The 288,358-nt window shown below is 34.9% G+C and overlaps 10 protein-coding genes and 4 long non-coding RNA genes across 14 annotated transcripts; all 14 read left to right on the top strand.

The window, feature by feature from the left end:
- Nucleotides 1–17,329: 17,329 nt before the first annotated feature.
- LOC114536416 (fibrillin-2-like) lies at nt 17,330–31,314 on the top strand. Its single transcript, XM_028557772.1, has 19 exons — nt 17,330–17,405; nt 17,759–17,881; nt 18,444–18,566; nt 18,792–18,914; nt 19,894–20,016; nt 20,317–20,439; nt 21,418–21,540; nt 21,840–21,962; nt 22,945–23,067; nt 23,368–23,490; nt 24,461–24,583; nt 24,883–25,005; nt 25,976–26,098; nt 27,849–27,971; nt 28,947–29,069; nt 29,369–29,491; nt 30,468–30,590; nt 30,891–31,013; nt 31,214–31,314. The coding sequence occupies exons 1-19, from the start codon at nt 17,330–17,332 to the stop codon at nt 31,312–31,314; spliced, it is 2,268 nt and encodes a 755-aa protein (XP_028413573.1).
- Nucleotides 31,315–65,152: 33,838 nt separating this feature from the next.
- On the top strand, nt 65,153–67,117 carry LOC114536414 (adhesion G protein-coupled receptor E2-like). The gene is made up of 8 exons (XM_028557771.1): nt 65,153–65,210; nt 65,736–65,795; nt 65,872–65,991; nt 66,080–66,199; nt 66,280–66,399; nt 66,465–66,584; nt 66,658–66,777; nt 66,972–67,117. Exons 1-8 carry the CDS (start codon nt 65,153–65,155, stop codon nt 67,115–67,117), a joined length of 864 nt encoding a protein of 287 aa, XP_028413572.1.
- A 105-nt stretch (nt 67,118–67,222) lies between these two features.
- LOC114536382 lies at nt 67,223–67,656 on the top strand. The gene is made up of 3 exons (XR_003688431.1): nt 67,223–67,292; nt 67,371–67,490; nt 67,573–67,656. It is a non-coding gene; the product is annotated as an uncharacterized LOC114536382 (long non-coding RNA).
- A 1,177-nt stretch (nt 67,657–68,833) lies between these two features.
- LOC114536413 (fibrillin-1-like) lies at nt 68,834–90,513 on the top strand. Its single transcript, XM_028557770.1, has 33 exons — nt 68,834–68,851; nt 69,093–69,096; nt 69,260–69,379; nt 69,685–70,066; nt 70,407–70,786; nt 71,220–71,339; nt 71,627–71,746; nt 71,987–72,109; nt 73,513–73,635; nt 73,768–73,890; nt 73,973–74,354; nt 75,904–76,280; nt 77,680–77,799; nt 80,407–80,523; nt 80,916–81,035; nt 82,884–83,006; nt 83,307–83,429; nt 83,641–83,763; nt 84,082–84,204; nt 84,472–84,594; nt 84,715–84,837; nt 85,063–85,185; nt 85,474–85,596; nt 85,795–85,917; nt 86,508–86,627; nt 87,664–87,786; nt 87,999–88,121; nt 88,396–88,428; nt 88,737–88,859; nt 89,249–89,371; nt 89,603–89,725; nt 90,012–90,134; nt 90,386–90,513. The coding sequence occupies exons 1-33, from the start codon at nt 68,834–68,836 to the stop codon at nt 90,511–90,513; spliced, it is 4,755 nt and encodes a 1,584-aa protein (XP_028413571.1).
- Nucleotides 90,514–93,299: 2,786 nt separating this feature from the next.
- LOC114536381 lies at nt 93,300–94,065 on the top strand. Its single transcript, XR_003688430.1, has 3 exons — nt 93,300–93,384; nt 93,463–93,582; nt 93,980–94,065. It is a non-coding gene; the product is annotated as an uncharacterized LOC114536381 (long non-coding RNA).
- Nucleotides 94,066–118,873, top strand: LOC114536412 (adhesion G protein-coupled receptor E2-like; the record flags this gene model as incomplete). Its single annotated transcript, XM_028557769.1, has 9 exons — nt 94,066–94,099; nt 112,422–112,541; nt 113,382–113,504; nt 113,594–113,713; nt 114,195–114,311; nt 114,552–114,668; nt 115,688–115,807; nt 115,901–116,017; nt 118,701–118,873. Coding segments are annotated over 9 exons (1,041 nt in total), but the record flags the coding sequence as incomplete, so codon positions are not given.
- On the top strand, nt 118,743–135,629 carry LOC114536411 (adhesion G protein-coupled receptor E2-like). The gene is made up of 15 exons (XM_028557768.1): nt 118,743–118,816; nt 121,054–121,183; nt 122,528–122,644; nt 127,081–127,147; nt 128,066–128,155; nt 128,994–129,164; nt 133,065–133,181; nt 133,455–133,583; nt 133,673–133,792; nt 133,912–134,000; nt 134,644–134,722; nt 134,876–134,952; nt 135,082–135,127; nt 135,290–135,409; nt 135,496–135,629. The coding sequence occupies exons 4-15, from the start codon at nt 127,105–127,107 to the stop codon at nt 135,627–135,629; spliced, it is 1,215 nt and encodes a 404-aa protein (XP_028413569.1). The 5' UTR covers nt 118,743–118,816; nt 121,054–121,183; nt 122,528–122,644; nt 127,081–127,104.
- Nucleotides 135,630–136,362: 733 nt separating this feature from the next.
- On the top strand, nt 136,363–150,494 carry LOC114536410 (latent-transforming growth factor beta-binding protein 2-like). The gene is made up of 12 exons (XM_028557766.1): nt 136,363–136,453; nt 136,668–136,787; nt 138,381–138,500; nt 138,595–138,714; nt 138,791–138,910; nt 138,992–139,111; nt 145,308–145,427; nt 145,891–146,007; nt 146,145–146,261; nt 146,703–146,828; nt 147,055–147,171; nt 150,469–150,494. The coding sequence occupies exons 1-12, from the start codon at nt 136,363–136,365 to the stop codon at nt 150,492–150,494; spliced, it is 1,314 nt and encodes a 437-aa protein (XP_028413567.1).
- A 15,630-nt stretch (nt 150,495–166,124) lies between these two features.
- LOC114536409 (fibrillin-2-like) lies at nt 166,125–197,576 on the top strand. Its single transcript, XM_028557765.1, has 17 exons — nt 166,125–166,314; nt 168,602–168,730; nt 169,873–169,988; nt 171,117–171,187; nt 175,639–175,826; nt 177,122–177,256; nt 177,982–178,104; nt 178,678–178,800; nt 179,024–179,146; nt 179,682–179,804; nt 180,122–180,244; nt 181,472–181,594; nt 191,011–191,133; nt 192,058–192,180; nt 195,216–195,338; nt 195,570–195,686; nt 197,470–197,576. The coding sequence occupies exons 1-17, from the start codon at nt 166,125–166,127 to the stop codon at nt 197,571–197,573; spliced, it is 2,157 nt and encodes a 718-aa protein (XP_028413566.1). The 3' UTR covers nt 197,574–197,576.
- Nucleotides 197,577–198,487: 911 nt separating this feature from the next.
- LOC114536376 (pro-epidermal growth factor-like) lies at nt 198,488–211,849 on the top strand (the record flags this gene model as incomplete). Its single annotated transcript, XM_028557737.1, has 16 exons — nt 198,488–198,519; nt 198,706–198,772; nt 200,957–201,332; nt 202,224–202,612; nt 203,243–203,362; nt 203,805–203,921; nt 204,226–204,342; nt 204,702–204,821; nt 205,121–205,502; nt 206,511–206,890; nt 207,597–207,716; nt 208,562–208,681; nt 208,983–209,364; nt 210,355–210,734; nt 211,493–211,612; nt 211,755–211,849. Coding segments are annotated over exons 2-16 (3,261 nt in total), but the record flags the coding sequence as incomplete, so codon positions are not given.
- Nucleotides 211,850–226,068: 14,219 nt separating this feature from the next.
- On the top strand, nt 226,069–262,770 carry LOC114536408 (extracellular matrix protein A-like). Its single transcript, XM_028557764.1, has 21 exons — nt 226,069–226,132; nt 227,306–227,690; nt 236,232–236,620; nt 237,090–237,209; nt 237,695–237,811; nt 239,213–239,329; nt 240,518–240,634; nt 240,859–240,975; nt 241,152–241,268; nt 242,183–242,302; nt 242,600–242,719; nt 243,460–243,838; nt 252,321–252,700; nt 253,412–253,531; nt 254,141–254,260; nt 254,834–254,854; nt 255,344–255,722; nt 259,554–259,933; nt 260,646–260,765; nt 262,554–262,659; nt 262,764–262,770. Exons 1-21 carry the CDS (start codon nt 226,090–226,092, stop codon nt 262,768–262,770), a joined length of 3,774 nt encoding a protein of 1,257 aa, XP_028413565.1. The 5' UTR covers nt 226,069–226,089.
- A 226-nt stretch (nt 262,771–262,996) lies between these two features.
- On the top strand, nt 262,997–264,453 carry LOC114536380. The gene is made up of 3 exons (XR_003688429.1): nt 262,997–263,089; nt 264,208–264,327; nt 264,418–264,453. It is a non-coding gene; the product is annotated as an uncharacterized LOC114536380 (long non-coding RNA).
- A 3,300-nt stretch (nt 264,454–267,753) lies between these two features.
- Nucleotides 267,754–268,172, top strand: LOC114536379. Its single transcript, XR_003688428.1, has 3 exons — nt 267,754–267,845; nt 267,933–268,052; nt 268,143–268,172. It is a non-coding gene; the product is annotated as an uncharacterized LOC114536379 (long non-coding RNA).
- Nucleotides 268,173–281,985: 13,813 nt separating this feature from the next.
- LOC114536406 lies at nt 281,986–287,131 on the top strand. The gene is made up of 4 exons (XM_028557763.1): nt 281,986–282,029; nt 283,225–283,609; nt 286,032–286,420; nt 286,896–287,131. The coding sequence occupies exons 1-4, from the start codon at nt 281,987–281,989 to the stop codon at nt 287,129–287,131; spliced, it is 1,053 nt and encodes a 350-aa protein (XP_028413564.1). The 5' UTR covers nt 281,986.
- The last annotated feature ends 1,227 nt before the right edge of the window (nt 287,132–288,358 follow it).

Below are 288,358 nucleotides of genomic sequence, written 5' to 3'. Positions count from 1 at the left end.
AGCTTTTTGTAAGAATTCGCGTTGGGGTAGCAAATCCGTACGTCAAAGAACGCAGACGTTTGTCGCTCCCAAAACCCTCTAGTATAAATGTCCAGACACGCGTCTGGTGTTTTGTTGGCTTCATGTGGCAGAGCTTCGCCTGTAACTTCCTGGAGAACTGGCTCAATCTCAACGTCATTGCACACCATACTGAGCATGTCCGCTTTGAGGTCCCGAGTTCGTTATAGCGCTTGTATTATAAACCCGCCTTTCTTGCACATCATAGCATGGTGCACATTAAAAATATCGCCACACCGCACATACCGATGGCTTATCAGTGATCTCCTAGTTATACCGCAGTTTGATCGCGTCTCTGAATTCGCCCTTTGTCAAATAAAAGTTCATTTCCTTTAAAGTGCCTATATCACTTGTGGGATCTTTACGGATTTGAATAGGAGATGAAAAATTTTTTTATAAGTTCTAAAACATTGTTGATATTATTAAATAGTTTCGAAAATACGTCGGTTGGGGGGACTGGGACTCAGGAATGATTTGCAAACACGCAGTCTTTTATAATGTAAACATGAAGAGTTTCACTGGCGATATAGTTTGCGCTTTTCAAGAAAAAAATGCGAGAACGGTGCGTTGTGTATATGGCTGTAGCAACTGGGTGAGTTTTTCTCAAAATATTTTACGTTATTGGAAGATCGAAGTAAAGTTACAATTGATGATATTATGTTTGCAAAGAACTCGGTTCCTGAGTATCAGGCCCCGAGCACGACGGAATTTTAAGCAAATCGCCATGTTTAGATGTAAATATTTCCTAAAATATTTAATTATATCAGAAAGGGTTGTAGAACTTATAAACTAATTTTTCAAGCTTTATTCAAATCCGTAAAGATCCCACAAGTGATATAGGCACTTTAATGGAATGACAGTAAGGCAATTAGATGCTCCCTTTTCAGAAGTCAGATCCATTGCTCGCTGCGTTTTCAAAGCAAGAGAATTCCTGATTTCGTCTCGACTATTGCCAAGTCCTTGGTTGTTTTCTCTACGCACTTTTTGATGTAATTTGTTTACAGTGTCATTATCTGGTGTTTCATGAACTTGGTTCACTATTCTCTCTATCAGAGGCAACGTTGTCTTTAACGACGTATTATAAAAAGACGAAATAGACGCTCTAACAGTTCTAGCAGGTCTTCAAGGTAAGGGAATGTTCTGAAAAAATATGTCCATCGATGGCGTAGACCGAGTGTGAATACAGCGTAGCTCTCTTGTGGATATCCAGTGGATGGGAAATAGCAATATCAGCCAGCTTAGTCATCTGGTTTACCCACTCCTCGACCTTTCCATCAACATACTCCCATTGAACTGTAAACAAACTGGAACGATAACTCAAGGGGGGGGGGGGGAAATTGAAGCCATTGCTTTTACTTTTTCTGAGTGTTAAGTTGAAATACTTGACGCTAAATGTTAAGCCGTATATGAAATTAAAGCTATTAAAAAGTTATATTTCGTGTAGAAATTTCGAGACCTTAGCTTAAAGGCCGGTTTACACGAGCAATTTTTCCGTGGCAATTTTTCTGTGACAAATGTATTTGATCGTGTAGATGAGATAACAAATAATTGTCGATGGCTGTTTGCGATGCGTATGTTGTGGCCATCATCTTTGCCTTATATCGAGTTCATAGCAGAGGCCTGGAAAGTCGAAATCATGTGGCTTGACATGCGGCGACCGAATGGACCGACGCCACATTTTCTGTGACGGGTAATCTACACGAGCAATTTTTCGTATGTGACAACTTTTATTTGTCATATAAAAGCTAACACTCCAGCTTTTCAGCAAATGTATTTGCCACACAAAAATTGTGCAATTTCGCTTGTCTACACGAGCAAAAAAATTGTCACATATAGTAATTGACATGCAAATAAAAGTTGCTCGTGTAAACCGGCCTTAAAGGAAAATGTCTATAAAAAAAAAATATATATATATATATAGTGCATGTCAAAAAGGTTGTCCCTTCATATAGTAAAATAGCTATATATATCAGACACGTGACTACATATGTGGAATAATTATTGAATTACGAATTCATATTTGTCTGTTTACAACAAGGAGTGTACAAAATTACAATAAATCCTGTAGTCCTGGTTTAACAATTTCACAGTTAGGAATTATATTTAGATTGACGGCAGCATCATACGATTGGGAACACGTCAACATTAATTTTAATGTTACATGTAAAGCTTGCGAAAATCTCGATCTATTTACTGAACCTCGACTGAAATTCGATATATTATATGAAAATTCATGCGTGCATTAGCAAAACCAAACATCAGCTTACACTTTCCTGCATTTGAATGAACAAGTATAAATAAATATTCTCATGCGTGTATGACGACATATGAACTATTCTCTCGTGTAAGCATTTTGTCTTTCACACACTGACTCAAACTCATCGAATATTTCTAGGCATGTAATATTTTTTGTTGGATGTATACTGCATGGGGAGGCATATATTTAGACAAGGTTTCGAGCCCCTATATATTTTTGTTCTCAAAAGAAAGCGTACTGAGTTATATAGTAGAGGTTGTGCGAATAAAATAAATGTTAAATTAATAAACCCACAGCACAACTACATGTACATACATATATATACACTATTTGTTAAGTTGCCTGTTTACTATAGATTATAGCCTATATGTTTACTCGCAGTCACATGAATTCACAGCGTATATAGCGTAATCGTAAAGTGTAACACACAATTAGCATATAACAACAACTGAAAATGAATCCTTGCATGAAAGAATGGTAATATATAGTTTAGTCTCGACGAAATATGTAGCTATAAGACTATATCTTTCATCTTAGAAAATATATCTCCTGATACCGAACACTTGAATTTTTCCATGCATGCATGTATTCTGAAACATGCATGCATATATCGATAGGTATAATAAGTTTAATTAATCATGGAGTCAAATCATTGAGCACATTGCGTAATATACAGTAGATTAAAGGATTAATGCAAGAAGTATATTAATCAACATTGAGGTTTGCCTTGCCATTACAATTCATGTACGGACAGTACTCTTGCATGACAATAAACATATAAACATATAACCAACAATAAACATATCCATAACAGTTAATAAACTATAGTTAATTTATTCCATATATGTGGTCACGTGTCTGATATATATACCTATTTTACTATATGAAGGGACAACCTTTTTGACATGCACTCTATATATATATATATATATATATATATATATATATATATATATATATATATATATATATATATATATATAAATATATAAAATATATATATATAAATTTCCCGGTTTTTTGCCGGTTGGTAATGGTTTTTGTTTTTTTTAAATATTTCCTTTGTAGTTTAAGTCTTGACATTTCTACACCTGAAATATAACTTTTCAGAAGCTTTAATTTGACACACAGCCCAACGTCTGGCCGACTCTGGCGTAAGGTATTTCGTATAGGGATGTTTGTCAAGAGTTGTTGTTCCAGTTGTATAGAGTTCACTGCATACTCCTCAAGGTATTCTGTAGAATCCAGGGCTGCGCCCAGGTGTTTTTGCCCTTTTGATGGAATATTAATGAGAGTTCCTTCGAAGATAGCTTTAGCATTCTCCACTTTGTCAGGCTGCGTAATGAGCCAACATTTTTTTGCATTTGGATAATAACTCATATTGGGTCCTATGATAGCCAACTTATCCCACCATCGCTTTATCTTTTCCAAGGTACCGCCACCACTCGCGTCATCGGCAAACCAGCAATGCTTAACACTACTTGAAGTTTGCAAACATGTGATCAAGGGTTTTAAACTGATGGCGTAGAACCCCATAGCTATAGGATCACCTTTTGTTGTACCCTCTGTAGACATGAGCTCTCCTTTTCCTATAACAAGCAGTCTCGCGGGCTCACTGTACGTGTTGATAGAGTAGGTTGCTACAGCTGGGCACAAAATCCTAGAGTTATGCAGCGCAGCAAGTCGGTTGAATGCGTTGAATGCGTTCGATGCGCATCAATCAAAAGCACAACATCAGTCTCATAAAGAACTTTCCGATTACTGTTCGGATAACATCAACCTCCCCGATGGGGCGGACCGCGCCCTCGCCCTTGTCAATGGGTATAAGTCTATTAGCTAATATCGGTTGGATAATTCTTGGGTCAATAATCTCCGTACATAACCTTCTAGCCATTTTTGCCTCGGCCACACACAGGTTTGAACTTGATTCTTTAAAAGATTTACAGGCGAGAATACACTTAAAGCCGTTTGCATCGAGTTCTGAGGGACCACCAGAGCCCTTGGTTTGCAAAGCTGCTTCACGTATCATTACGCCATATATCTGTTGGTACAACGAGTCATGTATTTCTTCAACTGAACCATGTAAAATGGAACCAGGCTAAGCATCTTGTGCCTTGGGATGAAGTTGTTTCATGAAGTTGTTTCAACACGTTATCGGTCAGCGGTAACACTACCCCACGCTCATCATCGCTAAGGTATCTCAAAGCAGAGCTAATTCGACCTTCAAGGACCAACTGTGCAAATCTCTTTGCTTTGTTTGGAGGCTCTGTCCTCTTGGTCTTAGTGAGGCGCTTTTGAATGGATCTGCTTTCTCGAAGAAAACTCTCAATATCGCCGTCTTTCCACAATGCAAGGTGCCTAACTAAACACTCTTGATGATCTTTAGCTTTTGATTTCATATGAGGCATTTGTAAAGCAATTGCTAAAAATACAATAGAAACTTTCAGCGCTACAATCGTTTTATGTGTTGTGTTAATTGTCAGTAAAGCCTCGCCCAGTCTCTCCATACGGAACAAGAAAAGTGTTTTAACGCCACTGAGTGATTTCATGGTAGCCGTTAGATATGATTGATGAGTTGATAGTTATTATATAGTTCCGTCCCCAATTAATAATTGCTGGCATGTCAACACGTTTTTACTCTGGTAACTGTCGTAGCTCATGCATGCATTCACCGCCATTTTTCTCATTTGAGCTCCTCGTGGGCTCTGGTTCTTGTTGTTTTTGCGTAATAATATAGTCACTATTATCCGCATGCAAATCGAGAGTTTGGAGGCTGCTCATTGATCCATCATTAGCGTCCATCATGGATTTAACTGGATAGAGTCGCAGCTTCTCGCAATAATGATTCTAATTGGCGGAACTTTACAATACATTTCTGTTTCAACCAATAGCATAGCTTCGTTCTTTAAGGCGGATTTCCACTTACAGCGAAATCGTTCGCTAGCGAAATATTTGCATATTTTCTTTTGAATTGAGAACAGTCTAGTCGAACTAATTTATTTATGCCGTTAAAATTCAAAAGAAAACATGCAAATATTTCGCTGGCGAACGATTTCGCTGTAAGTGGAAATCCGCCTTTAGAAAGCATAGAAAAGCATTATCCAGTTGGACGGAAGCAACCGAGAACTGCGACATGTCCCATATAACTGCACTAGTAAATTAACATGCATTTTACATTTGACTCAAACCTGTGAGAACCATGTTAATAATAATGAAAAATACTCATTAAATTAATATTGCAGATGTAAATGAATGCCTAACATCTTCCCCATGTCATTCCAATGCTACGTGCAATAATACAGACGGATCGTACATCTGCACTTGTAATTTTGGATATATTGGAGATGGATTCAACTGCACAGGTAAATTAACATGCATATTACATTTGATTCAAACCTATGAGAACCATGTTAATAATAATGAAACATACTCATTAAATTTATATTGCAGATGTTGACGAATGCGTAACATCTTCCCCATGTCATTCCAATGTTACGTGCAATAACACAGATGGATCTTATATCTGCACATGTGATTCTGGATATACTGGAGATGGATTTAATTGCACAGGTAAGACAACGGAAATAATTTTTACCAAATGTTTGAAGAAGAGTAAATGGACCCGAGACCTGTCGGGTCCACAAAACATAAGTCATAATGTTTTCTGAGTTGTCGGTAAATAAGTTTTTTATTATATACCACTTGTCAAAGAAAAACCAAACTACAAGAAGGTAAACAAAGAAATATCAAATGGGTAAACTAAAGGTCGTAAACTAAAATTTCATAAGTTTCGCGTGATTCGCTCTCGACCAATGAATGCTAGGAACACCAAACTTTGACAAGTGGTATATTATAATATAAATTGTCCTATTTTTGTAATTTGAATGTTTGAGCGCTAATCTAAACCGCAAGGTGCATACACATAAACTTCTTGAATTTTTAAATTACTTCTATCAACACGAGTTTGAATTGTAACAAGGCAGTCATATTCCACTAACAAAAGAAAGAGTTTGCGCACTGTGCAATCATGCACGCTTAACAGCGGCTTAGGGACAATGAGAAAATTGCCAGTGTCACTTATTTGAGAAACCCTGTACAGGGTAAATTTAAAACCCCACAACCACTAAATATCCATGATAATTGCTTTCTTTTCGATCACAAAAGATCGAATATTTATGGTCACCACTGCTACAAGCTAAATTACTTGTATTGTTTATGTTCAGAAGCTTTATATTGAAGACTGCCACGTGCACGGCACGCCGAAGTTAACGCCAGAACAGGCGTCTTGTTGTTTTAAATTTCGTGTGCTTTGTGTACCAGGAGTGGAAATTGAACTAAATTCTGTATCGCGCGACATTTTGCACTGAATAGAAATTCGCCTAAAGGGATATTGCCGATCAAAGTCTATATATAGATACATTATGATAACGAAACGATCTTATATTGGAAAACGAAATGTTGATATTAGAATACCTATATAACTTATTAGTACCTGATGTAAGTATATCATTTCGGTCAATGGAGTTTTTTGCATAGTTAAATCGTTCATAATCATGCGTTGCACCACTCACTCCATTTCTCCCAATAGTAAGAGCGATATGGCATATAAATTTCGTTAAGAAACTCACCGGTTTATATCAATATTTAGCTATCATTCATTACTTTTAAAGATGTTGATGAATGCATACTTGGGATTCACAACTGTCACAGTCAGGCAACGTGCAGAAATACCAATGGGTCGTTCACTTGTACCTGCAATGAAGGTTATGCAGGATATGGAACCACGTGTGAAGGTACGCAATTTGCAATACAACTTTGCTACCGCTGGCACATGAATTGCTCTCGTCCGTTGCTCATTTTATGTATATATAAACGCAGTTTCCCAACAAGTTTGTTGCCACGATTTGTCCCGCTGTGCTAATATTTTAGTGTTCATTGACTGTTAAAACAATAAATTTCTAAAGAAATTAAATAATGAAAAATTATAATAATATGAAATTTACAAGACGTATAGTTCGATAAAATAATCGTATAGTCAGGCTGGCTACGTCACTACGTCACAAGTCTTCCACATTAATTTCAACTGTTAATTTATCGTGAATGGCAACAAAAATAGTTTAATTTAAATGAAAGCTAAGTTTATAATTACATAAAACTCGTTTACAAATAATTTTTTCCTTTTTTCTGCTTTATTTCTCATTTGCAATCCAAATTGTAATTGCAGCTCTAGAATATTGTACAGTTGCTCCAAACGTGCGAGTTTTCAGTATTTATGACCTTAAAGGCTTTATTCAGTATGTTGACGAATACATATCGCAGCTATTTAATATAAACTGCTCAGGAAGATAATAATTAAACCAACAACAGTTGAAAATATCAATATTCTACTAGGATTGTCAAAGCAACATTTATAATCAGAGCAGTGCAATGCCTGTCGTTTATCAACATTATCTTCTAAAGTACGATGTGCTTCTGTATGTCCCGATTGAACAACATTTAGGTTCGCCAGGCATCCAAATGAAATGAGTATGAACTGTATTGTTTCTGATATTCTTGTTAACCCAGGCCTTCATCAGTGCAATTACCTGAATACACATTCACATGTCAGTTAAATATCACGTTAGTCGTGATTTGTTAACTCGCGCCATTCATTAAAAGGTTTCAACTACCAAATAATTATGAAAAAAAAGTTAAATAAATAAATCGTTAAGATTAAATTAATTAACTAGTTAGATTAATCGTTGATCATAAATCGTTAGGATTTTAAAAGAAGTTGAAATACAAGTTTACCATTCGAGCAATAACGAATTATTTCGCGCTCTTTATACACGCGCAAGGATGGCGTTTGTGAACTTCAGAAACCTGGTGTGTATACGGCATTCCATGTGAATGTGGTTTGGTTTACAATGGAAAGACGGGTAGAAATCTCTCAATACGTCTAAAAGAACATAAGACAAACTGCGACAAAGGTAAACTGGATAAGTCTGCTGTAGCCCACGATACGTGGACTTATGATCATCGCATTAAATGGAAAGATGCGAGCATTTTAGCGAATGAAAAGTATACCTTCTCTCGTATAATGAGAAAATTTATTGAAATCTATAAACATAAAACTATCGCCCAAGAGGGTAAGCCACTCAATAGTACGTGGCGTGCTCTTTTCAATGTCTGCTAGCTAAATACTTGTCCAGGACACGCACATTAATTAGAACTATTTCTTTTTCATAATTATTTGGTAAGTGAAATCGTTTTATTAATGGCGCGAGCTTACAAATCACGACTAACGTTAATATATTTAAGTGGCGTGTGAATGTGTACTCAGGTAATTGCACTGATGAAGGCACGGGTTAAATGACCGAAAACTTCGCAGTATTAAATACTTACGTGGTGTACCTACAAACTAAATTACTTGTATTGTTTATGTTCAGAAGCTTTATATTGAAGATTGGCACGTGCACGGCACGCCGAAGTTAACGGCAGAACAGGCGTCTTGTTGATTTAAATTTCGTGTGCTTTGTGTACCAGGAGTGCAAATTGAGCTAAATTGTGTATCGCGCGACATTTCGCACTGAATAGAAATTCGCCTTAAGGGATATTGCCGATCAAAGTGTATATACATACATTATGACAACGAAACGATCTTATATTGGAAACGAAATGTTGATTTTAGAATACCTGTGTAACTTATTAGTACCTGATGTAAGTATATCATTTGGGTCAATGGAACTTTTTTGCATATTAAAATCGTTTATAATCATGCTTTGCACCACTCACTCCATTTCCTCAAATTGTAAGAGCGATATGGCATATAAATTTCGTTAAGAAACTGACCGGTTTACATCGATATTTATTATTCATTACTTTTAAAGATGTTGATGAATGCGTACTTTGGAGTCACAACTGTCACAGTCAGGCAACGTGCAGTAATACCAATGGGTCGTTCACTTGTACCTGCAATGAAGGGTATACTGGAAATGGAACCATGTGTGAAGGTACGTTTTTTTTAATACAGCTTTGGTACCGCTGGCACATGAATTGCTCCTGCGCCCGTAGCTCATTTTATGTATAATTATTTAAACACGGTTTGCCAACAAGTTTGTTGCCACGATTTATCCTGCTATACTAATATTTTAGTGTTTATTGACTGTGAAAACAATAAATTTTTAAAGAAATAATGAAAAATTATAATAACATGAAATTTACATGGCGTATAGTACGATTAAATAGTCGTATAGTCAGGCTGGCTACGTCATTACGTCACAAGTTTTCTACATTTATTTCATCTATTAATTAATCGTGAATGGGAATAAAAAATGAGTTTAATTCAAAAGAAACCTAAGTTCATAACTAATGAAAAACTTGTTTACGAATAATTTTTTCACTTATTTCTCCCTTATTTCTCATTTGCTATCCAAATTGTAATCGCAGCTCTAGGATAATGTACAGTTGCTCCAAACATGCGAATTTTCAGTATTTATGACCTTAAAGGCTTAATTCAGTATGTTGACGAATACATATCGCAGCTATATAATATAAACTGCTCAGGAAGATAATAAGCTGTTAACAGTTAGATTTAAAATCATTATAACTGTTAACGAGATAATAAACCGCCAACAGTTGAAAAACTCAATATTCTACTATTTAGGATTGTAAAAGAGACATTTATAATCAGGGCAGTGCAATGCCGGTCGTTTATTTTCAATTTTATTATTTTCATGTTGCTGAATGCACACTTGACGACGCACACTTGGGACTCACAACTGTCACAGTGCAGAAACGCAGCAAAACTTGCAAATGCAGCATTAAAATAAAGAAAAAAATCCGTTGTGCGCCTCGGGCAACAGTAACCGGTCGGGGATCAGAAAAACACACTTTTCTCCTGAGATGTCAGTAAATAAGCGATTTGGTTTTATTTCTAGTTTTAAAATGAAAAAAAAAGGTCTCTAAAGGAGAACAAATGTTAATACCTTCACGGATTAGAATAATACAAGTATACTAGAAATACATGCATGCAGCAACCCCTCGCCATTTTAAACGTAGCAAAATATTTCGTGCGCTACCCATACCTAGCTTTCTACGCTAATGTTATGAAATAACTCGTGCAAATTTTTCGGAAACAAAGACAGTCGTAAAGGTGAACAGAAATCACCTGTTTGCTTGCTGCATTACGTTGCAGTTTAAGTGAGTGTTAAACTTTTCTATAGCTAAACCTTCAAAACATCAAAACAGCACAAATAATTATAATAACAATACAAGCACTAAACGTCGAATGTTGTTTTTCGATTATTTATTTTATTCAATGATTTTAGCAACTATATAAGCTGCAAAGTGATATTTGTTTCATCAAAACTCTGAAGTACACTTTTGAGAACTCTTTTTAAAGTTTAAGCGATGATGTAAAGCCTTAAATGGTCCGGTTAGGTCCTTGTAAAATGACATATCAAGCTCGTACTTGTCAAAACAACGATGCATTCTTACAGCAAACACTGAATAGGTAAAATATAGACACCTACCACTTCAAAGATTATGAACTACGAGTCGTTCCTATTTCACCAACTGTTTCTGTGCTGTGATGATCTTTAAATCTTTTATTATTGTTTTAATATTTGACTCCATGATTTCATTTCATATTTTTAAAAAATAGTTTGCAAAATGACGGTTAAAAAATATAAAATGCTGACGCTCTCATGCATGCTCTCTTTTTGTCTTAGCCAATTAGCAAGTTGTAAACGACCGTTCTTTCTTCGTTCAAATTTCGCGCATGCGCACAACTACCATGACCATTGAACGTCCATGACATTTGGGCGACTTTGGATTCGCCTATGTTCTGTCAGAATACCCGGGTGTAATGTAATCTCCGGGTGGAATTGGTACCCTCGCACGGTGCTCCGCACCGGCTCGGGGACAACGATAAAAAGTTAACTTTAAAAACGATAGGAAAGCAAGTATAATGTCTACTGAGAAATAAAAATTGTCATGCAATGGCAACAGTTTACAGGATTAAATTGAGTTTTTGCTGTGTAAGATTTCCCAGGGTCGCGTTGCTTGGGGAATCATGGCAATAGGCAAAGGTATAACAACTGCCTAGAATAGACAAAATACATCTCGACGTTTCGTTCGAGGGCCTTCGTCAGGAGAATTAGTATGAAAAACTAACTCGCCTGAAATACTAACACTAACTTTCCTGACGAAGGTCCTCGGGTCGAAACGTCGAGAAGTGTTTTGTCTATTTTAGGGAGTTGTTATGCCACATTTGATGCTAACTTTTAGTTAATTCTGCTTTTCTACAATATTAGGCTAAATGGATTTCCCATTTCTATCTTTGCAGACATAAACGAATGTGTTGGAGAATCGCAAAAATGTTCAGGTGCAGGTCAAGAATGTGTCAACTACCCTGGAGCATTCCGTTGTTATTGTATTAGTCCAAGACAGCAAATTATTGATGGAGAATGTACTGGTAGGTCTCGCGTACATGAAGTATAACATCGTTGGCAACCTCGGCCACTTGCATGTGCCTGCAATTCCTCTTAGTTTCATTACTTTATAACAAGATGATGGACACCGGTGTTCTGAATGTAATACCAAAATAACCAGTCTAGGTGTTATTGATTACAAGTCTGGTTCACATTTCGCGCATGCGCCTAATTAACAAAAACGACCAACTAGACTGTCTAATGTCAACATGCACACATTGTTCATAAAATTAGAATTTAAACAACTTTTGGTTCTGTAAATTGTGCGACACAATACCCGAATGTAACTAAAACATCTGTATAGTCTATAGATACATTATGACCACAAAACGATCTTTTATTAGAAAAGAAATTTTGATTTTACAATACATGTATAACTTATTAGTACCTCATGTAAGTATATCATTTCGGTCAATGAGCTTTTTTGCATATTAAAATCGTTCATAGTCATGCGTTACACTCACTCCATTTTCCCAAATGGTAAGAGCGATATGGCACATAAATTTTTGTTTATTTTTAACATGGGAAAATCGCAAATTCTTCATAGCGCTTTATCGCGGTCTTTTAAGAAATAATTTTTAGCACACACTCCTGCCAGATTTTTATCCAAGATTTTCTACTTTCTTTAATATTTTCGCCTTGTTTGAGGATTACAGGACTATTTAGTTTTTTTGTGCAAATATCGCGCCATTTTGCATTTTGTACGTTATTCTTACTTTGTATACTGAATGACGATTGGCTAGTTGTATATATACTGCAGTGTTTTTTAGTGGCAAAAGTGCAATTACACCTTGCTAAATGTGCAATAATATTAGTGTACGGTAATCAAGCGACAGCGCGTGCAATTGGGGATTAATAGAACGAGTGATAATTGAAAATTTTTACCAAAGTTGGAGGAGCCGCTCAAATCCCACTCCTCTTAGCCAATGATAATACAGTATTTGCCGATGATTACAGAATGTAATAATCAACGAAATGTATCATTACTGAAATAAATCGGCCGATTAGCACGCCGTCATTTCAACATTTCATTAATAACATTATACAATTAAAATTTTACAGTACATGACAGTCATGACTGTCCAACCCCACCTAAACGATCAAACAACAACTCTCATGTGTCCTCTCTTCCTCTTAGATATTCAGGCCTCTGTCGAAGGTCAATTTGTGATTATAAATCTCGTCTACATCTCTGCCTATAATGATCCACAAAGTTTAGAGTACTTTCAAATTACTCAACTGTTAACCATTGAGGTATGTACAACTACGACATTCTAATAAATATTCATGAAGTCGCTCTTGGGCTCTTGCTTCGATATCTTTGTTTTTGTATTCCATTCATCAACAATCATATACATTTTCAGTCTCAATAAGGAATAGAGATAAATTTGGTCAATGGCAATGGCGTCTGAACACTTCATGTCGAAACTGTAAAAAATGTCGTTTTAGATGAATCATCCATCATATTTCGTACACTCCCATCTGCGTTAATCGGACTTATATGCTTTCGCTATTTGACTATAGTATATCATTATAAGTGCTGTGAATAGAAAAAGTGTTCTGAATTCGGATCATTAGCCTCACTTTTAAGAAAAAACACAATATTTGTAAGTGATTGTAAGTAATCGATTATATGTTTTACAATGTTGGAGGTATAGCTAAGTTTGGTCCTAGCAACGCGTTATACCAATTAAAATTTCCTTTAAAGCATGTTAAAATCTTCAGCGATAGAAGAACCGACGTCATGCATGAACAACGAAATATGATGTTTAATAGCTACATTTGAGAAATTTCCTTTTTTAAAAAGTACTGAAAAGTTTTTTTTTACTAAAATCGTCAATTTGTGAACAACACCATATAAGCAGAGCGCTTCCTATCTTTTACCCGGGCCCGTGTCAGTGCAATATTCACCATTGCACTGCATAAGCCCCGGGGTAACGGACCGAAAGCAAATTGATGATTCATCATGTATATCAAAATATCAAGAATGTTATTAAATTATTAAATTTTAACAAGAATATTATTAATAAATTATATGCCTAATTATCTATAATAGTTTATATTTTGTCTTCCTATAGGTTACGAATCTCTACACGAGAACACCGAGGCTACGTTCTACCTTTCAGTCAGTCATCATTTTACGATTATTGTAAGTTTTAACAGCCTTAAGGGCTCAACTCTTTCACGGCCGTACCTAGAAGGTGTAAAAGTTTCACAAAAAACACAAAATTTTGAAATCACTGTTAAAAAATTTGAATGACCGCGTACGAATTTTTTATTCAATGAAATGCTAGATACAAAAATGTAAAATCTGCCAGAGAAGAGGGACATGTTGAAGGTCGTAGTCATTGAGTTGTAGTCTATAAATTTAGTTTTTTTTGCATATTTGTATATTGTTAATAAAGGTCATTTGTGGGTAGGTATTTAAATTCTAACTATTACACTGTGTTGGGACATCGTATATAATCATGCATGTATTCTTCTTTTTTACGTATCATATATAGGAACAATAACGTACAACGGAATCAGTCGGGTTATATATATATATAAATATATAAATATATATATATAATATAATAAATATAATATATATAATATATATATATTTATATTTTTTTTCTCTTTTTTACGATTTCAGCCCAGGATCTGTTGGTTTTGATTACGTTGCAACATTCAATGATTCCGCTGGAATAAGCACTGAAAATATTCAACAAGAGTTAGTCGAGGCAATGAATGTAACGCAAAACGGCACATTTCTTGGAGCAGATTTCCAAATCAGCGAGAGCACAAATCTCACTGAAGTAAAAAGCCAATTTAGTGTGAAAGGTATTTAACTCCCAAATATATTAACGTTTTATCCAATATTTTCGCTAACATATAAAAAGCATTGCTAAATGGGTTGCCGAATGACACACCAGCTCGTTCAATAACGTAATTTTTATTGTCTTAAAAGACTTTTCAGTAACAATCAACTACCCTCGTCCGCAGAGGCATTTGTGTAAAAGTATTAAAATTAGTACCGGGCAGACGGGCGACAGTCGCGGACAGGCTCAAGTTAAGAAAAAAACTCTGTCGTATAATCTTTCTAATATTGCTTAATTTAAATTAGAAGATATTGCGTTTCTATAGAATGGTGTAATTAGGTTGAAGCAATTAGTAAGATGAATATGATACATAATTTCATATGGCTGATGTAAATTCAAAAGGAAATTTGCTGGGGCAACTGCCCCCCCCCCTTTACCAGCTGGGCAATTGGGGCTAAGGTGCCCTTACAGGACCCAACTTTGTTCGATCCAATTCACTTCTGACGTATGGGATGTAGCCTATTATCGATGAAGCAATACTGAATTGGCTTTAGTGTATACTTGCTGCCCATATTCATTGCAAGTCAACAAACTATTAAACGACTATCAGAGGTGAATTGGTCCAACAAAATTGGATCGTGTGAACAGGGCTTCAAGTAGAAGTTTCACGAACGAGTATGAAGAATATCACAATCGTCTAAACACGATGATAGGAGGTTCAATGGGTCAAACAATACTTTGCAAACATATTCTATATTTCTTTTATTACGCATTGCTACAGGAGTGCCTTTTTCCAAAAATTTGTCCCCTTTGCCACCTCAGCATTGTATTTGTTTCAGTATTGTGTTGAGTGGAAAAAACTCAAACGGCCGTTTTGCACGATCGACTAAATTACAATTCAATAATGACAACATTGCGCCTAACGTACATTTGATTATCCTGGATTCTATGATTGAAATTATTTGGAATTACAATTGTAATCTAGCAAATTTCACGATAATTTTAAGAGCAATCGAAATATTGAAAATGAACTTTCTGCTTGAATTAAGGTTTTGTTAAACCGGGTTCATTAGATTTTTACTGGCAGAAGTTAAAACCCTCATTTTGTTATGTTGGGACAGACAACACGTTGCTGAGGTATTAGAGGGCATGAAACTTTGCACTATCTATGGATTCCTATTTTCAAAATCATGACCAAAGAAATATGTTATAATTTTCACAACAGAATAAGCACATGCGTGCACATGAAAGGTTTACACTGGTGAAGGGATTCCGCTCATTATTTTCTCAATTTGGTGCCCAGACAGAGAAAATAGCTTATCTTAAGAATGTTACCGAGGCAATATTGATTTACAATTCTCACCGCCAAGCTATATAATTATATTGTGAATTAAGCTTATGCATGCATGCATGGTAAGAAAAACGTAAGGAGACAAATTTTGGATTAGGCGCAAAATAGCTTTATGTAATGTGATTTATTTTCGCATAGATATATTGCCAGCCATGAATTTGTCACTACACCCTTTCCGCAGCTCAGTTTTCTGAGCATTAATAATGACACATTATAAATTTTACGCCGTTTTGGGATAATATTGGCTAGGAGTAATGGTTCTCCTAGCCGCTTTATTTCTGGCAAACAAAACGATATTTATGAATACATTCCATTAAATTCCCAAATATTTATGCTCAGAAAAGGGTGGAGCCGTGCAGGCAAATTAACGCCAGCACATGTATATACGCCTACTAACATCGCTAATTGAGATATAACGGTCTTCTCTCTATATATATCAGCTACTGTAAATCATCCAATGTACATAATCGTTAGTGGAGGCTTTGGGGAGGAGGTGGGTTCAACTTTAAACGAGCTCTGTCTTTTGCAATGTCACGCTTTAACTGACCGTTTGTTGTTTGGGTATTTGGTTTTTGTTAGTTTTCAAATTGCTGCTGGCCATTTGCCACCATTCCCATATTGCGTGCACTCCATTACCTGTCAGTCTTTTAGACAGGGCGCCAAGCCCATCATATATAAGTTTTATTGTCGGCAAGGCGTATCCCCTTGGGAGTACACCTTTCCTTAGTAGTCTATTTATAATAACATTACATGATTTTTTTATTTCCTTCGTAAATATTTTGTTTTTCACTAAGGCTTTTACTATTATTAATTAGTACAGGTGTGCGATAGCGACTACAATTCGCGGGTTTAAAATACGATTGATGTTTAAAGATTTTGCGAAAATAGGACTAGTCGTCGGGGAGAGTTAATCCCCGATTGTACGAGCAACATTACTTGGTTATTATTGTCATAAGAAAATCGAACTTTCGTTTACCTTTTTGTCCTTTTTATTTCCTCCTGGAATGTTTAGTTTGTTTGCAAAAAACTTTCCGCCATTTTATTCTTTTACGATCGTTAAAACTAATGGGATACTTTTTTTCCTCCTAGATTATGACGAATGCAATCCACAAAATATTATCCATACTCCTGATTGTAGCAACAACGCGTTATGTAGAAACACAAACACAAGTTATGAATGTATTTGTCTTTCTGGATATGAAAAAAATAACACAGGCTGTATTGGTAAGCATAAACACGTTCTACTAAAGGGTTCGATATCTATTTGTCTCAAAATTGTGCATTTTTAATGTTTATAATGCAGATTTTCAACAAGGTGAAAATCTGTTGCTAAAATCCCAAATTAAAGGAAATGCATTATTGTCCTTATGTTAAAAGACATATTAAAATGGCAATGAACCATAAAAAAGTGTTCTTGAATTATCAAGTGCAAATCGTGTCCATTCTAAGTTGTTTTTGGAAAGGTATTTAAGTGCATTTAACGTATTTTTTCGTAATAATGTTGTTTGTTTGCATGCAGTGAAATCGAGACTTACCAACCTGCATTGTATATGGTTTATACATGAGTGTTCCACGTTTTAAGTATGGATGCGTGCGCTACTTCACGCGATGCAAATTACGAATGAAATGCGATAGATGGTTTTATGATATAATATATTCTGGAATATTTCTTCAGTCCTTCTTACTTCTCCAACATTTTTCATTCGCTATCCAATTAGTAATTGCAGCTCGAAAATAGTACTCTGAACCGAATGTACGCATTCATCGAAACTGCCCGTCTTCTTCGCCAAATATTCATGATTTATTACCTTTAAAGATGTTGATGAATGCGCACTTGACACTGACAACTGTGACAATCTAGCAACGTGTAAAAACACCAATGGGTCGTTCACTTGTCCCTGCAATGAAGGGTATACAGGAAACGGAACTACGTGCGAAGGTGTGCACTTTTTATTACTATTTTTGTTTTTCATAAAAATAAATTTTTTTCATAAAAAGAAGAATTATAACTTCTACAGTCTATTTGGATGTTACTGTATGAACGCGCATTAAAATATTCAATCTTTGTTACCTTAGAAGATGTTGACGAATGCAAACTTTGAACTCATAATTAATTGTCCCTGATGAGATTGTCAAAGCAACACTCATAATTGACCGTAACGAAAAAGATGGCGGCATGTACATTTTACCAGAATGCATTGCGGGCATTAAGAATGATTGACTGAAAAAAGATGGCAAGAAAACTCCTTATGACGTGAAATTTAAATAAATTGAAGAAAATAACTTCCTGTTTTATGCCTGTTCTTTAAAAGACGTCAGTTCGCTTTTTTAAACGATTTCTGACCGCAAAGCGTTCTGGTAAAAATTAATGTACTTCCGCGATCTTTTTTGTTATGGTCAATTATGACAGTGAAATTTGGCACTGCTATATAAACAAAATATGCACATCGAGTTATTAAAAAGTGTCCGTCGTTTAATGTTCAATTATATTACCTTTGAAGATGTTGACGAATGCACACTTGGAACTCATAATTGCGACAGTAAGGCAACGTGCAGTAATACCACCGGTTCGTTCATTTGTACCTGTAATGACGGTTATACAGGAAATGGTACTGCATGCGAAGGTATGTGCTTTGCATTACTATTTTGTTGTATAGTTTCGGTCTAAATTTAAAATCTAAGTTTCTGGAATCGGAATGCGAACAACACTAACAACACTGCTGCTTTGGCACACCTATAACTGTAATAATTATAAACTGCTCAGCAAGATTATTAATAACCCGTTAACTGTTAATCATTAAAGAAAACCAGCTCCTTCGTTAAATATTCAATCATTATTACCTTTGAAGATGTTGACGAATGCACAGTTGGGACTCACAACTGTCACAGTCAAGCAACGTGCAATGATACCACTGGGTCGTTCAATTGTACCTGCAATAAAGGTTATACAGGAAATGGAACCATATGTGAAGGTATATGCAATTAACAATACAACTTTTCAACCGCTCCCAGAACAATTGCACCCGTTCGTTGCTCATCTATTGTCTAATCGCAGTTTGCCAACAAATTTACATTATATGTATGCAAGTCATCAACATTTATTTCAGATAATTTATTTGCAACAATAGTTCCTGATAATTATCCCTTATTATTTCCGTTTAAAATGTTAACAGTTAATCATAAATGACATTTATATTTCACTGAAAGTGACAATAATGACTTATACAATCTAATTGGACGTTATTATTTAAAGAAAATCAACTCGATCGCTTAAAGTGAATATACCATGTTGTTGATTTTAAATATATAAAAAGTTTAAGGCATTATAAAAAAAAAACAAAACATTTTGTTATAGAAAAATCTTGATGGATTTATGAACCTTTAAAGTTACCAGACAAGACCTCAAATCGGGAATTGCAAATCAGTTTTCTTTTGTTTAACCCCATGTCTGGCAACTTTAAAGGCTCATAAATCCATCAAGAGAAAATTTTTCAATAAGAAAAATGTGTTGCAAAGTTTTTTAAAATACCTTAAACTTTTGATGTATTCAAAATCTTCAACCATGGTATAACCAGTTTAGTATTCATGATTTATTATATGGCTGTTCAAAATCATCTATTCTGATTGGTTAAACGGTCGAGCGGTGCGTAAAGCTCTCCGCACTGTGGTCCGTATATTTCGGAGCAGGACCAGTTCAGCCGTATAATAAAAAGATTATTGAGCTCGCTTGTTCAATCTGTGCTGTGAAATTTCAGACCGAGGTTTTTGCATAGATTATTCATTGTCTATTTACGTTTAAGATGTTAATTAAAGGTTAATCATAAGAGGCATTTATGCTTCACTGAAACTAACAATTATAACTACAGTCTAATTGGACAGTATTATATGAACATGCATTAATAAAAACCAACTCGGATGTTTAATATTCATGATGTATTATTATCTTTGAAGATTTGGAGGAATGCATACTTGCAACGCATAATTGTCACAGCCAAGCAACGTGTAAAAACACCGCTGGTTCGTTCAATTGTACCTGTAATGAAGGTTATACAGGAGATGGAATCACGTGCAAAGGTACGTACTTTGCATTACAATTTCGTTCTAATTTTGCTCTAAATTTAAAATCTAAACTTCTGGAATCGGACGAGACCACTAACAGGCATGCAACACTATCTTTGGCACACCTATAATTATACTATAAACTGCTCAGCAAGATAATAACCATTAATAGTTAATCATAAAAATCATTTATACTTCAAAAAGTGACTATTATAAATCAATTATACAATCTAATTGCACGTTATTATATGAACGCACGTGCATTAAGGAAAACCAACTCGGTCGTTTAATATTTAATCCTTATTGCCGTTGAAGATGTTGACGAATGCACACTTGGGGCTCATAATTGTGACAGTCAGGCAACGTGCAGTAATACCACTGGGTCGTTCAATTGTACCTGCAATAAAGGTTATACAGGAAATGGAACCATATGTGAAGGTATATGCAATTAACAATACAACTTTTCAACCGCTCCCAGAACAATTGCACCCGTTCGTTGATCAGCTATTGTCTAATCGCGGTTTGCCAACAAATTTACATTATATGTATGCAAGTCATCAACATTTATTTCAGATAATTTATTTGCAACAATAGTTCCTGATAATTATCCCTTATTATTTCCGTTTAAAATGTTAACAGTTAATCATAAAATACATTTATATTTCACTGAAAGTGACAATAATGACTTATACAATCTAATTGGACGTTATTATTTAAAGAAAATCAACTCGATCGCTTAAAGTGAATATACCATGTTGTTGATTTTAAATATATAAAAAGTTTAAGGCATTATAAAAAAAATACAAAACATTTTGTTATAGAAAAATCTTGATGGATTTATGAACCTTTAAAGTTACCAGACAAGACCTCAAATCGGGAATTGCAAATCAGTTTTCTTTTGTTTAACCCCATGTCTGGCAACTTTAAAGGCTCATAAATCCATCAAGAGAAAATTTTTCAATAAGAAAAATGTGTTGCAAAGTTTTTTAAAATACCTTAAACTTTTGATGTATTCAAAATCTTCAACCATGGTATAACCAGTTTAGTATTCATGATTTATTATATGGCTGTTCAAAATCATCTATTCTGATTGGTTGACGGTCGAGCGGTGCGTAAAGCTCTCAGCACTGTGGTCCGTATATTTCGGAGCAGGACCAGTTCAGCCGTATAATAAACAGATTATTGAGCTCGCTTGTTCAATCTGTGCTGTGAAATTTCAGACCGAGGTTTTTGCATAGATTATTCATTGTCTATTTACGTTTAAGATGTTAATTAAAGGTTAATCATAAGAGGCATTTATACTTCACTGAAACTAACAATTATAACTACAGTCTAATTGGACAGTATTATATGAACATGCATTAATAAAAACCAACTCGGATGTTTAATATTCATGATGTATTATTATCTTTGAAGATTTGGAGGAATGCATACTTGCAACGCATAATTGTCACAGCCAAGCAACGTGTAAAAACACCGCTGGTTCGTTCAATTGTACCTGTAATGAAGGTTATACAGGAGATGGAATCACGTGCAAAGGTACGTACTTTGCATTACAATTTCGTTCTAATTTTGCTCTAAATTTAAAATCTAAACTTCTGGAATCGGACGAGACCACTAACAGGCATGCAACACTATCTTTGGCACACCTATAATTATACTATAAACTGCTCAGCAAGATAATAACCATTAATAGTTAATCATAAAAATCATTTATACTTCAAAAAGTGACAATTATAAATCAATTATACAATCTAATTGCACGTTATTATATGAACGCACGTGCATTTAGGAAAACCAACTCGGTCGTTTAATATTTAATTTTTATTGCCGTTAAGATGTTGACGAATGCACACTTGGGGCTCATAATTGTCACAGTCAGGCAACGTGCAGTAATACCACTGGGTCGTTCAATTGTACCTGCAATAAAGGTTATACAGGAAATGGAACCATATGTGAAGGTATGCAATTAACAATACAACTTTTCAACCGCTCCCAGAACAATTGCACCCGTTCGTTGATCAGCTATTGTCTAATCGCGGTTTGCCAACAAATTTACATTATATGTATGCAAGTCATCAACATTTATTTCAGATAATTTATTTGCAACAATAGTTCCTGATAATTATTCCTTATTTATTTCCGTTTAAAATGTTAACAGTTAATCATAAAATACATTTATATTTCACTGAAAGTGACAATAATGACTTATACAATCTAATTGGACGTTATTATTTAAAGAAAATCAACTCGATCGCTTAAAGTGAATATACCATGTTGTTGATTTTAAATATATAAAAAGTTTAAGGCATTATAAAAAAAATACAAAACATTTTGTTATAGAAAAATCTTGATGGATTTATGAACCTTTAAAGTTACCAGACAAGACCTCAAATCGGGAATTGCAAATCAGTTTTCTTTTGTTTAACCCCATGTCTGGCAACTTTAAAGGCTCATAAATCCATCAAGAGAAAATTTTTCAATAAGAAAAATGTGTTGCAAAGTTTTTTAAAATACCTTAAACTTTTGATGTATTCAAAATCTTCAACCATGGTATAACCAGTTTAGTATTCATGATTTATTATATGGCTGTTCAAAATCATCTATTCTGATTGGTTGACGGTCGAGCGGTGCGTAAAGCTCTCCGCACTGTGGTCCGTATATTTCGGAGCAGGACCAGTTCAGCCGTATAATAAACAGATTATTGAGCTCGCTTGTTCAATCTGTGCTGTGAAATTTCAGACCGAGGTTTTTGCATAGATTATTCATTGTCTATTTACGTTTAAGATGTTAATTAAAGGTTAATCATAAGAGGCATTTATACTTCACTAAAACTAACAAAATTTTTATAACTACAGTCTAATTGGACAGTATTATATGAACATGCATTAATAAAAACCAACTCGGATGTTTAATATTCATGATGTATTATTATCTTTGAAGATTTGGAGGAATGCATACTTGCAACGCATAATTGTCACAGCCAAGCAACGTGTAAAAACACCGCTGGTTCGTTCAATTGTACCTGTAATGAAGGTTATACAGGAGATGGAATCACGTGCAAAGGTACGTACTTTGCATTACAATTTCGTTCTAATTTTGCTCTAAATTTAAAATCTAAACTTCTGGAATCGGACGAGACCACTAACAGGCATGCAACACTATCTTTGGCACACCTATAATTATACTATAAACTGCTCAGCAAGATAATAACCATTAATAGTTAATCATAAAAATCATTTATACTTCAAAAAGTGACAATTATAAATCAATTATACAATCTAATTGCACGTTATTATATGAACGCACGTGCATTTAGGAAAACCAACTCGGTCGTTTAATATTTAATTTTTATTGCCGTTAAAGATGTTGACGAATGCACACTTGGGGCTCATAATTGTCACAGTCAGGCAACGTGCAGTAATACCACTGGGTCGTTCAATTGTACCTGCAATAAAGGTTATACAGGAAATGGAACCATATGTGAAGGTATGCAATTACAATACAACTTTCAACCGCTCCCAGAACAATTGCACCCGTTCGTTGATCAGCTATTGTCTAATCGCGGTTTGCCAACAAATTTACATTATATGTATGCAAGTCATCAACATTTATTTCAGATAATTTATTTGCAACAATAGTTCCTGATAATTATCCTTATTTTTCCGTTTAAAATGTTAACAGTTAATCATAAAATACATTTATATTTCACTGAAAGTGACAATAATGACTTATACAATCTAATTGGACGTTATTATTTAAAGAAAATCAACTCGATCGCTTAAAGTGAATATACCATGTTGTTGATTTTAAATATATAAAAAGTTTAAGGCATTATAAAAAAATACAAAACATTTTGTTATAGAAAAATCTTGATGGATTTATGAACCTTTAAAGTTACCAGACAAGACCTCAAATCGGGAATTGCAAATCAGTTTTCTTTTGTTTAACCCCATGTCTGGCAACTTTAAAGGCTCATAAATCCATCAAGAGAAAATTTTTCAATAAGAAAAATGTATTGCAAAGTTTTTTAAAATACCTTAAACTTTTGATGTATTCAAAATCTTCAACCATGGTATAACCAGTTTAGTATTCATGATTTATTATATGGCTGTTCAAAATCATCTATTCTGATTGGTTGAAGGTCGAGCGGTGCGTAAAGCTCTCCGGACTGTGGTCCGTATATTCGGAGCAGGACCAGTTCAGCCGTATAATAAACAGATTATTGAGCTCGCTTGTTCAATCTGTGCTGTGAAATTTCAGACCGAGGTTTTTGCATAGATTATTCATTGTCTATTTACGTTTAAGATGTTAATTAAAGGTTAATCATAAGAGGCATTATACTTCACTAAACTAACAAAATTATAACTACAGTCTAATTGGACAGTATTATATGAACATGCATTAATAAAAACCAACTCGGATGTTTAATATTCATGATGTATTATTATCTTTGAAGATTTGGAGGAATGCATACTTGCAACGCATAATTGTCACAGCCAAGCAACGTGTAAAAACACCGCTGGTTCGTTCAATTGTACCTGTAATGAAGGTTATACAGGAGATGGAATCACGTGCAAAGGTACGTACTTTGCATTACAATTTCGTTCTAATTTTGCTCTAAATTTAAAATCTAAACTTCTGGAATCGGACGAGACCACTAACAGGCATGCAACACTATCTTTGGCACACCTATAATTATACTATAAACTGCTCAGCAAGATAATAACCATTAATAGTTAATCATAAAAATCATTTATACTTCAAAAAGTGACAATTATAAATCAATTATACAATCTAATTGCACGTTATTATATGAACGCACGTGCATTAGGAAAACCAACTCGGTCGTTTAATATTTAATTTTTATTGCCGTTAAAGATGTTGACGAATGCACAGTTGGGGCTCATAATTGTCACAGTCAGGCAACGTGCAGTAATACCACTGGGTCGTTCAATTGTACCTGCAATAAAGGTTATACAGGAAATGGAACCATATGTGAAGGTATGCAATTAACAATACAACTTTTCAACCGCTCCCAGAACAATTGCACCCGTTCGTTGATCAGCTATTGTCTAATCGCGGTTTGCCAACAAATTTACATTATATGTATGCAAGTCATCAACATTTATTTCAGATAATTTATTTGCAACAATAGTTCCTGATAATTATCCTTATTATTTCCGTTTAAAATGTTAACAGTTAATCATAAAATACATTTATATTTCACTGAAAGTGACAATAATGACTTATACAATCTAATTGGACGTTATTATTTAAAGAAAATCAACTCGATCGCTTAAAGTGAATATACCATGTTGTTGATTTTAAATATATAAAAAGTTTAAGGCATTATAAAAAAAATACAAAACATTTTGTTATAGAAAAATCTTGATGGATTTATGAACCTTTAAAGTTACCAGACAAGACCTCAAATCGGGAATTGCAAATCAGTTTTCTTTTGTTTAACCCCATGTCTGGCAACTTTAAAGGCTCATAAATCCATCAAGAGAAAATTTTTCAATAAGAAAAATGTATTGCAAAGTTTTTTAAAATACCTTAAACTTTTGATGTATTCAAAATCTTCAACCATGGTATAACCAGTTTAGTATTCATGATTTATTATATGGCTGTTCAAAATCATTCTGATTGGTTGAAGGTCGAGCGGTGCGTAAAGCTCTCCGGACTGTGGTCCGTATATTCGGAGCAGGACCAGTTCAGCCGTATAATAAACAGATTATTGAGCTCGCTTGTTCAATCTGTGCTGTGAAATTTCAGACCGAGGTTTTTGCATAGATTATTCATTGTCTATTTACGTTTAAGATGTTAATTAAAGGTTAATCATAAGAGGCATTTATACTTCACTGAAACTAACAATTATAACTACAGTCTAATTGGACAGTATTATATGAACATGCATTAATAAAAACCAACTCGGATGTTTAATATTCATGATGTATTATTATCTTTGAAGATTTGGAGGAATGCATACTTGCAACGCATAATTGTCACAGCCAAGCAACGTGTAAAAACACCGCTGGTTCGTTCAATTGTACCTGTAATGAAGGTTATACAGGAGATGGAATCACGTGCAAAGGTACGTACTTTGCATTACAATTTCGTTCTAATTTTGCTCTAAATTTAAAATCTAAACTTCTGGAATCGGACGAGACCACTAACAGGCATGCAACACTATCTTTGGCACACCTATAATTATACTATAAACTGCTCGCAAGATAATAACCATAATAATCATAAAAATCATTTCTTCAAAAGTGCAAATTATAAATCAATTATACAATCTAATGCACGTTATTATATGAACGCACGTGCAAGGAAAACCAACTCGGTCGTTTAATATTTAATTTTTATTGCCGTTAAAGATGTTGACGAATGCACAGTTGGGCTCATAATTGTCAGGCAACGTGCAGTAATACCACTGGGTCGTTCAATTGTACCTGCAATAAAGTTATACAGGAAATGGAACCATATGTGAAGGTATGCAATTAACAATACAACTTTTCAACCGCCCCAGAACAATTGCACCCGTTCGTTGATCAGCTATTGTCTAATCGCGGTTTGCCAACAAATTTACATTATATGTATGCAAGTCATCAACATTTATTTCAGATAATTTTTGCAACAATAGTTCCTGATAATTATCCTTATTATTCCGTTTAAAATGTTAACAGTTAATATATTTACTGAAAGTGACAATAATGACTATACAATCTAATTGGACGTTATTATTTAAAGAAAATCAACTCGATCGCTTAAAGTGAATATACCATGTTGTTGATTTTAAATATATAAAAAGTTTAAGGCATTATAAAAAAAATACAAAACATTTTGTTATAGAAAAATCTTGATGGATTTATGAACCTTTAAAGTTACCAGACAAGACCTCAAATCGGGAATTGCAAATCAGTTTTCTTTTGTTTAACCCATGTCTGGCAACTTTAAAGGCTCATAAATCCATCAAGAGAAAATTTTTCAATAAGAAAAATGTATTGCAAAGTTTTTTAAAATACCTTAAACTTTTGATGTATTCAAAATCTTCAACCATGGTATAACCAGTTTAGTATTCATGATTTATGATATGGCTGTTCGTTGACGGTCGAGCGGTGCGTAAAGCTCTCCGCACTGTGGTCCGTATATTTCGGAGCAGGACCAGTTCAGCCGTATAATAAACAGATTATTGAGCTCGCTTGTTCAATCTGTGCTGTGAAATTTCAGACCGAGGTTTTTGCATAGATTATTCATTGTCTATTTACGTTTAAGATGTTAATTAAAGGTTAATCATAAGAGGCATTTATACTTCACTAAAACTAACAAATTTTTATAACTACAGTCTAATTGGACAGTATTATATGAACATGCATTAAAAAAACCAACTCGGATGTTTAATATTCATGATGTATTATCTTTGAAGATTTGGAGGAATGCATACTTGCAACGCATAATTGTCACAGCCAAGCAACGTGTAAAACACCGCTGGTTCGTTCAATTGTACCTGTAATGAAGGTTATACAGGAGATGCACGTGCAAAGGTACGTTTTGCATTACAATTTCGTTCTAATTTTGCTCTAAATTTAAAATCTAAACTTCTGGAATCGGACGAGACCACTAACAGGCATGCAACACTATCTTTGGCACACCTATAATTATACTATAAACTGCTCAGCAAGATAATAACCATTAATAGTTAATCATAAAAATCATTTATACTTCAAAAAGTGACAATTATAAATCAATTATACAATCTAATTGCACGTTATTATATGAACGCACGTGCATTTAGGAAAACCAACTCGGTCGTTTAATATTTAATTTTATTGCCGTTAAAGATGTTGACGAATGCACACTTGGGGCTCATAATTGTCACAGTCAGGCAACGTGCAGTAATACCACTGGGTCGTTCAATTGTACCTGCAATAAAGGTTATACAGGAAATGGAACCATATGTGAAGGTATGCAATTAACAATACAACTTTTCAACCAGAACAATTGCAACCCGTTCGTTGATCAGCTATTGTCTAATCGCGGTTTGCCAACAAATTTACATTATATGTATGCAAGTCATCAACATTTATTTCAGATAATTTATTTGCAACAATAGTTCCTGATAATTATTCCTTATTTATTTCCGTTTAAAATGTTAACAGTTAATCATAAAATACATTTATATTTCACTGAAAGTGACAATAATGACTTATACAATCTAATTGGACGTTATTATTTAAAGAAAATCAACTCGATCGCTTAAAGTGAATATACCATGTTGTTGATTTTAAATATATAAAAAGTTTAAGGCTTATAAAAAAAATACAAAACATTTTGTTATAGAAAAATCTTGATGGATTTATGAACCTTTAAAGTTACCAGACAAGACCTCAAATCGGGAATTGCAAATCAGTTTTCTTTTGTTTAACCCCATGTCTGGCAACTTTAAAGGCTCATAAATCCATCAAGAGAAAATTTTTCAATAAGAAAAATGTATTGCAAAGTTTTTTAAAATACCTTAAACTTTTGATGTATTCAAAATCTTCAACCATGGTATAACAGTTTAGTATTCATGATTTATTATATGGCTGTTCAAAATCATCTATTCTGATTGGTTGAAGGTCGAGCGGTGCGTAAAGCTCTCCGGACTGTGGTCCGTATATTCCGGAGCAGGACCAGTTCAGCCGTATAATAAACAGATTATTGAGCTCGCTTGTTCAATCTGTGCTGTGAAATTTCAGACCGAGGTTTTTGCATAGATTATTCATTGTCTATTTACGTTTAAGATGTTAATTAAAGGTTAATCATAAGAGGCATTTATACTTCACTAAAACTAACAAAATTTTTATAACTACAGTCTAATTGGACAGTATTATATGAACATGCATTAATAAAAACCAACTCGGATGTTTAATATTCATGATGTATTATTATCTTTGAAGATTTGGAGGAATGCATACTTGCAACGCATAATTGTCACAGCCAAGCAACGTGTAAAAACACCGCTGGTTCGTTCAATTGTACCTGTAATGAAGGTTATACAGGAGATGGAATCACGTGCAAAGGTACGTACTTTGCATTACAATTTCGTTCTAATTTTGCTCTAAATTTAAAATCTAAACTTCTGGAATCGGACGAGACCACTAACAGGCATGCAACACTATCTTTGGCACACCTATATTATACTATAAACTGCTCAGCAAGATAATAACCATTAATAGTTAATCATAAAAATCATTTATACTTCAAAAAGTGACAATTATAAATCAATTATACAATCTAATTGCACGTTATTATATGAACGCACGTGCATTTAGGAAAACCAACTCGGTCGTTTAATATTTAATTTTTATTGCCGTTAAAGATGTTGACGAATGCACACTTGGGGCTCATAATTGTCACAGTCAGGCAACGTGCAGTAATACCACTGGGTCGTTCAATTGTACCTGCAATAAAGGTTATACAGGAAATGGAACCATATGTGAAGGTATGCAATTAACAATACAACTTTTCAACCGCTCCCAGAACAATTGCACCCGTTCGTTGATCAGCTATTGTCTAATCGCGGTTTGCCAACAAATTTACATTATATGTATGCAAGTCATCAACATTTATTTCAGATAATTTATTTGCAACAATAGTTCCTGATAATTATCCCTTATTATTTCCGTTTAAAATGTTAACAGTTAATCATAAAATACATTTATATTTCACTGAAAGTGACAATAATGACTTATACAATCTAATTGGACGTTATTATTTAAAGAAAATCAACTCGATCGCTTAAAGTGAATATACCATGTTGTTGATTTTAAATATATAAAAAGTTTAAGGCATTATAAAAAAAATACAAAACATTTTGTTATAGAAAAATCTTGATGGATTTATGAACCTTTAAAGTTACCAGACAAGACCTCAAATCGGGAATTGCAAATCAGTTTTCTTTTGTTTAACCCCATGTCTGGCAACTTTAAAGGCTCATAAATCCATCAAGAGAAAATTTTTCAATAAGAAAAATGTATTGCAAAGTTTTTTAAAATACCTTAAACTTTTGATGTATTCAAAATCTTCAACCATGGTATAACCAGTTTAGTATTCATGATTTATTATATGGCTGTTCAAAATCATGTATTCTGATTGGTTGAAGGTCGAGCGGTGCGTAAAGCTCTCCGGACTGTGGTCCGTATATTCTGGAGCAGGACCAGTTCAGCCGTATAATAAACAGATTATTGAGCTCGCTTGTTCAATCTGTGCTGTGAAATTTCAGACCGAGGTTTTTGCATAGATTATTCATTGTCTATTTACGTTTAAGATGTTAATTAAAGGTTAATCATAAGAGGCATTTATACTTCACTGAAACTAACAATTATAACTACAGTCTAATTGGACAGTATTATATGAACATGCATTAATAAAAACCAACTCGGATGTTTAATATTCATGATGTATTATTATCTTTGAAGATTTGGAGGAATGCATACTTGCAACGCATAATTGTCACAGCCAAGCAACGTGTAAAAACACCGCTGGTTCGTTCAATTGTACCTGTAATGAAGGTTATACAGGAGATGGAATCACGTGCAAAGGTACGTACTTTGCATTACAATTTCGTTCTAATTTTGCTCTAAATTTAAAATCTAAACTTCTGGAATCGGACGAGACCACTAACAGGCATGCAACACTATCTTTGGCACACCTATAATTATACTATAAACTGCTCAGCAAGATAATAACCATTAATAGTTAATCATAAAAATCATTTATACTTCAAAAAGTGACAATTATAAATCAATTATACAATCTAATTGGACGTTATTATATGAACGCACGTGCATTAAGGAAAACCAACTCGGTCGTTTAATATTTAATTTTTATTGCCGTTAAAGATGTTGACGAATGCACAGTTGGGGCTCATAATTGTCACAGTCAGGCAACGTGCAGTAATACCACTGGGTCGTTCAATTGTACCTGCAATAAAGGTTATACAGGAAATGGAACCATATGTGAAGGTATGCAATTAACAATACAACTTTTCAACCGCTCCCAGAACAATTGCACCCGTTCGTTGATCAGCTATTGTCTAATCGCGGTTTGCCAACAAATTTACATTATATGTATGCAAGTCATCAACATTTATTTCAGATAATTTTTTTGCAACAATAGTTCCTGATAATTATTCCTTATTTATTTCCGTTTAAAATGTTAACAGTTAATCATAAAATACATTTATATTTCACTGAAAGTGACAATAATGACTTATACAATCTAATTGGACGTTATTATTTAAAGAAAATCAACTCGATCGCTTAAAGTGAATATACCATGTTGTTGATTTTAAATATATAAAAAGTTTAAGGCATTATAAAAAAAATACAAAACATTTTGTTATAGAAAAATCTTGATGGATTTATGAACCTTTAAAGTTACCAGACAAGACCTCAAATCGGGAATTGCAAATCAGTTTTCTTTTGTTTAACCCCATGTCTGGCAACTTTAAAGGCTCATAAATCCATCAAGAGAAAATTTTTCAATAAGAAAAATGTATTGCAAAGTTTTTTAAAATACCTTAAACTTTTGATGTATTCAAAATCTTCAACCATGGTATAACTAGTTTAGTATTCATGATTTATTATATGGCTGTTCAAAATCATCTATTCTGATTGGTTGAAGGTCGAGCGGTGCGTAAAGCTCTCCGGACTGTGGTCCGTATATTCCGGAGCAGGACCAGTTCAGCCGTATAATAAACAGATTATTGAGCTCGCTTGTTCAATCTGTGCTGTGAAATTTCAGACCGAGGTTTTTGCATAGATTATTCATTGTCTATTTACGTTTAAGATGTTAATTAAAGGTTAATCATAAGAGGCATTTATACTTCACTGAAACTAACAATTATAACTACAGTCTAATTGGACAGTATTATATGAACATGCATTAATAAAAACCAACTCGGATGTTTAATATTCATGATGTATTATTATCTTTGAAGATTTGGAGGAATGCATATTTGCAACGCATAATTGTCACAGCCAAGCAACGTGTAATCTTGGTTGCACCATTTTAAATTTACCGAGTGTTAATCCACCGGCTATAAATACGCTTAATTTTATAAATACGCTTGAATTTACCGGGTATATATAAAGCTTCTTGTAACTTTTATTTATCAGGAACCATTGTTATGATTTCACACTTTTGCACAGTCTAGTCTTGCATTGTATACTCTTACAAATGCAGCATTAGTTTGTCGTTTTGAAAGTAAAGCATTGTTATTTGTTGAGGAAAACCTCGTCACTGTAAGCGCAAATGCGGTCTTTGTTTTTTCGAATAGATAGAGTTTTCTGCATACCTAAATCACGCGTGAAATTATCCAAAACGATTTTGATGTGATGATCTTGTTAAACCTTTCGTACATTATACAAATCGGTATTATGCCCTTGCCGGCTGATGATTTTTTTCCCAATTTGCTATTATTATTTTTGTGTTCAATGACTGTGAATATAATGAATTTTTCTATGAAGCAATGAAGAAAATGATAAAAGTAAGCTAAATTTTAATTTGATATCCTTACTTATATGTCTTTCCACATTCAATGGGGGTTTATTCCAGTTCAAGAGCTTTAATTTTTTTCACGTTATGGCAAATGAGAATTTTTGGTACATCCCATGTAACAATAGACGTTTTCAGCTTGTATGCATTTGACCCATTTCAAGTTATTTTTCTTGGTTATTCCATGGTCACAACATATGAAATGGGTTAACTTGCATGCAAGCTGAAAAGGTTTATTTGGGTCGATTGGAATCCAATCAAATTACATAAAAGTGTGAAATTTACTTCTATAAATACGCTTCTTTATTGTCTCTCTAACTCAATTTCACTCTTTAAATGAAAGCAAACGATTATTACAACCTCGTACCCGAAGCAAATAAGTGGCAAGAAAAAATGAATTTTCGCGCTAGATACATCACAATTTTAATTGACTACAATGACGTGAAGAAGCAGAGTATCGGCGCAGTTCATTAGGATTAGTTGCACTTACTGCATCCTGATAAAAAATCCCAAGATCAAAAATCCTAGAATCAAAATACATCGGATCGCCTTCAATTCAGGTGCAGCGGGAGGTTTCCAAAACAGGTTAAATTTAATTCCAGCAGAATCCAGCTAGGTTAGCGTTAACCGGTTTTTAATAAACAACTGGGCGACCAGGATTCTTTTGAAGCTGTTCAAACTTTTAGTTGGAGATATTAATGTAGATACACCTTAAATGAAATGCATTTTATTCAAGTTTTACTCTCTCGAGCCACTTGCAAAAATGCAAAAGATCCTTTTCAACAAATGCATGAAAAAGATCTTTTGTCCAATAAATGTAGAAATAAGCCATAACATGAGAAAGAGGCTCAGGGGCGAAGACCGCAAGCTTCGTTCTCGAGTTATTACTAGTTGTTTCCATACTTATTTATCAAAATAAAAAAATCTTTTTCGTCAATGCGGTGAAGAAGGATGTTTTGTATCTTTGCGCGTGGCTCGTGAGAAATCCATCTCATCTACTTAAGGAGAAACGATAATGTTGTGATGTAATTACCCAATAGGTCTATTGGATTTTCCATATTTTTCTTTCCAGACATAAACGAATGTGTTGGAGCATCGCGAAAATGTTCAGGTCAAGGTCAAGAATGTGTTAACTTCCCTGGAGCATACCGTTGCCATTGTACCAGTCCACGACAGCAAATTATTGATGAAGAATGTACTGGTAGGTTTCGCGTGCATGTAGCTTAACATCGTTGGCAACCTGGGTCACCTGCATGTGCCTGAACTTCCTCTTAAGCCGATTGTTTGTTTTCAATGCAATACAAGCCTAGTCAATTACTGATTACCAGTCTGGTTCACATTTCGCGCATGCGCCTAATCAACAAAAACATCGATTGTCTAATGTCCAGCATGCACTGTCCACAAAATTAGAATTTAAACAACTTTGGGTCTGTATATTGTGCGACAAAATGCTTTGGCGTCATTAAAATATCTGGGCAGAATTTGTACCCCTAAACATTGCTTAAACATCACGAGTACTATAATTCTTGAATTGTACTCGAAATCGCATGATTAGCTTTAGAAATTGCATATTTTGCGAGTTGTAATTGCACTTTTTCTCATTGCAAATAAAAAAACACTCTAGTATATACAACTAGCCAGTCGCCATTCAGAGTACAAAATATGAAATTTATCAATTTTTGTTATTCAAATTGTACTTATTATCAAGTACTGAAAATTTTGAAAATTATATTGGTTGATTTTGTAATTACCCGAATGATTTTGCCAAAAGAAATAAAATGGCGCGAAATTATTTGCATAGAAACTAAACAGTCCTGTACGTCCTAGCAAAGGCTATAAAGTTAATGAAATACTAGAAAAAGTAGAAAATGTTGTATAAAAATCTGAAAGAGCTGTGTGTTAAAAATTATGTCTATTGCAAGCCAAGTTGCTCTGAGTAAAAAAAGACTTGTAGGAATCTTCAATCACTATAGTTACCCAGACCAAAAACACCAAATAGTGGAAGATAGACGATTTTTGTGAACACGATAACAAACTAGGTTTTGACGCTAGAACGACTGAATTAGTTTTATTTAGTTCTTAATATTTTTTCCTCGGAGCTGAACTAATAAATAAAACTTCTGCAGTAATAAACGTTTTACAATCGATTCCTTTTGTTTGCTTGAGGTAAAACCCTAATTAATTACATTTTTCGTTTAATTCTCGCGTTCTTCATATACTTTTTTGAGAACAAATATTCAGCATCGATTACGGAAACATTTAAGTTAGCACTTTTCATCCCTGGAAATTTTTAAAACAGAAAAAATCGTGATTTCAATGTTAGTACATTTAAAAGACTGCGACAAAGGGCTACAAAGATTTTACGATTTCATCATATCAAAAAGAAACAAACATTTATGTTTGGGGTAATGAAGTGAGTGGTGCAATGCGTGATTATGAACAATTTAAATACGAGTAAAGCTCCACTGGACCAAAAATATATACTTACATCAGGTACTAATAAGTTACACGGGTGTTGTAAAATCAACATTTCGTTTTCCAATATAAGATCGTTTTGTTGTCATAATGTATCAAGACATTGATCGGCAATATCCTCCAGGTTTAGGGAGTGTTGTAAACAACTTGTGAAATGAATTTGTAATAAATAAGATTTGAATGCATATATATAAAAATTATGCAAATCAGTTACAAACACTAGTGGTTGTATTTTTCCGATACAGTCAATCTAATTTGTTTGTGGTATGCAGGGTGTGAATGTGACCTTATTCACGAAATTTGGTTGGGTAAAAATGTCATTAATTATTCATGCTTTGATATGATAATACAGTGTTTGCCAACGATCACAGAAGATTATGATTAATTAAATAACTCAGCTCGCATTCATTTTAGTACACGCATACACTATGCATGACTCTTTTACTTACACAATCAAAATTTTACAGTATACATGTCCTGTCCTACCCCGCATAAACTAATTCAATTAAACTGCAACCTACATGCGTCTTTTCTTCCCTTTTATAGATATTCAAGCCTCTGTCGAAGGTCAATTTGTGATTATAAATCGCGTCTACATCTCTGCCTATAATGATCCACAAAGTTTAGAATACTTTCAATTTACTGAACTGTTACTCAATGAGGTACGTCAAACAACGTCATTCTGATAAATATTCATGGTATCGCTTTTGTGCTTTTCGCTTGGAATGTCAATTGTTATTTACCGAACAGATTGCCCGTCCCCTCTTTGAATAATTGGGCAAATTTTAAACGATTTCGCGCAACGTATAGTCAATGTGTTCAAAATTTAGATAATTAGCCTTACTTTTTCGAAACTCATAAAACAATATTTCAAACTGCGATGGTAAGTAATCGACTATAAGGTTTACCGTTTTAGAGGTTTACCGTTTTAGAGTTTCGTCCTTGTAACGGCTTAGGTAATACCTAAAATTTCCCGTAAAGGATTTTAAAATCTTCAGCGATAGAAGAACATGCATGAACAACGAAATGTTATGTTTAATACACAAGAGAGTTTTTCTTTTTAAAAAAATTAATAATTTCACAACGTAAGAAATGAGTTTATTTGTACAAGGTAAAACTTTTTAAAACATGTTCGTAAGAATTGGGCAATTGTGAGAGAAATGGGAATGGCTGTTTCAACCCCAAAAAGAAAAATTAACTTTAACTGAAATCATCAATCTATGAACACAACCACGTGTTTTTGTTACATGCAGAGCTTTCTATCTTTTACCCGGGCCTGTGCATGTCAGTGCAATATTCACCATTGCACTACACAAGTCCCGCGGTAACAAACTAAAAGTTAAAAAAATTGGTGAGTTAAGTATTAACTGATTCACCATGGAAAATGTCAAGAAAGTTTAATTTTCCTACAAAGAAGCATCGCTGATATTCCAATAATACTATAATCCTTATCTTAACACTATAGTGAAAAAGTCCACAAAACGTAATGTTTTCTGAGGTCTCGGTAAATAAGTTTTTTACTCTATATCAGATACCACTTACCAAAGAAAAGCCAAACACAGTAAACAGGGAAATATGCGCCACACGTGATTATAGTTGTTATTTCCCATGAGAAATAGCACGTTATCTCACTTTGCAGAGGTTGCGTGGGGGACGTTGGTCACTCTCGCGTGATTTTAGCAAAAACAAAATGGCCAACAGTTTTGGTTAGGACTGATAAAGAGAAATTAAAACACCCTTTGAAATTTCAGTTTCCAGAGATCCGAAACAAATATAAAAAATATAAAATAAAAATATTTGGGAGGAAGTAGGACTGACAAAAGGTAGTTCTTTGTTCATGAGAACGGGTTTTTAAATTCAAATTTAATTAACATGTAAACTTTCAGTAAAAGATTAACTGAAATTAAACCAACAGTCGATCGAGTTTAATTTTTCTACAATATTTATTTCGCTCAGAAAATAGTAGCTTTATTGTATAACAAGTATACCACTTGCTCCCGTCGTATATATGCATGGCTGATAGCCAACGCGGTGCGACATACGCATCTCGTTGGATATTAGCTGATATAATAATACGACTCGAGCTCGTGGTGTAATTTTTAAACACATATATACATACTATGTGCAATAATTCATATTTTGTCTTCCTATATAGCTTACGAACCTCTACACGAGAACAGCGATGCTACGTTTTACCTTTCAGTCAATCATCATTTTACGACTATTGTAAGTTTTAACAGCCTTCTTGAGATTTTGCTCAACTTTTTATACAGCGCCTTAGCTGTACAGGTGCATATACAGGGTGTCCCAAGAAACCCCACAAAACTTTTATAATCGCGTGTTCTTAAGATTTCAATGACCTACGGATTTCTGCCTGCGGGGACTTAACGCAAATCATAAAATGCTAAATAAACAAAAATGTACAATTTGAAACTTCAGCCCGGGTTGAACTTTGTGTTGTTGTCGGGTAATCGCGTAAATACGGACAAAAAAAAAATCGCTTTAAGAATGCTTTTTTGTTTGTTTATTTCTTTTTTATGTTCAGTCATAATCCCTTAAAGTTATTGTCACTTTGGATTTTAAAGCGCTCGAAGAATTGAAATAGAATATATGAATATACACCCTCCCCCCAATTAAGCTTCTAGTTACAGTCCTTATACAAGTCTTTAGTTACAGTCCTTTTAGCAGTCTTTATAAACTTCTCCTTTGGGGGTTTAGGTTTGTTTAGTTTTCGTTTATTACAAAAACTGACTGAAGCCCCGTTTACACAATACAGTCAATTTCTTGGAAGGGCTCGGCTAAAATGGGTACGCGTACCCCATTTCATTAGTGCTCAGACTGACAATACAAAGGCTGGGAAGGATTAAAATGGGCAATGGTATACCCTTTTAGCCTTGGCGTTCCGATAAACTGAGTGTAGCGTAAACGGGGCTTCAGCCATCGTATTCTAGCTTTCCAAAACCGCGTTAAACTCTAAGATAATATATGGTCCCAGCATACAATATATACAGACGGGGGAGTTTTTTTTTTATTTGCTTAGTGAAGACGCGACGTTTGCGAATCGCTATTCAGTGTATCGAACAAATGAAAAATCCTCCCCCCCCCGATCGGCTTTGTAGCTTCCTCAGCGATCGACTCGAAATCCGTATCGAACCGTTATAATTATTATATGATTTACAGATGTTTTTCGCGGAAATCGCCCAGATCATTCACAGCAATAATTGTATCCTGTTATCGTAATTTGTACTTCCTTAGTGTCATATACATTTCAGTTCCGGGCAAAATTACTGTGTCAAAATCTAATCCTCATAAAATTATAGAACTGATAGAAAGTATATTATTCACGATGAACCTATCAAACTACCACTGCATGATAAAAAACAAAAGTTTCTGGTGGTAAACGTGAAGTCACGAATCTTGCATTATATCTTTAGATAAGTCGAATTTTCTCTTTTCACGATTGCAGCCCAGGATCTGTTGGTTTTGATTACGTTGCAACATTCAATGATTCGGCAGGAATAAACAGTGAAAATATTAAACAAGAGTTAGTCGATTCAATGAATTTCACACAAAACGGCGCATTTCTTGGAGCATATCTCCAAATCAGCAACAGCACAAATCGCACTGAAGTAAAAGGCCTTTTCAGTGTGAAAGGTATGTAACTTCCAAATATATTCTCGTTTTATTGAATATTTTCCCAACAAGAAATACATGCATGCAAAATCCGCTCGCTTGAAGCAATTAACATGCATATATTTCCAACAGTAAAATTTTATAATAGGCGAATTCATATTAGAGACGGGAAACTCGTTTAAGAGGGGAAACTCGTCTAATGTGAATTTGGTCACAGACAGGTTTTTCGTCCGAATTTGCCCGTCTAACTTTGCTGTCTAAATAGACGGGTAACTTGGACGGGAATCCCGTCTGGACGAGAGACTTGGACGTTACAATATATGAATGTGCATTAAACATTAAATCTTTGTTACTTAAGAAGATGTTGACGAATGCAAACTTTGAACTCATAATTAATTGTCACTGATGAGATTGTCAAAGCAACACTCTTAATTATGACAGTGAAATTTGGCACTGCTATAATGGCTATCTTTAAAACAGGGAACGGGGAATGGGGCAATGGAACGGGGAATGGAAGGGAATGGAATGGCTTCGGGGAATGAGCCGGGGAATGGAATGGCTTCGGGGAATGAGCCGGGGAATGGAATGGCTTCGGGGAATGCGCAGCTTGTGCGTCAGTGCGAGTTTGTTTGGCCCATTTGGCGTGATTAAAACCTGTAAACGCTTCCATGTCACGAATCATGAGGCAGCTACTCACAGTTTGAATTCCTTGAGGTAAAAACGATCAAGTTTATACTATTTATCGCGAAAGATGAACTGGTTAATATCCTTTTAGTCGTATAACACTCGTGAGCTTCTTAGTAGTTCTATGACAATCACTTTAGTTTCTACAAAAGATGATTGAAGTTGTATTGGTATAATATAATACAAAGCCAACACACTTTAAATATATTTGTAATTTCAACACATTGCCACTAGCCAGGGGCCATCCTCTTGTTTAGTAAAATCATCTGCTGTTAGAGTAAAATCTCTTGAGTTGTGGGTGGTAAAAATACCCTTACATTTAACTGATCACCTGGTGCCAGGCTGCCAGCATCAGCCAGCATTTTAGTTCTTCCTACTCCAGATGACATTTATACTTGACAAGGGTGAAACCTTTTGGCAGCAATGGGTTACTTTAATTAAAAAAAAATAAACAAGACACGATCTTGGTTAAATTTGTAACTACTAACAAGCATATACATAATATCAACAAATAACATGAAAATAAAGTTGAACATAAATGTAAAAGAGCATGCTTGCTATGAAATTAGCAAAATGTGACCAAATTATAGTGGGATTTGTAGTGGTTAACAACATGGAACCTACAACATGGAACCTAAAAACCTATAGGCCCTAAAAGTTTTTATTCCTTAATCCAGAATCTTATGTTTATTCTTTATTGTAACATCAACATCCATGGTAATCTTTGTGTGATTATATATATACAATATAAGTAATAACTTTATGGTGACCAACCAAATTCTGTGCTTAATCTGAAGATGTGTTCATATTTCAAGTGTCGGCGAAATTCTTCGGTTACAGCAAGAGCGCATGCACCAGGAAAGCTTGGATAGCGTTGTCTGATGCAGGACGCTGTCAAGTGAAAATGCACATTTTGAGGTTCCGGTGTTGTCTGGATCTGCCCTGTCATGCGATCTCGATACTGGCGAAAATCTCTGTATACAACCACCAGGTCATCGGGTAAACACTCAGGTGGATTCTTGATTTCCTTATTGCATCCATAACAACGGGAAACTGTCGTACCTTTAACCCACTTTAGCCTAAATGGGTTGGCTGGACCAGGAGTGGGAGGAATATTTAGGTGTGAGTTCCATTCAGGGTTACACTGAATGTTTTGGTTTTGCCAATTCTGTGCAGGATGGAAGACCGGTTGATTGACTGGAGAGTGTGTGGCGGACGGAATCTGCGAGTGAAAACGAACAAGAAGTGATGGGTCTGGTGGAAGAAATACTGGTGGTTGGGTAGATGGTAATACCACAGCAAGAGAGGGTAAACCAGGTGCCTGGAGAGAATCAGGGTTGTGCTGCAGTACATTCTGCATGCTAGCAATGGGTGGGTTTGCCTTTGCATTTTTTTGTGGTTTACTTGAATTCTTAGCTGTCTTCCTTGACTTCTTGGGCTGAGTTGGACCAGTAAGTGGCTGATTTGGAGGGAACAGCTCTGCCTGGTGGGCAGACTGGGAAGGCAACTGGAGTGCTTCACAAGAATCTGATTCTTCCAGCAAATCAACCACTTCAGTGATTGGTGGTAAGGACGATGGCTCTGTGGCGATGGCGTAGAGAAAGGAGTTTAATGAGATAGTGTTATGAGTAATATATAATGTGACGAGTAAAATCGTCTGGCGTTAGACAGAGTTGTAAATCCGTTTTCAGAGTTTCAAGTAATATTAGTGGTGACCATTTTTTAACTAAAAATATTAAATAAATAAATAATATTGAAAAATATTAAAAATAATATCTAAGTTCTACAACATTATTTTGACAAGTCTGTTAAAGGAGAAGAGCAATTTTTTCTCTTCATCAGAATTGAGAACCATGTTCTTGAAGCCAACCCCCCTCCTTGGCAGGATGATTATGGTACAAAATGAGAAGGGGAGTGTTGAAAAATTTCTGGATTTCTTCTTGGGGGGTCTCCAAAAAGAAAACATATTGATATTGAATACATTGATTCTGACTTAAATATAAGAAATAAAAGATAAACTGGTTTGATGGATTGAGACACCTGCAGGAATTTCAGTGGGATGTCACTGGGAGTATTGGACAATATTAAAGAACCCACAGTAATAATACAATTGTCTTTAATTAATGCACAAAATTGTTAGTACATGTCATCTCAATTCATAGACCTTTTTAAAATAGAAAATGTGCTTGCTTATATAATTAATTTTTATTATTTTCCCTTGTTTAATTGTAGCACTTGTATTATTTTGTACTAAAACTAGACAACAACTTGACTGTAACAATTTCAAAAAAGATCTACTATGGTGGGATTTCTTAAACAGAATTGCCAAAGTATATGGAGCAGGACAAATAATTCATTATGAATATAATCAACATATAAAATATTTATTACACCATTAACAGTGAAATATTTACCTCTTTATCTGAACATTATTTGAATTATGTGAGGTAAAAAGTCATATAAATTAAGATTAATAAATAAATATTAATTACATAATTATATTCAAAGTCATTGTTGCTCCAAGTTTCAGTGTATTCTTGGAAGCAAACCCATTAACTTGTCAAGAATGCATTCACCACATTTCCACCACAACCATTATTCCTGCTTAAACAAAACTGTCCAGAGGTCTTGTTCACATAGCCTGAAATAAAAAACAAACAAGTGACACTGTGTCAGTATCTTTATTCACCTTTTAATCACACACATTGAGCTTTATAAGGCATATTAAGAACTAAAAAGATTTCTGCAAAAAATACTATTACAGTATTATACTAATTGCCTTCAGATTTTGGAGGATTTACATTGAACCACCTACCCAAATTCTATCTATATAATGTACATCAATGTACATCACAATGACAATGCAAACATCGCATTTATACTATGAGCTTGTAATCGCTTTGTCTTTTACCTCAAGGAATTCAAACTGTGAGTAGCTGTCTCATGATTCGTGACATGGAAGCGTTTACATGTTTTAATCACGCCAAATGGGCCAAACAAACTCGCACTGACGCACAAGCTGCACATTCCCCGAAGCCATTCCATTCCCCGGCTCATTCCCCGAAGCCATTCCATTCCCCGGCTCATTCCACGAAGCCATTCCATTCCCCGGCTCATTCCCCGAAGCCATTCCATTCCCCGGCTCATTCCCCGAAGCCATTCCATTCCCTTCCATTCCCCGTTCCATTCCCCCATTCCCCGTTCCCTGTTTTAAAGATAGCCCGGCTATAATTATGAACATAATATGCACATCGAGTTATTAAACAGTGTCCGTCGTTCAATGTTCAATTATAATTATTACCTTTAAAGATGTTGACGAATGCGCACTTGGGACTCATAATTGCGACAGTAAGGCAACGTGCAGTAATACCACCGGTTCGTTCATTTGTACCTGTAACGATGGTTATACAGGAAATGGTACTACATGCGAAGGTATGTGCTTTGCATTACTATTTTGTTATAGTTTTGGTCTAAATTTAAAATCTAAACTTCTGGAATCGGAATGCGAACAACACTAACAACATTGCTGCTATGGCACACCTATAACTATAATAATTATAAACTGCTCAGCAAGATTATTAATAACCCGTTAACAGTTAATCATTAAAGAAAACCAGCTGCTTCGTTAAATATTCAATCTTTATTACCTTTGAAGATGTTGACGAATGCACACTTGGGACTCACAATTGCCACAGTCAGGCAACGTGCAATGATACCACTGGGTCGTTCACTTGTACCTGCAATGAAGGTTATTCAGGAAATGGAACCATGTGTGAAGGTATGAAATTAACAATACAACTTTGCAACCACTGGCACGACAATCATGCCGTTCGTTGATCATCTTGAATACAAAGCCGTAGCTAGAAGCTTAACTGCGCGGGCAGTGTATATTCATATAATTATTCGACCTACTCTTGACTGATTTATTTTCTACGCTATTGTTCCTATGATACGTAAACGAGAATGTATATAAATTTACAACCGTTCCCCAATCAAACGGTCTAGCTACGGTCCTGATTTTATAAACTAAGTTTGCCAACAAATTTTCGTTATGTGTATGTAAGTCGTCCACATTTATTCCAGCTACAAATCTATCTTAATTTGCAATAAAAATTTATTTTCATTCAAAAGAAAGCTATACCCATGCAGCTAGCACAATCGCGTTGTATGAACGTTGTATTAACGTTCGTTGAACGTTTGGATAACGTCATTTTTTAACGTTGGGTCAACGTCTTTTTGTGAACTCGTAGTAACGTGGTATTAACGTTAGGATTAACGTTAAAGTCCGACGTTAATACAACGTTCAGCCAACGTTCAGCCAATGTTCGGCGCCAACGTTCGGCTAACGTTTAAACAAGGTTCAACCAACGTTAAGATAACGTTGGATATCAAGGTTGAGAGAACGTTAATTATTTCGGGATATTTGAAAATCTCTGCAACTTCGTTTGCGAGTTTGCGAATACAATTAATTTATAGTCGTCAGCCGTCTCGTCAATTTTTTACAAATGTTTTGATCAATGTCAATGGCATAAAGTCTACATTTATTCACAGGATAGCGAACAATGTCTCCGAAATCGCGATTAAATTTGCACAACACAGTATATACGTTTCAATATTTCATTTCATTCAAATTAATACCTTACAAGCAAAATTATTGATTGTCTGATTCCTTCTTTCGATCCATTTGGAATGATATCTTTAGTGATATTTTCGTTATTTACGTCTTTGGCCGGTAGCACTTAGGAGAACGCGCAATATTGATAAAGCTTCTTCCTTTTTATCTACGAGAGTGTCTAGCTGACTAGCTTCGTTAAGACCGACCTTTGAAAGCCTAGGTAACCGGAAAACGAAAGTAAGTCGAGGACTTTTACAAAGTTTGGTTCGTCATGATCGAGAAGGCGCTGATTCGGCGAATGGAAAATGGAAACGAACTGCTGGAGTGATGGGTCTGTTTTTTCTGAATACTGCCTTCATGTCCTGATGTTCGACGGCGCTCGTAAACATGTAGTTTGTATTCTCTTCGCGACTCTCTTTATTCCTTATAAGGTCCTACGGACAGGCTTTGGAATTAATTTACACTTCGACTAACAGATGTTTTGCGAGAACCAATCAAAACCTTTCCCTTTTTCCACGCAAAACCCGCGCGCCGCGTGCGGAAAGGTCTATTACACACGCGTATTTGTAGGAAAATCCTGAAACTTTTAAATCGCGCGCTCTTAAAATAAAGTAGAATTGCTTTCTACTTATGCGATCTTACTGCAGAACTACGAACAAATAAAAATGGTTGCCAATGACAGGAGTGAAATGTGTAGCGAACAGACTGTGTTTTCTATGGAAAATACCGGGACACTGAACATCAGCGAAAGCTGGACGTCGAAGTTAGAACTGAAATATCAGCAACTGGAGAGAAAATAGCACAAAATTATAATTTCTTGTGCTAAAATCTGTTAATCTGTGGGCTGACTACGTTCTTATTTTAAGAAATTACTTTCTAAACGAGATTTTATATCCTAGAGTTAGAAAAAAGTCTCAGTTTAAGAAAAATCTCTTTACATAAGAAAAAAATTCTTAAGATAAGATATATTTTCTCGATAAGAAAATGATTTTTTACTGTGTACTTGTAACATGGGCTATGAGGGCAATGGTTACAACTGTACAGGTAAGGTGAACACAGAATATCGGCATAATTAGACAAAATTATCTCTTATATCCACAGTCAACATTTATTTTTCTCTGTTTTATTATCGCAAATCCACGATCTGAACCCGAGCGATATTTCTACTGCTTTTCCCCCCCGAAAGTTACCTAGCTCACACGATAAGTTTAATTTCCTTGTTTGCTCTAGTGGTTGAATTATTAGCACATGAATTATTCTTTGCTTTCCAACATGCCCAGGTCAAAGGAGGAAAGAGAATTTTGCATTCTTTTTTCATTTACAATTGTTCACTATGACATATACTCAGCTTGTTAATAATTATATACAATGTTTTATTTTGGGGAAAAGTGCAAAAAGATTTGTACAGATTATCAAAACCAAACGCAATGTAATCCTTGCTAAAGTCATCTGTAATTTATTTCTAGATATCAATGAATGTCAAACAATCCTTGTGATGTAAATGCAAATTGTACCAATGCTGATGGTTCATAATTGTACTTGTCGCATGGGCTATGAGGGCAATGGTTACAACTGTACAGGTAACGTAAACTTAGAATACCCCATATTCGAAATTATTATTATATCCAGTATCAAAATTTACTTTTCTCTGGTTTTCTTTCGCAAAGCCAAATCTGAACGTGAGCGATATTTCTACTGCTGTTTCATCGTGAGCTACCTAGATCACACGATTACTTTAATTGCGTTGTTTGCTCTAGTCGTTGTCTTATTTGCACAATTAATTAATTTTTGCTTACCAACGTGCCTAAGTTGAAGAAGGAAAGATGATTTTTCATTCTTTTTTCACTTTACAATTGTGCACTATGCCATATTCTCTGCTTGTTAATAATTATATAAAATATTTTATTTTCGTGAAAAATACAAAAAGATATGTAAAGATGATAAAATGAATCCCCATGTAATTTTTGGGAACGTCATCTTTAATATATTTCTAGATATCAATGAATGTCAAACAAATCCTTGTGATGTAAATGGAAATTGTGCCAATACTGCTGGTTCATATAATTGTACTTGTAACATGGGCTATGAGGGCAATGGTTACAACTGTACAGGTAACGTAAACTTAGAATATCCGCATATTCAAAGTTATTATTATATCCGTTGTCAGCATTTATATTTCTCTGGTTTTCTTTCGCAAAGCCAAATCTGAATTTGTGAGCGATATTTCTACTGCTGTTTCACCGAGAGCTATTCCTAGATCACATGATTACTTTAATTTCGTTGTTTGCTTTAGTCGTTGAATTATTAGCACATGAATTAGTCTTTGCTTTCCAACAATCCTAGGTCGAAGAAGGAAAGAGAATTTTGCATTCTTTTTTCATTAAATTTTACAATTGTTGACCATGACATATACTTAGCTGGTTAATAATCATAATTTTTTATTTATAAATATTTTATTTTGAGGAAAAGTGCAAAATAATTTCTACAGATTATAAAAATCTAACTCAATGTAATCCTTGCGAACGTCATCTGTTATTTATTTTTAGATATCAATGAATGTCAAACAAATCCTTGTCATCTAAATGCAAATTGTACCAATACTGGTGGTTCATATAATTGTACTTGTCGCATGGGCTATGAGGGCAATGGTTACAACTGTACAGGTAACGTAAACTTAGAATATCCGCATATCCAAAATTATTATTATACCTATTGTCAAAATTTACTTTTCCCTGGTTTTCTTTCGCAAAGCCAAATCTGAATTCGCGAGCGATACTTCTACTGCTGTTTCACGGAGAGCTACCTAGATCACATGATTACTTTAATTTTCTTGTTTGCTCTAGTCATTGTTTTATTTGCACCATGAATTAATTTTTGCTTACCAACGTGCCTAAGTTGAAGAAGGAAAGACAATTTTACATTCTTTTTTCATTTACAAATTGTGCACTATGCCATATATTCAGCTTGTTATTACTTATATAAAATATTTTATTTTCGGAAAAAATACAAAAAGATTTGTACAGATGATAAAAATGAATGTCAGTGTAATCCTTGCGAACGTCATCTTTAATATATTTCCAGGAGTCAATGAGTGTCAAACAAATCCTTGTGATTTAAATGCAATTTGTACCAATATTGGTGGTTCATATAATTGTACTTGTCACATGGGCTATGAGGGCAATGGTTACAACTGTACAGGTAACGTAAACTTAGAATATTGGCATATTCAAAATTATTTGTTATATCCATTGCCAAAATTTATTTTTCTCTTGTTTTCTTTCGCAAAGCCAAGTCTTAACACGAGTGATATTTCTACTGCTGTTTCCGCCGACAGCTACCTAGCTCGCACGATTACTCTAATTTCCTTGTTTGCTCTACATAGTTGTATTATTTACTCATGAATTAGTCTTTGCCTTCCAACATGCCTAAGTTAAAGAAGGAAAAAGGATTTTAAATTCTTTTTCATTTGCTACTGTTCACCATGCCAAATACTCAACTTTTTAATAATTATTGGATAAAATATTTTATTTTGGGGAAAAGTAAAAAAGATTTGTACAGATTATCGAAATGAAACTCAATGTAATCCCTGCGAGCGTCATCTATAATACATTTTTAGATATCAATGAATGTCAAACAAATCCTTGTGATGTTAATGCAAATTGCAGTAATACTGATGGTTCATATAATTGTACTTGTAACATGGGCTATGAGGAGGGCAATGGTTACAACTGTACAGGTAAGGTGAACACAGAATATCGGCATAATTATAGAAAATCATCTGTTATATCCAGAGTCAAAATTTAGTTTTCTCATTTTTTCTATCGCAATCCACGATCTGAACCCGAGCAACATTTCTACTGCTTTTCCCCCGAAAGCTACCTAATTCACACGATAAGTTGAATTTCCTTATTTGCTCTAGTAGTTGAATTAGTAGCACATGAATTAGTCTTTGCTTTCTGCCTAGGTCGAAGAAGGAGAATTTTGCATCTTTTTTCATTAACAATTGTTTACCATGACATATACTCAGCTTGTTAATAATTATAATTATACAATATTTTATATTGGGAAAAGTGCAAAATAATTTGTACAGATTATCAAAATGAAACTCCATGTAATCCTTGCGAACGTCATCTGTAATTTATTTCTAGATATCAATGAATGTCAAGTAAATCCCTGTCATGCAAAGGCAAATTGTACCAATACTGATGGTTCATATAATTGTACTTGTAACATGGGCTATGAGGGCAATGGTTTTAATTGTACAGGTAACGTAAACTTAAAATATTCGCATATTTAAAATTTTTATTATATCCAATGTTAAAATTTACTTTTCCTTCGTTTTCTTTCGCAAAGCCAAATCTGAATTCGCGAGCGATATTTCTACTGCTGTTTCACCGAGAGTTATACCTAGATCACATGATTACTTTCATTTCCTTGTTTGCTCTAGTCATTGTTTTATTTGCACCATGAATTAATTTTTGCTTAACAACGTGCCTAAGTTGGAGAAGGAAAGACGATCAGTTACATTCTTTTTTAATTTACAAATTGTGCACTATGCCATATGTTCAGCTTGTTATTATTATATAAAATATTTTATATTCGGAAAAAATACAAAAAGTTTGTACAGATGATAAAATGAATGTCAATGTAGTCCTTGCGAATGCCATCTTTAATGCATTTTTAGATATCAATGAATGTCAAACAAATCCTTGTCATGTAAATGCTTTTTGTACCAATACTGGTGGTTCATATAATTGTACTTGTAACATGGCTATGAAGGCAATGGTTACAACTGTACAGGTAAGGTGAACACAGAATATCGGCATAATTATAGAAAATCATCTGTTATATCCTCAGTCAAAATTTAGTTTTCTCTGTTTTTCTATCGCAAATCCACTATCTAAACTCGAGCGATATTTCTACTTCTTTTCCACGCCGAAAGCTACCTAGCTCACACGATAAGTTGAATTTTCTTGTTTGCTCTGGTAGTTGAATTATTATAGCACATGAATTAGTTTTTGCTTTCCAACACGCCTAGGTCGAAGAAAGAAAGAGAATTTTGCATTCTTTTTTCATTTACAATTGTGTACCATGACATATACTCAGTTTGTTAATAATTGTAATTATACAATATTTTATTTTATTTTGGGGAAAAGTGCAAAATAAATTGTACAGGTAAACAAAATCAAACTCAATGTAATCCTTGCAAACGTCATCTGTAATTTATTTCGAGATATCAACGAATGTCAAACAAATCCTTGTGACGTAAATGCAAATTGTACCAATACCGATGGTTCATATAAATGTACTTGTCTCATGCCCTATGAGGGCAACGGTTACAACTGTACAGGTAACGTAAACATAGAATATCGGCATATTCAAAATTATTTGTTATATCCATTGTCAAAATTTATTTTTCTTCTCTTTTCTTTCTCAAAGCCAAATGTGAACACAAGCGATATTTCTTCTGCTGTTCCCCGACAACTAGGCTACCTATAGCTCGCACAATTACTCTAATTTGCTTGTTTGCCCCACACATGAATTAGTATTTATCTTCCAACATGCCTAAGTTGAAGAAGGAAAGACGATTTTACATTTTTTTTTACTCACAATTGTGCACTATGCCATGTACTGAGCTTGTTAATAATTATATAAAATTTTATATTCGGGAAAAATACAAAAAGATTTCTACAGATGATAAAAATGAATCTCAATGTAGTGCTTGCGAACGTCATCTTTAATATATTTCTAGATATCAATGAATGTCAAACAAATCCCTGTGATGTAAATGCAAATTGTACCAATACTGGTAGTTCATATAATTGTACTTGTAACATGGGCTATTCGGGCAATGGTTACAACTGTAAAGGTAACGCAAACTTAGAATATCCGCATATCCAAAATTATTTCATATCCAATGTCAAAATTTACTTTAATTTCCCTGGTTTTCTTTAGCAATGGCAAATCTGAATTTTTGACCGATATTTCTACTGCTGTTTCACCGAGAGCTTATACCTAGATCACATGATTACTTTAATTTCGTTGTTTGCTGTAGTCGTCTTTTTTGCACCATGAATTAATTTTTGCTTACCAAAGTGCCTAAGTTGAAGAAGGAAAGACGATTTTACATTCTTTTTTCATTTACAATTGTGCACTATGCCATATACTCAGCTTGTTTATAATTATATAAAATATTTTATATTCGGAAAAAATACAAAAAAAATTGTACAGATGATAAAAATGAAACTCAATGTAGTCCCTGCGAACGCCATCTTTACAATATTTCTAGATATCAATGAATGTCAAACAAATCCTTGTGATGTAAATGCATTTTGTACCAATACTGGTGGTTCATATAATTGTACTTGTAACCTGGGCTATGAAGGCAATGGTTACAACTGTACAGGTAAGGTGAACACAGAATATCGGCATAATTATAGAAAATCATCTGTTATATCCAGAGTCAAAATTTAGTTTTCTCTGTTTTTTTATCGCAATCCACGATCTGAACCCGAGCGATATTTCTACTGCTTTTCGCCAAAAGCTACCTAATTCACACGATATGTTGAATTTCCTTGTTTGCTCTAGTAGTTGAATTATTAGCACATGAATTAGTATTTGCTTTCAAAGATGTCTAGGTCGAAGAAGGAAAGAGAATTTTGCATCTTTTTTCATTTACAATTTTTTACCATGACATATACTCAGCTTGTTAATAATTATAATTATACAATATTTTATATTGGGATAAGTGCAAAATAATTTGTACAGATTATCAAAATGAAACTCCATGTAATCCTTGCGAACGTCATCTGTAATTTATTTCTAGATATCAATGATTGTGAAGTAAATCCCTGTCATGAAAAGGCAAATTGTACCAATACTGATGGTTCATATAATTGTACTTGTAACATGGGCTATGAGGGCGATGGTTACAACTGTACAGGTAACATAAACTTCAGGCGCGGATCTAGACCGTATCGAACGTGGCTCGAGCCACGGTCAGACTTTTCCCTCCAGAATTTTCCCATCGGCAATCTAATATTGACACATTATTTAGAAGTACATATTAATTCTTTGGATCATACCAAGATTAAGGAAATATGTATCTAAAACAAATAATTTGAGTAATATCTTTCGTAATCGTTGTCATATTATTACCAATTCCTGCTAAAAGTGGGAACAAATTCCCAATTATTATTCCTTTTTTTCATATTATGATTGTTCAGTTAACACTGAACTATAAAATTCGCCAAAAGCTTGCCGAATTGTGCCGAGTATGTTCGAAAGCTAGTCGTGCATTTGAAGCTGCGATCACAGCAACTAGTTGACACGGTAGCGTGCAGATTATTGCGCAATTGTTACTAAATATGGTAACGTTCGGACACGGTGCAGTGTAGCAAACCAACCACAGGGCAAGCTTTTGCCACGTGAGCCACGGTGCGACACGGTGCGACACGGTGGCCTGTTTTTGATTGCGCAATAAGCATGATAAACAATAAAGTTCGACACTTCTCGACTTCGAACTCGGATATAGTTTATACACAACACGTTAAATTGGTCTGTTCGCTGCATCCTGGCTGATTCAGGCTGAATCGAATGCATTAATACATCAATCCGTAGAAATTTCTCAAAAGCAAATCTAAGCGAGCATATTTCAGGGGAAATATCGCTCTTCAGGCTACAACAACATGATGGATTTATTACTAAAGAAAGGCTTCGCATGCAGCCTTCGCTTGTTCGCGTTATACAATCGCAACGACAATTTTTAAACTGCTATTTCCTAAAAGACAAATACTGAAAATATTACTTAAATTAATGTCCTTGTAAGATAAGACTTTTAGGTTGTAAATCGAAGGATGGGCAGTCTCCTTTATACGGAAAAACGGCCAGACCGGTTCTGTTGTATTTCGGTACAGACAGATTACTGGTATTTTAAAGTGTTTCAAGAACTCTGCACTCATGTATATCGTTATTTGCATCTGCCTAACACGGGAAATGCAGTTTCACCGCTATATTCTTAACGAAATGCTCTATTTCAATTTAAAATATGACAGGTCTGACCTTTTTGGCCGCTTTATGGAAGCGCCCTATGATACAAATTTGCATTTACGCTGTAGTCTGTGAATAATTTGTGTATGCAAATTTCACGTTATGATGAGTGTGAATAAAATATCGCTAAATACCTTACCAAAAATTTTGAAAATGGTTTTGTGGTTTTATGAAAGTACAGGGATTTACAATATTCGCTTTTAAACGTTCGTGAAGAATATTGTAGAACCAAAGCTCAGAAAATGTTTTTTTGAGGAGGTTCATAGCCCCTTCGCTATACGCCCCCCCCCGAACGGAAATTTTTTAGTCCTATATGACACGGTCAGATTTTCGGCTGGATCCGCGCCTGAACTTAATACCCGCAAATCAAAAATTATTATTATATCCAATGTTAAAATTTACTTTTCCCTGGTTTTCTTTCGCAAAGCGAAATCTGAATTCGCGAGCGATTTCTACTGCTGTTTCACCGAGAGCTATACCTAGATCACATGATTACTTTAATTTCCTTGTTTGCTCTAGTCATTGTTTTATTTGCACCATGAATTAATTTTTGCTTAAGAACATGCCTAAGTTGGAGAAGGAAAGACGATTTTACATTCTTTTTTCATTTACAAATTGTGCACTATGCGATATGTTCAGCTTGTAATTAATTACATAAAATATTTTATATTCGGAAAAAATACAAGAAGATTTGTACAGATAATAAAAATGGTTATCAATGTAGTCCTAGCGAACGTCATCTTTAATATATTTCCAGGTATCAATGAATGTCAAACAAATCCTTGTGATGTAAATGCAATTTGTACCAATATTGGTGGTTCATATAATTGTACTTGTCACATGGGCTATGTGGGCAATGGTTACAACTGTACAGGTAACGTAAACTTAGAATATCGGCATATTCAAAATTATTTGTTATATCCATTGTCAAAGTTTATTTTTCTCTTGTTTTCTTTCGCAAAGCCAAATCTGAACACGAGTGATATTTCTACTGCTGTTTCCCCCGACAGCTACCTATCTTGCACGATTACTCTAATTTCCTTGTTTGCTCTATATAGTTGTATTATGTACTCATGAATTAGTCTTTGCCTTCCAACATGCCTAAGTTGAAGAAGGAAAAAGGATTTTAAGTTCTTTTTCATTTGCTACTGTTCACCATGCCAAATACTCAGCTTGTTAATAATTATTGGATGAAATATTTTATTTTCGGGAAAAGTAAAAAAGATTTGTACAGATTATCGATATGAAACTGAATGTAATCCTTGCGAGCATCATCTGTAATACATTTTTAGATATCAATGAATGTCAAACAAATCCTTGTGATGTGAATGCAAATTGCACTAATACTGATGGTTCATATAATTGTACTTGTACCATGGGCTATGAGGGCAATGGTCACAACTGTACAGGTAAGATGAACACAGAATATCGGCAAAATAATACAAAATTATCTGCTATATGAAGACGTGGTGATGCAGCATATATTACCTCCAGTTCGGTCTGAAAGAGGCGTAAAAATAATCAGAAGAATTTAAAACATAGCAGAAGATTAAACTACACTGGTAAATTAACATGTATATGACCTTTAATACTAACGTGTGAGAACCATGTTAATAATAATGAAAAATATTCAGTAAGTTAAAGTGGAAGTCGATTCCGTTCTGCCTCTGTGGTTATGCGCATAGCTTCTGCTCATAACAAGCTAGGGCCCTCTGATATGAAAATTGCCTAAATTTCGCATGTTTCTTATTTTTCTTAACATATAAACTCTAGTTCATATTAATTTAGGAGCCTAACGAACCTAAATAGTGTTAGATATTCAGACAATCAACGTCGTATTTTAAGAAATACTGAAGTTCAAAATGTAAACAAACCATTTCTTTGCTTACGGACGTGACTTCTACTTTAATATTGTAGATATAAATGAATGCGAAACAGATTCTCCGTGTCATTCCAATGCTACGTGCAATAACACAGATGGATCTTATATTTGCACATGTCCTTCCGGATATATTGGAGATGGATTCACCTGCACAGGTAAGACAACATAGACATGTAGTTTGAGCTCCCAAACTTTTAAGGGGTGTTATAAAATCCTTCAAAATCCCTCAGATTTGATAGTTGCTGGTTCTCAAAGTTTAAAATGCCAGAACCTTTTCCTTTGTGCGACGAAATTTCTCCAATGACCGCGCCTTGTTACGCAGCCTAAGCTCCTGTATTTCATACTATGGGTGGGAGTAAAATATTAAATTACTGTATTCTGACTCGTTCATCCCGAGACACCCTGCATAAAATTGGTACTAATACCAGAAAAATGATGTTAATTCCTGTTTTAGATCCGTGCAATATTTCCGTCATCGTTTTCTATGGCGAGAATGAAATCATTTACGAAGTAACTATTGATCACGCGACAACCTCTGCGAGTATTGGCACCGTAGGAGCAGAAGATTTGGATTATGATCCCGTGTCTCGAAGATTGTTTTATTACAATTCAGACAACTTCTATAGCATGGAACAAGACGGTTCGGACTTAAAACATTTAGGTCAAGTGACACATGTTTCCAGATTCACAGTCGATGGAAGAAATAATATAATCTATTACGTACACCGGTTCATTAATAAAGTTTACGTGTTTAATCTCACGAATGCGGGGAATTCTCAGGTTGGCTCCTTAGCGAGCGTTACTAGTGTCAAAGACGTGGATATGGACAGTGAAAATGGGTAAGTTTTGTCAGCTGCATTTTTTGCAAAAAGTTATTTAATATAGTTAAGAAGTTTTTTGATTTAGTGCAATAATTTTGAAGATACTAGCCTTTAAACTACCTGCAATTCCTGAGTCCCAGGCATTCCTGAGTCCCAGTTTTGGTATCTCATGAAAAAAATTCCTGAGTCCCAGGCTCCTGTAAACAATGGGCAGTTTCGAATTAAATAGCCGTGCTTAAACCCAGGAGGTTGGGACTCAGGAACCGCAGGTAGTTTAGAGGCTTGTATCTTCGAAATTATTGCACTAAATCAAAAAACGTTTTTTAATATATATTTACTAACTTTCTACATTCTTTTCAAATGCATAAAGATTCCACGAGTGATATAGGCACTTTAACCAGAAATAGATACATGCAGAAATCCCTCGCACCGTTTAACGAAGTATAGTATGTTGGGTTGGATGTTATTGAGATGAAAAAGTTCGGAAATATTTTCCGGATGAGTAGATGCAGCGTAATTGTCATCCTGACATGTTTGTGTGAGAAAAATATTAAAAAAAATACAAGATTATTGTCGAAATAAAATTATCCAATTCTTGTTAATGTTACGGGAAATTATTTTGATTATTTACTGCAAATATAACGTCCAACGTCTCACAAAAACGTTTTGATTTTTTTGTAGAACGTCAACTGTTTCTTGCATATAAATATTTTGTTTTTATTTCGTCTTTGTTCTTATTAAGACATAGGCAGTCCGGAAATAAGAGTTCGCCATCAATGTTTCGCCATAAGGCAGCTTTCGCTAGAGGCTACAAAAGTAACCAAGTTTCGCTAGAGCCTATCAATATATATATAATATAAGCATTTTCATATCGGTTACAAACAGCCCAATCCCTTTTTTCATTGGTAGCATTATTTCTTTTTGAAATCGCTCTAGCTATATGCTTATACTTGAGTACATATACATTAACAGTTGATAAACCATTGTCGAAGACCAATGATCCATTGTCGATGGCAGGCAAAATAAGGCATTTTATGCATCAGTAACAAACGACAATCGGCATCACCGCCGACTGTGTGCGAGTGATGAAAACAAGGCTTTAGATATTTACAAAGCCGTTACTAGTTTGAATTATTCATAGCAATATAATAGCAATCATGCATAACAGTGTAACAGTTGGGACCATGTACTGATTTATATATGTGGACGATTTCATTTCCCTTTTTTCCCCTCACATTTTTCTTTGCGATTTTATTTTAGTTTTCTTGTGATTGTGACATCATCTGATATACTTCGCTATAACGCTGGCACCCAAATTCAGAATGCACTTAAAACAGGAGATTTTCCTCAGGACGCGGTCGTCGATAGCAAAAACGAAGTGGTGTATTGGGTGAACTTTGACATTGCTAACAATAAGCAAAACGTTATGAGCACATCCTATAGCGGAACAACTATCAATTTGAATATTACTTTCGATACCACGATCAAGATAGCTCATGATGAACTTTACTTCTATGTCCTTCTTGTTTCCAATGAAGCAGTCTACAAATATAAGAAAGGCACCATGAAACACATAGGAACTACATTAGCTCCTAGTGGAACGAAAGCAATTGAGATTGCATTTGGTAAGATGTTGTTCATGTATTTATAAAGTGCATGATCACGTACAAATTGCCCGCATTACAACAACGAAAATAGTCGACGAAATTAGTAAAAATTAGATCTTAAAGCCCAATTGGGGGAAGGAAGTGCTTCCAAAATTTCATGTTTATATCACCCCAATGAAATTGGACGGATGTAAGACAAATTGGACGGACGTAAGAGGTTGGCTGCTTTGCTGATTATAAAACTTGCACATTTTTTTATTAGATGAAAACGAATGTTGCAATGGCACTTCGGCGCCACGTTGTCATGAGCAATCCACTTGCGTCAATTCGGTTGCGAACTTCACGTGTACATGTAACAAAGGATATTCGGGAAATGGAACATTCTGTCAAGGTAGGCTGACTCACGCAGACGGTTATGAAGTGCATGCAAATGGCGCCGAACCGACGTGCATATTGCCTTACTTAGTCCCGTATTATCTTTCGTATTTTCTTCATAATTTTACGTTCTTTCGCATATATACCTCGAAATACGTAATGTTATCTCAAAATTTCCATAGTACCAAAAAGTTATTATATTTATTCATTTGGTTAGAACTTGTTGGTTTTTTCACAATCAGTAAAAACTATAAACTGTTCGCATAGCGGGACTGAAACATCAAGCCTGACTACGTATACGCGCTACTGTGTGCAGGATCAACGAAACACAGTTATAGAATCCATTTCTAATGCTAATATGATTTTTTCAGTCCCTAGGAAATCCAATGGTTTCCCCGATAATCTCCCAGTGGCATGAATTATGCATTGCTGGGGTAACCAAATCGTCTACTCTAGTGTGATAAACTTTCCGTCTGTTGAAAAGTTTTGTTCCTCATTTTAATTTCAGCCACCAACTGCAGTACTCTCGTATGTGGAATAAACCAGGTTTGCAGAGATCTAAATGGAACGGACCAATGCGTCTGCCATTCTGGCTACACTGGTGCTGACTGTAGCGAACTTCGTAAGTTTCTCATTTTGTTAAACGTGAAGTAGTGAGGCGGGTTGGAATTGGGAAATATTATTTTATTATACTTTTAATGGTAAACATTAAAAATTCTGGCCTTTCATTGGTCAATCATCCTCGGATTATCACGCGATAATCACCAAGCGATATTTCAAAATGGCCGCGCAATAAAACATCGCTTTATTTAAATGCCCCTAGTTTTTTAAGATATTTGTTCACGATAATAAAAAAATTTGTAACAATCACAATTGTAATTGCACCGAATTGTTTATTCGCTTCAGGATTGGTGAACATTACCGAATGAAAACATGTTATTTGAGACAAGAATTGTTGCTTTTGATTTCATTGTTTTTAATTCAAATATGCGTAAGACTCGATTAATATAAGATACAAGCCAGGGTAATTAATAAAATATTAACAGTGTATTCCATTTTTGCAGGCATTCCGTGTAAAAGTTCTCCTTGTTTTAATGGAGGAACCTGTATAAATGTTGATCGTTCATTCGAATGCCAATGTCCTTCCGGATATCTGGGGAACCGATGTGAAATAGGTAGTTATAAACCTAGTTTAATCGTAAAAACATTTTCCGTCTCAAACATCAACTGCCTAATTTTATTTAGTATACACGCGACTATTGTCAATTACAAACCCTACATTCTGATTGGCTACTCAACCATTGCCTATTCGTGAATGGTGAACGTTTGGGAAAAATTCGCTCGCGCGACCGTATAAAGTTGAATTAATTAAATTATCATATACCACTTGTCAAAGTTTTGTTTTTGTAGCATTTCATTGATCGAGAGTGAATAATGCGTGAGTGACGAAACTTTGATGTCGCCAGCGCGACCCCCTGCATAGTGAGATGACGTGTTATCTCATGGGAAATAACAACTTTTATCCATTTGAATTTATGTCTTTTATATGAATAGATATTTCGTTGTTTAACTTTTAGTTTGGTTTTTCTTTGACAAGTGGTATTTAATAAAAAACTTATTTACTGAGAACTCAGAAAACATTATGTTTTGTGGACCCTCGGCTTCGCCTCGTGAAATATCGACAGGTCTCGGGTCCACAAAACATGTTTCCTTCGTTCGCAGTAAATAAGTGTTATTTTTTCGGTGTAATTGCGATGTATCGATTATTTTCTCGAAATTAATATATCTAGGTACAGGGTGTGTATCAAAACAATTAGACAACTCGCCTTCGTTGACAATTCGCTCATAGACAACTCGGACTCGTTGTCTAATTATTAAATGGTTAGGCTGTCAATTGTAAATAGATGGGCCCAGCTTCTAGCTTTCAGTGTGAAAATTTGATATTGGGTTACATACATATGCGGATGGTGCATATATTAAACAGTTGTTAACACCAATTCAGAACAATAGGGACTGTTTAAAAAAATCTAAAAGAATAGTAATTATCTTGTAGTATATGTTTTTACTAAATATCAAAATTTATGAGAATATATTCTTAAAGATTATAGTTGAAAAGTAGAATTTAAATTTTTAAAATGTTTACTTTCTACTTTGTTTTTAAAATTTATCAAAATACTCAGTGGTAGCCGTTAGAAACAATCTTAATATATAATTTAATGGATAGATTAAATAAAATTTTGATAAAGATAAATTTTGTGATATTTTGTAACAACTTTTTAAAGGTTTTAAATAATTTGCATTTTATAGACTTTTGCAAAGTTCCGTATTTATTCATCACAACGTCATCGGGAACGCTGTCTTACAATACAGAGAACTCCACAAGCATCCCAAACAAGGCTGACGAAGAGTTAACGCCTTATTGTCATACGATGGTGTCAACAAACGGTTGTATCTCCATGTTGATAGCGAGGGAATCACAAGTTATTATTTGGATGGTTCCGATGAGAGGACAACAGTCATCGATAATGTGAACCTATTCACCGTCGATGGAAAAAACAACTTGATATATTATTATCATGCGCTGCTGCCAAAAATATATGTTTACAATATTACAAGTGGTCAAGACTCTGTGGTTGACTCTCTCAAACGTTACTCTAGTGTGAGAGATCTTGAAATGGATACAACTAATGGGTAATGTCAGAAACTGTAAATTCACGGCATTGCTGTAAATCTGTTTTGTCCGGTCCGTGATTTTTTAAAGGCCTTCCTACCGAATAACCTTATATGCTAGCCAGGTTTTCCGCCCGGACCGCCCAACCAGACTTCTAACGGTTTGACATAAATGGAAATTGAATTATTTGTCGTCCAATTTTAATTTATAATCAGCGCGTGTGCAAGTCGAGACAAGAAAGCCGAGCTGCAATCCTGGCCTAAACCTTCGACTACAGTCTGAATGATTAGTAGTTTTTTTTTCACGCAAAACATCAACATTTCTGTGTCGATTTCCCCCTTCGCCCCCCTAATCAATGTTGAATCCATCCTAACTAAAATGATGTTTGAATGATTTACGAAAAATCACTCAACATTGAATTGTGGGAAAAGGGGAAGAATTTTGAAATAAGCATGCATGAGTTACTGGAGATTCAGGTAGACCTTTAAATAAGAATAGTTGTCGCCTTAGTTTTAACCGTTTAGGCGATGACGTCTCTAGGCGGATTTTGACACACTTCTAGGGCGTGGTGTATATATGTTTAAAATTTAAACGTTGCTGACAAAAATAGAATGCCGAAATGTCAGAACGTTGAAGCCACGCCCTAAAAACGTGTCAAAATCCGCCTAGAAACATCATCGCGAGACGGTTAAAACTAACGCGATAACTATATTCTTATTTAACGGTTCATACCTGAATTTGCACTAGCATGAATTAGCACTGAGTGTCGTCAATGTTTCGACCAGGACTCTGGCTCGACCAAATACAGGTCGAAAAATCCAAAGGCGCCTGAGTCGAGACGAGAAGGAACTTTTAACAACTATTTTCCTCCTCCCTTACAAGTTGCAACCTTGGTGCCAGCCGACACGCGACGCTGGCGCATAAAGAGGATTTAGTCGCAAAAATTAAAAATTAAAATTTGGATACGATTAAAGGGAAATCAAATATTTCAAATAAAAATATACTATGCAGGAAACACAGTTTTATTTTCAATACCAAAGTAGCTATATAGGTAAACGCAGTTCGAAATGCAAAGCTTTTAATCCTTGTACTTTCCGGATTTTTATAGAAAAAATAGGCGCGTTATAATAATTAGTGGGTTTGCTCAGTCTGGATAAAGAAAAGTGTATAGGCGTGTAGTTTAGTGTAGGTACAAAAAAGTGTTATGTAATATTAAACTTAATTTCTTCACAGGCATCTCTTCCTAGCAAGAGCAACAGTTCCACCAATCGTGCGTTATAATCCAGCAGATGGGTCTGTAATAGAGTTCAATTACGATGGCGCAGCACAGTCACTTTCCGTTGATGAATTCAATAACGTGGTTTATTGGGCAAACTTCGATGGAATAGATCACCATGTCATGAAAACTCTGCTTAATAATAAACAAACAACTGGCTTAAACATCACATACTCAGGAGAAATTGACTTGACCTCCGACGTACACAATTTGTATGTCTTGGACAAAGACAATAACCGTATCGACAAATATTTGAAAGCATCGCTCCAGAAAGAAGGGAATATCACACACAGTGCGAAAATACACGACTTAATAATTTCATATGGTAAGTTTTTTTGTTCAAGTAGAAAATAACAGCCACTTTAACTTATCAATTGGTAGAAACACTTTGCCTCTTTGAAGAGCGTACGTCACAACAGCCCTTTATTCAGTGCAACTCATTCAACTGAAAAACTTGGATTACATGCTCGCTTCAGACTCTTGAAAGCGTACTCTGAAGTTGTGGTGGCATTCATGTATTTCTATATTCGGCTTTCGTTAAATCAACATGCATGGTTGATCATTACGATGGATGGCCATGGAAGAGCATTACCATGCATGGAACTACGCTAGGATGTCACGCCAATCGCAATTACAATAGGTATCCTGTTCAAAATCTATTATCCAGCGCAGGATAAGGCAAGCTCGAGAGCTTTTAGTTTACAGCAAGGATTTTTTATCAAAAATCTCTTTGAATACAATTTAAAATCAACGCAATTTAAATGTAATTATCATAACTTGAAAATGATGCACGTTTTAGCATCGAAACGTCGTTCAATAAAGATAATATCGCTATCATTTGTGTCAAAATAGCAAGGATTTTGTTCCATAAAATCAAAAGCTTTCTTGTAGTAAGAAATTCAAATCTCACTTTTGCCTGAGTTCTTTCAGCAGATTCACAGGCATGTGATCTGATAAGCTAAGGGGAGGCCGTTAATTGAATAGGTACTTTGTATCAAAAATTGATAAATGTGTTCAGGTTTGTCAGCCTGAGGTTTCAGGCCATGAGTTGGAAATTTCAGAATTTGCTCGAGAGAGAAGTTATTTCTCTGTATTATTAACTGGCTAAAGTCACTGGCACAATTTAACAATTAATAAAGCACGATTCAATTACCAAGGGCATAAGTGAAGGTATTGCAGAAACTGATTTTTAACACTTGGTGGATGGTAAACATTTCAATAGACAACAACGGAAATATATCCCCTTGGGAGTCGCGTGGGCCGTAACTTTATCCACAGAACTTTGTGATTTTGATCGTGCAGGTCTAAGACGACGACTTTTATGTTACTTTCATCCTACGTACAAATACCAACATGTTCAATTCTAACATTTTCTCGCTGCAGGAGAATAAATTATAGCCTTCGATACGCGATAATATCATTGTAACTCTTATTTTAGGCATTGTTTTTGTAAATAGAGTATGCAAATCAGGTCCATCTCGCCATCACTTCAAAATGGCGAATTTCATTTATCTTTGGGGCAAAACACATAACATTATGACGAATGTAGGAAAGCCGATAAAGTGCCCTGTTCTTTAGCAGTCGTGTCTACGAGTATCTGAACGCAATTACCCAAGTTACAGAGTCGTTTTTGTCTCTGTAAATCAAGTTCCGGTCAAAAGTACGGCGTAGAATGACTTCAATTAGACATCGATTGGCGTTGCATGCATGTAAGTTTCGCTCACGAACAGCAATAGTGCATAACCCGCTCACGATCCTTGTTATCGTGACAATTTCGGTATAATGAAACCTTAAGACGGTTTACAAGAAAACATATATTTTATAAAAGCGAAGAGGCGGGTAAAATAGTCCCGCCATGCTACACTTAATAGATAATTTTTCAGTCTACCAAAACGAAGACCAAGCGCGGATGAAATTGGCAAGCTAGGTAGCCATTTTAGTCTTGTCGTGCAAATACATTGGGTGTAGCGCGTAGTGTCTATGGTAGGACGGTATAGTATGCCACAACGTAAGGAAAGCCTGATTCCTCTGTTCGAACAGTAATAGTTGGTGATTTATTAAACATTTGTCAATTATTTTTACAGACGTAGATGAATGTTGTGTCGGAGGATTTTGTCATGACAACGCAACCTGCACAAACACGCTGGGAAGTCATTTCTGCACATGCAAGGAAGGCTATACTGGGAATGGAACAAGTTGTGAAGGTTTTTATTTAAGACTAAAAGTAGATTATTATATCAAACTGCTTCATATCATTTATTTCTTCAGTTTCTTTCGCAAATTGAATAAGTTTGAATGAGTTACAGCTTGTCTAATGAAATAACGATCATAAGCTAGGGAGCGTCACGTTTAATTAGAAATGCCTAAAAGAAGTGAGATTCGACAACGTGGTCGTGTAGTCACATTTTTTGTGGTAAAAAGCAACATACACAAGAAAATTATTGTTGACTGACACAACATTGTTTCCCCCAGTCCCAAAAAATAAAACAGGAAACTGAAAAGTCTTCCACAGGTGAAAATCACTGAGGGTAAATTTGGATATCAATGTCAAGGAATAGAAATTTAAAATGTAAAAATATCACACAAGAGATCGTGAAAGAAATTTTGAATTGTAGTACACATTTACTACTCTCCAATTAGACCTCAACAAAAAAGGAAAAATTGAACTCAAATAAAAAACCAATTTAGATATCGACGAATGTGAAATCGACTTGCCATGTCACTCCAATGCTACGTGCAATAACACAGATGGATCTTATATCTGCACATGTGATCTCGGCTATAGCGGAAATGGATTCAACTGTACCGGTAACGTTGTGAAACTTAGGAGTAGTTTTCAATTGGCAGGAATGGTTTTATAAATGGAAGATTGCAAACCTTGGATTGATGGATTCCACATCATCCCATATCTGAGTATACTGGAGATGGATTTAATTTCACCAGTCGGATTAGGAGAATGAGATAAGTTTTCATAAGAGCAAGAAAGGATAGGGAACAATTAGTGACGAAATTGCATTCCTTCGTTTTAGATATCAACGAATGCGTAACATCTCCCCCATGTCATTCCAATGCTACGTGCAACAACACAGAGGGATCTTTCACCTGCACATGTGATTCTGGATATACAGGAGACGGGTTTAATTGCACTGGTAGGAATACATGAATATATTTTTATTTTTAAACAAGCAAGAAAGCTTCGATAAAAAGTCCTCTTTTCAGATGTTGATGAATGCGTAGTATCTCCCCCATGTCATTCCAATGCTACGTGCAATAACACAGATGGATCTTATATTTGCACATGTAATTCTGGATATACTGGAGATGGATTTAATTGCACAGGTAAGACAATGAAAATAAAATTTTTACCTAATATTTCATTAAAAAACAGTAAATGGAAAAAGGAAAATGCTACAACTGCCATTTCAGATGTTGACGAATGCGTAGTATCTCCCCCATGTCATTCCAATGCTACGTGCAATAACACAGATGGATCTTATTTCTGCACATGTAATACTGGATACACTGGAGATGGATTTAACTGCACAGGTAAGACAACAAAAATAAAGTTTTTACCAAATGTTTCAGTAAAAAATTGTAAATAGAAAAATGAAAACGGTACAACTGCCATTTCAGATGTTGAAGAATGCGTAGTATCTCCCCCATGTCATTCCAATGCTACGTGCAATAACACAGATGGATCTTATATTTGCACGTGTAATTCTGGATATACTGGAGATGGATTCAACTGCACGGGTAAGAAAACGGAAATAATATTTCTGCCAAGTGTTGAGTAAAAAAGAGGAAATGGAAAAATTAAACTGATAAAAAAAAACATTTCAGATGTTGACGAATGTGTAACATCCTCCCCGTGTCATTCCAATGCTACGTGCAATAATACAGATGGATCTTATATTTGCACATGTGATGCTGGATATACTGGAGATGGATTTAATTGCACAGGTTTTCTACATTGGAAATATTTTTTAACATATGATTGAGTAAAAAACAGTAAATAGAAAAATGAAAATGCTGCAACTGCCATTTCAGATGTTGACGAATGCATAGTATCTCCCCCATGTCATTCCAATGCTACGTGCAATAACACAGATGGATCTTATATTTGCACGTGTGATTCTGGATATACTGGAGATGGATTTAATTGCACAGGTACAACGAAAATAAAATTTTTACCTAATGTTTGATTAAAAAACAGTAAATGGAAAAAGGAAAATGCTACAACTGCCATTTCAGATGTTGACGAATGCGTAGTATCTCCGCCATGTCATTCCAATGCTACGTGCAATAACACAGATGGATCTTATATCTGCACATGTAATTCTGGGTATACTGGAGATGGATTTAACTGCACAGGTAAGACAACAGAAAATAAAGTTTTACCAATATATTTCGGTAAAAACAATAAATAGAAAAATGTTAACGCTAAAATATGCCATTTCAGATGTTGACGAATCATAACATCTCCCCATGTCATTCCAAAGCTACGTGCAATAACACAGATGGATCTATTTTGTACGTGTGATTCTGGATATACTGGAGATGGATTCAACTGCACGGGTAAGAAATGGAAATAATACTTCTGCCAAGTGTTGAGTAAAAAAGAAAAAAGGAAAAATAAAAATGATAAAAAAAACATTTCAGATGTTGACGAATGCGTAGTATCTCCCCCATGTCATTCCAATGCTACGTGCAATAACACAGATGGATCTTATATTTGCACATGTGATTCTGGATATACTGGAGGTGGATTTTACTGCACAGGTAAGGTTACAAATAATTTTAAATATAGGCAACAGAAAAGGAGAAATGAAAACTAAAACCTTCTTTTTAGATACAAACGAATGCGTAATATCTCCCCCATGTCATTCCAATGCTACGTGTAATAACACAGATGGATCTTATATCTGCACCTGTGATTCTGGATATACTGGAGATGGATTTAACTGCACAGGTAAGACAACGAAAATGGTGACTCATATTAAATAAGCAAATATGCGTCAATAAAAAATTCCCAATTTCTAGATATCAACGAATGCGTAACATCTTCTCCATGTCATTCCAATGCTACGTGCAATAACACAGGTGGTTCCTACATCTGCACATGTGATTCTGGATATCGTGGAGATGGATTTAAGTGCAATGGTATGGTAACATATTTGGCCTTAGATACGCAAGAATGGAATTATGTGATAAATGAAAATATTGCAAAACTTTTTAGATATAAATGAATGCCAAACAGATTTCCCATGTCATTCCAATGCGACTTGCAATAACACAGATGGTTCTTACATTTGCACATGTGATTCTGGTTATAATGGCGATGGGTTTAATTGTACTGGTAAGATACATGAAAACATTAATGATATTCAACATATCATAAAGCATAGACTATTGCTAGATAAACTAGATACAAACTTTAATTTCAGATATAAATGAATGCCAAACATATCTCCTTTGTCATTACAATGCTACGTGCAATAACACAGATGGCTCTTACATTTGCACATGTGATTCTGGTTATAGTGGCGATGGATTTAATTGTACTGGTAGGATACATGGATGATATTCAACAAAAGATAAACAAGAAATAAACGCTAAACAAAGTATTTACAAACTTTTATTTCAGATGTTGACGAATGCATAACATCTCCCCCATGTCATTCCAATGCTACGTGCAATAACACAGATGGATCTTATCTTTGCAAATGTGATCCTGGCTATAGTGGAGATGGGTTAAACTGCACTGGTAAGGTTACAAAAATAGCTATTGATTTAGATTGATAAATAGAAAACTGCAAACCTTCATTTCAGACATAAACGAATGCCAAACAAACTTCCTATGTCATTCCAATGCTACGTGCAATAACACAGATGGGTCTTATATCTGCACATGTGATTTTGGATATAGCGGAGATGGATTTAACTGCACAGGTAAGAATACATAAATTTTTGTTGAGCTTTTATGCAAATAGAAAAACCTGGATTAAAAAATTTAACTTTCCAGACATCAATGAGTGCCAGACAAATTTCCCATGTCATTCCAATGCAACGTGCAACAACACAGATGGATCTTACTTCTGTGAATGTTTTCCCGGTTATAGTGGAAATGGCTTCAACTGCAATGGTGAGGTTCATTTTAGATTTTAACCATCAGATGGCATATAAGTTTCCCATGTCATTGTAATGAAAAGCACGCAGTAACATATAAAAACCCTTTATCTGGACATGTTATACTGAATATAGCAGAAATGGGCATAAGTGTACCTGTGGGAATTATTAAACAATTTTCACACAAGAAATTTTTAAACTTCTATATAGATGTAAACGAGTGCCACAACAATTTCTCTTGTCATCCCAATGCAACTTGCAATAATACAGATGGATCATACATTTGTAAATGTGACACTGGCCATAGCGGAAATGGATTCAACTGCACCGGTAAGGATATTAGTTTATTAGTTTAAATAGGCAGGAATTGAGTGGAATGATAAATGGAAACATTTTGAAACCTCTTTTCAGATATAAACGAATGCCTAACATCTCCCCCATGCCATTCCAATGCAACTTGCGATAACACAGATGGATCCTACATCTGCACATGTAATTCAGGATATAGTGGAGATGGATTCAGGTGTCCTGGTAGGAATACATGAATGAATTTCAACAAAAGATGAACCAGAAAAAAGGCAATAAAGTATTTACAAACTTTCATTTCAGATGTAAACGAATGCCAAGTTTCTTCCCCGTGTCATCTAAATGCTACGTGCAATAACACAGTTGGATCTTTCAACTGCGAATGTGATACAGGCTATAACGGAGATGGACTAAACTGCACTGGTAAGGTTACAAATATAACTATTAGTGTACATAAGCGAGACGGTTGATAAATTAATAGAGCAACTGCAAACCTTCATTTCAGACAAGAACGAATGCCAAACTGCCTTCCCATGCCATTCCAATGCTACGTGCAATAACACACAGGGATCTTATATTTGCACGTGTAATTCTGGATATACTGGAGATGGATTCAACTGCACAGGTAAGACAACGAAAATAAATTTTTTACCAAGTGTTGAGGTACAAAAGAGGAAATAGAAAAATAAAAAAGCTACGAATGCTATTTCAGATGTTGACGAATGCCTAACATCTCCTCCATGTCATTCCAATGCTACGTGCAATAACACAGATGGATCTTATATGTGCACATGTCATTCTGGATATACTGGAGATGGATTTAATTGCACAGGTAAGACATATCGGAAATAATTTTTTTAGCAAATATTCAAAAAAATTGTAGATGAAAAAATAAAAATGCTACAACTGTCATTGTAGATGTTAACGAATGCGTAACATCTTCCCCATGTCATTCCAATGCTACGTGCAATAACACAGATGGATCTTATATTTGCACATGTAATTCTGGATATACTGGAAATGGATTCAACTGCACGGGTAAGACAACGCAAATAATATTTCTGCCAAGTGTTGAGTAAAAAAGACGGAATGGAAAAATAAAAATGCTACAACTGCCATTTCAGATGTTGACGAATGCGTGACATCTCCCCCATGTCATTCCAATGCTACGTGCAATAACACAGATGGATCTTATATTTGCACATGTGATACTGGATATACTGGAGATGGATTCAACTGCACGGGTAAGACAACGCGAATAATATTTCTCTCAAGTGTTGAGTAAAAAGGAGGAAATGGAAAAATAAAAATGCTAAAAATGCCATTTCAGATGTTGACGAATGCCAAACGTCTCCCCCATGTCATACCAATGCTACGTGCAATAACACAGATGGATCTTATATCTGCACATGTGATTCTGGATATAGTGGAGATGGGTTGAGATGTACTGGTAGGAATACACAAAATTAATTATTAATCATTTAAAATATAAAGCAACAGAATCTGGATACAACGAATTGCATTAGATATCAATGAATGCCACACAAATTTCTCATGGTATTCCAATGCCACTTTCAAAAACACATATGGATCCTTTGTTTGAAAGTTTTACCTTTTCTTATGGAGCTTCTGTCGCATTGTGGAAATAGTATGATTTTTATTTCTAGATATCAATGAGTGCCAAACTGATCCCTGTGGCACCAACTCAAACTGCACAAATAGTGATGGTTCGTTTACATGCACTTGTCATGTGGGCTTCGAAAGCAATGGTAGTTTCTGTACAGGTATGTCATTTAAGTTTTTATCCCATCATAACAAAAGCAACTCTAAGTCCGATGTACAAAAACTACCTAAAATAGATTAAAAAAGGTTTGACGTTTCAACCTAAGGGTATGAAAATTCGATATTTAGCTAATTATTCGTTTTGACTGAGGTATTATTGTTACACGGAGTTTGATTGGTTCCTTAAAACTGTAACGAGCCAATAAAACATGTCCAAAATAATATTTTCTGCGTCGTCACCAGAAAGGTTTATTGGAATTATTGGAATTTAACTTCTTCAAATTAGCCATTAAAATTTAATATGACTGTTGCATCTATAATGCTCACTATAAGACGGGAAGAATTATAATTAATGTTTAATCAAAATAGAGTACGTATTTTAAATGTGTGAACTTGTGCCTATATTATAGATATCAACGAATGTGAACGGGATGCTCCGTGTCATGCAAATGCAACTTGCACAAACGTGGAAGGATCATACTACTGCACTTGCAAAACAAACTACAGTGGAGATGGCTTCTTTTGTGAAGGTTGTATATACTCGGATAAAGTGAGCTCTGTTCAATTTAGACTGGAACCATAACCGATCATCAACAGCGCTGACGTAAACAATAAAAAACTTGGCACTAGATTTTCAAGTTGCTTTCAATTGGCTTTAAAATGACGGTTGAGTTGTCGTTCCAGTGCACATAAAACTTGACTATACGTCTTACATTATATTATGTCTTACACGTTGAAAATACGGCCTGTCCTGAGATATTGCCACATGTTTAGGCAAACAGCATGTAGTATACCATCAATTTAACTCATGTTGTTTATTTCTATCGCTATATAGTTCTGGTTTGCACAGTGGATGCCTTATACTATGCAACAACCAGTGCTATCAAAGGCGTGTTCTCCGACGGTAGCACGACTGTGACCATATTATCCGCAACCAACGTGAAACTAAATTATGATTCTGGCACCAAAAGGCTCATCTACTACGATGGTAGCAAACTCATCACAGTTAAACTGGATGGGAGTGATCCGATCACAATCAGAGAATCTTTGACGACTCTGGACCGGTTTACTGTGGATCATATAAAGAGAAAGGTTTACTTCATTACTAATCTTTTCAGGAAAGTGAGAATGGTTGACTTGGATACTGGAAATTTAACTGATCTAAATCCCACCGACATTGTCAATGCCGGTGACTTGGACAGTGATTCAACTAACAGGTACATATATCTTATCTCTAAGTGGAAACAACAGAAAATCTTAGAGAGTATAAAAAAAATTGACTTTAAATTGTAAGGTGATTTCCCATGTGCCCATTTTCAATGCGCCTATTGTTGCCCCAACAATAAGATTGTTAGCAGATGGTAAACAATACCTGGACGTAACAAATCTGGTGTGGAATTAGTACCCTCATTTAGTACTTCGAGACGACCCGTGGAGATAAGCAATTATTGTTAATAACTTATACTCTGTTTGACTTTAAACAAGGCAAATAAGTCAAATGACCGCCTATTCTGACAATTCACTATGTAGTAACCATAGAAAAATTATTTATTTCAGTTCCCTTGTATTTTCTGGCGCCACCAGTGGGGATATTGTTCGCTATTTCCTTGAAAACGATACGCAGAAAGTCATTTACCACAACAATACATCACCCAAATATCTGACTGTTGACTCTCAGAATGAAGTTATATATTGGATCAATTATATCAGCGTTAGTGATAGCTATTCTCTCATGAAAACATACTTTAATGGCTCAACTTCAGAAGTCAAGTTCTACCCTGGTACAACAAGTTCAGTAAACGTTGCAATAGGGAAAGATAATTTCTATGTAATGGATAGCACAAGGAAACGTATAGATGTGTTTGACAGGCCCACTGCTATTTTTCAAGATTCATTTTTCCTCAGTGATTCACCGCAAGAGCTAACTGTCGTTGAAGGTAAGTTCGTGCTGCTAACGTTTGAAGTTTTCCCATAATTATCAATCTGCAGATCTAACAGACATTTGCTCGTCGGCAAGTATTTAATGTGACTTCAGATTTGGAATGATATTTAGGCATGTAAATCAGGGGTCCCGGAAAAAGTTTGCACGGGGCGGGGATATTTGCATATTCTTGTTTGAAGACCGTAAAAGCAATCAATTTTAAACGTAATAATGCTGAACGTGAATACAGTATTTTAATTCCCGCACTTCCGCGCTCCCTGATGTAGATGATGGTATGTACTTGCATGCCCAGGTATTTGTGGTAAACTTTATAATGCATGGTAACAATGGTTTTTTACTACACGCGAAAAATACTTTCAAGAATTCCATATTGTACGAGATTATGTATCTAATATGTTAAAAATTAATGTGACTTCATATTCGTGCAGATATAGATGAATGTTGTGTTGGTGGATATTGTCATGATAACGCAACGTGTACAAACACACCGGGAAGTTATTTCTGCACATGCAAACCAGGATTTGTTGGGAATAACACACATTGTGAAGGTAATCATATTATCAAAGGCGATACAAAGCATGCTTTATACTAGGAAGATATCTGGATACTTTTCAAAATGGAACGTATGATGAATTTCGGAGAGGATATTTAAATTGCGATGTGCATGCAGAGAAACTGTAGTGATATATGACCTGGTTATACATAATTGTCTAATACTAATATCCCATTATTACAGGAAGTTCTGAACCGTATTCGCCCAATCTATTGTAAACACATAAATGACATAAATAGATAAAAAAATAATAGTGAAACATTCATTATACGACAAATTTAGAGGCCAATGAATGCCAAAAAAATTCACCATGCCATCCTAATGCGGCGTGCAACTACACAGACGGATCATTCATCTGCTCATGTAAATACGGATATAGTGGAGATGGAATTAACTGCACTGGTAGGGCAACATAAGTTAAATATTTCTGGATTTCAAAGAAGAATGGAAAGCATTGAAATATATTTAAAATCACTATTTCATCCCGTCAGATTTGGACGACCAAAAATATTTCGATGTAATTTCAATTTGACCTGCAAGCATAAAAATGAATCTTGTAATATTGCGCAAAATTCAAATTGCGAAGGAATGTGAATTCTATAATGAAAATTTTAACACTTCTTTCTTAATTAATTATTTCAGATGTCAACGAATGTAGCGCAGATTCACATAATTGCCATTATAATGCCTTTTGTAACAATACTGACGGTTCTTTTAATTGTACGTGCAAAGACGGCTACTTCGGGAATGGAACAGACTGCCAAGGTTAGCGTATGTAGATATTGCATGTTCCTAGCAGCGTAGCCAGCCATTGAATTCTAGGTAACTGGGACGCTAACTTATGACAAACATTCTTTTAATTATAAGCTTAAAGCCAAAATAGTTTTTCTGAGTTATCAGTTACGAGCTGAAATACTTGACGCCAGATGTTGGGCTGTGTGTCAAATTAAAGCTATTGAAAAGTTATATTTGGTGTGGAAATTTCAAAACTTTCAAGAATTTCAAGACAACAAAGAAAATATAAATAAAAAAGCGTTATAGTTCCAGTTTGTTTACAGTTCAATGAGCCAGCCCGACAATTATATTCTGGTATGCTCAGTAATATTTTGGCGTTCGAATTCATTGCTTGTGAAAGTTTTCACAGCACGCGAGACTAAATCGTCTGGTTGGTTGGCTATACACCACTGCTTGACACGGCTTCAAGCGTCAAACGACTTTAGGCCTGGGTTATACGTCGCGTTTTGGTCGCGTTAAATGCAATTCAAACAATAGATTAATATGAGACGATAAACCTCACAACAAGGGCGGATCTGGAATTTTGGCTGACTGATGGGATCTTTTGAACCATACTTCAACATCTCTATGGGGTCTACATTTAACAATTAGTCACAGAAGGCGAGGTGATCACAAGCATATATACCGAAAAACGGTATTCTCGACCGTGATCGAATATACGGTATGGTATACTCGACCATGGTCGAATATTCCGGAATAGGGTATACTCAACCATGGTCGAATATACCGAAAAGCGGTATGGTATATACTCGACCATGGTCGAATGGTATGACCGAAGTATGAGCTAGATATGGTATACTCGACCATGGTCGAATTTAGCGAACTGGTATACGCCAATTTCGTATTTAATTTTTTGTGTTTGTGAAATGCAATCGCACAAGGCGCATCAGTCTGGATCAGCCTCATTAAGCTTCATTATTATTTAATCTATTTTTGAATTGCATTCGTTGAGACCAAAATGCGACATTTAACCTAGGCCTAAAAAGCATTGTCTGTACCTTCTTATAGATTTATACAAATGTAATACAGATATTCGCAATCTCATTTACAATGCCTTCTGTAACAATACTGATGGCGTGACCATTTGCCTTTCTCGCAAAACGAATATGTCGCTATTTTGACCGTAAACCTCGTACCGGTAGTATTTTTAAGGTAAAATAGATTGTGCACATGTTCCGTTGTCCCTTAAAAAATGCTTTTCATAATATTGTTACAAAATCCGTTTTCAAAACATGAGATCACCTCAAAAATGACAGGTATTCACCATCGCGAGAAAGGCAAACAGTGATACAAAACAAGATTTGAATTTTTTCGAAAAAATATATATTTTTTTATTTAGAAAACAATTTTCAACTTTTCTTTAAATACTTCAGATGTCAACGAATGTAATACAACGACTCACAATTGCCATCACAATGGCTACTGTAACAATACTGATGGGTTTTTTAATTGTACATGCAAAAAAGGCTACTCAGGAAACGGAACAGATTGTCAAGGTCAGATATTGTACTGTAATATGTTATATTTGCATTGTTCTGTTATAAAAGACAGAATAATTTTTATACTTTCTCACGTACTGTACGAATTCAATACAAATTTGTACTATATATTCCAAAAAATTCTTTCAGATGTCAACGAATGTAATACAGGCACTCACAATTGCCATTACAATGGCTACTGCAACAACACTGATGGTTCTTTCAAATGTACATGTAAAAAAGGCTACTTGAGAAATGGAACAGACTGCCAAGGTTACTGCTTACATAATTTTAGGCAGTTTATAGTAACTTAATTTATCGTGTTTTTTTTAAATTCTGCGATATTTTTTTATAGTTTACAAAAGAGGAGAAGTTGAATATATTTTCTTATCAAATGGTACTCATATTACGTATATTCCTGTTGATGGCGGAGACCCCAAGATCTTTGCGCGTGTAGAACACACAGCCTTTGCTTACGACGAGCTTAGGTACCGCCTTTGGTTTGCGTGTGGTGATAGCGTGTGTAACGCGAATTTGGATGGAAGTGATTTAATAACTAATACGGTTCCATCACGTCTTGGTCCATTTGCTCTTGATGCAGCGAATCGACGTATTTTCTATCTTAACTATTCTGATCATCACCTCAAGTCGATTGATTATGATGGGAACAGTTTACCAGATATTGGTGTGTCACCAAATAATAATTTCACGGATTTGCAAGTCGACATTCACAATAGGTAGGATGACTATTCGATAAGATGCATTTCCACTTCGCCCCCATGGCCTATTTGGAAGGGGCGAAGCGGACGCTGACGCTCTGATTAAATTTCCCCCGTATTTTGTAAATACACTGCATTAATACAAAAGAGTCGATCGTGCACTCATCGCAATTTTAGCATTATTTTGGTGGAGGAAAATGTCCCAAGGGTTTAGGAGCCTTTAGGAGCCGAAGAGAGAAATATCTATGAGAAAACAAATAGTATGACTTCGTCTTTAACGTGCTTCGAATCACTTTTTAACACCAGGGTACCGGTCCCCCTATGAAAAGAAAAGTTAATTTGCGCTGCGCCGCTGGTATAAGGCACTTTACTTTTATGTTCTAGTTAGTTAGTATATACTCTAAATGTTCCAACTCACAGAATATCCCCCAAGAAAATTCTTATATTATTTAGCATCCCGAAATTAGTATAAATTCCAAGTTTGGCTGCAAAATGTTAAGTAGTACGGAAAATATAGCCATGCGATTTTAGCAATTTTGTATACTTTTATACTGTGTCCGAAAGCGTGTAACTACATTAGTTACACGCTTTCGGCCGTATAAAAAATTAAGTATACAAAATTACCAACTTCGCATGGTTATATTTTCTGCACTTTACAATATTTCGCAATTCGCAGCCAAACTTGGAAATCAACTCTTAGGAGGTTCCCTTTTTGTTGCCTAAATCAAAAGATGGTCTATTATGCAAAAGGCCCATTAAACAATATTTTCCAGTTATTTTTCGGATTAAGTTCGGTTAAAGTAACGTTTGTCTAAATTTGTGTGTATATATATATATATATATATATATATATATACATATATATATATATATATATATATATATATATATATATATATATATATATATATACAGTCGTTATCAAAAAGGTTGTCCCTATCAATATATATGTATACAAATATATAAATATCAATCACGTGAGCATTAAACATTGTTTATTTCGCTCATTTTTGTCTTGTTTCTTTATTATTATCAATATTGTTAACCTCACTATTATATTTATGAAATTTTTAATAAAGATTTTCACGGATTTCCCATAAAATTAACGTATGCAGTAAAATCACGTGACTGAAATTTACGTATTAATATATATTTTAATATGACAACCTTTTTGATAACGACTGTATATATATATATATATATATATATATATATATATATATATATATATATATATGTTTAAAAATCTGTAATCCAGGCATAATTGTTTATTTGTCAACCAATCAGACGCTCTCAACGTATACAGAGTCTTAAAGAACAGCGCGAAACTTAAATATATAAAGCTATATACACATGTAAATAATTTAGATATTCTGAAGAAGACTCGAAGTACCGAGTCGAAAGCTCAATAAAAAAAATTTTAAATCCGGAGAACATTCATTGATAAACAAATATATATATCTATATATATATATATATATATATATATATATATATATATATATATATATATATATATATATATATATATGGAATTTCTTAACATATATTATATTTTTACACCTAGATTTATATTCTTCACCGCTAAGAACAATCTTATCCGGTACAGTCTTGACGATGGAACTAATCGAACTCTTCACGCAGGTTTATCTGGAAAAGTCACTCATCTCATGCTGGATACCGCGAATAAAGCTGTGTACTTTATTTTGTTTATAAATCCAGTCCAATACTTTTTACTCAAAACAACGTACGATGGTCTGACTACACATACTGTTGCACTAGGTTTCAATGATGGATATGCTGGTGTAGACATTGCGGAGGGAAATGAATATTATTATCTCCTTCACAGAAGGTCTCAAATTATAAAATTTGACAAATCATCAGATTCTGTAGTTTCTACGATTCCACTAACTACTAATGCCGATCGAATACTCATTGCATTTGGTAAGTGATCGTTCACTTTTTCAGTTTTTCTTCGGACAGCGATTAAAATATTATTCCTAAATATTATAAACAATGGAAAAAACTATTTTATATTATTTTTACTTCCCTGTATGTATTATGCCCGTATCACGAAAATTGTCCACCAACCTGATTGCCTTTTGACTTTCATTCAACCGATTACTGCATATCATTGGAACTTTTAATGTGTTCTGATTTAAAATCACTTGCGAACTGAAATCTCAGTCTTTATTAGGAGATTTAGCATGAGAACGTGAAAGTCATAGACGACGTGAAAATGGGGAATAAATGGCGTGGCTTGTCCATACAATTCATAGGCAACATCACGCCAGTTATTCGCCATTTCCACGTCTTCTTTGACATTCACGTCCTGGTGCTAAATCTCCTCATTTTGCAGGCGACAGCTGTGAAACAAAAGTTAAATAAAAGTTAAACTAGGGTTATGAAGGTTTAGATTAAGGGTTAATATTGTGTGTGTGTGTGTTTTTCTCTGGGATATTAGATTGATTATATAAGATGTCATTAGAATATGAGAGTATCTGCACGTCTACGTACAAAAACAGACAGTGCATGGAGTATGTTCTAAGGAATGTGACGAGAACGTCAAAGGCTACATGAGAATGACGAATGGCGTCCATATATTGCTGCGTCACGCCATTTATTCGCCATTTTCATGTTGTTTTGACTATTATCACTGGTGGAAAACTTACATAAATTAACTGTGGGGCCGAGGAATGATCAAAAAGCGAAATCCGTGTGTTTTTTCTCGATTGCAAATGGTAGTGGAAGCAAACCAGAATGCGTTAATGCACCTGCGAGTACAAAATAATATAAATTTTAATTATAAACAATTATCATCCCCGAGCCGGCGAGGAACACCGTGCAAGAGTACTAATTCCGCTGGGAGATTTATTACACCCGGGTGTTTTGTTCTATATCATGGACGGTCGACTGAGATAAAAATTTTGTTTGGCTAAGATAAAAATTTTGTATTTCAGTTAGAACGTGGGCAATTTAACTGTGATTTTGCGAATTATTTTGTAAAAATATATTTAATTTTTAAGCGTTTCACTTACTCTGAGAGTCCATAAACTGCCTGTTAAATGCTGAGGGAAAACGAATGATGTTTACTTCATTTTCTTTTAATTTTATCACTTTTTTGACTATATTTGTTTCCGAAAATTAAAAATATCAGCGACTCATTCGAGTCATGCCATAATATAAGATTAGGACTGGCTAGCTTAGGAAATTATTTTCTTCTTTTTTAATAAATCGTATTATTAATAATTAATATTCATATTATTAATTACGTACAATAAGAGTCAAAATTATAAATGTGGCTACATTTTACATTCTTTCTTAATGTGTGGTACCTTTTTAGACGAAGACCATTGTGCTTTAAATAACACCTGTCCTGCAGACTTGATATGTACAAATTCCCCTGGCACCGCTGTATGTTCATGTGAGGCAGGATTCACTCGAAATCAGACGTATTGCCAAGGTAAGAAACTTGGATTGATGATACTTAAATAATAGAAGGAAAGTTTTAATTTGCGAGCACAAATCAAGTACTCAAATAACACTTGTTTGCTTGAATCCACTCCTGCTGGTATAAATAGAAGCATTTCAAAAAAAATGAAATAAGCTTCCGGTTTTATACAGGGTGTTTAAGGAAGTAATTCAGCTTCCGAAATCGTATTATAATATTTGTACAAAATCTTTTTAAAGTGTTATATTATAAACATCTATCAGTCTTACCTATATAAGTATACCTAAACGCCCGAGACAAGTCACGTCATAAACTACTCTGCTTTCTTAAAGACGCGACTCTCTTAGCACACTAATTCTGCTGTAACATATTCATAACTGTGAAAATCTACAACACATAGTAAGTCTACACCTTGCCATTGACAATCTTTATAATAATCTAACACCGACGAATAATGACGTCTCTACTTTTATTTCAAACCTAATTATTAACAATTCCTGAACACTTCACACTACTAACTCACGAATATCGTGTAATTTTCTCATATTGCTTGAAGCACAATATCAAATATCGTTTACCTAAGCTAAATTCTGGTCTCAAGGCAAGAAAAGAACTCCAGCTTTTCTCGTAATTCTACACCCATATCATCACACCTCTCACTGCCAAACTGCCTTGGTCGTTTGATTGAGATTTGATATTATGTCACAGATTACCGATTGTATATACGACCTTATTTATACAGGGTGTATCAAAAAAAATGTCCCAAATGTAAAATTTCCGTTTTTCAGGATATTTTGTAGAATTTGGCAAATTTTTGTTTTCCTAGAGATAGTTAAGACTTATCTGGTATACCTAGGCCAAGTTTGGTTTTTCAGTAACAAAATTATGTTCCCGGGGGGGTGGTCTCTTTCCACTGATATTGAGAGGGCTTGCGCGCGAAAATGGGAAGCTGAAATTGAGATCTTATTTAGCTGTCTAAAAGAAAGAAAGCTTTTTAATAAACTGTCAAAGTTTCAGGAAAAATAATGCAAACTGGGAGCAACGCGCGACCCCTAAAAGTGACAAATATTTCATTGCGCGCAGTGGATTAAATGCATGGTTGATTTTAGCGTGACCGATCTCATGCAAAGCTGGGCAAATGAATAAATTAAAGCGAGAAACTGAACAAGAAGACGAAGCGATTTAATAATAAGATTCTTATTCTTGATGTTAATCCTCAACATTTCCACCATTCTAAGCAAACTCTAAAATTCTAAGCAAACTGCGGCTCGTCTTAGCATGGTAAACACTGAACGGCGAACCACATTTGTCTGTCCTGCCTCAAACTATCCATTTCGTTCGAAATTCTTTCTTGCAAATCGCCTACGCTACCACCGGCAAATCTAGGCGAATGGACAGACAAATGGTTCGCTGTTCAGTGTTTAGTATGCTCAGACAAGCAGCAGTTTGCTTAGAATGAAATGGTGGAAATGCTGAGGATTAACATCACGAATAAATCGCTTTGTTTTTGTGTTTAGTTTCTCGCTTTAATTTATTCATTTGCCCAGCCTTAAGGCGGATTTCCACTTACAGCGAAATCGTTCGCCAGCGAAATATTTGCATATTTTCTTTTGAATTTTAACAGCATAAATAAATTAGTTCGACTTGACTGTTCTCAATTCAAAAGAAAATATGCAAATATTTCGCTAGCGAACGATTTCGCTGTAAGTGGAAATCCGCCTTTACATGAGATCGGTCACGCTAAAATCAACCATGCATTTAATCCACTGCGCGCAATGAAATATTTGTCACATTTAGGGGTCGCGCGTTGCTCCCAGTATGCATTATTTTTCCTGAAACTTTGACAGTTTATTAAAAAGCTTTCCTACTTTTAGACAGCTAAATAATATCTCAATTTTAGCTTCAAATTTTCGCGCGCAAGCCCTCTCAATATCAGTGGAAAGGAACCACCCCCCCGGTAACATAATTTTGTTAATGAAAAACCAAACTTAGCTTAGGTATACCAGATAAGTCTTATCTATCTCTAGGAACACAAAAATTTGCCAAATTCTGCAAAATATCCTGAAAAACGGAAATTTTACATTTGGGACATTTTTTTTGATACACCCTGTATATTGTAACTTCAGTTAGTCTGATGATTTTTTTTCGTAATAAAATCGAAATATCACGAATTAATTCTTTGTCTTATTTTAACCTATATTTTGGGTTTCAATATATTAATCTTCGGATTTTGTTTTGTTTTGTATTTCCTCTTCGCCTTGGGGTCTTTTTAGCGCATGGGAAAATCAGTACTTTTCAATTCCCAACACAATTTTTGTCGACTTTATTTTTTCCATGAAATTTCAACCATCAAATTTCAACCGAAGTCCGAAGAGCCATAAAATCCTAACCCCCCATCCTTAACACTCCAACGCCTTTAATTAAATTTAATAACCTGTATTTTGCGAAATCGTCAGTTTAATTATCAGGCAAATTAGACGAACGTTATTTTACAAGAATATTATTGTCAAGTTACAAAGGAGAAAAATGTTATAACTAAATTTTATACATGCATGCGCAGAGCGGACTTTTTAAGTAAACGGCTAATAAATGTTTTCATATTATTCTTTATTTCCGCAGACATAAATGAATGTTTAAATGACCCATGCCGTTACAATGAAGTCTGTAAAAATACTAATGGCTCATATATTTGTGAATGTCAAGCAGGATATGAAAAAAATGGAACGAATTGTACAGGTAAAACGTGTTTACACTTGTGTTTAAATACTTATATTATGCATAAATTGTGAAAACTAAAAATAGTCAGTATAAAAATAGGATTTTAGAAAAATATCACCCAACATGATAAAGGAGATATAGGATAGCTATAGGAGGCTATAGCTAAAAATGTTCCATAACGTACGAGTGGTACATCTGCCAGTGTTGCTGTGCCCTGTTTTTTATATCAACATGGATATTTTCTTGAACTTACATTTTAGTGCTTTACATTATAGCTTTAAGCTTAGCTGCACTGTTTTTGCTGCGCCTACCAGTCTCAGCAAGGGTCTTGTTATATTATATAAACATGCACTTAACTGATTTTTTAAAGTAAAAAGGCTAATAATTATTTTCATTTTTTTCTTGCCCAGACACAGATGAATGTTTGAATGACCCATGCGGCTTCAATGAAATCTGTGCAAATACTAATGGTTCGTACATTTGTGAATGTAAAGCAGGATATCAAGGAAATGGAACAACAAATTGTACAGGTAAAAAGTGTGCGAAACAACGCTTGTGTTTACTTATATTATGCATGAGGTTGTTAAAACAGAAAACGGGGAATAGGGTTTGAAAAACTCACTTAAAAATAATTCATCTTTCCACAACCACGCATGGGCAAGCTTAAATGCGGTGTTGTGGTGAACTTGTGGCCTATAAACGCCCAACGCAATGCTCATTTGTATTTTATTAAGTATGCAATATGCAAGAACGCCTTTCCTGCAATCTGATTGGCTGTAGAAGTGGGCGGATTTTTACGGTGCCTGTTTTCTAAAGATTTATTCGCGAACGTTTGGCTTTTTTTATTTTATAATAATATATGGACCAAATGATTATCACGATAAATTGAAGTGAAATTTAGTAAATTAACCAGTTCAGGTTTTGATTGTTTATGTTTTTGTCGCCATTGGCATTGCTGAGCTGACTACACAACGAATGCAGCTTTTTGTAAAATGATAAATACGTTATTTACCGTTTGCTCGGTCTGAAAAAACGTCGTTTTTGAAACCTCGGGAAAATATTTTTTATCCGGACCTCGCAGCCGGTAAATAACATATATGTTATACATATTTTTTTGTTAGGTTTAAGGGCTGTTCACATGTGCCTGCGGTTACCGAGATTTAACGAAAATTTAACTTTGAGATATTGAAATAAGTCTTTCTCAAACAGGACAATGACATGTTATTGTTTGGATGACACGACTACCAGAATCGTGTTATTTACTCATTTCAATACCTCAAAGTCCATTAATTTTTATGTTTCGTTAAATCTCGCGCGGTAACCGGGCTCATGTGAACAGCCCCTAAGTGTAAATTGCATGAAAGGACAGAAAAACCGACTAGTTAGCGAAGTCCCGCACATTAAAGTTTTAAAAGAATTGTGAAGTGATGTAAATGGTAAAGAAGTACAGTAGATCATTGGTAATGCAAGTGTGTTTGAATGAGTTCGGTTCGCGCCCTTTCTCGAACATGGTAAAACGACATACAATTCGCTATCATCGGATTTGGCTACGAATGAAGGTAAACGAAGTAGTGCTCTCGCAAAATTTGTCCGTCGTTAGTGGTGAACTACAAGGCGTTGTTTGGCAAACACTTGATTGAAGAAATTCCGTGGAACTGACGTGAGGGGGAACATGCATAAAATCAAAAGGAAAAACAAGCGATTGAGTACACGTCAGCGAAAATTAAAATAATGTTCTGAATAAACAATGTTTATAAACAATAAACAATGCAAAAAAAGTTCAGTAAATGGCCTCATCTGTGAAATGTCGTTTTCAAACGTAGAATGAAAGAAGATAATCTGTTCTAATTGGTCCTAACTTCCCAGAAAACGTGTTCCACCCAAAGAGAAGAAAAAAACGCGTACGAATTCTTTGCTATATATGGCAAACCGATTGTGTTCTTATTGTTGAACTGCTTGATGAGTGATGAGAAAGACAATATTTTTTAAAGTGACTCCAGAAAACAATACAGACAATAATAATTATCTTGAACAAAATTTCCGCACAATATCCGTAAATCACTTAAATGCTGTGGCGGATCCAGGGTAGGGCTGAATAAATTACAGTTCTAACTTGCAATCACATTGAAAAAAATTTAAGTAAAAATATTCTTTAAAAATTTTAAATCAATAGCATTGCTATTAACGTATTTTGAAATTAAATGACATTAAACCTCAGCCAATACCTTGATCCGCAACAAACATCAGTAGGCTTATGTTATAAATAATTAATAGCTCTAACTTTGAACGGCAAATGTTTTGAAGTAAATATGACTTGAAAATATTTTGTTGTTGATGTTTTGAGACCTTTTATACCATTTTTTATTTCTCTTTTTCAGATGTCAACGAATGTAATACAAGGACTCACAATTGCCATCACAATGCCTACTGCAACAATACTGACGGGTATTTTAATTGTACATGCAAAAGGGGCTACTCAGGAAACGGAACAGACTGCCAAGGTCAGTCATTAATATTGCACATTTCTACCTTATGATTCTAGTAATTTCTTATTGCTCAAAATTGCAAGCTAAGGAAAATTTGAATTGAAGTGATTCGTTGTCAAAGGAAAAATATCTTCAATTCTTTCTTATAAATTTTTGCGAATGTAATACATGCATGATCTCAGAATTGGCAATGTTGAATGCCTACTGTAAGAACGCTTTCGAAAGCGCTTAAACAAAATTAGAATTTCAAAAGAAATATTAAAATAATATTACCAACGAAATATTTTTTAAATTCTCGTTTATTATTTCTTTCAGATATCAACGAATGTAGTACAGGTTCTCATAATTGCCATTACAATGGCTATTGCAACAATACTGATGGTTCTTTCAACTGTACATGTAAAAACGGCTACTGGGGAAATGGAACAGATTGCCAAGGTTAGGATCAGTAATACAAATAATCAGTAGCATCAACGGCTCAAATCTTCAACGGCTGACATTTAGGAGGAAATATGGTTTCATTTATTTAATTATTTTGTTGTTGAAATTTGTAGCAGATAAAAAACCGATGTTTTAGGTGTTTAGCTGAATTTGCATCATACGGTGTTAAATTCAATTATTATATATTTTGTTTAATTGCCCTTTTCAGATGTCAACGAATGTAATACAAGGACTCACAATTGCCATCACAATGCCTACTGTAACAATACTGACGGTTCTTTCAATTGTACATGCAGAAAAGGCTACTCGGGAAATGGAACATACTGCAAAGGTTTGCCCTTAATATTGTATATTTTGGTCTTATGATTGTAATTTCTTATCCTTAAAATGGCAAGATAAGTAATTTGAATGCCAGTGTTTCCTACTCAAAGTCAGAATTTTTTCAATACCACCTTCTAATATAATCGTTTTGTACGAATGTAATATAATTTATGATCTCACGATTGACTGCAACTATACTGTAATGCCTACTGTAAGAACTCTAAGATTCTTTCAACAGCATTGGAACAAAATTAATAAAATTTCCGAAAAAAGATTAATACAATATTAACGGAATATATTTCACATTCTCGTCAATTATTTCTTTAAGATATCGACGAATGTAGTGAAGGTTCTCATAATTGCCATTACAATGGCTACTGCAATAATACTGATGGTTCTTTCAATTGTTCGTGTAAATACGGCTACTGGGGAAATGGAACAGACTGCCAAGGTTAGAAATAAAAATAATCGGTCGCTCTAATTTTCAGCAGCTAACATTGATTTGCCGAAAATTAGGTTTCATTCTCTTGTTTTTGAAACTTTGAGTGAGATAGGAGACCGATGTTTTAGTAGTTTTAACTAAATATTTAAAAATATTTAATATTTAATATTTAATATTTAATATTTGAAAATATGCAAATAAGGTGTTAATTTAAAATATTTGCGAAATAGGAGGTCGAGTTGCAATGACAGAATATTTTAAATTGCCTTTTTTCAGATGTAAACGAATGTAACACAAGGACTCACAATTGCCATCACAATGCCTGCTGTAACAATACTGATGGGTATTTCAATTGTACATGCAGAAAAGGCTACTCAGGAAATGGAACAGACTGCCAAGGTTCAATTTAACAATTGTGAATTCTCATGATGGCTCAATATTTGAAAGAAATTCTTTGAATGGCAATTGCACAAACTTTAGCAAATTATCTTTTAAACCTTCGTTTTTTTATTCTTTCAGATATCGACGAGTGTGGTGCAGGTTCTCATAATTGCCATTACAATGGCTATTGCAACAATACTGACGGCTCTTTCAATTGTACATGTAAAAAAGGCTACTTGGGAAATGGAACATTCTGTGAAGGTTAAGCTTAAATAATATATGATATATAATATATCTTTGATCAAGAAGTTTGAAAGAAATTCACTTTCAATCTTTTGTTTTTGAAATTTTGAGTTAGATAGGAAAGCGATCTTTTAGTTGTAAATTTGCAACGTAAGGTGTTAATTTAAAATATTTTTCGAAATGGAATATAATAAAGTCACAATAGCAGAATAATTCATTACTGCTGTTAAATTGTCGTTTCAGATGTCGACGAATGTAATACAAGAACTCATAATTGTCATCGCAATGCCTACTGTAACAATACTGAAGGCTTTTTTAATTGTACATGCAAACAAGGCTATTCAGGAAATGGAACAAATTGCCAAGGTCAGCCATCAATATTGCGTATATCTATATTTAACGATTCTGACTCCACGTGACTGATATTTTCATTTTCAAAGGAAATTTTAATTGTATTGTTTAGTTATCACAAAGAGACGGAAGGAGAACTTTCTCATAGATTTATAATGTAATGCATGGTCACAATTTGCCACTATTATGCCTACTGTAAGAACTCGGAGATTTCTTTCCTGGCAAAAATCAGATTTGCGAAGGAAATGTGAATTGTGTAATGCTAAATCATTATTACACTTTTTCATTAATTATTTCTTTCAGATGTCAACGAATGTAGTGCAGGTTCTCATAATTGCAATTTCAATGCGTTTTGTAACAATAATGACGGTTCTTTCAATTGTACATGCAAAGATGGTTACTTTGGAAATGGGAGAGTCTGCCAAGGTTAGGCGTAAATTAATACACAACGAGTTTCTCTAACCAGAGATACCTAATCTTTTGTTGTTGAAATTTTGGACAGATAGGAAACACATGCTTTTGTCATCGCCCTTGTGGTGTTAATTTACAACATTTGTGTCATGTTAATTTTTAATCATAATAAAAATATAAAATATTTTTACACTTTATTACTATCATTTTTAGATGTCAACGAATGCATTATAGGAACTCACAATTGCCATCAAAATGCTTACTGCGACAATACTGACGGGTATTTTAATTGTACATGCAAACAAGGCTACTCAGGAAATGGAACACACTGTAAAGGTTAGCCGTCAATAATGCCTATTTCTATTTCATGATTCTTACCACACGTGACTGAAATTTTCTTCTTCAAAGCAAATTTCAATTGTATTGTTTAGTTATCACAAAGAGACGGAAGGAATACTTTCTCATAGATTTATAATGCGATACATGGTCTCACAATTGCCACTAGCTATTATACCTACTGTAAAATTAATGTTAATTGTGTGAATTGTGTAATGCTAAAAAATTTGCACCCTTTCTACACTTTTTTTTTACACATTGTTTTAAACGGATAAAAAATCCAGGCATATTCGCGGGGGGTGGTTGTCAATTTGTAATTTAGCCCCATGCTTTTCCACACGCTAAACGGTCCCTACGGCGCTGACGAGTGTTTTTAATGTTCAGTTTGAAATTGTTTAATTTTGATATACTGTAGTTTATATTAATATTGTTTATTGAAATCGTATGGAAATTGAAAGCACCCCAAAAATGACGGATATTCGCCATGAGAAGGAAAGCCAATCATGTGCTCATGTAATTCGATTAGCCAGATAAATCATTGACTAGCACATTTGAAATACATGATGAAAAACATTATAATTTTGTTTCAGATGTCAATGAATGTGAAACTGATTCACCATGTCACTCGAATGCGACATGCAACAACACAGATGGATCTTACATTTGCACGTGTGACTCTGGATATAGTGGAAATGGATTAACCTGCTCTGGTAAGGCAACTGAATTACTTGGGTTTTCAGTAGCGTCGTTTTAGATAAAAAGTAAATGCGGAAAAGTCCCTCCATGTTACTCCAATGATACATGGAATAACGCAGAAAGACCTCGGTCGTCTGTACAAGCGTATGATTCCGGATCTAGCGGAGATCGAGTAATTTGAGACATTTGCCTTTAGATTTTAACTGCGCAAAAACCTTGAAGAAAGGAATATATTTCACATTAGAGAGTTTTAGTTTGACGTTTTCTCTTCAACCGCGAACCGCAAACCGCGGCTTGACGTTAAAATTTTGCCGTTTGACGTTTGCGGTTCACGTTTTCAACCGCCTGAGGTGTATTTTCACGCAGTGGCGGATCTAGGGGTGTGCAGAATAAATTACTACAGCTTAAAATCGCAATTGCATTAGTAGGTTTTAATGTAAAAATATTCTTTTCAAATCTATAGCCAATAGCGTTATTATTAAGGTGTTTTGAATTTAAAATGAAGCTGTGTAATTTATTCTGCACACCCCTAGATCCGCGACTGTTTTCACGTAGCTCATTTACCTCAGCGAATTGTCATTGCAATAGTGTCTCGTTTCACGTTTAAACACTTCTAGTAGACATATTGGATATCGAAATTTTCTTTGTGTTAATTTTCCAGCCTGTTTTCAATAAGTTTACCAGTTTTCTTTAATTAAGAAAGCGACTACCACTATTCAATAACACGACTGGCAATATGGCGGTTTACCATGATATCGTATTTCGATAGTCGCTTATTAAAATTGAGGTTCCTTTCAACCCAGGTGTATAAATAACATTTGATTTAAAAAAACCGAAGCATTAGAAATAGCTAAAAGCAATTTAACAGCGAAACTGTTTACTGAATGCCAATGTTGAATCGTTCGAACATAAGGTGTAGGTAAATGACCGCGAACTAAAAGTCAAATTCGTGACAACGGCAACGTGAAACCGCTAACGTGAAACCGCGGTTTGCGGTTTGCCGTAAACGTCAAACTAAAACTCCCTATTGTCGTTAATTATTTCTTTCAGATATCGACGAATGTAGTGAAGGTTCTCATAATTGCCATTACAATGGCTACTGTAGCAATACAGACGGTTCTTTCAATTGTACATGTAAAAACGGCTACTGGGGAAATGGAACAGACTGCCAAGGTTAGAAATAAAAAAATCGGTCGCTCTAATTTTCAACAGCTAACATTGATTTGCCGAAAGTTTTGGTTTCATTCTTTTGTGAGAGTGAGGAAACCGATGTTTTAGTAGTCTAAATTTGCAAATAGGGCGTTAATTTAAAATATTTGCGAAATGGGAGGTCGAGTTGCAATGACAGAATATTTTATACCTTTTGTTTAATTGCCTTTTTTCAGATGTCAACGAATGTAACACAAGGACTCACAATTGCCATCACAATGCCTACTGTAACAATACTGATGGGTATTTCAATTGTACATGCAGAAAAGGCTACTCAGGAAATGGAACAGACTGCCAAGGTCAGCTGTGGATTTTGTATATTTCAATTTCACGATTGTGAATTCTCATGATGGCTCAAAATTTCAAAGAAATTGCACTGTTATGTTACCAAAGACAAAATATTTTATATTTTTTCTTAGATTTTTGCGAATGTAATACATAGTTTAACTAATGCCACTATGATGCAAGAATCTTGAGGTCTTTTCCTTGGCACTTGCAAAAAATCGGAATTGCGAAGGAAATTTTATAAATAAAACGTGATTTTTTATAACATTGTGTTTTCATTTTTCTTAGATATCGACGATTGCCGTGCCGAATCTCATAATTGCAATTACAATGCTTTTGTAACAATACTGATGGTTCTTTCAATTGTACATGTAAAAATGGCTACTTGGAAATGGAACAGACTGTCACGGTTAGGCTTAAATATTACACAATGAATTTCTCTAACCTGGCATAGCGTATATATTTTCAGGAAATATGAATCGCTTTCTTTTGTTGTTGAAATTTTGAGAGAAGAAACCGATGCCTTGGTCATCGCTAATGTGGTGTTAATTTACAACATTTGTGTAATGTTAGTTTTTTATCAAAATCAAAATATCAAATATTTCACACTTTATTATTGCCCTTTTTAGATGTCAACGAATGTAATACAACGACTCACAATTGTCATTACAATGCCTACTGTAACAATACTGATGGGTTTTTCATTTGTACCTGCAAAAAAGGCTATTCTGGAAATGGAACAGACTGCCGAGGTTAGCCGTTCATGTTGTATACCCTATTGTATGATTTAAACTTCTCATGCACGACCTAAGAATGAAAAGAAAATTTGCATTGGAAAGGCAGAATATTTTCTGTACGTTCTTATACAGATTTAAACATCTAAAACATGGTCTAACAATAGACCTTTATCATAATGACGTCAAACGCGAAACGTCTGATGTTACACGTATGATATTTGTCTTGTGGAGCCAGTCAAATTTCGTGTAACACCAGAATTTATGCGTTTGCCTTCATTATAAGAAAGGTCTATTGCTATACCATAATGCCTACTGTAAGAATTTTGAGATTCTTTGAATGGAAATATCACAAAATCAAACTTTAACAAATTATCATTTAAACCCTCGTTTTTTTATTCTTTCAGATATCGACGAATGTCGTGCAGGTTCTCATAATTGCCATTACAATGGCTATTGCAACAATACTGACGGCTCTTTCAATTGTACATGTAAAAAAGGCTACTTGGGAAATGGAACATACTGTGAAGGTTAAGCTTAAATCATATTATTCATATATCATATATAATAATTTATATCTCCGTCTTTGAACGGCAGGAATTTTGAAAGAAATTCACTTTCAATCTTTTGTTTCTGAAATTTTGAGTTAGATAGGAAAGCGATGTTTGTAGCGTAAGGTGTTAATTTAAAATATTTTTTTAATGGAATGTAAAGTCACAATGGCAGAATAATTCATTACTGCTGTTTAATTGTCGTTTCAGATGTCGACGAATGTAATACACGAACTCATAATTGTCATCGCAATGCCTACTGTATCAATACTGAAGGCTTTTATTATTGTACATGCAAACAAGGCTATTCAGGAAATGGAACAAATTGCCACGGTCAGCCATCAATATTGCGTATATCTATTTCATGATTCTGACCCCACGTGCTGAAATTTTCATTTTCAAGGGAAATTTCAATTGAATTGTTTAGTTATCACAAAGAGACGGAAGGAATACTTTCTCATAGATTTATAATGTTATGCATGGTCTCACAATTGCCACTATTATGCCTACTGTAAGAACTCGGAGATTTCTTTCCTGGCAAAAATCAAAATTGCGAAGGAAATGTGAATTGTGTAATGCCAAAACGTTACTACACTTTTTCATTAATTATTTCTTTCAGATGTCAACGAATGTAGTGCAGGTTCTCATAATTGCAATTTCAATGCATTTTGTAACAATAATGACGGTTCTTTCAATTGTACATGCAAAAATGGTTACTTTGGAAATGGGAGAGACTGCCAAGGTTAGGCGTAAATTAATACACAACGAGTTTCTCTAACGATAGATGCCTAATATTTATCAGGAGATATATATGAAATCCTTTGTTGTTGAAATTTTGGACAGATAGGAAACTCATGCTTTTATCATCGCCATTGTGGTGTTAATTTACAACATTTGGGTAATTTTAATTTTTAATCATAATCAAAATATCAAATATTTTTATATATATCAAATATCATATATTTTCATATACTTTATTAATGTCATTTTTAGATGTCAACGAATGCATTATAGGAACTCACAATTGCCATCAAAATGCCTACTGCAACAATACTGATGGGTATTTTAATTGTACATGCAAACAAGGCTACTCAGGAAATGGAACAGACTGCCAAGGTTAGCCGTCAATATTGCTTATTTCTATTTCATGATTCTTACCACACGTGACTGAAATTTTCTTTTTCAAAGCAAATTTCAATTGTACTGTTTCGTTATCACAAAGAGACGGAAGGAATACTTTCTCATAGATTTATGATGTGATACATGGTCTCAAAATTGCCACTAGCTATTATGCCCACTGTAAAATTGTTAAATTTTAATGTTAATTGTGTGAATTGTGTAATGCCAAAAAAAATTTACAGCCTTTCTACACTTTCATTTTTACATATTGTTTTAAAGGGATAAAAAATCCAGGCATATTCGCGGAGGGTGGTTGTCAAGTTGTAATTTAGCCCCATGCTTTTCAACACACTTAATGGTCCCTACGACGCTGGCGAGTGTTTTTAATGTTCAGTTTGAAATTGTTTAATGTTGATATACTGTAGATTATATTAATATTGTTTTTAATGTTCCGTTTGAAATTGTTTAATGTTGATATACTGTAGATTATATTAATATTGTTTAATGTAATGTTCGATTTTGTTATACTATTATTATTGAAATCGTATGGAAATTCACCACTTGCACCGTGGGCGCCACGTGTACTTGGCACGTGATCAAAAATGTAAACAATCGCAAAAGTTCGGACTACGGGTCACGAAAACTCTCACGCGATAGTATAGAAGTATAATGTAATGCAATGTATATAATTATTTATTCAAAGGATTATATATACGAACATACCTGTGTAGTGGAAAGTATTTTTTGGATCATCTACCAACGCCATAAACAACTGCCTTCGTAACCGCTTAATATTTTTCAGTTCAGAGTCTTTGTACAGCGAAATGTCGGTCAAATCAATATCAGTCTACATAACAAAAATATGTGCGAGTATTGAGTCACTTTGACATAAATTGTAATCCATGTAAAATGAAATCCAGCTGAGTGCTGAGAAATTAATACGTGTATTTTTTAGTACACCTTTGTGACAAATTGCATGTACGCAGTGTACAACAAACCTGTGTACATGTACTGTTATGTTTCACTGTACTTTTCGGCGGAGAACAACCCGAGTTAAATGCATTAAGTTCTTTGTTATTTGTTCTTTGTTTGTCATTAAGTTCATTAAGTTCACTATTAATAGTGTCTTCATTTGCATCAATCGCGTCGACTTTTTCCACGCTCAAATTTAATAAACTTTCGGCAAGAGATAATTCTTCCGAAGATCTCGCTGTGCTCGACGACAAATTAAGAAGTGCCTCAGCAACCTCGTTCTCAAAAGCGCGTTGTTTTCTCTTGGTAGGGCTACGTCGTTTCCTTTCAAATCGTTTAGCCTTAACAAAAACACGATTTTTAGTTGGGATGCGTTCATTAATGCATGTCGAAAATCATTACTTAATAATTTAATTAATGCATATTATTACCTTTTCATTGCTCGAGACGGCGGACACAGGATCTGGGTTTTCCTTCGTTGGTCCATTGGTACCGATAAAATGTAAACTACAAATGTAGCTGTCTTTCGTGCAAACGAAATTATCACCTCGGTGACACGCGATTATCCATTTTCTTCTCCTCTCTGCCGATCGTACAATACAAGGAAAATGATAAAATTTAATTGGGTCATTGTTTTTATTTCTCTTATGCAGGTGCGGGTATCTTGAATCATTTTTACATGTTCCCTAAGCGCATCTTTTAGTTGCAACCCGTAGTCCGAACTTTTGCGTGCAATGTACTAATGTTTTCTATACTATCGCGTGAGAGTTTGCGTGACCCGTAGTCCGAACTTTTGCGATTGTTTACATTTTTGATCACGTGCCAAGTACACGTGGCACCCACGGTGCAAGTGGTGAATTGAAAGCACTCCAAAAATGGCGGATATTCGCCATGAGAAGAAAAGCCAATCATGTGCTTATGTTATTCGATTAGCCAGATAAAGCATTGACTAGCACATTTGAAATAAATGATGAGAAAAATTATAATTTTGTTTCAGATGTAAATGAATGCGAAACTGATTCACCATGTCATTCCAATGCTACGTGCAACAACACAGATGGATCTTACATTTGCACATGTGATTCTGGATATACTGGAGATGGATTAACTTGCTCTGGTAAGGCAACTGAATTACTTGGGTTTTCAGTAGCGTCGTTTTAGATAAAAAGTAAATGCGGAAAAGATCCTCCATGTTATTCCAATGATACATGGAACAACGCAGAAAGATCTCGGCGGAGTTCGAGTAATATGAGATATATGCTTTTAGATTTTAATTGCGTAAAAACCTTGAAGAAAGCGATAAATATTGATTCAAACTGAAATTCTAGATGCAAATGAATGCAAAATAGATTTTCCTTGTCATTCTAACGCCACGTGCAATAACACAGACGGATCGTATATCTGCACATGTGATTCTGGATATACTGGAGATGGATTTAACTGCACAGGTAGGGCAACGTAAATATTTTAGGGTTTTGCGAAGCACCTTTAAAAATGTATAAAAAATATCACTTCCACTATAATAGAAAACAAAAAAGATTTTCTGTATCTTTTCAACATGAACGGATAATATATTCGCCGAAGCACATGCAAATTAAAATATACTAAAAATTGGGTTAGCTCGCATTGGTAAATAATAGCGGATTTTTGAAACAGGCATCAGTGTAGGCTGATATTACATAAATTATTAAATAATTTGACTTTTTCTATATCACTGGGACCAGCAATAGCACTGACGGGTCTTACCTCATTGAAAAAAAATTGGTAATCCTTAATTTTAGATGTTGACGAATGCGTAACATCTCCCCCATGTCATTCCAATGCTACGTGCAATAACACAGATGGATCTTACATATGCATATGTGATTCTGGATATATAGGAGATGGATTTGACTGCATTGGTAAGAATATGTAGCTATACATACATAAATTTTTTGTAAGTGAAATATTTGCTAAATATAGCGTAACATGAATTTTAGATGACGACGAATGCCAAAGAGATTCCCTTTGTGATTCAAATGCATCTTGCAACAACACAGAAGGATCATACATTTGCACATGTAATTTCGGATATAGTGGAGATGGATTTAATTGCACAGGTAGGAATATTTTCAAAATTATTCAACTTAAATTAATTTTGATGGCCGGAAATTTATTGTTAGTTCACAAGCTTCGTCGAAGCAATATTAAGTAAATATCTTTTTATAATTACCAAACGATTATTTTAAATCTGAACAAATTGCAAACAGGTTAACATGTAATTATAAAACAGGCGTTATGCTATTATAATAAAGATTCGTCACAACCTAGAAAAACATGATTTTCTTTTTACATGATTTTCTTTTAAAACATGATAATCTTTTCTACAAACGGCCCTAGGATGTAGTGGAGGAGGATTTTTGTGCACTCGTATGACTATACAAATGAATTAGACTCCCAAAACAATGAAAAATATCGAAGAGATTCAAAGAAAGCAATCTTTAATTGTGTTTTTAGATGTAAACGAATGTCTAACCGAATACACATGTCATTCCAATGCTACGTGCAATAACACAGATGGATCTTATATCTGCACATGTGATTCTGGATATACTGGAGATGGATTCAACTGCACTGGTAAACTTGTGTGGATAATTGGTTTTAATATCTGTATGAATTAAGCACAGCCTAAAAGTCGGGTAAATTGTTATAATTTTCTTCCAAGATGTCAACGAATGCCAGACATCTTCCACATGTGATGCCAATGCTTCGTGCAACAACACATACGGGTCTTACATGTGTACTTGCGATTCTGGATATAGTGGGGATGGATTTACATGCCCTGGTAAGTTTACAAGAACTAAGCTCATTGTAATCGCTTGGAGATTGATTTCGTGAGTATTTTCATTTTTTTCGAAGAATTGCCACATTTGCAAAGCGACGAGTGTAAAAATTACGAATATGTCGAGTGATGTTATTTCGATATTATTTTTACGAAAAAATCCTTGCACTTACATTTTAATACTACATGCATGGGCAGAATAATTTTTATATTCCACGGCACAACTATATATTTCACGGCAGACTGCAGCGTGTTAGAAACATATCTTTGTATACGTTAATTCGTGTTGTATTGATTATGCCTTTGTATTTACCTGAAGTCAAGGCTTAATGTCGCATAATTTTCCGAAGTTAGTTTTAAATCTACGAATTTTTAATGTTTGGTGATTTGATGTCGTCTATTTCGACGGCAAAAATTGCTAACTGGATTTGGGGTTACCTTTAGTCAAGCGGGCTTTTGCCAAGCAATACAACAAGTTCTTCATCCCAGCGATCAATAATTTTGCTCTTTATAATGGCGGTTTACATGCATGTGCTGGAGTCCCAGGGACACTTTACCGTTCGATTTACCGTGATGGAAGAGACTTCATGTCAATATTCTAGCAGCCGCAAGAGACGCAAGTACTAGTGTTTATATGGAAAGTTTTAAACTCGCCTTAGCTGGTAGGGACACCACCTTTAGTAATAGAGGTAATGCTAGAGGTGGGGACAATTTTTTCCATGTACACACTTTTTCCTCGATTTATGGTACTTATATGATATCTGCATGTGTACGGATATTCTGATTTGACTGACAAATCACGTCCAAACCCATTATTTTAGATGTAAACGAATGCCAAAAAGATCTTCAATGTCATCCAAATGCTACATGCATTAACACATTTGGATCTTATAACTGTGAATGTTTCTCTGGATATACGGGAGATGGTTTCACCAACTGCACTGGTAAGATTATAAATACAGTTGTATATGGATTTAACATCAAGGACAATTTATAAATTATTAAGAAAAATTAAGTATAAAAATATTTCAGATGTGGATGAATGCCTAACATCTCCTCCATGTCATTCCAATGCTATTTGCAATAACACCGATGGGTCTTATACTTGCACATGTGATTCTGGATATACTGGAGATGGGTTAACCTGCTCTGGTAAGGCGACTGAATTACTTGGGTTTTCAGTAGCGTCGTTTTAGATAAAAAGTAGCCTAAATGCGGAAAATATCATGCATGTTATTCCAATAATATATGGAATAACGATTAACGCAGGAAGACGTCGTCTGTACATCCGTATGATTCTGGGTCAGTCTAGCGGAGATCGAGTAATTTGAGACATATGCATTTAGATTTTAATTGCGTAAAAACCTTGAAGAAAGCGATTAAAATTCATTCAAACTGAATTTCTAGATACAAATGAATGCCAAAGAGATTTCCCTTGTCATTCTAACGCCACGTGCAATAACACAGATGGATCTTATATCTGCACATGTAATTCTGGATATACTGGAGATGGATTTAACTGCACAGGTAGGGCAACGAAAATATTTTAGGGTTTTGCGAAGCACACTTGAAAATGTATAAAAGAAATCATTTCCGATATAATCGAAAACAAAACGGATTTGCTGTATCTTTTCAACACGAACGGATTATATATTCGCCGAAGCACGTACAAATTAAAATACAGTATACTTAAAATTGGGTTTGCTTAAATTGGTAAATAATAGCGGATTTTTGAAACATGCATTAGTGTAGGCTGATATTACATAAATTATTAAATAATTTTTTGAAATTTATTGTTAGTTGAAATTTATTGTTAGTTGACAAGCTTCGTCGAAGCAATATTAAATAAATAAAATTACCAAACGATTATTTTAAATCTGAACAAACTCCAAACAGGTTAACATGTAATTATAAGATTCGTCACACCCTAGAAAAACATGATTTTTATTGATATAACCTTTTCTACAAAAAGGCGTAGGATGTAGTGGAGACGGAGTATTGTGCACTGGTATGACTATACAAATGACTCCCAAAACAAACGAAAAAATAATATCGAAGAGTTGCAATCTTGATTGTGTTACCATTTTAGATGTAAACGAATGCCTAACCGAATACACATGTCATTTCAATGCCACGTGCAGCAACACAGATGGATCTTACATCTGCGCATGTGATTCTGGATATACTGGAGATGGATTCAAATGCACTGGTAAACTTGTTTGAATAACTTTGGTTTTAATATCTGTAGAAAGCATAGCCTAATTTAAAAGTCGGGTAAATTGTTTTAATTTTGATTCAAGATGTCAATGAATGCCAGACATCTTCCCCATGTCATTCCAATGCTTCGTGCAACAACACAGACGGGTCTTACATGTGTACTTGTGATTCTGGATATACTGGAGATGGATTTACATGCACTGGTAAGTTTACAAGAACTGATCTCATTGTAATCGCTTGGAGATTGATTTCGCGAGTATTTTCATTACTTTGGAAGAATTGGCACATTTACAAAGCGAATGTATATGTCTGCGTATATCTAACACATTTTTGGTATTTATATATATTTGTTACAGATGTGGATGAATGCGCGCATTCTCCTTGTGGTTCACATTCAAGTTGCAAAAATACTGATGGTTCATACTATTGTTCATGTCACACTGGATATGAAAAGGCCGGCCGGGAGAATTGTACAGGTAAACTCCATGGGTATTTTTTATTTTTTTCACATATTCCACATAACCATTTTATTGTGATTAAAATGTTGCAACAGATCTTGCTTTCATCAGTAATAAATAAAAAACAAACAAACAAACACAAAAACTAAGCGATGCTCTTTTGTCTCATTATTGTTTATGTTTGCAGATAAGAACGAATGTGCAGGGAGCCCGTGCAGTGTGGATGCTAATTGCACAAATACGGATGGTTCATACTTTTGTAAATGCAAAAGTGGATATAAAGGAAATGGGAAAAATTGTACAGGTAAAAATGGGCTTCCTTATTTCTGTGATAATGGAAGGTTGTAGTATTTTTGAAAAAAACGTATTTAATATATATGTATATCATTATACATATCTCACACAAAAAATCTCATAGATCTGGTTATGAATCAATCGGTTGTTAATCGCTTTTTTTCCAAAAATCATTTGGAAATTCAAGCGAAAATAGTAGTTTCTTATTTGCTAAAAATAATTAATTACATCTATACTTAAAATGATAACAAAAATCATTACTACGAAGCTGGTTAGTTAGTTCGGATTCGAAAAATTTTCCTTTTGGAAGATTGGTGTCTACATCTTCCATCTTGAGTTTTTTTGGTGACGTGTTTGCTTCGAAGCGTATTTTACTTACCACTGTTTTTTTATCGATTGAGTATTAAAGCCAAGGTGAGTAGGAATTTCCCTTTGAATATTTTAACGTAAACTTGAGAGCCAAGGTATTGAAGAAATCTATAGTAATGATTGTTTTTTATGTTAAACCTGCAGTTGTTTTGTAGGCATTCAGGAAGTGTTAATCGAGCCTTTGTGTGTTGATGATGAAGGTAGCCAAGCAAAGCAACACCACACCCATACAGGGCAATAAAATCACCTCTTTTATATAGCTGGCCGTTGCTAAGACGATTTTTTAATGTCGTTTTAGGTAAAACAATCTCACTAAAATATTCTTGTTCGAGTAGCCGTTTCTGTTGGACTGGTAAATGTGGCGCCGCAGTTTTCGGGGTGCCGCAGTTAAAGGCATCCTTTCGTGGCAAATTTGAAATCTCCATTCGTCAAATCTTTTATAGTTGTAGATACTACAGTAAGTACAGTCTTTATAGAGGCGTTTTTTAAAAAAAAGCAAACTTGACGGCACATTAAGTCAATCTTTTGCTCAAATAAGAGCAGAAATGAAGAAAATTATATTCAAATTTTTATATGTTAAATTGTTTATAGACAAAAGTTTGCCGAATTCAGAAAAGTAGAGTTATATAAAATCTAATGTGACTGAGTAAGTTATGATGGCTGAAAGATTCTATTTCCTTGTGAAATAAAAAAGTGAAAGCTAGATAATATTGAATTCAATACAGCCATTCAGGTGTCTTTCTTTTTATATTTATAGCAGTTAAAAACATTGCTTCACGCAATTTTTCAAAACATTGCTTCACGCAATTTGCGTTAATATTTTGTTAAATAACAAGTTTAAAATCACTAATATAATTAAAACGATATTTTTATTGTAATGTAAATTTAGAAAATTATTATTTTTTTGCAAGTGAAAAGTGCAAGTTGGAAAGATTTTTCGTTTGGGAGTAAAGATGCACAAAGCTTAGGTTTAAAAGGTTAGTGCGTTTTAAATAATGACTGCCAAAGTATAAACACAATGACTGCCAAAGAAAATCAGTAGACGAATATAATATATGAATATATTATATACCCCCACCCTATTTTTAACACTGTCATCAAATTTAATTATCATAATGATCCCTTATAATGCGCCAGTAAAATATATACCAAGGAAGTAAAATTAGTTTGCATGCTGTTGTCGGTTTGATCAGCTGGTTATATTGCTATAAATTTTTCACTTCACAACAGCGCAGCGTACCTATAACCTTAAAAGTCCAGGCTTTGCAAAGGTAAGCTCCTTATCAATCTATTTTATTCGCCTTGAAATAATGATCTAAATTTATTAAATTTAGCTACTGTTCCCTAAGTTTCAAAACAAAATAAAAGATAAGATTTATTTGATAAAAGTTCCTACAGTTTTACTGAATTTGTCAACCAACACGAAGCTTCTATTCAACAATAGGAAATACTCTCAGTATCGTAGCCAACCTGAGGATTTACGCTGTGCCAATGTTATTTCTGTGTTTAAAGACTTTGAATACAATCAATTCCAAAAAAAGTTCACATAACTATAGTGGAGTAACATTAATTTGCATAGCGAATTAATGTGCGCAAAGGTCTGCTTATGAATCAATCGGTTCTTAATCGCTTGACGATTTACGCTGTGCTAAGACTTTGAATACAATCAATTCCTAAAAAAGTTGATAACTATAGTAAAGTAACTTTAATTTGCATAGCAAATTTAATTGCACAAACTGAGAAGTAGAGGCCATCCTACTTTCTCGCAGCAAATTTATTTAGCAAACTAATCGCCTTAGACGAATTTCAGTTTTTGCTTTGAGTTGCGGGATTCAGTAATCTAATCGGACTAAATCGTCAGTCTGGTTACACGGATCAAAGACCTGCGTGTTTTATCGATTTTTCCTAGGAAGCTCAAATGTATATGTGTGTCCTGTTTCATTTAAGGGACAAACGCACGCAGGCTTACTTGGGTGTACAAAATAAATTAATTTAGCTATTCATCGTTGTCTTACTCGGAATTCCAAATACAGGAAGTAATATGCATTGAAATGTTTGTGCGTGTTACATGACCAATATAATCTTTATTTTTTTCACTTTCTCAGGAGCCCAGACCTTCTTTGTATGTAGTTGGACTAAATAACCTACCAATTAATTATAAACGTTTGTCATCTTCATTTTGCAAGAATGAATATACAATTAGTGGCATTCATTTATTACTTATTTACTGACGCCGAGGGAGACAGTGTGCGGTCGAGGGTCAACAAAACACACTGCTTTCCCTGATTTGTTATAATATATAGTGTCAAAATAATCTTTTCTGCTTTTCTATTGGACAACAGCAAAAAGTTAATGCAATTTTTCAAAAAGACATTTACGTTTTAGAGGGAAAGCATTGCAACGGGTATCAAGTTTCGTAATTTGCCCTAGGGAAAATTATGAAATTTGATGCCCGTTCGTGTTGATCACGCGTAATAATGCATTGACATTTGAAACCCTCCAGGCCTCCACGCGTGGACCTCTTGTCCAATAGGAAAGCAGAAAGGATGAATTTTGACACTAGGTATATAACAAATTCATTCATATTCTGCAATATTTTGGCAGCTCATCATACACACCAGGCAGCTGTGAAGAAATAATTAATTTATTTAGAGGCTTAAAGTATACATACCACTTATTAACCGAATTTGAGGTCCGTACTAGAAAAATATCAGACCGAGGTCTTGACAGTACGAACCGAGCGATAGCGAGGTCCGTACATAAAAGACCGAGGTCTGATATTTTTCCAGTACGGACCGAACGTATTCAGTTAATAAAGGATTTATTATATGGCATATGGCATACAGTATTTAGTTTAGTTTATTTATACAATGCACTGCAGCATTCTTGCCGGCTCTTTCGCCAGCCAGTCGTCAAGCAAGCCCTGAAGCGGCTTCCAAACGTGTTTTTTGCACGTTAAATAAGAATGATACAGTAATATAAACAAAAATCAAAGATGAATAAATATAATATTCACATGTACCAAATAATGCCCATCTTCGTCCATTCTCCATCGATATTTTTGTGTCAAAAATAAAAGTGCAAGCTTGTTTTGTAAGGATTGTAGCGAAGTCATACCAATTCCCGCGTTGCCGTTGAGTACGGGCAAAATTCATTGAAATAAGTTTAATAATATTTTTTTCCCAAACGTACGATGACAGTTTAGTATTTGAATACCAAGTGAATCATCCTTTTTTTCTTTTTCAAGGTGACGATTTCAGTTATAGTGGAAATATAGTAATAAGTAATCCTAGGGAAATTCAGAAACATTGGATCGTGTGTGTGGCCGTTTGATCGTATTTTTATAGAAGTTTCGTGATCGTTCTTCATGACGAATCAAAGGTTTTTCGGCCGCCTCCTTTTCACATTGGGTGAGTTATGCCAAACTAAATATTATTAGATATGTTATTCGTATATATTGAAAACTACGAGTCGTATGTGAGACTTTCTTTGCGCGAAATTGTTTCGAAATCATTGACACATCATAGGCTGCCAAAAAATAAGCGTGCGCCATTTAAGAAATAGAAAACATTTTCCGTGTTTCTATACAGTTATAGAAACACGCGTGGGAGTTTGGGAGAACGAGAAATAATCAGTGGGAAAACGAGCCCGTAGGGCGAGTTTTTCCACGTTATTTCGAGTTCTCCCAAACTCCCACAAGTGTTTCTATAACTGTATAGAAACACAGGAAAAAATGTTTTCTATTTCTTTTATAATATAACTCAATAAAAAGATTTTGTACAAATATTATGATTCGATTCAATTACAAATTCTCATTACATCGCTTCGCTTGTCAAGTTCGGCGGGAAAATTCCCGTGTTTCTATACAGTTATAGAAACACGCTTCTCGACCAATCAGCACGCGCGTACTATAAATGTTATATTATAATAATGTTTATCAACTTGTATTATAATATAACATTTATAGTATGCGCGTGCTGATTGGTCGCGAAGCGTGTTTCTATTTAACAATTAGACAACGAGTCCGAGTTGTCTATGAGCGGGTAGTCAACGAAGGCGAAGCACGAGTTGACTATTCGCTCATAGACAACGAAGGCGAGTTGTCTAATTGTTTTAGCACACACCCTGTACCTAGATATATTAATTTCGAGAAAATAATCGATACAACGCAATTACACCGAAAAATAATTTAATTTTATACGGTCGCGCGAGCGAAATTTTCCCAAGCGTGCACCATCACGAATAGACAATGGTTGAATAGCCAATCAGAATGTAGGATTTGTAATAGACAATAGTCGGGTGCATACTAAAACTGCATAGAAACACAAGAATTTTCTCGCCGAACGTCACAAGCGAAGCGATGTAATGAGAGTTTGCTATTAAATCGAATTAAAATATTTGTACAAAATTTTTTTATTGAGTTATATTATATAAAAGAAATAGAAAACATTTTTTCCTGTGTTTCTATACAGTTATAGAAACACCACTGAATATTTCTCGTTCTCCCAAACTCCTACGGGTGTTTCAATGATTGTATAAAAACACGGAAAATGTTTTCTATTTCTTAATTATTTATGCGAGGTTAAAAGTTACAAAAGTTGTTATTTTTACTAAAGAGTTTACTATTTTATATAAACAATTTATGCATTTGCTCACACGGTTACTACGTCAGTTCTAGTGAAAGTTGCCTACCCAGTATTAATGCATGATAAACATTGAATGTACACACATATTTTTTGGTCTTTTGGAACTGGCTTTCCGCGTTTGACGTCATTATGAAGAACGTCTATTATATGAATATAGGACATAACTATGTTACAGCAAGTTTCTTAGAATTGAAATATAAAGTCGAAATTGGTTGATTTTTTGACGAGTGCTAACTTGGGAAAAACATTTAAATAATGGCATTTTCTCAAATCACAATTCACAAAACAAAAAAAACACGTTATAGTCATTGGTCACGACAATACCATTGCCCCCCCCCCCCGTCATGTAAACAATTTAATTCTATTTGACAGTAAGAATTATTGATTCAACGACAACTTAACTCAATTTATAATTCTCAAGATCAAGACATTAAGACAAAAGTCACCAAATATCCTCAACTATATAATACGCACTCGGTATTTGGACTTCATTGAAACTAATAACTTCAGTACCATCATTCAAGTTCTACTGAACCTTAGGAATGCTAGCTTGCTGTATTGATGTAGCAGTTGAAAATCAGTTACCGTGGTTTGGCGATTGGGATTTTTTAAATTCTAAAGGTAAGAAATATATTATTTGATATTTTGTTGAAATTATGTTTTCCCGATGCAAGTTTATGTAAAAATGCAAGTGAATTCGTTGGAATATTAAATAGTCTGGCCTTAATTATGTAAAGACCCTTTGTTTTTGAACGATAGAAGGGAGAAAAAACGCTGTGCGAGGGCACTAATTCCGCCCGGAGATCAGGAATTACACCCGGGTATGGGACAGAAGATAGCGAAATTTGCCCAAATCCTATGTCATGGACATTTCACGATCAATAGTCACGGTGTTTGTACGCATGCGCGAAATTTTGGTGATTAAAGAACGGTGATCTACAACTTTCATGCTGATTGACTAAAACAAAAGTTTGTATTCCAATGAGTAAGCGTCAGCATTTTAACTGTCATTTTGCAACCAATATTTTTTTAAAACATGATTCGTAAATAATGAAAATGTAATGTGGAATCGAATGAAATTATATAAATACTGGGAAAAAATTAAAAGATTAGCGATGAAATTGGAACGACTCCCAGTTTCCAGTCCTTGAGGTGGTAGGTACGTAACTTTAGTTTATTTTGTGTTTGCTGTATTAAAGAATGCATTTTATTTTCATAAGTATGAGTTTGTTATGTCGTTTTAGAAGACCTAACCGACTATTTAAGGCTTTACATCAACGCTTAAACTTTAGAAATACTTTGTAATTGCACTTAAAAGTGTAATTTGTAGTTTTGACACAGCAAATGTCACTTTAAAACTTATATAAAGTCGACTGTAATCATTGCATAAATTCAATAATAGAAAAATAACATTCGACGTTTAGTGCTTGTGGATTTAATTTGTGCTGTGTTTTGATGTTTTGGCTAAGCTATATTAAAGTATTAACTCCGAGATAAACTTGACTTAATGCAGCGGGAAAATGGATGATTTCATTTCACCTTTAGGACTGTACATGTTTGTTTACGAAAAATTTTAAACATCAGCTTTCAGCTTATTTAAGTCATTTCATAATAACAAGCTTAGAAGGTTAGGTCTGGCTAGCTCAGGAAATATTTCACTGCGTTTTAAATGGCGAGGGGTTGTTGCATGCATATATTTAATGCTACGTGCATGCAGCAACACAGATGGATCTTAAATCTGCACATTTGTTTTTGGACGCACTGGAGATGGACTTAACTGCACTGGTAAACTTGTGTGGATAACTTTGGTTTTAACATCTGTAGGTAGCACAGCCTAAAATTCGGGTAAATTGTTTTAATTTTCATTCAAGATAAATGCCGGGAATTTTTTGGATGTGATCCTAATGCTTCGTGCAACAATGCTTACATATGTACTTGTGATCCTGGATATACTGGAGATGGACACACATGCACTGGTAAGTTCACGTCAATATTTATGTAAGGATATACATGCACCTGTAAGTAAATTGTATTCATTATGCCTTTGTATTCACCTGAAGTAAAGGCTTACTGTCGTATAATTTTCCGAAGTTAGTCTTAAATCTACAAATTTTAAATGTTTAGTGACTTGTAGTCGTCTATTTTGACGGCAGAAATTGTTAACTGGATTTGGGGTTACCTTTAGTCAAGCGGGCTTTTGCCAAGCAACTCAAAAAATTCTACATTCCAGCGTTCAATAATTTTGCTCTCTATAACAGCGGTTTACATGCATGTTCTCGAGTCCCAGGGACACTTCAACCTTCGAGTTCCGTGATGGAGGTGATTTATGTCAATAATTTAGCAGCTTAAACGCAGATACTAGTGTTTATATGAGAAGTTTTAAACTCGCTTAGCAGGTAGGGTCACCCTGGGTGTAGGGACACCCTCTTTAGGAATGAAGGTAACCCTAGAGGTAAAGACAAATATTTTTCACGTATAAACACTTTTTTCTCGATTCTTGGTATTTATATGATATCTGTATACGCATATTCTGAATTGACTGAAAAAATCACGTCAAAACTCATTATTTTAGATGAAAACGAATGCCAAAGATGTCATCCATATGCTACATGCATTAAAACAGTTGGATCTTATAACTGTGAATGTTTCTCTGGATATACGGGAGATGGTTTCACCAACTGCACTGGTAAAATTATAAACACAGTTGTATATGGATTTAATATCAAGGAACAATAGCTAAATATTATTAAGTGAAATTAAGTATAAAATATTTTAGATGTGGACGAATGCCAGAGAGATTTTCCATGTCAGTCCCATGCTACGTGCAATAACACAGATGGATCTTATATTTGCATATGTGATTCTGGATATACTGGAGATGGATTAACTTGCTCTGGTAAGGCAACTGAATTACTTGGGTTTTCAGTAGCGCCGTTTTTGATAAAAAGTAAATCCGGAAAAGATCATCCATGTTTTTCCAATGATACATGGAATAACGCAGGAAGACCTCGGCCGTCTGTACATGCGTATGATTCTGGGTCTACCGGAGTTCGAGTATAATCGCTTCCGATATAATCGAAAACAAAACGGATTTCCTGTACCTTTTCAACATGAACGGATAATATATTCGCACGTGCAAATTAGAATAATTATATTTAAAATTAGATTGGCTTGCATTGGCAAATAATAGCGGATTTTTGAAACAGGCATCAGTGTAGGCTGATATTACATAAATGTATTAAATAATTAGAATATAGACTTATTCTACTTCACTGGAACCAGCAAGAGCACTGACGGGTCTTATCTCAATGAAAAAAAATGGTAATCCTTAATTTTAGATGTTGATGAATGCCAAATATCTCCTCCATGTCATTCCAATGCTATGTGCAAAAACACAGACGGATTTTATATATGCATATGTGATTCTGGATACACTGGAGATGGATTTAACTGCATTGGTAAGAATATGAAGCTATACATACATTTCATATATTTTTTGTAAGTGAAATATTTGCAAAATATCGCATAATATTAATTTTAGATGATGACGAATGCCAAAGAGATTCCCTTTGTGATTCAAATGCATCTTGCAACAACACAGAAGGATCATACATTTGCACATGTAATTTCGGATATAGTGGAGATGGATTTAATTGCACAGGTAGGAATATTTTCAAAATTATTCAACTTAAATTAATTTTGCTGGCTGGAAATTTATTGTTAGTTGACAAGATTCGTCGAAGCAATAATTATTAAATAAATAAAATTACTAAACGATTATTTTAAACCTGAACGAATTCCAAACAGGTTAACATGTAATTATAAAACAAGCGTTATGCCATAATAAAGATTCGTCACAACCTAAGAAAACGTGATTTTAATTGATAACTTTTTCTACAAACGGCCCTAGGTTGTTTAGTGGAGACGGATTTTTGTGCACTATAAATATAAATGAAAAATATCGAAGAGATGCAAACTTAATTTTGTTACCATTTTAGATGTAAACGAATGTTTAACCGAATACGCATGTCATTCCAATGCCACGTGCAGCAACACAGATGGAACTTACATCTGCACATGTGATTCAGGGTATACTGGAAATGGATTTATCTGCACAGGTAAACTTGTTTGGATAACTTTGGTTTTAATATTTGTAAGAACATGTGTACTTGTGATTCTGGATATAATAGCGATGGATTTACATGCAATGGTAAGTTCACAAGAACTAATCTCATTGTAATCGGTTGGAGATTAATTTTGCGAGTATTTGGAAGAATTGCCACAATTGACCGTAAAGAAAAAGATGGCGGCATGTCCATTTTACCAGAAGTCATTGCGGGCATTAAGAATGATTGACTGAAAAAAGATCGCAAGAAAAACTTCTAATGACGTGAAATTTTAACACAGGAAAGAAAATAACTTCCTGTTTTATGCCTGTCCTTTCAAAGACGTCAGTTCGCTTTTTTAACGATTTTCGACCACAATGCATTCTGGTGAAATATACATCGGCCATCTTTTTTGTTATGGTCAATTGCAAAGCGACGAGAGTAAAAATTGAAAATATGTCGAGTGATGTTATTTCGATATTAATTTTACGAAAAACTCTTGCACTTACATTTTAATACTACATGCATGCGTAGAATATATTCTGTGGCACAACTATGTTTCATGGCAGACTGCAGCGTGTTAGAAACATGGAAGATATCTTTTCATACGTTAGTTCGTATTGTATTGATTATGCCACTGTATTTACCTGAAGTAAAGGCTTATTGTCGCATAATTTTTCGAAATTGGTCTTAAATCTACGAATTTTAAATGTTTGGTGATTTGTTGTCGTCTATTTCGACGGCAGAAATTGTTAACTGGATTTGGGGTTACCTTTAGTCAAAGCGGGTTTTTGACAAGCAACACAACAAACTCTTCATCCCAGCGATCAATAATTTTGCGCTCTCTAATGGCGGTTTACATGCATGTTCTCGAGTCCCATTGACACTTCTGGCTTCTAGTTACCGTGATGGAGGTGATTAAAAATGGTAATTGCACTGAGTGGAGTGCAATTTGGTGTGAGGTCAAACGCAGGATTACAAAACTGCACGACCGCGAAGCGGGAGTGTGATTTGTAATCACAAGTTTGATTTCACACCAAAATTGCGCGACACGAAGTGCAACTTCCACTTTATTAGTGCAACTTCCACTTTATTATTCATTTTGAAATCATACAGAAAAGTAAACAAATTTGAAACGATCTATTGGCTAAAAGAACCGATAACGGTATAAAATCTGCATAATATTCATCTATTTTTGTCAAGAAATTTTGCGGGGCATTTAAAAATTAAAAATACAAAATAATAAAATTTTGTGCCATTTTCCCTTGTAATTTGATTGGATAGTTACACTGAAATACTAAATCTGATTGGTTATTGTGGTGTAGAGCTTCAATCCTATTGGTTTATAAATGATGTGATTAATGCTCAAAAATAGTGCGAATTGGGAATTAATCACACTATTCTTAACCAATCAGATTGCAAGAGCGCTTAAAGCACGTGCTTTGTGATTGCTCAGAATGTTGTCACGCGGTTCAAAAATGTGACAAAAGTCTGTGTTGCCCACCCTCTAGGATAATTTTGACCCCAAAAATCGATTCCTGGCGTAAAATTCGACCAAGGGGTCAGTTTCTTGGCTATTTTTGCCCGAAGTTTTTCGTGAATCTTTTTATTATTGTGAAATGCTTGCCGTGAGCGATGCGATAATACATACCATCATGCAGATTATGAATGTTTATGTAAAAAATCGGCAAAAATCGTCTAAAGGCACTATTTTGAAGCAAAGTATATCAAAATGATCCTAGAAATGTCAACTAAATAGCTGTAACCAGTTTTTGTTTGCGTTTTGGGCAATATTCTAAGGATTAGGCCGCTTTGAGGTATAATATCGAATAATAGCTAAATCGTATGCAATTTAAAGTAAATATCATACCGAATTTGAAACATATAGAACTAGAAAAACATCTATCTACTAAAGACAATGCCCTCTTTTAAATTTCTATTAAAATCGGCCAAGTATTTGCACAGAAAATGCAAGTTAAAGTTAGCCAACCATTTTTAAACGTCATCAGATCAGATGACAAAGATTAAACTCGTCTTAGCCGGTAGGGTCACCCTGGGTGTAGGGCATCCTCTTTAGGAATGAAGGTAATCCTAGAGGTAAGGCAAATATTTTTCATGTAAACACTTTTTTTCTCGATTTATGGTACTTATATGATATCTGAATACGCATATTCTGATTTGACTGACAAAATCACGTCAAAACCTATTATCTTAGATTTAAACGAATGCCAAAAAGATCTCCAATGTCATCCAAATGCTACATGCATCAACACAGTTGGATCTTATAAGTGTGAATGTCTCTCTGGATATACGGGAGATGGTTTCATCAACTGCACTGGTAAGATTATAAACACAGTTGTATATGGATTTAACGTCACGGAACAATAGATAAATTATTAAGTGAAATTAAGTGTAAAATATTTCAGATGTTGACGAATGCGTAACATCTCCACCATGTCATTCCAATGCTACGTGCAATAACACAGATGGATCTTATATTTGCACATGTGATTCTGGATATACTGGTGATGGATTAACTTGCTCTGGTAAGGGAACTGAATTACATGGGTTTTCAGTAGCGTCGTTCTAGATAAAAAGTAAATGCGGAAAAGATCATCCATGTTATTCTAATGATACATGGAATAACGCAGGAAGACCTCAGTCGTCTGTAGAAGCGTATGATTCTGGGTCTAGCGGAGTTCGACTAATTTGAGACATATGCTTTTAGCTTTTAATTGCGTAAAAAACGTTGAAGAAAGTGATTGAAATTCATTCAAACTGAATTTCTAGATGCAAATGAATGTCAAAGAGATTTCCCTTGTCATTCTAACGCCACGTGCAATAACACAGATGGATCTTATATCTGCACATGTGATTCTGGATATACTGGAGATGGATTTAACTGCTCAGGTAGGGCAACGTAAATATTTTAGGGTTTTGTGAAGCACCTTTTAAAGTGTGTAAAAAATACCACTCCATTATAATCGAAAACAAAACAGATTTCCTGTATCTTTTTAACATGAACGGATAGTATATTCGCCGATGCACAAGCAAATTGAAATATACTTAAAATTGGATTGGCTGGCATTGCTAAATAATAGCGGATTTTTTAAACAGGCATTAGTGTAGGCTGATACTACATAAATTATTAAATAATTTGATTTTTTCTATATCACTGGGACCAGCAATAGCACTGACGGGTCTTACCAGTTACCTCATTGAAAAAAAATTGGTAATCCTTAATTTTAGATGTTAACGAATGCGTAACATCTCCCCCATGTCATTCTAAAGCCACGTGCAATAACACAGATGGATCTTATATCTGCACATGTGATTCTGGATATACTGGAGATAGATTTAACTGCTCAGGTAGGGCAACGTAAATATTTTAGGGTTTTGCGAAGCACCTTTAAAAATGTATAAAAAATACCACTCCATTATCATCGAAAATATTTTAGAGTTTTGGGAAGCACGCTTAAAAATGTATAAAAAATATCGCTTCCGATATAATCGAAAACAAAACGGATTTCCTGTACCTTTTCAACATGAATGGATAATATATTCGCATGTGCAAATTAAAATAATTACTCCGGCGTCAGCGACGGAGTTAAAAATTCGCCTCGGTTTTGTTTTGTTGTTTTTTTTGTTCTTTTTTATTTTTCGTCGTCGCAAGTCTGAAATGGCGCGAAACATTCTAGTATTTGAAATGTGTATGTAATCGTATTTATCTATGTCCCAGTCTTATCTCCCAAGAGTTGTGGTGTACAGCTTTGGCTAATTTTCCGATGCGCGATTCGATTTCGCTCGCATGATACGGCAATTCCTCCAAAAGGAACGAATAAACCGTTGTTTTCATGCTGTTTGATTAAGTTTAGATTGAATTGGGGTCAGAATATATTAATACATGTTGATTCTGGTCCTATATTTTAATAATATCACTGCTATTTCGCCGTTTAACAAGATGATGTGGTCATGTATGGGCACGTTGACACGTCGCGTAGTTTGAAGACTTAATAGAGACCTTGAGTTTGACGTTTACGGCAAACGCCAAACCGCTAGCAATGTTTGTGTTTTAACTCCACTGTCTTTATGTGTGCGGCAATTTCGCTAAATTACAAACGTTCTGCATAAAACTTTTGATGTTTAGCAGTAATGTAAGAAAGCAAAAAGACTATTTCTGGTGTATTTAGAAAAGCAGCAAATTTAGCTTTGCCGTATATGTTTCACGTTCGCCGTATAAAATTTAATGCTTGAACGACTGAGAGGGTATGCAATCGTTCAAGCATTAAATTTTATACGGCGAACGTGAAGCACATATACGGCAAAGCTGGGTTTGCTGTTTTTCTAAATACATCAGAAATAGTCTTTTGCTTTCTTACATTACTGCTGAACATCAAAAGTTTTATGCAGAACGTTTGTAATTTAGCGAAATTGCCGCACACTTAAAGACAGTGGAGTTAAAACACAAACATTGCTAGCGGTTTGGCGTTTGCCGTAAACGTCAAACTTAAGGTCTCTAATATAACTATATAAGCGCGAATTCCAAAGGCAAAGTGTAAGACAAAGCGAATGTATCATGCGGTTTATTTACATTTTCGAACAATTGAACTTCTACACTTTTTAAAGTACGATGTGCTTCTGAAAAAATGAAAAAATGCGAATATGAACTGTATTGTTCATGTTCAGAAGCTCTATATTAAAGACTGGCACGTGCTCCGGAGTTAACGCCAGAACAGGCGTCTTGTTACATTTAAAATTAGATTAGCTTGCATTGGTAAATAATAGCGGATTTTCTAAACATGCATTAGTGCAGGCTGATATTACATAAATTATTAAATAATTTGATTTTTTCTACAGGGTGAGTCAGAAAAAAGTCCCCTCTATTGAAATCAAGCCTTTGTTAGAATCTGATTGCCTTAATATTATGATAAACCCAATTGAAAGCAAGACGCTTTATTTGAATGCCTCAACCTAATAACTATGCAATTTACACACTACTGCGTTGATCATGCATTCAAATCAACAAAGGCTTCATTTCAAAAGGGGGGACTTTTTTTGACTCACCCTGTATATCACTGGGACCAGTAATAACACCGACGGGTCTTACCTCATTGAAAAAAAATTGGTAATCCTTAATTTTAGATGTTGACGAATGCGTAACATCTCTCCCATGTCATTCCAATGCCACGTGCAATAACACAGATGGATTTTATATCTGCACATGTTATTCTGGATATATCGGAGATGGATTTAATTGCATTGGTAAGAATATTTAGCTATGCATACATATATTTTTTGTAAGTGAAATATTTGCTGAATATAGCGTAACATTAATTTTAGATGACGACGAATGCCAAAGAGATTCCCTTTGTGATTCAAATGCATCTTGCAACAACACAGAAGGATCATATATTTGCACATGTAATTTCGGATATAGTGGAGTTGGATTTAATTGCACAGGTAGGAATATTTTCAAAATTATTCAACTTAAATTAATTTTGATGGCTGGAAATTTATTGTTAGTTGACAAGCTTCGTCGAAGCAATATAAAGTAAATATAATTATACCAAACGATTATTTCAAATCTGAACAAATTCCAAACAGGTTAACATGTAATTATAAAACAGGCGTTATGCTGTTATAATAAAGATTCGTCACAACGTAGAAAAGCATGATTTTGACTGATAACCTTTTCTACAAACGGCCCTAGGATGTAGTGGAGAAGGATTTGTGTGCACTCGTATGGATATACAAATTAATTAGACTCCCAAAACAATAAAAAATATCGAAGAGATGCAATCTTTAAATGTGTTACAATTTTAGATGTAAACGAATGTCTAACCGAATACACATGTCATTCAAATGCTACGTGCAGCAACACAGATGGATCTTACATCTGCACATGTGATTCTGGATATACTGGAGATGGGTTCAACTGCACTGGTAAACTTGTGTGGATAATTGGTTTTAGTATCTGTAAGAAGCACAGCCTAAAAGTCGGGTAAATTGTTTCAATTTTCTTTCAAGATGTCAACGAATGCCAGACATCTTCCCCATGTCATTCCAATGCAACGTGCAACAACACATACGGGTCTTACATGTGTACTTGTGATTCTGGATATAGTGGGGATGGATTTACATGTACTGGTAAGTTTACAAGAACTAAGTTCATTGTAATCGCTTGGACATTAATTTCGTGAGTATTTTCATTTTTTTCGAAGAATTGCCACAATTGCAAAGCGACGAGTGTAAAAATTACGAATAGCTATGTCATGATGTTATTTCGATATGAATTTTACGAGAAATCCTTGAACTTACATTTTAATACTACATGCATGGGCAGAATTTATTCCATGCCACAACTATATTTCGCGGCAAACTGCAGCGTGTTAGAAACATGAAAGATATCTTTGTATATACGTTAATTCGTGGTGTATTCATTTTGCAGTTGTATTCACTTGCATGGAGTTAAGGCTTAATGTCAGATATTTTTCCGAAGTTATCTTTAAATCTACAAAATAATTTTAAATGTTTGGTGATTTATTTTCGTCTATTTCGACGGCAGAAATTGCTAACTGGATTTAGCTGGAGTTGCCTTTAGTCAAGCGGGCTTTTGCCAAGCAACACAACAAATACTTTATTCCAGCGTTTAATAATTTTACTCTTTATAATGCGCTGTTTACATGATCTCGAGTACCAGGGACACTTTACCGTTCGAGTTACCGTGATGGAGGTGACTCCATGTCAAAATTTTAGCAGCTGAAACGCAGCCAAGTACTAGTGTTTATATTGAAAGTTTAAACTCGCCTTAGCTGGTAGGGTCACCCTGGGTTTAGGGACACCACCTTTAGGAATAAAGATAATCCTAAAAGCAGGGACAATTTTTTCTGTGTATATACGTTTTCCCCGATTTATAGTACTTATATTATATCTGTTTACGCATATTCGGATTCGACTGACAAATCACGTCAAAACCCATTATTTTAGATGTAAACGAATGCCAAAGAGATCCCCAGTGTCATCTAAATGCTACATGCATTAACACAGTTGGATCTTATAACTGTGAGTGTCTCTCTGGATATACGGGAGATGGTTTCACCAACTGTACTGGTAAGATTATAACCACAGTTACATATGGATTTAGCATCAAGGAAAAATATATAAATTATTAAAAGAAATAAAGTATAAAAATATTTTAGATGTGGACGAATGCCGGAGAGATTCTCCATGTCATTCCAATGCTTTGTGTGACAACACAGACGGATCTTACATCTGCAGTTGTAATTCAGGATACAGAGGAAATGGATTTAATTGCACTGGTAAATTGTATAATATTTGAGTATTCAAATACAAAAATATCATTCAATAATTTTAACACTAGATATAATACCAAATCACTAATTTAGTGGAACTTGGGAAAACAGTCAGCAAAACACATTACATCCCTTGGTGTTAGTAAACAAGTGATTTGGTATTATAATTTTGAAAGCATAGCAACGGGCATCAGAGTAAACACTTTAGTCATTCCTCTGATTGGCTTAGATCAGCGGGCGTAACTATATTTCAGCCCGCCATGTGACTTTTTTTAGTTTTTGACATTAGATATATCTAAAAGAAAAATTGCGGAAAAAAAGTCATTGATATTAATTGTGTTGAAAAATCACTGATACACACAGAGAGTTCCTTATATTTATATTATATTTTAAAATCTGGGGATATTTTGGGCTTAACAGTGAAGTGATGCAATATAATCTTGGGCTCCGAAACATTTTCACAGTGGTATTATCTAAAAAATTACAGATATTGATGAATGTTTGAAATATCCATGTGGCTACAATGCAGTATGTACAAACAGTGGTGGATCATACTATTGTCATTGTCAAATTGGGTATAAAGGAAACGGAACAAATTGCACCGGTAAGAACTCTTTCCGTCTTTTTCTGCAGTGATTTTTGAATGAAAAGCAATTCAAATTACTGGGCATAAAAGAAACAGAGCAAACATTTTAACATTGCGAATCTGTATAATTGGTATGTCTCTTGGTTTTAAGTCTCGCCCTTCTCATATATGGATATACATTCGTCCGATTCATCTAATGTTCTGTGATGTTAAATAAAAATCACGGCCGACTCGATAATTGACTTTTTATAATTATAGACATCAACGAATGCACTTCTAACCCTTGTGATGTGAATGCCAACTGCACAAACACAATGGGCTCACATCTCTGTAAATGTCAAATCGGTTATGAAGGAGATGGGACAAGATGTAGAGGTAAACCCGGCTATATCAACATTCATTTTTGAATGCACATCTATCCTTAGTAGGGAATTTGGGTGAGCGATAGCTGTACCAATGCTATATATGGTAATTGAAGGTATCGCAGCAACACTGTATCGTACATATATATCGTACATATGTATAGCCAGTCCAAAATTAGATTAGTCATTAGTCATTATTCATTTTTGAGAAATTGATTATTCTTAAAGTCAATGAACATAAAATATTTGGATACCCGGACTAATTTGTTGACACTGCACAGCAATTAAGCGGGATATGTATGTTGGTTAAATGAAAATATTTTTGAACATCCATAAAAGGGAAAGGTTTTCTTTTTTCTATCTTCTTAAAATGCTTATAGAGATCGTGTCATCCTTTAAAGAAAGATTTACCACAAACCGATAATTAACAATTATAAAATACCACGAACTCGAATCATTATTTCTCTGTTTGACTGATATGAATGAGTGTGCAGATCCAAATGCAAATGCATGTGATTTAAACGCGACCTGCGAGAACACTGTTGGTTCATATCGTTGTGAATGTCAAACTGGATACGAAGGAAATGGGCGAAATTGCACAAGTACAAAAAATGAGCAGGATAAGCTGTAACTTGTACTGTTTTCAGTGCTGCCACTGGAGTTGCATTGGAAAAACTAACCAACATAAACAACATATCTGCTTTCTAGTTATTATCGACACTTTTATAGTTATATTCGCACATCATCCCGTATAAGGTGATTACTTTATTCCTACATTGAACGAGCACGATAGAAATTATTGTGATAAAAGTTATCGCAATAGTTTTAAGGGCGATTAGTGATGAAATTTCGTTCCCCATGCCTCTGAGAACCCCTTGGAGATTAAATGGGGTAGATTTAAAAATGATATTCAGCTTTAGCTACGCAAAAATAACGCTTTCTTTACATTCAGAAATGTTATTTTTTGAAATACGACATTAACGTACTGTCTGCGTATCTAACACATTTTTAGTATTTATATATTTGTTACAGATGTGGATGAATGTGCGCATTTTCCTTGTGGTCCACATTCAAATTGTGTAAATACTGATGGTTCATACTTTTGTGAATGTCACACTGGATATAAAAGGGCCGGCCGGGAGAATTGTACAGGTAAACTTCATGGGTATTTTTTATTTTTTCACATATTTTCTACATAACCATTCATTGTGATTAAAATGTTGCAACAGATCTCGTTATTTGCAGATGTGAACGAATGTGCAGAGAGCCCGTGCAGTATGGATGCAAACTGCACAAATACGGATGGTTCATACTTTTGTAAATGCAAAAGTGGATATAAAGGAAATGGGAAAAATTGTACAGGTAAAAAAGGGGTTCTTTATTTCTGCGATAATCAGAGGTTGTAGTATTTTTTGAGAAAACGTATTTAATATATGTGTATATCATTATACATATCTCACACAAAAAATCTCATAGGTCTGGTTATGAATCAATCGGTTGTTAATCGCTTTTTTTCCCAAAAATATTTTGGAAATTCAAGCGAAAATAGTAGTTTCTTATTTGCTGAAAATAATTAATTACATCTATACTTAAAATGATAACAAAAATCATTACGACGAAGCTGGTTAGTTAGTTCGGATTCGAAAAATTTTCTTTTTGAAAGTTTGGTTTCTGCATCTTCCATCTTCTGCATCTTGAGTTCGTTTTTTTTGCTGCGTGTTTGCTTTGAAGCGTATTTTACTTACGACTGCTTTTTGATCGATTGAGTATTAAAGCCAAGGTGAGTGGGAATTTCCTTTTGAATATTTTAACATAAATTTGAAAGCCAAGGTATTGAAGAAAGCTATAGTGATGATTTTTTTATGTAAAACCTGCAACTGTTTTGTAGGCATATTCGGGGAGATTTAATCGAGCTTCCACGTGTACCAATGCCATGGTAATCAAAGGTATATTGCAGCAACGGTAGCATGACCAGCCCCCAAAAAAATTGGGCGTGACATTCTGCTTTCAAGTCATTATCATTATTCATTTTTGAGAAATTGATTATTCTTCAAGTCAATGAACATAAAATATTTGCATACCTGGAGAAATTTGTCAACACTGCACAGCAATTGAACGGAATATGTATGTTGGTACAATGAAAATACTTTTCAACTTCCATAAAAGGGAAAGCTTCTCTTTTTCCTATCTTCTTAAAATGCTTATAGAGATCGTGTCATCCTTAAAAGAAGATTGACCACAAACCTATAATTAACAATTATATACCACGAACTCGAATCATTATTTCTCTCTTTGACAGATGTGTGTGAATGTGCAAATGCAAATGCAAATGTAAATGTAAATGCAAATGCAAATGCAAATGCAAATGCAAATGCAAATGCAAATGCGTGTGATTTAAATGCAAACTGAAAGAACACAGTCGATACAGATCGTTATGAATGTAAAACTGAATACGCAGGAAATGGGCGACATTGCACAGGTGACAGGTAAAAGTTTCCTCTTTGCGAACTAGCGGGAAAGATTAAGCTGTAAACTTGCACTGTTTTCATTCAGTTTCGCCTTCATAGTCTCCTCAAGAAAACTTATACGGACAGACATAAACAACATATCTGCGACAAATATATTATTTCTAGTTATTAGTATATATTATACAGCACATCATACGTATGGTGGATACACAGCAAAAAATCGTTTTTTTTATTTCAAGAGAAAAAAACTTATTTCAAGAAAATGTTCTTGAAATAAGAAGATTTCTTGTTGGGAGAATAATAAGAACATTTTCTTAATATGAAAACTGAAATAAGAAAAATTTCTTATTAAAGAAAATTATCAAGAAAAATTCATGAAAAAATTCTAAAATTGAAAAATTATTTTCTGAAAATAAGAAATTGCTCCGCAGTAATTTCTTGATTTAAGTAAATTACAATTTCTTGATTTACGAAAACAGCTGTATTCGTCAATAAATTAAGAAAATCGTTCTTATTTTAAGAAAAAAATTCTTGAAAGCGAGATATTTCTCGTTTTAAGAATATTTTTGTCATCAAGAAAATTATATTCTTATTTTGAGAATACTAATTAAATAATAATTAGTATTCTAATAATATAATAATTATATTAAATAAGTAATATTATAATTTTCTAATACGAAATTGTTCTTAGTTCTTTATTTCTACATTGAACGAACACGCTTGAAATTATTGTGATAGAAGTTATCGCAATAGTTAGTTGTGTAAAGTCGATTAGGGATGAGATGTCGTTCCCCAAGCCTCTGAGAACCCTTTGGAGGTCATTTTGGGTATATTTATAAACGATGTTCAGTTGTACATGAAAAATGCTTTGCTTACATTCTGAACTGTCATACTTTTTGGAAATACGACAAACTGTCTCCGAACACATTTTTGGTTCGCTATATATGGTTTTTAAATGAAATAATTATAAACTATAGTCTTCATGTGTGCAGGAATATCCGAAGCATGCGCATTTTTGGGCCGCCCATTGTTATAGCATGCAGAACTACAACTACTGCGCGGTTACTAATTTTCACTATTTTTCAGTTATCTAGGTATCTTGCTCTATGGAAATACTGATTTTGCCTGTATTCATTTATTCATCTCCCAAACACTGTACCAAAGATATATTTTTAATATTGATTTATCATCATACAGATTATTTTTAGCATTTTCATTGTGAGAATGACATTTATATATTTGTTACAGATGTGGTTGAATGTTCCCATTCTCCTTGTGGCTCCAATTCAAATTGTATAAACACTGATGCATCATACCTGTGTATGTCACCCTGGATATGAGAGGACTGGGGAGAATTGTATATAGGTTAATTCGCATTTTTTATTTTTTTCATTACAATTTTGTAGACCATTAATTTTGCGAAAAATATATATTTTCCACATAATCGAAATCGTTGTGATTAAAATATTGCAACGGATTTTTTTTCATTTTGTTCTCTTCAGTACCTAATAGATGAAAAACAAACAAACACAAAAACGAAGCGATGTTCGGTATGTTCGTTTTGTTTATGTTTGCAGGTGTGAACGAATGTGCAGAGAGCCCGTGCAGTATGGATGCAATCTGCACAAATACGAATGGAAAATACCTTTGTAAATGCATATTGGATATAGAGGAAATAGGAGAGATTGTACAGGTAAAATTGGGCTTCTTTATCTCTGCGATAGTCGAAGGTTCTAAGGAATCTTTTTGAAAATTTAATATTTAATAATTATTCGCTAAAGGCGAGGTGATTATGGGGGAGGAGACGAAGTCGAGCGAATTCCACAAGTGAACTGACATAAGAACTGCATTTGTTCGCTTATCTCTTCGTAAGAAACCGTCCACAAAACGGCTATTCTCCATTTTGCAATTAATTTTCGGTTATATTATATTCACCTGACCTGAAGGTGAATATAACAGCATAATGCGTCATATTTGAATGTAGGATTTGTAGAATCAGAATGTAGGATTTGTTATTTTCACTGGTGCAAAAATACTATATAAAAATAAAAGTGTATTTCATTATACATTTAAAAATCTTATGAATCTACGGTCTTCTTATAAAGGATTTGATAGCTGTTTTTCCAAAAAACGTTTGGAACTTCAATCGAAAATTGTAGTTTCTTATTTTCCGAAAATAATTAATTACTTGAAATTATAACAAATGTCATAACTATACGAGGCTGGTTAGTTAATTCGGAGTTATATATTAATTCGGATATTAATGATATATATTTTCACTAAGAAAGTGCTCTTCGCTGTAAAATTTAGGAATTTCAAGAACTTCAGCAAGAGAGAGTAAATTGTTTCACTTATGCTTCAAATGTGCCTTATTGTTGAAGTTTGTTCATTTCAAAAAGCTATAGGGTGTTTTTTTATTGTTTTTCGTTCCGAGCATTAGACAATTCAGCTAAAGCGTCGTGGTCAACAATGAAGCTTTGGCCACTTGCACTTTGGCCACTTGCAAGCATAGGGCGCGTGACATATTCAACCAAGATCCGTCAATATAGAATATAGATCAGTTATTATAATGTCGGCAAAATACTGTTTCCCATTTGCAGAAATCCCGCGTAAGATGGATTCTAAAAATTTTTTCAAAGGTATATAAGGTTCAGCCTGCGCCTGACGAAGAGCCTGACGCAAAGAGCCTGATTTCATTTATCCCATTATTCCTTTCGAGCGTAGACCACGAGGGAAATTTGAATACTTTGCGAAGCAACGTATAACGCATATAAAGAATTATTGTTTTTTGATTGCGAATGTGGCAATTGTGAATTGTATCTTGCTATTTACTCTACATATTGTCGATAAAGATATGGAAGTGTAGGATATGAGAAAATAGACTCTTTATCTGCGAAAATTTGCGGTATTTTATGAGGTGGGTTGATGTTTCATAAATGTAAATATGCCAACATACGGAGTTAACATATTCAGGTTTTCTTTCATCTTGCGATGATTTGGGCCATGATTTTACGTGTTATTATATGTTTTGAATAGTTAATTGATAGGCTATTCTATTAAATATCTCTTCTTAGCTTTTGAAGAAGCCTGTATAGCAGGGCAGATAAGCAATAACTTAAAATTCCTCAGATTAGCTATTAAAATTATGGTCTAGAATTCCTCAGTGGAGCTAAAATAGTTTTGGATTTTCTCAGTAGGGGTTTGAATATTTAAATAGAATAGTCCAATGTTGTGATGTATATAATTAAGAAGCAGCAATATGACAGTGTTTCTGATGTCTTTGTTTGAAATATAGCATAACAACTGCCTTGTTGTTTCCTCCTAAGTACCTTCTTTTGATGAGTAAGTTAATTGTCTCCTGATGATGGTCTTTGGGTTGAAGGCTCAAGGAAATGTTTTTGTCCATTTTAGGCAATTTTTATACCACTGTGGCTTTCATATTTAATAATAATACAGTGCTCCCCTGCCAGGAGGCAAGAGCTCAATTTCAAAGGAGTAAATGTTTCAGATTTATACCAAATTCTGGGGGGTTAATGTAACAAAGGGTGTACTTAAATTGTGCATTAGAGTCTGCCTATCATTAAAATTACCACAAAGCTATATATATTGCCTTCAGGCTTCAGATACATAAATCCATATATATTCTGTTAGGGATAATTTGTTGATTTTCGTGTTAACATTAATTGATTTCTATATGGATAAAGCTTCTTTATATTGTTCGATTTCATCAAAAGCATTTTCATGATGAATTGATTGGAATTGTGAATGATCATTAATGGAGGTAGAAAAGGAGGGTAGAATGGGTTGAGAGATTTGATAATATTTAACATTGCACTCAAGCAAATTCAGGAAGTGTCTATTACTATTATTTGTCATTAATTAACAATTATATATACCATAAGTTTAAATCATTATTTCTCTCTTTGACAGATATGGATGAATGTGCAGATGCAAATGCGAATACATGTGATTTAAACGCAAACTGCAAGGATCAACAGTGTTGTTTCATATTGTTGTGAATGTAAAGCTGGATACGAAGGAAATGGGTGACATTTCACAGGTATAAGTTTCCTCCTCTGGAACAAGCAGGGAAGATTAATCGGTAAACACTTGCACTGTTTTCATATACAGTTCCAGAAATTGAATGTCATTTCCCAAGCCCTGAGAACCGAGATCATTTTGAGTGGATTTAAAAAGGATGTTTAGTTGTAGGAAAAAAAATGCTTAGCTGCATTCTGAACATTATGTTCTTTTTTTTGAAATACGACAAACTGTCTGCGAACAAATTTTTGGCTCGCTTGGTTTTTAAATGAAATAATTATAAACAATAGTAAAACCAGCCTATAGTATAGTCTTCATGTGTTCAGGGATAACCAAATCATGCAAAATTTATGCATTTCTTGGGCCGAATGTGCCCATTTATTATTCTCCCAAACGTTATATCACAAGGTTTTTTATTGCTGAGTAAATTATCATACAGATTATTTTTACTATTTTAATTGTGAGAATGATATCATATATTTGTTATGCAGATGTGGATGAATTTGCCCTCTCTCCTTGTGGTTCCAATTCAAATTGAAAATCAACTATAAAATAGCTCACACACACACATATATATATATATATATATATATATATATATATATATATATATATATATACACCCATTTGCAAAAACGTTAGCCGCAGATAGATAGATAGATAGATACTCGAAGGCTAATTAGAATTGCATATCATTACATTAGCATGGGATTTCTATAATATTACACAACATATGCAATTCTAATTAGATTTCAAGTATCTATCTATCTATATATATTTATCGTATTTGTTTTAAAAATCGCGTTCATACGAATATACATGCAGGTGAACATAATGGATGACACGTTTCTTTGCACCCTCTCTTGTGCAAATATCCCAAGAAATTCGAGCTTGCTTGTCACCAGAGCACATAGAATATTTAAAAAATTGGAGTGGATTTTTAAAATAATTAACAAAAAGTAAAATAATATTAATAGGTGATAATATATAATCATTGATAACACAATAATTAATAATAATAATATAATATCGGTCTGGTTGCGGTTCGATTGCGGTTGACCAATAAAAACCGCAGACGAGCGCAAAGAAAAAAATACGATCGCTGTTGCCGTTCGCTTCCGAACGGAATGTTATGAACTTCTGAGAACGACAACACTATAATCAAATAAAAAACATCTAAAGAAATGTCTGTCAGACCGAGTTAGACCGAGGTTCAAGCTCCGTCTCACCCTGGTTTTACCTCGGTCTGACCTCGGTTCAACCGCGATCAGACCGAGGTTTGACCTTAGATTAACCGCGGTTTTTGTTAGGTTATTTCTGGACAGTACTAGTATTGCAGACAATGGAGTTTTCTATGTTGCAGATATCGATGAATGCGTTTTCAGCCCTTGTGATGTGAATGCCAACTGCAGAAACACAATTCGTTCACACTTGTGTGAGTGTCATACTGCTTATGAGAAAAATGGGAGAAGATGTACAGGTAAAACCGAATTTGATTCGTGGCCATTGGCGTCGGCCAGTTGCTCTCGTGTGCGGGCGACTTTTCCGGCGACTTTGGTCATTCTACGATGGCAGTGCAAAATGAATTGGTGGCTGAGGGCATATTGAATGTTTACTTTAGTTCACTACGCATGCGCTGTTAAAGTGCTTATATCACTTGTGGGATCTTTACGGATTTGAATAGAGCTTGAAAAATTAGTTTATAAGTTCTACAACCTTTTTTGATGTAATTAAATAGTTTCGAAAATACGTCGGTTGGGGGGAATGTAAACAAAAAGGGTTTCAGTGGCGATATAGTTTGCGCTTTTCAAGAAGAAAATGTGGGAACGGTGCGTTGTGTATGGCTGTAGCAACTGGGCGAGTTTTTCTCAAAATATTTTACGTTATTGGAAGATCGAAGTAAAATTACAATTGATTATATTATGTTTGACAAGAACTCGGTTCCTGAGTTCTAGGCCCCCGAGCACGACGTAAATTTAGGCAAATCGTCATGTTTGGATGTAAATATTTCCGAAACTATATTTAACTATATCAAAAAAGGTTGTAGAACTTATAAACTAATTTTTCAAATTTCAAGCTCTATTCAAATCCGTAAAGATCCCACAAGTGGCACTTTAAGACGAATAGCTTTCATTTGGTCACAGTTTATAGAATATACCTCATGTAAATTCTATTAACTGTGACTAAATGAAAGCTATGTTATTGTCAAGGTTTATGAAAAAATGGTTCCTTTCTCGTCACGTATCTATTGTATTTTAGCCAAATTTACCAATAGCTTTCGTCTTGCTAAGCTCCCCAACCTTTTGAAAAATATATGAATTAAAAGATTGCTATTGGTTTATCTGTGCATTATACAATAGACATGTGATAAGCGAGCAATTATTTGCATTAATCTACCTCAACTTAGTTAATGAGTTGTTTTGCAGTTTTTTGTGGTCTCCAAACCATGTATATTCTATTAACTGTGATTTAATTATCCATGCCTGAGCTACCCGAGCTGAAATCTCAACCTTTACCGGGTAAAACTAGCCCCGGGGATTAAATTTTGTCACGTAATCGTTTCAATTAAACCAGGCCTGAAGTTATTCGAAAATGCGTATATAGTAGTGCCATTTACGCGCGTGACTGAAAACAAAACGCGAATTTATTATTTGCGGCCTTTTTTGAACCTAGGGCTGAAGTTCTCAGCCCTGTAGATTAAATTATTCATGTAACCGAAAAAAAATTCATCCCGGTCAACAGGGTTATATTCCACCTCAGGGTTAAAAATCACCCATGTAATCGGCCCTTAGCTTGGCTTAAGACATCATACGTTTAGCAAAATATTCCTCCTTACGATGTAGATATTACATAGCTCAGGTGATGAAGCATGTTTCTTGATAAAACGTTGTCTTTAACATACTGTATATTTGCTTATAATCTGATCTATTATCTATACCATAAAATTTGCAAAACGACCACCAGTCCAAGAGGTTGTGTTCACTTTATGCCACGAAAACACATTAATTCCAACCGCTATATTTATCATAGACAGTATGCAGACGTTATAGTTATTATTCCTTATGCGTGGTAGCTAATTCTTAAACTATGACTTGGAATTGAACCGGGAACTAAAAACCCAGAGTAATTATAAAAAAATGTGGAAATGTGTGAAACAAGGGTTCTTTAACAGAGTATGATTATGCTTGAGCAGCGGGATGTCTTAAACACCTCTGTTCCTGCTTAGTGCATGACGGACATTAATAATACAGCTTGTATCTTGAACGACGGCAATGAACGAGCCTGGTCGAATATATCGGCACTGTCATTAATTTCTCAAGTTATCACGAGGAATATTTTTTTGTTTTGAACCAATATTAAATGAACATGGTGTTATACATCAGTCGCCAGTAAAATATATCCATGAATATCAAAATAGTGTCTAGTATTCTGCCATAGTGTCTAGTATTCTGCCATGTCATTGCCAGAAACCAAATCTACGACGCGGACGTGAAGTAATTTTCTCGAATTTCCACAGTTTCTTAACAGGGATGAAAATTATGGACTCCCTTTGATAAATAAAGTCAAAGCCGTATGTGAAACAAATGAATACTGGTTTCTTCACACTGGTAGCAATTTTCATGTAATGTCCGCGTCGCGATCGTAGATTTGGTGCATCTTAAACTCGCTAATCATGTGAAAATTAACATTCTAGCTATTTCCGTCGAAATTTGCAACATTGTCAAATTATAGCCGTGTCGGTTTTTCTAGTAAATTGTATAATACAAAGTACTAAAACTATAATATAAAATATAACTCATGTCGGTTAAAAAGAAATCGGTTGTAATTTGCCTCGATTGCTAGTTGCGGAGCAAGCTACTCCAAATATTTTGGGGTGGATTTTTAAAATTTTTATTAGTATTCTTCCTGCATTTGCAAGCCAAAGTTTTATAACGTCGAATACCAGGGTATAAACCCGTACCAGCAAAACATTACCCGAGGAACTTCGATATGCTTTTCTTTACAAGAAACTACCAGGGTAAATTGTATAAATATTGAATGATTTTCTCAATTTTTTCAAAATTCAAGAATGCCAAATATAATTTATAGCGCAGCGAATGAAAGATATTTGAACAAAAATGCAAATTATTTTGTGAAATCAGCATATTCCATGACCGTGATTTCTAGCTGTGAATAATATTTCAAAAATGATTGCAATGGTTTGGCGCGAAATTCCTCATATTTGAATTTTCTCTGAGCTAACATACTGTCTTCAGTCTGAAATATTGCTTGAATGGACTATAAATTACCAGGTATGAATATTTTACAACATTATCGAATGTTTTAACTGCACATGCAAAGCAATTCAGAGGGAGCTTTACTTTAAACCCTGCAGCTAATTCATACAGAAGTTGACTGCCTTTTTTCCCACTCTAGAAACCAGGGGTGACTTTAGAATTATTCTTTCTTTTACTATCCTTCTACCTTCCTCTCCTCATCTTCAGGCGAGCACGCGGGGGTGCTTGGGGTGGTTTTCACAAAGTTAGCGCCTGACAGAAAATGATTTCAAAATGTAAACATCCAAATGAATTATACAACATAATACAATACAATAATTTTATAATAAAGTTACCATGAGTTAAATTAAGGTTTTTACAGGTTTTTAAAAATGTTCTAGGTTGATTAATGTTAAGAGTTTCGTATTACAAATTATATCCGATAAACAAAACCACCCGCGCACGCTCGCGTTTTTACATCTATGCAATAGTTGAATTTAACGTTATATATTTTACTACTAAAGCGCCTGGTACGAGGCTGGTTTCGAAGCGGTTGAGTTATCATCACGTGTAACCACAACTCGCGCGAACAACGCAACGAAAATAATTTGAACCGTTGCCAAAATGTTGCGTTGCTTGCGCTAGAAAAAAAACTCGCACGTGTCACTTGACCGTAAGCAGCGATTTAAATATTTGAGTATTTCTTCAGCAATATAGCGATGAAACTGTATTCCCCATGCTATAAGCAGATGTAAATAAAACGATATATTTGAATTCGAGGTTTTTGAATCACACTAAGATGCTAGTAATCTGTCTTTTGAAATTCTTTTGGACATGCACCGCTCTGGCCTTTTTTACTGTTTTAAAGAAAAGTAATAATAGTAGAACTCTGACTGCGAAATTTCGTTTCTTGGCGGATTTGTTAACGACGATGCTGGTGATATTAATTTTATTGATTAGCTATATAAATCTTTGGTAAATCTGTGCTAGGTAGTATGAGCTAGCTTGAATTCCAGCTTTTTTATGGCTATACGTCAAAATAATTGCGTTTCCGTGGCGCGAGGCCAGTTTAAATAGAGCAGAGTGAGGATTGGTGTTTATAGTCATAATTTTTTTATGTCGAATTTTGTTGTAATTTGTTGTTATGTGAAATCCGACAAAGGGGGGGGGGGGATCCAGGGTAAGCCAAGGTAAACCGCCTCGTTTCCACGTAGTCAGATACAAGCTTCACAGCCGTGACCGGAAATTTTTAGTTGGTTGGGAATATTTTTCTAATTAGCTGTACAAGGATTACTTGTAGTTTATGTGTGCGTACTTAATTACCCATAGAAGATACGTTGAATGAAACAGCCCTAACAACCAAAAAGTTGGTTGGATAAACATGTGTTTACGTAAATACCGGCGTGGCCTTATTGTGCATGTCAGGGCGAATTACCTCAATAAAACAAATTCTGTAACAGTTAATTAAGTTTTTAGCACAAATAATAATAAAACAAATCCCTTTTAACAGCTGGCATGCACTTTCTCCCGTGCATGCACTTATGTCGTTTAGAGGAATACAGTCCGTACTAAATATTATTATTCTTGGATCATCTGTAAGGACATCGCTCTTACGCCAGGTGAGCTGCACAACTAACTCTGATCGTTTTTATGTACGTAGAAATATTTGTGATCGTTGGACCTGATGGCGGATCGATGGATTCTCTTCAGCCTCCTGTTTATTTTTGGTAAGTAACCCAATACAATTCGTGACAATTTCCAATTTTTTTAAGGTAGGTAGCTATGTTGCTCGCACATGCTAATAGTTTCGGGTCGTATACAATTTAATTGCACATTGAATGAAAAACTTGACATATGTTTTCACATCATCTGCGTTTTTTGGTTGGGCGAAGAACCTTGAAATGAGGTTGTCGCCTATTTATTTTGTGGATTGTTCTAAAATAAAATGTAACAAACTAAAGAAATGCAATTTATGTACTGGCAGTACATTATTAAATTTAATCGTTTATTCTTTCAGTAAAACAATCTATTGCAAAAAAATGTGATTCTTGTTTTTTTTTTTATTACGTCATAGCTACTATTATTGGCCGGACTTATACTAGAGACAAATCACCCGTCTGGACGAATGATCCGTCTGTCTGAGTATGAACACACGACAAACTAACTAGACGAATGTGATGTGACATGAATATGTCAGACGAAACAAAATCGCGCGTTTAGAAAGTGCACGGGAATTGGGAAATGTCGTGAAAAGGGTGCACAAGAGCCGTGTTATGATGAATTTTTCGTAGTTCTCTGTTCTTTACCCCGTATTTATACTAACAGACGAATGATGCGTCAAGACGAACTACACATTCAAATTAGTCTAAATCGATGAACTATGCGCAAATTCGTGTTGACGGATGATCCATGTGTTTGCACGTGTTCACACAAAGACGAACGAGAAGACGAAGATATATCTGCTTTGCCGAGTTCGTCCGGATGGATGATCTGTGTGTTTGCCGTCTTTACACACAGACGAACTGGAACTTTCGCTTAATTGCCCAAGTTCGTCTGGAAGGATGATTCGTCGCTAGTAGAAATCGGGCCATTCAATCACCTAACTCAAAGATATGATATTCCACATTCATTCATTTTTTTTATAGCAATACTAACCTGGCGGATTGATGCAGTAATTGAAGATTGGGAGGAGAGGTTTCAGGTGGAACAATCGTGGGATGTTACGAACCTTAAAGGTAAGAATCATTCTTGTTTTTTTATCTATGACTGGATATGCCCTGTAGTTGAAATATTACGTTGTCTTTTCTTAAAAATTATTGTAAGAGAAGGCTGTTAATGAAGTAAATAAGGGCTGTTTTCAAATGAGTGAATTTTTTTTCGCTCGAAGCGGAACTTTTCATTGTTTGCGCGCTTTCATGCATATCTCATGTGAGAAAAACGATGAAGAATTCCGCCTAGTGGAAAACAGATATAAACAGTATGAGGAGAAATTGATGAAACATAAGTTACAACAGAATGTAAAAATACGGTTGTATCTCTAGTGAGGCGATATAAAATTCAGAGATATGAAGACAATAAAAGGATTATTATTTAAATCACAAGAGTTATTGGTAATGGTTTATTACATGCACTGAATAGCTATTAAGCTAAAATAGTTTAAAAAAGTTATAAGATTCTATACATATTTTATCGTTATTGTATGAAATTAAAAGATTATAAAAGTTTGTAAGTTTACGATAAAAGGTTGAAAATTAAAAAAATTCTACATTATTTACAATCGATAATATGCAGTATCATTACGAAGATGCTAAAAATTGGGCCACTAATGGTTCCTCTTGTGCTCTAAGTGTTTATCATCAAATCCTCCAAACTAGAATCATATTTTTGGATGGGATAAAAAGGCGGACTATGTTACGTATATTGCTTCCAGAAGGTTTGCAGTATCAGTCAAACGATTTTCACAGCATAGCATATTCGTAATGGTGATAAGTATTAAGTAATGTAAGCCATGGCTGTGTAAAAAAGGTTTTAAAAAAGAGATCGAAGTGAGATTGCCACAATTTTTTTAATTAGATGTAAATCAAGAGGACGAATCAAGTGATCAGTTGTTTGCACTTCGTGAACAACCGGTGACAAAACTCTGCGTGAGAAAGGAGACTGTGGAGGCCTCACAAAGTGGAAGTTCCAATGGAAGTGGAAATACCAATGGAACTGGAAGTGGTAGTGCCAGTGGAAGCACGCCAGGTATGGGCGGAGCCGAAATTTTTCATAGTGTATTTGCAGGAATATTGAAATGATTAACAGAGATAAAATAATTAATTACCGCATCTCCTGGAGTAAGGTAAAAGTTGAGGAGGTTGTAATCGTTCTTTTATTCTTTGCTTTTTTAAGCCTAATTTAACATAAATTGTATGTGGTTACACAAAGGCGGTTTGCGAGATTGATTATTATAGTGATAAGCAAGTTTATTCGAACATGATTTTACTCTATCATACCCAATAGACGTTAAAGCGAAATCTCATTCTTTAGATTTTGTTAATGTTTTTGTGTCTGAATTTTTTCAAAAGGGTAAACGTCATTTTACGCTAATCTTTCTACCCCCATCAAAAAGTTCATGCTCACCCCAGGAATTCTTGCGTATTTGGCTTGCGTTAGATGGCGTCACACTGTCGAAAAGTTACAGACGCAAAATACAATTAAGAGTTAACGGTTTTCCACTAGGCGGAATTTTTAAACCGAAAAATATTTTCCGTCTGATATTCTTTTCAATTGTAAGAATTCGACCATAGCAGATTCCCTTCACCCGTCAGAATTGAAAAGAGAATCAGCGTGTTGTCATAGTTTGCATTAAACTATGCATGCTATGGCCATGGTCAGAAAGAATTTGTTCATTTTCCCATGCTTCAACATTAATAATAGATAATTCAGAATGATTCAGAACTTCAGGGTGTAAAGTTGTTGTGGTTGTTGCTTTAGTATAATTCTGGATTATTATTACTTTAAACAAATCAAACGCTGCAATACTCCCAGATATCAGGGATCTAGCTAATACAAAGTTTTGTTGTCGTAATTTCAAGAAGCGAACATTTTTCAGATACAGATAACGTCGTATACGTTTGTGATTGTCCAGATGGGTATAAAGCAAATGGATCAAATTGCACAGGCAAGGGTTGATAATTTGCATTTTTGCAATTGGCGTATTTTCAGATCGATTTTTATAGGAATTAAAACAAAAATAAATTATTGTAAGTTACACATTTGGGAATTTCCCATTCCGGGTATTTCCGAGTTAAACGAAAAATACACTAAATTAATTGATGTTTTACCCAAAAATTACTTCAACTGTTGCAGATATCAATGAATGCATGCAATCGCCTTGTGGTGCCAACGCCAACTGTACAAACATACAAGGTTCATTCTCATGCGAATGCCGAGTAGGGTATGAAGGAAATGGGACAAATTGCATAGGTAAGAAAGTTTAATTTTATTTTACCGAAAAAATACTTTTAGAACCAGTGTCATTGAATTGATTAGTCGCCGGAACAACCGCCGGCATTGCCATTAAATCTAAAAATCCAAAAGAATCACATCTGGTGGGTTGTAAAAAATTAATGTTCTCTGCAAATTTGTAACTATGAAATATCATCTATATTGTATTCAGGTATTTTTAATTCAAAATTGTTATGAGGAAATTTTGACAAATGCGGGATCACTCACGTGCTGGGGCCGGTTGTTCGAAAGGCGTTTAGCTCAAACGGTGGATATGAACCAAAGTTTAAAAACACTCTTATACGTCTTGTGAATGACTGAAACTGAATCCTATGCATTAAATTTGTTCTTATATTAAAAATTAAACTTTTATACATCGAAATATTTCAGCACAGTTGTTCAATAAAATTAATACTGATAATTTTGTTTCCATTTTGAACTTATCAACCGTTTAAGCAACATTGCGCGTATAGATCATTGCGCGAATACAGATCATTGCCCCGATCATTGCGTGACTATAGAGGAGGACACATGTAAACTAAGCCTTGCGGAATGAAAAAATAAAAATGCTACGACTGCCACTTCAGATGTTGACGAATGCCAAACATCTCCTCCATGTCATTCCAATGCTACGTGCGGTAACACAGATGGATCTTATATTATGGGCGCGTTGACACGTCGTAGTTTGCACAGGATTGAAGATTGTGCTTCTGAATTTCGCGATCGAACATTTGGGTTCGCAAGGCATCTAAATGCGAATATGAACGGTATTGTTTATGTTCAAAAGCTCTATATATTAAAGACTGGCACGTGCGCCGGAGTTAACGCCAGAACAGGAGTCTTGTTTTATTTGATAACTATTTAATATACGATGATAATAACTATTTAAGATACGATGTGCTTCTGAATTTCGCGATCGAACATTTAGGTTCGCAAGGCATCTAAATGCGAATATGAATGGTATTATTTATGTTCAGAAGCTCTATATTAAAGACTGGCACGTGCGCCGGAGTTAACGCCAGAACAGGAGTCTTGTTTTATTTAATAACTATTTAATTACTATTGTATTTTTCAAAACCAGCTTTTGCCAGAGTCAAAAATATTATTTTTGAAACTGAACTATTATTTGTAGATATAGACGTCGCAATTATTGACGACAAGAATTTGTAAATTTTACATCATAATTACAAATACAGGAATTATTATTCATTACTACATAATTATACAATCTCCGTTTTAATTGTTTAGCAGCCTGCTTTGGTAGCAAACTACTAATTCCTTGTGTCTGTAATTATTACGTGAAATTTACAAATAATTCCTTGTATTCTGTAATTATGTCGTCATATTTGCAAATAATAGTTTCTGCAATTGTTGACGCCACGTTTTGAAGAAATCAATAATAATAATAATTATGAAATCAAATATTTATCACCACTCTTTGATCACTATTTCAGTTAGTTGAGTTGAATAATAAAATAAGGTATTGAATTCGGTTTTCACGTGATACTAGGAATTGTCAACGCCTCGGTTGCATTCATTGGCGTAACTACAGGGTGTATAAAAAAAAGTAGACAATTTTGAAATGTTTAGAAAACTATAAGTTTATCAAAATATCTCATAGATTTGTGCTAGTATGGGTACTTTGGCATCTTCAGGTCATTCTAACACTAAAAACAAACAGAAAAATTAACCTCGAAAAATGGAAGAGCGGTTTGTGGAAGCATCATTTTGAATGGCTTGTGCGAACATGAATGAGAGGTTTAGAATCCAATTTGAATTCAAGGGCTGAACGTTTGGGTATTTGTTTACAAAGAATCGAAATTTCAGAAATTTTGATGAAAATTAAGTCAGCCGCGCAACTGCGTAGACGTGGGCTTTTTTCCGTTTAACTCGCAGCTTGAGTAACTTTTTTCACAACACCATTGTTAGCTTAATCACCCGAGCAATCACTCATGCATGAAATCATTCGTGCATGAAAAAAGTTACTCAAACTGCGAGTTAAACGGAAAAAAGCCCACGTCTACGCAGTTGCGCGGCTGACTTAATTTTCATCAAAATTTCTGAAATTTCGATTCTTTGTAAACAATTACCCAAACGTTCAGCCCTTGAATTCAAATTGGATTTTAAACTTCTCATTCATGTTTGCACAAGCCATTCAAAATGATGCTTACACAAACCGCTCTTCCATTTTTCGAGGTTAATTTTTCTGTTTGTTTTTAGTGTTAGAATGACCTGAAGATGGTAAAGTACCCATACTAGCATAAATCTATGACATATTTTGATAAGTTTATAGTTTTCTTAACATTTCAAAATTGTCTACTTTTTTTGATACACCCTGTAGAACGATATTTGGGGAGGGAGTGTTTATTCATATATTCAGTTTCGCTCGACTGATTTCTTTTGTAAGTGCAATACCGCTTAGAATAAAATCCGTTTGGCTTGAGTAAACACCCCCCTGATAATATAATAGAATTTCAATTCAACAAATTTTATCGATTAATAAATAGCGATTTTTATTCCCTATCGGCAACAGTGTAATAACGACTCCCAAGATTTGAGCATTAATCGGACCGCCTTAGCCAATAAAATTGCATTATTTGCCAATGATTGCAAATAATATGCAAACAAATAATAGAAAATTGACTGCTGTTTCAGAAATTGACGAATGCCAATCTCCCTCATGTCATTCCAATGCTACGTGCAATAACACAGATGGATCTTATATTTGCACATGTAATTCTGGATATACTGGAAACGGATTTAACTGCACAGGTTAGACTACAGAAATAATATTTTTACCAGATCTTTGAGAAGAAATTGGTAAATAGAAATATCATTTCAGATATAAACGAATGCCAAACTGATTTTCCATGCTATACCAATGCTACGTGCAATAACACAGATGGATCTTATATCTGCACGTGTGATTCTGGATATACTGGAGATGGATTTAACTGCACAGGTAGGGCTACGTGAAAATTAATTTTATGAAGTCTTTGAGAAGAACGTAAATGCAAAATAATCTTTCTAAAATTTCCACGTCAGATGTCGACGAATGCCAAGGATCCCCCCTTATTTGGCCATGTCATTCCAATTCTACGTGCAGTAACGCAGATGGGTCTTATATCTGTACATGTGATTCTGGATATAGTGGTGATGGCATTAACTGCACAGGTACGACAATGTAATTAATTCAATTTACTGAATTTTTTTTAAGAAACTAGTTAAATATAAAAGCATGTTTACTGGAACGAATTTTTCAGATGTTGACGAATGCCTAACATCTCCACCATGTCATTCCAATGCTACGTGCAATAACACAGATGGATCTTACTCTTGCACATGTGATTCTGGATATACTGGAGATGGATTTAACTGCACAGGTAGGACAACGTAAACAATTTAATTTACTATATGTTTCGGGAGGATTCTGTGGAAATATAAAAAAGTTTATCGAAACTAAGTACCTTGAAAAATTTAATTACTAAAACTGCCATTTCAGATGTTGACGAATGCCAAACATCTCCCCCTTGCCATTCCAATGCTACGTGCAATAACACAGACGGGTCTTATATCTGCACATGTGATTCTGGATATACTGGAGATGGATTTAACTGCACAGGTTAGACAACGTTATATCAATTGGAAATATAAAATCCTTTCCTGAGACTATACAATTTCAGATATTGACGAATGCGTAACATCTGCCCCGTGTCATTCCAATGCTACGTGCAATAACACAGATGGATCTTATATCTGCACATGTGATTCTGGATATACTGGAGATGGATTTTCCTGCATAGGTAAGAAAACGTTGTTAATTTAATCTACTAAATCGTTTGAAAAAAACCAGTGAACATTTTACAATGTTTACTCAAACGGACATTTCAGATGTTGACGAATTCCAAATATCTCCCCCATAACACCGAAGGATCTTATATTATACAAATAATGAATGTTTATGAGTGCAATGGTAAAAATGGTAAAAATGTATAGTACAATTGCACTCTGGAGAGTGCAATGGAACGCTTTCCATTGCACTCTTGGGAAATGAGACTTTCTATTCAATATCACGTGATCGTCATCAACCAATTAAACGCTCTAAATTTAATGGGGTATTATACAATAGCACCTATCATTCTGGCTATAGTGGAGATGGATTCAAGAATTAATATATTGTACGAAAAATTTTTTTTTACATAGTAGTTATTTCAAGTCCATTCTGTGAAAATAGAAAAGGTTTCCTGAAATTACCATTTCAGATATTGGCGAATGCCAGATATCTTCTCCTTGTCATTCCAATGCTACGTGCAGTAACACAGATGGATCTTATATTTGCACATGTGATTTTGGATATATTGGAGATGGATTTAACTGCACAGGTGAGACAGCGGAATTGTTTTTTACCAGGTATTTGAAAATAAAACAATAAATAAAATGTGTAAATTGCCAAATCTACCATTTAGATGTTGACGAATGCGTAACATCTCCCCCATGTCATTCCAATGCTATGTGCAATAACACAGATGGATCTTATATTTGCACATGTGATTTTGGATATACTGGAGATGGAATTAATTGCACAGGTAAGAAAAGTAGATATTTTTTTCCCGAAATTTGAGCAGTGAAACAGTAAATGGAATTATGAAAGTAGTAAAAAATACCATTTCAGATGTTGACGAATGCCAAACATCACCCTCGTGTCATTCGAATGCTACGTGCAATAACACAGATGGATCTTATATTTGCACATGTGATTCTGGATATACAGGAGATGGATTTAACTGCACAGGTAAACAGCGTAAACAATTTAATCTCCTATAATATGTTTCGAAAGGACCAGTGAAATTTAAAAACGTTTGTCCAAACTACCTTTTCAGATATTAACGAATGCCAAATATCCTTTCCTTGTCACCCTGACGCAACCTGCATTAACACAGATGGGTCTTATATCTGCAGATGTGATTCTGGATATAGTGGAGACGGATTTAACTGCACAGGTAAGAACGTAGTTAACTTAATTTACTGAATGTTTTGAAAGAAACCGATGAAATTATAAGTATGTATACTCGAATGGACATTTTAGATGTTGACAAATGCCAAACATCTCCCCCATGTCATTTCAATGCTACGTGCAAAAACACAGATGGGTCTTATATCTGTACATGTTATTCTGGATATAGTGGCAACGGCTTTTACTGCACAGGTAGAACGAAGTAAAATCATAATTTTTGTAGGACGTTTTTCAGTGGAAATAGTGGAAATAGTGGAAATAATAAAATGCAATTGCTGAAACTGCTGTATGAGATGTAAACAAATACCAAGCAAAATGGTGTCATCCTAACGCGGCGTGCAAGAACACATGCACACGAATCTTTCATTTGCCCGTGTGATTCTGGATATCGTGGAAAAAAAAATTCCCATGTCACTCGCGTGCTTCGTGTGGTAACACGAATAGATCTATATAATTTATCTGGATTATTAATGTTGAATTTAACAGCAGTGGTATGACTATACATATGCTATTTAATTATATCTTAAAATTGAGCAAAAATATAGAATTCTCGAATATGATTTTCGATGTAAGTTATTTTTGTGCCATTCTGGTTTAATATCTGTGCGTACTGTGTGTTTCAAGATATAATGTAAATTACTTAAGGGTTTAACCTCTAGTATATTTCATCTAATATTTCATTATTTTACGCTTGATATGGAATGTTTCCTATATAACATGACCGCTACATTTAGCTTAATTAAAAAGAAGCTAATTTCCCAGGATATCACTCATATCAAATCAGATAATTATAATCAGAAGAGATAAAAAATGTTAAATGCTAATCTTTTGAAGCGTAGCGGTGTAGCCAGCGAGGCAACTCGCTTTGACAATTAATGCAAATTTGAAATTAGCTATTGTTTCCGCAGATAACACAAAAACATAAAAATAACCACAATAATGTCTATGACCGGGCTTGCCAGATTACTACGGAATAAACAAGGCCCTGTGATGATTAGGCTTGATGAGTTGTGTCATATCATTATCTATTGTTTGGATTCGACGCGACTAAAATGCGACGGCCTAACTTGAATACGTTTTTCGCCCGCTGTTTCCATTGCTAGTAGATACACCTTTCATGCCTCGCGCCATATTCTATCTAATCTCTGGTCATGCAATTTGTTTTCACTACGCGGGTGATTAATAAATCCACCACGAGTACTCTGTCGACAACATTATAAATAAATGAGACTATTTTATATTAGATATCAACGAATGCCAAACAGATTCTCCATGTCATTCCAATGCTACGTGCAATAACACAGATGGATCCTACACCTGCACATGTGATTCTGGGTATACTGGAGAGGGCTTTAATTGTACAGGTGAGACATGTACAACACCAGTTTTAGGGTTTTCCAAACTACCATTTAATTAGCCATTTCGCAATCGAGCAGAGTACTGGTCCCTCCAAACTGTCCATAGATATTTTGCGGTTCACGACTCAACCCAGTACCCTGCTCAATTGGGAAATGGCTAATTTTTATCTCAGTTAGTTGCAAAATGCTAAAATATAATATAACTAGAAATACATGAATGCAGCAACCCCTCGCCTCGGTTAAACGAAATTAGTTAAGCGTAGGGATGGTAACAAGATTGTTAGAAAATTTATGTGGGTTGGGGGTTTTGAAGGGTACATGGTATGCGAAAAATAGAAATTGAGAAAAGTATGGAAATATTTTTCTGCACGTGGAAGCACTGTAGTCATAGCAACTCGCAACGGCCGTATATTTTTAAAGAATCAAAGTTTACCCTCATATTTTTGTGAAAAAAATGGTAAAAATACGACAAGATTCTTACCTTTTTCTGGAAGTTAAGTTACTCATCTATATATCAGTGTTATGGTTAATTATTTTAATTATTAAATGCCATGAAATATAACATCAGACGTCTCATATAACTTCCGAGGTTTTATGTTACGCTTCGATTGGCTTTTGCACGGGAATGTTTTGATTTTATTTTCTTTTTGTGATTATGAAAACAGAGTTTATAAATGAAATTATAATGTCGTTTATCACATAACACATTCAGATTTATAGTGAAATACATTTGAGAACATTAAAGTTGTGTTTACCACAAAAGAATTACTTTTTAAAGCTGTGTCGGATGAAATATTATCAAGTGTAAAATCCTCCGACTTCATTATACACGGTGAATTCGGTTGAAAATTTGGTCTTGTTATTTGTTAAACCGTGAAAAGTTCTGACCTCATTCGAGTTTCCCTCTAATTTAGTAAAAATACATATATTCTATATTTATGAAAATATAAATTTGTAAATTTCATAAAAATTTTGCTAAATGACCGTTATTCATTGACGTTTGAAAATACAAATTTTTGTCTCGACCAATCAAGAGCTTAGTAGTTCACACTGGCGCATGCGCATGACGTAGAAGACCGTCCATGGCGTGAGGTCCATTGCATAATGGCGGCCGACTTTGATTTCGCATTTGCATATCGTGGGTGTAAATATCCGAGCGGAATTAGTACCCTCACACGGTGCTCCGCATCGGCTCGGGGATTATGTCAATAAACCATTACAATTACAACCTTATTATAAAATTAAAAAAGGCTAAATGTATAATGGCTTATAGTAATTGTGTGTATGACTCAGATGTATTAATATAATTGGTACTCTGAGTTACGAACCAGGCGATTTTTTAAAAATCATGGAACTTCACGTTTGTCGGAATCCAACGTTTGGAAGAGATACGACATTTCGTAATATGTTATATTTTTGAAAATATGAATATCAAATATTTAAACCGCGTTGATTTTGCACCTTATTTGGAAAGTATTGGAACATAGATTCTCCTGTCTTTCCTGCAAATACATATTAGGATATTTTATTCTTACACGTGATTCTGGATTTGAATGTATAATGTTTCATGATGATAAAATTACCAATCGATCATTTTAGATGTAAATGAATGTGAAATATCTTTCCAATGCCATTCCAATGCAACGTGCAATAACACAAAAGGATCATACATCTGCAAATGTAATCCAGGGTATAGTGGAGATGGATTCACCTGCATTGGTAAGACTATTCAAATAATATAACATTTTTGTTAGTGTAAGGCATGCTGTAAATGTAATGAAGTATTACATTTTTAATTTACTAATAATTTTAGATGTTGACGAATGCCAAACAAGTTCATTTTGTGATTCTAATGCGACGTGCAATAACACATTCGGGTCCTACATCTGCAGATGCAATATTGGATATACCGGAAATGGGTATTTCTGCGCTGGTAGGATTTCTCAGGAAATTTCTCGCATACTATTACAACGAATTGTTTATAAAAAATCAAACTATATTCTTCCTAGATTTGGACGAATGCCAGTCAGAATCTCCTTGCCATTTTAATGCCAGATGCCATAATACAGATTCCTCTTACATTTGCACGTGTAAATCGGGATATAGTGGAGACGGATTTTCTTGTACTGGTATGACTATACAAATAATTTAGATTCTCGAAAGTGCGTTAACCGAAGGGAAACGAAATGTTGATGATTTTACTATTTCAGATGTGCACGAATGCCTAACATCTTCCCCATGTCATTCCAATGCTACGTGCAACAACACAGATGGTTCTTATATTTGCACATGTGATTCTGGATACAATGGGGATGGATTTAACTGCGCTGGTAAGTTGACGCCTTTTACTATAATTCCACATGTTTTCATGAATTCTACATTCCAATATTTTTTCGATACAACCACTGCTGTTTGTAACCGATTCGCATATCTTTTCAAACTATTTTGTATGGAGTATACATGGAGTGTGCATATGACCTAATCCACCTTTCCGACACTCTCAATCACGTGACCCTGCACGTGTTAAAAACAACAGCGACTCGGACAAACAAATCGGACAAATCGTATAGATTAGTATAACGCGCGCGTTAAATCGGTGAAGAAAAATATAATATTTTGTGTTTGTGTTTGCGAAAGAAGAAAGAAATCGCGGAAATAGTCGGAAAGGATCTTGTGTGATTGTACATTGTAGAGAGGCTGTTATATTATAAGCTGAAAAACGTCTTAAAATCAGGGACGGCTGTGATTATTAATATAAAATCATGGTGAAAAGATGTGCTTGGGGTACTTGCAACACGGATTCTCGTTATCCCGAAAGGTTGATTAAAGACGGAATACCTGTAACGTTTCACCATTTTCCTTCGGAAAAGAAATTTAAGGAAAGGAGAGATGCGTGGATCCGTGCTTGTTGTCGTGCGGATACGTTTGTTTGTTCGAAGGACAGCTACATATGTAGCTTACATTTTGTTGAGAAGACAGGGCCAACAGACAAATACCCTGATCCCATTCCAGCCACGGCAACCAGGGACAAGGTTTGTAATTTGTAATTTTTGTAATCTTACGTTGTACTAATGTACTTGAATCTAAGAGCTATTTAAAAATTTTGCGTGTACGTGCATAAATTTAATCCCAAAATAAAATGCAAATGAGAAGCGTTGGTAAATCATGCATTATGGTATTAGAATATCGGTGTACGTTTATAGATTAAACGTCTTCGCAAAAAAAGAAAATCACCGACTAAGAGATTGGGCTATGGGAAAAGATTTAGGACAGAATCGGACGTATTAGCTGCTGAGTCAATGTTGGTCCTTTCATCTGAGGAAAAGTCGACTGGCAGAGATGAAGCTGTCGATGCCTTACTATCCTTGTCAGCTAGTATACCAGAGGGTTTGGTAACAACAGCACAAGATTCTGTTCATGAGGAGCAGGAATCATCAAGTGAAAAAGAGGAAAAGAATATTAGACCGTTAGACTGTGCAACCCAAGTAAGCTGGTGACTTTCACTGTTAAATTTCACTGTTAATTTATATATTATTTGTTATTGTATGTTACATAATATTTTATAGTCCATTTTTAACTTGGTAATTTTTCCCTCATAGACTAATGTTACATTGGACCATATGAAGGCTTTCACTGATAGCCAGATGATATCTCATCCAAAAATGTCCAGACATTTATTCATGCAAAACGTAGAAAATCCTAAGAACACAATGCACTATACAGGTTTGTTCAAAATTATAACTTTTCAATAACCTTATATGAAGGAAGAATAATAATTTGTCATTTTCTAATATTTATTGTTATATATTCAAGGCTTGAATATAAAAGTTCTTCATGCACTTCATGATCTGGTCAAAGACAAATCAGAGAGAATGCACATGTGGAAAGGGGTTAAAAAAACAAATGATAATGATCTTGATGAGCATTACCTCAAGGTTAGTGGCCATGGTAAAAATTGTATTGCTAATACATTTAAACTAGCCAGAGCAATTTCATAATGATCAAATTTATTTTTCAGCAAAAATGTAACCTCGCAGCACTGTCATCATGGGAACAACTGGTGTTAACAATGGTTAGATTACGTCGTAATTTAACAATTACTGTTCTGGCAAATTGTTTTGGAATTTCAAACTCAAGTGCAAGCAGAATCATCACTAGCTGGATTTTGTTTTTGGTAAAAGAACTTGAATTTTTAGTGGATTTCCAACCGGTATCTCAGTTATCTGGGATAACACTTCCTGAAGCTTTCAGGGGAATTCCTAACTTAAGAGGCATAATTGATTGCACAGAATTTTATGTTGAAACACCACATCGTTTGCCTAGCCAGAGGAGCACATATAGCAGCTACAAATCAAGGAATACTTTCAAATTGTTGATTTCAATTTCTCCAATTGCACACATCAATTTTGTGTCCAATCTGTTCTCTGGCAGTATAAGTGACAAAGAGATTGTAAGACAAAGTGGCTTTTTGGAAGCATTGGAACCTGGTGATGCTATTATGGCTGACAAGGGATTCAATGTGCAAGATCTATTTGCTCTTCGTGAGACAAAATTGATTGCCCCACCAATAATGAGAAAGGGTGTAGCATCTTCAGAAGCCTCCACAATGACCAGAAGAATTGCAGCATCTAGGATTCATGTTGAGAGAGTAATCAGAAAATTGAAATGCTTTGGTATTTTAAGAGGTATCATGCCATTGACATTGAAACCTTATGCAAGTTCAATTGTCAAATTGTGTTCAGCTATTGTAAATTTACAACAAAGCGCTATTAAAATTTAGTACTTTTATTCTTCATATGCTTCATGTGTATTTCATTTTATACTTTTTCAACAATAAAAGAGACTCCAAATGCTTTTTTAACATAGTACGCTTATCTTCAGCTTCTTCTGGCTCAAACCATCTATGCTGAAGAGAGCAATAGCCTTCTGGCTCAGATTCATACTCATCCAACTCCTTAATTCAAGGAAAAAAGTAGTTTAGTTATTGCAAACTTATATCCAGTAGATTAAAGTTGCAAAAAGTTGCAATATACCTGCAGAAAATACTTTAAGAAAAGTGATATGTAAATGCCACAGTTGTTGCTGTTTAGTGGTTGCTGTGGTACCTGTAAAATTAGTATGATGCTTTAATATTGATGTATCATGTAATTCATCAAAATTACCTCAAACAAAACTGTTCATAACTTGATAGTATAAGAGACTTATTAAGATATTAAGTGTATTGAATGCTATAACTGATACCTTCAATGCTTTGCAGGAAAGATTCGAATACTTTTGCTTCACACCAAATTTTCTTGAAATGTGTTCCAGGAAGCTTAAAAAGAACATATAAAATTTCCAAAGTTGGCAAATACTTTATTAATTAATAGAAATTCACATACATGTACATATTTTAAAGGCATGAACTATGCATTATATATGATATGAAGTAACAAACCTAATGATGTTAGTAGACTCAGTATTCCTCAAGTTATCATCCCATGTTAATGAGTCCATGACCAAAAGATGCCAAGGCGTGATCACAACTAATAGCCAATGTTTGCTAGGAAAGTTTGATGTACTCATTAAAAATTAAATTATAAATTACATTATAAAATTTAAATTCATTAAATGATACATTACCTTCTATTAATAGGAATAACTAGGTATTCATCATTGATCAGTCTTGGTGGAAAAAACATCTCTCCTTTTATATTTCGTTCAATTCTAGAAAATTACACAAGAATGTTGCATATATACGTTATGTCAGAATTTATATGTGTATATATTTAAATTTGTGCTCAACATTGGCATTACTAACCGTGACAATTTATTATTTCCTTCTTGTTCCCCACATAGAACAGTGTAGAAAAAAGTGCTCATTATTTCAAATTGGCAGCTTAAATCCCTGATAAACAAAATGCTACGTAAGAATTCTATTAAAATCATAATGAAATGGCTCAAGACGTAAATTTACTTACTCCAATAAAACTGATACAATGTTGTCATTCAAAAGTCCTTGGGGTTTCAAAGTTTCAATGCAAGCTTCATAGACATCAACACCATTACATCGAATAGATAATTGGTCATGCTCTTCATTATTGTGCTTATCAGTTTCATCATCATTGTTATGTTGGAGGTTGATGGGATTAGTTTGTGGAACAATATTGGTTGCAGGAACACCATCATTATATGTTGTATTCTCAACATCCATTTCTTCTAAAAAATGTTTAATATAATAAATTTCAAGCACTCTAAAAAGGACCATAGAAAAGACAATGATAATCTATTGTAGATTATTTATTTGAATACAATGTATGGTACCTGTTTGTAGGTGAACATTTGGGAGTTGTTGCTTGAGTAAACATGGTAAAACATGGTTTATCCAAAACTTCTCCAGCTTTAGAAGCACATGTTTTGTATAATTTGCATTATATGGCACCCTCACAATCCAAATACCTTTGTTAGTCCATACAACAAAGTCACAGTTTTCCAACTCCGCAACAAACATTTGAATTTGAATTTGGCAATAATATCTGCTTGATTCTTTCAATACTAAATCACTTTTGATCTTTTCTCCACCAATTTCAGGAGTAAGAAAAGCTTCTTTAGGAGTAATATTCTGGTGCTTCCAAGGACATTTATACTCCACAACGACATCAGGGCAGTTATCAGCGCAGCCACATGACCGAATGTTATCCAAACTGGCACCTATATAAGGTTTCTTCTTTGATAACAACAGACCTTTGGAAACTAGGGACAACTTACAGTGGTTTTTAGATTCCACCTTATGATAGCTCTGGCGGGCACTTTCTTCATGCTTTAAACCCCAACCTCTGGGGTCTGATGGTGCTTCTTCTGTGGTATTGGCAGCTTTTGCAGTGGTTAATGCTTTGAGTAAAGATAAACATCTCTTTGTTTGCCTTTATCCAGGCTGTTTTGCATGGTAAAAACTCTATATGCAGTGGATCCAGAAATGAGGCCCATCTTCTGTTTATACCATTCATTGCATGTCGATTGCCCTAAGGTTAACTCATTTACTAAGTTGATCTCCTCCTGGCTGTGTGTTAAATTGCTCAGAACATCTTCAGCTGCAGCTTTGGTAAAAAATTCTTGGCCTGATTGTTCAAACAGTTTAATAAGTTTTTCATTTATAATTCCATTTCCTGAAGAAAGTTCATTGGGTTTAGGCACACATTCAATGGAATTAGTTTCATTCTCGTTTCTAGGTTCCTTTTCTTCAGCTGAATGTTTATCTTTTTCACCATAAAGCTTAGAAAGTAATGGTAGAATAGCTGAGTTGCACCCACTACTCTCTAATGAATGTGTAAACTGTTTTAGAGCCTCGTTTGTTGGACAAACTTGGTCGTGTTCGTTTCTTAAATCGGTATTTATATGTTCAATATAAACATGTTCTCGCTTGGGCTTTTTTAAAGGAAGATCACAATGTGAAATCTGCAAGTCTTTAACATCACAAGGCTTGCTATCAACAGTTGGCTTCTTGGTCCAAACACATGGCATACTTGTTGGGCTGTCCTTATCGCGTGTATTCAGTAAATCATCCAAAGAATACATGGCTGCAGCAATATGCTTGCAGCCACCATCGCGACCTCCCTTACACCGGCATCGGGCTTTCAGAACACTCCCTCTGTTTGCTCCTTTACCTTCAAGTATAAACCAGCAATCGTAGAAAGGTTTTCCTTCATCTGTCTTATCTTTCATAGCTGGCTTAACTTTACCCATATACAGGTGAAGTCTTTCATTTACCAAAGTCTCGGTCAACAGTGATTCGACATATCCGTCCTGGAAAAGACGATATTCGTCGAACGATTTATATGCCGCCAATCCTTGTTTATCGTATTCAGTTGAATGATAAATAAGATAGTTGAAAATATCATACAACCCAAACGGCGGCGAGTCTGCGAAGTTGTTTGCCAGGTTTTTATGAGATGTGAAAGGGTTATCGATTTCCATTTCGTTGATGTAAAACCTCTCGTTGTCCAAGGTTTCTTTTTCTTCGAAACTGCGACTTAATGGAATCATCATTTTGTTTACGGCAGTCGCTATTTCCACTAATGCAGGTTTTAGGTATCCACTCACACTAACACCGCGATTTTGCAGATACTCTTTTAGCTGTACAACACTCATATCCTTGAAGTTTTTCGGCCCGGAGTCATTAGAAGACATATTTCTACCTATTTCCGCGATTTCTTTCTTCTTTCGCAAACACAAACACAAAATATTATATTTTTCTTCACCGATTTAACGCGCGCGTTATGCTAATCTATACGATTTGTCCGATTTGTTTGTCCGAGTCGCTGTTGTTTTTAACACGTGCAGGGTCACGTGATTGAGAGTGTCGGAAAGGTGGATTCACGATAGATTGGTGGTGTGTATTATAATACGTTAAATAAAATATTGTTGAAAAAAAAATGTTTTGTCATCTCCATTATCCAACACGATTATGGTCCTCTTGCGAAGTGGCCTTCGATAAAGTTATACAGGCTCCAAAAGTCTTTCCTGTATACTCATTTTGAACGTTTTTAGATATTGACGAATGTGTGGAAGATGGACCGTGTGGCTTCAACACAATATGTACAAATACTGATGGATCATACCGATGTGATTGTCAAACTGGTTATGGGGGAACTGGAATAAATTGCACGGGTAGGAGTTGTGCGTATACGTGTATATATATGTAGCTATTTCTATATTTAAAAAGCTTTTTTGGGAAAGATTGTTTGCTGTTTCTGGTCGGGTATGGGTTTCACTTTGTTTGTGCAAACGTCCATACATAAGCATTCTTTTGGAAATCTGATGTAAGATTTCATTTAAATAGGGAAAATATTACTGGAGAACGAAATCTGAATGCTCGCACAAAGCCATTTTTAGAATCTCGGATAATTAAAACACACACACAAAAAAGCGCTATCGCGTGTTGGTATACTAACAGTTTTCTTGCTAAAAATATCCCAATAAAGGCCTTCTTTAATCGCGCACCCAATATAGAGTTATTATATCCGACTGAACACCGGGCATTAACTATAGCTATTTCATACCTGATATTTAACCTGTTTCAATAAATATTCCTTCCCAACTTTGTTCAATTCGATTTTGTTTTACATTGCAGATATTGATGAATGCATTTTAAGCCTTTGCGATGTGAATGCCAACTGCACAAACACAATTGGTTCACACCTGTGTGAATGTCATACCGGTTATGAAAAAAATGGAACAAGATGTACAGGTAAACCTAGAATAATTTTTGAGAGTTTGGAATTCCAATGTTGCTATATGTGCGAAGACGAAGTTATCAGAGCAATTTATAAGAGATGTGCCAAGTATATCAGTGTAAAAAAGGGTGATTATTTCTAACTTCAACAGATGTCAATGAATGTAAAGATTCTCCGTGTGATTTGAATGCAAACTGCAGTAACACTGTTGGTTCATATCTTTGTGAATGTAAAAACGGATATGATGGAAATGGAACTAATTGCACAGGTCTGAGTTGTGACTTCTCTTTTGGTAACTATTGACTGAGGTGGAGCTTGGTACTGATTGCACTATACCTAAATATAAATTACCCACCACAAAAACGTTTTAATGGTTAAGATGCGGAATCACTGACAATGTATGTGCGATATGTTTGAAAGTGCATAATATAAGAACGAATCTGAGCAAGTAGTGCAGAGACGTTACTAGGGCGGGGGATTAAATTTTGGGCCTCTCCTGAGAAATGAGGTGAATCATTGTTACGTCGTCAATAATACCAAAAATCTGTATGTGATCTTGCCCATCGAAATTGTCCAGCATTAATGTAAAAAAACCCTGCACAGAATGTTTTGCATGAACTTTGTTTCGATTCACACTGCCAGCCAGGATCCACCTAGATTTTTGAAAATGAAGTGAGCCGCCATTCTTAGTATATTACTGATTTTACAGATGTGAATGAATGTTTGGAAGCTCCATGTGGCTTTTATTCAATCTGTACAAACACTGAAGGATCGTACGTTTGTGGATGTCAAATTGGATATGAAAGAAATAGTGCGGAAAGTACGAATTGTGCAGGTAAAACTATGCACTTTCCTTTTTGAGAGTTTGCAGAAGAACCCTCTTTGTTTTCACATAGCATTTTTCCTTTACCTGCGTTTAACTTTATTCGTCTAAAAAAGGGCGTAAGTATATATTAATTGTATTGAATTTATGAATCATATAATATGAGGTACTTATTATTCTGAGAATAAGAAAAATTGAATAGAAAAATTTTATTTTTCTTCCTTCTTTATTTTTTCAGATGTTGATGAGTGTGCAATAGGCCTGTGTAGTTTAAATGCTAACTGCACAAACACGAATGGTTCATATTTTTGCGTATGCAAAAATGGTTATGAGGGAAATGGGAGAATCTGTTTAGGTAAAAACTCCGCTATCTCTATTCTGCGCTTATTTTCTTGTCTTCTCTTCGAAAAAGATGCAAATAAAATATGTAATATAAATGTATATATATTTATATTTTTATATTTTGTTATATTCACAAAGAAATCTCTTCACTTAAGAGTTTGCTATTATAGGTTATATAATAGCAAATTCCTAAGTCAATGAAAGCTTCCAAGAAATTTTTGGTACTTCAAGTAAAACATTTTTTATAGATTATAATTATTTATATAAAATAATGTATACAAAAGTACAACAAAAATGCATATTTTTACCATATAATTACAGGCAGCGTGCAAGTAAGTATTATTTATTCTTAAATCGCGTTTTCGTTCTCGTGGTGCTCACGCGTGTTACACGAGTCTACTCAGTCTCTTATTATGGCAAGGTTGGCGAGAATTTTTACTACGTTTTCCTGCTGAAGTGTTTTACGTACGACGATTTCAGTTTCCGGAGATGTATTTTCAACGATGGCTTTAAGTGAAGGTACAGCGATATTCTTCCGTCAAGTGCTTTGCCTTTGCCCTAAACTTGGGAAAATTTTACAAACAGCAAAACGTCACTGGCTTATAATCAATTTTGATAACTTGTTTACTATGCCATTTCCCCTTGTTATTGCTTAAACAGCTCTAAGGCCCTCGTATTTCACCATACTGTAGGCGAATCTTTGGCGATGCTGACATAACTTTACCAATAGATTCACTTGTTCCTTTACTCCAACATGAAAATGAGAAAAAAGAATGGCATATTTCTAGTCGAATCGACAATTTCTTCCTCATAACTTAGTAAAAACTTCTGCACCTAATCATCTGCAACATGTTGAATTTTGGCCTACCCACAGAATCCACAATTTTTGTAATCCTATTTACATTCGTTTGACGATTTTTTGTAGGTATCAACGTTTTATTACAATTGTGCAGCCGTGCACCAGTACCTGCGTCTTGTCAATTTTTTTGGGCGACAATAACACATGGATTTTTGATGGCTTAATTTGTTTTGCAGATAGTTGTGAGTGGCGTGTTGGGCATAAACACCACTGTCTCTGCTCGGTGCTGGTGAGATAATGAAATATTCAATAAATATAGTTCTAAATCTAAATCGAAATTTCTCGAACTGGCTGCGCTTGGGCGATTTATAATTCAAATTCCTCGTATAAACATGACATAGAGGAATTCTCACCACGTCCATTTTTAATTACATTCGTTTGAAGATTTTTTGTAGGTATCAACGTGTTATGACAATTGTGCAATCCTGCAGCAGTACCAACGTCTTGTCAATTTTTTGGCGCGACAATAACACATGTATTTTGCAGATAGTTGGGAATGGCGTGTTGGGCATAATTATTAATTATAAGCTTATTTATTTCCGTGAGTAAGGTATAGTCTATTTATATCGACTTCTTCTTAGAAAATTCCTCCCAGACATTGTGCCATTTTTTTCACAATGAATTGCCATTTTCCAAATTCTATTCCTGATGGAAAGACGGCAATTACACATTTTCGAATTTTATAGTTTTCGGTTGAAAACAGGCAACCACACTTGTGTAATAACTTAGTAATTATTAAAACTATTCGAGCGGCTTTTTGCCATTACAACTGTGCAAAAATGTAAACAGTAAGTATGGCATGCAAAGTATCCGAAGAATGTATTCAGTTTATCGGCATGATATCTTAAACACCGCTGTGTCTGCTCGGTGCTGGTGTGATAATGAAATATTCCATATAATTATATAGCTCTCAATCTAAATCGAAATTTCCCGAACTATACCTGCGCTTAGGCGATTTATACTTCCCAATAAATTATGTCGATATGTCGATAAATTATGTTCCTTATTTAATTTATTACTCGGAATATTTTGTGAGTAATTCCACTAAATGAATAGAGTGTATAATACAGTGCATGGTTTATTAAATAATATACCAAGGAAGTAAAATCAATCGGCAGGGTGCCTGCTATTGCTTTACATTAATCTGAAAATTATTGCTACCATTCTTCTATTCACAAGAAACACAACGAAGCTAAATCTCGAAGTGAAATTTTACTTTTGAAAGGTAACCTAAATATGAATGCTTTGCAAAAGTCATTTTCTAGGACAGACATTAGTTAGATATACGCCGCTATATACGTGCTTTAAAATAACTTATTTTGTTTAACGTTTGTTTGGCATACGCCAAGTTTATTTTAGTTAATGTCATGGATCATAATCATAAAACGATCATTTGATAGTTAAAAGTATCTATAAATTCCTTGTGCTATGACTTTGAAAACACTGTTTCAGTGTGTCGTAATGTTTGATTGCAAATAATATCGTAATGGACGACTCGCGTTTTAACTTCTTGCACCGGCGATAATAAGGGCACTTTCTGAAAGAGTATATAATTTATTAAGATTAGTGAAACTCCCAATTTTGGCTGCGAATTGTTGTAAATTACGGAAAATATAGCCATGCGGGGTTGACAAATTTTGTGTACCTTTGTATTACGGCCGGAAGTGTTATAACACATTCCCTCACGTAATACAAAAGTATAAAAAATTTGCCAACTTCGCATTGCTATATTTGCCGCAATTTTCATAATTTCGCGGCCAAACTTCGCATTTGCACTAATTTAAGTACGCTCTTTCTAGCTCTCGTGGTTTATTTCCCTCTTGTTACTCCTATTAAAATTTAGTCCTAAGCGCAAGTTGTCCTTTATCATAAAAAAAGTCTTATAGTCTGGAATTTTGGTTCTCGGCGAAGCTAATAGCCTAATATAGACACCTTATAGGATATAACAACACCAACTGTATGTAATGGCAACGGCTGGTGTACAATAATATTTATGTACCAGCACATAAGACTGAAATGAGTGTTACAAAGTTCAAGACGTATTGTATACAACGGCAAACCGAACATTCTAAAACGCCAACGCGTAACATGCCGCGATACGGAAGAATAATTGAATAAATTCCTTAACAAATCTGAAAACTTAGGCTTATATCATATAATGCAGCGTAAATTTATTGGAGTATCCGGATGGAACGATCCTATTCCTAATGGTTATACTTATACAAAATTATTTTTCAATAACAAAATTTGGAAATTTTTGAGTTTGAGGTAATTTCAATCAATAACTTTTAAGGTATTGAATAATAAACTGATATAATAATCTCTGGGCAATTTAGACATGTGTGCAGCTTCAGATCGTTTTTCTGCATGGTATATAAGACTTGGGGCCTAGCACTTTCCAGCTCAACCACAAGCATATAAATTTCTGGTTGTTTATTTTGTTTTTCCTAGAAGTGATCGATACTCCTTATGGGTAATCAATGGTTTCTTTACTTTCTTTTGTTCACTTTAGGTAAGTTACGTTAGACCACGCAAAGAATGGTTTAAGCATAATTGCATGCTTAAAAATCCCAAGTTGTCGAGCTCCAAATTAATTGGAGTCATGATACAAAATTATTAGAAATTGAACTAAGATCCGATAAATATTATTTGCACACCTGCCAAAGAATTTTCGTCTCTCGGTAGACGAGTTCTCGCATGAATTTTTCCAAGAGAAAGTGACTATCGCATGAATTGATGTGAAACAAACCGTTTAATTTACATCAGAAACTAAAACTGCTCTGGTTCATATATGCATGATCTATTACATATTGGCGGACAGCTATGAGCTTGCATTTTTAGTATATAAAGCCTGTTTTCCACTTGGCGGAATTTTGACACGCAGAACGGAATTTTTCATTGTTTTTCTCACAAAAGTTCTGCGTGAAAGTGCGCAGACAATAAAAAAGTCCGCTCCGCACGCAAAATTCCACCTAATGAAAAACCAGTATCAGAGCAGATTATCCATCGCCGGCCCAAGGCATCTCCATAACAATTTTGTCCGCATGCAAAGACAACAACCCAACCTTTCAACCACCACTAATCCTAAGAAGCAGCGCCGGATTAATTTTTCCAGATTCGATCAAGGACATATAGCTCACAAAAATATGAAAAAAATTGTTTGTATCTGCATGGAAGTGTCTGAACTCCCTATCACGATCAAGGTATTATTTCATCATCACGTTGATTATTAACCTTAGAAATCTCGGAAAAGACCTACTATCTTTCTCGCAATATTTAGCCCATTGAAAATCCAGACTTCCCCCTTTGCTCTTTTTGTAATCTGGCATTTCTAATATGTAAATGATGAAAACGCAACGTGTCAAACTACCCACAATAGCGACCCAGTACGAAACAGACGCTTTCATCGCATACAAAGTCTATAAAGAACAGCGGACAAGCAAAACTTAAAATAAACAAATGTAGTCACATAGTTCTGAAGAAAAGGCTCTAATCACCGATTCGCAAAATAGGCAAAATTTATTTATTTATTCGCTTTTAATGACATCAAATTCATTTCATTTATTTTATTATATTTAATTTATTTATCTGTTGGTGTAAACATCCCGAATCAGTACGCAGTGCAGATTATCTGTTTGTTTTCACTGCTAAAATCTTTAAATGTTTTGCCAATGTATAGAAAACAATGGAGCTGAAATTGAATACATCTTTTATTCAAACGCCACTCACATTTCCTACGTTTCTATTTATGGTGGAGAATCTAAAGCCTTGGTAAAAACACCAAGCGCGACCCTTGCTTACGACGAACTGAGCTACCGTCTTTGGTATTATAAGGACGGTGAAAAACTGTATAACTCAAATTTGGATGGGAGTGATTTGAAAAAAGTTTCGGTGCCATCAAATTTCGGTCCCTTTGCTGTTGATGCAGCGAATCAAAGTATCTATTATCTCACCAAGACTGATTTTAACCTTAAATTTATTGACTATGATGGGAACGACTTACCAGATATTGGTGTTTTACCAAACAATGATTTCAGAGATTTGCAAATCGACACCCATAACAGGTACATTAAAATTTCAATTTCAATTTGATATATATATATATATATATAAAATTATATATATATATATATATATATATATATATATATATATAATATTATATATATATATAATATATATACTATTTATATATATAACTATTTATATAAATATGTGGTTAAAAATTGAACCTTTAAAATAAGTTTGGAATTTTTTTATGTTTTTAAAATTCTACTTGACCACGGCAGGATTTGAACCCGCGGCCTTCGGTATACTAGTCCAGTGAACTCTATATATATGGAAGGCTCGCTCTAGTACATTGCGTAATCTAAAAGTGAAGCCAAACATGGCTGATCATGAAGGCTGCTTGGGTACCAAACCAGACCTCCGCGCACGAACGGTTAAAATTCAATATGGCGGCAACGTGTATGAGTGGAATTCGGTCAGTTTTGTAAACACAACAAATATACGGCATAAGTTACCTCTCTAGAAAGAATAACATTGCCAGGTAAGGTTGCAACAAATTGTATGTATTCAATTTTATTAAAAAACATATTGCATGGCTATATTTATAAATACATTATTTGAAGATCGATTAGTTATTAATTAAACTAAATCATTCGTTTCGAAACAAAGTATATTTGTTCAGTTGGTGCCTTTTACTTGTTGGTTTTCCTGCTCTCACAACATTTTCATTGTACCTTTTTGCATAGGTGAACAGTCTCAATCTGAAAAATTGATCTGCAATGCATTTAACAAACCACACACTGTGGTTGTCAAATAGTGTTTCACTCAAGCAATACCCATGGCTTTCCTGTTCTATACCGTTTTCAGCAGACTTGTAGCTGACTTCTTGTAACATTTTTTCTTTCAGCTTCTTCGTATTGGAGATTTTGTTATGGTTACCTGATGACACATAACACTTGAATACTTGCTCTGCACTTGCCACAACTTTAAGAGTAAAAGGTGAAGAAATGTGAAGGAATGAAGACCACCTTTGTTGATAAAGGAAGTGAATGATGAGGCTTTGTCATACATGTCAATGATGTCATCACATGGTTTGTAGGTTTGCACTTGATTGTGACTGGCTGAGCCTGTAATGTCTCCAATACTTTGTGAACAGTGTATTTTCTTGAGCAATTTTGAAACTATGAAACCAGAGATGTAGTGTAAGACATACATGGCGAACTCTGATAGAGGCTGCTGTAAGTGCGTAATCAATGATTCCATCTCCACGTTTTGATCTTCTTCAACTAAAATTGGTTGTAGGTTTCTCTTTCAGAGGAGATGCATGCTCCCTGCTATGTAGGAATGGGATGACTGAATGCTGATCTAGGATCTGGTAGTTGGCGTTTGTTGAAGCTGTGATTGAATTCTTCAGTAGCATATGTCGAAGAGTGTACTTCAGCTGAAGGCAGTTTGGATTGTTGTTCCATCCTCCTCTGGAAAGAATACAACTGAATAAAAGCTCAATATGATCTTGGGAATACTTGTAGGTCAGAAGATATTTGAATGGATTAGTTGGTTGAGTTAGCATCATTGTTGCCATTTCAATTGTGGATTTGATGGTTATGACGAACCCCAGAATAAAGGTTTTCCTTTTATGTTTCATTAGCAACTTGCCATCAGCTGACTTCAATGAAAGCAGATAGTTTGCAATCATCAAAAGTTCTGCTTCCCAGTGATTCTTACTGATTAGCTTCAAAGGCTGCTTAGTGCCTTTCCCGAATGAACTTCTTCTATTAAGAATATCAAAGACTTTGTCCACATTGCGAATGAATGTCACCGCTGCTTCACTCCCTTGAAATCTTGCATCTTTTGTTACGATGTTGAGGAAGTTGATGGCATCAGCAACAGATGAACTCAAGGTCTGTGCAGCAAGGTCTACTTTCATCCTGTGGGTCTCATATTTGATGTGGTTATTTGTCAGTTTATTTCCCAGCTTCAAGCCATGATTTTGCTGTATTTCATTGAAATTCTCCAAGAACTTCCAGTGAATGCTTTCTTTTTCCACAAATATTGATCCAAGGCATGCCAAAGAATTTCTTGCTAGCTTGAGCATATGACATGGATCCAGAATTACAAATACATCATAGCCAAGTAAAGGGTGTTTGACCTTAGTTACTATGGACATGTACATGTACTCCAAAGATGCAGCCAAGGTGTTTAAAGGTAGTAATGTTGGGTGATGTTCCACCAGATGTGATGCACCAAACTCGAAGACCAATATCTCCTGAATGGATTAAGGCTTTCTTGATAAGTTGCGCTTGAGTAATCGAGTTAAGTTTGTCCGTTAGAAAATATGCAATTGGACACTTCTAGTGGCTGCGTAACCCAACCAGAATAAAGACCAAGGCTTCAGATGCAATAACATTGGAAGGAGTTTTTATGTCAGATGGGCCATAATTTACAAAACCAACATATTCGTCATTCTTGGGATCCCATATGGCTTGCTTTCGAATTGACATTGCGTCAAAGACTAAACAACAGTCCCTCTTTTCTGCTGAATGTCTCCTTGATGAAGCCAGGTTCACATTCCACAGAGCTTGTCCAAATCTTGATACGGGATGGAGAAGGAAGTGGTAAGATTGTTCTTAAATACTGGTAAGCTTTAGGGGAATAAAAATTTACAGTGACAGCAAATTCTTTTACTTGCTCATTGTATCTTCTTCCACTTAAGGCTTTGGCCTTTCCATTCTTTAGCACATTGTTGAACAGAGATAACTTGAGGCCATCAAAACTATTGTGCAGTAGTGCAGCTTCATCTTCTTTCACCGATGATTTCGTTTTCAGGGAGTTTATCAGCTGTTTCATATTATTAGCCTTTCTCTTCTGTCTTTTGAGCTTCTGCTGTAATACTTTGGTTCTTCTCCTTTGAACTTTCACCAAGTCCAAGCGACTTCCAGGCAACGTTTTCTTTATTGTCATGCGATGTTCTCGAAATCTTTGTTTGAGATGTTCACTTGGATGACATGCAGGATCTTTAAATTCTCGTTCTTATTGAGTTTTTTCTTGATGTAGTAAAGTATCGTACTGTTTAACCAAGGCAGGTGGTTTAGACTTCGAAATGTTCTTGTCGGTACAAATTTCGATACTGCACCTAAAAACACATTTTTCCATGCGAACCATGCAATCCTCGTTAATGTCGCCGTTTGGACTAAGGTCGAGAGATTGAAAGTTTTCGTAGACCGTCAAAGTCAGAGTATCGGTCGTCAAACACTGTCGTCTAATCTTTCGGAACGGCATGAAATGCATGAAAGGAAGAAGTCGAATACACTAGCGTTATGATCGGTTGAAAGGTTTGAATCACTTGGTTTTAAAATTTGACGTAACTCGGTCGGGTACATTGGTAATAGGGAGCTTTAGCAGTGACTACGAGTACAACTACGCGAGTACGAGATTCGTCATTCTTGCGCGTTGTTTGCTTACGCCATCAGCCAAATCTCGTAGTCGTTGGGCTTTTGAGTACGAGTTTTTTGATAAATTTCGTACTCAAAAGCCCAACGACTACGAGTTTTGGCTGATGGCGTAAGCAAACAACGCGCGAGAATGACGAATCTCATACTCGTAGTTGTACTCGTAGTCACTGCTAAAGCTCCCTAATAAAAAGTTCAAGAATGTTTTCGCCTTTGGTGGGAGTTGTGTTTAGTTGCTCCAGGAAAATGTCATTTAATGTTTGATATAAGAGTTCTCACTTACGTCAGTTGCGTCACTAAAGTTTTCTTGTAAGTTCCGTCTTGCGCGCGGAAAACTAAAATTATTTTTTGAATGACTTGCGCAAACAACTTGGAGGAAAGTTTCAAATTTATCAATCTGGTGGACGATAACGTGATTATATTAGCAAATTCATGTCTTTCGCAGTTGTAATTTCTGCCAAAACAATCTCTAGATCGTGATTATGCTCGATTTCACGCACAGATTTAAACACAGAGTTTTTGACTTCCAGTAAAACACCACCGCCCCGCGTCTTCACGATCTTTCCAGACAGTACATTAACCCGGGTGTAGAATTTCAGAGCTGTAGATCAGGTCAGAGAGTTAAGTCTCACTAACACCGACAATGTCCAAATCTTCGGTGTAAACAAGGTTTGGAAAACGTTCGAGATTACTTTCCGTTATGTTGTCAGTTTTAAATTTAACTAAACTTGTCAAACTTCTTGCGTTTAAAACGAGACCTTTTATGCTACAAATCAAGTCGTCTTTGGGTCCCCGGTTGATTTCAACGTCGCCTGATAATTTGATGAAAAACACCGCATACAAAACGTAGAGAATAAGCGCACTCCAAGGATCAGTTTCAATTTGTTAACGGTCGCTGTTTCGAAACTCGTCGACAATTGCAACATTGTACAATCTTATCAGCTTTGTGACTTCTATGGACACATATATGCATTTTGCCCCGTGGAAATACTTGTGGTTGCACAGGTCTTTGGATGAAATATTCCAAAAATTACAACTTATAAGTATGCAAAAAGTATCAATTTTTTTGATTAACCGCCAAGATGGCGTTTATGATTACCAGTCTTTTCTCGTTCGTGCATGCCCATAAATAACATAACAATGCAATTATCATGCATGGGATGGAATTTTTTAAAAAAGAAAAATAATTTCAGTTTTATTTCGATCACAAAATTTTAAAATAAGCAATAACACGATAATGAGGCTCAGGGGCCAAAAGCTCGAGCCTCGTTCTCACATTATAGCTTATTTCCATACTTATTTTTCAAAATTATAAAAGTGGTTCTAAATTTCATATGACAATTATGGGCTATTCTACTCGCCATCATTCGTGTTAACTGTTAAACAATCGAGTTTAAACACCCAGCAATAGAAGTGTATAAATCCCCCTCCCCTAATTCAGTGTCTAACATCGCCCCAGTTTGAATATCAGTGACTGCAAAATCGTGCTGCGAGAGTTATAACGGGGTCTACTTTTGATATTCGATCTGTTGGCGTACTGAATAATTGTTAAGCCGAGAATCTTTAAATAAGAGACGCAATTATTCTAAATCTATTTACATGTATAAAATATAAAATGATCATCCTCCAAATTTAAAACAGTTAGTTCCATGATTTTTAATGAAGGCGATTCCCTCTAAATATGATCTTAGGAATCGTGAAACTGATTTAATACTACCACAATCAAAGAAGGAATTTCTTAAAAGAAGTTTAAAATATAATGGAGCTATCCATTGGAATAATTTGCCTATTGATACAAAAAACGTTGATTGGGTTCATTTCTTTAAGAAAATTATAAAAGCTGATTTTTTTTCCTTGATGATACTTACTAATAATTGTTTTTTTGTATATATCCTGTCGGCTTGTAATTTTTTGTATTTTTATGTAACCATTATTTATCTTTTAACACGCCCCTCTTGAAAAACAACTATGTTGATGAGGCTAGCGTGTCTAAATAAAGTTTTATGTATGTATATATGTAGCAATTTTAGAGCTGCGTAACTATGATAACATAACCGGTAATAAACGCATGCATTAATATCAAACAATTTAATGTCGAATTTTTTTCAACCTAGATCAATATTTTTCACCACCGGTCTTACAAACAATCGAAATCTCATCCGGTACAGTCTTGCTTATGGAACTGTTCAAACTCTTCACTCTGGTGTTCTTGGAATAGGCACTCATCTTGCGCTTGATATCTGGAATAAAACCGTATACTGGATTTTATTCACTTCTGAGACAAATTACAAGATATTAAAAACAACGTACGATGGTCAGACTACACAGATAGGAACAGATCAATCAGGAAGTATTACAACCGTGGACATTGCAGATGGAAATGAATATTATTATATCCTCGATACAACAACATCGAAAATTGATAAATATAATAAATCGTCAGATGAAGTGGCTACTACGATTTCACTTTCAACTGAAGCCACAAGAATGATTGTTGTATCTGGTAAGTTCCCGCAGAAATTCACTGTATATTCTTTTGAGTTCTTTTTTGACTAATTTTGATAGAATGATAGTATATGATTTTTGCACGCTTTTGCAAGTATTTTTGGCATTTAAAAACGAGTTTCGCTTACCTCTAGCTTTCGTTGTTTCGGAAATTAGAAGCTATTTACTCCATCCAATGTAAAATTCTATAATTTTTCGTATACGTGCAACTATACGTGTTCGAAAATAACGGTTGCGTGACGAGTAGGTATATATCTAGAGGAATAAAATTATAATATTTCAGGTAATTTCCAAATTTTCAGCAAATTGCGTTTCCAAAACGAAGCCTGAGATGATTTTTAGGCTCTAAAATAAGCATACAATCATGGGAAGTTTTCATGCGCTTGTTTTGTTTCATAAACGGACTTGTTTTAATAACCTAAAAGTTATCTTTCGTTTCGTTCAATCTCGGGTAACTGGGCTCATGTAAACAGTACCTGAATTGTTTTCTTCTTTTAGATAAGGACCATTGTGTTTTAAATAACACCTGTCCTGCCAACTCGACATGTACGAACTCTCCCGGCACCATTGTATGTTCATGTGACCCTGGTTTCACCGGAAATCAAATATATTGCCAAGGTATACGGAAAGTGGAAGTTCGAATGCACCAGACAATACCGATTATAATGGAAATTCTATCCAGCCCATAGAATAATTCTCTATATATGAATGAACGCTATGACTTACCTTACCCTGATTTACCTTACCCTGATGAAGAAAAGGCTCTAATCACCGATTCGCAAAATAGGCAGAAATTTATTTATTTATTCGCTTTTAATAACATCTCATTCATTTCATCTATTTTACTATATTTATTTATCTGTCGGTGTAAACACTATACATCACGAATCCTAGTACGCAGTGCAGATTATCTGTTTGTTTCCACTGCTAAAATCTTTAAATGTTTTGCCAATGTATAGAAAACAATGGAGCTGAAATTGAATACATCTTTTATTCAAACGCCACTCACATTTCCTATGTTTCTATTGATGGTGGAGAATCTAAAGCCTTGGTGAAGACACCAAGCGCGACCCTTTCTTACGACGAACTGAACTACCGCCTTTGGTATTATAAGGACGGTGAGAAACTGTATAACTCAAATTTGGATGGGAGTGATTTGAAAAATGTTTCGGTTCCATCAAATTTCGGTCCCTTTGCTGTTGATTCAGCGAATCAAAGTGTCTATTATCTCACGAAGACTGATTTTAACTTTAAATTGATTGACTATGACGGGAACGACTTACCAGATATTGGTGTATCACCAGACAATGATTTCAGGGATTTGCAAATCGACACCCATGACAGGTAAATTAAATTTCAATTTTAATTTGATATAACTATTTATTTAGTAGTTATGGTTAAAGTAATAGTTATTTGGGTAATGGTTAAAAATTGAACCTTTAAAATAAGAAAACATTGACCTAATATGTTGACAATGAGGACATTTATTTATCTATTTATTTATTTATTTTTTATTTTTTTATTATGCTTTGTCAGTTACACACAAACTTATACAGTACAATAATAAGCACAAATGATAGACAATTACATGTCAGGGTATACGCTACAGCTTACGCCAATTACAGCGGCCCTTGACAATAATACAACACAAAAGACAAAACGAAAACACATTTACAGGACATCAGGCAAGACGAAGTCGAACGAGACAGGTTAAAAGACACTTTACAAGACAATCATATAGACTTCCACGTTCTAGGATCTTCGGCATTATAAAAATTCAATGCTAATTTGCAATATATATAATTAATATAAAGTTCGTTCTTGAAACCACAAAATGTCAGGTCTTTTGGTAGTGTATTCCATACTCTCGCTCTCTGGATAAGAACGATTTCTGAAATGTCTCAGTCTTGCACTTTGTGGTGAGCAACAGTAAACAGTTGGCGTCAATTGACCTTGTTGTTCTTTCTTGGATTTGAGTTCGCGGTAGAACGTTGTTGTCAACGTTTACCATCCCATGTATGCATTCATTTATAAGGAAGAAGACGAGATCGAGAAACTCGTGCCAATAGCAGAGTGGTAGGAGATCCAACATATCTAACCTCTGTGTATAGGTAATTTCACACATAAACGGAAGATCTATAGAATGAATTTGCTCGCGAATTCGTTCCAAACGTTTGATGTTTTCTACAGATTGTGGAGTCCAGACTTGCATGAGAAGCGTAGCATAGTTTTGAGCGAACAAAAGCCACATATTAGGTGCGACGAACTGACATATACTGAATATGTTAGGCTGGGAATATTTAGATAAGAGACGCAATTATTCTAAATCTACTTATACATGTATAAAATTGTTAAAACAGTTATTTCTATATATGATTTAGTGAAGGTGATTCCTCTTATGATCTTAGGAGTCGTGAAACTGACTTATACTACCACAGTCAAAGAGGGAATTTCTATCCATTGGAACGATTTGCCTATTGATACAAAAAACGCTGATTCGGTTCATTTCTTTAAGAGAATTATAAAATCTACGGCGAGATGAAGCTGATTTTATTCGTTGATGACATTTATTAATAATTGTTTTTTGTATATATTCTGCCCGCTTGTAAGTTTTTGTATTTTTATGTAACCATTATCTATCTTTTAGCACGCCCCTTATGAAAAACAATTATATTGATGAGGCTAGTGTGTCTTATATAATTATGTGTGTATGTATGCATGTATGTATGTAGCAATTTTAGAGCTGCGTAACAATGATCACATAACTCGACCATAAATGCATCAATATCAAACAATTTGATGTCAAAGTTTTTTCAACCTAGATCAATATTTTTCACCACTGATCTTACGAACAATCGAAATCTCATCCGGTACAGTCTTGCTGATGGAACTCATCAAACTCTTCACTCTGGTGTTCCTGGAATAGGCACTCACCTTGCGCTCGATACCGTGAATAAAACCGTATACTGGATTCTATTTACTGCTGAGACAAATTACAAGATTTTAAAAACAACGTACTATGGTCAGACTACACAGATTGGAACAGATCAATCAGGAAGTATTACAACCGTGGACATTGCAGATGGCAATGGATATTATTATATCCTCGATACAACAACATCAAAAATTGATAAATATAATAAATCGTCAGATGAAGTGGCTACTACGATTTCACTTTCAACTGAAGCTACACGATTGATTGTTGTATCGGGTAAGTTCCCGCAGAAATTCACTTTATATTCTTTTGAGTTCTTTTTCAACTCATTTTGATAGAATGATAGTATATGATTTTTGCACGCTTTTACAAGTATTTTAGTCCTTTAAAAACGAGTTTCGCTTACCTCTAGCTCACGTTGTTTCGGAAATTAGCAGCTATTTGCCCGTTCCAATTTAAAATTCTATAATTTTTCATTTACGTGCAACTATTTGTGATTGAAAATGGCGGTTGCGTGACGAGTAGGTATATCTAGAGGAATAAAATTATAATATTTTAGGTGATTTCCAAATTTTCAGCAAATTGCGTTTCCAAAACGAAGCATGAGATGGTTTTTAGGCTCTAAAATAAGCATGCAATCATGGAAGTTTTCATGCGCTTGTTTGGTTTCATAAATGGACTTATTTTAATAACCTTTATCTTTCGTTTTGCTCAACTTGGGTAACTGGGCTCATGTAAACAGGACCTGAATTGTTTTTTTCCTTTAGATAAAGACCATTGTGCTTTGAATAATTCCTGTCCTGCAAACTCGACATGTACGAACTCTCCTGGCACCATTGTATGTTCTTGTGACACTGGATTCACTGGAAATCAAACATATTGCCAAGGTATACGGAAAGTGGAAGTTCGAATGCACCAGACAATACCGATTATAATGGAAATTCTATCTAGCCTATTTTTAGAAGAATTCTCAATATGAGTGTCCATTTGACGACAAGTCTTAATGACTTACCTTACCCTGATTTTAAATAATATATAATAGAGGTATTATTGAAATATGTACAGGTATAAACCAGTGAGCTCCACATATATCTGGAGTAAGAACTTTTGGTGCAAAAAGTGAAGCCAAAGATGGCGGAAATTGAAGCGCTATAGTACGTCAGTTTCAGTCCCCTAACTCGCGCGGCCAAATATTTCTCATTGTTTTTGACCGGGAGTGACGGTTATCGAAACCCTCAGATTTTCGTGTTTTTCATCATTTTGAGAGCACAAGAATGGAAAAAATTGATTCATTTTACTGAGAATCTATTTCTCTGCATCTACCCGATGTGGGTGCCGCATTTTCCGACTGTACGAGTGAGTAAATATGCATTTTTCGTATTTACGTATTTCAGATTTGTTTAATTTTGAGTTATTTTCATATATTTTCACCTTATGTTTTGAGTTTCTTGTTTCATTTTTGGTTTCGAAACGCTTTAAAACTAGTTGTCCTTTATTTTTTGGCCAGCTTTCCTAGCATAGGGCTTTTTTAAAGTTTTTTTTATACTTGCATTTTGAGTCTTGTTTATAAATTTCATAATCATATATTAATCATATTTCAAACTCGTACGTTTTTCAGCATAATTTTCTTTCCTATTAATTTTTTATATGAATGAAAGCCTTATATATAGATGAATTAAACTGAGAAAAGTTTTATTTATGTTTTTTGGGAAGAATATCCTGTGAGTAAATGTTGTGATTTGCGAAAAGCCGAAAACATCAACAATCCGCCACTCCTTAGCTTTCCGTGTAAGATATCGCTTATTTCTTTGTTAATTTAATTGAAATATAAAGTATCTCAATACAAAGCATCAATATTATACCTTTCATTGAAATTCCCCTCATTTTTTACACAAAAATAGGAAAAAATAAAGTTAAAAAATACGAATTTAGTTGACCGCGCTCACATAGGAAGACTGAAACTGACGTACTATAGTGCCTCAATATCCGCCATCTTTGGCTTCACTTTTTGGCCTCACGGAAGTCTTAAGTTCTTACTCCAGATATATGTGGAGCTCACTGGTATAAACACACAGCTCTTGTTGTTTTCGGTAACAAAAATAAGTCAGTTGCACCCTCACGCATGATTGTTAACACCTTAGTTACAATAATCGCCTAAAGTTTTACTAGTTTATGCAACTTGTTGACACTCAAGTCCATGAGCAGCACAACATTTTCAGCCGTGATTTAATTAATCAGGAACATATTGGTTGTTTTTAGAGTTGACCAGAAGTAATTTCGTTATTTCTTATAAATTATTGCATTTTTGTCCAAACTTCCTAGATATCGATGAGTGTTTAAATAGTCCATGTGGATACAATACAAACTGCACAAACACCTTTGGTTCTTACATTTGTAAATGTCAAACAGGATATGAGGGAAATGGAACAAATTGTACAGGTACAGCCCACTTTCTTTGGAGATTTATTTAACATAATACTCAGCCGCACCTTTACGATTTTTAAGATTATGTGACACTTCACTCCATGTAGAAAAAAGATCATTAAGGGTCTTAACTTCAATAAACAAGGGCAGCCTTTGTGGCTCAGAGGCAAAAGTATGGAATCAGCATTGCAACACTGAAGCGTGATGTAGCGTGATTAAGGGATCAAATTGCGATCTTAGAAAGAGCATACCGAAATTTGTATACTTTTTTACAAAGAAGTATGCAAAATTGCCAACTTCGCATGGCTATATTTTCCGTACTTTACAAAATTTTGCAGCCAAACTTGGCAATTTTACTAAATTTAGTATACACTTATCGGAAATTTCTTTTTGGTGGCCTAAATCAAAAGTTGGTCTATTATGCAAAAGGGCCAATAATAAACCAAAATATGTGTATAGAGATTTATGCACAGCAGAATGATGAAATAAAAATCGTACTTCACTGTGTAAATTAATTTCATGCAATTTGATTAGACGTACGATGTTTTTCACGTGTGAAAAAATGCCATACACGGCTTTTGATTGGACGTACGATATTCTTCACACGTGAAAAATTGTCGTAAGTCATTTTGGCGGCAATTTGTTTACATTTTCTTTCAAGATGGAGTCAAAATATAGGAGTGAGATTCAAAACATAATTCTCATATTCAAGATATTTTAACATTCAGCACATTCTCAAATCTTTCGGAAGGAATATCTAACTTCTATTGAACAAAATTACAAAGAAATTGAACGGTAATAAACATGTTTTGATGCGTAAAATTTTGATTTGGGTTGCTCGCTGTGTTTTTGTATATTAAAAGCGTGTCGTTGTCAAATTAACCATTTCCAAATGGTTACAACTGTACAGGTATCGTAAAAAAAGATTATTCGCATATTCTAATTATTTGTTATATCCATTGCCAAAATTTATTTTTTTCTATTTTTTTTTCACAAAGCCAAATCTGAACGCGAGCGATATTTATCCGCTGTTTCCTGAATAGTTTATATAATTTTCTCTTTCGCTCTAATAGTTGAATAATTAGAACATGAATTAGTCTTTCGCATGGATCTAACGTGCCTAAGTTGAGGAAAGAGAGAGAATTTTTCATTCTTTTTTCATTTACAATTGTTCACCATGCCATATACTCAGCTAAGTCAGATTGTTAATGATATGTTCTATTTCGGGGAAAAATACACAAATTTTGTACCGATGATAAAAATGAATCTTAATGTAGTCCTTGCCAACGTAATCTGTAATATATTTCTAGATATCAATGAATGTCAAATAAATCCTTGTGATGTAAATGCAAATTGCATTAATACTGATGGTTCATATAATTGTACTTGTAACATGGGCTATGAGGGCAATGGTTACAACTGTACAGGTAAGGTGAACACAGAATATCGGCATATACAAAATTATCTGTTATATCCACAGTCAAATTTTATTTTTCTCTCACTGGTTTTCTATTGCAAATCCAAGCTCTAAAAACAAGCGATATTTCTACTGCTGTTTCCATGACGGCTATCTAGCTCACACGATTAGTTTAATTTCCTTGTTTGCTCTAATAGTTGAATAATTAGAACATGAATAATTAGTCTTTGGCTTGGATCTAAGGTGCCTAATTAAGTTGAGGAAGGCGAGAGAATTTTACATTCTTTTTTCATTTACAATTGTTCACAATGTTATATACTCAGCTAAGTCAGATTGTTAATAATTATATAATGAAATATTTTTGCTTCGGGAAAAAGTATAGAAAAAGATTTCTACAGATTATCAAAATCAAACTCAATGTAATTTTTGCGAATGTCATCTGTAATATATTTCTAGATATCAATAAATGTCAAACAAATCCTTGTGATCTAAATGCAAATTGCACTAATACTGATGGTTCATATAATTGTACTTGTAACATGGGCTATGAGGGCAATAGTTACAACTGCACAAGTATCGTAAAAAAAGATTATTCGCATATTCTAATTATTTGTTATATATATATTGCCAAAATTAATTTTTTTCTATTTTTCTTTCACAAAGCCAAATCTGAACGCGAGCGATATTTATCCGCAGTTTCTGCGAGAGCTACCTAGACGACACAAATAGCTTATATATTTTTTTTTTGCTCTAATAGTTGTATAATTAGAACATTATTTAGTCTTTCGCTAGGATCTAACGTCCCTAAGTTGAGGAAGGAGAGAGAGTTGTACATTTTTTTCATTAATTTTACAATTGTTCACCATGTACCGAGGATAAAAATGAATCTCAATGTAGTCCTAGCGAAAGTCATCTGTAATATATTTCTAGATATCAATGAATGTCAAACAAATCCTTGTGATGTAAATGCAAATTGCACTAATACTGATGGTTCATATAATTGTACTTGTCAGATGGACTATGAGGGCAATGGTTACAACTGTACAGGTAAGGTATACATAGAATATCGGCATATACAAAATTATTTTATATCCATTGTCAAAATTTATTTTTCTCTCGTTTTCCTTCGCAAAGCCAAGTCTAAACGCGAGTGATATTTCTACTGCTGTTTTCCCATTAGCTACCTAGCTCGCACGATTACCCTAATTTTCTTGTTCGCTCTATATATAGTTGTATTATTTACACATGAATTAATCTTTATCTTCCAACATGCCTAAGTTGAAGAAGAAAAGAGAATTTTAAATTCTTTTTCATTTGCATTTGTTCACCATGCACCACTCACTCCATTTATCCAAATAGTAAGAGCGACATGGCAGATAAATTTCATAAGAAACTGACCGGTTTACATCAATATTTAAAATTCATTACCTTTAAAGATGTTGATGAATGCACACTTTGGATTCACAACTGTCACAGTCAGGCAACCTGCAGTAATACCAATGGGTCGTTCACTTGTACCTGCAATGAAGGTTATACAGGAGATGGAAACACGTGTGAAGGTGCGCAATTTGTAATACAACTTTGCTACCGCTGGCACATGAATTGCTCCAGCGCCCGCTCATTTTATGTTACATCATAGGCAGCCCAATGGCGAATGGTTTTATTTGAAATAAAGTGCACTAAAACATTGAAAATTAGAACAAAGCTATCCGTATTTTGATTAAATTGAAACATGTATCATTTATTCATGCTAACTAAAATCCTAACATCCTGTGTACTACGCAACGGGCGACTCGCGTGCCTGACAGTGTTCAGGCAATGTAGGCATTATATAGTATATATATATAGTATATAATATTATATATATATATATATATATTAACATATATATATTATATATATATATATATATATATATATATATATATATATATATATATATATATATATATATACACCCATTTGCAAAAACGTTGGCCGAAGATAGATAGATAGATAGATACTCGAAATCTAATTAGAATTGCATATGTTGTGTAATATTATAGAAATCCCATGCAAATGTAATCATATGCAATTCTAATTAGACTTCGAGTATCTATCTATCTATCTATCTGCGGCCAACGTTTTTGCAAATGGGTGTATATATGTATATATATATATCCTAAGAGAGGCAACTTCAATAACAATATTCACATGGACACATGCAAACAATCCGAAAATACTTCAATTCATCCCTAAAACTAAGCTAAAATAACAGCAGAATTGCCTGATTGGCTTTCAAAACAGCGAGAACAAAAAGCAGCCAATCAGATTACAAAATCGTCATTTTCAACGTTCTCAAAAGTCAACAGCGCGTGTCCAGCATTTGCCCATTCAAAAAATGAGTAAAATATTACTTTTCGCATTTTTCTCGCTTCCATAACTTGTTTTCAATATTAGAATATAGCCAGTATATAGTAAAATTATCGTAGATTTCATTTCTGCTGTTATTTTAGCTTAGTTTTAGGGATAAATTTAAGTATTTTCGGATTGTGAATATTGTGATTGAAGTTGCCTACCTTAGGATATATAAGGGAGGTTAAGATCTCTTTCCACTACCAGTACCGATACGAAAATACATTACGTATTACAGTTTGGCAGCGCGGAAATTTTAAAGCGTTAAGATTGTGACTTCCGTAAAAAGTAAATAAACATGGCGGAGTATAGCGGCTATATTCACATCAAAAACTCTAATCACAATCCATAAGTCTCTCCAAACAAAGCAGAAACATTACACAACTAAAAACTAAATAATATTATTAGAAAACTAATGCAGAAAATGACAATAATACAGTGAATATAATTCGGTACTTCGCCTATCTATCCACTTCGATTTTCAGCCCCAAAACGGTACTCGCGACTTCCGGTGTTATCACATTTTGGATGATTGTTACATCTGCGCATGCGCGTGACTTGTTATTGGTATCGGTACTCGTAGCGGAAGTCGATCTTAACCTCCCTATATATACTATATAATGCCTACATTGCCTGAACACTGTCAGGTACGCGAGTCGCCCGTTGCGTAATACACAGGATGTAAGGATTTTAGTTAGCATGAATAAATTATACATGTTTCAGTTTAATCAAAATACGGATAGCTTTGTTCTAATTTTCAATGTTTTAGTGCACTTTTATTTCAAATAAAACCATTCGCCATTGCGCTGCCTATGATGTGCATGGCATTATACTTTGTCGCGGGATTTAAAAGTAAAGAAAAAAATCCGTTGTGCGCTTCGGGCAACAGTAACCGCGGTCGAGAATCAGAAAAACACACTTTTCTCCTGAAATGACAGTAAATAAGCGATTTGGTATTATATCTAGTGTCAAAATGAAAAAAAAGGTCTCTAAGGGAGAACAAATTTTAATACCTTCACGGATTAGAATAATATAAGTATACAATGATAAAAAGTTAACTTTAAAAACGATGGGAAAGCAAGTATAATGTCTACTGAGAAATAAAAAACGTCAATGGCAACAGTTTACTGGATATAATTGAGTCTTTGCTGTGTAAGATTTCCTAGGGTCGCGTTGCTAGGGAAATCATAGCAATGGGCAAAGGTATAACAACTGGCTAAAATAGACAAAGTACATCTCGATGTTTCGTTCGAGGGCCTTCGTCAAGAGAGTTAAGATGAAAAACTAACTCTCCTGAAATACTAATACTAAACGAAGGTCCTCGAGTCGAAACGTCGAGAAGTGTTTTGTCTATTTTAGGGAGTTGTTATACCACATTTGATGCTAACTTTTAGTTAATTCTGCTATTCTACAATATTAGGCTAAATGGATTTCCCATTTCTACCTTTACAGACATAAATGAATGTGTTGGAGCATCGCGAAAATGTTCAGGTGCAGGTCAAGAATGTTTCAACTTTCCTGGAGCATTCCGTTGTTATTGTATTAGTCCAAGACAGCAAATTATTGATGGAGAATGTACTGGTAGGTCTCACGTACATGAAGTATAACATCGTTGGCAACCTCGGCCACCTGCATGTGCCTGCAATTCCTCTTAGTTTTATTACTTTATAACGAGATATGGACACCGGTGTTCCGAATGTAATACCAAAAACCACAGTCTAGGTGTTATTGATTACAAGTCTGGTTCATATTTCGCGCATGTGCCTGATCAACAAAAACGACCAACTCTACCGTCTAATGTCAACATGCACACATTGTTCATAAAATTAGAATTTAAACAACTTTTGGTTCTGTATATTGCGCGACACAATACCCGAATGTAATTAAAATATCTGTATAGTCTATAGATACATTATGACAACGAAACGATCTTTTATTGGAAAAGAAATTTTGATTTTACAATACATGTATAACTTATTAGTACCTCATGTAAGTATATCATTTCGGTCAATGAGCTTTTTTGCATATTAAAATCGTTCATAATCATGCGTTACCACTCACTCCATTTTCCCAAATGGTAAGAGCGATATGGCACATAAAATTTTGTTTATTTTTAACATGGGAAAATCGCAAATTCTTCAAAGCGCTTTATCGCGGTCTTTTAAGACATAATTTTTAGCACACACTTCTGCCAGATTTTATCCAAGATTTTCTACTTTCTTTAATATTTTTCCCTTGTTTGGGGATTACAGGACTATTTAGTTTTTTGTGCAAATATCGCGCCATTTTGCATTTTGTACATTATTCTTTCTTTGTATCCTGAATGACGATTGGCTAGTTGTATATATACTGCAGTGTTTTTTATTGGCAAAAGTGCAATTACACATTGCAAAATGTGCAATAATATTAGTGTACGGTAATCAAGCGACAGCGAGTGCAATTCGGGATTAATAGTAGGAGTAATGTTTAAAAATTTTACCAAAGTTGGACGAGCCGCTCAAACCCCACTCCTTTTAGCCAATGATAATACAGTATTTGCCGATGATTACAAAATGTAATAATCAACGAAATGTATCATTACTGAAATAAATCGGCCAATTAGCACGCCGTAATTTTAACATTACATTAATAACATTATACAATTAAAATTTTACAGTACATGACTGTCCTACCCCTCCTAAACGATCAAACAACAACTCTCATGCGTCCTCTTTTCTACTTAGATATTCAGGCCTCTGTCGAAGGTCAATTTGTGATTATAAATCGCGTCTACATCTCCGCCTATAATGATCCACAAAGTTTAGAGTACTTTCAAATTACTCAACTGTTAACCATTGAGGTATGTACAACTACGACATTCTTATAAATAGTCGCTCTTGGGCTTTTGGTTCGATATTTTTGTTTTTGTATTCCATTCATCAACACTCATATACATTTTCAGTTTCAATAAGGAATACAGATAAATTTGGTCAGTGGTAATGGCGTCTGAACACTTCATGTCGAAACTGCAAAAAATGCCGTTTTAGATGAATCATCCATCATATTTCGTACACTCCCATATGCGTTAATTAGACTTATATGCTTTCGTTATTTGACTAGCATATCATTATAAGTGTTGTGAATAGAAAAAGTGTTCTGAATTCGGATCACTAGCCTTACTTTTCGAAATAACACAATATTTAAACCACGATTGTAAGTAATCGATTATAAGGTTTAAAGTGTTGGAGGTATAGCTAAGTTTGCTCCTCGCAAAGCGTTTATACGAATTAAAATTTCCTGTGAAGGATGTTAAAATCTTCAGCGATAGAAGAACCGACGTCATGCATGAACAACGAAATATTATGTTTCATAGCTACATTTGAAAGATTTTCTTTTTTAAAAAAATTACTAAAAAGTTTTTTTTACTAAAATCGTGAACAACACCATATAAGCCCCGGGGTAACGGACCGAAAGCAAATTGAGTTTCATCATGTATTGATTCACCATGCAAAATATCAAGAATATTATTGGACCAGGAACTGGTCCCTAACCGCTGCTAATCTTCTTCTTCTTCTTGTTAGGGGGCGACGCTCTTTAAAAAAACCCTAAGGCTCTATCATTACTTGTTTGATCGGAATGAAACTTGGCACAATTATTCTAAGCAATATTCCGCATCGATTGACGGAGATCGAATTTTTACTTTTGACCTTTGAAGCAAGTTACAAACAATTCTTGATATATTTGCAGCAAATAATATATACATATCATTAATATTCAGCCTATATATAAGTAAACGGAAACGATTAGAAATACATTGTCCTCTCCATTGTTATAAATACAATGCAGTTCAGAAATTAAACTCGGTTACGCAGTTCCTGGTCCACTATAATACGATCGTACTTGTTAAATTATTAAATTCTAACAAGAATATTATTAATAAATTATATGCATAATTATCCATAATAGTTTATATTTTGTCTTCCTATAGGTTACGAATCTCTACACGAGAACACCGAGGCTACGTTTTACCTTTCAGAGTGTCATCATTTTACGACTGTTGTAAGTTTTAACAGCCTTTGAAATTTTGCTCAACTCTTTGTTCACGGCCGTAGCTAGAAAGTGTAAAGGTTTCACAAAAAACACAAAATTTTGAAATCACCGTCTTGCTCTTAAAAATTTGAATGACCGTACGAATTTTTTCCTGTGGGGATTAAACGCAAATTATGAAATGCTAGATACAAATATGTAAAATCTTGTTGAAGGTCGTAGTCATTGAGTTGTAGTCTATAAATTTAATTTTTTTTGCATATTTGTATATTGTAATAATTACTCCGGCGTCAGCGACGGAGTTGAAAATTCGCCTCGGTTTTGTTTTGTTTTTGTTTTCTTTTTTTTTTTTTTTTTTTTATTATTTTTCGTCGTCGCAAGTCTGTAATGGCGCGAAACATTCCAGTATTTAAAATGTGTATGTGATTGGATTTATCTATGTCCCAGTCTTGTCTCCCAAGAGTTGTGGTGCACAGCTTTGGCTAATTTTCCGATGCGCGATTCGATTTCGCTCGCATGATACGGCAATTCCTCCAAGAGGAACAAATAAACCGTTCTTTTCATGCTTTTCGATTAAGTTTAGACTAAATTGGGGTAAGAATATATTTAATACGTGTAGATTCTGGTCCTATTTTAGTAATATCGCTGCTATTTCGCCGTTTAACAAGATGATGTGGTCGTGTATAGGCGCTATAACTATATAAGCGCGAATTCCAAAGGCAAAGTGTAAGACAAAGCGAATGTATCATACCGTTTATTTACATTCTTGAACGATTTAACTTCTATACTTTTTAAAGTACGATGTGCTTCTGAATTTCGCGATCGAACATTTAGGTTCGCAAGGCATCTAAATGCGAATATGAACTGTATTGTTTATGTTCAGAAGCTCTATATTGAAGACTGGCACGTGCGCCGGAGTTAACGCCAGAACAGGCGTCTTGTTATATATTGTTAATAAAGGTCATTTGTGGGTAGGTATTTAAAGTCTAGTGTCTATCTGGACATTACTAAATTACATCTATCTTGGACATTACTAAATTACAAGACGGCGGATATAGACACGAAAATTTAAACTGCGATATTCAGCGGAATGAATCAGCCTCTACTGCCTCTTGTGGTGAATTTTCTCCACCTATTCGAGTTTCCCATCGTAAACGTGATATATCTCTGGTTGAAGATAATCTTAAAATAGTGTGGATGGGCGATTACTCGTCTCTTAAAGTAACCGTCTCTGAATTTCTAAAGCTTGACGGCGAATGGACCTTGCCAGGAGGTGAAAGGAAGGTCTTTTTCTGTGATGGTTCGCCGCTTTTAACTTGGTTTAGCAAGAAAAAAATTATGCAATTCAACAACGAGTATGGAAAGGCTATAAAACAGAATTTGCTTGAGATACTAGTCGATCGATCTGAAACCGAAGCCGAAGGAAAGATCTATACCCCTGAGTGTCGTTGTAGAGAAGTGTCGTTTGATTTAGAAGGTTCTAAATTAGACATGACAATTGTTGAGTCTGAACAAGGGAAAGCTATCAGTAAAAATTCAAGCCAAATTGATCAAATTTGTTCCGCTGTTGAACACATACACGGGATTAATAACTCAATGCATAACTTAGTCAACTCAAACTAAGTGCCGAATGTAAACAAGTTCGATTCCACATCGTTGAGGGATGAGAATGAAATTCTTTTGAGCACAGTAGAAGTTTTAATTAACGGCGGAGCTGGTCAGTCTCAAAGCTGAAAACAAGAAATATAGGGAATTAATCAATACCCAAGGATCAACGAATGCAGATCCGGTCCTTGCTGTGACAACAGATGCAAATTCTGTGCCAGTAAATGCAAATGTCCCGTCTGCGGGGGTGTCAGATACCAGCGAACAACTAGATATTTCGGAGGAATCGACAACCGTTGGTATTGAAGAGCAATTAAAATCGTATCAACTAAAACACCAACTTATGTCTTTTAAAGATCAATCAGAAGCTTACCGTCAGAAACACCGATTAGCTCATCAAAGCCTTCGCTCTCAGTCCAGTCAAGAGGATAAAAGTACCCATGTGCCACCTGGAAAAACTATGGCACCTGGAAATACTACGTCTGACGGGGAGTCAGATACTAACGAACAACTAGACATTCCGCACGAATCGACAAACGTTGGTATTGAAGATCAATCAAGACCGTATCAACTGAAACATCAATCTATGTCTTTTAAAGATTAATCAGAAGCTTACAGTCTGAAACACCGATCGACTCATCAAAACCTTCGCCCTCAGTCCAACCAAGAGGGTAAAAGTACCCACGTGCCACCACGAAAAGCTACGTCATTTGAAGTCCAATCAGAATTATATCGACAAAAACATCAATACTTCCGCCTCTATCCAATCCGAAAGAACCCCAAGAGAAGAACACAAAGGAGAAAAACCCGACCGCAAGTAAACCCTATGAAAAGTGCGTCAGAGAAAAGAATATACAAACCAATTCCTCCTTTTCGCCAAGTACGGAGGGGCAGTCCACCCGCTCTACATCCCCACCGTTCGAAAGATTGGCTAGAATATCTGGACTATGTCGGCAATACAATGAAGCAGCATTAGAGACTTGGTCATTTGATAAGTTTGAAATACCGACGGCAAATAAAACCAGTTATGATGTAAAAATTCCCGTACATATCACAGACCGTTCTAGAACGCCTAAACAGCATAAGAAACACAGAAATTGCTATATCCCCTCCCACAACCTAATCCATATCAGAACTCTCAATCGTACTGCTAATGCTAACAAAAGACCTAAAAAGGAGATGCTTCCATCCTTCTTTTTATTGAACTCCCGTTCGCTCCTTCCAAAGATTGATGAATTGATCGCACTTGTAAGTCTCAAGTCTGTCGCAATAACTGAGTCATGGTTACATAAACATATAGACAGCAGCTTATTGTCAACCAATGGTTATAATTTTTTTCGTAAAGATCGTGCAACTGGTCGAGGTAGGGGAGTTTGTGTTTTTGTCAAAAAACGACATTCATTGTATCCGACGGGTAGATCTAGAAAGTGAAAATTTAGAATGCTTATGGCTTAACCTACGACCTAAACGCCTTCCCAGACCTCTCTCTGGCCTAGCAATTTGTGTCGTATACCATCCGCCAGGTTTGGCAGTATCAGAGCACAACGACCTCAACGATTATTTAATCAATACTATTGACCAACTTCGGAATAAGCACCCTGACCATGGTCTAGTAATCTTGGGCGACTTTAGCGATTTGAAATACGTACTTTAACTACCACTCAAAATCTTAAACAAGTTGTTGACCAACCAACCAGAGAATCAGCAATACTGGATCTTATCCTTTTAAATATGCATAAATTATATAATTGCCTTAAAGTTCTCGCTCCATTAGGATCTAGTGACCACAATATCCTACACTGGCTACCCTCTGCCGATAGCATTTCCAACCACGACACACAAGTGAAATCTGTCAAAACCTTAGTACGCCGCTACCTTAAAAACACACGAAATGGATATTTGGAAGTTTGTGGATGATATATCAACATCTGAATATGTTACAAAAGGCAGCGATTCAAAGATTCAGTCTGGTCTGGATTCAATCAATTCTTGGGCTTCGAGTAATTAATTTTGATGAAACTCAATCCCAAGAAATGCAAGGAACTACGTGTTTGTTTCCTCAAGAGAACTCCCGAATTATCACCATTAATGATTGACGGTCATTTGATTGATGTTGTGCGGTCTCATAAAGTACTTGGTCTGATTATTCAAAGTGATCTTAAATGGAATGAACATATAGAGTCAGTTGTATCCAAGGCTTCTAAACGTTTATATATCATCCGCTCTTTACGACGAGATGGCGTTCCCGCGGAGGATTTACTAAGTATATATTTTGCCCTAATACGATCTGTTCTGGAGTACTGTTGCGTAGTATGGCACCACACTTTATACCTTGCTGAAGAGTTAGAGCGAGTACAAAAACGAGCTCTGAGAATTATCTTACCGGGCTATTCTTATAAGGAAGCCCTAGCACGCCTTGGGTGTTCCAGATTGGATGAAAGACGAGAGCAACTTTGCCTTGATACAATGAAAAGTATAGAAAAAGGAGGAGAAGCAAAATATGTTCCATTGACCAGGGCTTGTACAAATGATTATGAACTTAGAAACTCGAACACATTAACAACAATAAAATGTCGAACAGAAAGATACGTAGCGCCGTAGTTTCTTTCCTAGTACAGCAGTTTTATTGAATAACAGTAAATAATTTCATGTGTAATATTTTAATTTGAGTATCGTTGTAGTAGTGCGCATATATATATATATATATATATATATATATATATATATATATATATATATATATATATATATATATATATATATATCCTCCTTATATCGTCCTTATATATATATATATATATATATATATATATATATATATATATATATATAATATATTCTCTTTTTTACGATTTCAGCCCTGGATCTGTTGGTTTTGATTACGTTGCAACTTTCAATGATTCCGCTGGAATAAACAGTGAAAATATTCAACAAGAGTTAGTCGAGTCAATGAATGTAACGCAAAACGGCACATTTCTTGGAGCAGACTTCCAAATCAGCAAGAGCACAAATCTCACTGAAGTAAAAGACCAACTTAGTGTGAAAGGTATTTAACTTCCAATTAATTATATTAACGTTTATCCAATATTTTCGCTAACATAGTATAACAAAAGCATTGCCAAATGGGTTGCCGAATGACACACCAGCGCGTTTAATAGGGGAGCAGACGGGCAGGCTCAAGTTAAGAAAAAAACTCGAGAAGCCTCTGTCATATAATTTTTCTATTATGGCTTTAAATTACAACATATTGCGTAAGAATGATGTAATTAGGTTGAAGCAATTAGTAAGATGAATATACATAATTTCATATGGCTGATGTGAATTCAAAGAGAATTATTAAAGCAGGGGCAACTGCCCCCACCCTTTACCAGCCGGGCAATTGGGGCTAAGGTGCCCTTACACGATGCAATTTTGTTCGATCCAATTCACTTCTGACGTATGGGATGTAGTGTATTATCGATGAAGCAATACTGAATTGGCTTTAGTGTATTTGCTGCCCATATTCATTGCAAGTCAACAACAAACTATTAAACAAAAATTGGATCGTGTGAACAGAGCTTAAAGTTGAAGTTTCACGAACGAGTATGAATAATATCGCAATCGTCTAAACACGATGACACGAGGTTCAATGGGTCAAACAATGCTTTGCAAACATTCTTTATTACGCATTGCTACAGGAGTGCCTTTTTACCAAATACCAACTAAATACCAACTCATTAGTACACATGCAACTATACAACCAACGAAATTATTTGGAATTACAATTGTAATCTAGCGTGCTAAAGGAAGCGTACAAATTTCACGATAATTTTAGCAGTGGCGTAGCCAGCCCGAAAATTTAGTCATGCTATGCTAATATTTTTGTGTTCATTGACTGTGAAAACAATGAATTTCTAAAGAAATGAATAATGATAATAACATAAAATTTGCATAGCATGACTAAATCGTCAGGCTGGCTACGCCACTGAATTTTAGGAGCAATCAAAATATTGAAAATGAACTTTCTGCTTGAATCAGTCATCAGGGTTTTGTTAAACCGGGTTCTTTAGATTTTTACTGGCAGAAGTTAAAACCCTGATTCCGTTATGTTGGGACAGACGACACGTTGCTGAGGCATTAGAGGGCATGGAACTTTGCACTATCCATTGATTCCTAGTTTCAAAATCATCACCAAAGAGACATGTTAGGCCTATAAAGCACATGCGTGCATATGAAAGGCTTACACTGGTGAAGGGATTCCGCTCATAACCTTCTGACCTTTTTATTTCCTTCAGGGATATTTAGTTTGTTTTGCAAAAAAACTTTCCGCCATTTTGTTAATGGGATTCTTTTTTCCCCCAGATTATGACGAATGTAATCCACAAAATAGTATCCATACTCCTGATTGTGGCAACAACGCGTTATGTAGGAACACAAACACTAGTTATGAATGTATTTGTCTTTCTGGATATGAAAAAAATAACACACGTTGTATTGGTAAGCATAAACACGTTCTATTATTGGGTTCGATATCTATTTGTCTCAAAATTGTGTATTTTTAATGTTTATAATGCAGATTTTCAACAAAATGAAAATCTATTGCTAAAATCCCAAAATTAAAAGAAATGCATTATGTTAAAAGACACAAAATGGCAATAAACCATCCAAAAAAGTGTTCTTGAATTATCAAGGGCAAATCGTGTCCACTCTAAGTTGTTTTTGGAAAGGTATTTAAGGCGTAGCCAGCCTGACGATTTTGTCCCGCTATGCAAATTTCGAGTTATTATAATTATTCATATCTTTAGAAATTCATTGTTTTCGAAGTCAATAAACACCAAAATATTAGCATAGCGGGACAAATTATCAGGCTGGCTACGCTACTGTATTTCTTGGAGCAGTTAACGTATTTTTTCCATAATGCAGTGAAATCGAGACTTACCAGACAACCTGCGTGGTATATATGGTTTATACATGAGTGTTCCACGTTTGAAATATGGATGCGTGCGCTTCACGCGATGTAAATACGAATGAAATGCTATAGATGATTTTATGATATAATATATTCTGCAATATTTCTTCAGTCCTTCTCATTTCTCCAATATTTTTCATTCGCTATCCAATTAGTAATCGCAGCTCGAAAATAGTACTCTGAACCGAATGTGCGCATTCATCGAAACTGCCCGTCTTCTTCGCCAAATATTCATGATTTATTACCTTTAAAGATGTTGATGAATGCGCACTTGGGAAGGACAACTGTCACAATCTAGCAACGTGTAAAAACACCAATGGGTCGTTCACTTGTCCCTGCAATGAAGGGTATACAGGAAACGGAACTACGTGCGAAGGTATGTGCTTTCCATTACTAATTTGTTTGTCATAAAATACATTTTTATTTCAAAAAAAGAGGGATTATAACTTCTACAGTCTATTTGGACGTTAAAATATGAACGTGCATTAAATATTCAATCTTTGTTACCTTAGAAGATGTTGACGAATGCAAACTTTGAACTCATAATTAATTGTCCCTGATGAGATTTTCACACTCATAATGAGATTTTTCAACACTCATAATTGACCGTAACAAAAAAGATGGCGGCATGTACATTTTACCAGAATGCATTGCGGGCATTAAGAATGATTGACTGAAAAAAGATGGCAAGAAAAACTCTTAATGACGTGAAATTTAAATACAGCGAAGAGAATAACTTCCTGTTTTATGCCTGTCCTTTAAAAGACGTCAGTTCGCTTTTTTAAACGATTTCCGACCGCAATGCATTCTGGTAAAATGTACTTTCGCCATCTTTTTTGTTATGGTCAATTATGACAGTGAAATTTGGCACTGCTATATAAACAAAATATGCACATCGAGTTATTAAAAAGTGTCCGTCGTTTAATATTCAATTATATTACCTTTGAAGATGTTGACGAATGCGCACTTGGGACTCATAATTGCGACAGTAAGGCAACGTGCAGTAATACTACCGGTTCGTTCATTTGTACCTGTAACGACGGTTATACAGGAAATGGTACTGCATGCGAAGGTATGTGCTTTGCATTACTATTTTGTTATAGTTTTGGTCTAAATTTAGAATCTAAATTTCTGGAATCGGAATGCGAACAACACTAACAACACTGCTGCTTTGGAACACCTGTAACTATAATAATTATAAACTGCTCAGCAAGATTATTAATAACCTTTTAAAAGTTAATTATTAAAGAAAACCAGCTCCTTCGTGAAATATTCAATCTTTATTGCTTTTGAAGATGTTGACGAATGCACAGTTGGGACTCACAATTGCCACAGTCAAGCAACGTGCAGTAATACCACTGGGTCGTTCAATTGCACCTGCAATGAAGGTTATACAGGAAATGGAACCATGTGTGAAGGTATGCAATTAACACTACGACTTTGCAACCACTGGCACGACAATTATGCCGTTTGTTGATCATCTTGAATACAGAGCCGTAGCTAGAAGCTTAATTACGCGGGGATAGTATATTCATATAATTATTCGACCTATTCTCGATTGATGTATTTTCTACGCTATTGTTCCAACGATATGTAAACGAGAATCTATATAAATTTACAACCGTCCCTCAATTTAACGGTCTAGCTACGGCCCTGATTTTATAAAAGAGTTTTACTAAAAAATTTTCGTTATGTGTATGCAAGTCGTTGACATTTATTTCAGCTATAAATTTATCTTCATTTTAAATAAAGATTTAGTTTAATTCAAAAGAAACCTAAGATCATTTAATTATATAGGACTCGTTTTAATTACAAAAACTTTTTAAGTCCTTCTTATTTCTCAACTGTTTCTCATTTGCTATCCAATTTGTAATCGCAGCTGCCCGGAATGTACGCATTCATCGAAACTGCCCGCCTTTTTTGCCAAATATTCATGATTTATTACCTTTAAAGATGTTGATGAATGCGCACTTGACACTGACAACTGTGACAATGAAGCAACGTGTAAAAACACCACTGGCTCGTTTACTTGTACCTGTAATGAAGGTTATACAGGAGATGGTGTCACGTGCGAAGGTACGTACTTTGCATTGATTTAACTGCTTATGATGTAAATTCATCAGTTCTTTGGGAACAGAGTCTAAAGTTCCAAGATCCAAAGACTGGGAAAGGCACGACGAACACGCACAAAATACTGTCTTTGGCCAAAAACAGGCTTATATAATTATAAGCTGTTGAAGAAGATAATATTTATGCAATATTGCAATTTGATGTACTCTATTATGTGCACGTATCTCGAAAAAATACGACTCGTGATTTAAAATTCGCGCGTTGAATTGCGCTAGGAAAAACCAGCTCGGTCTTTTAATATTCAATCTTTATTGCCTTTGAAGATGTTGACGAATGCACATTTGGGGCTCATAATTGTCACAGTCAGGCAACGTGCAGTAATACCACTGGGTCGTTCAATTGTACCTGCAATAAAGGTTATACAGGAAATGGAACCATGTGTGAAGGTATGCAATTAACAATACAACTTTGCAACCGCTCCCACAACAATTGCACCCGTTCGTTTCTCATCTATTTTCTATACGCAGTTTGCCAACAAATATACATTATATGTATGCAAGTCGTCAACATTTATTTCAGATAATTTATTGGCAACAATATTTCCTGATAATTATTCCTTATTTATTTCCGTTTAAAATGTTAACAGTTAATCATAAAAGACATTTATATAAGACACTGTCTTTTATATGAAGAGTTTCACTGGCGATATAGTTTGCGCTTTTCAAGAAAAAAATGTGGGAACGGTGCGTTGTGTATGGCTGTAGCAACTGGGCGAGCTTTTCTCAAAATATTTTACATTATTGGAAGATCGAAGTAAAATTAACAATTAATTATAATATGTTTGACAAGAACTCGGTTCCTGAGTCTCAGGCCCCCGAGCACGACGGAAATTTGGGCAAATCGTCATGTTTAGATGTAAATATTTCCGAAACTATTTGATTATATCAAAAAGGGTTGTAGAACTTATAAACTAATTTTTCAAGCTCTATTCAAATCCGTAAAGATCCCACAAGTGATATAGGCACTTTAAGGTATTATAAAAAAAAACGCAATACATTTTGTTACAGAAAAATCTTGATGGATTTATATTAGCCTTCAAAGTTACCGGACCTGACCTCAAATCCGGAATCGCAAATCAGTTTTTTTTGTTTAACCGATTTGACGCCATGTCCGCCAAATTTAAAGGCTAATAAATCCATCTAGACAAAATTTTTCATTATAAAAGTATATTGCAAAGTTTTTTAAAATACCTTAAACTTTTGATGTATTCAAAATCCACAATAATGGTATGGGCAGTTTAATATTCATGATTTATTGTAAGGCTGTTCAAAATCATTAATTCTGATTGGTTGAGAGCGGGTCGTAAAACCCATATCCGGAGCGTGGTCCGTTTACTCCGTACCTGGATCAGTTTAGCCGTATAATAAACAGATTATTGACCTCGCTTGTTCAATCTGTGCTGTGAAATTTTAGACCGAGGTTTTTGGATTATTAATGGATTATTCATTATCTGTTTGCGTGTAAGATGTTAAAAGTTAATCATAAGAGGCATTTATACTTCACTAGAAGTAACAATTATAACTACAGTCTAATTGGTCAGGACGTTATTATATGAACATACATTAAAGAAAACCAACTCGGTTGTTAATATTCATGATTTATTACCTTTGAAGATGTGGACGAATGCACATTTGAATTGCATAATTGTCACAGCCAAGCAACGTGTAAAAACACCGCTGGTTCGTTCAATTGTACCTGTAATGAAGGTTATACAGGAGATGGAACCACGTGCAAAGGTACTTACTTTGCATTACAATTTCGTTATAAATTTAAAATCTAAACTTCTGGAATCGGACAAGACCACTAACATTATACAGTCTAATTGGACGTTATTATATGAACAAACGTGCATTAAGGAAAAACAACTCGGCGTTTAATATTCAATCTTTATTGCCTTTGAAGATGTTGACGAATGCACACTTGGAGCTCATAATTGTCACAGTCAGGCAACGTGCAGTAATACCACTGGGTCGTTCAATTGTACCTGCAATAAAGGTTATACAGGAAATGGAACCATGTGTGAAGGTATGCAATTAACAATACAACTCTGCAACCGCTCCCAGAACAATTGCACCCGTTCGTTGCTCATCTATTGCCTTAACGCGATTGGCCAACAAATTTACATTATATGTATGCAAGTCATCAACATTTATTTCAGATAATTTATTTGCAACAATAGTTCCTTATAATTATTCCTTATTTATTTCCGGTTAATCATAAAAGACATTTATACTTCACTGAAAGTGAATAATGACTTATACAGTCTAATTGGACGTTATTATTTAAAGAAAACCAACTCGATCGCTTAAAGTGTCTATAACATTTTGGGGATTTTGAATATGTAAAACGTTTAAGGCATTATAAAAAAGATACAATACATTTTGTTATAGAAAAATCTTGATGGATTTATGAACCTTTAAAGTTACTGGACAAGACCTCAAATAGGGAATTGCAAATCAGTTTTCTTTTGTTTACCCGAGTTAACCCCATGTCTTTAAAGGCTAATAAACCCAACGACTAACAGGCATGCAAAACTGTCTTTTGCACACCTATAATTATACTATAGACTGCTCAGCAAGATAATAAGCATTAAAAGTTAATCATAAAAGGCATTTATACTTCATAAAGTTACAATTATAGATAAACAGTCTAATTGGACGTTATTATATGAAAATACAATAAAAAAACAACTCGAATGTTAATATTCATGAATTATTACCTTTGAAGATGTGGACGAATGCATACTTGGAACGCATAATTGTCACAGCCAAGCAGCGTGTAAAAACACCATTGGTTCGTTCACTTGTACCTGCAATGAAGGTTATACAGGAAATGGAGCTACATGCGAAGGTATTTTTCATTACAACTTTGCTAATGCTACTGCGACCATTGCTCGCGTTGGCTGCTGATCATTTGTGAGTCCTGGTTGCACCGTTTTCAATTTACCGAGTATTAATCCACCGGCTATAAATACGCTTTTAATAAATAGGCTTGAATTTACCGGGTATTAAAAGCTTCATTTATATATCAGAAACCATAGTTATAATTTCACGCTTTTGCACAGTCTTGCATTGTATACTCTTGAAAATGCCGCATTAGTTTGTCGATTTGAAAGTAAAGCATTTTTCAGGCAAACCTCATCACTTTAAGAAAAAGTGTTTGCTTCACAACTAAATCATGCATGAAATTATCCAAAACGATTTTGATGTCATGATTTTGTTAAACCTTTCGTATATATAAAAAGGCATTATACCCTAGCCGGCTGAACAATGAATTAGTTAAAGAAGTAGTAAAATTTTAATTTGATGTCCAGACTTATCTTTTTCCACAATAATGGGGTGTTGTTCCAGTTCAACAGGATCAGGTGGGAAGACCGCAAGCCTCGTTCTCGAGTTGTGACTTATTTCCATACTTATTTGTCAAAATGGAAAATTCTTTTTCGTGCATGTGTTGAGGAAGAATGTTTTGTATCTTTGCCCCTGACTCGTGAGAGTAAAACTTGAAATCCATCTGATTTAATTAAGGTGGTTCTAAATTTAAAACGATAATGTTGTGACGTAATTACAAAAAGGTCTATTGGATTTTCGATATCTTTCTTTGCAGACATAAACGAATGTGTTGGAGCATCGCGAAAATGTTCAGGTCAAGGTCAGGAATGTTTCAACTTTCCTGGAGCATACCGTTGTAATTGTATGAGTCCAAGACAGCAAATTATTGATGGAGAATGTACTGCATGGTAGGTCTCGCGTACATGAAGCATAACATCGTTGGCAACCTCGGCCACTTTCATGTGCCTGCAATTCCTCATTACCTTATAACGAGATATGGACACCGGCGTTCTGAATGCAATACAAAAATAACCAATCTGGGTGTTATTGATTACAAGTCTGGTTCATATTTCGCGCATGCGCCTAATCAACAAAAACGACCAACTAGACCCTCTAAAGTCAACCATACACTGTTCATAAAATTAGAATTTAAACAACTTTTGGTTCTGTATATTGTGCGACACAATACCCGGGTGTAATTAAAATATCTGGGCAGAATTAGTACCTCGCGTTCCGTCACGTGGTTAAAGAGTATTTCCATTGGGTACAAAATGTCACGCGATCGACTTTTTGCGATCGCTTTTCTAATAGACCTTTCCGCACGCGGCGCGTTGGTTTTGCGTGGAAAGATTTGATTGGCTAATTTGCATTGCGGGAAAAAGTTCGGACAAGCAAAGCATTGAAAACAATAAGTATTACAAGCCATGCAAACAATGGATATCACGACGATAACAGGTGTAACCGTGAATGTGTATAATTTGAGAAACTTTTTCCTAAACACAGGGTTAACAGCAGCGAACTACCAAAAGGCAAATTTGTTGTTGTTTGCAAAGTCAGCCCTATAAAAATGAAGCTTTCAACCAATGTTTGATTTCCACAAAGTTAAGCTTCACCTGAAAAATCGATTGCAAATTTCCTGATCCTTTCAGTTTACAAGCGTCAGAAATGTCTGGACCGCTTGAAAATATCCCACGTTCATCAAAGATATATTCAGCTTTTTGATATTGAAATCAAGCGAATACGAATAATCTGAGTTATGAGCTGAAATACTTAACGCCAAATCTTTAGCCGTATACGAAATTAAAGCCATTATAAAGTTTTATTTCGTGTAGAAATTTCGAGAGTTAATCTTAAAGGGAAATAATTATCTAAAAAATTTTAAAATTTTTCGATTTTTTGGCGGTTGGTAATTGTTTTTTTTTTCAATATTTCCTTTGTAGTTTAAATCTTTAAATTTCGAAATACAACTTTTCAATAGCTTTAATTTTACACCCAGCCCAACATCTGGCGTCAAGTATTTCAGCTCATAATAGCGTTCCAGTTTACCTGCAGTTCAATGAATACAATCCGTCTGTCATAGCAGCCATTTTGAATTTTTGTTTTAAATTTCGCGTGCCTTGTGTATCGGGATTGAAAATTGAGCTAAATTGTCGATCACCCGACATTTTGTACTGAATAGAAATCCGCCTTAAGGGATATTGCCGATCAAAGTCTATAAGCATACATTATGACAACGAAACAATCTTATATTGGAAAACAAAATGTTGATTTTACAATACCTGCATGTATAACTTATTAGTACCTGATGTAGGTATATCATTTCGGTCGATTTTTATCCAAGATTTTCTACTTTCTCTAATATTTTCGCCTCTCTTGGGAATTACAGGACTGTTTAGTTTTTTTGTGAAAATAACGCGCCATTTTTTCATTTTGTTTTTCTTACTTTGTATCCTGAATGCCGATTGGCTAGTTGTATATATACTGCAATGTTTTTTATTAAATATAATATATCTTTTATTGGCAAGAGTGTAATTACACATTGCAAAATGTGCAATTAAAATCATGCGACCGCGAGTGCAATTCGGGATTAATAGTACGAGTAATGTTTGAAAATTTTACCAAAGTTGGACGAGCCGCTCAAACCCCACTCCTTTTAGCCAATGATAATACAGTATTTGCCGATGATTACAATATGTAATAATCAACGAAATGTATCATTACTGAAATAAATCGGCCAATTAGCACGCCGTAATTTTAACATTACATTAATAACATTATACAATTAAAATTTTACAGTACATGACTCTCCTACCCCACCTAAACGATCAAACCACAACTCTCATGCGTCCTCTTTTCTACTTAGATATTCAGGCCTCTGTCGAAGGTCATTTTGTGATTATAAATCGCGTCTACATCCCTGCCTATAATGATCCACAAAGTTTAGAATACTTTCAAATTACTCAAGTGTTAATCATTGAGGTATGTACAACTACGACATTCTTATAAATATTCATGAAATCGCTCTTGTGCTCTTTGCTTCCATATTTTTGTTTTTGTATTCCATTCATCAACACTCATATACATTTCAGTTTCAACAAGGAATAGAGATAAATTTGGTCAATGGAAATGGCGTCTCAACACTTCATGTCGAAACTGCAAAAAATGCCGTTTTGGATGAATCATCCATCATATTTCGTACACTCCCATATGCGTAAATTGGACTTATATGCTTTCGTTATTTGACTAGTATATCATTATAAGTGTTGTGAATAGAAAAAGGGTTCGGAATTCGGATCATTAGCCTTACTTTTCGAAATAACACAAGATTTAAACCCACGATTGTAAGTAACCGATTATAAGGTTTACAATGTTGGAGGTATACCTAAGTTTGGTCCTAAATATCAAAAATATCATTAATATTAACAAGAATATTGTTAATATATGCATAATTATGTATAATAGTTTACATTTTGTCTTCCTATAGCTTACGAATCTCTACAGGAGAACAGCGAGGCTACGTCTTACCTTTCAGACAATCATCATTTTACGACTATTGTAAGTGTTAACAGCCTTTGATATTTTCCTCAACTCTTTGTTCACATGTGTAAAGGTGTCAAAAAAACACAAAATTCCGAAATCACCGGCTGTTAGAATTTGAATGACCCTACGAATTTTTTTCCTGTGGGGATTAAACGCAAATTATGAAATGCTACATACAAAAATGTAAAATCTGCCAGAGAAGAGGGACATGTTGAAGGTCATAGTCATTCAGCTGTAGTCTATAAATTTATAATTTTTTTGCATATTTGTATATTGTAATAGTTAGCTATATATTATTGTCAGTGAAGGTCATTTGTGGGTATAGGTATTTTGAGTTTTTTTGGGACTGTTTTTTTGAACGGTTATTCTCTATAAGTAGAAATCCACCAATTATTTTGACTTGCCTTTGATCCGTCACTGTTTTTGGACGTATGTATTCTTGTTTACGTATCATAGGAACAATAGCGTGCAAAGTAAATGAGTCGGTAAATCAATATATATATATATATATATTATATATATATATATATATATATATATTATATATAATATATTATATAATATATATATATATATATATATACACCCGTTTGCAAAAACGTTGGCCGCAGATAGATTGATAGATAGATACTTGAAGTCTAATTAGAATTGCATATGATTACATTTGCATGGGATTTCAATCATATTACACAACATATGCAATTCTAATTAGATTTCGACTATCTATCTATATATCTATCTGCGGCCAACGTTTTTGCAAATGGGTGTATATATATATATATATGCTTTCGCAAATGGCGAATAGATCACGGGTTTAAAAGTATTCCCAGTAGCCTACGTAGCCAGCCCGACAATTTGAGTGCTAAATGTGAATATTTTGGTGATGATTGTCTGTGAAAGCAATTTATGAATATCTAAAGAAATGAATAATGATAATAACATAAAATTTATATAGCATGACTAAATCGTCAGGTCAGGCTGGCTACGCCACACATTTTCGAGCAAAAGTATACTTTCGCAAATGGCGAAAACATCACGAGTTTCAAGGTATCATTTGTAAGAAAAAATCTTGCCTTTTAGAATTAGCAAAGTCTGATTTCTCTTTATTACTATTTCAGCCCAGGATCTGTTGGTTTTGATTACGTTGCAACATTCAATGATTCCGCTGGAATAACCAATGAAAATATTCAAGAAGAGTTAGTCGAGTCAATGAATGTAACGCAAAACGGCACATTTCTTGGAGCAGATTTCCAAATCAGCAAGAGCACAAATCTCACTGAAGTAAAAAGCCAATTTAGTGTGAAAGGTATTTAACTCCCAAATATATTAACGTTTATCCAATATTTTCGCTAGCATATAACAAGCATTGCCAAATGGGTTGCCGAATGACACACCAGCGAGTTTAATAAGGGAATTTTAATTGTCTTAAATAAAAGACTTTCGAGTAACAACTACCCTCGTCCGCACAGGCGTTTGTGTAAAAGTATTAAAATTAGTAGCGGGCAGACGGGCGGCAGTCGGGCAGGCTTAAGCTATGAAAAAAAATCGAGAAGCCTCTGTCATATAATTTTTCTAATATGGCTTTAAATTACAACATAATTTTATTGTGTTTTTCTATAGAATGATGTAATTAAGTTGAAGCAATTAGTAAGATGAAAATGATACATCATTTTATATGGCAGATGAGAATTCAGAAGGAATACAGCAGGGGCAACAACCCTCCCCCCCCCCTTTTTTCTAGCCGGGCAATTATGGCTAAGGTGTCCTTACACGATCCAATTTTGTTCGATCCGATTCACCTCTGACGTAGGGATGTAGTGTATTATCGATGAAGCAATACTGCGTTGGCTTCAGTTTATTTGCTGCCCATATTCATTGCAAGTCAACTGAACAAACTATTAAATTGGGTGAATTGGTTCCAACAAATTTGGATCGTGTGAACAGGGCTTCAAGTAGAAGTTTCACAAACGAGTATGAACAATATCACAATCGTCTAAACACGATGACACGAGGTTCAATGGGTCAAACAATGCTTGCAAACATTCTATATTTCGGTTATTACGCATTGCTACAGGAGTGCCTTTTTACCAAAATCTGTCCCCTTTGCCACCTCCCATCGTTCCGGGGTCCCTGGTTATATAGTCCAAAGTTTCAGTATTGGTGGTGGAAAAAAAATTCAAACGGCCGTTTTGCACGAGCAACTAAATTACAATTTAAAAATGACAACATTGCGCCTAACGTGCATTTGATTATCCTGGATTCCTTGATTGTGATTTTTTCAAGCTAACACTTTAATAGTAAATTTTTCACAGTCCAGGTAAATACAGGCATCTAAATACCATCTCATTAGCTCACATCCAACTATACAACCAACGAAATTATTTGGAATTACAATTATAATCTAGCCTGCTAAAGGAAGCGTACAAATTTCACGATAATTTTAAGAGCAATCGAAATATAGAAAAATGAACTTTTTGCTTGAATCAGGGTTCTGTTAAACCGGGTTCTTTAGATTTTTACTGGCAGAAGTTAAAACCCTCATTCTGTTATGTTGGAACAGACGACACGTTGCTCAAGTATTAGAGGGCATGAAACTTTGCACTATCTTATGGATTCCTAATTTCAAAATCATGACCAAAGAGACATGTTATAAATTTCACAACAGAATAAGCACATGCGTGCACATAAAAGGTTTACACTGGTGAAGGGATTCCGCTCATTATTTGCTCAACTTGGTGCCCATACAGAGAAAATAGCTTATCTTCAGAATATCACCGAGGCAATATTGATTTACAATTCTCAGGGCCAAAAATTATGGATTAGGCGCAAAATAGATTTATGTAATGTGATTTATTTTCGCATAGATATGTTGCCAGCCATGAATTTTGCATACCCTTTCCGCAGCTCAGTTTTCTGAGCATTACTGATGACACATTAAATTTTACGCAGTTTTGGGATAATTTTGGCTAGGAGTAATGGTTCTCCTAGCCGCTTTATTTCTGGCAAACAAAAGATATTGATGATTACATATTTGGAATTTTAATGGTAAAAAAACGGTCTTCTCTCTATATATATCAGCTACTGTAAATCATCCAATGTACATAATTGTTAGTGGAGGCTTTGGGGAGGAGGTGGGTTCAACTTTAAACGAGCTCTGTCTTTTGCTATGTCACGCTTTAACTGACCGTTTGTGGTTTCGGTATTTGGTCTTTGTTAGTTTTCAAATTGCTGCTGTCCATTCGCCACCTTTCCCATATTGCGTGCACTCAATTACCTGTCGGTCTTTTAGATAGGGCGCCAAGCCCATCATATAAGAGTTTTAATTATTGTCGGCAAGGCGTATCCTCTTGGGGGCACACCTTTCCTTAGTAGTATAACTATAATAACATAACATAACATCACATTTCCTTCGTAAATATTTTGTTTTTCACTAAGGCTTTTATCATTATTAAGTAGTACAGGCGTACGATGGCGACTATTAAAGTTAAATTAATAAAATACGAGTGATGTTTAAAGATATTACCAAAATAGGACTAGTCGTCAGGGAGAGTTAATCCCCAATTGTACGAGCAACATTACTTGTTTATTACTATCATAAGAAAATCGTACAACTTTGGTAGCTTTGTTGCGAACTTTCGTTTACCTTTTTGGCCTTTTTATTTCCTCCAGGGATGTTTAGTTTGTTCGCAAAAACTTTCCGCCATTTTATTCTTTTTACGATCGTTAAAATTAATGGGATTATACATTTTTTCCTCCCAGATTATGACGAATGTAATCCACAAAATAGTATCCATACTCCTGATTGTGGTCACAGCGCGTTATGTAGGAACACAAACACAAGTTATGAATGTATTTGTCTTAATGGATATGAAAAAAATAACACAGGCTGCATTGGTAAGCATAAACACGTCTACTATAGGATTCGATATCTATATTTGTCTCAAGTGTTCTGGAATTATCAAGTGCAAATCGTGTCCATTCTAAGTTGTTTTTGGAAAGGTATTTAAGTGCTTTTAACGTATTTTTTCGTAATAATGTTGTTTGTTTGCATGCAGTGAAATCGAGACTTACTAACCTGCGTGGTATATGGTTTATACATGAGCTTTCCACGTTTTAAATATGGATGCGTGCGCTACTTCATGCGATGCAAATTACGAATGAAATGCTATAGATGGTTTTATGATATAATATATTCTGGAATATTTCTTCAATCCTTCTTACTTCTCCAACATTTTTCATTCGCTATCCAATTAGTAATCGCAGCACGAAAATAGTATTCTGCACCGAATGTGCGCATCCATCAAAACTGCCCGTCTTCTTCGCCAAATATTCATGATTTTTTACCTTTAAAGATGTTGATGAATGCGCACTTGACATTGACAACTGTGACAATCAAGCAACATGTAAAAACACCAATGGGTCGTTCACTTGTACCTGCAATGAAGGGTATACAGGAAACGGAACTACGTGCGAAGGTATATGTGCTTTTTATTACTTTTTGTTTTTCATAAAATATTTTTTTTTCATAAAAAGAAGGATTATAACTTCTACAGTCTATTTGGACGTTACTATACGAGCGTGCATTAAATATTCAATCTTTGCTGCCTTAGAAGATGCTGACGAATGCAAACTTTGAACTCATAATTAATTGTCACTGATGAGATTGTCAAAGCAACAGTCATAATTATGACAGTGAAATTTGACACTGCTATATGAACGTAATATGTACATCGAGTTATTAAACAGTGTCCGTCGTTTAATCTTTAATTATATTACCTTTCAAGATGTTAACGAATGCGTACTTGGGACTCATAATTGCGACAGTAAGGCAACGTGCAGTAATACCACCGATTCGTTCATTTGTACCTGTAATGACGGTTATACAGGAAATGGTATTGCATGCGAAGGTATGTGCTCTGCATTACCATTTACTCCGGCGTCAGCGACGGAGTTGAAAATTCGCCTCGGTTTTGTTTTGTTTTTGTTTTTTTTTTTTAATTTTTTTTTTTTTTTATTATTTTTCGTCGTCGCAAGTCTGTAATGGCGCGAAACATTCTAGTATTTAAAATGTGTATGTGATTGGATTTATCTATGTCCCAGTCTTGTCTCCCAAGAGTTGTGGTGCACAGCTTTGGCTAATTTTCCGATGCGCGATTCGATTTCGCTCGCATGATACGGTAATTCCTCCAAGAGGAACAAATAAACCGTTCTTTTCATGCTTTTCGATTAAGTTTAGACTGAATTGGGGTAAGAATATATTTAATACGTGTAGATTCTGGTCCTATTTTAGTAATATCGCTGCTATTTCGCCGTTTAACAAGATGATGTGGTCGTGTATGGGCGCGTTGACACGTCGTAGTTTGCACAGGATTGAATTAATATAACTATACAAGCGCGAATTCCAAAGACAAAGTGTAAGACAAAGCGAATGTATCATACCGTTTATTTACATTCTTGAACGATTTAACTTCTATACTTTTTAAACTACGATGTGCTTCTGAATTTCGCGATCGAACATTTAGGTTCGCAAGGCATCTAAATGCGAATATGAACTGTATTGTTTATGTTCAGAAGCTCTATATTGAAAACTGGCACGTGCGCCGGAGTTAACGCCAGAACAGGCGTCTTGTTTGTTATAGTTTTGGTCTAAATTTAAAATCTAAATCTCTGGAATCGGAATGCGAACAACGCTAACAACACTGCTGCTTTGGCACACCTATAACTATAATAATTATAAACTGCTCAGCAAGATTATTAATAACCCGTTAACTGTTAATCATTAAAGAAAACCAGCTCCTTCGTTAAATATTCAATCTTTATTACATTTGAAGATGTTGACGAATGCGCACTTGGGACTCACACCTGTCACAGTCAGGCAACGTGCAGTAATACCAATGGGTCGTTCACTTGTACCTGCAATGAAGGTTATACAGGAAATGGAACCATGTGTGAAGGTATGCAATTAACAATACAACTTTGCAACCACTGGCACGACAATTATCCCGTTCGTCGATCATCTTGAATACGGAGTCGTAACTAGAAGTCTAATTGCGCTGGGAATGTATATTCATTTATTCCACCTATTCTCGACTGATTTACTTTCTACGCTATTGTTCCAATGATATATAAACGAGAATGTATATAAATTTACAACCGTTCCCCAATTAAACGGTCTAGCCACGGTCCTGATTTTATAAACTAAGTTTGCCAACAAGCTTTCGTTATGTGTATGCAAGTCGTCCACATTTATTCCAGCTACAAATTTATCTTAATTTACAATAAAAATTTATTTTAATTCAAAAGAAAGCTACCCATGCAGCTAGCACAATCACGTTGTATTAACGTTCGTCGAACGTTTGGATAACGTTATTTTTTAACGTCGGAATCTTTAAAACCAGGAATGGGAAAAGCCGGAATCTTTAAAACCAGGAATGAGAAAAGCCGGAATCTTTAAAACCAGGAATGAGAAAAGCCGGAACCTTTAAAAACAGGAATGAGAAAAGCCGGACTCTTATGTTTGTCGGACGGCCGGATGTTTGTAACTGTTTTGGATAGCTGACACTTTATTTAGTATATATATATATAAGTTGCGTTAATTAGCAATTACAGACTACGTCATCACCGCATGATATGTAATTTGAATATTAGTTGAGCGAACAGGCGAAGTAAAGTCGCACCTAAGGCAAGCAAGTGAAGCGATCGTTTTAGAAGTTCGAGCGTTAGGAGATCCACCCTTCAGGTACTATTTTATAGTCTTATAGTTCCGTGAACAGTTTTAGTATTATTTTGTTAATTTAGTTAGCTTTATAGTCGATTTTAACGAACATTTAATTATTACATTATCTTTGTTATTGTAAAATATGATTGGAATGTGCATGCTATATCTTTGTAAATTTATGATTTTAGAATTAAATTAAAAGGAAATCTCCTTGCGTCTCGCAGTTTTGTCACCCTGGCATGTGTCCTTACCAGTAACTAAATTAGCTACAATTTCAGCGCGTAATACAAAATATGCTAATTTGACATGGCTATATTTTCCGTATTTTACCAAATTTCGCAGCCAAATTTAGCATTTCCACTAATTCAAATACGCTTAATTCTTTTATCTGTTATATGGAACATAAACTGCATTCTTTTGTGGGGGAAGGGATTATAATACATATATATTTATACAAACGATGAAACGAACACAAGGGCTGACAATTAAGGTTAGTTTGTAAACAGTTAAATTTGTTGATTTGATCTCATTCATAAACCTACAAAGTGGAGCTTTGCGCGTTGCTATCTACCGTTTAATATCTACATTGCAATTGAAATTGAATAATGTTTGGTTGAAAATGAAAACTTTTTTAATCTAAATTTGAATTTCCAAATTTTCATATGAATTGCATACTGCATGATATAAAATATGCAAGAACAACTTCATTAAATGCACAATACATTTTATCTTTTCTATATTCAGTACATTGTATTTACAGCTACTTAGTATATAAGTATAATTAAATCTATGCGAACAAAAATTTTGCTCCATTTAATACATACATTATTTTGCAATATATATTTGTCATAGTTCATGGTAACAGCTTTTCATTATTGAATCAGATTACCCCTGAACAATGCACGTACTACACTTTTGTTGTCCCAAATATAACATAATTTTGCTTGTAAGTAAAATTGTATAGAAAATGAAAATATTTCAGTGCATTTTGTACCTTAATTAACTCAGATTATAATTAAACAGTTACCATTCTCACCCAAGGTTTTAATGACTGGAGGCTGATTAAAAATATACAATAATAATCTGTAAGTAACTAACAGTTGCAATCAATTAAATTCTTGGCTCTTTGAGAATTACAACTTTGTGTTGGGATGGAATTTGGAATATATCCTGGGTCTTGTTTAAAAAAGTATAGCCAACCAGCATTTACTTTTACAAATAATTTATTCAATTTATTTATTGGCTCAAAGAGCCAAGATTTTAATTGATTGCAACTGTTAGTTACTCACAGATTATTAATGTATATTTTAAATCAGCCTCCAGTCATTAAAACCTTGGGTGAGAATGGTAACTGTTTAATGATAATAATGTTAATTAAGGTACAAAATGCACTAAGATATTTTCAATTTCTATACAATTTTACTTACAAGCAAAATTATGTTATATTTGCATATGGGACAACAAAAGCGTAGTGCATTGTTCCGGCTGTTCCGGAATGTCCGAATTTCGGAACCCCTATGTATAGCTATGAACCCGAGATAAATATAGGCAATAATAGGGGTGTCCGAATTTCGGAAACACTTATATTACAGAATTGGGATAAATATAAGGTGGTTGGAAATTCGTAAATCCATACTATAACATGATGACAATATTCTTAGTCTATGATAACTACCGCATAGTTGGTTTTTCGGAATGATATTTGTCTATAATAGTGCTTTGAATTGACATATTTGGTAATTAGAACTGGTAATGCGAGGTGACACCTCCAGTAATTAAAAGCTTCTTAGGATGGGTAATGTTATTGGCAAACGACTATCTAGTCCTGCACCAGTTTTGCCGTAGCGTTTTGATGGATAAGATGCGGAATCACTGACACTGTTTTCACATGTGCGATATGTTTGAAAGTGCATAATAAAATTACAAATCTGAGCAAGTAGTGTGGAGACGTAGCTAGGACGCGGAAAGAAATTTTGGGCCCCTCCTGAGAAGTGAGGTGAATCGTTGTTATTTCGTAAATAATGCCAAAAATCTGTATGTGCTCTTGCCCATCGAAATTGCCCATCGAAATTGTCCATCATTAATGTAAAAAAACCCTGCACAGAATGTTTGCATGAACTTTGTCTCGATTCACACTGACGGCCTGGACTCACCTAGGTTCTTGCTGCCCCCCCCCCCTCCCCCAATATCCTGGCTACGCCCCTGAAGTATGGCGTAAATAAAATATTTAAGAAAAAATTCCTCCATTTTTTTATATTACTCATTTTACAGATGTGAATGAATGTTTACAAGCTCCATGTGGCATTAATTCTATCTGTACAAACACTGAGGGATCGTACGTTTGTGGATGTCATATTGGATATGAAACAAATGCCAAAAGTACAAATTGTGCAGGTAAAACTATGCACTTTCCTTTTTGAGAGTTTGCAGAAGAACCCTCTTTGTTTTTACACAGCCATTTTCCTTTCTCTGTGTTTAACTTTATTCGTCTAAAAAGGGCGTAAGTAAATATTAATAATATTGAATTTATGAATCATATATTATGAAGTACTTATTATTCTGGGAATAAGCAAGAAGGAAAATTAAATAGAAAAATTTATTTCTCTTTTTTCTTTATTTTTTCAGATGTTGATGAGTGTGCAATAGGCCTGTGTAGTTTAAATGCAAACTGCACAAACACGAATGGTTCATACTTTTGTGTATGCAAAAGTGGTTTTGGGGGAAATGGGAGAACCTGTTTAGGTAAAAACTCCGCTATCTCTATTCTGCGCTTATTTCTTGTCTTCTCTTCGAAAAAGATGCCAATAAAATATGTAATATAAATGTATATAAATGTATATATATTTATATTTTGTTATTTTCACAAAGAAATCTCTTCACTTAAGAGTTTGCTATTATAGGTTCAATAATAGCAAATTCCTAAGTCAATGAAAGCTTCCAAGAAATTCTTGGCACTTCAAGTAAAACATTTTTGTTATGGATTATATTTATATGATTATATTTATATAAAATAATTCATACAGAAGTAGAACAAAAAGGCGTATTTTTAAGGATGGCTTTAAGTCAAGGTAGGTGCGATATTCTTCTGGCAAGCACTTGGCCTAAACTTGGGAAAATTTTACAAACAGCAAAACGTCACTAGCTGATAATCAGTTTTGATAACTTGTTTATTATCCAATTTCTCCTGTTTTGCTTAAGCCCTCGTATTTTAGCATACTGTAGGCGAATCTTTGGCGATGCTGACATAACTTTACCAATCGATTCACTTGTTCCTTTACTCCAGAATGAAAATGAGAAAAAAAGAATGACATATTTCTGGTAAAAATATCTGCACCTATCATCTACCACATGTGGAATTTTGGATAACCACATAATTATTCCACACTTTTCATAATCCTATTTAGAACGAAAAAAGCAATAAATTCGTATAACAAAAACGACAAATTTTTAAGGTCGTTGCTCAATATCATTTGGTAAAATATCGTGGAATAGATTCCACCAAAATTAATCTATCATGGCAAAATTTCGAGAAAGCCCAATATTAAGGACTAAAGGAAACTTGCTCCAAACGCGATCTTTGCCAGCATCATATAAAACATGACATTGAGGAATTTTTACTACGCCCATTTTTAATTACATTCGTTTGACGATTTTTTGTAGGTATCATCGTGCACCAGTACCACCGTCTTGTCATTTTTTGCGCGACAATAACACATGTATTTTTGATCGCTTAATTTGTTTTCGAGATAGTTGTGAATTGCGTGTTGGGCATAATTATTATTTATAGGCTTATTTATTTCCGTGAGTAAGGTATAGTGTATTTATGTAGACTTCTTAGAAAATTCCTCCCAGAAATTGTGCCATTTTTATCACGATTAATTGCTATTTTTCAAATTCCATTCTTGATGGAAAGACGGCAATGACACATTTTCGAATTCTATAGTTTTCGGTTGAAAACGGCAACCACACTTGTGCAATAAATTATTAATTATTAAAATTATTCGAGCGGCTTTTTTGCCATTACAACTGTATAAAAATTTAAACAGTAAGTATGACATCCAAAGTATCTGAACAGTGTATCCGGTTTCAGTGGCGTAGCCAGCTGACAATTTAGTCATGCTATGCTAATATTTTGGTGTTCATCGATTATGAAAACAATGAATTTCTAAAGAAATGAATAATGATAATAACATAAAATTTGCATAGCATGACTAAATCGTCACGCTGGCTACGCCATTGTCCGGTTTATCGGCAGGATATCTTAAACACCACTGTCTCTGCTCGGTGTTTGTGAGATAATGAAATATTCCATAAATATAGCTCTAAATCAGAATCAAAATGCCTGCCTGCGCTTTGACGATTTATACTTCCCAATATGCCGATAGCGTATCTGAAAGTATCCATCATTAGTTCTTTAATTTATTACTCGGAATATTTTGTGACCAATTCCCCTGAATGTATATAGTATATATTATAATACAGTGGTTAATGAAATACCAATTAAGGAAGTGAAATTATTCGACAGGGTGCCTGCTGATGCTTTACACTAATCTGAATATTATTGCTACCATTTTTGTATTCACAACAAACACAACGAAGCTCAATCTCGAAGTGAAATTCTACTTTTGAAAGGTAACCTAAATATTATGCTTTGCAACAGTCATTTTCTAGGACAGACATTAGTTAGATATACGCCGCTATATACGTGCTTTAAAATAACTTATTTTGTTTTAACGTTTGTTTGGCATACGCCAAGTTTATTTAAGGTAATATGTCATGGATCATAATCATAAAACGATCATTTGATAGTCAAAAGTTTCTTTATGAATTCCTTGTACCATAACTTTGGAAACACCGTGTCAGTGTCAGCGTGTCGTAATGTTTGATTGCAAATAATATCACGGTTGTAAATTAAGAAAATATAGCCATGCAGAGTTGACAAATTTTGTACGCTTTTGCATTACTGCCGGAAGTGTTATAACACATTCCCACACGTATAATACAAAAGTATAAAAAATTTGCCAACTTCGTATTGCTATATTTCCCGCAATTTAAGTATACTCTTTCTAGCTCTTGTGGTTTATTGTTACTCCTATCAAAATTTAGTCTAAAGCGCAAGTCGTTCTTTATCATGAAAAAAGTCTTAACGAAGCTAATATAGACACCTTATAGGATATAACAACACCAACTGTAACGGCAACGGCTGGTGTACAGTAATCATCATGAAATTCATGAATTAGCACACAAGACTGAAATGAGTGTTACAAAGTTCAAGAGAGTTTAAACACTGCGACGTTTTGCATACAACGGCAAACCGAACAATCTAAAACGCCAACGCTTGACATGCCGCGATACTGAAGAATAATTAGTTATAAATTCCTTAATAAAAATAAATTCCTTAACAAATCTGAAAGCTTAGTGTTTAAAAACTTAATGCAGTTCCAAAATGATAGCCTTCTCATGTAATGCAGTGTAAAGTTATGAGAATATCAGGATGGAACGATCGTATTCTTAATGGTTATACTTATACAAAATTATTTTTCAGTAACAAATTTTGGGTATTTTCGACTTTGAGGTAATTTCAATTAATACCTTTAAAGTATTGAATAATAAACTGATATATAATCTCTTGGCAATTTAGACTGTGCAGCTTCAGATCGTTTTTCTGCATGGTATAATTATAGGACTTAATTGGTGCCTAGCACTCTCCAGCTCAGCCACAAGCATATAAACTTCTGGTTGTTTTTTTCGTTTTTCCTAGAAATAAAAGTGATCGATACTCCTTATGGGTAATCAATGGTTTCTCTACTTTCTTTTGTTCACTTTAGGTAAGTTACGTTAAACCTCGCAAAGAATGGTTTAGGCATAATTGCATGCTTAAAAATTCCAAGTTGTTGAGCTCCAAATTAATTGGAGTCATGATACAAAATTTTTAGAAATTGAACTAAAATCCGATTAATATTATTTGGGCTAAAGACTTTTCGTGTTTTGGTGGACAAGTTCTCGTATGAATTTTACAAGAGAAAGTGGCTAATCCTAATACTTTTGTGTTGCATGACAATTATAATACGTTCCCTGTCCGACAATCGTCTTTTAGCCACGACAGGAGATCCATTACATATTGGCGGACGGCTAAGAGCTTGCATTTTTAGTATATAAAGCCTGTTTTCCACTTGGCGGAATTTTTATTTGTTTTTCTCACATAAGTTCTGCGTGAAAGTTCGCAGACAATAAAATAGTCCGCTCCACACGCAAAATTCCACCTAATGAAAAAATAGGTGGCAGAGCAGATTTACCCATGACCGGCGCAAGGCATCTCCATAACACTTTTGTCCGCATGCAAAGACAACCACCCAACCATTCAACCACCACTAATCCTAAGAAGCAGCGCCGCGGATTATTTTTTCTAGATCCGGTCAAGGGCACCGCTCACAAAAATATTAAAATTGTTTGTTGCTGCATGGAAGTACCTTTCAAGATCAGGGTTTAATTTGATCATCACGTTGATTAAACCTTAAAAACATCGGAAAAGACCAACTAGCTTTCTCTCAACTTTTAGCCTATTGAAAATCCAGACTTCCCCCTTAATACCCGTAATAGCGGCCCAGTTCGAAACAAATAATCAGACGCTTTCATCGCATACAAAGTCTTTTAAACAACAGCGGAAAAAACTTAAAATAAACAAATGTAGTCAGATAGTTCTGAAGAAAAGGCTCTGATCACCGATTTGCAAGATAGGCAGAAATTTATTTATTTTTACAAAGTCTATTTAATTCAAATAATTTATATGATGCAGCATCGTTTTAAACATTAAAGCCGTACAGAAGTGCTGCCTGATTCTTGATATTTTGATAGGCCATTATTTACGTAGCAACCAGGGATCGCAGAAGATCCTGCCAGAACCAAAGGTTCTGGAGTCAAGACCTTGAGCATTGTTTTCGTGTTAAAACGTATCGGTTTTGAGGAATAATATTTCGCAAGTTTTTTTAAAAGTTTAAAGAATCTGATGTGATATTTCTGCTGGCTAAACTTATTTGTTTTAATTTCAACGATGTAGACGAGTGCGCAGAGGCGGCATGTGGTTTAAACTCAAACTGTGCAAACACAATCGGTTCGTATCTCTGTGAATGCCAAACTGGTTTCAACGGATACGATGTATGCGGGCGCCAACGTCGAACTTTAGGTCTTTTATTTGATTTTTTGTAGCCTTTCCCACTAATGGTTGTGGCAAAGCTCAACAAATAAAATTAGGTATAGTTGACAGAGAATAACATCACGTAAAGATATGATTTTCTATCACGCGGATAATTCAGTACTTTATAAAGAATGTTTGATGTCCAATGAAAATGTCATTGCTCCCCAAAAATAACATTTCAAATAAAAAGTCATTGACCGATTGCGATATTCTTACTTAACGAAGATACCATTGACTTTTATGAAATCTATTGTCTTTACAGTTACTTAACCTGAATATATGAATATTAGCTCCTCCCCGCAATTATCGATGCTAGCTACGTCACTGCTAGAATGATTCATTATTCGTTGATCTTAATGTGTTCAGCACGTGAATAGGGTGTATCAAAAACGGCAACACTTAATATTCTAAAATTCATATTGTTCTTAAGAACAATAGATTTTAAGCCTCTGGGACCGGGATTACAATAGCTTGTCAGCTTGTCTCTACACAATTAAAAGTACTGATTACACAGGGCGTATAAAAAATGCAACCTTATTGATTCCCAGGAGCTTACGATCCTTTGTTAATGAATAGTTTGTTATTCAACATATATGAATATTAAGTGTCGAATATTGGCAATTTCTGTCAAAATATATAACTGCCGCAGATTTGCTTATTGCCTTAAGCATTCTGATTGAGTTGATCAAAATGTAAAGAAATATGTCCACAGGTACAAAACGAAATTCTTCTTTATTTTATGAAACTGTTTATAGCTTTACTGAATTTCTTATCAGATATAATCGATTGAATCAAATATGTTCAATTTCACCCACAGGAAATCCAGAAGAAGGCACTGAATACATCTTCTACTCAAACATCACTCACATCTCGTACATATCCACTGACGGTGGAGATTCTGTTGCCTTTGCATCATCTGGCAGTGCCACGTTAGATTATGACGAACTGAATTATCGGATTTGGTATACGGAAGATGTTAATCTGTATAACGCTAAGTTGGATGGAAGTGACTTGCGACGTTTACTGAAAGCGCTAGCTTCTGACAAATTATTTGCCGTTGACGCAGCCAATCAAACTGTCTACTACCTGAATGGTGAAAAGATTAAATCAATCGACTATAATGGCAGTAGTTTACCAGATATTGGGTTAGAAGACGCTGTTTACCAGGACTTAAAAATTGATACTTACAATAGGTAGGCAAAGAACTGAAAACAATTTTTCCTTAAAACTACATACGGACAAGACAGAATCTTTAATAGCATATTACACGTTCATTATTAATATGAAAACCTGTTGTCAGACGTTAGAAAAAAGCGAACCTTAGTCTTTTAATGACTCGCTACGTTTTGGTAACAAAATTACTTTGGGCATCGCCTTTTTACTCTTGTTTCAGGGCTGTCAAAAGCAACCATTCGGAACGATTGCTCAAATAAAAAAAAAATAAATTCGCTTCGCGGAAAAAATGTCGGATTGTTTCCGGAGTAGGCCTAATGTTAGGCCTAGTTGATACGTCGCTTTTGTTCGCGTCGAATGCAATTTAAACAATAGATAATGAAATGATCGACCTGATTCATTACCAGCTCATTACCTATTGTTCGAATTGCATTCGACGCGACCAAAATACGACATACTGTGTATGTAACCCTAGCCATTTTGGTCACGTCGAATGAAAGTCAAACAATAGATAATCAGATGATAATGAAGCTTAATCATTGAGTTTCATTGTCTCATTGTCTATTGTTTGAATTGCATCGAGGGCCTGATTCCACTGGCGTTTTTTCTCGGCGTTTTTTTTTGAATTGTGACCACTTGAGTAAATAAATTCTGCTTGATTGCTCACAACTTACAGTCGCGGCAATAGAAGCATTTCGAAAAATATCGAGTAACTCATATTTGTTGTATTCCGTAAGCAAACTGATAAATTTGAGCAAATGAATTACTCAATATTTTTCGGTATTACCCCCCAAATGGGATATATTACCCCCCACCCCCCAATAGAACGAGGTTATGAAGTGTGGGTAAATAAAGATAATCTGCTTTATCTTCAAATATATATTTAGCGCTTTTGATTTTTCTCCAAATAGATCAATATTTCTCACTACTGATACAACGAACAATCGCAATCTCATCCGGTACAGTCTTGCTGATGGAACTATTCATATTCTTCACTTTGGTGTCAATGAAATAGGCACTCACCTTGCGCTTGATACCGTGAATAAAACCGTATATTGGATTCTATTTACAACTGACTCAAATTACAAGATATTGAAAACAACGTACGATGGTCTGACTTCACAGATAGGAACAGATCAATCAGGAGGCATTACAACCGTGGACATTGCAGACGGAAATGGATATTATTATATCCTCGACACCATAACATCACAAATTGATAAATATGATAAATCGACGAATACAGTGGCTGCTACGATTTCACTTTCAACTGAAGCCACAAGAATGATTGTTGTATCTGGTAAGTGATTAAAATTCACGAAGGAATAATATTAATCTAAAGCCCCGTTTACACTACGCGCGATGTATCGTACGGTACGGATAAAACTTGCACCCGTACCATTTTTATCCGTGCTCGGACTGCGTGCGGTATTTAAGCCCATGTAAATATTTGTAAACCCAAATATTTTAATACATGTGATGCAAGATAATGTGTATTAAATTACATGCATTAGTAAACACGAAGGACCATCTGTATCTGCTTAAGTGGTTTTCCATGGTCGCTGATTTTAAATATATCAAAAGTTTATTTTTGGTGGTTTATTAGCCTTAAAAGTTACCGGACATGACGGATGGAGAATTTCATGCAACTTAAACAAAAGAAAACTTATTTGCAATTCCCGATTTGACGTCATGTGTGGTAACATTAAAGGCTTATAAATCCATCAAGATTTTTCCACAAAATTTTTAATAAGAAAATCTATTGCAAACTTAGAATACCTTAACTTTTGATTTATTCCAAATCAGCCACCACGGTGTAGGCACTTAACGACGAATCTACACGCCTAACGCTGGTGAATATTCATAAATATTCTTAATATTCATAAGTATACTTAAATATAAAGAATCGTTCTTACCTTTTTTCTTTTAGATAAGGATTATTGTTTTTTAAATAATACTTGTCCTGCAAACTCGACGTGTACAAACTCTCCTGGTACTATCGTCTGCTCATGTGACGAAGGATTCACTGGGAATAAAACAATTTGTGAAGGTATGAAATGAATCAAACGAAATTAAACGACTTTATCATGTTTAGTAATATAAGAATAATTTTTATGATCATAGATGGAGATGGTCCTCATTCTAAACCATTAGGACGCGGTCTATTTAATTCAAATATATGTTGCACTATTGTTTTAAACATTAGACCCGTATAGAAGTGCCGCCTGATTTTTCCCTTTTTCGATCGGCCAGTAGTTACATCACAACCAGGGATCGCAGAAGATCCTGCCAGAGCCAAAGGTTCTGGAGTCAAGACCTTCAGCATTGTTCTTCTTTTAAAACGCGTATTGACCCCAACATTCCTTGTTTGAATTTGAATGCTATTTTTTCATGCTTGTTTTTTGAGGAATGACATTTTGCAAGTTCTTTTAAAAGTTTAAGGAATCTGATGTGACATTTCTGCTGGTTTAACCTCGTTTTAATTTCAACAGATGTAGACGAGTGCGCGAAAACGGCATGTGGTTTAAACTCAAACTGTACAAACACAATCGGTTCGTATCTCTGTGAATGCCAAGCTGGTTTCAACGGAAATGGTAGAAACTGTACAGGTAAGATACTATTGGATGTATGCCAATACATCTGCTGGCGCCAACAACGTCGAACTTTAAGTTTTTCATTGATTTTTTGTAGCCTTACAATTCACTAAATAAAATTACGTATAGTTGACAGAGAATAACATCACATAAAGATATAATTTTTTATCACCGATAATCACTTTATAAAGAATGTTTGACAAATTAGGAAATTTTCGTCCAATAAAAATGTCAATGCTCCCTAAGAATAACATTCGAAATGAAAATTACATTGACTTAAGCGACATTAATTTTTTATTTACCATTGACTTCTTTGTAGATATAAATGAATGCCAGAGTAGCCCTTGTGATATGAATGCAAACTGTTCGAATAGCGATGGTTCGTTTACATGCACTTGCAATGAAGGCTTTGAAGGCAACGGCACCAGCTGCACAGGTACGCCATTAAAATGCTTTGTGTACGATCCTGCCCAATCATAGCCAATAAACTGTAAGTTAGTTTGGGTTCAACACAGTAACTTTCACTATATAACTTTCACTATACTATTTAAGTATAGTTAAAGTTATATCATTTAGCATAATTATGGTATATGACGTCACTAGATTCCCATAATGATGTTAGTATAATCATATGTAAATAACTTGATTATACTAACATGCATCATTATAATTATGTACTTATTTAATTTAATTTTTTGAAAGTTTCAGGTCGTCTTAGCGAAATAAATTATAGAGAATTCGATATTCATTATCTTATTTAAGATTTGAAGAATTTTTGGTAATTTATGATTATAGATGTCAACGAATGTAAACGAGATGCTCCGTGTCATGCAAATGCAACTTGCGCAAACGTGAAAAGATCATACTACTGCACTTGCAAAACTAACTATACTGGAGATGGCTTCTTTTGTGAAGGTTGTATATATTCGGATAAAGTGAGCTCTGTTTAATTTAGACTGGAACCATGACCGATCATCAACAGCGCTGACGTAAATAATAAAAAACTTGGCACTAGTTTTTCAAGTTGCTTTCAATTGGCTTTAAAATAACGGTTGAGTTGCGTTCCAGTGCACATAAAATTTGACTACGTCGTACATAATTATGTTTTATACATTGAAAATAGGCTCTGACTGAAGATATTGCCACATGTTTAGGCGCAAACAGCATATAGTACCATCTATTAACTAATGTTATTTGTTTCTGTCGCTATATAGCTCTCGTTTGCACAGTGGATGCCCTATACTATGCAACAACCAGTGCTATCAAAGGCGTCTTCTCTGACGGTAACTCGACTGCGACCATATTATCCGCAACCAACGCGAAACTAAATTATGATTCTGGCACCAAAAGGCTCATCTACTACGATGGTAGCAAACTCATCACAGTTAAACCGGATGGGAGTGATCCGATGACAATCAGAGGATCTCTGACGACTCTTGACAGGTTTACTGTGGATTATATAAAGAGAAAGGTTTACTTCATTGGTAATCTTTTCAGGAAAGTGGGTATCGTTGACGTAGATACTGGAAATTTAAGTGATCTAAATCCATTCGACATTGTAAATGCCTATGACTTGGACAGTGATCCAACTAACAAGTACATATAAATTATTACTAAAATTTTGATACAACTGGGAACCACAGAATAATATCCAGAAAATGCTTTGAATTGGGCAATTTAGAACAGATATTTTTCATAACTTGTGTTTTTCTTATGGAAAGGGTATACAGGGTGTCTCAAAAAACCCGAAATCTATTGAAATCACCCATAACAATGTAATTGCTAGAATTTGAAAGCCTAAGCACTCCGTTGGGATGATATCGCAATAAACACGGTCAGCTGTACATTTTATAAGTTGCATTAAATTTCCACGGGCTAAAATTCGTGAACACGGCATTCAAATTTCAACAATGAGTGATCTCAATAGTTTTCGGGTTTTTTGAGACACCCTGTAGAGGATTACCGACAACCAAAATTTCGAGTCCGAGGTTTGGCTAATACCAAATGTGTGGTAACGATAATTGTTTTCGATGAATAAGACGCATAAATATAGTAAACCCCAAAAGAAGGGGAAAATAACTAAATTTCGAACCTTTTGAGAAATGCCGTAAAATGTTCAAAAATTAGCCGCGTGGAGTTTTCACTTCCTGTATAATTATTCTTTGTGTCACGCGGTAAAAATTGACAGCCTTGTCGAAAGTATAAGATATAATGGTGTTTTTGTGAAAATCATTTTTCAGCTCATTAGAGATACACTAGATTAATTATCAAAATAATCCAAAACGACGGCATGGTTTTGAATATTTTCACGGAATTTCATAGTTTGAAATTATCTTGGAAGAAGGTTGAACACGTACAATTCTGGGCAATTGGAATGCTTGTGACACAATTGTTCATCATATTTGTTGTTGCATATTTGGCTAATTCTTTATTCTTTTCTGCCTAGCATTTTAATTCCATCAAAAATTTCATTCAAATTATTTCCATTTTTCATGAGAGCACAACATGTCATTAAACACACTTGTTCATTGGAGGAAGATAATTGAGGACAAGCTATATTTTGCAATACATAGACTAAATACTCAATCTTTTTCTCCCATTTAGTACTCTTGTATTCGCTGATATCGAAAACGGCGATATCGTTCGCTATTATCTCGACAAAGATACCCAGGAGATTATTTACCATAACAATACGTCACCAAAATATCTTTCCGTCGATTCTCAATATGAAGTGATATACTGGATTGACTATATCAGTGCCAGCAGTAGTTTTTCTCTCATGAAAACATATTTTAATGGTTCAACTTCGCAAATCAAGTTATACTCTGGTGTAACAAGCTCAGTAAACGTTGCAATAGGAGAGGATTATTTCTATACAATGGATAGCACAAGGCAAAGTATAGATAGATTTGACCGACCCACTGCTACTTTTCAAGGTTCATTTGATCTCAGCGACAAACCACAGGAGATCACTGTTGTTCAAGGTGGGTTACCTTTACGAACTTTGTAGCTAATTAAAGGACAAAAATATAAAATTATGTATTTGAGGAATTTCTGATGCTATGATATGTTCAAGAAAAATTTAGAAATTCATGATGATATTATTTATATTTACGATGATCTTAAAGTTTCGTAGTTGGCCCTGAGCTGTATTACATCAGGTAAGAACGTGGCTAGAACGCCTGGAACGAAGATTTTGATACCACAGTCGCAATTTACGGACGCAATTTGCGGACACAATATCACCGAGTTCATGTGTAAATGTGCAAATGAAATAAAAAGGACAACCAGCTTTTTGTTGCTAATCGTTACGAGTTCCGGAACTACTTTAAGAATCCTAATGTCATCATCCCTTTCAAAAGAAAATATTAATTTATTTCATTTCTGAAATAATGAGATCAAGTGAAGGATTTTACAAGTATTAAGGTGGCACTAACGCATTTCACAGCACCCTTGGTTACAAATGTAATAATCAAGTTAAATAAGTTTAGTTCATTCTTACAATAAATGGTCAAGGGAAGTGGATGCCCTGAATGAGTGAATAAATTTTATAAATATTATGCAACGTTTAGTTTACCAAACGCCAGAAAAAAAACTGTAGAAATGAACGCAAAACCACAGAAACATACAAGAGTGAAGCCGCGTTCAGGCTGGAATAATAATTATGTTATATCAAATGTCTCTTTTTAGACCTAGATGAATGTTGTGAAGGCGGGTATTGTCATGATAACGCAACGTGCACCAACACTCCAGGGAGTTATTTCTGTACCTGCAAACTTGGATTTACCGGAAATAACACATATTGTCAAGGTACCATAAAAAATTAACAATTGTTACAATGATATTGTTAAGTAACAATTATCAGAACAGAAGAACCTTGCATGTTTACAGCGCCAAAAACAAAGTTCAATATATGTGACCCTCCACGGGAAAACATACATTAACGCTTTTCCGTTTAAATGGGCAAAAAAAACGGATTAAAAACGGTTAGTAAACGGATGCCGTAAAGCGTTTTCACGGTTCGTTAAAACGGTTCGATGGAAAAATTTAATGGTTTCAAGAAAGCGTTTTTACGCTTTGGAGAAAGCGTTTGCACGGATACGAATAACCGTTTAAACGCACAGAAAATGAACCGTTTTTTTGGATGGGTCGACTCATCCGTATAAACGGTTTGACGAATTTATATACCCATTTTAACGGACGAAACCAGACGATTTTGGGAATCCTTTAATCCTACACCATGATACTGGTTTTTAAATCAAACAACGGTAAAATATGTCAACTGTCTGTTGCATGTGCATGTTTGATATATACCGGGAGGGGGAAAATGATTAACAGGTAAACGCAAGTAGCGGATGTACATTATACGTTGTTTATGTTGAGCTATGAGGGAGTCACTGTCAAATATTTAAGTATAGTGAAAGTTATATCATTTAGCATAATTATGGTATATGACGTCACTAGATTCCCATAATGATGTTAGTATAATGATGTGTAAATAATTTAATTATACTAACATGCATCATTATAATTATGTACTTATTAAAATATTTTTTTTAAAGTTTCAGGTCGTCTTAGCGAAATAAATTATAAATAATTCGATATTCATTATCTTATTTAAGATTTGAAGAATTTTTGGTAATTTATGATTATAGATATCAACGAATGTGAACCAGATGCTCCGTGTCATGCAAATGCAACTTGCACAAACGTGGAAGGATCATACTACTGCGCTTGCAAAACAAACTATAGTGGAGATGGCTTCTTTTGTGAAGGTTGTATATATTCGGATAAAGTGAGCTCTGTTTAATTTAGACTGGAACCATGACAGATCATCAACAGCGCTGACGTAAATAATAAAAAAACTTGGCACTAGATTTTCAAGTTGCTTTCAATTAGCTATAAAATAACGGTTGAGTTGTCGTTCCAGAGCTCATAAAATTTGACTACGTCGTACATAATTATGTTTTATACATTGAAAATACGGTCTGACTTAAGATATTGCCACATGTTTAGGCGCAAACAGCATATAGTACCATTTATTAACTCATGTTATTTATTTCTGTCGCTATATAGCTCTCGTTTGCACAGTGGATGCCATATACTATGCAACAACCAGTGCTATCAAAGGCGTCTTCTCCGACGGTAACTCGACTAAGACCATATTATCCGCAACCAACGTGAAACTAAATTATGATTCTGGCACCAAAAGGCTCATCTACTATGATGGTAGCAAACTCATCACAGTTAAACTGGATGGAAGTGATCCGATCACAATCAGAGGATCTCTGACGAATCTGGACCGCTTTACTGTGGATTATATAAAGAGAAAGGTTTACTTCATTACTAGTCTTTTCAAGAAAATGAGTATCGTTGACTTAGATACTGGAAATTTAACTGATCTAAATCCAACCGACATTGTAAAAGCCGATGACTTGGACAGTGATCCAACTAACAGGTACATGTATTACTAAAATATCGATACAACTGGGAACCACAGAATAATATCCAGAAAATGCTTTAAATTGGGCAATTCAAAACAGATATTTTTAATAATTTTTTGTTGCTTATGGAAAGGGTATACAGGGTGTCTCAAAAAAACCGAAAACTATTGAAATCACCCATAATAATGTAATTGCTAGAGTTTGAATGCCTAAGCACTCTGTTAGGATAATATCACAATAAACACGGTCAGCTGTACATTTTATAAGTTGCATTAAATTTCCACGGGCTAAAATTCGTGAACACGACATTCAAATTTTAAAAATGAGTGATTTCAATAGTTTTCGGGTTTTTTGAGACACCCTGTAGAGGATTACCGACAACCAAAATTCCGAGGTTTGGCTAATACCTAAAGTGTGTTAACGATAATTGTTTTCCATGAATAAGAGGCATAAATATAGTAAACCCCAAAAGAAGGGGAAAAGAACTAAGTTTCGAACCTTTTGAGAAATGCCGTGAAATGTTGAAAACTTAGCCGCGTGGAGTTTTCATTTTTTTATATTTTTGTGTCACGCGGTAAAAATTGACTGCCTTATCAAAAGTATAAGATATAATGGTGTTACTGTGAAAATAATTATCCAGCTCATTAGAGATACACTAAATTAATTATCAAAACAATCCAAAACGACGGCATGGTTTTGCATATATTCAAGGAAATTTCAAAGTTTGAAATTATTTTGGATAAGGGTTGAGGACGTACAATTCTGGGCAATTGGAAAGCTTGTGACACAATTGTTCATCATATTTGTTGTTGCATATTTGATTATTCTTTATTCCTTTCTGCCTAACATTTTAATTGCATCAAAAATTTCATTCAAATTATTTCTATTTTTCATGAGAGCACAACATGTGGTTAAAAACACTTCTTCATTGGAGAAAGATAATTGAGGACAAGCTATATTTTGCAATACATGGACTAAATACTCAATCGTTTTCTTCCATTTAGTTCTCTTGTATTCGCTGATATCGTAAACGGCGATATCGTTCGCTATTATCTCGACAAAGATACCCAGGAGATTATTTACCATAACAATACGTCACCAAAATATCTTGCCGTCGATTCTCAATATGAAGTGATATACTGGATTGACTATATCAGTGCCAGCAGTAGTTTTTCTCTCATGAAAACATATTTTAATGGTTCAACTTCGCAAATCAAGTTATACTCTGGTGTAACAAGCTCAGTAAACGTTGCAATAGGAGAGGATTATTTTTATACAATGGATAGCACAAGGCAAAGTATAGATAGATTTGACAGACCCACTGCTACTTTTCAAGATTTATTTGATCTCAGCGACAAACCACAGGAGATCACTGTTGTTCAAGGTGGGTACCTTTACGAACTTTGTAGATATTTAATGGACAAAAATATAAAATTATGTATTTGAGGAATTTCTGATGCTATATATGATATGTTGAAGAAAAATGTAGAAATTTATGATGATATTATTTATATTTACGATGATATTAAAGTTTGTAGTTGGCCCTGAGCTGTATTACATCGGGAAAGGACGTGCATGGCTAGAACGCCTGGAACGAAAATTTTGATACTACAGTCGCAATTTACTGACGCAATTTACGGACACAATATCACCAACATCATGTGTAATTGTAAAAAATTAAATAAAAAAGACAACCAGCTTTTTGTTGCTAATCGTTACAAGTTCCGGAAAATACTTTAGGAATCCTAATGTCATCATCCCTTTCAAAAGGAAATATTAATTTATTTCATTTCTGAAATAATGAGATCGAATGAAAGATTTTACAATTTCATTCTTTCGTGTATTGAAACTATTTAGGTGGCACTAACGCATTTCACGGTACCCTTGCTTACAAATGTAATATCTCGATGTAAAAAAGTTTAGTTCATTCTTAAATTAAATGGTCAAGGGAAGTGGATGCCCTGAATGAGTGAATAAAGTGTATAATTATTATGCAACGTTTAGTTTACCAAAAGCCAGAAAACACAAACTGTAGAAATGAACGCAAAACCACAGAAACAAACAGGACTGAATCCGCGCTCAGGCTGGAATAATAATTATGTTATTAAAAAACCCTAAACGATATCAAATGTGTCTTTTTAGACCTAGATGAATGTTGTGTAAGCGGGTATTGTCACGATAACGCAACGTGCACCAACACTCCAGGGAGTTATTTCTGTACCTGTAAACTTGGATTTACCGGAAATAACACATATTGTCAAGGTACCATTAAAAGTTAATAATTGTTACAATGATATTGTTAAGTAACAATAATTAGAACAGAAGAACCTTGCATGTTTACAGCGCCAAAAACAGAGTTCAATATATCCCGACAGTACAAAATTAATTTGCGATCGCATTTCAGACGTTGATGAATGTCAAACATCCTCCCCATGCCATTCCAATGCTACGTGCAATAACACAGATGGATCTTATATTTGCACATGTGATTCTGGATATACTGGAGATGGATTTAATTGCACAGGTAAGAAAACGAACATAAAATTTTTAGCAGATGTTTCAGTAAAAAACAGTAAATGGAAAATGAAAATGCTACAACTGCCATTTCAGGTGTTGACGAATGCGTAACATCCCCGCCGTGTCATTCCAATGCTACGTGTAATAACACAGATGGATCTTATATTTGCACATGTGATTCTGGATATACTGGAGATGGATTTATTTGCACAGGTAAGACCACGAAAATAAAATTTTTACCAAATTTTTCAGCAAAAAAACAGTAGCTAAATAGAAGAATGAAAATGCTACGACTGCCATTTCAGGTGTTGACGAATGCGTAGAATCTCCCCCATGTCATTCCAATGCTACGTGTAATAACACAAATGGATCTTATATCTGCACATGTAATACTGGATACACTGGAGATGGGTTTAACTGCACAGGTAAGACGACGAAAATAAATTTTTTACTAAATGTTTCAGTAAAAAACAGTAAATGGAAAAATAAAAATGCTACGACTTCCATTTCAGATGTTGACGAGTGCGTAGAATCTCCCCCATGTCATTCCAATGCTACGTGCAATAACACAGATGGATCTTATATCTGCACATGTAATACTGGATACACTGGAGATGGATTTAACTGCACAGGTAAGGCCACGAAAATAAAATTTTTGCCAAATGTTTCAGTAAAAAACAGTAAATGGAAAAATGAAAGAGGGATTTAACTGCACGGTTAAAAAAACGGAATATATATATATATATATATATATATATATATATATATATATATATATATATATATATATATATATATAATATATATATATAATATATATATATATATATATATTTATCACATACTTGTGCCTTTATCAGGGCGATAACAGGGTGACATAAAAACGATATCGTCACTGATATCGCTTTTTGTCACTGATATCGCTTTTTGTCACTGATATCGCTTTTTGTCCCGCTGCATTTGCCGCTGTCAAAACAAAGATGTCTGACTCGAGCAATTCGAGGTTTGTTTTTTTTTTTTTATTTGGTTTGTTTTTTTTTATGATATCGTCCCTCAAGCGATAAAACTGATATCTCCTCGCCCCTCATGTGATAACCTATACATATATATATATATATATATATATTATATAATATATATATATATATATATATATTTAGATATATTTAGATTATAATTGGACCTTTTCTAGACTAATCATTTTTTATTATAGATTATACGTATTTATTACCTGACTGTAAGTCCATTGTAATTTTACCTTAAAGTCGATTATTAAAGAGCTTATTATTACTTAATAATACTAAAAATCTGTATGCATGTAATCCTGCTCGTCGAAATTGTCCATCAATAATATTAAAAAAACCTGCATAGAATGAACTTTGTCTCGATTCACACTGCCTGCCTGGATCCACCTAGGTTCTTGAAAATGAAGTGAGCCGCCATTCTCGGTATATTACTAATTTTACAGATGTTAATGAATGTTTGGAAGCTCCATGTGGCTTTAATTCAATCTGTACAAACACGGAAGGATCGTACGTTTGTGGATGTCATATTGGATATAAAAGAAATAGTGCAGAAACTACGAATTGTGCAGGTAAAACTATGCACTTTCCTTTTTGAGAGTTTACAGAAGAAAGCTCTTTGTTTTCAAATAGCATTTTTTCCCCTGCGTTTAACTTTATTTCCCGAGAAAAGGGCGTAAGTAAATATTAATTATATTGAATCATATAATAATTATATGAAGTTCTTACTATTCTGGGAATAAGAAAGAAGGAAAATTGAATAGAAAAATTTATTTCTCTTAATTCTTTATTTTTTCAGATGTTGATGAGTGTGCAAGAGGCCTGTGTAGTTTAAATGCAAACTGCACAAACACGAATGGTTCATATTTTTGCGTATGCAAAAGTGGCTATGAGGGAAATGGGAGCATCTGTTTAGGTAAAAACTTGGCTATCTCTATTCTGCGCTTATTTCTCGTCCTCTCTTCGAAAAAGATGCAAATAAAATATGTAATATAAATGTATATAAATGTATATATATTTATATTTTTATATTTTGTTACATTCACAAAGAAATCTCTTCACTTAAGAGCTATTATAGGTTATATAATAGCAAATTTCAAAGCCAATGAAAGTTTCCAAGAAATTCTTGGCACTTCAAGTAAAATTTTTTTTGTTATGGATTATATTTATATTAAATAATTCATACAGAAGTACAACAAAAAAATGAATGTTTTTACCATATGTAGGCAGCATGCAAATAAGTGTTATTTATTCTTAAATCGCGTTTTTGTTCTCGTGGTGCTCACGCGTGTTACACGAGTCTACTCAGTGTCTTATTGTGGCAAGGTTGGTGAGAATTTTTACTACGTTTCCCTGCTGAAGAGTTTCACGTACGACGATTTCTGTTTCCGGAGGCGAATTTTTATAAGGATGGCTTTAAGTCAAGGTGGGTGTGATATTCTTCCGGCAAGCCTAAACTTGGGAAAATTTTACAAACAGCAAAACGTCACTAGCTGATAATCAATTTTGATAACTTGTTTACTATGCCATTTCTCCTGTTATTGCTTAAGCCCTCGTATTTCACCATACTATAGGCGAATCTTTGGCGATGCTGACATAACTTTACCAATCGATTCACTTGTTCCTTTACTCCAGAATGAAAATGAGAAAAAAGCGGCTTGGAAAAGGATTTACCATCCTATATCAAGGAAACCAAACATACTCTTCAAATCATCAACAAACATTCACTTTCAATCAGCCCACAAATCAAATCCTTGTACACTGTCATCCCCCACCAGGATGGTTTGAAGGCCCTCAAGTTCTTTTTAGACAAACGCGCCCCACTCAGGAATCATCGACAACTGTTTTGGTCAGATTAGCTGAACTGGTGCTCATTCTCAACAATTTTTCCTTTGATGGTGAGCATTACCAACAGATATGTGGTGTAGCAATGGGAACTAAAATGGGTCCCAATTATGCCAAATTATTTGTTGGTTTTGTGGAAAAACAAATCTACGAAGAGTACACTGGCTCTCTACCTGACTACCTGGGAAGGTACATTAATGACTGTCTTTGTACAGCATCATGTTCCCGTGCTGAGTTGGAGAGATTCATCAAATTTCTTGATGAATTTCATCCAGCACTCCAATTCACATGGGATATCGGTGAGACCAGTGTATCATTCTTAGATATCCTGGTTTCCATCAATGGCAATAGGCTCTCTACCTCAGTGTTCCACAAGCCCACTGACTCTCATAGCTACCTCTTATATTCGTCCTTCCACCCAGCCATACTAAGAGGTCTATCCCCTTCTCACAATTCCTTCGTCTCCGCCGGAGACGTCTGGAGATGAGCGCATTCTTTATCGGGCGCGGCTATCCCTCTCCACTTATTGACAATGCCTTATCTAAGGCCTCTGACATTTCCCGCTCAGACACCCTTAGAGATTGTAGTACCCCTAGCATGAATTCTACCCCCTTAGCTCTAACACATCATCCTTTCAATTTTGCTGTTAGGGATATCTTACTTAGGAATTTTCATATCCTGCAGAATGATCCCAAGATCTTCCATTTTCAACGATAACCCCCTAGTCTCTTTTCGGCACAACAAAAATATCCAGGACACATTGGTTCACAGCTCTTTACAGCAAAACTGTTCAGAGCCCAATGGCACATTGCAATGTGGCATTGGCCATTGTAAAACATGCTCATTTACCGATTCCAGCACTGTTATTTCGGCTCCCAATTCACAGTTTTTCATCAGGCACCATTTCACATGCGTCTCCTCCAACCTCATTTATTGCATGTCATGCAATAAATGTGGTTTACTTTATAACGGTGAAACTGGAAGATCTCTATAAAGGTAAGGTTTGGTGAACACCGTAGCTCGGTCAACAACCACAATAACACCAAGCCTGTTCGGCCCTGTTGCCAGACACTTTACCTCTGGTAATCATTGTGTCACGGGCCTGAAAATTAGAGCCCTTTGTCCCATTTCCCGTACTAACGATTGCCGTAAACGACAAGAAATGCGAGTCACCCATAGTACTTCAAGCTATTTCACCCATAGTAATAATTTTATGACGAAGGCCCTCAGGTGGAAACGTCGAGAAGTGTTTTGTCTAATTTAGGCACTGGTTATCCCACATTTGATGCTAAGTTGTTTGAAAACGCTGCCACGCTGCTCCCTAGTTATATTCCATAAATATAGCTCCCAATAAAAAATATGCCGATAGCGTATCTGAGCGTATCCATCATTAGTTCCTTAATTTATTACTCGGAATATTTTGTGACCAATTCCCCTAAATGTATATAGTATAAAATACAGTAGTTAATTAAATATACCAAGGAAGTGAAATTAGTCGGCAGGGTGCCTGCTGCATGTTGCTTTACATTGTTCTGAAAATTATTGCTACCATTCTTCTATTCACAACAAACACAACGAAGCTAAATCTCGAAGTAAAATTCTACTTTTAAAAGGTAACCTAAATATTAAATGCTTTGCAACGGTCATTTTCTAGGACAGACATTAGTTTGGCATACGCCGCTATATATACGTGTTTTAAAAAAACTTATTTTGTCTTAACGTTTGTTTGGCATACGCCAAGTTTATTTAAGGTAATGTTATGGATCATAATCACAAAACGATCATTTGGTAGTCAAAAGTATCTTTGTGCCATAACTTTGGAAACACTGTTTCAGTGTGTCGTAATGTTTGATTGCAAATAATATAATTGTTGTAAATTAATGAAAATATAGCCATGCGGAGTTGACAAATTTTGTATACTTTTGCATTGTGGCCGGAAGTGTTATAACACATTCCCTCACGTAATCCAAAAGTATAAAAAATTTGCCGACTTCGCATTGCTATATTTGCAGCACTTTTAAGAATTTCGCGGCCAAACTTTGCATTTGAACTAATTTAAGTACACTCTTTCTAGCTCTCGTGGTTTATTTCCCTCCTGTTACTCCTATCAAAATTTAGTCTAAAGCGAAAGTTGTCCTTTATCATGAAAAAAGTCTTAGTTTGGAATTTTGTTTTTGTCGGCGAAGCTAATATAGACACCTTATAGGATATAACAACACCAACTGTAACGGCAACGGCTGGTGTACAATAATATTTATGTCTTTGCTCGGTGCATGCTGGTGAGATATTGAAAAATTCCATAAATATAGCTCTAAATCTAAATCGAAATTTCCCGAACTGCTTGCCCTTGGCGATTTATACTTCCCAAATACGCCGATAGCGTATCTGAGCGTATCCATCATTAGTTCCTTAGTTTATTTCTCGGAATATTTTGCGACCAATTTCCCTAAAATAGTTATAATACAGTGGTTAATTAAATATACCAAGGAAGTGAAATTTGTGTGCAGAGTGCCTGCTGTTGCTTTACATTGATCTGAAAATTATTGCTACCATTCTTGTATTCACAAGAAACACAACGAAGCTAAATCTCGAAGTGAAATTTTACTTTTGAAAGTAAACCTAAATATTAATGCTTTGCAACAGTCGTTTTCTAGGACAGACATTAGTTAGGCATACGCCGCTATATACGTGCTTTAATTAAGGATTAATGCCGCCAGCCTCGTTCCCAGGTGCTTTAAATAAAATAAATACAGGAATTAAGAATTTCGCGGCCAAACTTTGCATTTGAACTATAATTTAAGTACACTCTTTCTAGCTCTCGTGGTTTATTTCCCTCCTGTTACTCCTATCAAAATTTAGTCTGAAGCGCAAGTCGTCCTTTATCATGCATGAAAAAAGTCTTAGTCTGGAATTTTGGTTCTCGACGAAGCTAATATATAGACGCCTTATAGGATATAACAACACCAACTGTAACGGCAACGGCTGGTGTACAATAATATTCATGTATCTGCTCGGTGCTGGTGAGATAATGAAAAATTCCATAAATATAGCTCTAAATCTAAATCGAAATTTCCCACACTGCCTGCCCTTGGGCGATTTATACTTCGCATTAAATTATGCCGATAGCGTATCTGAGCGTATCCATCATTAGTTGCTTAATTTATTATTCGGGATATTTTGTGAGCAATTCCCCTAAATGTATATAGTATATAATACTGTGGTAAACTAAATATATCAAGGAAGTGAAATTAGTCGGCACTCGGCAGGGTGCCTGCTGCATGTTGCTTTACATTAATTGTGCTGAAAATTATTGCTACCATTCTTGTATTCACAACAAACACAACAAAGCTAAATCTCGAAGTGAAATTTTACTTTTGAAAGTAAACCTAAATATTAATGCTTTGCAACAGTCATTTTCTAGGACAGACATTAGTTAGGCATACGCCGCTATATACGTGCTTTAATTAAGGAATAATGCCGCCAGCCTCGTTCCCAGGTGCTTTAAATAAAATAAATATACGAACATTACAGGCTTTTACATAGATCAGTGGGTAAGCAGAGCGAGCACGCAAGGAATTTTGGGGAGGACGCGAGGGAGAAATGAAGCGCCTGGCAGAAAATGCAAATATTTTTTGCCAGAAATACGATTTCTGAGAAATCGAGCTTTTCGGCGTTTTACTCGTGCATTCATGTGTTTTTGGTGGTTTTTTGGCCTTATGGATGACCTGGAGCAATCACTGAAGAAGTTCTCATTTGGCGGTAATATTTTTTTACAGAATTTGGTTGCATTTTATATAATATTTAGTACGTTATAATAGAGTAGACTGTCGGTGAATCTTTCGTGTTGTTCTTAAATATGCTAATAATAATATACATCGACCGTTATCATATTCTGATGATAAAATTATCCTACAATAGCATCTTCAAGTTCTGATGATTTGGATTTATCGTCGCTTGGGGGACAAATTGTTCAAAGTAAGTCAGTTGGTATAAGCGTTGGAATTTCATTCTCATTACCAGAAATTTGCGACATGATAATTTGCATTCATACTAATTTGCATTTAACTTTCAGCATAATGGCCTTCAACTTTTACTATTAAATACATATAGTAAATATACAAAACCTTAAAATGTCGTTGCCCTAGACCTTGCCCACTGTTTGCCGACCTCTAGGTCAATAGAACAGCCGTTTCCCAACGTTTTAATGATTGAATTACTTACCTTAGGTATTTCTACGTTCGGCCAACTGATTGTGAACAAATGTGTATATAGCCTTCGTATAGTTCAAGTTCCTGATAAGACTGATAATATTTTTTAAAGTGATTGCAGTGAAAATCCGAGCCGTACAGAAAAGTTTATACACAAATACGAAAGACAATATCTTTAACAACTTTTTTTGGTATATTACACGTCAATTCATCAACTACCTGAATCGAAATATTCGAATCAATGTGAGCGATTTTATAAGTTCGTTGACAGAACACGGACAAAACTTTGAGCAATATATTTTTAAATTTGGCAGATTACAGAAATGCCCAAGCAAAAAAATTCGGCCACCAAAACGTTTCTAAACAGCTGTTCGACCGATCTAGAGGTCGGCAAACAGTAGGCAAGGTCTAGGTCAACGGCATTTTTAAGTTTTGTATATTTACTATATATATTTTATAGTAAATGTTGAAGGCCGTTATGGTGAAAGTTAAATGCAAATTAGTATACATGCAAATTATCATGTCGCAAATTTCTGGTAATGATCTGCAGAGTACATTAAGCTGGTATATTTTCCATCGACATTAAAATATATGTATGCGCATGTTTCTATGTTTTTAAATATCATACAGTATGTATATGTCAAATACTTTTTATGCATGTTAACTGGGCCAGCTCTGCCAGTCAAACTCTGCTCTATCCAGTTTCTAAGACTAAGTGATTATTGAACCTAAAGACAATGTGTGTCCTTGTAAAAATTCCGTATTATAATGCCTGATGTCTGCTTAAATACTCTAAATGTAGTCTAGCAGCTAACTAAAGCTATCTTCTCTTGCAGATGGATGTCTGGGTCAATAAACCACCATAACTCATGGAGATTAAAATTTAATTTAAAATATAATTGATATAATATTACACCATATAATATTTATATAATACCATATTACAATTATAATTGTTGCACACTGTCAGAGATAGAGAAGGGGGGAAGGGGGGGGGGGTTACAGAGATTGCTAGCCAATAATTATATTTAGTGTTCTTTGTGTTATTGCCATTTACATGCAACCTCATGGGTTATATCCAACAGGTTATGATACATACTTGTGTTTTTAAAACACTTTTTCAAAGACACATAGAGCCTGATGCTAGTAGTCAGCAGTTAATAAAAGACCAGGAAAACATCCGCTATCTCTGCATGTTGTTGAAACTTGAATCCAAGTCCAATAGGTTTGCATGTAAATAAGCATTTTGTAATATATGTATTTAACTTGATATATAACCTCTTATCACATTTCTAATGAACTTGGGTGTTAACACAAAATATCTTTAGAATCTTTTTCAATGCATTTTTAATAATGCATTATACCTATTAGCTACTGTATTCTAGCATATAATTTGTCAAGTGGCCAATGCAATAAAAGACAGCACAGATTGGCCGCAGATTTGGAATGAATTGTGGAATATCGTATAGATCCAAATGCATATGTAGAACAGTCACTGTTGATGGCTTCCCTCGATTTGTCCAGTAAGGAGAAAAGCATACTATCAAGGGACGTTTCGGGTCGTTTCCTAAATTCTAATAAAAATACAAAAATGATATATTTTAGAACTTCATAAGAGTTAAAATAAATGTATATAGAGGTGCATACCTTTGTTCTACGATAATCAAATATCTTATCCATACATTTTCTTGTTTCTTCTTCATGTAGAATTTTGCAAATCCGAAAGGATTCGCTTTTTGCCCCGCTTGAAAATTCTTTATTTGGAAATGATGGCAATGCGATACCTAAACACTCCTCATTCGTGCATAAAATTTACCACATGCGTATATTTCTGTGTATCTCTCTTGAAAATTCGAGCAGAATTAATATTTTAACAAGTTCCTCTTTTCCACTTTTGAGTAATAAACAATAGTGATGTGAACTCGTAAATCGTGAGCTGCCATGTTTTATGCATTTTCTGACAGGCGCTTCCTTTCCCGCGTCCTTCCAAGAACTCCTTGCGCGATCGCTCAGGTTAGCCACTGATCTATGTAATAGCCTGTAGTATCCCTATATTTATTTCATTTAAAGCACCTGGGAACGAGGCTGGATTAATGCACCCTGTGAGTGCATCATCGGGTTTTACATGCACGAGTTCACATGCAAACAAGGAACGAGAAGCTCAATATTGAACCTCGAGTTCCTTGCTTGTGAACGAGTGCATGTAAAACCCGATAATACATAAACAAAGAGTGCTTTAATGCTTTTAATATTCATTTGAGTAAACTCATAATGAGTTTATATCATTTTTAAACTTCATTAAACAACACATGCTTACCTTTAAATACCTAAAACACCCCAAGCCGGTTTTCCCGTTTAGAATTTTTCTGTGTTGATTCATCTATAATTACATTAATTTCCTCTAAACTAAGTTCGGCAATTTTTTTGTTTGTTGCCGCCATTTTGATAGTGCAATAAATCCTATAACGGCACTGCCGTGGCGTTGTTGTTATATAACATTCACTCACGTGGTACAATTTGACCAATCAGGAAGGCGTAAGTTTACAAAAAATGAATATTAAAATGACTTAATATTTTGTTTTTAACGTTTGTTTGTGCCATAACTTTGGAAACACTGTGTCAGTGTCAGCGTAATGTTTGATTGCAAATAATATCACTGTTGTAAATTAAAGAAAATATAGCCATGCGGAGTTGACAAATTTTGTATACTTTTGCATTACGGCCGGAAGTGTAAAACACATTCCCTCACGTCGTTGCAAACGCAAGTAGTCCTTTATCATGAAAACAGTCTTAGTCTGCTAAAATTAGTCGGCAGGGTGCCTGCTGCATGTTGCTTTACATTGTTATGAAAATTATTGCTACCATTCTTCTATTCACAACAAACACAACGAAGCTAAATCTCGAAGTGAAATTTTACTTTTGAAAGGTAACCTAAATATTAAATGCTTTGCAACGGTCATTTTCTAGGACAGACATTAATAATATACTGACAGACATGAATAATAACTTATTTTGTTTTAACGTTTGTTTGGCATACGCCAAGTTTATTTAAGGTAATGTCATGGATCACAATCATAAAACGATAATTTGATAGTCAAAAGTATCATTATAAATTCCCGTTGTGCCATAACTTTGGAAACACTGTTTCAGTGTGTCGTAATGTTTGATTGCAAATAATATTATTGTTGTAAATTAAGGAAAATATAGCCATGCGGAGTTGACAAATTTTGTATACTTTGCGTTACGCCCGGAAGTGTTATAACACATTCCCTCACGTAATACAAAAGTATAAAAAATTTGCCAACTTCGCATTGCTATATTTCCAGCAATTTTAAGAATTTCGCGGCCAAACTTTGCATTTGCACTAATTTAAGTACACTCTTTCTAGTTCTCGTAGTTTATTTCCCTCCTGTTACTCCTATCAAAATTTAGTCTAAAGCGCAAGTCGTCCTTTATCATGCATTAAAAAAAGTCTTAGTCTGGAATTTTTGTTCTCGGCGAAGCTAATATAGACACCTTATAGGATATAACAACACCAACTGTAACGGCAACGGCTGGTGTACAATAATATTCATGTCTCTGCTCGGTGCTGGTGAGATAATGAAAAATTCCATAAATATAGCTCTAAATCGAAATTTCCCGAACTGCCTACGCTTGGGCGATTTATACTTCCCAATATGCCGATAGCGTATCTGAGCGTATCCATCATTAGTTCCTTAATTTATGACTCGGAATATTTTGTGACCAGTTCCCCTAAATGTATATAGTATTATTATACAGTGGTTAATAAAATATAGCTACCAAAGGGAAGGAACTTAAATTAGTCGGCAGGGTGCCTGCTGTTGTTTTACATTGTTCTGAGAACTATTGCTACCATTCTTCTATTCACAACAAACACAACGAAGCTAAATCTCGAAGTAAAATTCTACTTTTGAAAGGTAACGTAAATATTAAAGCTTTGCAACCGTCATTTTCTAGGACAGACATTTGTTAGGCATACGCCGCTATATATACGTGCTTTGAAATAACTTATTTTGTTTTAACGTTTGTTTGGCATACGCCAAGTTTATTTAAGGTAATGTCATGGATCATAATCACAAAACGATCATTTGATAGTCAAAAGTATCTTTATAAATTCCTTGTGCCATAACTTTGGAAACACTGTTTCAGTGTGTCGTAATGTTTAATTGCAAATAATATCATTGTTGTAAATTAATGAAAATATAGCCGTGCGGAGTTGACAAATTTTGTATACTTTTGCATTACGGCCAGAAGTGTTTTAACACATTCCATCGCGTAATACAAAAGTATAAAAAAATTGTCAACTTCGCATTGCTATATTTGCCACAATTTTAAGAATTTCGCGGCCAAACTTTGCATTTGCACTAATTTAACCACACTCTTTCTAGCTCTCGTGGTTTATTTCCCTCTTGTTACTCCTATCAAAATTTAGTCAAAAGCGCAAAGGTCGTCCTTTATCATGAAAACAGTCTTAGTTTGGAATTTTGGTTTTCGGTGAAGCTAATATATAGACACCTTATAGGATATAACAACACCAACTGTAACGGCAACGGCTCGTGTACAATAATATTCATGTCTTTGCTCGGTGCTGGTCAGGTAATGAAATATTCCATAAATATAGCTCTAAATCGAAATTTCCCGAACTGCTTGCGCTTGGGCGATTTATACTTCCCAGTACATGCCGATAGCGTATATCTGAGGGTATCCATCATTAGTTCCTTAACTTATTACTCGGAATATTTTGTGACCAATTCCCCTAAATGTATATAGTATAATAATACAGTGGTTAATTAAACATACCAAGGGCATGGAAGTGAAATTAGTGGGCAGGGTGCCTGTTGTTGCTTTACATTGTTCCGAAAATTATTGCTACCATTCTTCCATTCACAACAAACACAACGAAGCTAAATCTCGAAGTAAAATTCTACTTTTGAAAGTAAACCTAAATATTAATGCTTTGCAACAGTCATTTTCTAGGACAGACATTAGTTATAAATACGCCGCTATATACGTGCTTTAAAATAACTTAATATTTTGTTTTAACGTTTGTTTAGCATACGCCAAGTTTATTTAAGGTAATGTCATGGATCATAATCATAAAACGATAATTTAATGGTCAAAAGTTTCTTTATAAATTCCTTGTGCCATAACTTTGGAAACACTGTGTCGGCGTGTCGTAATGTTTGATTGCAAATAATATCATTGTTGTAAATTAATGAAAATATAGCCATGCGGAGTTGACAAATTTGGTATACTTTTGCATTACGGCCGGAAGTGTTATAACACATTCCCTCACGTCGTCGCAAGCGCAAGTTGTCCTTTATCATGAAAAAAGTTTTAGTCTGGAATTTTGGTTCTCGGCGAAGCTAATATAGACACCTTATAGGATATAACAACACCAACTGTAATGGCAACGGCTCGTGTACAATAACATTCATGTCTCTGCTCGCGGTGCTGGTGAGATAATGAAATATTCCATAAATATAGCTTTAAATCTAAATCGAAATTTCCCGAACTGCTTGCGCTTGGGCGATTTATACTTCTTAATATGCCGATAGCGTATCTGAGCGTATCTATCATTATAGTTCTTTAATTTATTACTCGGAATATTTTGTGACCAATTCCCCTAAATATATATATAGTGTAATAATACAGTGGTTAATAAAATATACCAAAGGCAAGGAAGTGAAATTATTCGGCAGGGTGCGTGCTGTTGCTTTACATTGTTCTGAGAATTATTTCTACCTACCATTCTTTTATTCACAACAAACACAACGAAGTAAAAGTGTAAAGTAAAACTTTCGAAGTAAAATTCTGCTTTTAAAAGGTAATCTAAACATTAATGCTTTACAGTCATTTTCCAGGCCAAACATTAGTCAGCATACGCCGCTATATACGTGCTTTAAAATAACTTATTTTTTGTTTTGACGTTTGTTTATCATACGCCAAGTTTATTTAAGGTAATGTCATGGATCATAATCACAAAACGATCATTTGATAGTCAAAAGTATCTTAATAAATTCCTTGTGCCATAACTTTGGAAACACTGTTTCAGTGTGTCGTAATTGTTTATTACAAATTAATAATATCGTAATGGACGACTTGCGCTTTAGACTAATATCTCACCTAGGCGATAATGAGGAAATATTCGGAAAGAGCATAATATTAATTATATTGAAATTAGTAAAACTTCCAATTTTGGCTGCGAATTGTTGTAAATTACAGAAAATATAGCCATTCGGAGTTCACAAATTATGTATACTTCTGTATTACGGCCGGAAGTGCATAACACATTCCCCGACGTATTTCCACAGGTAACGTATAAGTAGTAAAAAAATTGCCGACTTCGCATTGCTATATTTGCAGCAATTTTCAGAATTTCGCGGCCAAACTTTTCATTTGCACTAATTTAAGTACACTCTTTCTAGCTCTCGTGGTTTATTTCCCTCTTGTTACTTCTATCAAAATTTAGTTGTCCTTTATCATGAAAAAAGTCTGGAATTTTGGCGGTATGTCAAGCGTTGGCGTTTTAGAATGTTCGGTTTGCCGTTGTATACAAAACGTGCGCAGTGTTTAAACTCTCTTGAACTTTGTAGCACTCATTTTAGTCTGATGTGCTGGTTCATGAATACTATTGTACACGAGCCGTTGCCGTTACAGTTGGTGTTGTTATATCCTATAAGGTGCCTATATTAGCTTCGCCGAGAGCGATACTGAAGAATATTTAATTATATATTCCCTAAAAAAATTACAAATTCCTTAATAAAGATAAATTTCTTAACAAATCTGGAAGCTTAGGCTTATCATGTGATGAAGTGTAAATTTATTGGAATATCCGGATGGAACGATCCTTTTCCTAATGGTCATAGTTATACAAAATTATTTTTCATTAACAAAATTTGGACATTTTCGAGTTTGAGGTAATTCCAATCAATAACTTTTAAAGTGTTGAATAATAAACAATCTCTGGGCAGTTTAGACATATTATATGGGCAACTTCAGATCGTCTTTCTGCATGGTATATAGGACTTGGTGCCTAGCACTCTCCAGCTCAGCCACAAGAATATAAACTTCTGGTTGTTTATATTTTTGTTTTTCCTAGAAATAAAAGTGATCGATACTCCTTATGGGTAATCAATGGTTTCTCTACTTTCTTTTGTTCACTTTAGGTAAGTTACGTTAAACCACGTAAAGCAGGGTTTAATCATAATTTATTGATTGCATCCAAATTAATTGGAGTCACGATACAAAATTATTAGAAATTGAACTAAAATTCGATTAATATTATTTGCACATCTGCCAAAGACTTTTCGTCTTTCAATAGACGAGTTCTCGTATAAATTTTTTCAGGAGAAAGTGGCTATCGCATGAATAAATGTGAAACATACCGTTTAATTTGCGTCAGAAACTAAAACTGCATGCTGTGGCTAGCTGATAAAGTGACCATTTCAACTTTTAGCACTACTGTGTGATCCTAATACTTTTGTGTTGCATAATAATTATAATACGTTCCCTGTCCGACAATCGTCTTTTAGCCACAACGGGAGATCCATTATACATATTGGCAGACTGCTATAAGCTTGCTTTTTAGTATATAAAGCCTATTTTCCACTTGGCGGTATTTTGGGCGCAGAGCGGAGTTTTTCTCACATAAGTTCGTTGAGCGTTGACAGTAAAAAAGTCCGCTCCGTCCATCTCCATAACACGTTTGTCCGCATACAAAGACAATAACCCAACCATTCAACCACCACCAATTCTAACAAACAGCGCCGGATTAATCTTTCCCGATCCGGTCAAGGGCACCGCTCACAAAAATATTAAAATTGTTTGTGGCTGCATGGAAGTGCCTTTCACGATCAGGGTATTATTTGATCATCACGTTGATTAAACCTTAGAAAGATCGGAAAATACCAACTATATCTTTCTCTCAATTTTTAGCCTATTGAAAATCCAGACTTTCCCCTTTTCTCCTTCTGTAATCCGGCAATTCGAATATGTAAATGATGAAAACGCAACGTGTCAAACTACCCATAATAGCGACCCAGTACGAAACAGGCGCTTTCATCGCATACAAAGTCTTTAAAGAACGGCGGACAAGCAAAACTTAAAATAAACAAATGTAGTCAGATAGTTCTGAAGAAAAGGCTCTAATCACCGATTCGCAAAATAAGCAGAAATTTATTTATTTATTCGCTTTTATTAACATCTCATTCATTTCATTTATTTTATTATATTTATTTATCTGTCGGTGTAAACACTATACATCACGAATCCTAGTACGCAGTACAGATTATCTGTTTGTTTCCACTGCTAAAATCTTTAAATGTTTTGCCAATGTATAGAAAACAATGGAGCTGAAATTGAATATATCTTTTATTCAAACGCCACTCACATTTCCTATGTTTCTATTGATGGCGGAGAATCTAAAGCCTTGGTGAAGACACCAAGCGCGACCCTTGGTTACGACGAACTGAACTACCGCCTTTGGTATTATAAGGACGGTGAGAAACTTTACAACTCAAATTTGGATGGGAGTGATTTGAAAAATGTTTCGGTTCCATCAAATTTCGGTCCTTTTGCTGTTGATGCAGCGAATCAAAGTGTCTATTATCTCACGAAGACTGATTTTAACCTTAAATTGATTGACTACGATGGGAACGACTTACCAGATATTGGTGTATCACCAGACAATGATTTCAGGGATTTGCAAATCGACACCCATAACAGGTACATTAAATTTCAATTTCAATTTGATATAATATTTAACAGTCATTCTGCGAACTCGAGTCGTTTATGAGCCGTATATACACAAACTTTGTCGCCCTTTAGGTGCATTTTGGTGTGCTATTATCAACTAGGCTTGGATTTCTATTTCACTCAACTTCCCAAATCTTTCCGCCATTTTGTTTACTTTCTCTACTAGACAGATATGAGCTATTATTATACACACAAGCGCCATGCAGATATGAGGTATGCTGCAATTTCATTGGTTGGCTGCTAGACAGATATTAGCTCATATCTGTCTAGTAGAGAAAGTAAAAAGCTCACTCTCGTCTTATATTGCCGATAACCATGCACTCGACGCTACGCGCCTCGTCGGCTATCAGCTCATATACGACTCGAGTTCGCAGAATAACTGTTAAATATCTGTCTAGTAGCCAACCAATGAAATTGCAGCATACCTCATATCTGGCGCTTGTGTATATAATAAAACTATTTATTCAGTAGTTATAATTAAAGGTAATAGTCACTTGAGTAATGGTTAAAATTGAACCTTTAAAATAAGAAAACATAGACATAATAGGTTGACGTTCTCAACATAAAAACTCTTAAACAATCAGGACATTTATTTATTTATTTATTTATTTATTTATTATGCTTTGCCAGTTACACACAAATTATACAGTACAATAATAAGCACAAATTATAGACAATTACATGTCAGGGTATACGCTACAGCTTACGCCAATTACAGCGGCCCTTAAAAATAATACAACACAGAGGACAAAACGAAAACACATTTACAGAACAGTAAGCAAGACGAAGTCGAACGAGACAGGTTACGAGACACGCTACAAGACAAACATATACGCCTGTATTCTAAAAGCTCACTCACACTCACACTCAATGAGGGGACACTCATTCTTAATGAGTGCAACTCATCACTCAATGAGTGTCCACTCATGCACACTCACGTGCACATAGTATAATGCAACACTCACACTCCAACTTTTCAAAGACACCACTCACACTCAAGTGAAGCTCAGATTTTGAGTGAAGTGTGAGTGAGAGGCATACGTCCCTTGAGCTACACTCAGTTATACTCATTTGCAGTTAGTGATTCAAATATGGCGGAAAGGTGGTTAAGAAGGTTAGAATTGCTGGATAATGTCTCAAGAAACAACAGAGATAGGCGGAGACCATATATTTTTGATTATGGGAAATATGACGAGGAGCAGTTCCGTGGCATATACCGAATAACTAAGGCAAGATTTCGAGAGTTACTGGAGATAATTAGGCCGGCAGAAATATCTGCACACAACGACCGAGGGAAACCTATTCCCGCAGATATCCAACTTTTGTTGACGCTCAGGTTTTACGCTACGGGAACATTCCAGCTAGCATGCGGAGATTTGTGCGAAATTTCGCAGCCATCAGCAAGTCGAATTATAAAGCGAGTATCCGAGGCAATCGCACGCTTAAAAAACAATTACATAACTTTTCCTGAAAGTGATATGTTGGATCAACTTAAACTAGATTTCTGGAGAATTTGTGCATTTCCAAGTGTTGTGGGTGCAATTTACTGTACACACATAAAAATACCATGCCCGGGGGGTGAAAATGCTGAACTATTTAGAAATCGAAAAGGATATTTCTCAATAAATGTTCAAGCGGTTTGCGGGCCAAATTTAGAAATTTTAAACATTGTCGCTCGTTGGCCTTGTAGCGCACACGATGCTAGAATATTCGACAATAGTCGCATATGTGCACAATTTGAACGTGGTGATATCCCAGGTATATTACTTGGTGATAGCGGTTATCCATGCCGCCAATATCTAATGGCACCAGTAATTGATCCGCAGACCCGACCGGAACGCAGGTATAATGTGGCTCAAATACGTACACGAAACACAGTGAAAAGGATGTTTGGGACATAGAAAAGGATGTTTCCATGTCTTTCGACGACACTTCGCACAAAACTGCAAACGTCCCTAACTATAATTGTCGCTACATGCAGGTGTGTTGTATAACTTCGTAAGAAGCCGAAATGATCCCATAGATGAACCAGATCATATTCCGGCTGATGAGGAAGCATTAGATGATATGCATGCTGATGAAAGACGTTTGGGAAATGGGATTCGGCGATCCCTGATAATGCGACATTTTACGTAAATTATACATATCGTATTCATATTGACGACACAATAATATACATGTATACTAAACTATTAAATACAATATACATCATTGATCTTTTGTTCTCTAATTACACAACTTCATAATGGCCAGAACAAGCAATATATAATATGCTCGTACAACCATTTCCTATTTTTAGGGCTTTTTTGTCGTTAATTTTGCTTCCTAGCCCGTGTTTTTGGTTTCTGTTGCTGCTCTTGTGTGGATTTAATTGAATTTGTTATCGATTCCCAATATTGCAGTTCAGCGTCTAGCACTTTCATTTTCTTTGTGTGTTCATTTATTATATTTTGTATTTTTAACACCAAGATCTCCATCTCTGCTTCATGCTGCTTGCTTTGCATGTCCAAACAACGTGCTTGGGCAGCGGATATTTGAGGTTTTCTTGTGAGCGATGGTGTGAGGGCAGCGTCAACGACAGATGGCGGCAATTCTTTTTCGTTCGGTGCAGTGACTTCACCTGAAGTTGTCGTCTCTAAATCAATTTCATTTTCATCGCGATCGAATGCTATACATTAAACATCCAATAAAGTTAATTACATGTTATGTACAAATTTAAAAGTAATTGGAAATTAATTGAAAACATATACCATGGTATAACACCTACATGCATAGCGATTTTGCATTGTCTCACCTACTTCAAAATTATCATCATCGATCAAATACATTATTTAAGCTGTCGATTTGGGCCGGAATTATAGAAGCAACAGCCGCAGCTTCATCGTCTTGTTTCGACGATGATGGACCGCCACCAGTTAACTTAACCTCTCTCTTCTCTCTCGCCAGTTGTTTTTTCGCACGAGCCTTGACGTTTTCCCAACCCTTTTTTAACTGCTTTGCACCCCTCTTCGTTACACCTGACTGGGAATTGAATTGTTCGGATACAGCCTCCCACGTTTTATTTTTCTCGTGTATGGTTTTGTAATCATTCTTTTTATTTTCTAAAACGATCTTTGTGCTTTCGCACTAATTCAGTTAACAGCGACCTTTCCAATTGCGAAAAATATTGTCTACCTTCAGCCATCTTAATCAGTAACGTCGTACGAACGCATTGACAAGACTAACAACAGTCTTACTAGTCTATATACATTGTCGGTTATGATTATGCATCTCACTTGAGTCCCACTCAAGTGTGAGTGTGAGTGAGCTTTTAGAATACAGGCGATAGACTTCCACGTTCTAGGATCTTCGGCATTATTAATACACAATGTTACATATATATATATATACATATATATATATATATATATATATATATATATATATATATATATATATATATATATATATACAGTCGTTATCAAAAAGGTTGTCATATTGAAATATATATAAATAGGTAAATATCAGTCACGTGATTTTACTGCATACGTTTATTTTATGCGAAATCCGCGAAAATCTTTATTAAAAATTTCAAAAATATAATAGTAAGGTTAACAATATTGATAATAATAAAGAAACAGGACAAAAATGAGCGAAATAAACAATGTTTAATGCTCACGTGATTGATATTTATGTATTTGTATATATATATATATATACAGCCGCTGTCATTAATGTTGTCCAAATCAAGTATATCAATATACCTGTCATGTGACTTACTGGTATGCACCAACTCGAGTGTGCTTGCTATGTAAATGTATGAAGCACCCGCATAGCAGATACATTTACATAGCAAGCACACTCGAGTTAGTGCATACCAATAAGTCACATGACAGGTATATTGATATACCTGATTTGGACAACATTAATGACAGCGGCTGTATATATAGATACAATAGCGAAACGTTTGGAAGTTTTTATTGTTTTTATTATTTATATAAAGTTCGTTCTTAAAACTACAACATATCAGTTCCTTTGGTAGTGTATTCCATGCTCAGCACTCTGGATAAGAACGATTTCTTAAATGTCGCAGTCTTGCACTTTGTGCTGGCCAACAGTAAACAGTTGGCGTCAATTGATCTTGTTGTTCTTTCATGGTTTTGAGTTTGTGGCAGAACGTTTCTATCAACGTTTACCATCCCATGTAATTTAAAGAAGAAGACGAGATCGAGAAACTCGTGCCAATAGCAGAGTGGTAGGAGATCCAACATATCTAGTCTCTGTGTATAGGTAATTTCGCTCATAAAGGCCAGGTCTAGATGAATTTGCTCGCGCGTGGTTGAATTCGTTCCAAACGTTTAATGTTTTCCACAGATTGTGGACTCCAAACTTGCATGAGAAGCTTAGCATAGTTTCGAGCGTACAAAAGCCAAATATAGGGTGCGACGAACTGACATAGACTTAATGTCTAGAGTGATTCTTCTAATGTAGCCTAACATTTTAGTAGCCCTATAATGTAGCCCAAAATTAACACGTTCGTGATCAGTTCTTTCAGGGCAGAATTATGCAGCTTATATAAGGGAAATCTATTTTGGTGAGCTTTCTTGTGATTTGTAAGACTTTACATTTCTCAGCGTTCAGTTCAAGGTTCTCATTGCTAGAGCTCTCTTGGAAGTTTATCAGATCTTGTTGTAGCGACTACGCGTTAGCAACAGAGTATATAGGTTTGTAAAGTTTCGGGTCGTCCGCAAAGGCTGCAATATTTGATGTGCTCACGGTTTCAGAGAGGTGATTTTCACATAGAAGAAACAGCAAGGAGCCGAGAATAGAGCCCTGCGGCACACTGGATGTCACAGCAAGTGATCGTAATGTTGCACCAGGAACAGTTGTCTGTTGGTAACGATTGCTGAGATATGACGAAAACCAGTTAAGGAGTTTACCTTAAAAACCAAACTCGCGTAGTCGGTGCATTAGCTTAGTGTGACTAACTTTATCGAATGCGTTCGACATGTCCAAGTAAATCACATCCATCTGTTTACCGGTATCTAATTGCCGACCTATTAGAATACTTCAATCGTTTGTGTCACACAGGATTTTGTGGGACAACTCGTGTTGATTTGATGGAAAACGTGAATGTTCGAAGTTACGAAACACGCAACGCTCAAGGATTTCAGATATAATTGAACGACTTGCAACGACTTCCAGGCAACATTTTCTTTATGGTCATGCGATGTTCTTGAAATCTTTGTTTGAGATGTTCACTTGGATGACAGGATCTTTTAATTCTCCTTCTTATTGAGTTTTTTCTTGATGCAGTAAAGTATCGTACTCTTCAACCAAGGCAGGTGGTTTAGACTTCGAAATGTTCTTGTCGGTACAAATTTCAATACTGCACCTAAAGACACATTTTTCCATGAGAACCAATCCTAGTTAATGTCGCTGTTTTGACTGAGGTCGAGAAATTGAAAGTTTTTGTAGACCGTCAAAGTCAGAGCATCGGTAATCAAACCTTGTCGTTTAATTTGGCGGAACGGCATCCATCTGCAAGAGAAGATAGCTTTAGTTGGCTGCTAGACTACATTTAGAGTATTCAAGCACACATCTCCAGCAGGAGATAACTATATGAAATAGCTGAAAGTTTCTAACTAGCACACAGTCATAAACAAAAAATAGCAATTGTTGCAGGATTTTCATTCTGGTTAAAATGATCTCCTAGATTGTCCAGTTATTTTACACATTACACATTGGTATATTACAGTGAACATGTGTACAGTATTTATTGTTAAACACAGGAAATGTTGGGGCATACAAATGAAAGAGATACTGTGAGGCAAATCAATGTAAATGTCAACTTCAGGTTTGACTGGCAGAGCTGGCCCAGTTAACATGCATAAAAAGTATTTGAAATATACATACTGTATGACATTTAAAAACATAGAAACATGCGCATATATATATTTTAATCTCAATTGAAAATATACCAGTTTAATGTACTCAGCGGATAGAATAAAATTCCAACGCTTATACCAACTGACTTACGTGGAACATTTTGTCCCCCAAGCGAAGATAAATCCAAATCATCAGAACTTGAAGATGTTATTGTAAGGATAATTTTATCATCAAAATATGATAACGGTCGACAGATATTATTATTAGCATATTTAAGAACAACACGAAAGATTCACTGACAGTATACTCTAAAAACGTACTAAATATTATATAAAATGCAACCAAATTCTGTAATAAAATATTACCGTCAAATGAGAACTTCTTGAGTAATTACTCCAGGTCATTCATATGGCCACAAACCACCAAAAACGCAAGAATGCACGAGTAAAACTCCGAAAAGCTCGATTTGTCAGAAATCGTATTTCTGGCAAAAAATATTTGCATTTTCTGCCAGGCGCTCCATTTCTCCGTCGCGTCCTCCCCAAAATTCCTTGCGTGCTCGCTCTGCTTAGCCACTGATCTATGTAAAAAGCCTCTAGTGTTCCTATATTTTATTTTATTTAAAGCGCCTGGGAACGAGGCTAGTCGGTTGAAAGGTTTGAATCACTTGGTTTTAAAATTTGACGTAACTCGGTCGGGTACATTGGTAATAACAAGTTCAAAAATGTTTTCACCTTTGGTGGGAGTTGTGTTCAGTTGCTCCAGGAAAATGTCATTTAATGTTTCATACATGAGTTCTTACTGACATCAGTTACGTCACTAACGTTTTCTTGAAAGTTCCATCTTGCGCGCGGAAAATTAAAATCAATTTTTGAATGACTTGCGCAAACATCTTGAAGGAGAGTTTCAAATTTATCAATCTGGTCGACGATAACATGAATATATTAGCAAATTCATGTCTTTCGCAGTCGTAATTTCTGCCAAAACAATCTCTAGATCGTGATTATGCTCGACTTCACGCACAGATTTAAACACACCAGTTTGATTCCCAGTAAAACACCACCGCCCTGCCCCCGCGTCTTCACGATCTTTCCAGACAATACAATACCATTATCCCGGGTGTAGAATTTTAGAGCTGTAGATCCGATCAGAGAGCCAAGTCTCACTAACACCGACAATGTCCAAATCTTCGGTGTAAACAAGTTTTGAAAACGTTCGAGATTGCTTTCCGTTATGTTGTCAGTTTTAAATTTAAGTAAACTTGTCAAACGTTTTGAGTTTAAAACGAGACCTTTTATGCTACAAATGAAGTCGTCTTTGGGTCCACGGTTGATTTCAACATCGCCTGATGATTTGATGAAAAACACCGCATACAAAACGTAGAGAATAAGCGCACTCCAAGGATCAGTTTCAAGGTGTTTGTTAACGGTCGCTGTTTCGAAACTCGTCGACGTTTGATAACATTGTACAATCTTATCAGCTTTGTGACCTCTATGGACACATATATGCATTTTGCCAGGTGGAAATACTTGTGGTTGCACAGGTCTTTGGATGAAATATTCTAAAAATTACAACTTATAAGTATGCAAAAAGTATCAATTTTTTTGATTAACCGCTATGATTGCGTTTATGATTACCAGTCTTTTCTCGTTCGCGCATGCGCATAAATAACATAACAATGCAACTACCATGAATGGGATGGAATTTTTAAAAAAAGAAAAATAATTTTATTTTTAATTCGATCAATATATTTAAAAATAAGCCATAATACGATAATGAACTCAGGGGCCAAAAGCTCGAGCCTTGTTCTCGCATTATAGCTTATTTCCATACTTATTTTTCAAAATTATTAAAGTGGTTCTAAATTTCATACGATAATTGTGGGTCTACTCTACTCGCCATCATTCGTGTTAAACAATCGAATTTAAACATCCAGCAATAGAAGCGTATAAATTTTCGCCCCCCCCCTAATTCAGTGTCTAACATCGCCCCAGTTTGAATATTAGTGACTGCAAAATCGTGCTGCGAGAGTTATAACGGGGTCTACTTTTGATATTCGATCTGTTGGCGTACTGAATAATTGTTAAGCTGGGAATCTTTAAATAAGAGACGCAATTATTCTAAATCTATTTAAATGTATAAAATATTAAATGATCATCCTCCAAATTTAAAACAGTTATTTCCATGATTTTTAATGAAGGTGATTCCCCCTATATATGATCTTAGGAATCGTGAAACTGACTTAATACTACCACAACCAAAGAAGGAATTTCTTAAAAGAAGTTTCAGATATAATGGAGCTATCCATTGGAATAATTTGCCTATTGATACAAAAAACGCTGATTGGGTTCATTTCTTTAAGAGAATTATAAAATCTACGGCGAGATGAAGTTGATTTTTTCCTGGATGATACTTACTAATAATTGTTTTTTTTCTATATATATTGTCGGCTTGTAATTTTTTGTATTTTTATGTAACCATTACCTATCTTTTAACACGCCCCTCATGAGGCTAGCGTGTCTAAATAAAGTTTTATGTATGTATTTATGTAGCAATTTTAGAGCTGCGTAACTATGATAACATATAACCGGTAATAAACGCATGAATATCCAATAATTTAATGTCGATTTTTTTTCAACCTAGAACAATATTTTTCACCACTGATCTTACAAACAATCGAAATCTCATCCGGTACAGTCTTGCTGATGGAACTGTTCAAACTCTTCACTCTGGTGTTCCTGGAATAGGCACTAATCTTGCGCTTGATATCGTGAATAAAACCGTATACTGGATTCTATTTACTTCTGAGACAAATTACAAGATATTAAAAACAACGTACGATGGTCAGACTACACAGATAGGAACAGATCAATCAGGAAATATTTCAACCGTGGACATTGCAGATCGAAATGGATATTATTATTTCCTCGATACAACAACATCGAAAATTGATAAATATAATAAATCGTCAGATGAAGTGGCTACTACGATTTCACTTTCAACTGAAGCCACAAGAATTATTGTTGTATCTGGTAAGTTGCAGTTCTTTTTCAACCAATTTTGATAGAATGATAGTATGATTTTTGCACGCTTTTGCAAGTATTTTTGACTTTTAAAAACAAGTTTCGCTTATCTCTAGCTTTCGTTGTTTCGGAAATTAGAAGCTATTTACTCGATCCAATGTAAAATTCTACAATTTTTCGTATACGTGCATATATACGTGCTTGAAAATTGCGGTTGCCTGACGAGTAGATATATCTAGAGGAATAAAATTATAATATTTCAAGTAATTTCCAAATTTTCAGGATATTGCGTTTGCAAAACGAAGCCTGAGATGATTTTTAGGCTCTAAAATAAGCATACAATCATGGGATGTATTCATGCGCTTGTTTAGTTTCATAAACTGATTTATTTTAATAACCTCAAAATTATCTTTCGTTTCGCTCAATCTTAGGTAATTGGGCTCATGTAAACAGTACCTGAGTTGTTTTCTTCCTTTAGATAAAGACCATTGTGCTTTGAATAATATGTGTCCTGCAAACTCGACATGTACGAACTCCCCTGGCACTATTGTATGTTCATGTGACACTGGTTTCACTGGAAATCAAACATATTGCAAAGGTATACAGAAAGTAGAATTTAAAATGCACCAGACAATACCGATTAGCTATAATGGAAATCCTATTTTTAGAATGATTCTTTATATTAGTTTCCATCAGACGACAAGTCTTAATTTTTTGAAATTTCCAAAATTGCCGCAAGGATTAGAACTGCATGAACACGATGACTTACCTTACTCTGATTTCAATATAAGGGTATTATTGAAATATGTACAGGTATAAACACAAAGCTGTTGTTGTTTTCGGTAACAAAAATGAGTCTGTTGCACCCTCACCCACGATTGTTAACACCTTACAATACAATAATCGTCTAAAGTTTTACTAGTTTATGCAACTTGTTGACGCTCAAGTCCGTGTGCAGCACACTGACATTTTCCGCCGTGTTTTAATTAATCAGGAACAAATTAGTTGTTTTTAGAGTTGACCAGAAGCGATTTTGTTTATTTCTTATAACTTAATTATCGCATTTTTTTCCAAACTTCCTAGATATCGATGAGTGTTTAAATAGTCCATGTGGATACAATACAAACTGCACAAACACCTTTGGTTCTTACATTTGTAAATGTCAAACAGGATATGAGGGAAATGGAACAAATTGTACAGGTATAGCATCACTTTTTGTGGAGATTCATTCAACATAATACTCAGCCGCACCTTTACGATTTTTAAGATTATGTGACACTTCACTCCATGTAGAATAAAGGTCATTAAGGGTCTTAACTTCAATGAACAACAGTTCAGCAACCTCTGCGGCTCAGAGGCAAGAGTATGGAATCAGCATCCCAACACTGAGACTCGTCTTTGTTAAAGCAATGTAGCGTGATTAATGGATCAACTTGCGATCTAGGTAACAAGAAGGAAATAAATCACCACAACTAGAAAGAACATACCGAAATTCGTATACAAAAAAGTATGCAAAATTGCGAACCTCGCATGGCTTTTTTTTCGGTATACTTTGCAATATTTTGCAGCCAAACTTGGCAATTTTACTAAATTTAGTACGCACTTTTCGGAAATTTCCTTTTTGTCGCCTAAATAAAAAGTTGGTCTATTATATGTAATTGTTGGTTCGTAAATACTTGCAAACAAGAGAAATAATTAGGATTATTCAAATAAAATTGTAACTACGTATTACGGAACTTGTGGTTAGAGCATTTTCATGAGTGAAGTGATCAAGATATAAACATCTAAAAAGTGTTCCTGAATGAAAATCAACTACTTTTCAAGTCGTCCGAACATTGGCGTTACCTTAAGACGAATGATTAATCAAAATATATAACGGTCTTGCTTGACAATTTTTATGACATCGATTTCTGTATAATATACAAATAATGAATGTTTATGAGTGCAATGGTAAAAATATTTTCACGAGGTGAAAGATGGAATGTTCCATTCAACGAGGCGATAGCCGAGTTGAATGGAACATTCCATCTTTCACCAAGTGAAAATATTTTTACCATTGCACGAATGAAAACATTCATTATCTGTTTTATATAATACCAAAATAGACTGTCTCGTTTCAAAAATATAATTTATTAAAAAACATACTGTATGGATCAACAACCATATCTGCGAGAAGCATTTTGATGGATGGTATTTACTGAAAGCATTAAGAGTGCAATGGAACAAAATGTATAGTACAATTGCACTCTGGAGAGTGGAATGGAACGCTTTCCAGTGCACTCTTGGGAAATGGGACTTTCTATTCAATATCACGTGATCGTCATCAACCAATAAAACGCTCTAAATTTAATGGGGTATTATATAACAGGTTATATTATATGACTTTTCTAAATCCTCTATTCTGAATGGTTGACGAGCAGTCCGTAAAAACCCATATCCGTACCGTGGTGCGTGTATTCCCTATTTGGACCAGTATCCCGGATGTCTCATGCAGTTCAGCCATCGTGTCTGACATCGTGTGATTGATGGAGTGTAGGCTGAGAATAGATTTAGTAGAGTAATATTTAAAATAAGATATTTCGTCTTTTTTTCCTTTTAAAGATATTGATGAATGTTTGGCTAACCCATGTGGTTTCAACGCAAACTGTACAAACACTGGTGGTTCATACCTTTGTGAATGTAAAACCGGGTATGAAGGAAATGGAACAAATTGTACAGGTAAGATCTGGTTATCAATTAATATTTTCCATTTATAGGCATTTTCAGGTATACGGTTTATTGCCACTTTTTTTTCTTTAAAAAGCTTATGCGCAAGTGGTATTCTTCTTTAACAGTTATTCAGATGATTCCTGAACACCTATATTTCTAAACCAAGCCTAAAATCTTAAAAAACAAGAAAAATGGTATTCATATTGCACTGAGTCGTATGAAACAGAAACTAATTTGCAATTATTTTCGCATTAGATAAAACGCTTAGATACTAAATCGCGACCACCGGCTAAGTAGCATTTGCGATCACAAATTAAGTTCGATATATATTTTAATGGCCTTTGAAAACTAGCCTGCACGCGCGCTGGCACGTCTAACGGGTAAAGGCAATTCTGCATTACCTCCCGCTTCATCCGCGCGGGCGAAGCGGCTTTTGAAAGTCTGTCAATGCGACTGTGAGCTGTGACGAGCCTTAAAAACAAAGCGTGCGTACGTAACAAAGCCCTCGCGGGTGTAGAGGACGTAATGGTGACTCGGATTTATAGGAAAGGAACGTTTTATCATATTTATACGCCGCATTGTTGTCGAGCAAAAAATTTGCTCCATGTATACAAATGCTAATTAGGACGAAACATTATATTTTATAAAGAATACTAATGAGCGTGGCAAATTATATGACGTGTCATCTTAATTAAAATATATAATGCTTTACCATGTGTAAGCCCACCACACGTGACCTTCTTACGGTTCAAATCCGAGGCTAAAATGCTTATATATGAATTATTAATAAGTTATATTCTAAATTATACATTATTATTATTATACAGTCTATACTTTTTGTCCTAGATCTTCCCTCATAGAGCAATTAACGCGCGGTTTTTAATTGGTATTTAAACCAAATCAGGATACTATAACTAGGGACGCCGTTTCGGAATAAGAATAGTCCAGCAATCTGTTGAAGTTGTAAGCGAAGAGATCGACGGTCGAACTATACAAACAGTGAAACATGATGAAAATTGAATAGAAGTAGAATAGAAAAAGATACATTGGGAGGTGGGAAAGGATGATAGAGGCAAAACAATTCAAAACGGTTTCATTATCGCAAAAGCCACTTTTAGTATGAAAAGTAGCGTTAAGTTAATAAGTAACTGCTGAAATGCCTGTATTTGCTAAACCTCGTGTTACATTGTTTCTCAGATATCAATGAATGTGAAATGGATCCATGTGGTTTTAATTCCAAGTGCACAAACACCAATGGCTCGTTTATTTGTGAATGCCAAACTGGATTTGAAGGAAGTGGAATAAATTGTATCGGTAAGACTTTTTCACTAGATATATTTACCACTTTCCGTTTTAAAGTAAGGCAAGACAATGCACTTTTTGACGTCTCGACGTAAAGACAGCTGCATATTTGCTACTTGATGCAGAGCTATTTACATATGCAGGATAAGCAAAAAATTATCTCATCACAATGAATATATACAATATGAAATTACAAGATATCGCCAAAACTGCATGAATTAAGCAATTTTTTTCAGACATAGATGAATGTCAGTCATCTTCTTGTGGTTACAATGCAAATTGCACCAACAATGTTGGTTCTTATGACTGTGAGTGCAAGACTGGATATACAGGAAATGGAACAAACTGTACAGGTGTATAATTATAAGCTGTTGCATCGCCTTTTGTACAATTTTGTAGTCAACATTTCATGCAAAATGTGGAAAGAACTTCCCTGTGCGATCATATTGTGTTTGACAAAGATATATTTATATGATTAATTATTAAAAAAAGGTTTTTTGCACTAAAATCATCCAGTATCTCCCTACAGATATCAATGAATGTCAAACAAATCCTTGTGATGGAAATGCAAATTGTACTAATAACGATGGCTCATATGTGTGTACCTGCCATGAAGGCTATTCTGGAAACGGCGCTAGCTGTACAGGTAAACCTTGGGTGATATACGAGAGCGTATCAGTACAATATACTTTAGATTTTAGCAAAACTTGGTTGTTTCATTAAAAATCCGGAATTGCATTGTCCAAAATGTTGCCTCAATTTTTCTAAGTGTTATAAAGAGTGAGTGTGCTATGCATACACCATATCAGCATTCCTATAACACTTTCTTGGTGTAAAAAGAGAAATTCTCTACCTAAACAAACTTAGTGTACGTTTACATTAAAACCGTGTAACGTTACCTAATTCTTTCATATTATACTTTACGATAGCGTTAATATACACCTATATTTACTGTTGTGCTTTACAAAAATTTCACATAACATAAACATTTCACATATGAAATAGGAGTTTCATATATGAAATGAACATTTTCATATATGAAATCGAAAACTTCATAATATTATTTGAAATTTGATTTTCACATAAGAAAAGTGATTTTCAAATGTGAAATGCTACTTTCATATATCAATTTTATTTTTTTTAATATGAGTTTTCCTATGTAAAAAACTATTCACACATGAAATTTTTGTCTTCAACAATGAAATAATTTAGACTGTGTATAAGACGTTTATTTTCACATAGTAAATTCCATAATGCCGTGCAATTCAAAAAGTGACACTTTGACAGAAAATATGAAATTCTCAATTTGTGAAATTTAAATGGTATTATTGGGCACGTTACAAACTCGCAGGTTTTCCATCGGAATACATCCCTAGCCTAGAACTCCATTTACTGTGGAATTATATAGGTAGTAAGTAAAAATTATCAATAACGTTAAATTTGATATTCAGATAATAACATTATTAATGTTTTAAGTACGAAAAGATTGGATTAGGGGAAGAAGGGTGTATTGCCATTCATATCAACCTAATTTAACCTCTTCATTTTAAATTTCGACAGACATCGATGAATGTGCGGAGGGTGATCCATGTGGTTTCAATACGAATTGTATGAACACTAATGGTTCTTACACGTGCGAGTGCTTATCTGGGTTTGAAGGGAATGGAACAAATTGCACAGGCAAGTTTTAGGGTGGTCATATTTTGAACATTTTTCATTTTTCAATTGCATCAAAGTTTTAGAACACATTGCAAGGATTGATGTTACAGAAGACTTTATAAACGTCCGCGACTGGCAACTCCTGCATTGTGTATGATAATTATACGATGTTAAAATGCTAAATCCGTTAAATAGCTATACAGTCATATCTGTTTCAATCTTTTTTATTTCTTCAAGAGAGAAATACCGATTAATTTAATAGGATTTATTTATTCCAGGGGATCATTTCGTAAATTTGTACAATTATATCGAATATAGATATCAACGAATGTGAACGAAATGCTTCCTGTCATACAAATGCAACTTGCACAAACGTGGATGGATCATACTATTGCGCTTGCAAAGCAAACTACAGTGGTGATGGCTTCTTTTGTGAAGGTAAACGCAAGGGTTTAGCAGTCATAAGGGCCGGGTTCAGCTGCCATGTGATCTAGGGGTATCCTCGGAATCATTTAAAATACATAATTTTATGAAAAAATTATTGGACGAGATTGAGCGTGATATTGTGAATTAATTATCAAGCCAAAAGTTAGGCTTCAGTGGCGGATCTAGGATTAGGCGGAATAAATTGAAATACTTAATTTTAAATTCAAAATACTTTAATAACAACGCTATTGGTCATGGATTTCTAAAGAATATTTTAAAATAATCTTCCAATGCAATTACAATTTTCGAGGCCTGGTAAATTATTCTGCCTAGCCCTGAATCCCGTTACCCTGGGGCGCTTGCCTTTAGGTAAGCATACGGTGAAACTATTTTATTGAGTAATTATTTTCTGATTTATTGATTTTAAATTGATTTTGGAAACTATTATTTTGTATTGAAGACTTAATAATTACAGAATGCCAGGAATTATTTATAAATTTGACGCCATAATTATATAGTCATAATTACAAATACTAGGAGTTATAATATTTTGCAAATTTGACGTCATAATTATTTCAAGGCTAACCAATCAAAGCGAATATTGTGTACAAATTACAGTGAATAATAATTATAAATTATAGATATTAAAGTCTTTTTAACGTTTAACGGCGAGTGTTGTAGGTATTTTGACAGTACAGTCAGAGTTTGCCTATGTATTCTCTATAATAATTATTTTTTTGTAATTTGGGTAGTGTTGACGTGCAAAGTGGAAGCCATATACTATGCAACAACCGATGATATCAAAGGCGTATTTTCTGACGGTAACACGACTGTGACCATATTATCCGCAACCAACGTGAAACTAAATTATGATTCTGGGACTAAAAGACTCCTCTACTACGATGGCACCAGTCTGATCACAGTTAAACTGGACGGAAGTAATGCAACCACGATAGCATCTCTCACGACCATCTCTCGGTTTACAGTAGATCATATAACAAGAAAGGTCTACTACGTTACTGGACTATTCAAATCACTAAATGTTATTGACTTGAATACTGGAAATATAACGGAGCTTAATCCAACCAATATTTCTAATGTTGACGACTTGGATAGTGATCCAGATAGCAGGTACGCAAATAATTAACACGTGAATAAATAAAAAATTCTAAAAATTTTGATATACTCGCTCAAAATTTGTTGCTCGTCACTTTACAGTCAGTGCTACGCGCCTTGTCGGCAATCAGCTAATAGATAAATTAACTAGAAATACATGCATGCAGCAATCAACCCCTCGCCTCAGTTAAACGAAATTAGTTAAGCATAAAGGGATGGTAACATGATAGAAAATTTGTGTGGGTTGAGGGTTTGGAGATTACGTGATATGTGAAAAAAGAAGTATGAAAATATTTTTCTGGGCGTGGAAGCACTGTTATTTGTAGTCATAGCGACTCTAAACGGCCGTATATTTTTAAAGAATCAAAGTTTACCCTCATATTTTTGTGAAAAAATGGCAAAACTACGACAACGTTCTTACCTTTTTCTAGAAGTTATGTCACTGAACTATAGCTAGTGTTATGGTAACATTTACTTATTTTAATTATTAATTAACGTCAAATATAACATCAGACGTCTCATACAACTTCACGAAACTTCTACGTTACCCCTCGACTTGTTTTTGCACGCGAATATTTTCATTATATTTTTTTGTCATTTTGAAAACGGAGTTTATAAAATAAATCAAATTATAATGTCATCTATCTCATAACACATTCAGATTTATAGTGAAATACATTTGAGAAATTAGTCTTGTTAACTTTTTTAAACCCTAACAAGTCCCTACCACATTCGATATATATATCACAACGTCAAGAGAGAGAGCTCAACACAATACACAACATATATATATATATATCACAACGTCAAGAGAGAGAGCTCAACACAATACACAACATATATATATATATCACAACGTCAAGAGAGAGAGCTCAACACAATACACAATGCTGTTGAGCAATATTATAAATCAAAGAAAAACGCCACCGAGCTAAACAAACATATTTGGAAATTAAAGATATTTTCATATTTATAAAAATTTTCATATTTGCAAAAACGTTGGCCGCAGATAGATAAATAGATACATAGATACTCGTCTAATTAGAATTGCATATGCATGACTACATTTGCATGGGATTTCAATCATATTACACAACATATGCAATTCTAATTAGATTTCGGGTATCTATCTATATATCTATCTGCGGCCAACGTTTTTGCAAACGGGTGTATATATATATATATATATATATATATATAATATATATATATATATATATATATATATATATATATATAAATATATATATATATATGTATATATATATATATATATATATATATATATATATATATATAATATATATATATATATATATATACACCCATTTGCAAAAACGTTGGCCGCAGATAGATATATAGATAGATACTCGAAATCTAATTAGAATTGCATATGTTGTATAATATTATAGAAATCCCATGCATATGTAATCATATGCAATTCTAATTAGGCTTCGAGTATCTATCTATCTATCTATCTGCGGCCAACGTTTTTGCAAATGGGTGTATATATATATATATATATAAATATGTATAAATATATAAGTATAATCTTGTTGTTCGAAAAGACAAAAGAGTGCTAAATACTATAAGATGTTATAGTAGTACTATAAGATGCTAGATATATGTATAAATATATATATATATATATATATATATATATATATATATATATATATATATATATATATATATATGTGCTCAATACTATAAAATGTTATAGTAGTACTATAAGATGCTATATATATGTATATATATATATATATATATATATATATATATATATATATATATATATATATATATATATATCACTTTAGTGTGTGTCGTCGCTGCATTGCAACATGGCGGACAGTTATATGCGATATAGCTCTGTTAATTTCGACGAAGATTCTATGAATTCTTGGGATTTCAACGTCATATACAACAATATCATTTGTAGAAATATTGTATACGACGGGAAAAGATTATCTTGGTGCAATGATTATAATTTGTTGAAAAAATTTGTTGAACAAGCTTTAGCACAACGTGGAAAGTGGCGGTCGCCTGGCGGCAGTGCAAAAAGATTTGTCAGCGATATCTCAGATTTTACTGTGACATGGTACTCTGGAAAGTTAAACAGTCTATCCTTTAACGGTAAAACTGGCGAATACGTTAGGGCTTTTCTGATAAACTCAATTGCACCAACATTTTCTGATCTCGCAGGAAATAATATCCCACAGCCTCAATCAGACCTATGCTTTGAAGACATCAGTCTTAATATAGAAATACTACAAAGTAGAGTAGAATCTATGCAATCGCTGATCAACACTCACGACGATCTTTTTTCTGGGGCTCTGGATCTGGTAAACGAGATGTCCCGAATGCGTTTCGAGCTCGAGGAAGAAAAATAAAAAAACTCTATGTTGGAACAGCAAATGCAGTCCCTTAGTGACGAACTTATGAAAATGAAGTCTGAAGCCAGTCAGGATGGGTTTTCCCTGTCTGCAGACATGAAGAAAATTCAATTAGAGCAAGTAATAATGCAAAGAGATATTAAGTCGAATAATCGAGATTTCGTCAATCTCAACGATAGTGTTAGTAAACTTAAGATTGGTTTTCGAGATATACAAGATTGCCTGGATAAACACGAAGATAATGTGTATTTGAATCCGCCCACACCATGCAATGCGATTCTTAATTTGCCTGCTCGGGTTGAATCCCCTGAAGGATTAGTGTTACCGCAACACTGCTCAAACTGTCCTAATTTGAATAGTACTGGCAAATCTACCCAAACAATAGAATCAGAGATTAAAGAAATTGATATTGAATGCGTTAAAACCAATCTGTCCCCCACCGACAGTCCGGATACAATAGCCGATACAATAGAGGATCATAACATGCGCCAATAGTCTGATTATTAACAGTGCGTTTGCTGAATTAACCCTCAAGGAAGGTGAAAATTGTAATGAAGTAAGCAACGTTGAAGATCAGCCTCACAACGCCGACTCACATACAATCAATATAACCAATACTCTTACAAGTCAATATAGACGTAGCGATGTAGCTCCACCAACCCAACAAAATGTCCCTGACAATAACAATGCGAAGACCATCCCTGTCCGTATTACGAACAGAAGTCGCCTCAAACCAAACCGAATGGAACTGTCAGCCCAAAAGAGGAAGAACCTAAGACACACTGTACACCACCATCAGCAAGTATATGGTAATCAAGTAAGCGATATTGTAGACGGCCACAGGCCACAACAAAAAGCCACTGAAGAAGACCATGCTAAGATCATTCCCGTCCGTATTACTAGTAGAAGTCACCTTAGACCGAAACGAGCGGAACCTCTGGCCCGAAAGAAGAAACATCTAAGACATAATGCATACCACGATCAACAAGTAAATAGCAGGCCACTGCTGTTACACCATAAAAAGATGAACAATACCAATCTAAATGGATCCGACAAAGTTTTTTTTCGTACCGCCCCCAAACGGAAACCCAAACTACCGCATCGAACACAGAAAATATCGAGAGACAAAATGTTTTTTTATCAATTTCATTATTAGATGTCCATCCCTCCGCGAACACCTCTAGCGCGAACGCTTTTGGTGGGAATATCTTTCTAACACCCGATGTAATACAACGAACATCAATTAATAATCATAATAATAATCTTGTGAACCTTGACGAAGGCAATCAGAACCAGATCCCAGTAAGAATTACTACACGTTTTGAAACGTCACGTGATAAAGCGAGGTCTCATGTACCTTTAAACTGTACTAATACAAGGTCAAATTGGAGAGTCAATGCTCCAGGTCAAAAAAAGGTACTCTCGTCAAATTTGATTAAAATTGACCGATTTGTTCAGAAAAATTCGTCCAGTTATGTTCCACGCATAATGCTTTCTAATACCATTTCACTTGTTCCAAAAATGGTGGAAGTTCAAAAATTTGTCCTACGAAACCGAGTTGATATTGCCTTCATAACTGAGACATGGCTTAAAGATACCATAAGTGACTCTGTAATCGATATTCCAAGTTTTAACATTTTTAGGAAAGATGGGGAATTTTCCCAGCATGGTGGTGTTTGTATATACCTTAAGCAAGGAATTACGTACGACATCCCTGAAAACCTGCAATGCTGCAACACCCATGAAATTCTCTTTTTGAGACTTCGACCGAGCAGGTTGCCCCGAGGTTTTACGTGTATTATTGTAGCTGTGGTCTATCATCCCCCAAGATCTGATCCGCTATCCATGATAAACCATCTCTTCAACAGCCTGTCACATGCCGAATCATCTTTTCCTGGTTGCGGTTTAATTGTTGCCGGGGATTCTAATCGGCTGGACATTAATTCCTTAAAACGGCATTTTAAATTGAAACAACTTGTTAAATCTGCTACTAGAGGCCGGGCAACGTTGGACCTCATTCTCACGAACATGGGCGACCATTTTTCTAAGCCTGAAATCCAACCACCGTTTGGCTTGTCTGACCACAACACTATCCTGTTAAAACCCAAGATAAGAGTTCCAGATCAGTCTTCTAGGAAGTGTGTTACAGTTCGAGACATGAGGGAGAGCAGGAAAAAGTCCCTTGGTCGTTACCTCACCAATATCACTTGGTCCTCTGTTTGTAATATCCATGACTGTGAAAGTATGCTTTCCAGTTTCGAACAAATTGTTAAACTGGGCATGAATATGATCATGCCCGAGAAATTAATTCGTATATACCCAAAGGACGCCCCATGGATGTCTACCAAACTCAAAAACATGATCCTCCAACGTCAAAAGGCCTTCCATATAGACAATCAAAGTCAGCGATACAAGGTCTTAAGGAATGCAGTTAATAGAGAAAGGAAAAATTGTACGGCAAAATTCTATCGGTCTAAAGTTCAAGACCTGAAAGGTAAAGACTCAAGGAAATGGTGGCAAGAGGTGAACAGGCAAAGTGGATCCTCTCGGAAGATTTCCTCTAACCTGATCGATCAATTAACTGCTGTGCCTCACTTTCGTAATCTATCATATCAACAAATTGCTAATGAAATTAACTCGGACTTTTTTGAACCTCTCGAGTCCTTCCAAGCCCTAGATCCTTCTGCGGCAAGAGTTATCGTGAAAGATGACGACGAAATCCCCACAGTCGATTTGCTGCGTGTTCATAGTGCTTTGTCAAAGTTAAATAAACACAAAGCATCTGGTCCTGATGGTATTCCCAACTGGCTTTTAAAATATTTTGCTGATGTTTTAGCAGAACCAATCGCCAACATAATGAATGCCCCTTTTAGAGAACAAGAAGTTCCTTCGTCCTGGAAATATGCAAATATATCACCAATTGCAAAAGTTAACCAGGTTTTCGACGCCAAAAATGACCTTCGTCCTATCTCACTTACACCTACTATCTCTAAAATTGCCGAGGGTTTTATAGTGTCAGATTACATCAAGCCTGCTGTGATGAAAATCATTGACCCCAATCAGTTTGGCTCTATACCAAATTCATCTACGACTACAGCTATAATCAGTATGTTACATAAATGGTACAAAGATACAGACGGCAATGGTTCAACGATACGAATTTTGCTTTGTGACTATCGGAAAGCCTTCGACCTCATTGACCATTTCTTGCTAGTTGCCAAACTAAAATTAAAATAGTTACCAAGGTTGATCTCCTTGGTATGACGATGAACTCAAAATTAACATGGGACGATCACATTGCAAAGCTGGTTAAAAAGGCGTCGCGGAAAATCTATTTTTTAATACAACTTAGGCGCTCTGGTGTGGCTCCAAACGAACTTGTTCAATATTACTGTGCGTGCATTAGGTCATCCTTAGACTATGCATGTCCAGTTTTCCATCACGCCTTACCAAAATACCTGCGAAATGACTTGGAACGTATTCAGAGAAGAGCTCTGGCTTGTATCTTTCCTGGCCTCCCGTACGATGATGCTTTATCTCTGGCGACTCTTAAACCAATTAATGACCACCATTCGGAGCTCACGAGCCGTCTGTTTAAGAACATTGTATCTGATCCTAATAATAAACTTTACCATTTAATCCCGCCGAATATTGATGTTAACGACCATGATTTGCGACATCGCAGGAAACTAGATGTCCCACTCGTAAAGACAGAACGGTTTTTAAATTCCTTTATTATAGCAAGTAGCAATCAATATAACTCGTTATAGTGTATTTTATCTCTGTATTTAATTTTCTTAACATAGTGTAATTTTAATATTTTTAACTTACTGTAATTTTTATACACTTATTTGTTCTTATATGCTGTAAAACTCACGCAATTCAGCTTCAAGTGATTTCTCATTAAAAAATCTATCGATCTATCTATCTATCTATCTATATATATATATATATATATATATATATATATATATATATATATATATATATATATATATATATATATATATATATATTTATATATATATATATATATATATACATATATAATACATATATTATATATATATATATATATATATATATATATATATATATATATATATATATTTATATATATATATATATATATATGAATATATATCTATGGCAGGCCGCTATGGTAAGCAGAAAATTCTACTTGACCACGGCAGGATCTACGTGTTGGTCATGTAGCTCAGTTGGCAGAGTATCGGACTAGTATACCGAATGCCGCGGGTTCAAATCCTGCCGTGGTCAAGTAGAATTTTCTGCTTGCCATGGCGGGCTGCCACTCTGTGTCATATCCTACTACAAATTATATATATATATATATATATATATATATATATATATATATATATATATATATATATATATATATATACAATATATATACATACATATTTTTTTTTTGAAATATGAATTTATAAATTTCATCAAAATTTTGCGAAATGACAGTTATACAATCAATTATTCGCGTTAGAAAATACAAATTTTTGTCTCAACCAATCAAGAGCTTAGTACTGGCGCATGCGCATAACGTAGAGGACCTTCCATTGTGCGAGGTCTATTGCACATATTCGTGTTTAATTAATCCTGGAAAAAATGCAATTTTCACCTAATTTTCAACGAACCCGCATCATCTCATTTTTCCTCATATGGTACGAAGGTCATATCATTCAACAGGGAAAAGCAATCTGCAGACATGCATGGTTCGGCGTTCAACGCCTCTTCAGTGCAGCTTGGTACATCTATATATACACATGGTGACGACGACCGTATTACGCACGTGCGTTTGCTCTCAGCAACCGCACGTGTTTCAACATGGAAGCATCAAAATTTACAGTTAAAATTGTAGCAAGGTTTCAGAAACTTATAGAGGAATGAACTCGGACGAATTCGATTTCCCGTAATCTAAAAACTAAGTTCCGGGTTTTAAATGCATGCGGCGAAATTAAACGCGATTCAAATTTCAGAAGAATGATGATCCCAAATAAGTTTCGTGCCAACTTTTTCAATCTACAAGGGCCGGTTGTATGAAAGCCGGACGGCGCTAACCACCGAATAGTGGGTTTTTCAACCGTTCTAAACATGCTCGAAGGGCAATAGAATTTCAGCTTCGTAACCAACAATTATTAAAGATGATCCTGAATTAAGGAATACTAAGATTTAATCAAAGTTATACCTAAAAAACGGGCGATTTTATAGCGATTAAAAAAAAATACTATCTGGGGCCGGTTGTATGAAAGCCGGATAGCGCTATCCACCGGATAGTATTTTTTTCAATCGTTTCAAAATCGCCCGTTATTTGCTACAACTTTGATTAAATCTTAGTACTCCTAAATCAAAGATCCTCTTTAATAATTATTGCTTCCAAGCTGAAATTTTATCGCTTTTCGAGCATTTTTAGAATGGTTGAAAAATCACTATCTGGTGGATAGCGCCATCCGGCTTTGATACAACCGGCCCCTGGTGGATAGCGCTATTCGGTTTTCATAAAACCGACCCCAGATTGATAACTTGCACTATACACGCGTGCAAGGACTACTTCCAGTGTAAAATGGGTGAAATGGTATTATTCGTCCGAACGAGGCTTAATCTGTGTATCCTTACGACCCCACACTGATTACTGGTGTTATATTGATATGCATGGACATACTCTATCAAATATGCCAATGAAACATGCAGAAAGAAAAAAAAATGATGAAAGTCCGGCGATCAAGTTAAAAAAATATATCGCGCAAACCCCAAGATGAGTCAATCCCGTTTTAAATCACCAAATTCTTGCGCTCATAGCGACGCGCGGTGTATTTTTCTCATTTTTAGATGATCGGAAGTTTATCCGTGATTTTCTTTTATAGAGATAGGGCCCAGATATATATAGCGCATTATAACCACTGTTCAATGCATTGTTCAGCGAATCTCTATAACTCGTGCGATAGGCTTACCTATAATTCCATAACTTACTAAAATACTTCAATAAAAAAAAAGAAATACTGTGATTATCATTATCACATGGTTAGGATTTGCATGCCTTTTACCATAACTTTTAAACTTGGATTAATGTCTCTCTTTTTTAGTTCCCTTGTATTGGCTGACGCCACCAGAGGAGACATTGTTCGCTATTTTCTCGACAAAGACACAAATGAAGTTGTTTACCATAACGACACATCACCAAAATACCTGATAGTTGATCCTCAGTATGAAGTTATTTATTGGATTGATTATATCGATGCTAGTGATAGGTATTCTCTTATGAAGACATATTTCAATGGTTCAACGTCTGAAGTCAAGTTCTACCCTGGTACAACAAGTTCAGTGAACGTTGCAAAAGGGAAAGATAATTTATATGCAATGGATAGCACAAGGAAACGTATAGATGTGTTTGACAGACGCACTGCTACTTTCCAAGTTTCATTTTTTCTTAGTGATTCACCACAAGAAATAACTGTTGTTGAAGGTGAGTGAAACTTCAAAGAAACTGCATTCATAAAAATAATCATTACCAAGAAAAGGGTTAAAAGGCGGCAGGTTCATTTGGTATATAAACACGGAAAAATCATAGCTCCATTAGCTGTGCTGTGTCGTCTAGGCCATTTACACTACAGTCAATTTGAATAGGGTTCAGGCTACTAATGCAAAGGCCACGAGCGCGGATGAAATGTGTACTTATCAATAAATCGAGTGTGGTGTAAACGGGGTCATATACAATTGAATTTTTTTGCTGCTAAATATAAAGCACCAATACAGAATAAAGAACATAATATTTTAACTTATTATATACATAAGCGCCAGATATGAGGTATGCTGCAATTTCATTGGTGGGCTACAAGACAGATATTAGCTCATATCTGTTTAGTACTCTAGTAGAGAAAGTAAACAAAATGGCTGAAAGATTTGGGGAGTTGAGTGAAATAGAAATCCAAGCTTTAGTTGATAATAGCGCACCAAAATGCACTGAATTAAAGGGCGACGAAGTTTGTGTCGGTGAAGTATTGTATTTTGATGTGCAAATATTGAAAAAAAAATTTGAGTAAGTGTTTTTGAAAGTAATAACTGTATAAATTATAAGGCTTATATGATCCAAATGAAAATCCGTAACTCGATGCTAAACAAGTTTAGAAGGAAGAATAAATTCTTGAATGACGCACCTCACAACTTATTTTTTCAGATTTGGATGAATGTTGTGTTGGTGGATATTGTCATGATAATGCAACGTGTACAAACACACCAGGAAGTTATTTTTGCACATGCAAGGAAGGCTATACTGGGATAGGAACTAATTGTGAAGGTACGGAGAGATTTTGTGTAATTTGTTAGCAAAACAAACACAAAGCATGACAAGCCAGAACGTTGTGAAACTCGAAATTGGGAAAATAACGAAAATTTCATTACGATCAGCATGCAGCTATTGGGTAGTGCAGCATATGGCTAATGCAGTACTCTTTTTAAAACTCAAAATAAATAAAAAAAATTTTTAAATTTAAAATATGTCCGTTCGGTTTCAAATAATATGGCAGACTAAAGCCCGCCGCTAACGGGGGCTAAATTATAGCTGAGCTAATGTAGCTTTCGTGCGGCTGTTAACTCAATTGTATAACGTACGATTTCGGTGTGCTGGGGCGAACTCATGAAGGGAAATAGTTTTTATAAGTACTAAAGGCATGCAAGTGTATAGAAGACAGCATTGTTCCCTGTATGCCATGAGAAATAGGCAGAAAGGTGAAGACAACAGAACGAATTCTCATCTGTTGTGTTCTTTCAATCAAGCAGATATAGTTCCGAAAAAAAATTATCACTTTTTTGGAAAAAACCAAAATTGCTCAATATTTTATAAAAAAAGCGTGGTTTTCACCATGGTCCATATGGAAAAATAAAAATTTTGCGACTGTCATTTCAGACGTTGACGAATGTGTAACATCTCCCCCATGTCATTCCAATGCTACGTGCAATAACCCAGATGGATCTTATATTTGCACATGTAATTCTGGATATACTGGAGATGGTTTCAACTGCTCGGGTAAGACAACGGAAATAATATTTCTACCAAGTGTTGAGTAAAAAAGAGGAAATGGAAAGGTAACAATGCTAAAAATGCCATTTGTGATGTTGACGAATGCGTAACATCTCCCTGATGTCATTCCAATGCTACGTGCAATAACACAGATTATCAAAATCAAATTCGAGAGATATTCATCCGCTGTTTTACTTACGGCTACCTAGCTCACACGATTACTCTATAATTTCCTTGTTTATAGTTGTATTATATACCTATGAATTAATCTTTTCCTTCCAGCATGCCTCAGTTTAAGATGGAAAGAGGATTTTAGATTCTTTTTAATTTGCAATTGTTCACCATTTCATATACTCAGCTTGTTAAAAGTTATTCAGTAAAATATTTCTGTTTTGAGGAAAGTATAGTAAAAGATTTCTACAGATTGTCAAAATCAAACTCAATCCTTGCGAATGTCATCTCTAAATTAATATATTTCTATAGATGTCAATGAATGTCAAAAAAATCCTTGTGATCTGAATGCAAATTGCACTAATATTGATGGTTCATATAATTGTACTTGTAACATGGGCTATGAGGGCAATGGTTACAACTGTACAGGTAAGGTGAACACAGAATATCGGCATAAACAAAATTTACTGTTGTATCCACAGTCAAATTTTATTTTTCTCTGGTTTTCTATCGCAAATCCAAGTTCTGATCGCAAGCGATATTTCTATTGCTGTTTCCATGACGGCTACCTAGTTCACACGATTAGTTTAATTTCCTTGTTTGCTCTAATAGCTAAATAATTAGAACATGAATAATTAGTCTTTGGCTTGGATCTAACGTGCCTAATTAAGTTGAGGAAGGAGAGAGCATTTTACATTCTTTTTTTCTTTACAATTGTTCACAATGTTATATACTCAGCTAAGTCAGATTGTTAGTAATTATATACAAATGTATAGAAATCACAGTGAATAATAATTATAGATATGAGTCCTTAAAATCTTTTTAACGTTTAACGGCGAGTATTGTAGGTATTTTGAGAGTACAGTGAGAGTTTGCCAATGTATTCTCTATAATAATTATTTTTTGTAATTTGAGTAGTGTTGACGTGCAAAGTGGAAGCCATATACTATGCAACAACCGATGCTATCAAAGGCGTATTTTCTGACGGTAACACGACCGTGACCATATTATCCGCAACCGACGTGAAACTAAATTATGATTCTGGGACTAAAAGACTCCTCTACTACGATGGCACCAGTCTTATCACAGTTAAACTGGACGGAAGTAGTGCAACCACGATAGCATCTCTCACGACCATCTCTCGATTTACAGTAGATCATATAACAAGAAAGGTCTACTACGTTACTGGACTATTCAAATCACTAAATGTTATTGACTTGAATACTGGAAATACAACGAAGCTTAATCCAACCAATATTGCTAATGTTGACGACTTGGATTGTGATCCAGATAACAGGTAGGCAAATAATTAACACGTGAATAAATAAAAAATTCTATAAATTTTGTTATACTCGCTCAAAATTTGTTGCTCGCCACTTTATATAGTCAGTGCTACGCGCCTTGCCGGCAATCAGCTAATAGATAAATTAACTAGAAGTACATGCATGCAGCAATTAACCCCTGGTCTCAGTTAAAAGAAATTAGCTAAGCGTAGGGATGGTAACATACATACATACATACATACATAGACTTTATTTCGTCACGCTAGCCTCAACAGTCATTAGGCTGACTGATTTCAATGAGGGGCGTGATATTTTAAAAAAAATGAAGCTACAAAATTACATTAAGGACATTAAGGACATTAAGGAAATTAAGGACATGAAACAGAAACAGATACAGTACAAACAAAATACAGGAGTATAGGTATGAAACACAGGCAAGTCAGTTTCAACTCATTCTTTGTAATATAGATTTAAAAGAAATCACAGATTCCGCAATTTTAGCCTTAGGTGGAAGATTATTCCAAAGCAGGGCACCATTATAACTAAAGCACCTCTTGCCAAATTCTTTTTTTGGCATAGGTGGTGCTAAATCAGTTTCTCTATTCCTGAGATTGTATGAAATGTCTCTATCACTATTAGGACGAAAGACTTCTTTAAGATTGGGAGCGGTGTGGCCATTAAGAATTTTGTAAGTAAGATGGATTTTAGTTAGTTTCGCCTAGATTCAAGAGGTTTCCAATTTAAACTTCTAAGTAGATCAACTGATCGAATATCGTAAGTGGCCCCAGTGATTACTCTTGCCGCTCTATTCTGAAATCTTTGCAGTTTATCTTTAAGACCAATGCCGCAATTGTCCTATAATGGGCTGCAGTAATCAAAATAAGGCTGCACAACAGCATTATGTAACAATTTTAACGTCGGCAGTGGTACAAAAGGTTTAACTCGTCTTATTGCACCAATACCAGCACTAACTTTAGAGCAGATAGATTCAACGTGTGTTTCCCACGATAACCTTTCGTCAAGGTTCACACCAAGGCACGAATATTTATCCGTTCTTGGAATTGACTTATTATTAATTACAATGGGGTTACAAATTACTTTATTTTGAAGGTTATAGGAAGATCCAATAAACATATGTTTAGATTTGGTAGGATGCGTTACAAGCTTGTTTTGTTGCATCCATTTTGATAAATTTTCAAGATCAATATTTACTTTATTAATAAGGTCAATGCAGTCATTAGAAGATGCACAGATTACCGTATCATCAGCATAGAGTGAGGGGATTGTATGAATCAGTGAATCAGGCATATCATTTATTTAAATAATATAAACAATAAAGGACCAAGTGTGGACCCCTGAGGGACTCCACATATTATCGTTTTTGGATTTGATAGTTTTCCATTAATCAGACATTGTTGAACTCTGTTATTCAGATATGATTCAAACCATTTCAATTGGGTTCCTGTTATTCCAAAAAAATTATGCATTTTATTGATCAGAATTTCATGATTTACGGAGTCAAATGCTTTTCTGATATCGAGAAAGACTACGCAATGATAGAAAACATGATAGAAAATTTGTGAGAGCATGATAGAAAATTTGTGTGTGTTGACGGTTTGGACGGTACGTGGTATGTGAGAAAAGAAGTATGAAAATATTTCTCTGCGCGTGGAAGCACTGTTATTTGTAGTCATAGCGACTCGCAACGGCCGTATATTTTCAAAGAATGAAAGTTTACCCTCATATTTTTGTGAAAAAATGGCAAAACTACGACAACGTTCTTACCTTTTTCTGGAAGGTTACTCAACTATAGTCAGTGTTATGGTAAATAATTTTAATTACTAATTGCCGTGAAATATAACATCAGACGTCTCATACAACTTCAAAAGTTTTACGTTACGCCTCGACTGGTTTTTGCACGCGAATATTTTGATTTGATTTGTCATTATGAAAACGGAGTTTATAAATCAAATTATAATGTCATCTATCTCTTTAATTATAATGTCATCTATCTCACTAACACATTCAGATTTATAGTGAAATACATTTGAGAAATTAGTCTTGTTAACTTTGTTAAACCCTAACAAGTCCTGACCACATTCGATATATATATATATATATATATATATATATATTAATATATATATATATATATATATATATATATATATATATTCCATGAAATATGAATTTATAAATTTCATCAAAATTTTGCGAAATGACAGTTACACAATCAATTATGCGCGTTAGAAAATACAAATTTTTGTCTCAACCAATCAAGAGCTTAGTACTGGTGCATGCGCATGACGTAGAGGACCTTCCATGGTGTGAGGTCTATTGCACATATTCGTGTTTAATTAATCGTGGAAAAAATGCAATTTTCACCTAATTTTCAACGAACCCGCATCATCTCATTTTTCCTCATATGGTACGAAGGTCATATCATTCAACAGGGAAAAGCAATCTGCAGACATGCATGGTTCGGCGTTCAACGCCTCTTCAGTGCAGCTAGGTACATCTATATATACACATGGTGACGACGACCGTATTACGCACGTGCGTTTGCTCTCAGCAACCGCACGTGTTTCAACATGGAAGCATCAAAATTTACAGTCAAAATTGTAGCAAGGTTTCAGAAACTTATAGAGGAATGAACTCGGACGAATTCGATTTCCCGTAATCTAAAAACTAAGTTCCGGGTTTTAAATGCATGCGGCGAAATTAAACGCGATTCAAATTTCAGAAGAATGATGATCCCAAATAAGTTTCGTGCCAACTTTTCCAAACTACAAGGGCCGGTTGTATGAAAGCCGGACGGCGCTAACCACCGAATAGTGGGTTTTTCAACCGTTCTAAACATGCTCGAAGGGCAATAGAATTTCAGCTTCGTAACCAACAATTATTAAAGATGATCCTGAATTAAGGAATACTAAGATTTAATCAAAGTTATACCTAAAAAACGGGCGATTTTATAGCAATTAAAAAAAATACTATCTGGGGCCGGTTGTATGAAAGCCGGATAGCGGTATCCACCGGATAGTGGTTTTTTCAATCGTTTCAAAATCGCCCGTTATTTGCTACAACTTTGATTAAATCTTAGTACTCCTAAATCGAAGATCCTCTTTAATAATTGTTGCTTCCAAGCTGAAATTTTATCGCTTTTCGAGCATTTTTAGAACGGTTGAAAAAATCACTATCTGGTGGATAGCGCCATCCGGCTTTGATACAACCGGCCCCTGGTGGATAGCGCTATTCGGTTTTCATAAAACCGACCCCAGATTGATAACTTGCACTATACACGCGTGCAAGGACTACTTCCAGTGTAAAATGGGTGAAATGGTATTATTCGTCCGAACGAGGCTTAATCTGTGTATCCTTACGACCCCACACTGATTACTGGTGTTATATTGATATGCATGGACATACTCTATCAAATATGCCAATGAAACATGCAGAAAGAAAAAAAAATGATGAAAGTCCGGCGATCAAGTTAAAAAAATATATCGCACAAACCCCAAGATGAGTCAATCCCGTTTTAAATCACCAAATTCTTGCGCTCATAGCGACGCGCGGTGTATTTTTCTCATTTTTAGATGACCGGAAGTTTATCCGTGATTTTCTTTTATAGAGATAGGGCCCAGATATATATAGCGCATTATAACCACTGTTCAATGCATTGTTCAGCGAATCTCTATAACTCGTGCGATAGGCTTACCTATAATTCCATAACTTACTAAAATACTTCAATAAAAAGAAAGAAATACTGTGATTATCATTATCACATGGTTAGGATTTGCATGCCTTTTACCATAACTTTTAAACTTGGATTAATGTCTCTTTTTTAGTTCCCTTGTATTGGCTGACGCCACCAGAGGAGACATTGTTCGCTATTTTCTCGACAAAGACACAAATGAAGTTGTTTACCATAACGACACATCACCAAAATACCTGATAGTTGATCCTCAGTATGAAGTTATTTATTGGATTGATTATATCGATGCTAGTGATAGGTATTCTCTTATGAAGACATATTTCAATGGTTCAACGTCTGAAGTCAAGTTCTACCCTGGTACAACAAGTTCAGTGAACGTTGCAAAAGGGAAAGATAATTTATATGCAATGGATAGCACAAGGAAACGTATAGATGTGTTTGACAGACGCACTGCTACTTTCCAAGTTTCATTTTTTCTTAGTGATTCACCACAAGAAATAACTGTTGTTGAAGGTGAGTGAAACTTCAAAGAAACTGCATTCATAAAAATAATCATTACCAAGAAAAGGGTTAAAAGGCGGCAGGTTCATTTGGTATATAAACACGGAAAAATCATAGCTCCATTAGCTGTGCTGTGTCGTCTAGGCCATTTACACTACAGTCAATTTGAATAGAGTTCAGGCTACTAATGCAAAGGCCGCGAGCGCGGATGAAATGTGTACTTATCGATAAATCGAGTGTAGCGTAAATGGGGTCGTATGCAATTGAATTTTTTTTGCTGCTAAATATAAAGCACCAATACAGAATAAAGAACATAATATTTTAACTTATTATATACACAAGCGCCAGATATGAGGTATGCTGCAGTTTCATTGGTGGGCTACAAGACAGATATTAGCTCATATCTGTCTAGTACTCTAGTAGAGAAAGTAAACAAAATGGCTGAAAGATTTGGGGAGTTGAGTGAAATAGAAATCCAAGCTTTAGTTGATAATAGCGCACCAAAATGCACTGAATTAAAGGGCGACGAAGTTTGTGTCGGTGAAGTATTGTGTTTTGATGTGCAAATATTGAAAAAAAAAATCGAGTAAGTGTTTTGGAAAGTAATAACTGTATAAATTATAAGCCTTGTATGATCCAAATAAAAATCCGTAACTCGATCCTCAACAAGTTTAGAAGGAAGAATAAATTCTTGAATGACGCACCTCACAACTTATTTTTTCAGATTTGGATGAATGTTGTGTTGGTGGATATTGTCATGATAATGCAACGTGTACAAACACACCAGGAAGTTACTTCTGCTCATGCAAGGAAGGCTATACTGGGATAGGAACTAATTGTGAAGGTACTCAGAGATTTTGTGTAATTTGTTAGCAAAAAAAACACAAAGCATGACAAGCCAGAACGTTGTGAAACTCGAAATTGGGAAAATAACGAAAATTTCATTACGATCAGCATGCAGCTATTGGGTAGTGCAGCATATGGCTAATGCAGTACTCTTTTTAAAACTCAAAATAAATAAACAATTTTTTTTAAATATAAAATATGTCCGTTCGGTTTCAAATAATATGGCAGACTAAAGCCCGCCACTAACGAGGGCTAAATTATAGCTCAGCTAATATAGCTTTCGTGCAGCTGTTAGCTCAATAGAATATTGGATCTGCCTATACGTACGATTTTGGTGTGCTGGGGCGAACTCATGAAGGGAGATATAAGTACTAAAGGCATGCAAGTGTATAGAAGACAGCATTGCTCCCTATAGCTGTACGTTATGAGAAATAGGCAGAAAGGTGAAGACAACAGAACGAATTCTCATCTGTCGTGTTCTTTCAATCATGCAGATGTAGTTCCGAAAAAAAATTATCACTTTTTTGGTAAGAACCAAAATTGCTCAGTATTTTATAAAAAAGCGTGGTTTTCAACATGGTCCATACATGGTTATATACTAGCTAAAAGGCTTCGCATTTAAAAATTTCTATATCAAATGGAATGATTATAATGTAACTAACGGAAAAGATGTATTGTAACCCTCGAAAACGTGCAACCAATTTGTGCTTTAAAGAGTAGTGTCTAGTGAATGGCAAAAAACAGTAATAAAAGTGAAGTTGTTATCCACCGTTCCGACGCTCAAACACTTTTCAAAAACACGTGATCAAATGACAAAAATTCGGAGAAACACATGCTCGGTTATACTATAGTTTATATGGAGTGGTTTATATGGATACTCTTTATATGTCTCAAGATGTAGAGGAAATACGATTTCGGCCGATTCTTACATTACAGTAGTGTTGTCTAATGCTCACGATTCGAAAATGGTGAGCAAAATGACATTGAACGAGCTAAAAACATACCTTCGAGCGCGGTGTTAGACTGTTAGCGTCACTTAAAACCTGCGTTGGTAAATATTGCAACTGCTGTTGAAAACATGATGCTGCAATTCGATCCAAATTTTGTGAAGAAAAAGAGTTCTCAAGATAACCATAAATTAATTACTCGTGATATGGAAATAGCTGATCCATTAACTTCCTCGTACAACTTGGTAAATGGCTTCGGTGATTCTCCTCCTTTTGGATTGTATGATACTTTTAATTACCTGATAAACCATTTTACAAACAGGGTCTCGCCGCCTACAAGTCGTTTGACGTGTATCGCGCATGTTATTTCAAATAATGGGTCATAAATTTGTGTAACCTTCTTTTTCCAGCTCAATCGTTTTTCCAAAAAAATTCAAACTACATAATATGTAACTATCCTTCTTAAAAACCGGCGAAGCTGTCATCGGCTAGTCGCGACAACACTTCCGTATCCAAGCTTCCCTTCGCTCCTTATGCTTTTTCTCCGAGGGAAAATGGTGTAATGTTACGTGTATACCTTCTGGCTTTCTAAAAAAACATTCTGGTTATCTGGAATCAGATTTGCAAGTGCCTCATGCGCATCTTTTTACCATTTTATTGTTGCGTCTCTATATAAACTATATCTCCGACCATGTGTTTGTCCGAATTTTTGTCATTTGATCACGTGTTTAATTTTTTGGAGATGGATTTAATTGCACAGGTAAGACAGGAAATAATTTTTAACAACAACGAAGTAAAAAAAAAGAAAAAAAATGAAAATGCTACAAATATTATTTCAGATTTAAATGAATGCTTAACATCTCCATCATGTCATTCAAATGCTACGTGCAATAACACAGATGGATCATATATTTGTACATGTTATTCTGGATATAAAGGAGACGGGTTCAACTGCACAGGTTATACAACGGAGATAATGTTTAATTTTTAACAAGTTTTTTGTAAAAAAAAATAAATGGAAAATAAAAATTTTGCGACTGTGATTTCAGATGTTGACGAATGTGTAGCATCTCCCCCATGTCATTCCAATGCTACGTGCAATAACACAGATGGATCTTATATTTGCACATGTGATTCTGGATATACTGGAGATGGATTCAACTGCACGGGTAAGACAACGGAAATAATATTACTACCAAGTGTTGAGTAAAAAAGAGGAAATGGGAAAGTAACAATGCTAAAAATGCATTTTCAGATTTTGACGAATGTCTAACATCTCCCCCATGTCATTCTAATGCTACGTGCAACAACACAGATGGATCTTATATTTGCACATGTAATACTGGATACACTGGAGATGGGTTTAATTGCACAGGTAAGACCACGAAATAAATTTTTTACCAAATGTTTAATAAAAAAACAGTAAATGGAAAAATAAAAATGCTACGACTTCCATTTCAGATGTTGACGAATGCGTAATATCTCCCCCATGTCATTCCAATGCTACGTGCAATGACACAGATGGATCATATATTTGTACATGTTATTCTGGATATACAGGAGACGGGTTCAACTGCTCAGGTTATACAACGGAGATAATGTTTAATTTTTAACATGTTTTTTATAAAAAAAAATAAATGGAAAATAAAAATTTTGCGACTGTCATTTCAGATGTTGACGAATGCGTAGTATCTCCCCCATGTCATTCCAATGCTACGTGCAATAACACAGATGGATCTTATATTTGCACATGTGATTCTGGATATACTGGAGATGGATTCAACTGCACGGGTAAGACAACGGAAATAATATTTCTACCAAGTGTTGCGAGAAAAAGAGGAAATGGGAAAGTAACCATGCTAAAAATGCCATTTCAGATTTTGACGAATGCGTAACATCTCCCCCATGTCATTCCAATGCTACGTGCAATAACACAGATGGATCTTATATCTGCACATGTAATATTGGATACACTGGAGATGGATTTAACTGCACAGGTAAGACCATGAAAATAAAATTTTTACCAAATGTTTAAGTAAAAAACAGTCATTGGAAAAATGAAAATGCTACGACTGCCATTTCAGATGTTGACGAATGCGTAGAATCTCCCCCATGTCATTCCAATGCTACGTGCAATGACACAAATGGATCATATATTTGTACATGTTATTCTGGATATAAAGGAGACGGGTTCAACTGCACAGGTTATACAACGGAGATAATGTTTAATTTTTAACATGTTTAAAAAAATAAATGGAAAATAAAAATTTTGCGACTGTCATTTCAGATGTTGACGAATGCTTAGTGTCTCCCCCATGTCATTCCAATGCTACGTGCAATAACACAGATGGATCTTATATTTGCACATGTAATTCTGGATATACTGGAGATGGATTCAATTGCACGGGTAAGAAAACGCAAATACTATTTTTGCCAAGTGTTGAGTAAGAAAGAGGAAATGGAAAAGTAACAATGGTAAAAATGCCATTTCAGATGTTGACGAATGCGTAATATCTCCCCCATGTCATTCCAATGCTACGTGCAATGACACAGATGGATCATATATTTGTACCTGTTATTCTGGATATACAGGAGACGGGTTCAACTGCTCAGGTTATACAACGGAGATAATGTTTAATTTTTAACATGTTTTTTATAAAAAAAAATAAATGGAAAATAAAAATTTTGCAACTGTCATTTCAGATGTTGACGAATGCGTAGTATCTCCCCCATGTCATTCCAATGCTACGTGCAACAACACAGATGGATCTTATACTTGCACATGTGATTCTGGATATACTGGAGATGGATTCAACTGCACTGGTAAGACAACGCAAATAATATTTCTGCCAATTGTTGAGAAAAAAAGAGGAAATGGAAAAGTAACAATGCTAAAAATGCCATTTCAGATGTTGACGAATGCGTAACATCTCCCCCATGTCATTCCTATGCTACGTGCAATAACACAGATGGATCTTATATTTGCACATGTGATTCTGGATATACTGGAGATGGATTCAACTGCATGGGTAAGACAACGGAAATAATATTTCTACCAAGTGTTGAGAAAAAAAGAGGAAATGGAAAAGTAACAATGCTAAAAATGCCATTTCAGATGTTGACGAATGCTTAATATCTCTCCCATGTCATTCCAATGCTACGTGCAAAGACACAGATGGATCATATATTTGTACATGTTATTCTGGATATACAGGAGACGGGTTCAACTGCACAGGTTATACAACGGAGATAATGTTTAATTTTTAACATGTTTTTTTATAAAAAAAAATAAATGGAACATGAAAATTTTGCGACTGCCATTTCAGATGTTAACGAATGCGTAGTATCTCCCCCATGTCATTCCAATGCTACGTGCAATGACACAGATGGATCATATATTTGTACATGTTATTCTGGATATACAGGAGACGGGTTCAACTGCACAGGTTATACAACGGAGATAATGTTTAATTTTTAACATGTTTAAAAAAATAAATGGAAAATAAAAATTTTGCGACTGTCATTTCAGATGTTGACGAATGCTTAGTATCTCCCCAATGTCATTCCAATGCTACGTGCAATAACACAGATGGATCTTATATTTGCACATGTAATTCTGGATATACTGGAGATGGATTCAATTGCACGGGTAAGAAAACGCAAATAATATTTCTGCCAAGTGTTGAGTAAGAAAGAGGAAATGGAAAAGTAACAATGGTAAAAATGCCATTTCAGATGTTGACGAATGCGTAACATCTCCCCCATGTCATTCCAATGCTACGTGCAATAACACAGATGGATCTTATATCTGCACATGTAATACTGGATACACTGGAGATGTATTTAACTGCACAGGTAAGACCACGAAAATAAAAGTTTTACCAAATGTTTCAGTAAAAAACAGTAAATGGAAAAATGAAATTGCTACGACTGCTATTGCAGATGTTCACGAATGCGTAGAATCTCCCCCATGTCATTCCAATGCTACGTGCAATAACACAAATGGATCTTATATCTGCACATGTAATACTGGGTACACAGGAGACGCTTTTAACTGCACACGTTATGCAACAGAGATAATATTTTTTAGAAATTTTTCAGTAAAAAACAATAAAAAAAAAAATGATACAACTGCTATTTCAGATGTTGACGAATGCGTAACATCTCCCCCATGTCATTCCAATGCTACGTGCAATAACACAGATGGATCTTATATTTGCACATGCGGTGATTCTGGATATACTGGAGATGGATTCAATTGCACGGGTAAGACAACGCAAACAATATTTCTGCCAAGTGTTGAGTAAGAAAGAGGAAATGGAAAAGTAACAATGCTAATAATGCCATTTCAGATGTTGACGAATGCGTAACATCTCCCCCATGTCATACGAATGCTACGTGCAATAACACTGACGGATCTTATACTTGCACGTGCAATCCTGGATATACAGGAGATGGAGTAAATTGCACGGGTAAGACAAGGTAAATAATATTTCTGCTAAGTGTTTAGTAAAGAAGAGGAAGTAGAAAAATAAAAATCCCTCAACTGTAATTTCAGATGTTGACGAATGCCTGACATCTCCCCCATGTCATTCCAATGCTACGTGCAATAACACAGATGGATTCTATGTTTGCACATGTAATTCTGGATATACTGGAGATGGATTCAATTGCACGGGTAAGAAAACGCAAATAATATTTCTGCCAAGTGTTGAGTAAGAAAGAGGAAATGGAAAAGTAACAATGGTAAAAATGCCATTTCAGATGTTGACGAATGCGTAACATCTCCCCCATGTCATTCTAATGCTACGTGCAACAACACAGATGGATCTTATATTTGCACATGTTATACTGGATACACTGGAGATGGGTTTAATTGCACAGGTAAGACCACGAAAATAATTTTTTTACCAAATGTTTAATAAAAAAACAGTAAATGGAAAAATGAAAATGCTACGACTTCCATTTCAGATGTTGACGAATGCGTAATATCTCCCCCATGTCATTCCAATGCTACGTGCAATGACACAGATGGATCATATATTTGTACATGTTATTCTGGATATACAGGAGACGGGTTCAACTGCTCAGGTTATACAAGGGAGATAATGTTTAATTTTTAACATGTTTTTTATAAAAAAAAATAAATGGAAAATAAAAATTTTGCGACTGTCATTTCAGATGTTGACGAATGCGTAGTATCTCCCCCATGTCATTCCAATGCTACGTGCAATAACACAGATGGATTTTATATTTGCACATGTTATTCTGGATATACTGGAGATGGATTCAACTGCACGGGTAAGACAACGGAAATAATATTTCTACCAAGTGTTTAGAGAAAAAGAGGAAATGGGAAAGTAACCATGCTAAAAATTCCATTTCAGATGTTGACGAATGCCTAACATCTCCCCCATGTCATTCCAATAATACGTGCAATAACACAGATGGATCTTATATCTGCACATGTAATACTGGATACACTGGAGATGGATTTAACTGCACAGGTAAGACATTGAAAATAAATTTTTTACCAAATGTTTAAGTAAAAAACAGTAAATGGAAAAATGAAAATGCTACGACTTCCATTTCAGATGTTGACGAATGCGTAATATCTCTCCCATGTCATTCCAATGCTACGTGCAATGACACAGATGGATCATATATTTGTACATGTTATTCTGGATATACAGGAGACGGGTTCAACTGCACAGGTTATACAACGGAGATAATGTTTAATTTTTAACATGTTTTTTTATAAAAAAAAATAAATGGAAAATAAAAATTTTGCGACTGCCATTTCAGATGTTGACGAATGCGTAGTATCTCCCCCATGTCATTCCAATGCTACGTGCAACAACACAGATGGATCTTATACTTGCACATGTGATTCTGGATATACTGGAGATGGATTCAATTGCACGGGTAAGAAAACGCAAATAATATTTCTGCCAAGTGTTGAGTAAGAAAGAGGAAATGGAAAAGTAACAATGGTAAAAATGCCATTTCAGATGTTGACGAATGCGTAACATCTCCCCCATGTCATTCTAATGCTACGTGCAACAACACAGATGGATCTTATATTTGCACATGTAATACTGGATACACTGGAGATGGGTTTAATTGCACAGGTAAGACCACGAAAATAATTTTTTTACTTAATGTTTAATAAAAAAACAGTAAATGAAAAAATGAAAATGCTACGACTTCCATTTCAGATGTTGACGAATGCGTAATATCTCCCCCATGTCATTCCAATGCTTCGTGCAATGACACAGATGGATCATATATTTGTACATGTTATTCTGGATATACAGGAGACGGGTTCAACTGCTCAGGTTATACAAGGGAGATAATGTTTAATTTTTAACATGTTTTTTATAAAAAAAAATAAATGGAAAATAAAAATTTTGCGACTGTCATTTTAGATGTTGACGAATGCGTAGTATCTCCCCCATGTCATTCCAATGCTACGTGCAATAACACAGATGGATTTTATATTTGCACATGTTATTCTGGATATACTGGAGATGGATTCAACTGCACGGGTAAGACAACGGAAATAATATTTCTACCGAGTGTTTAGAGAAAAAGAGGAAATGGGAAAGTAACCATGCTAAAAATTCCATTTCAGATGTTGACGAATGCCTAACATCTCCCCCATGTCATTCCAATGCTACGTGCAATAACACAGATGGATCTTATATCTGCACATGTAATACTGGATACACTGGAGATGGATTTAACTGCACAGGTAAGACATTGAAAATAAATTTTTTACCAAATGTTTAATAAAAAAAACAGTAAATGGAAAAATGAAAATGCTACGACTTCCATTTCAGATGTTGACGAATGCGTAATATCTCTCCCATGTCATTCCAATGCTACGTGCAATGACACAGATGGATCATATATTTGTACATGTTATTCTGGATATACAGGAGACGGGTTCAACTGCACAGGTTATACAACGGAGATAATGTTTAATTTTTAACATGTTTTTTTATAAAAAAAAATAAATGGAAAATAAAAATTTTGCGACTGCCATTTCAGATGTTGACGAATGCGTAGTATCTCCCCCATGTCATTCCAATGCTACGTGCAACAACACATATGGATCTTATACTTGCACATGTGATTCTGGATATACTGGAGATGGATTCAATTGCACGGGTAAGACAATGCAAATAATATTTCTGCCAAGTGTTGAGAAAAAAAGAGGAAATGGAAAAGTAACAATGCTAAAAATGCCATTTCAGATTTTGACGAATGCGTAACATCTCCCCCATGTCATTCCAATGCTACGTGCAATAACACAGATGGATCTTATATCTGCACATGTAATACTGGATACACTGGAGATGTATTTAACTGCACAGGTAAGACCACGAAAATAAAAGTTTTACCAAATGTTTCAGTAAAAAACAGTAAATGGAAAAATGAAATTGCTACGACTGCTATTTCAGATGTTGACGAATGCGTAGAATCTCCCCCATGTCATTCCAATGCTACGTGCAATAACACAGATGGATCTTATATCTGCACATGTAATACTGGGTACACAGGAGACGTGTTTAACTGCACACGTTATGCAACAGAGATAATATTTTTCTAGAAATTTTTCAGTAAAAAACAATAAAAAATAAAAATGATACAACTGCTATTTCAGATGTTGACGAATGCGTAACATCTCCCCCATGTCATTCCAATGCTACGTGCAATAACACAGATGGATCTTATATTTGCACATGTGATTCTGGATATACTGGAGATGAATTCAATTGCACGGGTAAGACAACGAAAATAATTTTTTTACCAAATGTTTTATAAAAAAACAGTAAATGGAAAAATGAAAATGCTACAACTTCCATTTCAGATGTTGACGAATGCGTAATATCTCCCCCATGTCATTCCAATGCTACGTGCAATGACACAGATGGATCATATATTTGTACATGTTATTTTGGATATACAGGAGACGGGTTCAACTGCACAGGTTATAGAACGGAGATAATGTTTAATTTTTAACATGTTTTTTATAAAAAAAAATAAATGGAAAATAAAAATTTTGCGACTGTCATTTCAGATGTTGACGAATGCGTAGTATCTCCCCCATGTCATTCCAATACTACGTGCAACAACACAGATGGATCTTATACTTGCACATGTGCTTCTGGATATACTGGAGATGGATTCAATTGCACGGGTAAGACAACGCAAATAATATTTCTGCCAAGTGTTGAGTAAGAAAAAGGAAATGGAAAAGTAATAATGGTAAAAATGCCATTTCAGATGTTGACGAATGCGTAACATCTCCCCCATGTCATTCCAATGCTACGTGCAATAACACAGATGGATCTTATATTTGCACATGTGATTCTGGATATACTGAAGATGGATTCAATTGCACGGGTAAGACAACGCAAATAATATTTCTGCTAAGTGTTGACTAAGAAAGAGGAAATGGAAAGGTAACAATGCTAATAATGCCATTTCAGATGTTGACGAATGCGTAACATCTCCCCCATGTCATACGAATGCTACGTGCAATAACACTGACGGATCTTATACTTGCACGTGCAATTCTGCATATACAGGAGATATAGTAAATTGCACGGGTAAGACAAGGCAAATAATATTTCTGCTAAGTGTTTAGTAAAGAAGAGGAAGTAGAAAAATAAAAATCCCTCAACTGTAATTTCAGATGTTGACGAATGCCTGACATCTCCCCCATGTCATTCCAATGCTACGTGCAATAACACAGATGGATTCTATGTTTGCAAATGTTATTCTGGATATACTGGAGATGGGTTTAATTGCACGGGTAAGACAACGGAAATATTATTTTTAACAAATATTTTTATCAAATATTTGAGAAAAAAATAGTAGATGGAAGAATGCAAATTTTGCGACTCTCATTTCAGATGTTGACGAATGCTAAACATCTTCCCCATGTCTTTCCAATGCTACGTGCAACAAGATGCCCGCTAGGCATTAAACTCGCATTAATTGAGTCGAGCTAGGGCTATGACAAAAAAGACGCTTACTCAGGCGTGTGTTTAGACTTGCCATAGTTGTTCAGCTATGCAATGGAACGGGCGTGAAAATGGGGAGAGCATTGGATAAATTGAATTGCGCTGTGATCGCCTGCATTCCAATTCAAATATAACTTTGGATTTCAGAACGCGGGTTAGCTTTGTGATCGTCGTAACTTAATTGATTAGTGAGTTTAATGACTCAGCAGTGCAGCATGCATGTTAGCTTAGCAACCACGCCTGCGTAGCTCGTGGCCGGCAGGTTAGCGCACCTTATCGCATCTTAAGGGTCGCGAAATTCTGGCCATAAAAATATTAATAAGAACGCTTCCCATTTTAAGAACTCGCTTGCGCATTGCGCAATGCGAGTTAATAACACAGATGGATCTTATATTTGTACATGTTATTCTGGATATACAGGAGACGGGTTCAATTGCACAGGTTATACAACGGAGATAATGTTTAATTTTTAACATGTTTTTTGTAAAAAAACATAGATGGAAAATAAAAATTTTGCGACTGTCATTTCAGATGTTGACGAATGCTTAGTATCTCCTCCATGTCAATCCAATGCTACGTGCAATAACACAGATGGATCATATATTTGCACATGTAATTCTGGATATACTGGAGATGGATTCAACTGCACGGGTAAGGCAACGCAAAAAATATTTCTGCTAAGTGTTGGGTAAAAAAGAGGAAATGGAAAAGTAACAATGCTAAAAATGCCATTTCAGATGTTGACGAATGCGTAACATCTCCCCCATGTCATTCCAATGCTATACGTGCAATAACACAGATTATCAAAATCAAATTCGAGAGATATTCATCCGCTGTTTTACTGAGGGCTACCTAGCTCACACGATTACTCTATAATTTCCTTGTTTGCTCTAGTAGTTGTATTATATACCCATGAATTATTCTTTTCCTTCCAGCATGCCTGAGTTTAAGATGGAAAGAAGATTTTACTTTTTAGATTCTTTTTAATTTGCAATTGTTCGCCATTTCATATACTGAGCTTGTTAATAGTTATTCAATAAAATATTTTTGTTTTGAGGAAAAATATAGCAAAATGTTTCTACAGATTATCAAAATCAAACGCAATTCTTGGGAATGTCTAAATTAATATATTTCTAGATATCAATGAATGTCAAACAAATCGTTGTGATCTAAATGCAAATTGCACTAATACTGATGGTTCATATAATTGTACTTGTAACATGGGCTATGAGGGCAATGGTTACAACTGTACAGGTAAGGTGAACACACAATATCGGCATAGACAAAATTATCTGTTGTATCCACAGTCAAATTTTATTTTTCTCTTGTTTTCTATCGCAAATCCAAGTTCTGATCGCAAGCGAAATTTCTACTGCTGTTTCCATGACGGCTATCTTGCTCACACGATTAGTTTAATTTCCTTGTTTGCTCTAATAGTTGAATAATTAGAAATTGAATAATTAGTCTTTGGCTTGGATCTAACGTGCCTAATTAAGGTGGCTCCCTACAGTTTTGATTGTGTAATGCGCAATTGTGTTGGAAAGACCATTATTTTATCATCTTACAAAGTATGATCACGAAACTTGGCCACATAACTGCTATGATATCGCAAATTACGAAATATATAAAATTTCATAAAATTTCCTCGTTGCCATGGTAACATAACGATTTTAAAAAGGGCCAATTTACAGATTCTGAGATAATTTTTTCAATTTTTTCGGTAAAACTTTCTAATTTTTTCCACACAGTAATCTTATCCATAATTCTTTCTAATGTTAGCATTTAAAAAAAATCGTACGAGCACTTTTTTTTAAATCCTCAAAAAATCCTGTTTTTTAATTAAAAAAAATTCGGCTCGTACGATTTTCTTAAAACTTGCACATTTTACGCATTTCAAGATTACAGAAAACTGTGTAAAGTTTGAAAAGAATTTACCGAAGGAAAAACGAGAAAAATGCATTTATTTTTATGTTTATGACGTCACAAAAATCAGGATTTCAATTTCCTCGCGCGACCAGTCGACATCCCGCGAAGGCCCACGCGTGTTTATCAAAAGTTCACAATGACAAGTTTTAAAAAGCCCGCCCTGCATGCAACATCAGCCACGCGTGTTGGTGTACTATTTCGCGCGCGACAAAATTACCGCGATACAACCATAGAACTGTAGGGAGCCACCTTAAGTTGACAAAGGAGAGAGAATTTTACATTCTTTTTTTCTTTGCAATTTTTCAATATGTTATAAGCTCAGATTGTTAGTCATTGTATAATGAAATATTTTTGTTTTGGGAAAAAGTAGTGAAAAAGATTTCTACAGAATATCAAATTCAAACTCAATGAAATCCTTTCGAATGTCATCTATAATATATTAATTTTCTAGATATCAATGAATGTCAAACAAATCCTTGCGATGTAAATGCAAATTGCACTAATACTGATGGTCCATATAATTGTACTTGTAACATGGGCTATGAGGGCAATGGTTACAACTGTACAGGTATCGTAAGAATAGATTATTCACATATCCTAATTATTTGTTATATTCATTTCCCATTATTTTTTTTCTTTTACAAAGCCAAATCTGATCGCGAGCGGTATTTATCCACTGTTACCGCGAGAGCTATCTAGACCAAACGAATAGTTTAATTTACTTGTTTGCTCTAATAGTTGAATAATTAGAACATGAATTAGTCTTTCGCTTGGATCAAACGTGCCTAAATTAAGGAAGGAGAGAGAATTTTACCTTTTTTTCATTTACAATTGTTCACCATGCCATATACTCAGCTAAGTCAGATTGTTAATAATATGTTCTATTTTGGGGAATGTCATCTGTAATACATTTCTAGATATCAATGAATGTCAAGCAAATCCTTGTGATGTAAATGCAAATTGCATTAATACTGATGGTTCATATATTTGTACTTGTAACATGGGCTATGAAGGCAATGGTTACAACTGTACAGGTAACGTAAAAATAGAATATCGGCATATTCAAAAGTATTTATTGTATGCATGGTCAAAATTTATTTTGTTTCGGCTTTCTTTCGGAAAGCCAAGTCTGAACCCGAGCGGTATTTATCCGCTGTAACCCCGACAGCTACCTAGCTCACACGATTACTCCTATTTCATTGTTTGCTCTAGCAGTTGTTTCATATACCCATGAATTAATCTTTTCTTTCCAGCATGCCTAAGTTGAGGATGGAAAGAGGATTTTAGATTCTTTTTAATTTGCAATTGTTGACCATGTCATATACTCAGCTCGTTAATAGATATTTAATAAAATATTATTTTTTTGGGAAGGAAAGGTATAGAAAAAGATTTCTACAGATTATAAAAATCAAACTAATTGTAATCCTTGCGAATGTCATGTGTAATATATTTCTAGATATCAATGAATGTCAAACAAATCCTTGTGATGTAAATGCAAATTGCACTAATACTGATGGTTCATATAATTGTACTTGTAACATGGGCTATGAGGGCAATGGTTACAACTGTACAGGTATCGTAAAAATAGATTATTCGCATATTTTTGAGTTAAAAACAGTAAATGAAAAATATAAATGCTGAAATGTCATTTCAGATTTTGACGAATGCCTAACATCTGCCCCATGTCATTCCAATGCTACGTGTAATAACACAGATGGATCTTATATTTGCACATGTGATTCTGGATATTCTGGAGATGGAATTAATTGCACAGGTAAGACAACGGAAATAATTTTTACCAAACAGTAAATGGAAAAAATGTAAATGCTACAAATATTATTTATGTCTGTCATCTTGCGCGTGTAATCTTTGTACTATTTCTTCACATGTTGCCCTATGGATTTCGCGTCTCCGTAGCTGGTTACTGGGCATTTTCCTGCGGTCTTAATTACGATTGAAAGAGCCAAACACGAGTTTCGGATATCTTGAGCTATGGGTTATAAGCCATTTTAATAATAAAATAACGTTATTTTTATTAATTTTAACAGTATTGAATAACTATATAACTTTTACATATGTATCAACATTGTTTTGCCCAGTAAGGTGAGCGTAAAATATACGCCAAAGCATCTTTTCGCCGAGAAGATGCACCCTACCCCAGGAAAGGCAACTTCCATGTCCGTCGACGTAGTGTAACATCTAAAGGCGATTCTCCATTACGTCCGCTTTGCCATCGCTGGCGAAGCGCGCTTTGTTTTTCAGACCCGTCATGGTCGCATGGACAGAATTTCAAAAGCCGCTTCGCCCGCGCGGGTGAAGCGAACGGTAATAGAGAATCTTCTTTAAGCAGACATAGATGAAACGCGAATATACTTATGAAACGCATTGGATTTCCATCGTCCAATGCTACGAATTTAGGACTCGAACACTCCCTGATCATGACCTGCCGCGTACGAGGCCGCGCCTATGCAAAAGCTATGCTCTTTATAGCGAGATGGGTGAAGACCACACAATCGAATTGTTTCAGACAGCTGTTAAGCCGATTCTCCATTACGTCCGCTCCGCCCGCGTGGGCGAGGCGCGCTTTGTTTTTCAGACCCGTCACGGTCGCATGGGCAGAATTTCAAAGGCCGCTTCGCCCGCGCGGATGAAGCGGACGGTAATGGAGAATCGCCTTAAAGCAAACGCCTCGGCAGCCACTGCTGTTCCGTCGTGCGTGATGAATAGTGCACCTTTGGTGTGGCCCCTTAGGGCAAGATCTTTGAAAATTGGATCGGACAGAAAGTACTAGCTTTGACGGGTTATTGTCAATGTGAAGGGACGTTGGTTGTAATTATGCTTGAAATCGCGAAAGATTAATCTTACACCAACAAACTGAAAGCGAGATTGTTTGACTGTAACGGCTGGCAACTAGTAGCTTTTGTTGAAGTAATTTCCCCAATCCTCAAGAATGCAAATAATGCCATTGAGCACATTGCTTTGAATTGACATATTTGGTAATTAGAAACGGTAATACGAAGTGGCACCTCCAGTAAGCTTCTTAGGATGGGTAATGTTATTGGCAAACGACTATCTAGTCGTGCACCAGTTTTGCCGTAGCGTCTTAATGGGTATAAGATGCGGAATCACTGACACTGTATGTACGATATGTTTGAAAGTGCATAATAAAAGTACAAATATGAGCAAGTAGTGCAGAGACGTAGCTAGGACGGGGGAAGAAATTTTTGGCCTCTGCTGAGAAGTGAGGTGAATCATTGTCAATAATGCCAAAAATCTGTATGTGCATGATCTTGCCCATCGAAATTGTCCAGCATTTATGTAAAAAAACCCTGCACAGAATGTTTTGCATGAACTTTGTCTCGATTCACACTGACGGCCTGGACGCACCTAGGTTCTTGCTGCCCCCCTCCTTCCCCAATATCTTGGCCACGCCTCTGAAGTATGGCGTAAACAAAATATTTGAGAAAATGCCACCATTCTTTTATATTACTGATTTTACAGATGTAGATGAATGTTTGCAAGCTCCATGTGGCCTTAATTCAATCTGTACAAACACTGAAGGATCGTACGTTTGTGGATGTCATATTGGATATGAAAGAAATGCGGAAACTACAAATTGTGCAGGTAAACTATGCTCTCTCCTATTTGAGAGTTTGCAAAAGAAACCTTTTTTGTTTCACATAGCATTTCTCTGTGTTTATTCGTCTAAAAAGGGGCGTAAGTATAAATATTAATCATATTGATTTTATGAATCGTATATTATGAAGTACTTACTTTTCTGGGAAGAAGCAAGAAGGAAAATTAAATAGAAAAATTTTATTTCTCTTTATTATTTATTTTTTCAGATGTAGATGAGTGTGCAATAGGCCTGTGTAGTTTAAATGCAAACTGCACAAACACGAATGGTTCATACTTTTGCGTATGCAAAAATGGTTATGAGGGAAATGGGAGAATCTGTTTAGGTAAAAACTTGGATATCTCTATTCTGCGCCTATTTTCTTGTCTTTTCTTCGAAAAAGATGCAAATAAAATATGTTATATAAATGTATATAAATGTATATATATTTATATTTTATATTCACAAAGAAATCTCTTCACTTAAGAGTTTGCTACTATAGGTTCAATAATAGCAAATTCCTAAGCCAATGAAAGCTTCCAAGAAATTCTTGGCCACTTCAAATGAAACATTTTGTTATGGATTATATTTATATAAAATAATTCATACAGAAGTACAACAAAGAATATATACAGGCAGCGTGCAAATAAGTGTTATTTATTCCTAAATCGCGTTTTCGTTCTCGTGGTGCTCACGCGTGTTAAACGAGTCTACTCAGTGTGTTATTATGGCAAAGTTGGCAAATTTTTACTACGTTTCCCTGCTGAAGTGTTTTACGTACGACGATTTCAGTTTCCGGAGGCGTATTTTTAAGGATGGCTTTAAGTGAAGGTAGGTGATAACTTGTTTATTATGCGATTTCTCCTGTTATTGCTTAAGCCCTCGTATTTCACCATACGTCTGTAGGCGAATCTTTGGCGATGCTGACATAACTTTACCAATCGATTTACTTGTTCCTTTACTCCAGAATGAAAATGAGAAAAAAGAATGACATATTTCTAGTCGAATCGACAATTTTGCCCTCATAACTTGGTAAAAATATCTGCACGTAATCATCTGCCACATGTTGAATTTTGGCCTGCCAACAGGATCCACACTTTTCATAATCCTATTTAGAACGAACTATAAGCAATAAATTCGTATAACAAAAACGACAAATTTTTAAGGTCGTTGTTCAATATCATTGGGTAAAATATCATGGAATGGCTTCCACCAAAATTAAGCTATCATGGCAAAATTTCAAGATAGCCCGATATTAAGGACTAAAGGAAACCTGCTCCCAACGCGATCTTAGGCAGCACCGGTACCATAGAGGAATTCTCATCACGCCCATTTTTAATTGACGTCTTATCATTTTTTGCGCGAGAATAACACATGGATTTATGATCGCTTAATTTGTTTTGCAGATAGTTGTCATTGGCGTGTTGGGCATAATTATTAATTATAAGCTTATTTATTTCCGTGAGTAAGGTATCGTCTATTTATGTAGACTTCTTCTGAGAAAATTCCTCCCAGACATTTTGCCATTTTTGTATCATAATGAATTGACATTTTCCAAATTCTACTCTTGATGGAAAGACGGCAATGACACGTTTTCCAATTCTATAGTTTTCGGTTGAAAACGGGCAACCACACTTGTGTAATAAATTATTAATTATTAAAACTATTCGAGCGGCTTTTTTGCCATTACAACTGTGCAAAAAGGTAAACAGTAAGTATGACATGCAAAGTATCCGAAGAGTGTTTCCGGTTTATCGGCAGGATATCTTAAACACCGCTGTCTCTGTTCGGTGCTGGTGAGATAATGAAATATTCCATCAATATAGCTCTAAATCTAAATCGAAATTTCCCGAACTGCCTGCGCTTGGGCGATTTATAGTTCACATTCCTACAGTACTTTATAGTATTTATATTTATTGTTATATTTGCTGTTTTTTATTGTTATTACACCAACTGCATTTTAATTACATATATTCCTTGGAAGAGCAAGCTCCTATAAACATGACATAGAGGAATTCTCAACACGACCATTTTTAATTACATTCGTTTGAAGATTTTTTGTAGGTATCATGTATCAACGTGTTATGACAATTGTGCAATCGTGCACCAGTACCAACGTCTTGTCATTTTTTTTGTGCGACAATAACACATGGATTTATGATCGCTTAATCTGTTTTGCAGATAGTTGTCATTGGCGTGTTAGGCATAATTATTAATTATAAGCTTATTTATTTCCGTGAGTAAGGTATAGTCTATTTATGTAGACTTCTTCTTAGAAAATTCCTCCCAGACATTTGCCATTTTTATATCATAATGAATTGACATTTTCCAAATTCTATTCTTGATAGAAAGACGGCAATGACACGTTTTCCAATTCTATAGTTTTCGGTTGAAAACGGGCAACCACACTTGTGTAATAAATTATTAACTAGAAATACATGCATGCAGAAACCCCTCGCCTCGGTTTAACAAAATTAGTTATTAATTAAGCATAGGGATGGTAACATGATCGTTAGAAAAATTACGTATGTGAGAAAAAGAAATTGAGAAAAGTGTGGAAACATTTTTCTGCACGTGGAAGCACTGAAGTCATAGCAACTCGCAACGGCCGTATATTTTTAAAGAATCAAAGTTTACCCTCATATTTTTGTGAAAAAATGGCAAAAATACGACAAGATTCTTACCTTTTTCTGGAAGTTAAGTTACTCATCTATAGTCAGTGTTATGGTAAATTATTTTAATTATTAATTACCATGAAATATAACATCAGACGTCTCATACAACTTCCGAAGTTTTATTTTACGCCTCGACTGGTTTTTGCACGGGAATGTTTTGATTTTCTTTTCTTTTTGTCATTATGAAAACGGAGTTTATAAATGAAATTATAATGTCGCTTATCACATAACACATTCAGATTTATAGTGAAATACATTTGAGAATATTAAAGTTTTGTTTACCACAAAAGAATTACTTTTTAAAACTGTGGATGAAATATTATCAAGTGTAAAATCTTCCGACTTTATTATACACGGTGAATTCGGTCAAAAATTTGGTCTTGTTATTTGTTAAACCGTGAAAAGTCCTGACCACATTCAAGTTTCCCTCTAATTTAATTAAAAATACATATATTCTTTATTGTATGAAAACATAAAATTTATAAATTTCATCAAAATTTTGCAAAATGACAGTTATTTATTGACGTTTGAAAATACAAATTTTTGTCTCGACCAATCAAGAGCTTAGTGGTTCACTCTGGCGCATGCGCATAACGTAGAAGACCGTCCATGGCGTGAGGTCCATTGCATAATGGCGGACAACTTTGATTTCGCATTTGCACAACGTGGGTGTAAATATCCGAGCGGAATTAGTACCCTCGCACGGTTTTCCGCACCGGCTCGGGGATTATTAAAACTATTCGAGCGGCTTTTTTGCCATTACAACTGTGCAAAAAAGTAAACAGTAAGTATGACATGCAAAGTATCCGAAGAGTGTTTCCGGTTTATCGGCAGGATATCTTAAACACCGCTGTCTCTGTTCGGTGCTGGTGAGATAATGAAATATTCCATAAATATAGCTCTAAATCTAAATCGAAATTTCCCGAACTGCCTGCGCTTGGGCGATTTATAGTTCACATTCCTACAGTACTTTTTAGTATTTATATTTATTGTTATATTTGCTGTTTTTTATTGTTATTACACCAACTGCATTTTAATTACATATATTCCTTGGGAGAGCAAGCTCCTATAAACATGACATAGAGGAATTCTCACCACGACCATTTTTAATTACATTCGTTTGAAGATTTTTTGTAGGTATCAACGTGTTATGACAATGGGCAATCGTGCACCAGTACCAACGTCTTGTCAATTTGTTTGCGCGACAATAACACATGGATTTTTGATCGCTTAATTTATTTTGCAGATAGTTGTGATTGGCGTGTTGGGCATAATTATTAATTATAAGCTTATTTATTTCCGTGTGTAAGGTATAGTCTATTCATGTAGACCTCTTCTTAGAAATTCCTCCCAGACATTTTGCCATTTTTATCACAATGAATTGCCATTTTCCAAATTCTATTCTTGATGGAAAGACGGCAATGACACATTTTCCAATTCTATAGTTTTCGGTTGAAAACGGGCAACCAAATTATTAATTATTAAAACTATTCGAGCGGATTTTTGCCATTACAACTGTGCAAAAATGTAAACAGTAAGTATGGCATGCAAAGCATCCGAAGAATGTATTCGGTTTGTCGCCAGGATATCTTAAACACCGCTGTCTCTGCTCTGTGCTAGTGAGATAATGAAATATTCCATAAATATATTTCTAAATCTAAATCGAAATTTCCCGAACTGCCTGCGCTTGGGCGATTTTACTTCCCAATATGCCGATAGCGTATCTGAGCGTATCCATCATTAGTTCCTTAATTTATTACTCGGAATATTTTGTGGCCAATACCTCTAAATGTATATAGTAAAATAATACAGTGGTCAATTAAATATACCAAGGGCAAGGAGGTGTAATTAGTCGGCAGGGTGCCTGCTGTTGCCGCTTTACATTGTCCTGAATATTATTGCTACCATTCTTCTATTCACAACAAACACAACGAAGCTAAATCTGGAAGTAAAATTCTACTTTTGAAAGGTAATCTTAATATTAATGCTTTGCAACAGTCATTTTCTTGGACAGACATTAGTTAGATATACGCCGCTATATACGTGCTTTAAATAACTTAATATTTTGTCTTAACGTTTTGTTTGGCATACGCCAAGTTTATTTTAGTTAAAGTCATTGATCATATCGACACAAATGATCATTTGATAGTCAAAAGTATATCTTAATAAATTCCTTGTGCCATAAGTTTTGAAACACTGTGTCAGTGTGTCGTAAATGTTTAATGCAAAATATTAATACGTAATGGACGACCTGCGCTGCAGTACTTAATTTCCCACTCTGGCATAATAAGAACATTTCCTAAAAAATCATATATAAAATTAGTAAAACTCCCAATTTTGGCTGCGAAATGTTGTAAATTACGGAAATTATAGCCATGCGGAGTTGTCGATTTTTGTATACTTTTGAATTACGGTGGGAAGTGTTATTACACATTTCCACATACACGTAATACAAAAGTATAAAAAATGGCAACGGCTGGTGTACAATAATATTCATGAACCAGCACATAAGACTGAAATGAGTGTTACAAAGTTCAAGAGACTTAAAACACTGCGACGTTTTTATACAACGGCAAACCGAACATTCTAAAACGCCAACGCTTGACATGCCGCGACCGCGATACTGAAGAATAATAAATTCCTTAATAAAAATAAATTCCTTAAAAAATCTGAAAGCCAAGTGTTAGAAAATTTAATGCCGTTCCAATCATGTAATGCAGTGTAAATTTATTGGGGTATCCGGATGGAACGATCGTATTCGTAATGGTTATACTTGTATACTGGTTATATACAAAATTATTTTTCATTAACAAAATTTGGACATTTTTGATTTTGAGGTAATTTCAATCAATAACCTTTAAAGTATTGAATAATTTAGACATGCGTGCAGCTTCAGATCGTCTTTTTGCATGGTATATAGGACTTGGTGCCTAGCACTCTCTAGCTCAGCCACAAGCATATAAACTTCTGATTGTTTACATTTTTGTTTTTGTTAGAAATAAAATTGATCGATACTCCTTATGGGTAATCAATGGTTTCTCTACTTTCTTTTGTTCACTTTAGGTAAGTTACGTTAAACCACGCAAAGCAGGGTTTAATCATAATTTATTGATTGGATCCAAATTAATTGGAGTCACGATACAAAATTATTAGAAATTGAACTAATAAGATTCGATTAGTATTATTTGCATATCTGCCAAAGACTTTTCGTCTTTTGGTAGACGAGTTCTCGTATGAATTTTTCCAAAGAGAAGTGGCTATCGCATGAATAAAATAATGTGAAACAAACCTTTTATTTTGCATCAAAAACTAAAACTGCTGTGGCTCATAAAATGACCATTTCAATTTTCAACACTACTGTGTGATCCTAATACTTTTGTGTTGTATAATAATTACATATAATCCATTACATATTGGCAGACTGCTATGAGCTTGCTTTTTAACATATAAAGCCTGTTTTTCTTGGCGGGATTTTGGGCGCAGAGCAAAGTTTTTCTCACATAAGTTTCTGCGTGAAAGCGCGCAGACAGTAAAAAGTCCGTTCCGCGCGCAAAATTCCACCTAAAAACTGGTATCAGAGCAGATTCATCCTTCGCCGGCGCAAGGCATCTCCATAACATTTTGTGCGCATACAAAGACAACAACCCAACCATTCAACCACTACCAATCCTAACAAGCAGCGCCTGATTAATCATTCCAGATCCGGTCAAGGGCACGGCTCACAAAAATATTAAAATTGTATGTGGCTGCATGGAAGTGTCTGAACTCCCTTTCACGATCAGGGTATTATTTGTTCATAACCTTGTTTACCTTAGAAATCTCGGAAAAAACCAACTATCTTTCTCGCAATTTTTAGCCTATTGAAAATCCAGACTTCCCCCTTCCCCTGTAATCCGGCAATTCTAATAATTATGTACATGATGAAAATGCAGCTTGTCAAATTACTCATAATAGCGACCCAGTTCGAAACAAACAATCAGACGCTTTCATCGCATACAAAGTCTTTAAGAACATGGGCAAAACTTAAAATAAACAAATGTATAGTCAGATAGTTCTGAAGAAAAGACTCTACATCGATTCGCAAGATAGCAGAAATTTATTTATTTTTTCGCTTTTATTAACATCTCATTGATTTAATTTATTTTATTATAATTATTGATCTGTCAGTGTAAACACTATACATCACGAATCCTAGTACACAGTACAAATTATCTGTTTGTTTCCACTGCTAAAATCTTTAAATGTTTTGCAAATGTAGAAAACAATGGAGAGGAAATTGAATACATCTTGTATTCAAACGCCACTCACATTTCCTATGTTTCTATTGATGGTGGAAAATCTAAAGCCTTGGTGAAGACACCAAGCGCGACCCTTGGTTACGACGAACTGAACTACCGCCTTTGGTATTATAAGGACGGTGAGAAACTTTACAACTCAAATTTGGATGGGAGTGATTTAAAAAATGTTTCGGTTCCATCAAATTTCGGTCCCTTTGCTGTTGATGCAGTTAATCAAAGTATCTATTATCTCACCAAGACTGATTTTAACCTTAAATTGATTGACTATGATGGGAACGACTTACCAGATATTGGTGTGTCACCAGACAATGATTTCAGGGATTTACAAATCGACGCTTATAACAGGTATAGTAGGGATGACAAATATGAAGAAGAATGCATATTTCTAACAAAGTTTCAATAAATTTAAATGATTTAAATGAATATTTATAAAAGCTTAAAAGTAAAATAATTATAGAGGGCCAAAATTAAAATCGTCATGCTGCCATAGCCGCTGAATATTTTCAGGAAAGAAGCCCCAATGAGTGCTATAATATTCTCTTATTAATTTTAATGATAATCAACAATACAAAATTAATGTTTTTTTCTCAGTGTTATCTACGCTCTCTCTATATACAGGGTGTCTCAAAAAAACGAAAACTATTGAAATCACTCATTATTAAAATTTGAATACCGTGTTCACGAATTTTAGCCCGTGAGGATTTAATGTAACTTATAAAATGCTAAATACGAAAAATTTGAAATTGTGAATAAGATTAAATTTAAATTAGCCTTGTTATTGCTTCGAAAGAAATTGGTACAGCGGAACAACGAGTGTTTATTTAAGGATTAATGCACTCTGTGAGTGCATTATCGGGTTTTACATGCACGAGTTCACAAACAAGGAACGAGAAGTTCAATACTGCACGAGGCGAAGCCGAGTGCAGTATTGAACTCCGAGTTCCTTGTTTGTGAACGAGTGCATGTAAAACCCGATAATACACAAACAAAGAGTGCTTTAATGCTTTTAATATTCATTTTGAGTAAACTCGTAAAGACTTTATATCATTTTCAAGCTTAAATAAACAACACATGCATACCTTTAAATACTAAAACACCCTAACCGGTTGCCCGTTTAGTATTTTTCGGTGTGGATTTATCTATAATTACATTAATTTCTTCTTAACTAAGTTCGGCAATTTTTTGTTTGTTGCCGCCATTTTGATTCTGCAATAAATCCTATAACGGCACTGCCGCCGTGGCGTTGTTGCTATATAAAATTCACTCAGTTTACAAAAAATGAATATTAAACTGTGATATTACGCCTTGCGGCGTCAACTTCTTTGAGAGTCATTCCTTTTGGTACACTGGCGTACAACAAAATCTAATGTTCTTCTGTCATTTTCTGTTGCTGACGACTGCTAGATACTAGATGTCTCGATAGGTAGTCTGCAGGATTTGTAATATAGTACCCAGCGTTCGATGCTGATGGTTTCGATTTTAAACTACCGTATATAATTTCCAGCGGTTTGTGTTCTTTAATTGGAATAAATTCATGTTCGTATAGATATTAAAATCAAAGTGTTCCGTAAATGATAGCCAGAGCTTCCTTTTCAGTTTGTGAATAGCGTTTTTCCACGTCAGTCAGAGCTCTTAGTTGCATACGCTACGATCTTTTCTTCGTCCTTTTCTTTTGTTTTCTGAGACAAAATAGCTGATACGCTAACGGGACTTGCATCAACAGTATCAAAGTAAGCCATGCATACAGTGTGCTGAGGCTAGAGCAGTTGATAGAAGCGTTTTGGTGGGTATCTGTGCACGTAAATGGCGTGTTATTTTTACTTAGATTACGTAATGGGGCTGTTATGGTGGCAAAATTGGGAATGTACTTAGCGCTATAATTCGCCATTCCAAGGAGACTTCGTATACTTCCGAAAAGTTTTTAGGTATTGGAGCATTCTGATAATAACATAAAATTTGCATAGCATGACTAAATCGTCAGGCTGGCTACGCCACTAATATACAATGCGCTTCGTCAATGACATTTGCAACCATATCGGTGTATTTTACGCTCAACAATTAATCACGTCCGTGTTTACATGAAATAAATGACTCTGGATGAGTGAAAACAATGTGGTAATAACCATCGCACAACTTTTGCTCTTCGCAAATCCAGAAATCAATGTTAACATCATCTTCTTTGACTTCGGTTTTATCCTGTGCAGTCTTCACACGTTTGATATTTAAAACCGATGGGCGAATACCAATGTCGTACAAATACGATGGAAAAACTGATGCCGTACAAATACCTTTCAATCTCCACGAAAGAAGCAAATCGCCACGTAAATTGAACCTTGCGAACAAGATGAAAAATCAAAGATTTTCCATAACCCGTTGGCAAAACGCACATTTTAAGATACATGTTCTCAAGACAGAGATCCTTCTTGGTACAAACTATTAAGAACCGCAAATTCTAAGCAAGATAAAAACGCTATATGAACCAACATGGCGAAATCCGGAGTAAGACTGATGAAAGTGGAAACATGTAATATGATACTTTCCTTATAACCCTTCAGGCGGAATGTGACGTCATGAGCTTCAACAGGGTCTTCGTTGCGTTGTACCCCGCCCTTTTAACACAGAAGACTCTGGGTGCAAGACAGGGACGTGTTAAGCTCATGAGATATATCTCAGTTATATGTTTATACGTTTGAAATGAGTTACTTATCTTCTTGTTTTTGAACAAAAGTATATCATTAGCATCTAATTTATATTTTATTTTTCCTAGAACAATATTTTTCACCACTGATGTTACAAACAATCGAAATCTCATCCGGTACAGTCTTGCTGATGGAACTGATCAAACTCTTCACTCTGGTGTCACTCAAATAGGCACTCACCTTGCGCTTGATACCGTGAATAAAACCATATACTGGATTCTATTTACTTCTGAGACAAATTACAAGATATTAAAAACAACGTACGATGGTCAGACTTCACAGATAGGAACAGATCAATCAGGAAGTATTACAACTGTGGACATTGCAGATGGGAATGGATATTATTATATCCTCGATACAACAACATCAAAGATTTATAAATATGATAAATTGACAGATACAGTGGCTGCTACGATTTCACTTTTAACTGAAGCAACACGAATGGTTGTTGTGTGTGGTAAGTGCCCGCAGAAAAGTTTCTCATGGTTTTAAGTTAGTATGATTTTTAGGCAAATGAATACTTTGTCTTTAATTGAAAACAAAATTCGCCGAAAATTTTACGAAATAGCCAGAAATGTCATATTGCCAACTCATCACGCAACCTCCATGTTGAATAATCTTCAAATTCACTCAATATATCTTTTCTTGATGTAGCTGTTTTTAAATATAAAGGGGCGAAGTGAATATTTTATTCTATTATATTAAATATACTTAGCGCATGGCAAACTACAGGGGCTGTTTACTTTAACCAGGTTAACAGGCATTCAAAACGAAGCGTAATATGTTTTATACTATGAGATCCCAGAAATAGCATGTGGCTGTTCGTTTCATAAAGACTTATTTTAAACCCTCAAAATTATCTTACACTTCGCTCGATCTCTGGTAACTCGGCCCAATATGTAAACAACCTCTGGGTAATTTTCTTACTTTAGATAGGGACCACTGTTCTTTGAATAATACCTGTCCTGCGAACTCGACATGTACGAACTCTCCTGGCACCATTGTATGTTCATGTGACACTGGATTCACTGGAAATCAGACGTATTGCCAAGGTATACGTTATTTTGGAGATGAATTAAAAAATCATACACAATTCATATCTGAAAAAAAATCCAAGAAAAATTGCTTTAATTTATCGAAGAAAAAAACTGAGAAAAATTCAGTATGATAAAATTAAAACAAATCCACCCGGAAACATAATCTGTAGTGTAGCCAGTCTGACGATTTGTCCCGCTATGGTCATTGATTGTGAAAACAAACAAGTTTCTAAAGACATGAACAATTATAATGACTCGAAATTTACATAGCGGAACAAAATCATCAGGCTAACTACGCCACTGAACATAATGCTTTACTGAAGCCCGAAATAATACAGTGTGTATAAAAAAAAACGCAACCACTTAAATATGCAAGAACATTAATACAGCTCTAAAGCGCAATAGATAAGCTCCTCTGGGAATTTAAAATAGCTCTTAATCCTTCATTTAAAATGCTAAAAGTCACTTTAGCCGAATTATGGTGCAAACCCGAAAAATATTAACATTCTTGTATATTTAAGTGATGCGTTTTTTTTTGAGATACCCTGTATAGCTAGCACTAGCGTATTTATTATTCATCGCAAATCGTGAAGGCTCAGAAAACCAATCACATTCACAACTATTACGGTTCAGAGAAGATATTCAGTGATAAGTATTTTGTCGTTTAGACTTATGTAGTTTTGGCATTTCTTATTCGATGTAAAATGTTTCAATAGATTAAAATTTTAAGCATATACCTTTTTAGCAGATTGAGTGTTTCGGTTGAACGGTTATGATGTTCTTATTTCGCGACACATTGCTTTGACTGTTTTGTTCTGTTAAATTAGTTGGCTGTGGTAGATCTACAAAAGCAACATATTTTCGTAGCATCGTGGGAGTCATAATAGCCTTCTTGCCTTGTTCTTGTTTAATTCACCCTAATTTTTGATTCGCCAGACATCGACGAATGTACAAATAGGCCATGTGATTACAATGCAAACTGCACAAACACTGATGGTTCTTACACTTGTGAGTGTTTATCTGGATATAAAGGAAATGGAACAAATTGCATAGGTGAGTTGAAACCAAAAGATTATAATTTGCCGGAACTGTGGTAATAAGAACGTTTTGTGGACCCAGCTGCTCTCTCCTTCCGCCTCGTACACCTATGAAATGAACCCTCGGCTCAGCTAAAACTGGTGTCCGTGTCCATTTCATCAGTTACCTGCCGTATTTTAACCTGAGCAGTATACAATAAAATGGACCACAAGTATCAATTTAGCCAGTATAAACAAATAGTATTGTTATATAGGTGTTGTATGTTTTGATTGGGATTGGTTCATTCATTGTTCTTTTGAAATAAAATTGTTGCGTAACAT

This window comes from Dendronephthya gigantea, unplaced genomic scaffold (assembly GCF_004324835.1).
Source record: "Dendronephthya gigantea isolate DGI-Jeju-01 unplaced genomic scaffold, DenGig_1.0 000135F, whole genome shotgun sequence".
NCBI lineage: Eukaryota > Metazoa > Cnidaria > Anthozoa > Malacalcyonacea > Nephtheidae > Dendronephthya > Dendronephthya gigantea.
The sequence above is the reverse complement of the archived record's forward strand: the minus strand, read 5'-3'. Positions and strand labels throughout refer to the sequence as shown.

What these genes read in the sequence shown, in the direction of transcription:
- LOC114536416 (XM_028557772.1), top strand. Translation starts at nt 17,330, where the DNA reads ATGGCAATGAACCATAAAAAAGTGTTCTTGAATTATCAAGTGCAAATC. An exon ending in AGATGGAATCACGTGCAAAG is followed by an intron (nt 20,017 to 20,316) that starts GTACGTACTTTG and finishes TTGCCGTTGAAG; the next exon opens with ATGTTGACGAATGCACACTT. An exon ending in AAATGGAACCATATGTGAAG is followed by an intron (nt 31,014 to 31,213) that starts GTATGCAATTAA and finishes AAATGTTAACAG; the next exon opens with TTAATCATAAAATACATTTA.
- LOC114536414 (XM_028557771.1), top strand. Translation starts at nt 65,153, where the DNA reads ATGGATCTATTTTGTACGTGTGATTCTGGATATACTGGAGATGGATTC. An exon ending in AGATGGATTTAAGTGCAATG is followed by an intron (nt 65,796 to 65,871) that starts GTATGGTAACAT and finishes AAAACTTTTTAG; the next exon opens with ATATAAATGAATGCCAAACA. An exon ending in AAATGGCTTCAACTGCAATG is followed by an intron (nt 66,778 to 66,971) that starts GTGAGGTTCATT and finishes ACTTCTATATAG; the next exon opens with ATGTAAACGAGTGCCACAAC.
- LOC114536413 (XM_028557770.1), top strand. An exon ending in AAATGGAACACACTGTAAAG is followed by an intron (nt 85,918 to 86,507) that starts GTTAGCCGTCAA and finishes ATTTTGTTTCAG; the next exon opens with ATGTCAATGAATGTGAAACT. An exon ending in AAATGGAACAGACTGCCGAG is followed by an intron (nt 88,860 to 89,248) that starts GTTAGCCGTTCA and finishes TTATTCTTTCAG; the next exon opens with ATATCGACGAATGTCGTGCA.
- LOC114536411 (XM_028557768.1), top strand. Translation starts at nt 127,105, where the DNA reads ATGGCGGATCGATGGATTCTCTTCAGCCTCCTGTTTATTTTTG. An exon ending in CAGCCTCCTGTTTATTTTTG is followed by an intron (nt 127,148 to 128,065) that starts GTAAGTAACCCA and finishes TTTTTTTTATAG; the next exon opens with CAATACTAACCTGGCGGATT. An exon ending in ATATCTGCACATGTGATTCT is followed by an intron (nt 134,001 to 134,643) that starts GGATATACTGGA and finishes CTGTGAAAATAG; the next exon opens with AAAAGGTTTCCTGAAATTAC.
- LOC114536410 (XM_028557766.1), top strand. Translation starts at nt 136,363, where the DNA reads ATGTCTATGACCGGGCTTGCCAGATTACTACGGAATAAACAAGGCCCT. An exon ending in AACTGGAATAAATTGCACGG is followed by an intron (nt 145,428 to 145,890) that starts GTAGGAGTTGTG and finishes TTTACATTGCAG; the next exon opens with ATATTGATGAATGCATTTTA. An exon ending in AAATGGAACTAATTGCACAG is followed by an intron (nt 146,262 to 146,702) that starts GTCTGAGTTGTG and finishes CTGATTTTACAG; the next exon opens with ATGTGAATGAATGTTTGGAA.
- LOC114536409 (XM_028557765.1), top strand. Translation starts at nt 166,125, where the DNA reads ATGGCAGATAAATTTCATAAGAAACTGACCGGTTTACATCAATATTTA. An exon ending in AAATAACACACGTTGTATTG is followed by an intron (nt 177,257 to 177,981) that starts GTAAGCATAAAC and finishes TTACCTTTAAAG; the next exon opens with ATGTTGATGAATGCGCACTT. An exon ending in CAAAAGTACAAATTGTGCAG is followed by an intron (nt 195,339 to 195,569) that starts GTAAAACTATGC and finishes TTATTTTTTCAG; the next exon opens with ATGTTGATGAGTGTGCAATA.
- LOC114536408 (XM_028557764.1), top strand. Translation starts at nt 226,090, where the DNA reads ATGGGTAATCAATGGTTTCTCTACTTTCTTTTGTTCACTTTAG. An exon ending in GAATGGAACAAATTGCACAG is followed by an intron (nt 242,303 to 242,599) that starts GCAAGTTTTAGG and finishes TATCGAATATAG; the next exon opens with ATATCAACGAATGTGAACGA. An exon ending in GATAGTGATCCAGATAGCAG is followed by an intron (nt 243,839 to 252,320) that starts GTACGCAAATAA and finishes TCTCTTTTTTAG; the next exon opens with TTCCCTTGTATTGGCTGACG.
- LOC114536406 (XM_028557763.1), top strand. Translation starts at nt 281,987, where the DNA reads ATGGGTAATCAATGGTTTCTCTACTTTCTTTTGTTCACTTTAG. An exon ending in CTTTCTTTTGTTCACTTTAG is followed by an intron (nt 282,030 to 283,224) that starts GTAAGTTACGTT and finishes TTGCAAATGTAG; the next exon opens with AAAACAATGGAGAGGAAATT. An exon ending in CAAATCGACGCTTATAACAG is followed by an intron (nt 283,610 to 286,031) that starts GTATAGTAGGGA and finishes TATTTTTCCTAG; the next exon opens with AACAATATTTTTCACCACTG.